Raw genomic sequence first — 288,358 nt, forward strand, 5'->3', positions numbered from 1 at the left:
CATAGATGCGCTCCGGAGGTGATGGGCTCTGCATGTGTCTTTGTGCCTATGCATCTACAAGTTCTGTTATATCTCTCCTGGGGCCTGGGCCCCTCCCCCCCCGAGCGCAGCTCTGCTTCTCCCATTCTTTCACACTGACATGGTCCCTTTTGCTAATGTGATTTCTGCTGATGCCTGCGCGTTCGCTCTGTAGCGCCTCGCCCGGAGGCATTGATCCTTTCTTGCCATTGTCCTTCTGCCCGCTTGTGGCTTTTTCCTCTGCACCTGAGTTGGGTTCTGTTGTTGTTCTTTGGGGGAGGGGGGGTTTAAAAAAAAAAGGGACTGGTAGACATTGCTTGATTTGTAATGTTTTGCTTTCTGCTTATAGTGCCTATACATTTGTACTGTCGCTCCGTTCTCCTTTCTCCACTGATGGTGCGCTACATGTCTATCACCCTGAAAAGTGTACGGCATATGGATTTGTTACTGTTGCATATGCTCACTGTCAACGCACCCGAGATGTACATGCTGACACTACGCTGTATGCTATATGTTACGAAACCTAACTTATGATGCAATATGATCTGATAGCGGCCAGCCTCAGGGATGTTGGCGTGACGCTGTGTAACTAAACTGAGTTTTCAATAAATACTTTACACCAAAAAAAAAAAAAAAAAACCATGAACCTCTCCAAAGAACATGTAGGAGGTAGTAGTCACTCCTCTTCTATTTGAGTTATACTTTATGTACACCGCTTTCCTCAGCATAGTGTAGCCCTCAGCTGCAAAGAAGGGCAGTCAAAATTGTGGACATGACTAAGAGGACTTATAACATGAGGTACCCAGAGTATGAAAGAAAAAGTACTAGGATTGCCTGTATGACAAAACTAGGAGCATGATAGCACACTTGTACCACTGTAGGGTCTTCCAATACTACTCTCTCCTACAGGATCTGAGACTCCAAGAACTTACTTTTACCAGGGTTTCTATAAAATAAAAAATATTCACCAGTTCCACACTGCTCACAGGTCCATTACAATGTAATATTCCTGTGAAATGAATGCACCTTTCTTTCCGTAGGGGGCCCTTGGTCCCATGCAGCTCGTTCAGGAGACTAAGACGAGAGTATGCTGCATTGATATAGACACGCAGGATTAGGATGAAACTTTACTCAATGCTTTACACTGAATTAAAGTGTTCCCAATGCTATCAAAAATTGCACAAGCTCTTCAAGAATATGATTGTACAGCTCCCCTATAGATGCAGTAAACCCAATTATACTAAGCAATTTTCAAGCTACTGTAAAGGCTTATAGTGAGTAGTATTTTATAAAAGATGTAAATCAGATCAGCAGTTGGTATCATTTTGAGATTTACTAAAAAAGTGAAAGTTACAGCCAAGAAATTGTTGGATAATTTGAAATCTGTGATTCTAAAACATTTCGTCTTGTGATCCATCAGTGAATCTTTAGTGTCCTTTTAAGCCAGACTGCTGCAGAGCACCAGGAGTGTTGCTAGAATTTCTCCATCTGAATGACCTCTTTTGGATCCACCGTGGGGCTCATGGATTGATCCCTGTGGACAAAAAATATATTGCATGTGTGAGAATCAAAAACCACAAAGAGTTATGATTGGTCAGCAATTACCTACTTGACATTTAGCAGGTATTTTCCATTTTATAAATAATTTTTTGAGAACCAATTTAAATCCTCTTCTCTCCACAACGCGTGAGGTTACACATCTACTCACACTCAGGGCCAAAAGTAGGGAAAGGCATGCTGCTATCTGGCCAAACACACATTCCCTCAATCTGAATTTTTTAACTCTACTTCTGTCCTTTCTCACCTGTAGCAGCATTGCATTCAAGCACATTCAACACACTCCTTCAGTCCTACTCCAAATTCTTTTTTTATTTGTGTTAGAGCCAATGCATCTGGCTGCTAATGCTAGCCAGGAGAGAGTTGTGTGATGTAGTATATCCCTTTTTAAGTATGTTAATGTTGTCTGTTTCAGAGGGTTGCATCTGATGTTCATGTGGCAAAGACAAAGGTGCTGATCTGCATGCTCAGATAACAGAAGTCTCAGGCACCCCAATATAAATAATAGTATCATCTCTTTAACCAATTTTCAGATGGTTTCTGCATTCCAAGGAGCTTAAACCTTATTCACTCAGATCCATAAAAATCCTGTGCTGCTTTCATAAGGTAGGTTCTTTAATGGAGACATGAAGAGCTGCCATCTAAGCTTCTGTGCAGACCTTTAGAAAACACTGTTGACTCAACATTTATGAATTCTGCTAAGAAGATAATTGTCAGGTTTGTGACAGAATTTCTGGTGTTCTTTTATTTTTATTTTCAACCATGCCCTCCATTTCCAATGGTTCTGCTGTGAGGGTAGAATCCTGAAAAGCGTGACCCAATGTCACAAGCATCTTCTAATGGAGGCAGAAACAGCCAAGCACAAATGTTGTGGGCATACATTTGCATATTAGCAGATTAGTGCACTTATACAAAAAACAGAAACTTAACTCAAACTGTATACTCAGACTGTGTACTGGGAAGATAGATTTTGGTGAAAACCCTGATTTACTCTCTGACGTCAGACCCTTCTATTGTGGCAGGTTTTCAGCAGAGTGCTTGCAGGGTGCACACTTTGCACACAGAATTACCATGCGACAGCACTCTACCAGTACCTTAAAGTATGAGTTAGACCCATTGCAATGGGTAATAACTGTACAGACATGGACTTACCATGTGCTATTCAGCAGAGTATTGGAGCAGGTGTTGAAAGTGAGCTGTTGGGTTGGTGCAAGATGGATGGAGTGGAGTTGAGGCAGTAGGTGAGAAGGAGAGAATGATGCCACTGCCAGGTGGGACCATTACATGCTCCTCTCAGGAAGCGCCAATGACAGTAGCTTAGCTGCTGTTGCAGTCAAAGCCGTGAGAGCTTTTATCAGTCTGTTTTACTGGCTGGTAAAATCAGATCTGGTGTAATTTCACCCAGGAAAATCAGAGGCGGAAACACTGCACTGGTCAAGTTGAGGTGGGTGGTACTGCTCCTTCTGGCTTATAATCGGTCCCCAAGGGAAACAATCTTTACAACGCCACTTTTACAACGCACTACCTTTACAACGAAACTTTTACAACGCAACATCATTACATCGCATGCCATTACAACGCAACCATTACAACGCATGACACTACAACGCATACAATTCGGATCGGAGATATGCGAATCGGAGATTTGCATATCTGGCCCCTAAATTCTGGAATTCTCTCCCACCCTCACTTAAATCCTCCAATTCGCTCTTCCAATTCCGTAGATCTCTGAAAACATGGCTTTTCCCACAATCTGGCTACCCCCCCCTGTCCACCCCCAGCACCAGATCAGCGCCAGGAAACCCACGGTGACAGAGCGCTCTATAAGCTCACCTTAACATAACTTAACATAACAACTCATGTCATTACAACGCATACCATTACAACGCATAACATTACAACGCATAATACCCTTATACTTTCCAACACTTACCCTACTAATGCCCTGGAGTTAGAATAGTAATTTTTACCCCTACTCTATCCAACACTTACCCTACTATTACACCCCCTGGAGTTAGCATAGTAATTTTTACCCCTACTCTATCCAACACTTACCCTACTGTTGCACCCCCTTGGAGTTAGAATAGTAATTTTTACCCCTACACTATCCAACACTTACCCTACTGTTGCACCCCCCTGGAATTAGAATATACATTTTTACCCCTACACTATCCAACACATCAACCCCCCCCCCCCGGAGTTAGAATAGTATTTTTTACCCCTACACTACCCAATACTTACCATACATGCAATGTAATGTTATGCGTTGTGATGGTATGCGTTGTAAAGGTAGTATGCGTTGTAATGGAATGCGTTGTAAAGGTAGTTTTTAAAAATTCTTTGTAATGGCATGCGTTGTAATGTCATGCGTTGTAATGGATGTTGCGTTGTAAAAAATGTGTTGTAAAGGTATGTGTTGTAAAAGTATGCGTTGTAACATCATACTTCCGTCCCCAAAACCTCTCTCTTTTAATGTCTTGAAAGAACTCTCCAGTCTGCTATCCATCACTCCTTGATAACTTACTAAAGAGACAGGAAGGTCTCAGAAAGGTGATCATCCCTCAGGCCTGAGGACAGAGATTCACAGAGGTCCAGGAAACACAAGCAGGGTCCAGATGTTTCACAGGTAGAATAGGCCAGTCCTGGTATTGTTTCTATGACACATGAAAAGCAAGACTTCTGCGAAGGCTTTCTCACAATCTGATCTCCATTTCACAGAGAAGAAAAAGCAGCTGCACTTTAATTAGTGCTTTCTTTCTGTACTACCAAGTAAAGAGCAAAGGAAATTCTATTATAGCCATTCTTTTATTTCTATGTGAAACCAAAGTCAGATAAGAAGTCCTTCGTTGTAGCCTATATAATAAGTGGGACAAATCAGCTTGATGTATTGCTGTCTGCTACTCTAATGCCCACCCCCTTAGATGCAACAGGGCTCTATTGAATCCCTCAGGATTGCAGGGAAAGCAACAGATGTTACAAAGAGAGAAGAAAGAATACAAGGGTAAGCAATCAAAATGCATGCTCATCAATGTATACAGAGGAGATTGAGAAAGGATTGCAAGGAGTCATACAATGCCAACATAGCACACCAACAGAGGCTTGACACAGGTGGAGTGGTGTGGCTCACTGGTTAGAGGCGGCAGACCCGAAAGCAGAGAACGGCCCGGGACCAGGGTTCTATTCCAGACATGGCAGGGTCGTGTACCAGGGTCAAAACGGACTCAATAATTCTCGCCTCGGTACCTACTCTAACCAGGGAACACACTCAGCAACTCTGGGGATTAAGCTTTCCTCATCTCTACAACGGCCCCCCACAGACACCGGGGATGCCTGGTTTCACCTGGGAGATACCCAGAAAGGGACCATCTCACAGGGAAAACCAGGATGGGTTCCCCAGCGGTCTTCAGCGCTAGGATACTCCATGGAGTCGCAGTGCGCTTTACAAGTACACCCACATTTACATTTACAGTTATATTTATGTTTTTACATGTTTTTTATAGACTGCTGAAGATGTTCAAACTATAAATGTTCCTCCTATAGATGGCAATACATACAGAATATAGGGGCAAGCCTTACCATGTCTCTTCAACATCCTTTACTGTCTCAGGTAGCCGAATGTTGAAAGTCTCATGAAGGCAATAAGTCACCAAGCTGCTGAGAATAGCCACTGAGCAGTAGATAACCTGCGGCAAAGGTTTCCATGCCTCATCGAGGAGCAGGATCAGTGGAGCCACCGATGTACCTATGCGGCCAATAAATGAGTTGAAACCAAAGCCATTGTGCCTGGAAGAAGAGAGAGCAAGAGAGGCCTGAAGCCAAAGATATTGAGATCCAGACTAGGGCAATGTATTCATATACTGGTATACCAATATTTGCACATGAATGCACAACACTCATCAGCTAGCTCAACACGATTTGAGATTTGCATCTCAATAGTTAATTTGGACCTGATGTATATATTGGTTATATGTATACTTTTTAGCAACAGCGGTATACTTCCCACCAATATGAAGGTCTGCCTACCCAATTTAAATGTATATGGACCTTCAGTTTGGCCACTCCGTCTCAGCTGTGTTCAAACTTCTCTCTAGAGAGTAAGGGCCTACCACCCAATTCATATGGGCGGGCAGATAGCCAGTTTTTTACTGTTCCTTGTCACCAGGAACAGTAAAACCATTATATTGGCTACAGAATCATTGTATACACTCTACACAGAAAAAAAACTAAAGAAAAGAAAAGTGGTTGATATCACAAGTATATCTCCCAAATTTCCCTGGTATCCATTTTAAACACTGTCTTAGATTTCCAGATTAAAATGTTTATCGAATGTGTTGTATTAAGTGAGCTCCAGCAACAGGAACAACAACAATAAAACAATGACCAAACCTTCCACTCTTCAGTCCACCATTACTCCATATCTCAATATTAACATGCACATGTTGCTGACTTGGTTTTTTTTTTACATTTAAAATATAATTTCTTGGTCATTGTCTTATGATTCTGATGGCATATAGCATAACAGCATGTGCAGCAGTGTTTACTTTCAATATAAGCAAGTGAGTGTTTCTGGCTAACCAGTAATGACCCATTGTTACGCTGCCCCTATGTAGCGATTTGCACTGCATTGCATTATTAAAGGTCAATGAGGCCACTCAGGGCCATGCAAGGTGGCCTTATGTAGCTTCATAAATTTCATTTTTAATTTGCGTCGCTCTTGCATCATGTTGCGTGGCGCAAGAGTGATGCAAAGGGGGTCATAAATATGCCGCCAAGTTTAATAGAGGTGCAGGAGCAGGTGCAGAAAAGACCATGGTGTGCATGGCTCCCATGACTCCTTTAATCCTGCACAGCCGATAACAGCAGTGGGAGATTAAATGAAAAAGCCATATATCGCATAACATTATAAATGGGAAACTACAAATAAAAGGGCTGCTTTTCACTCCAGGATTCTGAGTGACATCAACAACTTGAGTTTCGCTGTCGTCTATTTAATGTCACTTCGTAGCTCTCGCTAAAATAAACACCGTTAATCACACTTACCCAGCTAAAAATCTATACATTTTTCATCTCCCAGGTTGCAATCAGAACAAGCTGAAAAAGCTCATAGTGCTTTCTTGGAGACAGCAACATCTTATGAAATATTTTGAAAAATCCACTCACGATAAAACATACGTGCACGGTTTGACATGCTTCAGTCATTCTGCTGACCAACTCCCAAAAAAGTTAATGCTAATGATCTGTTATTTTCTCCCCAAACTTTATCATTGAAAATGGCCCATTTACTCTGGATTGGTCTGACTATCTTGGCATTATCCTACACATAAAATAATAGCAAAGAGACTTAGGGCCTGATTACGAATTTGGTGGGGTGGGAGTGGGGCGCCACACCACCGATCTGCTCCTGCACGGCCAAACTCAACCATGGGCTGCCCACCAGACTATGTTTTTCCACATAGTCTGGAGGGGCGTCCTTTGTTGTTCCACAGTGGTACCTTTCAAAAATGCACCGCATTGGGAATGCCAAATCAAGTTCCTGCATGGCATGGACTATTAGGTCAATGCCGTGCAGGAACACAGGGGGGCACATCATGTGCCTCCCCACATGCATCCCATGGGCCATGAGGCACCAGGACAGGGCCCCCTTGTTTCACAGCCACTCTAAGAAATGCAGTCTCACTGTCATGGTTATGGACGCAGTGAGAAAACTTGTAATATGCTTTGCGGTGCTGTCTTCAAGACCTCAACGCCAGGGATCATGAACCCCTGGCAGTTGTGGTGGTCCACTCATAGTCCAACTTCCGTACTCATTATATGGCAGTTGGACCACTGGTGCGGTGGTACCCAACCATCACTGCACCTCCACCACGGGTTTGGCGGTCATATGGACTACCGATCTCATAATCAGGTCATAACTTACTGAAAGACTTAAAAGCTGAGAAGAAACTTAAAACTCACCCCCCTCCAGTAACAATTAAACAAGTTCAGAAACATTTGCTCCTCGCGCAATATAGTGACTAATGTAGGCAAACCTCTCCAACTGTTCTACTAAATCTAAGAAAGCTGCAAGCTGGATGTTGTGTGTGTTTGTGTGAAGAGTAGTGACAAATGGCCCAATTCACAAAGGTAAACTGAGAGGAAAATCTATCTTCACAACTTTTGGTGCTCAAAAAGGGCGCAAGTTTAAAGTCTTGGTCTCAGTTAAACTTAAGATCAAACATAAGTTTCACTGAGACAAATGTCTAACTTTACTACTTGTAAATGCCCTTTGTGAATACTGAAAGTTGCAAGGTTAGACTTTCATCTCAATTTACCCTTGTTAATTGGATTCAACGTCAGAAGTAGACTCCTCATTTCCTTGCCAGATGACAAAAATGTCATCAATAAACCTGATCCACATGATCAGCTGATCCTAAAACATTTCTAGTTGCATGGACACATATTCCTCCCAACGACCTATAAAGAGATTGGCGTAACTGGAGGTAAAACAGGTGCCCATTGCAGTCCCCTGCAGCTGTCTGTACATATGGGTAACACACATGAAAATATATTTGTAAGGCAATACAGGATCATGTCCAACAACATTTCAGTATGGAGTAATAATGAGATGGTCCAATCATCAAGGCAAGGCTTATTACATCCCAGCAATGAATTTCCATCAGACAAACCTGATCAAATGGGAGTCATCACTACATTCTCGAAACAGGCCTACCAGCTCAGAAAGGTCTTCAATAAGAACTGGCATATCCTCCAAACAAATCAAATATTATATAAATACATGCATGAAAGTCCCCAGACCATGTTTAGGAAGAGAAGCTCACTCAGGGATAAACTGAATCACAATTTGGTCACACAGGGTTTCACCAATCGATATAGTGTAAGTAGCAGCAGCTTTTTCTGCTGCATGAGAGAAGTTCCAATTGCCTAAACATTTCTAACAGTAGATCAGAGGTCACTATGATTGCAATACAGATCACTGTGTGTATCGTCTTTTTTTGCACATTTGACAAACTATACACAGGCAGTGATATTCATCGAGCAAGGAAACGTATTCTTGAGCGCAGACGTGCTGTTCGTCATAATGACAAACAGTATCCTGTAGTAAGACATTTCTGGGAGATACATTTTCGCAATGAAAACCTTCTCACATTTGTGGTGATTCATATCATCCCCCTTGCTACCAGAAGGGTTGATATGGAATACATACTGGGGGCACAATCTAAATAAATTCTGAATTTCGACACACTGACACCCAAGGGCCTGCATTCCAGTGATGAAATGTCTGTTTACCTTGGGTAATGATGCTAATTGATATATTTATTGTTCTCTTCTTTTTGTTATTTGTAATTTCCATTTTGTTTAACTGATTTAAAGTTTTGTCAATATATTAAGTATTCATATTTTTGTTCTTTCATACAGGTATATGCATCCATTGTATCAGAAGAGTAGCCCAGGAAGCACTGCACCTAATTTTGTATAGATCGCCACAGCAGGATTGCACCATGTTATTCAGAGTGAAAGCCCACATGGGCGAGATTTATGAAGGGTTGCCCCAACGGTGTAACAGACAGTAGCCCACTGAGGCAACATTTCTAGTATGAAAGCATGTGGATGATGCATGAACGTGCACAACCATTGGCATGTTCTCTCTGTCCTTATTTTCATTCTTCAATATTTGTATAATGATGTGAAGTACTATACAGCACAATCCTTTTAATTTCTCTTGGGGGGCTGCCAATGCTATATCATATAGCACTTCGCATTTAAGTCACAATACTCCTTTAGCCCTTTTCACCTGCACTACCCTCCTCACATATCGATTTTTACTCTACTCGGCCCCCCGCATGTGGAAATCCCTTGATTCCTTATTCTATTAGTGTTTGCTTAGTAAAACCTATTTGGGCATAACAAGACATGTCGGAAAGCTTCCTGTGATTAGGGTTCACAACAGGGGTTTTGAGTGTGCTGCACCTGTCATTTCTTGCATCTACGGCATGAGACTCCATTTCCCAGAATCCATCAGGGGGACTACTTCGTCTAACTCTCTATACTTTGATACTCACTGAGACCGGAAACCTTTCTACAAGTTGTGATATTACACTGAATTGTATATATCCTGGTTTCATAACACCACGTAAAATACATATACATTTGAATAGATTGTATGTAGTTGCTATTGCAACTTCAGTGTATTCTATCTTGTTTGTTTTGTCAACCCCTGCTTAATTTCGTGATGTGTTGTGGGGAGGATATTCATTGGCATCCAGAAGAATGGAACTGGCTACCGAGTATATTGAACATCCAAGGTGTCTGTCATAAGGGAGAATTGGTCTCTACTTCAGAGTCAAATGTAATACACATGATATTCTGGAATATAGCAGGAGCCAGGCGATTACTTGATGAAGGCCTCCACTCAAGGAGTTGGCAAACTGTGACATTATAGTCCTGCAAGAGGCTTGGTCGCAATAGCAGGCTATGTCCACTATACAGTAGCTGCGGAGAAAAGCAAGCTCTACGGTAGGGCAATAGGAGGATTAACTGTGTATGTATCGGCAGCGATAAAAATATCAACAGAACAGTTGAAATCTCCGGATCCCAGAATACAAATTGTAAAATTCTAAGATCAAAATTTAAGCACAACTAACACGATAATATTAATTAATTACTATACACAACCAAAGGCTCAAACAAAAAGGAAGAAAAACGCCCTTCTAATTAAAGCAATATCAAGACTACGTTGCGAAGACCCGACGTTGAATATAATTGTACCAGGTGATTTTAATTCAAACTTGATATTCACGCCAAATGATGATGATATTCTAATTTCTGAGAACTCATTTTGGTGTGTACCACAGCAAGACAGTATGGGGATCAACCATGCGGACAGTATTGGTCAACAACTAGTTACAGGTATTAAGTTCCAAGGAATGCATTTCCTCAATGGAAGAAATGATGAAGATCGCCCCCCAGAAAAAACATATTATGGTCCAAGGGCGCATTCAACGTTAGACTTCACACTTGTAACTCTTCCCTTATTACCGATATTAGCTCGTATCTACATAGAATTTACCCCTTTGAGTGATCACTCAATACAGCATGTCATCTTCCATCTAGACACACCAAGACACCAACCTACCAATTTGCCTGAGGGCAAACTCACCTCTGTTAATCTAAGACACCTAAAATGGACAAACATGAACAAAACAAATTTGTTTCAAATTATAAAGAGTATTTTGGCCGAGTTGACCTCAGAAACCCACTAACAGAGTACAAGCCTGGTCGCTATTCCTAGATAAACAAGTGAAAACTATGAAAGTTGTAGAAAATGGGGCCGAAAGTAATGACCAGACAAGAAATCTACCAAAAGATCTGCAAGCGTTAAACAAAGAACTAAGAAAAGCTCAAATGAAACTGCGGCAGGATAAATCCAAGGGCGTATGCTGGAAAGCATTTCAACAAATGAGAATACAATTTAAAAAAAGAATATGGGAACTTAAAAAAGAGAAAGCAGAGAGCTTCTAGTCTAAACTAATTTATGACTCAAGACATTCAAATTTAAATAAATTCTGGCAGTCAATAAACAACCTCGAAATATCTTAACATCGCATATACAGGAGCAGGAGTGGGCTAATTTCCTTAGGAATAAATGTAAACAAGAACAACCACATGACATGGATAATTTCCATTTACTAACTGTGAAGTATATTAGTGAAAAAGGAATAAAATCGCAGAGCACTGGAGAAATCTAATCAACAGCACAAAGAACCACAAGAAGCGCAGAAACTCTCCTTTTGAAACCGCAAAGATTCCACAAGAAAAAAACATACAAGCACTCCTTCTCAGGGATGGCTCCCAGGATCTGGAATGCTCTCCCTCCAGAAACTGGACTTATCTCATCCACTGCATTCTTCAAAAAAGAAGTCAAATAGATCTTCCTGGCTAAATTCACTTGAACATAAACGCTGCAAATTCTGGGGCATATTACCAAGCAATAGCGATAATTATCGCTATTGCTTGGTTAGAGAGAAAATTTTACCGCCGAGCTGCGGCGATTTTTACCGCAGATAAACCTTGGTATTACCAAGGTTTATCGCAAATGCGATAAAAAACGGCCGCAATGCATGAATATCGCTGAAAAGTCAGCGATATTCATGCATTACCGAGCTAATGCTCTTAGCCATGTTATCCACCTCCCATTGGATAACATGGCTAAGAACTGCTCAGGGCAGGTGTTAGCTTTTGGAGATATTCGCGCTTAGCGCGAATATCTCCAAAAGTTGGTAATAGGAGATAGCGATGTTAGCGACTGTTTCCAGTCGCTAACATCTTGGCACGCCCACTTTGCATGTCATTAGTGATAAATATCACTGACATGCAAAGTGGGGCCCAAGATGGTCGCTATCTCCTACTAGCTGTCGCTAACTGGTGTTAGCGACAGCTAGGTAATAGGGAGATCATTTTATCTCCGCTTTCTTGGCTTTAAAATCCAAAAAAGTGGAGATAAACCCCCTTGATAATATGCCCCTCTGTTTGCCTGTTTGTCTCTCCCTGGTATTACTCTGCCTGAATCGACCACCCAATCACATTTTATTACCTTGCACTGCTCGCTAAGTTTGCACAAACTGCCTTATGAAGTTTTCTTTCCTATTGTTCTCTTTTCATATGTATGTAAAGCGCTCTGATATCTGTTAAGGATCCTGTTCGCGCTATACAAAACTCTGAAAATGAATAAATAAATAAATAACAAACATAATAAAGAAAGGCAAAAGTGATGGTGCCCCTGGTCCAAATGGCATTCCCCAGGCTACTTTTAAATATGACTGGGACTACTGGAGCCCAACACTAGTGAAACTATATCCTGATGTAGAATTAATCAATCAAATCCCAGGAAGATGGCAAGGATCAATCATTACTCCCATTTACAAAGGAGGTGACAGATCGAGTCCCAAAAATTATAGGCAAATCGCCATACAGGATGTTGAAGCCAAATATTTTGCCTCATTAATCCTTAAAGATATAGCAGCATGGTCTAGTGATTGTAACCTTACCTAATACCAATACATTTAGGAAAGGTATTGGAACCACTACAAATATGTTGTCACTTTCATTGATCGCAGAAAGATGCAAAAATGGAAAACAAGATCTCCATCTGTGTTACATCGATCTAAAAGCTGCCTTCGACAGTGTTGATCGGAAACTTATGTGGTCCGAATTCAAATCCTGGGGCATACCTGACAGGATATTGAAAGGTCTTCTACTATTGTATACAGATACCTGGGTACGTATGAAACTTGGAAATGGAGCCAGACTATCAAGGTAAGTGTACACCTACATAGGTCTAAAGCAGGGGTGCGTACTAGCTCCACACCTTTTTAATTTATTTATCTCAGGCCTTTCAAAAAAGCTAGATGGAATTAATTCACACAGAACCTAAATTAGGAAAACTACAATTATCGCATCTGGCCCACGCAGATGATATTGTTCTCTTAAGCTTGACTAAGGTAGGTTTGACAAGGCTATTAGACGAACTCTCCGAATTTCTGTTGGCAAACAACCTGGAATTAAATCTCTCAAAAACCAAAACGATGCTTATTACAAATCGCACAGCTTCGACTCAACAAATTAGATTAAAGGGTAACCTGTTGGAGAAAGTATTATGCTATAAATATTTGGGATTTTTCATTGACGATAAACTTTCGTTTCGTGATCAGAAAAAATACATAAAACAATGAGAAGGGGACCTAACATTCGACCTCAAAACCCTGGCAAAGAAGTTGGAGGGTCCGTCCCTGAAACCATTATTAACGAAAATGTCAGCCAAAACGACGCAGAAACCCTAAACAGTCTAATAACACGCATTTATAAAAAGGTTCTTCTGCTTCCGAAGACTGCCTCACCAGCTCAGATGCGCTTGGAGTTCGGGCTAATGAATGAAACATTGGGTAGGCTCTACACATACATTAAAGTATGGTATCACATAAAACAAAATGTAGAAAAAAACGGCCTTAACGAATCCTTATGGCAGGAAATGGATCAAGATAAACATTCGCCAGCACACACATTTCTTGAACATTCCTTAAAGATTACATGCACAAGGGAGTTGTGGAGCAAACAAATGCCATACCAAGGATTCAAATCAATAATAAATAAAGCTGCAAGGTTCCACTCATTATTGACCGATAAAGATCTTTTTTGCACGAGAAGTGTTTTGTGGACACTGATCAACACTAATAAAACCTTGAAACAAGCAGCATATCTGGACTCCACCTATTCCATTTACGTAAAGAGGAAATTAATAACGTTAAAGTTCGGACAGTTACCTACTCTTGTAGAAGCCCCAAAAGAAAATGAAAATTGCCAGCATTGTGGTTACAAAAAAGAAGATTTGATTCATCTTGTATGTCACTGCAAGACATTGGAACCAGCCCGAACCACAATATTGCAGCGAGCATTTCAGGACAGAGGCATAAGATCTGGCAAGACGGCTATCATAAGTGGACTAGACTCCAATGACCCCCAAATGAACTGCAAATTGATTACATTTTTACGAATTCACGAGCATGAACTGAATGTTGAATTATAGTAATAATATGAAAAGCATTTTACAATTATATAATTATCTAGGATTTTATGTTGTTTATAGAGATGTAAATTTTATGTGACTTAGACTTTTTAAAATTAGAATTTGGTATATTGTTATGGTTTTAATTAACTGAACAATAAATAAACAATTTCAATTTCAATTTCAATTTCAATTTCATTGGCATCTCATTTATTTCCAATCATGTTTAAACAACTCATGTGCAATCCTGACAGCTACTTTTGACATTGCTTGTACTTATCACTCATATATGTACCCATTTTTTGTGTCACTGCTGCACTATATGTATTGACCACGACAGTTCCTCTTCCCTTACCATGATCAAGGATATGGCTGAAAAGCATTATTAAAGACTTACTCTGTGATTAAAATGCATTGAAATTTCAAGAGTGTCCATGACATCCTTCGCATTTGAGGAATGTTTCTTGGATATCTATATAGATAGATATACCACTCAATCATCCATGCATGCAGTTTCACACCCTCTCATTCAGCCACACAAACACTCATACACGCATACAGGTACTCAGATACCAGATGTTAGATACCACTTAGATACCAACTGACACACTGATGCAGATATTTGCACAACCTAGTCAATCACCCATGCAGTCACTGAGACACCCACTCACTCACTTATACAGTCAGTCACGCACCCACTGAATCATCCATACAGGCACTTGTACACCCACTGAGTCACCAATACACCCTGGTGTATATATTTAACACTCATAAACTTTTTAAAACACTCAGAGTCACTGGATGATGTTATCACTGATGTCATTTGAGATGTCATCAGTGATGTCACTGAACATGAAATGAGTGTTGGAATATGTGAGGTCATAAGCAGTGCATTGTGGGGCCCGAGTTAGAGTAGGCTTGGCTAACTATAATTGCTGAATTTCTCTGGTTTTGTATGAGTGAAACTTTAGCCTAACTGTAACCACTCTGTAACCCTTGTTTTTTTCAGTGAATATATAAATGAGTGGATATATCAGTGGCTGTATTAGTGACTGAGTTAGTGTATGAGTGGCTGCATGGGTGATGAATGGATGTGTTTGTAGACCTATTAATCAGTGAGAGGTTGTGTGAGTACTGGTATGGGTGTGTCAATGGTTTTGAAAATGGTAGTGTGGAAGTTAGAATGGGTATACAAACGGTTAGATTGGGGTGTGAGTGGGTGCATCGGAGATTCTGTAGATGCTGTCATCAGTGATGTCATTTGAAATGTCATCTGTAATGTCCTCTCTGTCACTGACCATGTCATGAGTGATGTAAAATGTGAGGTCATATGCAGTGCATTGCGGGTATGAGTTATAGTTAGCTCGGCTAACTATAACTGCTGAATTTCTCTGGTTTTGTATGAGTGAAATGTTAGCCTAACTATAGTGTCCCTGTAACCTTTGTTTTTGTCAATGAATTTCTATGTTTTTAAACGCTAATTCCTAACAATAACATCTCTGTACTCTTTGCTTTTTTTCAGTGAATTTCTAAGGTTTTTTAAGATTCTACTTCTTAATTGTAACATCCATTTTGTTTTATGTGAGCCACTAAGATTTTCATGTTTTCTTTCTATAATTAGATATTATATCCCACTCATTTTTTGATTTGGTATGTGTTTATCAGACAGTACATTAATAAATTGATTTATTTTTAAGAATTTTTAGCAATGGCACAACATTGTCGCATTTACTGTGGAGAATCTGTGATCAGCAATCACATACTGAAAAATACACTTAAAGACATTTTTAAATCAGAGCCACTGAAGAGGTCAAAATTTTAAATATTTTTTTTAGATTTTAAAATCTGCAGTGATGTTACGATCATTGAGATCACATCGCAAAATCGCAAACAAAAGCAGACATTCAATGACCACCACCACATAAAAAAATATTAACTTAAATTAATTCTATTACAATGCTCACATTACTAACCACATCACTGCTTTAAAAAATATTTGCACACATATTTTTCTAGTATGTTTTTTAAGAAACTGTTTAACCCTACTTCGTGTTTTCGCGATTACACAAACAGTCGCGGCGTCTCTGGTAACCGCCACACTCGTGCCTTCTTAGGTAATGTAAAACACATATATGCACACAGTCTACAGTATTTTAGACACTAGTGATTTGTTTCTGCACTGTTTAAAGTCATATTTTTGTAGGAAATTTGCATAAAAACAACCATTTAAACGACTTTCCATGTTTCCAGTGACGCCCTGCATCGCGAGAATGTCAGTAACCCTGTATCGCAGCAAATACGTCACAAAATGACAAACCAAATGCAGGCATTCAATAGCCACCACCGTGTTTAAAACTTACAGCTGTAAAATAGATTATAACCAACACACTAAATCCATAACTATCTAAATGACTGTGTAACAGAAAGTACAACTCCCTTAATAACTCTATCACACAGTGCATAACTTTTTCAGTGTAAGATAGCACTGTATGCATCACTGTATCACTAAGGGGCTGATTACGATGTTGTGCAGAAAGGCTCTGACCGACAGTCAGATTCTCCTAGACCACGTCGGAAACCCATCCGCCTGACGATTACGATGCTTGCAGTCGGATTGTAAACTGAACAGTCTTTCCGAATCGGCTCTGACTGGCTCTTGGAATATCCATGTCGGTCGGAGCCGCATCGTACAGCTCTATTGACAGCGTTTCTGACCGAGTGATTACGATGTCGGTTTCCAACAGCCTTTCCGAGTCGGGCTGTCCAAAATGAAAAGGCTGTCAGAAACTGACATCCCGCTGCCTCTGGTTGGGGGCCACAGAGGTACCCAAGGGACCCCCCTGTAAAACCATGTACTGTGTGGCAGGCACCAAGGGGTACCTGCGACAGGGACTCTGACCGAAGAGCGTAATCGGTCCGGCAGACTGTCGACCGCAAGTCGGTCGGTTCCGATTCCGAGACGGAGTCAGGTGGAAAGTTTCTGCATGACATATTAATCAACTCCTAAGTATCTCATTCACAGAATAAGTATTCGACAGGATCTATGAGACGATGCATCATAATATAATGCATGACTGCCTCAGTACATTTATGAGTGGGTGATTCAGATGATAAAAATGCAGCTGCAACTTTCTATCCAGGTAGTGTTTAGCCAATTTAAGCATTCCCGTTGGCTCGTGCATTAGTAATTCATTGCAAAATCGGCCCGAAATATCTACGGCCAGAGAAATATCTATAATTTTCAGCTTAAAGTTCTCAAAAACTAGTGGACAGATTTGCACCAAATAACAAAAAGCACAATCTGCGTAACAACATCTGGTTCGGGCTGCAGGTTTGTCAATGCGTTCCTACGCGAATTAACATTACATCCTTTTTTAGTGCCCCTATTTCATGGTTTCCACTGCACAGATCACCCCCAAACTTCCCATGACACATAGAACCTACTTTGATATTCTTTGGGGAAAATTTCATGAGGATTGGTTAAATAATGCCAATGTTATGGGCAAGTCAAAAAATGCTCTGAAATATAAAAATTAACACGACAGCTTTGTCGTGGGTAGAAGCACCACCTGAGAAGAGAGGAGGGAGCCGCTGGAGAAAGGGGCCATCTAAACACAATGCTTCTGTTTGGAAATCGGCACAGCAGTTTGCCTTAGCTACGGAGGGGACACTGAATACCGGAGCACACTGGAGTGCTTTATAATGTCACAGTGAGTTGCTAATATCGCTGTGACTCTGCTACAAGGGAGACAAGAAAGCGGAACTCACTATGAGAAATAAATTACAACTACTACGAGTCCCAGAATGCTACGAAGCCACACCTGCCTTCAATTACTACTAAAGAGGAAGGAAATCTGGAACCGATTGTTTTAAAATGCCGCTTTTCGTCCAAGCCCATGAAGAAGATGCAAACAGCATTGAAACGCGTTGGATTGCAGATAAAAGGACGGTTGCTGTATCACCCTCTGATGTGCCGAAATAAAGGAAATTACCTACCAGCTGTGAGTGCCTCTACTGATGTCAGAGCCTATGAAATATAAAAATTAACACGACAGCTTCGTCGTGGGTAGAAGCACCACCTGAGAAGAGAGGAGGGAGCTGCTGGAGAAAGGGGCCGTCTAAACACAATGCTTCTGTTTGGAAATCGGCACAGCAGTTTGCCTTAACTACGGAGGGGACACTGAATACCGGAGCACACTAGAGTGCTTTATAATGTCACAGTGAGTTGCTAATATCGCTGTGACTCTGCTACAATGGAGACAAGAAAGCGGAACTCACTATGAGAAATAAATTACAACTACTACGAGTCCCAGAATGCTACGAAGCCACACCTGCCTTCAATTACTACTAAAGAGGGAGGAAATCTGGAACCGGTTGTTTTAAAATGCCGCTTTTCGTCCAAGCCCATGAAGAAGATGCAAACAGCATTGAAACGCGTTGGCATGCAGATAAAAAGACGGTTGCTGTATCACCCTCTGATGTGCACAAATAAAGGAAATTACCTACCTGCTGTGAGTGCTCTACTGCTGTCAGAGCCTTTGAAATATATTTATATATCCATACTAATATAATAAAGAGAGAGCCCAAACCTTTGAGGCGGGTAATCTCAGTAACCACAGCACCAATCACAACACCCAATACAGCGTTGGAAAGGGAAGTTGCAGCAGAAGGACATAGGCTATGCAGACGCCCACCATTTAAATTTTTTCTGTTTTTTTAACTTTATTTATCGATTTTACAAAAAGAGATTGCAGAGCATAGCATACAATGGCATAAGGCAGTGATTGCGGATCGATAGGTACAGTTAATTGACATCAAGAATATAGAACAGTTTGGCATCACAGGAACACAATACAATAACAGTTGTAAAGACTGGAACAATCTCCTCAACCCACTCCCGTGGGCTCCTTGCCCTGGCCCTGTTGTGTAGAGGGAAGCTTTTGCTGTGTGGCCAAAAAGGTGCGGAATGGGCCCCATATGTCTCTGGGTCTAGAGGATGCCGGGACGGTATTAGCAAACATATCGCTGTTAGTAGTGCAGTTTGCCATGCTCTGGAGCCATCCCTTTGTTGTTGGGGCTCTCTTGCCTCCCCAAACTATTACAACTTCTCGCTTAGCTAACAACAATGCGATTGCAGCAAATCTACGCACTTTAGGAGGGATCTGAACCACGTATCCCAGTAGCCCACCATACCCATTTAAAAGGTAAAAGAACTGTGCCAGCAAAGTAGTCCCTTGTGGGCGTGTCTGCGTTGTGCTGTGGGTGTGTGCTGGGGGCGTGACAAATGCTGGGGGTGTGTGGTACGTTCCGCCCTTCATGCCATGTCTCATATCGTGTGCTGTGGGTGTGTGCTGGGGGCGTGGGCATGTGCGGGGCGCGACGTTATGAGAAAAAAAAACGAGCGTTGTGCCCAATATTTCATTGTTTTTTCTTCCCAGGTTCTGTACATTCCAGCTCCGGGTGTGCTTGCCCGCGCTCCCAGTGCCATGCACCTGCTTTACTGTATGTAAGTCAGGCATGGCGCTATTCCCAAGGGCCGGAAGGAGCACAAACAGGGGCCATTGTGCAGGAAATCTAATGTCGCCTTATCGTCCGGTGACACCTGAAGCGCACACTGGAAATTTCCCACTTCTGTTGCGCACAGGCCTCGCGCCACGCAGACACAAGGCCCGCCTCCACGGAAATAGCAAGAAAGGGCCTATCCCTCCCCCGGTAAGTACATTGGTGGCACGGCGGCCCACATCTCCAGCAACATACTCATATTTTTTCACCACCCATTTGAAAAATGCACAGGTCTCTCTCATTGATGGCCAGCACCGAGATACACTTTTAGACACACCTCCCGCCAGAAGTTCTAGAATTGCAAACGTTAGAGCTGGGGAGCTGAGTTCGGATCTCGGCATCAGCTCAACATCCTGTGATTCCAGGCAAATCGCTTTGTCTCCCCATGCCTATCACAAATGAATGTGTTCAAGTGTAATGTAAATTGTGCTCATGCCATGTTGTCGAGTTTGCGCTATATAATATTGCAAGGAAAAATAAAGTAGGGAAACTCGAGTTCACACACTACTGAACGTGCACTCTTAAGTGCATCAGCAGTGCACTGTGAATCAGAGCGTTTCACAGGCCTGTCACAGATAAGAAATGCTATCAAAACGAAATCCTACAAAACAATATACTACTGCTAGAAAACAGGTGGTTTCCTGGGTCCTTCCAACGCACTCTAGACTGGCGACCTCCAGAGATAGAAACAACTCTCCTGCAGATTATGGAGGGCGCTCACATATTAGGATTTAGGCATTTGTACTGGTCATTATTATTGGGCAACATTTTGTGTTCTGGGGGCGTGGCCAATGGCTGCGACAATCGGCCGGCAGCAATTCATACCCGGACAATGTCGGGACGGGCTGCTAGTATATATATATATAAAGATAGATATACCTTACCTTAAATGTACTTACCTTGCGTGCTAAAGGCATGCACTGTAAAGGCATTTCATGGTAAAGGCATGAGTTGTATTCGTTTTAAAGCATACAACCATGACTTAAACACACAAGAGAACAGACTAAGTGCAATAGTCTAGCAAATGTTATGTTATGTTATGTTATGTATTTTTTCTTCCTGTATAAATGTTGAAACAGATAAAGGCTGTCAGGATTGCCGGTAAACATAGAAAACAGGCTGATTTCCCCATAAACAACAAAGGAGAGGTTGAGGTCGAGATTTTCACCAGTAGGATTGTGAATACAATTTTGTAGTGCAGCAAGTACTACTGTAGTAATTCTGACCTACTTTATGCACTACTAAATGCAGTTTCCCTGCACATTCAATAGAAAAACACTGTAAAAGACTGAGGTTTTGATGTTCCTCTCCTTGCTTTCACCTCTCAGTAGTTTTTTTTAGGCAGACACTACAGTGATGTTGATAAGTATAATATTATCACTTAGTGTCTCCTTTAAAAAAACTACTAAGAGTTTATGAATATGAATATCTGAAGTTTTGCATTTGCATACCTGAGGACAGTGGGGTACAGCTCAGTACTAAACAGGATCAGAGTTGTGAAGATGGCTCCAGCGAATCCTTTCCCTATAACTGCAATTGTTGTTCGCAGCGCCCCAAAAACTAGATTTAGGGAAGAGCAGGAAAGAGAAGAGGAAACAGTTATACAGGTGGATTAAATCACAGTTGAAGATCTGAGTAAAGAAGTTAATTGAATGTTGCTTATATCAAGTCAGGATCAACAAAAATCCTCCATTGAAGGTCAAACATCAAACAACAATTTTTAAGTATCTCATTCACAGAATAAGTATTCGACAGGATCTATGAGACGATGCATCATAATATAATAATTTCTTAGTATATGAATATATTTATTTAGAGATGAAAATAAAATCAGAATGTAATAGTTCAGCATACAGAATAACCAAATTAGTCAGAAAACATATACAGAAATTATGACACCACAGTGAAAGACCATATTACTGGTATTTGTAATTCTCACATTGTTTTAACAGCTCAGAGAAATGAACTCTGGAGAAAAGTTGCAGGACAATGCTTTACTAACAGGGTCAAGGAACACCCAAAGGAACCTTCTATACAGATGACTCTGAATTAGGACCTTGCTTGGGTAAAATATGTCATTTCCAATAACATTCATTAACACAATTTCTCCTTAATTAAGAGTTAAGATATTCCAGTCATTAACATTAAGTTGCTGAGTTCTTAAAGTCATTTTGAGCTATTGCACATTGTAACCGGACAATGTGTCCTTTGCTCATAAGCCATAAAGAGTGTGTGGAAGAGGGAGATAGAGATATATTGTAGATAGCTTGTAAAATAATCTTTTCTAGTTTTACTGTAGGATCATAAGTTTAATTAATGTAATTCCAAACTATACACATGCCCATCAGTAGCTATAGATGGATATGAATTATTAAACTATTTTCTCTGCACAAGGGCAATTTAAATAAAATAAAATTACTCAGGGCTCTATTATGAGTTGGACTGCCATACTCATGGGGCACAGAGATCTCATCCTCCTTTTTAACACTCAGAAAAATCAGAAAATTACTTCCCTATCTACCTCCCGCAGCAGGAAAAACTCTTATAACTACTTTAATATTCTCAAAATTGGACTATTGCAATGCCCTCTTGCTGAATGCCCAGCAGCAGGTATTGGACAAATTGCAATCGGTCCAAAATGCGGCGGCAAGGGTACTACTTTACATTCCCAGGTATCACTCAGTTTCTGCGGCCATACGTCAACTGCACTGGCTTAGAGTCAGAAGCCGCATACAATTCAAGGCCCTCTGTATTGCGTATAAGGCCATCTACAACTCAGGCCCTCAATTTCTAATAATGGCCTTCAAGATCTACACCCTGAGCAGGTCTCTTCGCTCGGCATCCAATTACCTTCTTCCTCTCCCTCGCACTGGAACAGTTGCTTGAGGAGATAGACGCTTTCTAGTAGCTACTGCGAGGCTTTGGAATACTCCCCCTTTCACCATCAAGACCAGTCCAATCCTTTTAATTTTCTGAAAATAACTGTAAACTTGGCCCTTTGATCAATGATTCCATTCAGCATTAAACTTGTCAATTGATAATACTCTGCGCCGAGACACCTCCGGGTATTTGTGTGCAATACAAATCTAATAAACATAAACATAAACATAAACAGATGGCGGTCTACCGACAGGTCTACCGACCCCCTATTACAATTAGGGCAGTCGCACTGCCATTGCCCTGCGACAGGGACCCGTTTATCTAACTTGTCTGGCTGGGCATTAGTTTGTGTATTTAACATATAGAGTGTGACGTAGGAGACTATTGCTCTACCAAGTGTTGCTCGTTCAAGGAGGGTCTGAATTATGGCTAGGAAGTAAAGTAAAATGTTCCAAGGATGAGGTTTCACCAGTGCAAGTATTTTTTTAGAATTTGGGATTGAGAGAAAATGCTTGGACTATGATGAAAAAAGGTATATTGGGTGGTATGTGTTCACATGAATTCAGGTCTTAATTTGTGGACTGCTCAGTATGCTCCGCAGTGAGCTTTAACTTTTATTTGTACAGCAATTAGACCAAATGGAGCATGTGTACTAAGGGACTACTGAGCATGATTTGAGCAGCTAAGTAGTGTATTCACTGGAGTTTGTCAGCACAAATCCCAGGAGCATGAGGTACAGTCCACTGGCAGAGTTGAGGTGGTAGATGACAAGTGGTATTAATGCTAGAACAATTTGGGGATAAACATAAAAAAGAGAGAGGGGAAAGAGGTTTTAACAAAGCTATGGACTCAAAATGTCATAGAGAGCTTGGCATCCATTTCCACTCCAATAATCTTTACTGCTTTGAAAGTGGGTGGGTTGATGCAGCATTATATGACTGTGGGTCATGAAAAGGGGAAAAGGTACAAACCAATGAATCAAGAGGACTTTATTTCGATCACTTTAGATCATAAAAGTGTAGCACAGAACTCAGACATAAAAAGTAAAAACAATTATAAATAGCACAGTATATACTCTTTGGCTACAAAAAGCATAATACATAAAACAATCAGACCTTACAATTTTCATCGGTTAAACACATTAAAATAGCAGCATATGAGATAAGAAACGCCTCAATAAAATCTTAAAATGTACATCTGTTAAACAGATTACAATAGCAGCATGTGAGAAATAAAACTCCTCCACAAAAAGCTCAGTCAAGACATTGTCAGTAGTACAGCAAGATACCAGCATAAGAAAGGTGAGGTGCTACTTTATACATGCTTTGCTTGTCTTATCCACATTGCCATTAGGAACTTAAACAGACCAAAGACCACAATCTGGCTTGAGTCACTTTGATGTATTCTGAACTCTTCCTGGTGCTTCCGAGTGCCCAGGTTTCTACAAAGAGGGACAATCCTCTTTGTAAAGAGCTGTTTACAAAATGGACAAACAACTCTACATGGATGAGTGACTCAGAACCCTCTTGACAACCGAACAAAGATCATCAGCAGGGACCATTTCTTTTTGCCATTTCCAAGTAAATACATTTATAGGTAAGGATCCATACCTATATTGTAGGTATAGCTTCCTTACCAAAGGGGGAACAATTTCATTAATAGTATTCTCATAAAATGCCCCAGGTTTAAAATCAATAAAAGCATCAGATAATGGTCCCCTACATTGCAAAATGTTGTCAACTGCAGCACTCTCCAAACAAATGGCTTAGATGCTAGCCTTTGACATTGAGCACAACGTCTCGGAAGAGACCCAGTGTGTATCAAGGCTCAGCTTATGGAGTAAAGACTTTACAGTGCAAAGCCACGGGATCTTACTTACACATTGCAGAGTCATGAGGTCTCTGAGGCCCACCCTGTATGATTCTAACGCTGTTGTGTACCAGAACCGGTGTCAAAAAATGAGTAGTCTGCACTCAGTCAAATGCATGATTCTCTTTTGTGCCAGATCTAAATAAAGAGGAGTCAATGGGATATTCACTGGGATCTTTAATTCATAAACAGGTAGCATCCACCCACAAGAATTCAAGATGTTATAAGATGTGTGGTCTTGCGGGTGATGTGTTTCCTACAGTGGTAAGAAGCACATTGTGTTCTTTAACCCCTTAGGTGCTCATGACGAGATCAGCTCGTCATTAGCTACGGCGCTCCGGTGCTCATGACGAGTTGAGCTCGTCATGACCGCGCCCATTCAATGGAACGCTCACATGCTGGGCTGATTCCCCTGCTGTGCTGAACGTTCCATTGAAACGGGCGTGGTCATGACGAGCTGAGCTCGTCATGAGCACAGGAGCGCCGTAGCTCATGACGAGCTGAGGTCGTCATGAGCACCGGGGCGCTGTAAGTGCCCCCACCCCCCCGGCACAGCAGGGCAATAGCCCCAGCAGTGAAGGGGTTAAATACCCCTCACACACCAAAAGGGCCCTTGGAGTCATGCTTCATCATGTGGGTCTTCGTACCCCTCTACGGAGCGCGGGAGCACTTGATGTACCCACTATGTGTAGTGTGTGAGGGTGTGAGTGGTAGGGTCAGCAGTGATTAGTAAGTGAATGCTAAAAATATCTGGCGAATGGGGACTATAAGAGGATTTTTAATAAACCCCCTTGCTGGTATTGTTAAAAACAGTGAGATGTAGGTTTAATGTATTAATGTACAACACCTCCTGTGTGTCTGTGTCATCATGTTTCGAAGCCAAATGCTTCTTCAGGACGAGTACACAGATCCCTACCCTACTCACAAAGGACAGTGAAATACTGTCCAGAACATAGGCAATACTATGTGTAAATTATATGCATAGTGTGCCTATTATGCTCAATTGGTTTGGCAACAAAGTAATATCGCTATCTCCTCTTGCTACCTAGAAGTCCAAGGCCTCATGAGCCTTCTGAGAAAACACAGGGGACTTTGTGCTAATGAGCACTATGCCCTAGGATACTACCTCACCCGACCGTCCCCTCCGTGGCTCGTGGATGACATCTTAAAAATATATGTTCCACTGTAGAAAGGGTCTGGGTTTCTGTACTACCCCATAGCTCCACACCATGCAGGGCTGACACTAGAGCCCTGACATTGTAAACCTGAAATGCAGGGGCCTTCCTTCTAGATATAATTTTTCTTTGGATTTTGCTATGTTAGCAGTGTGTTGGTTCAAGGACAACAGTACTCTTTTCATTTCTGGAGCCCAGCATAGGTTTTTTGTAAGTTTTATACCTAAATAATCTAATTTGGCCACCGCATCTAAGGGGATATCACCCACCAAGTTCTCTTACACAGGGTTGCCTTCGGTGAAGAAAAGATCATGTATTTGGTCTTGGAGCTATTATGCTCCAGATCCAGCTCAACACAGAACAGCTGAAAAGCATCAAAAGCTGTTGGAGTCCCTGTGGCAATTTAGAATTTAACAAAGTGTCATCCGATTGATATATAAAGTAAACAACGTTGGTGCCAAAGTACACCCCAATCAACGATCAATGTGGATGGATTCAGTCAAAGCCACTTCCTTCCCCCATCTTACCTGAGCAATAGTATCAGCTTGTAACATCACTAGAATATCCAATAAAGAGGCACCCATTATCTCAAACACCCTCAAAAGCTTTTCTTGGGAGACCATATTGAAGGCAGATCGAAGATCGACAAAGGCAATAAAAAGTTTACCTTTGTTGATAGACACCTCCTTCCAAGAGATACAAACGAACTGAAAGACCTGGTCTGCGGTACTCATGTTAGCTCTAACAACCTGAATAACCAAAATAAACCTGGGGGTCTATTGTTGAGTAAACTTTGTACTCTCAACTGATGAGACTTATGCCCAATGACTAGGTGCAAGGAAAAAACCTTTTCAGTCTTCAATGCAATGCTCATAGTCCAACACACATAACCACTAGTAACATCTTTCTGATTAAAACCAAGAACAGCGCAAAATAGCAGTTTCACCAAATAGCCATGTGAGGTCCGATCCCCTGTCAGTATGGGTGAGTAAGACAAATTGAATGTCTAACTGTAATCTTATATACTGTCATAGTCAATACACTGACATCACTGTTTGTTTATTGTAGGTGAACATTACACCAATTGACATGGAGGAATAGTTATTTATATCCTTTATGGTTTGATATTTTCACGAATTCTATTGGTTTATTCATTTATATGTAGTATGCACATGCAGTGGCAAACATTTATTTAGAACAGAGGCCCTGAAGAAAGCCCTGGGAGGTTGTTCCCTGTTTGGCAGAAACATGTTGGCCCTAATGCAGCAATTTGGTGAAACTGCTCTTTTGCGCTGTTCTTGGTTTTAATCAGAAAGAGACTAATAGCTATTAAAGTTTTCTCGCTATGTGTTCTCTATTCTATTTTTAAATTCACTTTCACTTTGTTTGTTTTTTGCACTGCACTTGTTCCCATTTAATTGTCATACATATGGTCTACGAGTAATTGGGGGTCGCAACCCTGTCTCTTATGGAGGGTATGGACACTTTCTCAATGATCTAGAGACGCACCATCCCTACCCTTGGATGACCAGATGATAATATTGATCATTAACAAGACTTTGATGGGAATCCATCTCTGGACAATGGGTTACACCTACTGTTACTAGTGGTTATGTGTGTTGGACTATGAGCATTGCATTGAAGACTGAACAGTTTTTTCCTTGCACCTAGTCATTGGGCATAAGTCTCATCACTTGAGGATACAACGTTTACTCAACAATAGACCCCCAGGTTTATTTTGGTTATTCACGTTAGTTAATAGGGGATTTAACCTGGGCGGGTCTTTAAACCTCCCTGAGACCCTCCTATCCTGTGTGTTGTATAGCTCTAACAACCTGTGAGTCTGTTAAAACACTCTATTCACTGATGTCCCAAAACCTGCTTGCAAAAAAGTTTCTGAAGAGAATCAGTCAGACTAATGGGTCTATAATTGCCTGGATTTACACGGTCACCCTTTTTGAATATTGTATTGGAGAGCAAGTTTATAAACGCCCACCTTTCTGCACAAAAACAATAATTCATGGCACTTTCTTCTTTCTATGAGTGCTGCCGAATGCATCACACATAAAAAGAGGAAAAAACGAGGAGAAATAAAAGTATTTCTCCTCGTTGTGATCCGTGTGGAGGCATAGGATTCTGACACATTCCCAGCTTTACAAAACATTGTAAATTTTGGAATGTGTCAGGTTCCATGGATGTTGCCTGGGTTCACCCACAGCCACACCCATGGAATGCCCCTTTCAGGAAGAGTAATGCATGAGAGGGGCCTATATAAAAGTACCCGAAAAGTCATTGAGGGTAACTTTAGGAGGCCTTGTAAAAATGGGTAGGCACACAGCACTGCTGATGTGTCAAAAAACATGAGACATCAGGGGAGCAATGGCCTTGTAAATGAGGCTTTAAATTTGTCTATTGTGCTCCTGCACTTACCCAGAGTGCCCTTAATATTGTCTCTTCAACAGAGTTTTCTAGCCATCTCACCATCAATGTTAAATCCACCACAATATTGTTTACTTGTTGCCTCTTTTTTTTTTTTTTTTGTCCTCATTTCACCAAAGGCAGTGCAAATAAACTTACTCAAGCCCCATTCCGTCCTGGGCGCCCAGGGCTGATGTTCTTGCATTCACTTGGAGCCGACCCGGCCAGCCCCTTTTTTCCGAGGCATGGTGTAATCATAGGACTTTACAGGGCCTTAGACCAGCCTCATTTCTCTTCCCCATTCATCAAAGGATCCCAAACCGTGCTATTTACATTTTGTCCCCTACCAGATTCTAAACGTGCAATACTCAGTACCGCCCGGAGCCAACTTTCATAAGGAGGAGGGCTAGCGTCCTTCCACAATTTGCAGATCTCTCTGCGAGCGATTAAAATGAGACTAAGAAATAAAGCCACTTGTGCCCCCCTTAACAAACCAAGAAGATCCGTGTCCAAACCAAACAAAACTCTAGCTAAATTCAAACTCGATTTAACTTTAAAAATACTCTCCAGAGCCTTCTCCACAGCGATCCAAAAAGGACCCAAGATAGGGCAGTCATAGAAAACATGGATGTCATCTGCTTCAAATAGTCCACATCTAGGCCATGAAGGGGACGGGCACACAAACTTCGCATTCTTTTTTGGCGTATAGTATAGCCCATTGATGGTAAAAAAATGATTTTTCTTCAAAGAGGCTGATCTTACATACTTATACAAGATATGAAGAGATGTTTTGTAAAGAACAGCCGATACATCTTCAAGCCTAGAGGAGTTCCAGATTAGATGCATTGGGGGGGCCTGTATTTCGTCCTCCTCTAGCATTTTTCGATACCAGAATCCCACTTCCCTCTTCCTGGGGCTGGGAGATTGGAGAGCAGACTCGATTTCCCAGTTCCCGCCGATGTTCTCTCTTTCGGCGGCATATCAGGAACAAAGTTGGATGCATTCTCAAAGCCTCCCAAGGGAGAACCCCCTCTGATGTTACTAAATCCGACCATATTGTTATCCCTGCTCTCCTAATGGGAAGAGACAGACTGTCTCGAAGACATAACGGCATACCTGGAGAGTCCCAAATTGGGGCGAGGTCTGAATAATACTTTATGCCCCATCTCCCCTTAACTCCGGTCCATACTGAGAGTGCGTTTTTTAATACCTTTAGGTGTACCTTTTTGTAGAACTTTGGCGCACCAAACTTATACAAAAAAACAGGCCCGCCCCCCTCATGGTCCACCATTATGTTCAGTAACCGCCCCCAGTTGGAGTCATCGGGGCTTGTGAGGAGGCTTCGGATGTTTTTCAGCTGAAAGGAGAAAGCGTTCCAAAGGACATCCGGAAGTGCTAGCCCACCCTTTGACAATTTTCTTTTTAACTTTTTCCAGGATAGCCTAGAATTTTTATTTGCCCAAACGAAACTACCTATTTTCCCCTGAATTTTGCCTAGAATTTTATAAGGAAAGGTCAGAGGTATCATATTGAACAAGTATGTTAACTTGGGCAAAATTACCATTTTGACCAAATTGACACGGCCATAAATTGTCAACTGGAGGTTCTACCATCTCGAAATAAGGTGATCGATATGTTTGGCCACCTTCTCTATGTTGGTCTGTGCTATACTATTAAGGTCCGGTGTTATTATTATACCCAGATACTTGAGGTGACTGCTTCGAACTCCCTCCCAATGATCAACCCCCCAACATATTATTTCGGTTTTGGAATCATTGATCATGTAACCAGAATATTGGCCAAACTCAGTCATTACCTCTTCCACTCTATGGAAGGCCTCAGCTGGATGACTGGTATAGATCAGCAAATCATCGGCGTATAATGCCAGATTACAACTATAGTTTCCAACTCTAAAGGGTGTGACCCGGTCATCCATCCGCAACGCCTGTGCCAAAGGCTCGATATAGAGATCGAACAGGAGGGGCGAGATGGGGCACCCCTGCCTAGTTCCCCTCTTTATATTAAAGCGCGGTGTCGGAAGGCCGTTTAATGATATTGCAGCTGAGGCGCCCTCATAACATCTCCTCAATGTTTGGATAAAGGTTGCACCGAAGCCCATAGTGCTCAGTACATCCCAGAGAAAGCCCCAATTGACACGGTCGAAAGCCTTCGCAGTGTCATATGCAGCCACTGCCAAGGGTTCCGACCGTGCCTCCGCTAGGTCTATACTACCAATCAATTGGAGAGTCAGGTCATGAATATATCTTCCAGGCACAAAGCCTTTCTGATCGGAGTTGATGAGTTGTGGAGCCAGCTTAGCCAATCTCTCTGCCAAAACACTAGTAAAGATCCTATAATCAGCATTTAGCAGGGAGATGGGCCTAAAAGAGTCGGCCTTGAAAGGGTCCATCCCTGGTTTTAAAATAAGTACAATTGTTGACTCCTTCCACGAGGGGGGGGCCCTACCCTCCGGGCTGTGAAAGTAATTAAACAATTCACACAGCCTTGGTACCAACACATCCTGAAACACTTTGTACACCTCCCCGGGGAGAGCATCAGGCCCGGCCGCTTTATTGTTCTTTATATTTTTAATGTAAGATCTAATTTCTTCCTCTGTAAAGGGACTACTAAGGATCTCTTGGCCTTCATCTGTTAACCTGGGTAGCGCCTTGCTCTCCAACCACCGTAAGGTATTGATAGAGCCTGGTGATGACTCCTCCTCATCATAAAGTTTACAAAACAGGGAAAGCAAATGTTTTTCCATATCCTCCTGATGGCATGATATAGTTCCCTGATCGTCAATAATTAGGCTATTTATGTTGTTCCTCACCCGATCCGCTCTGATCTTACTGGCTAAAATTGCCCCAGCTTTTTCTCCATATTCGTAATTCTCCTTGGCATGTACAGCCCATTGTGCCTTGACTTTTAGGTCTAGCAAGCCCCGATATTCAAGCGGAGATGTTCTAATTCTGCTAAGACCTGTGGCAAGCTATCTGTCTGGGCACTCTGTCTTTTATACTCTAAAGAGGAGATTTTATCCTCCAGGTGTTTAAATTTCATTGCCTCCTCCCTGTTGCTTGAGCTGGTCAGGCTATGGATCTGACCTCGGACATGGGCCTTATAAGCGTCCCGGACAAACTCTGGTGGAGCAGAATCAATATTATCTGAGAAGAAGTTATTGGTAGATATACTGACTGTAGTGACTATGTCCTGATTATGCAGTACAGCCCTTTTTTAGAGTCCATCTAGATGTTGCGTTGCGTCTTGCCTTCCCAATCAAAAGTGTGAACATAATGGGAGCATGGTCTGATAGAATGCTAGGGAGTGTTTTTATATCGACCAGAGCTTCTCAACACAACCTATCCACCTGGACATAGTCTAGTCTTGACGCATGCCCTTGTTTTTTACTGAAATAGGTGAAGCCGGGTACCGCCCCCTCTTAATCTTCCAGGCACAAATAAGACCTAGCTCATGCATCATATTGACCATGGCTCGACGGGAGCGCGGGGCAGCCACATGCTGACTATGATTAGATCGATCCTGTCGAGGATCAAGAAGAACATTGAAATCCCCCCCTATAACTACAGGAGAAGAGACCTCCACCACGTTGGACTGAACTCTGAGAAGACAGGTAGGGTCATCAATATTCGGCCCATAATAGGAAACAATTGTCTGTTCATTTCCGCTAAAGTTAGCCTGCGCCAAACCCCATCTACCTGACTGATCTGGCAAAATTGACTTTATCGACCCCCCTAATCCCGGCCTTAATCAAAATTGCAACACCCTTATCCGTGTGGAGGCATAGGATTCTGACGCATTCCCAGCTTTACAAAACATTGTCAATTTTGGAATGTGTCAGGTTCCATGGATGTTGCCTGGGTTCACTCACAGCAACACCCATGGAATGCCCCTTTCAGGCAGAGTAATGCGTGAAAGGGGCCCATATAAAAGTACCCGAAAAGTCATTGAGGGTAACTTTAGGATGCCTTGTAAAAACAGGGTATGCGCACTGCACCGCTGGTGTGTCAAAAAACGTGAGGCATCAGGGGAGCAATGGCCTTGTAAATGAGGCTTTAACCCCTTCGATGCTGATGACGAGCTGAGCTCGTCATGAGTTACGCCTCTCGTACGCTCATGACGAGCTCAGCTCGTCATGTAACGCGGGTTTTTAAAAACCGCCGTGCACAGCGGGAAAACCGCTAGCGCGCATGCAGTTAAATTTGTCTATTGTGCTCCTGCACTTACACAGAGTGTCCTTAATATTGTCTCTTCAACAGAGATTTCTAGCCATCTCACCATCTATGTTAAATCCACCACAATATTGTTTACTTGTTGCCTCTTATTTTTATCCCATTATGTAAAAATAGGATTTATTATTAATATTGAAGTTGAGTTCCTGGATCCATCCAGATTGTTCAAGGCTGCCAACGTCACTTTGAGCAAGACAGATCCTGTTACTATAACAGCAAGAAATACTAATTTGCACATGCTTTAAAACGAGTGGGTGCATAGCTATGATCCCACTATTTATATATATCTTTTGGTATTTATGTTAGTGCTATGTTTGGTTTTTCTAAGATTATGTTACAGTGTACGGAGATCCCATATTTATTTTTGAGTTAAACAGTTTTAATTTTTTCCTATATTTTACCATGCAAAGACAGAACATAATAAAAAGTCTACATCACAATAAACTTCATTCTGAAATTATTTGAAATTAAATTTAAATGATTTTTCTGAAATTTAATTTAAACAATTATTTACCAACCTAAAGAAAAACATATTTTTATTATGCAATAATGATCAATAAAATATAATTAAATACAATTATTTTAGGTATACTTTAGTAATAACAATTGTTCCATTAATTTTTACATTCAAAATAGAATATTAAAATATGTTATATTAAATAATAAATCTGTACTATTTTTAAATATGTTTTAACATTAAACTATATTAATTTGGATTTCTTGACTATCTTAAATCGTTTTATTTAATTTAACATTATTTTGTGTGCAGTGTTATTTTAATTCCCTATATCCATTATTTTCTATGGAAGGATGTTGCAGTACCAGTGGCTGGCCATTTTTTGTTTGTTTTTTTCTTTCTTTGTTTTTAGTAGTAACTTTCACTCAGATTTGGTGACTAAACACAAAGTAGTAAACTTACTCAAAAGTCCAAATTACTTAAAGGTGTAAGTTATCTTTGTGAATCAGGCCCCTAAAGACCATAGAATGCAAAACTGTGGTACCTGAAAGCCAAGAATGGCTGAAGGTGTCTCACAATGTAATGAGCTACTTAGAAACTGTGCTAAAAGTTTCAAACATGTTCCTTTTGTTCTTGGAAGTAAACACAGATTAATCCAGAAAGTGATGAAAGGGTAGAGATTGAATTAAATGTGTAGATGCTAAAATTCCATTGCTAATGATCATAATCCTCTAAAACAACAGAGCTTACTAAAAACTTTATCGCCCACCACAAAGAGGCCCCAAGTATTGTTGGCACTATTTTTAGCACCACGTGCAACCGCCAGACCTCCTTGATCACACTTGATGACAAACATGGGATTCTTCAAGGTGACCTAAATATCATGTATTTTTGAATAGAGGAAGAACTCCTTTTAAATTGCCCATTGTAAATTGCTTTATGTAATTTGATGGTTAGTGGAGTATCCCAATCCAAGATGTTGCATCTGTTCTCCCTGTAATGTAAGTTCTTGTTTCAAACTGAAATAAGGCAGCGCTTAGAAAGGAAAAACGCCTCACTGCATTCATTCCCTATTTTTCATTGCATTAATCAGCCATGGATATGTAGTACATCTTTCAGACTGGATCTTCATGGTTTTTTTGTGACTCTATTTTGGACCAGCTTGGCTCTTTCCTACTTCCTGCTGTCAGGTGGAGTCTTGTGCCTTGTGTTCATCACTAATGTTTTCTCGTGTTCACTCAAGACTCACAAAGATTGCCAAAGGAAGTTTTCCCCTTGTGAAGCTTACCTACCAGTTCTGACCCACTAAAAGAGACATTAGTTGCCTTCCATGTATATTTTTCTGTTCTGGGTGACACCATAGCTAATGCACATAGTTGCACTTACCTCTGGCAATCTTGAAATACATTATGCAGACCTACATTGTGTCCAGTTCCTGGCAAATGCACTCATAGCCTTTTCTCTGTGGCATGGCTGTGACCTGTCGGGAATTCTCTAGATCTGGGAGCATGGGTGCAGGGTACAGTGAGGCCAGAGCACCAGCCATATTATGGCCAGGTAGAACATTTCAATTGGCATCAGGGGTACTGTGGCCATGGGAAGAGTCACAGTTTCTTCAGTCCCTCTAGTAGGACCTCAACAGACCTTCTCAGCTTTTTGAGCCAAGCTAGTCAAAACACAATGCTCCAATGGCCATAAAAAAACATAAAAATAGGGAGGAAAGCCTTCTAATCAAGTACAGCTACTGAGACAGACATAAATGCCATCCAATAATGAGCATGAGGTGGACACAAGGTCCACGTCAAGTTTTTATTGAATGCAATAGGCATATTTATAGAGAGAGTCAGCTAAAGTGAAAGATGTCTGTAGGCGAGACATCTAATGCTACTCATCTCTAACCATACCCATTATGTGGTCTGGCAGGCTCTCTTCTTTTACCCATGCTTTTCAACCTTTAAATAAATCATCTATTCTCAGCTGCTCTAACATATCATACACCATTTAAACAGAAGATACCCAATTCTGGCTTAAACTCATGAGCAAAGTTCTTAAGGACAATAAAGTCTTTACATCAGTCATTCACCCAAAGTTGAACTCACTTAAGACGGAGTTGCTCTTGCTATTCCCACCCAAAAACCCTATCCTAATGAAAACATGACCTCATTAGAGTGTTATACTCTAAACCTTCAATTTGGAGTCAAACAAAATCTCTTGGCTTCAGTTTGACAACATCTCAAACTTAAAGCACTCATCAACTCAGTGGCCATTTCAACTCAAACTACTGTAGAGTCCTATGTATGGAAATTCCCAAACTGAATATTGCTACCTTCAAAACAGCTTGCCAGGTTGGTCTTGGGAACAAGAGAGTTTGAACAAAGATAACCATTTTGGTCTCTCTGAAGTGGCTCACCAGTGAAGAAAGAAGTATCTTTAAACGAGAAGTGTGCAAATGATGCAAAATTTGCCTGGTATAATTAGGTAAAATAATTTCAAAATTAGGCACAATGCATGTATGTCATTTTTTTGTTATATTTTAGCATGAAAAGCATCTTGCTATCAACTTTTGGGGCAAAGATGAATTTAAACAAGAGCACGGCAAATTACAGTTCTGTTCTGTTGTTCCTGTGTATTTTCAGTAAATTGTTACTATTAATTGCCATAAATGGCTCCATTTGCAGTAAATGTTCACTGTAAATGGCACATAATTACACAAATTAGCTTAATGGAGTAATTGCAGGCAATTCCCATACCATAGTGTAACAAGAAATTCCCATAATTTCGCAAAATAACACTGGCGTAATTTTAATTTCACCTTGGCCTGCTTTAAACTGGCCTGCATCGCACATAAAACATGATTTTTCAACCCTCCCCAAACTATTTTGGGCAGAAACTGACTATCGTGGGTGAACAACATACCCTTTGAAGCGGGCCCAAACTTCTCAGTGCAACACAAGAAATAAAAACAAATTATTATTATTATTTTTCATCTCAGTGGACATTAAAAAATATTCAACTTGAAGTGCTTTTATAAAAGAGCTACAATCTCTACTTTCTCAGTGAAACATTCAACTATGAGCCTTTCTTCAAAAGAATTTTTCAGAATGGCTAATGTATCTGCTAATTATTTGAATCACATTATGGGGCCAATTCCGATTTGGTAAACCAATCGTACGACCGAATCGAATCCGTAGTCCTTTCCAAGTGACTCGTACGATTCCGTCCGAATCGCGTAGTAAGATTCGTTTGAAAAATATACGACCTAATCGTTGCAAACCGTACGAAAAGCAAGGGAAAATCCTTACGACACAGACCCTCACAGTGAACCGAACGAATCATAAACATGCTGTACGACCCGACAAGTAAGATCCGGACCGGGGAATGAGAACGCGATACGTACGGAAAACGTCGCGTATGAGCAATTTGTATGGAGAGCCACACAATCACATATGCACCGTACCCCTGCAATTATGGGGTGTACGCACCGTACCCGGGGGGGTCTGTTTCATATGCGGTTCGAGTAAAAATCTGCATTTGTGGACGTTTTGAGCTCCCGTAGAAAAAGAGTTGTACGGAGTGTTGACAAGATGAATCGTACTTGCTGGGTTGGAAAATGCTGCTTCGATCAGTACGGACGTTACGTACTGCTTGTTCTGAATGCGATTCTTACGGATTTTTACGTTGTATGGTCTTTCGTATGATTCGTACGGAGATCTGCTTTGGGTCCGAATCGTACTTCATTCTACGTACGGGGACATTTACGGGTACGATTCGTACGGGAAATATGATCTGTACGGCTATTTGTAAGGGATTTTACTGATTTTTACTGCATTCTTTGCAATTGTTTTGATTGATATGATATAATATGATAAAGAAATTAGAGCAAAAAAGCGACGCTCCAGTAGGGGGACTAGAAGTAGCAAAGGGAGTTAATATACCATCTAAAACGAAGTCATCCTCTTTTTTGAACACCGAATTCAAACCTAAAACCCCGATTGTGAAGACTAAAGTTAAGGCGAAGTCCAAGGATTCTAAAATAGTATTTCCAGCAGGCTCCAAAATTACTCCTTCACTTCGCTCTTACTTTAAAGCCATTCCACAGATTCTACATCTACCTGAAGGTTTAGATGATAAAGACATGGCATCTACATTTGAGACTAACTCCTTATCTTCTTGTCAAGCTGCCATACTAGGGGATACCTCAGTATCTGAGGTGACAGATAGCGCTGGAAAAAGTTCAGCTCAAGTCTCAGAAATAGCTCAATCTAAGGGTTTAGTGGTCAAGGTACAAGGAACTATAGATCCAGAATCAGATCTGCAGCTCTTCCTGCCAGGACAATCCCAGCTCCAATCTTTATCGCAGGATCGGAGCTTACCTCAAGATCCTATTACTGTATTCTCTGAAGAGGTTGAAGAATTAGATTCCACCGAATTGGGAGGTGCATCTGGCGGTCCAGATGTAGATGATTCTGCTAATCCTGTTCAAATTGACACTAACTCATTATCGGCCCCTTCCTCTTCTTTACAAGCTCCATTGACAGCAGCCTCTGAGCTGGAAATGTTTTCAGCTCTTACACTAGAGATAAGGAAGGGATTTGCTGAATCATCTGCTAACCAACTAGAGTTTAAAAACTACTGTGAAACGCTCGATAACAAAATCGAAAGTCTCACCATAAGAACTGGTGTGTTAGAAGAGACTGTTGGCGCCCACTCGGTCCATTTGGATCATGCGGTTGAGGATATTAAGAAACTTACCAAGGAAGAGCTGGCCCTCAGCGAGAGGATGGAATCCCTTGAAAATAACGCAAGAAGAGGGAACATTTGCATCTTCAATGTTCCAGAAGGGTCTGAAGGGTCTGATAATAAACAGTTTATCGTTTCTCTACTGAAAGAAGCACTTTCTCTAGAATGCTCTTCTGCAGAATTGTCTCTGGATATCCAGAGAGTACATAGAGATCCTTTTAAACTGAATCCACAGAGGTCTAAACCACGCAAAATTTTAGTCAACTTTCACACCTACGTTCTAAAGGAGCGCATCTTAAATATGGCTTTAAAACAAAAATCTCTGTCTGGGAAAGGCTTTACTTTTTTGATTAGATCGGACCTTTCCCGAATTACTCTTGAAAAGCAATGGGAGTTTGGGAGGCGGTTGGACGCCTTTAGAAACTTGGGCGCAACAGCCCAGCTTATGTTCCCGGCAGCCCTTAAAATAATGTACAACAATAAGATGTATAACATTAGGTCTGTGCAAGCAGCTGATGAGCTATTATTGGATTTGGGCAAAGGGGGTCGTAAGGTTTAACATTAGGTTCAATATTTTGGCTAAAATATAGGACGCCCTCTTTTCAAAAGCCTAGTGGCTCCCGTTATATAATCTTTCATATTTTCTATTTAGGGAATCCATAAGGTAGCTGTATATATATATATATAGGCATTATGTATCCATCACTTTACTTAAAAGCGCTACAGAGCCAACTAATTCTAATTTCAATTGTTCTTACTCATTCGTTATTAGTCACTTGAATAGGTACTGATTAGGCTTTCTTGCAGGGGATCAACCGGTGGGGCACTCTCTACTGGACACTGTTCCGGTTAGATAATGCTGGGGTTCTTCAGGGGGGGAGGGGCTCCCACCTTGCGGGGGGGAGCGTGCACGGGTGGCAAAAATTTAAAAAAAGTCCTCATTAACCAAAAAAAATTAATTGGAAGCTTTTGGTATGGTAATTCATTCTTTACACAGGTCTGCTACATTATTATAAACACTTTTCGTTTCCTTATGTATAGCGCTATTCACCGTGTTTTTTGGTTAGGAGATGAGTGATGTGGGTTTCCTTTCCTGGAACGTCAATGGCCTCCGGACCAAGTCCCGAGCTAGCAAGATTTTGCAATATTTAAAGGACTCGGATGCGCAGGTCATGGTGTTGCAGGAAACTCATCTTACACAACCTGAACTAGAGGCACTTATCAAGAAGAATAGATGGATTGATTTTTCTGTCTCTACCACCCAAACCTCTCATATAAGAGGTGTTGCTATCATCTTTAAAAGGGGAGTTAAAGCCAAATTAATATCACAGGTGGTAGATCCTTCGGGTAGATGGGCCATAGCCTCTGTTCTTTTGGCTGGCTTCTCAGTCACAATAGTGGGCTATTATGGTCCGAATCAAGACGACCCCTCTTCACTGAAATCAATCTTTTTACAGTTGCTTTCTATCTCTGGACCTATAATTCTAGCCGGCGACTTTAATATTGTCCTGGACCCCATCCTGGACAAGTCCCCGAATAATAGATCTATGGTCTTGTCTAAAACTAGATCTTTCTTACTAGAGGCTATGAGACTGCATGGGTTTGTGGATGTCTGGCGACTTAGGTCGGGAAATCAACAGGGGGTTTCCTATAGGAATTTTAAATATCACCATAAGTCTAGGATCGACTATATATTAGTTACTCAAAGATTGGTTGATTCTGTCAAAACGATAATATATATTCCTTCGCATCTCTCAGACCACTCTGCGGTTAAATTGGTATTAGGTCTCCGTAGTAAAAGAACTTCGACAACGTGGTCCTTTGATCGTTCTCTCCTCACTAAGGAAGAAGACATCCTGTACCTTAAGTCAGAGACCTATAATTTCTTTTTGTCTAATAATGGAACTGCCTCCAATAGTATTATCTGGGACTCGTTTAAGGCTATGTTGAGGGGGTTGATTGTGTCTAGGGTTGCCTTTCGGAAGAAAGGCTACAACGAATCGATCTCCTCTCTAGAATTAGAAATGACCCGCGTTCAACATGAGATTGACCTTAATAGCACAGCATCGAGATCTATTTAAGACCCTCTTCAGAATCAGCTGGTCGTCTTGAAGGGAAGCTTGGCATCGATTTTAAATCTAAGGGTCCAACAGAGATGGGAGGCCAGTAAGCTGGCTCATTTTGAATATAGTGAAGGCGCTGGCAAACTACTGGCTTGGAAGACTAAAGTAGATCAGGTCCGGAACAACATTGCATCCATTAAATTAGGTAATATCAAGATCTCTTCAGATGACGAGATCAGGAAGGCATTCAGAGAATTTTTCCCTGAAATATACCGAGAAGACAGTGTGGTATCAGTTGAATCTGCTAAAGCTTGGCTGAATAAAATTACTCTGCCCTCTTTTTCTCCTGAACAATCCCAATATTTGGATAAACCAATTACAGAGAGTGAGGTAACATCTGCCATTAAGAGATCTAAGAAGGGAAAGGCGTTGGGACCAGATGGCCTGCCAGCTGAGCTATATAAGATCTTGGACTCAGAGATCACTCCTTTTCTAACTAATCTCTTTAATAAAATACTCCTAGAAGGAATGGCCCCTCCATCATCTTGGGATAATGCCTCTATTACTCTCATCTTAAAATCGGGTAAGCCTAAGGAAGAGTGTGGGTCGTATAGGCCAATCTCCATCTTGAACGTGGATTATAAATTATTTACCACAGTTCTATCTTCAAGACTGGCCGACATTGCACCTTCTGTCCTACATTCGGATCAAAAGGGGATCTTGAAGGGTAGACAATTATACGAATTGACTTATGACCTCATCGGCGCCATAGATATTGCAACATCTTATAATCTTCCACTGGCGGCCCTTACATTGGATGCAACAAAGGCTATCGACAGAGTCAATTGGGTGTATCTGTCGGAGGCCTTGGCCAGGTTTGGCGTCGGAGACCGCTTCCGTAGGGTAATTAGCCTCTTGTATAGCAATCCCTCTGCTGCCCTTCTTGTCAATGGCGAACTATCCTGCCCTTTTTCAATTACTAGGGGAACCCGACAGGGGTGCCCGCTCTCCCCTTTGCTTTTTGATTTCTACATCGAGCCTTTTGCTCAATATTTGAGGGAGGAGGTTTCTATTAAACCTTTTTGTTATCAAGGTTGGATGAGGAAAGTGGCACTATATGCCGACGATGTGCTTATTTTAACATCAGAAGCCGTTACGGCTCTTCCTGCCATCGTGAAATTGGCTCAAGCCTTCGGTCAGGTATCTGGCTATGAAATCAACACTGCCAAAACTGAAATGCTTGTTTGGAATGATGTTAACCCTCCAACGTATCTTCATCCGGGCACCTCAATGAGATACCTAGGTTTGACCATAGTTAAAGACATCGACAAAATTGTCCAAGTTAATCTGTCGTCAGTATTTAAAGATTGCCGTAAGCTTCTCCAATCTTGGTCACACCTCCCTCTGTCATTAATAGGTAGGGTCAATCTTGTCAAAATGTCTATTCTTCCAAAGGTTTCGTTTTTGTTTAATACTATTCCTTTATACTTTGATTCAAAAACCTTAGCCAAATTCCAATCAAACATTTCTTATTTCACCTGGAATAACCATCTTCCACGGATCGCCTGGAAAAAACTAAGACGGCGACGTGATAAGGGTGGTTTGACAGCCCCTGATATAAAATTTTATGCTTGGGCCTTTCAACTGTCTCATTCACGCATGTTATTGAAGGGTCCCGCAGCTTTGGGGGTGGGTCTAATGTATACAGCTATGTTGGAGGGGGAAAAAATCGGCCATTCTGGTTTTCTTTTTAAATTTGGAAATCCTACGTTTTAAAAAAAAATTAAACTGAAGACTTTACAAGGTTTTGCTAGAACATGGGCTGAAATCACGAAATGCATAAAAGTAAATTACTTCTCTGAGAAAACTCCACTGAGGGATTTGCCAGAAAATCCTCCCTGGCTGGATGACGCCTTAGCAATCCCTCTGAGAGAGGCAGGTTTGTTAGTATGGGGCGACCTTTTCTATGAGGGAGATCTACTGTCGTGGGAACATTTGCAAGCTAAGATTGGCTCTAACTTCTCCCGTTTCAAATACATACAGATCCACAGTTGGGCAGCAGCTTATAAAATATCTTCGGCCAATAAGAACAAGTTAAAGCTTGGAGGACACAGCTCTTTTATCATGGACTTATTAAACAGTGATCCAGCTAAGAAAGAAATTTCTAAATGGTATAACTTTATTCTGGAGGTGTCATATGGAGAGTTCATTTTGCCAGACTCCTTATGGGGTTCGGTTATGACGGATTTTGATCAGCAAACGCGTTGGAAGTCTTCTTTCGAGCTCTTGTGGAGTATTGTTAAGCCCTCCTGGCTGCGTAGAAATCTCATTTTTACCTTGTATAGGGCATATTATTCCCCCCTAATACTTTCTAAATTTACACCTGGCCAGTCAGTGTCTTGTACTAAATGTGGGCTGATCGCTGCCTCGGATACGCACATGTTTTTAGAATGTCCCGCATTAACTACATTCTGGCAGGATATTAGCAAGTCCCTCACAGAATCTTTAGGAAGACCGGTGATAATGGATCTGTCTCTAATAATATTTGGAGTCTTAGATGGTGTACAATATCCACTCAGGTGTTTAATCTTTTACTCTGTCCTGCTTGCAAGAAGAGAGATCTGCAGGAAATGGAAGGACCCTCTTCCTCCCTCGCTTAGGGATTGGCAAAACTCAGTATTGCAGACTTCACTCACTGACTTGGCCAGATCCGGTAATCATAGTAAAAGAGCTTTTTGGCATTTATTTGCATGGCTTCAGTGATCAACTCGGGGTTTTTTTTTTGTGGTTTTTTTTCCCCCCGAGTCCAATGATTGATTTCCCAGGGTGCTTTTTTGTACCTATGGAACAGCCGATATCCGGTTCATGCCCGGCCCCCCTTCTGGCTGTTAAAACTACTCCAAGGTTCGCCATATGTTGCCGTAACAACGACTTAGTGCCTTTCTGGAATACGGTGGAAAGCTGAGGGATAGGCGGCTCCTACAACAATTTTATCCCTTCCAGTTGTTTGGTTATACTGAGACAGCTTTTTCCACTAATCCTTTTGGTACCTTGTCAACATGGAGGTTATGAGGACAAAAAAAAAGAAGAAAAAAAATATATGATAAAGGTTATTTATAGAGCGCGCGATCGCCAGCGGCTTCTTGGCGCTGGTTGGGGATGCGTAGATAGGTGCAGTGAGAAGATTATCAGTTAGTTAAAAGCCAGGGAGAAAAGGCAGGTTTTGAGAGACTACCTGAACAGAGAGTAGGACTGGATTTGGTATAGTTCGGGATGGAGGGTATTCCAGAACTGGAGTGCCAGGAAAGCAAACCGTTGTCCACCATGTATTTTTTGCTTGAATGAGGGTGGAATCAGGAGGTTAGAGCAGGCAGAACATAGGGTGCGAGAGGGGACGTACCGCTGGATTCTGTTGGCAATGAAAACGGGTCCGTGGGAAGACAGGGCTCTGTGGACCAGGCAGCCTATTTTAAAGAAACCGCGCTGGGTGACTGGAAGCCAGTGAAGGTTTTTCAGCAAAGGTTTCACATGATGTGATTTAGAGTGTCTGTACAAGAGTCTGGCTGCTTGGTTCTGCACAAGCTGGAGCCGATTTAGCTGATATGCATGGATTCCGGCATAGAGAGAGTTAGCATAATCTATGCGTGACATAACTAAGGCCAAGGTGGCTTGGACAGGGGTCTCAAACAAGAGAAATCTGCTAATTTTTCGAATCCTGCAAAGATGGAAAAAGCAGAAAGAGATCACTGAGTTGATCTGTGTCTTCATAGTGAGGTCACTGCTGATTGTCACACCAAGACTTTTGACCGAACTGGCTGGAGAGGGTGGGGGACCCAGGGATGGGGGCCAGAAGTTGCAGTTCCAAGGCTTAGCTGGGGCTCTAGTCAGGACAAGCTCCATCTTGTCTGGGTTGAGTTTTAATTGACTTAGGTTCATCCAGTTCCTTATGAAAGTCATGGTGGACCGGAAGGTCTCCGTGGTGCTGGGTGAGGAATCAATAGTAAAAACAAGCTGGAGGTCATCAGCGTAATTAAAAGGGACTACTTCTTTCTTCCGGAGGTCTAAGATCAGTGGCATGATGTACAGATTAAAGAGGAGCGGGGAGAGAGAAGGTGAGTCTATTTTTTTCAGAAGGGAAGTTGGAAAGGCGACCGCTTGATTGCGGTTGCTGAGGAAGGAGGTGATCCATTTTAGAGGAAGCCCCCGGATGCCGGCGCTCTCAACCCGCTCGACCAATAGATTATGGTTGACGGTGTCGAAGGCAGCCGACAGATCCAAGAGTACCAGTGCTTGCGAGATGCTCTGGTCCGCCCCCTTCCTAAGTTCATCGTGGACTGCTAAAATGATGGACTCGGTGGAATGTTCTGATCTGAATCCAAAGTAGTGAGAGTGTTCCACGTGTGCGCTCAAGCAGCTTGTAACATGGGCTTCCAGAATGTTACCCAAGAAGGGTAATAATAAGATGGGACGGTAGTTGCTGAGTACCAGGGGGTCAGCACCAACTTTCTTTAAGATAGGTGTGACTTCTGCGATCTTGAAGAGGTTGGGTACAATGCCCGTGATGAGGGAATTGTTGAGAAGTGATAGTGGAGACTCAGGTAATTGGAAAAAACCTCCCTAGCAATGAGGGGGAGGGGCAGCTGTCTGTCAGGGAGCCCGAGCGGACCCTTTTGAGAAGGGAGAAAAAGATCTCCTGAGTGATGGGTGGAAAGAGGTCAAAAGAGAGGGGGTTGCTGCGCTCATAGGTGGGAGCTTGTAAGGAAGTGATCTTGGGTATGCTTGCTTTGATACATGTGATTTTGTCAATGAAGTAAGTCTTGAGGGAGTCACAGAGGGATTGAGAGGGGATGGGTTTGGTTGTAATGCGATCAGATTTGACACGTTCATCTATAATGGAGAAAATGTCTTTAGCTTTGTTGGTGGAACCGAGGATTTTCAGTGAAAAGTAGTCTGATTTGGCATTTTTATAGTCTTTGAGACCCACCGTGAAAGTGGATTTTTTCAAAGGGCAGTCCTGTATCCACCTGCGCTCAGTTTGGCGCGGAGCTAGTTTCATTTCCTTAAGGTTGTTGGTGAACCAAGGCTGGGCGTCATGTGGTCTCTTACATTTGATCTTTCAAAGGGGAGCCAATCTGTCTCGTGCCTCAGCCAGCCAGGTGTTGATATTCTCTGCTTGGACGTGAGGAGAGGCCGGATGGCCATTGGGCATGGAGGTGGAGGGTATAGAGGAGGCTAGAAGGGTGCAGAGCTCGGAGGTGTCAACCCGACCCCAGTTTCTGACCTTCCCTAGCCCTAGGGGAGGGGCTCTACTGGTGGCCGTATTTGATTGAATGTCAAAACGTTATATGCACTTGTAATACAACAGACAGGTCATCCACCAGGTTATTGACAGTGTATCCCAGCTGCCAATCTCTAAATAAGACCCTTCATCTCCTTTCTACAGTGTTTCTCAGATGAACAGGGTGCAGCACTAGTGGAGTTCTAAAACGTTTGATGCTCAGTGACAAAAAAGGTGCTGCATGTCTGAGTGTTGTACCAGGCCACTCTAGGGTCCAAAGAATCAAGGGAGGTGTCCTAAAGTAGTAGTCTTTTGTGGAGATGATGTTGAAAATTAGTTCAGCTATCTTTCCTCAATTTTCTAGACCCTGGGTCTCTCTGTCCAACCTTGGGAGATGATGGCGGAAGGCTAAGCTGGCAGGTGCCTTAGCTCTGATGATAATTCATGCTGGGAGGAGGGCAGGCTCCATGAAGGGAGAAGGTATCAAGGATATTTGCAGAATTGAGATCCCATGGCCATCAAAGCTTTGCAAAGGGGCATCAATCATATAGTAGGTAATCTTGATGTAGTTATGTTGTTTCTTAATTAAGCTCTCAGATACATTAATAATTGATTTAGAAATTGAGAAAATGTGCAACTTTATTTTATTCTCTATTGACTTGGCTTGTTTTGAAGACTTTCCAGGTGGATCTCTTTGCCACCTTGTTTTGTAGTGAAATCTTCAAGTTTATGGAAACCTAGGGGTATATTATCAAGGGGTTTTATCTCTGCTTTTTTGGCTTTAAAAGCCAAGAAAGCGGAGATAAAATTATCTCCCTATTACCAAGCTGTCGCTAACACCAGTTAGCGACAGCTAATAGGAGATAGCGACCATCATGGGCCCCACTTTGCATGTCAGTGATATTTATCACTAATGACATGCAAAGTGGGCGTGCCAAGATGTTAGCGACTGGAAACAGTCGCTAACATCGCTATCTCCTATTACCAACTTTTGGAGATATTCGCGCTAAGCGCGAATATCTCCAAAAGCTAACACCTGCCCTGAGCAGTTCTTAGCCATGTTATCCAATGGGAGGTGGATAACATGGCTAAGAGCATTTGCTCGATAATGCATGAATATCGCTGACTTTTCAGCGATATTCATGCATTGCGGCCGTTTTTTATCGCATTTGCGATAAACCTTGCTAATAGCAAGGTTTATCTGCGATAAAAATCGCCGATTTGCGGCGATAATGTTTGTCTCTAAACAAGTTAGAGACAAAAATTATCGCTAGTTGTTGGTAATATACCCCTTAGTTATTTCTAACAAACATACTGAAATAAGATAGGAGATTATGGATAGTGAAGACTTTGATAATAGAGAAGAATTGGAAATGAATATCTAACCTACATGAGTGGTCCTACTTTCAAAATCTTTTAGTTTGGCCTGAATGGAAAATAAGGGGGTCAGCCCGCCATCCTATCGGGACTAGGGACCGCCCGCCATAAGGACGGGGGTCCCGTGAAACTAGGATGCGGCCGCCACAGTGGCGGGCGCATCCTGCATTTATAACATTGTGGCGGGCGGTGCTCACCGCACCGCCTGCCACAATGCCATAAATGCATGTATGCATTTGCATACAAAATGCGGCAGGCACCGCACGGTGCCTACCTCATTGTACATGCAAATGCAGCTCGGTACCACAGGTACCCCCCCATGTGCACCCCCACCCCTCCTTCACTTTGGGGGCCCGCAGAGGGCCCCCAAAGTGAAGACCGCATGCCTTTCCGTGGCGGCATCACTGCCACGGAAAGGCACCTGCCCAGGCCCATCGTAATATGGCTGGTGGTGTCTAATAGACACCGCCACCATATTATTCCTTTTCTGCCCTGGCCGCAAGGCGACTGGGGTGGAAAAGCGGCAGACAGTTTTTCCGTCCGCCGAGGTCCCCACCCCACTAATATGGTGGGGGTAAACGAGTGTGGATGTCGGGCGGATTGCCCCCGCCAGTCTGGCGGTGGCTACCGCCAGCCTGGCGGGTGCAATCCGCCCGACATCATAATGGGCCCCTACGTTCTGTAAAGTGAAAGTTCCTGTTTGAAAATGTATGTGTATTTTGGAAAAGCAACTGGGAATATACTTAGCTATGAGTTTGTTCCAAGTCCCTGCTGGAGTATCCTAGAGTCCCTTCATGTCACAGTGCTAAAATAGTATTAGTTTTTTCGTATTTATTGAACAATCTATATATATAAAAACAAAAGTATGTCTGTCTGTATGTCTGACTGTCTGTTTGTCCTTTATGCATTACTACACCATTCATCCGATTGCCGTGAAACTTTGGGAAGTTGTTGAGTACACTCCAGCGAAGGTCTCTGGCATAATTTGTTTTAAATATCGGCCCCCCAGGGCCCTCATAATCTTTCGAATACTGATGTACGCACAAGAGGGAAAAACAAAAAATCGTGTAGCCACAAGCACTAAAATAAAAAAATAGAATTAAAACACCATTCATCCGATCGCCATGAAACTTTGGGAAGTTGTTGAGTACACTCCGGCGAAGGTTTCTGCCATAACATTTTTTAAATATCGGTCCCCCAGGGCCCTCATAATCTTTCAAATACTGATGTACGCAAAAGACAGAAAAACAAAAAAACGTGTATCCACAAGCACTAGAATAAATAAATAGAATTAAAACACCATTCATCTGATCGCCAGGAAACTTTGGGAAGTTTTTGAGTACACTCCCGCAAAGGTTTCTGGCATAATATTTGTTTAAATATCGGCCCCCCAGGCCCTCATAATCTTTCGAATACTGATGTAAGATGTAGAATTAAAAAGACACTTCGAAATGTTTTCCATATTAAAATGAATAAGTTTCAATAAAAATGACCCAATGTAAATTGAATGTTATCATGACGAGTTTCCTTGAATTTCCTTTCTTCGGAGATCGCAGCAACGCGCGACGGGTAAGCTAGTATGTAATAAATATTAATAGGAAAAGTAATTTGAAGAAAAAGACAATTATACAAAAGTGTGCTCTTCAAAAAAACTTACATTCTGGAATGACTATATTTATGCCAATGCAGAAGCCGAAAATCAGCAGGGTCCATGCCAGTGCATGACGCCGGCCGCCCTTCTTCATGAAGATGTATACGCCCAGCTTGAAGGGAATTTCAACGGCTCCGAAGAGGAACTGGGTCATGTACATGTCCAGCTCAAAGCCTGTGATGTTGAGGCTTATTCCATAGTAAGAGACAAATGCACCACACCTGCAAAAGAGGTGACAGGCAATCACTTGGAATAAGCTGGCCCGTCTGCTGCATCATAAAACAAGGAATGATCACACATTTTAGACAATAGAAATAAGTTCCTTACCATACAGCTGCTGCACAGATGGAGACTTTTGTCAATACTGGAGTTCGGAATAAGTCTATGAATGAGTAATGTTTACCAGGGTTCTCCTCTTCTGCTACCTTACTGAGTACCTGAGAACAACATTAAACAGCAAGGTTTATTTGGTATGTAGCTCAGCTTTGTGTTCACTGAAGACATGTATAGTCTGGTTCTTAGTATGCTGGATGATTGTAATCATGATCATGATACAATCAACAGTTTACAGGCAAACCCCTTCTTTTAAAGTAATAATGCACATGGTCCAGGCTGACTGCAACAGGTTTCAGAATGATATTGTTCTTGTAGGTAGTTGGCATGTGTTGATAGGCAGTGTTAACTCAGAACTGTTATAAAACAATAAGCCCCAAAGAATGTATTTTGTAATTTTAGCATGCTAAGTGAGTTATGTATATGTAAAAGATTGCTGATAAATATGATGTGATTAATTGTATGTTTTTAACTATTCAGAAAAATCTGTCCTGAAGAAGGTGTTTTAAAGACAAAAAACCGAAACGCTGCGTCGACAACTTTGTTTCTCCAAATCATTGTGTTATAATATTGTACTCCTGGTTACAGGAATATTTTTTAACTTGTATTTTATCTGTTTTTATGATATCTGTCTGTACAACAATGTATGGCATTGAATACATTATGTTTTTTTAGCAATCTTGTTTTGGTAATACTTTGTAAAATATCCATTTATCATTCTTGGGCACTATATGGCTTTGGTTTGTTCTAAGTTCTGACACATATAACACTGCAAGTTCTTTTTTTTTGTTTTGGGATTGCATTTCTGCGCGAGGGACTTTTTCGCTTTATCTGCAACAGGTTTTACACATTCCTTGGCACGTAATCAGGGCTTTCCCATCACAACTGATAGTACGTGTAGTTATATTGTAGCTTCCCTTATCGTCATTTTTTTTTTAAAGTATATTTTTATTGCAGAAGTTAGGAACAAAACATCGAGAGAAGCAACCATCAGTCCCCCCGCCACACAAGGCACCACATGTTTTCTGGCATTTACACAGCCCATCAGCCCACATCCCGGAGGCCGGGCGGCGCAAGGTCAATGTCCAACAAGGTTCCCAGTATGGTGCATAGGGGCGATTGGTTACAAACATAATCCTGTTTCCGCATTTTAAATCCGCACAGCTACAACTATAACTACCCCCCCCCCCGAATATCCCCTAGAGGGTCGTGCTTACCACACTGATCACCCCGAAGCTTACTGAGTGCACCAAGCCTGGTGCCGCCTTTGTATCAGTGAGAGGACTCACCCGTGTCATACTCAGGACGTCTACCTCCTATCTCCGATATGGCAGTCCACGAACACCACTACTCCCTCCCTCCCCTGGCTACTGCTGATGTGGGTGGTGCTTCCCTTATCGTCATGATAACATTTGTTAACTATTTAAATTAGTTTTGTGGTTCTCACCTAGTGTCGAACAATTTGTAATAAACATGACCTGTTCTTACTGGTAAGATTTGTTGCAAAATACCCTGAGGGCCTGGAAAAACCTGGAGAACGGGGCAGGTATACATATTTGTGATAAGCTTTGAAAAGGTAATGGTTTGTTTTCCTGCACCCATCTTCTATGAGGCTCAAGTGTGGATTAAATAATGTCCACCTTGTCCAAGAATTTCAAACTTGCCCAACCATCAGGCAAGATGCACACTGGAAGAGCTCCTCGGTAGCCCGAGAAACAATCTCCATAAATCCGCTACCATCCGATCTAAAAATGGCACTATTACCCTGAGGCGATTGTGGAGGCAGGTGGAGCCCAACCGATCCCCTCCTGAAGATGAACTGAGATTTTATGGAGATGATGTGGAGAGCACCTCGCCATTGACCACACGCCTCGAGAAAGGCCCGAGCGAGTGTGGCCCAGCTATTGAAACTAGGGAGACAGGATTGGCTGCAACGAGACACTGCGCATCCGTGGCAGGGGAAGTGGAATAAACCATCGAGAGGTGCAAGGTGAGGGGTGGCCGGCCCAGGAAGTTTGACTGAGGTCCTGACCTGAGACCAGGATTGACTGTGCTTGAGAGGTGTGTCTGTAGACTCCTCCTTCACTGGGGCCTTCCTACTGAAGGATCCCCTACCTGCTCCATCACCAGTGGCTGAACCCTCGGCAATGCTGTTTGAGCAGAATGGAACACTACCTGTCTGCCGAAGGATTCCCTACTTGCTGCGTCATCAGTGGCTGCACCCTCGGCCATGCTGATCGAGCAGAATGGAACACTACCTCTCTGCGGCCGTGTCAGCTGGAGACCACCAGACCTTGGTGGCGGCCACATGAGTGTGACGGGACCTGAGTGGAGCAGTTGGACTGTCCTGTGGGCCACGTACTGAGGAGGAAGATTGGCAGGGATGGAGGGGCTGCTGTGTACGTGCCAGTAGCTGGTGTACGAGGCAATGAACGTAAAGGAACTGAGAGCGCACTGGGCCAGGCCAGAGAGACTGCCGGGGTCTGGTTCCCAGGGAAAAAACAAAACATCCTGCTTGCCTCTCTCTCAACCTTCCCCCCCACAATGATTATTTCCACTTCAGGGGTGCCCCCCATGTTGCCCCTTGAACATCTAAGACTTGGTCCCTCAGGATGCGGATTACCTGGGGGTGAGACTCTGCCCCCATGCGGGCACTGTGATCAGAGGTTGCCTGGGGACTGGGGCTCGACACGGGGCCTTGGCGGTGACTGACGGGGTGGGCCTGGGCCCCTGCGGCATAAATGTGAGTGAAGTGGGGTGAAGGCCTGTAGGAGGCTGTCCCAGTATATGGTGCTTAATTACATAAATGCAGTGCCCTGCACTAATCCAGACAACCCATATGACGATTTTGGTGGTCTTAGACAACCTTAGATAGCTCTGTAAGTGGTGCTGCGGAGAGCAGCCTTCAAGCTTAGACCAGAAGGAGTGTGAAGCAGCTTGTTTTACCAATAGTTAATCTTATGGTGTAGGTTAAGTGAAAAAGAACCACAGAGTCAAGTTATAAAAATATGGATTTATTATAAACACTTACGAACAGATTGCAATACCTCCTACCCAGAGATATAACCACACTACACACAATACTTTGATCCTAGAACACGTAAGTAGCGCAAATACACAGTGATCTCGAGGGGGATACCAAACCATACACTGAAATAGTGGAATGCAAACCATGACTTAAGGCGAGAATGGACCCAGAAGACGTGGAGTCAGGGACCAAAGGAACCACCCAAGGTGAGCATCTAGGAACCAAATGGAGGTCGTGTGCAGAGTGGATACATGACTGCGTGCAGAATACATAATTAATAAGGGGTCCCAGGGGAAGTTTATTTATAGACCAAGTAGTATTCTATATACCATAACAAAAAGGATACTACTGGTCTCTCAACAAAGTGAAATACGGCAAAAAACAAAATCTGTAACAGCTAACCTGTGTTAAACTGGAAAGGAATCCCATCAGCCCACCAAATGGCAGAACTTCATCATCTGGGATTTGAAAAACCGGTATTTGATAGCACAGCTCACCTTATACAATCGAGAGCTGTCCTAAATCAAAACCACCAGTGATGGATCAGGCCATGTTTGTAAGCTCTGTGGTGCTGAAAAACTAATTTTACAGTAATACTAAGTGTGAGAAAAAATCATAAGTGCAATTAAAATTGATTACCACGATAACAGAGGTAATTTTACTAAAAGCTTATCACAGTGCCAAAACTAAAAAAAGAGTGTGGATAGTTTGTCAAAATAACTATCGTCAGTTGATTAAAGAGGTCTACATGTTTCAGCCATTTTAGGTGACAATAAACCACTGGCTTTCTTCAGGACTAAAGACTACACTACTGGAAAAAGTACGAAATACTGTGTGGTAAAGAAATAATAAGTAATACGATACATCACCATACGCCTCGGCTCAGGAGTAGCCCGAGGTACCGACGGACAGAGCGGGGCTTCATCACCTCAGCAGTCGCCAGGAGAGGTGAGGATTACTCCCATGAGATAATGGGAAAGAATCTACTTTTGAATACTCGTCCTACACATTGGAATTATAAGTATGGTTTGATATATCAAGATCTTCAGATGAGACATAATATAATTTCCCCCCCCCGCAAGAGTCACCTCGCTCAGAGACCTGCTGCTACCACATAGGACCTTCCCTGGGGTGTTCACCTCACAAGGGCGGCACGCTATACAGGTGGGACCTGCAAGCCTTAGATCGCCACAATGACTTATCTTAACTTTGTAACTTGGAACGTCAGGGGCATACATACACCTGCCAGGCAGTAAGCCATATACGCTTATCTGCAACGCAGAGCGACCAGCATTGCACTATTACAAGAGACACATCTGATGAATCTTGAGGCTGTCCGGTTGCGCCATCGCTAGCGGGGTCATATATAGTACTAACTACGCATCCGTGGCTAGAGGAGCGGTTATATGGTTCATAGCAAGGGGTCCCTGGGTGGAGGAGGAGGTGCTGGTAGATCCCACAGGGTGATATGTGCTGGTGAGGGGGAGACTGATTGACCAACCTGCCCTGTTGGGTTCCATCTATGCCCCCAATACTGCACAGGGCACCTTCCTAAACAGTCTGTTGGGGGTGTTGCACCGGTGGAAAGATGTCCCTTGGCCAATGGGGAGAGATTTTAATGCTGTGTTAAATATTTCTCTTGCTCGCTCCTTCCCTCCCCTAAATCGCACCACAGCTTCCTCAAACGCACAACTTTTACGTACCTGAATAGGTCATTGGTCGCTTTCTGATGTCTGGAGTGACCGTCATCCGCATTCTAGAATTTACTCCTTCTATTCCCCGGTTCACGACTTACATGTGTGCCTAGATCACATGTTAATGTTCGCTGCCCTACTCCCTCTGACAGTCTCAGATTACCTGGGTCGGACGCATTCAGACCATAATCCACAAATAATGCCTCTGGCCTGGGAGGGGCGACCACCTCTGACCCCGGTCTGGCAGTTGCAGACAGCAGCCCTGGAAGTCCCGGTGTTTCGAAGCTCGCTGGAGACTGTAGTGGCCAGTTATTTCGAGCTCAACACGGCTTCTACAGACTCAACCCTAGCTGAGTGGGAAGCTTTTAAAGTACTGGTTAGAGGACACTGCCTGGGGCACACATGGAGTATTCATAAACAGCTGGACACGTCACTGTCAGATATCGAGAGACAATTGACCCGACTCGATTTGCGGACCGTTACTCGGCCGAACCAACGGTAGTGGCTGGACGATGCCCATACGGAAAGGAGAGCGCTATTAGAAAGACTGCAGTGCCATAATTATTTGGCACATTCGGCCCATTTACATTCTGCGGCGGATAAAGCGGGGAAATTATTGGCCTATTTGATGCAGCAAGAGTATCCCCAACGCCCAATACAGATGCTAGCGGATGACCTGGGACATACGTGGAGTACTCAGGATATTCACGCAGTAACGACAGGTCATTACTCTAGGCTGTATGAGACTATGCAGGCAGGAAACGGCTAAAGTGTGAAGTCATTCCTTGACACAGTGGAGCTGCCCACGCTAACGATAGATCAGTTCCTTGCCCTGGAATCCCCTTAAAGGAGGACGAAATAAGAGAAGCATTGCGGTCCCTGCCCTCCGGCAAGATGCCGGGTCCTGACGGACTCCTGGCGGAATTCTTTAAGACTTATGCGGAAAGACTGGCACCTCGTCTGCACTCTCTATACACAGCTGTAATCACTGATGGGACCCTGCCTCTGACTATGCACAGAGCCAACGTGGTCTCTCCGTTGAAGCCCAGCAAAGATCCCACGTCGCCTGGTTCCTACGGAATGATTGCAATCCTAAACACAGACTATAAAATGCTAGCCAAAATGTTAGCCAATAGGTAGGCCCCGCTTGTCTCCCGGCTTGGTATATTCCAACCAGAACAGGTTTGTTCCCCACCGTAACACAGCTTTGAACATACCACGCTACTTTCAGGTCGCAGAGTACGCCCCTTTTGACTCACCTCGCTCGGGCTGCGTAGTTTTGGACCTCAAGATGGCCTTTGATTCGCTAGCTTAGAATTTCCTTTTCCCCGTCCTGGTCGGGTTTGGATTGGGACCATACTTCACTAGCATGATACAACTGCTATGCCACAGTCTGACGGTCCAGGTTAGAACGGGGCCCTATAGCTCAGATCCCATTCGGGTACAGCGGGGGACACGCCAGGGATGCCCGCTGTCTCCTCTCCTGTTCGCGCTAGCAGTGTAGCCACTGGCTGCACACGTCCGCACTCACATGGACATGCGTGTTACTCTGGGAGATTGCACGCACATTATTTCATTATATACAGACGACCTGTTGTTGTATGTCCGTGACCTTCATAACATTCCGCCCTCCCTAGATCAGGCCCTAACACACTTCGCACAAGCCTCAAGATTGTGGGTTAACGCAGCAAAATCTATACTCACCATTCCTACAGGAGGCTCCTGACCCGGGATATGCCCTTGGTTGAACCCCAGTAGAATAGTGCACTGACCCTTTCAGATAATTGGGGGTGTGTGTCTATTGCACCAGGGCAGACTCATTTGAAGGGAACATACTTCGAGCCACCACAGCCATGCAGTCACAACTGAATTTCTGGAAAACCCTTCTGCTGGCAATCTCAGGGAGGATTGCTCTTATTAAAATGGTGCACTTCCCCGCCTTCTTTACTATTTTACCACTCTACCTATTACTTCCCCTCCATTCGTCCACCAATGAGAAAAGTCTGTGAGGGACTTTATAAGGGGAACATCGAGACATACGGTATCTATGGGGACACTATATTTGCCTGCAGAACTGAGGGGACTGGCGGTGCCTAATTTTGAGCACTATTACCTGGCCTCTCAGCTGCAATGGGTTGCTAGGTGGCTCTCATCTCGGTATTTGGTGGACACAGCTTCATTGCAGCCCCCAATAGCTCATCATGTCTTACTGTATGTTTTTCATCCATGCGCGAAGCCCAGGCCCCCTGTCACTCTCTTACTCACAGTAACTAATAAATGCATTTGTAGGAGCCTTTTCCTCACCAGAACCTCCACCCCATATGCGCCTGCTATCACATTGTTAGGAACACCACGGGGGGACATTCATACCACATCAGCCGAGCTACGACATGAGCCACAGAGAGCATTCAAGACATGGGAGATTTTTTTCAAGATGGCCATATCAGGAACTCATAGCGCAAGGGAACTTACACCCGGGACAGTTTTTATTGCACCAAGCACTTATAGCCTCACTGTCTTCTAAGTCCAGTCCACTTGCTCAGAAACCACCCACACAATGCAATACCTTCATGTGATGGGAACCAGGAGACACTTGACACGATGGTTCATGTCCTCCCCACGCCAACACACGGAGGCTGACCTGTCCTCTCTGAGACACCAGGAAGGGCATTCACAGACAGGGAGTGGATTGCTGTCCGGGCCAGTCCGGCTTACATCCCACGTAATCAGCGGTTTAAGCAAATCCAATTCTTTGTGTTACATCGGGCTTATCTCACCCCAGCTCAAATCAACAAGTACTTCCTTAGCACAGGTGCGGCCTGCCCTCAATGCAGTGAGCTGGATGTGGACATCCTCCATATGTTGTGGCATTGCCCGGTCTCAGAAGAATATGGTGGTCGCACTGCCATGAAATGTGTGGCAGTGAGGAAACTCGTAATGTGCTTAGTGGGGCTGCAGCAGCCCCGCCAAGCACAGTGCGGCCTCAAGACCGCCCGCTCCACTTCTAGGGATCTCTTATCCTTGGCGGTTGCGGTGGTCCCAGGGAAACCCGGCCATCCTGGTCATAATTTGGCAGTTGGGAGACCATCACTTCATCGCCCTCGTGAGTCTGGCAGTCCGCGGACCGCCACATGCGTAATAAGGCCCTAAGCATTTTATCAACTGAACAATTTTATATAGTGAGCCTACACCTAGGGACTGGGAGAGAGGCTTTATACAGAACATATATAGTGACATTAAAAAAGACAATGTTATCAGATTATATAAATTTTAAAAAACGGTAACGTGATGGACTAGGGACAGTTTTGCAAAAGTACAAGACAACCTCGAACTGGATAAACAATTGGTCACTCAGTGTCAGGGAAAGGAGAGCTCAATCTTAGTTCAGGAGCATGTGGAACAATTTAGTTTCCAGATGCTTGCTGAATATGAGAAGAGTGGGTTTGATTCTAAATAAAAACAAACAGTTCCAAATAGAGGCGGCAAGATCAGAGTACTTCTGCTCATGTGAGGTTTTGAAGGAACAAATCTCATCAGCAAAATACTTTTTTTTAATTGCTTTACTGTACAGTAGTAAAGTTGTTTTCCGATTCAGATTTAGCCAGCTAAAACGCTTGCAACATGAAAGTATGCCAATAAACACAAAATTAAAAGATTTGACTGTTGAGAGCAGAATAGAGGATCTGATGCCTATATAAACTTCTACAGAGAGGAACGTCAAGTGCGTGGAATATTTTACTTTATGGGTTACTTTTCTAACCACTGGACTGGATCCTAGATTCAGTCCTGTGACATCTCCTGTAAACAGTTGAGTAAAAGCGTTTTGGTTACAGTGGTGATTTTTAAGGAATATTATTCTATTTTGAAAGTTGACACTTAGAAACTTTTTCTTGAGCCCCCACACACAGGGTATATTTAAAAAAAATAAAGCCCCAGGATGTGGCGGTCCCCGGGCCCGCGGAGGGGGCCGTGAGTTCCCCAGCCATTCATTTTTTTTAGCCCTGGGGGGTGACAGTCCCCGGGGATGGGGGGCCTGAGAGCCCCCCCAGCAAAGAACTTGAAGCCCCAGGGGGCGGCGGTTCCCAGTGCTGGGGGGGCCTGAGAGCCCCTTCAATGAATATTGAGAAGCCCCGGGGGGTGGCGGTCCCCAGGGCTGGGGGGGCCTGAGAGCCCCCACACAATTGAAATAAGGCCTAGCGGTGGTGGTCCCCGGGGCTGGGGGGGCCTGAGAGCTTCCCCGCACATAATTAAATAAAGCCCTGGGGGTGGCAGTCCACGGGGCTGGGAGGCCCCTCTGGGCCCCCCTTTACATGACTATTGTCCCGGGGATTGCCCACCCCGGGGGCCAATTACCAAAGAACTGCGGGAGCCCGCGCTTCAGGTTTCTTTTTCATCAGCAAGATCCGCGCATCCTGCCCGGATTTTTCCAATTTAAAAAATAAATTTAAAAAATGATTGGGCCTTTGGGGTCGTTGTGGGACCCCCTGCACAGGCCTAGGGGGTCAGGGTGTTTCTACCCTGCCCCCTTTTCGCGTTTTGCGCATTTGTTTTATAGGTCTGGCTGCCAACACTTCCTGATTAATGTGTTGTCAGCCAATTAAAATACAGCTCGTGCACGGCAGGGTGCGCGTCGGCTGCGCTTAGGGTACACGGACCCTCCGAGGCCATAGATATATCTATGCTTTTAACTGTCATTTTCTCAGGAACTACTGAACGGATTTACACCATATAAGCAAAAGGCACGAGTCTGAACTAAGGGCTACCTTTTTGCCAAATTTGGTGTAATTCCGTTCAGCAGTTCGGGCTTTATATATATATATATACACAAGCTCACTATCCTCACAGCCTCCCAGCCCTACGGCAGTGGTCAATCAATCAATCAATCATATCATTTATATAGCGCACTACTCACCCGGAGGGTCTCAAGGCGCTGGGGGGAGGGGGTCCGCTACTGATCGAACAGCCAGGTCTTGAGCTGCTTCCTGAAGGCGAGGTGGTCTTGGGTCAGGCGGAGGTGGGTCGGGAGGGAGTTCCAAGTCTTGGCGGCCAGGTAGGAGAAGGAACTTCCTCCTGTGGTGGTTCTTCGGATGCGGGGGACGGCGGCGAGGGCGTGGCTGGTCGATCGGAGCTGGCGCGTGGGAGCGTAGAAGTTGAGGCGGCTGTTGAGGTATCCTGGGCCTTGGTTGTGTAGGGCTTTGTGTGCGTGGGTGAGGAGACGGAAGGTGATTCTCTTGTTGACCGGGAGCCAGTGCAGGTCTCTCAGGTGTCCGGAGATGTGGCTGCGGCGGGGGATGTCTAGGATGAGTCGTGCTGAGGTGTTCTGGATCCGCTGGAGTCTCTTCTGGAGTTTGGCGGTGGTTCCGGCGTAGAGGGAGTTGCCGTAGTCCAGACGGCTGGTGACAAGGGCCTGAGTGACCGTCTTCCTGGTCTCGGTGGGGATCCATCGGAAGATCTTACGTAGCATGCGCAGGATGTTGAAGCACGACGAGGAGACGGCGTTGACTTGTCTGGTCATGGAGAGGGATGAGTCCTGGATAAAGCCCAGGTTGCGTGCATGGTCGGTGGGTTTGGGTGCGCTGCCCAGGGCGGGGGGCCACCAGGAGTCATCCCAGGCGGAGGGTGCGGATCCCAGGATGAGGACCTCCGTCTTGTCCGAGTTCAGTTTCAGGCGACTGTTCCTCATCCACTTGGCAACGTCTGTCATCCCTTCGTGTAGGTTGGCTCTGGCGGTGGCGGGGTCGTTGGTGAGGGAGAGGATCAGCTGAGTGTCGTCGGCGTAGGAGATGATGTTGATGTTGTGCTGGCGTGCGATGGCTGCGAGGGGGTTCATGTAGACGTTGAAGAGTGTTGGGCTGAGCGAGGAGCCTTGAGGAACGCGGCAGATGACTTCGGTGGCCTCTGATCTGGGGGGAGGCGGACTCTCTGTGTCCTTCCGGCGAGGAATGAGATGATCCACACCAGTGCCTTCTCCTGGATTCCGACGTTGCTGAGGCGCTGTACTAGGGTGCGGTGGCAGACAGTGTCGAAGGCCGCGGAGAGGTCCAGGAGGATGAGGGACGCTGTTTCTCCGTTGTCGAGCAGGGCTCGGATGTCATCGGTGGCTGCGATCAGGGCGGTCTCGGTACTGTGGTTGGCCCGGAAGCCAGACTGCGAGAGGTCGAGGGAGCCGTTCGTCTCGAGGAAGGCGGCCAGTTGCTTGTTGACGGTCTTCTCGATTACTTTTGCCGGGAATGGGAGCAGCGAGATGGGGCGGTAGTTCTTGAGGTCGGTGGAGTCGGCTGATGGCTTCTTAAGTAGGGCGCTGAGTTCGGCGTGCTTCCAGCTCTTCCAGCTCTCCGGGAAGGTCGCGGTGTCGAAGGAGGTGTTGATGATGTCCCGCAGGTGGGGTGCGATGACAGCGTCGGCCTTGTTGAAGACGTGGTGAGGGCAGGGGTCTGTTGGAGATCCGTAGTGAATGGAGTTCATCATTTTGACGGTGTCTTCGGTGCTGATCGGGGTCCAGGCACGGAGGGTGGTTGTGGGGGGGGTGGTTCGATCGTGGCGTGCGTCGGTTGAGTGCTGAAGCTGTTGTGTATGTCTGCGATCTTGTTGTGGAAGTAGGAAGCGAGGGAGTTGCAGAGGTCTTGCGAAGTGGTGATGTCGTTGTTTCCGGCGTTGGGGTTGGAGAGCTCTTTCACGATGTTGAAGAGTTCTTTGCTGTTGTGTGCGTTGTTGTCCAGTCTTTCCTTGAATGCTGTTTTCTTGGTGGCGCGAATCAGTTGGTGGTGTTTTCGGGTGGCGAGCTTGAGGGCAGTCATGTTGTCCGGTGTTTGGTCTCTGCGCCAGGTTTTCTCTAGTGCTCTGCAGTTCTTTTTGGAGCTCTTGAGTTCGTCGTTGAACCATGGTGCTTTCTTGCTGCCGGGTCTGCTCGGCGGTGTCTTCAGCGGGGCGAGGTCGTCTGCGCAGTCGCTGATCCATTTCGTGAGGTTAGTGGCCGCTTGGCTGGGGTTAGTTGTGATGGTGGGAGGGTTCTTGCTCAGGGAAGCGGCGAGCTGGTCTACAGTGATCTTGTTCCAGCTTCTGCGGGGGACCTGTTGCTGGTGATGGTGGAGCGTGGTCCTTCTGAAGCTGAAGTGGACGCAGCTGTGGTCCGTCCAGTGGAGTCCCGTGGTGTGGCTGAAGGCGATGTCCTTGCTGGAGGAGAAGATCGGGTCGAGTGTGTGTCCGGCGTAGTGGGTGGGGGTGGTCACCAGTTGCTTGAGTCCGAGGTTGGCGAGGTTGTCCAACAGGGTGGTGGTGTTGCGGTCATTGTTGTTCTCCAGGTGGAAGTTGAGGTCCCCGAGGAGGATGTAGTCAGCGGAGGGGAGGGCGTGCGGGGTGATGAGGTCGGCGATGTCTTCGCTGAATTGTGTGCGTGGTCCCGGGGGTCTGTAGATGAGAGTGCCTCTGAGGGTGGTCTTGGGGTTGACGTGGATCTGGAAGTGCAGGTGTTCGGTGGGTGCGAGGGTATCATCGGTGTCGGTCGAGATGCGGATGGTGTTTCTGTGGATGATGGCGATGCCTCCTCCGGTCTGGTTGACGCGGTCCCTCCGGATGATCTTGTAGCCGTCCGGGATGGCGATGGCGATGTCGGGCGCTGAGGAGGCGTTCATCCAGGTTTCCGTGAGGAAGGCGACGTCTGGGGCTGTGGTGTCGAGCAGGTTCCAGAGCTCGACGGCGTGTCTGTGGACGGAGCAGGTGTTGAGCAGGATGCACTTCAGGTGGGTGCTGCTGGCGTTCGGCTTGGTGGTGGGTGCTGGTATGGCGTGGGTCCGGTTGCAGGTGAAGTTGCAGGAGTGGCAGCTGAAGGGTCCGTGGGTGCGTTTCGGTGTGGCTCGGTAGCAGCCCGGGGTTCGGCCGTTGTTGAGTGCGTTGAGTTCTGTGGCGTCGTAGGTCCGTCGGGTCGGCTTCCGGCGGTGGGGGCCAGGGGTCCTGGCGCTGGGCGCGGTCCAGGCGCGGTCGGCGCACAATCGGCGCACCCGCTGCGCGTCAACGCTGCGCGTATGCCCGGTCGCCATTTATGGCAAAGTGGGAGGGAGGGCGGAGCAGCTGGGAGGTGGGAGCAGGGAGGGCACAGAAGGGAAGGGGGCGTGGCCGCACGCAGGCGGCGGGAAGCGGGGAGCGGGAAGCGGGTGGGGGGGCACGGAGAGCGGCGCTACACAGAGCGGGCACAAGAACAGGAGAAATAAAAATATAATAAAATTAAGTGTGGCACAGAACACAGAAGCAAAACGATACAGGCAGCACAGAATCAACGGATGACACGCAAAATATGACGGCGGGGGCGGGGTCAACGGGGCGGGCTCAGCAAGGCTGAGGACAGTAGCGAGGGGATGCAGACGCTACAGCTGGTGGCCGTGCGGCGCGGGGGTGTCCTGAGTTCAGAACAAATGTGAGACCTCATGAATCTTTCTACCACACACATCTTGCCCAGTCTTCAAGTATACATGTATTCTGAAGTTGCTTGGTATAAGTATTTATTCTGGCATTTCCGAAAACACCCGGTGCGTTTCGCAGTAAACCACCTTGAACTGTTAGTTGTGTCCTAGTCTAATTATGAGTATAGTAGCTGCCAGCAGTGATTACATTCCGCCAATGCAGGTGCACACCTAGAACTCTGTTGGGAAGCACCAACCTAAATCGTGTAGGACTCCTGTCAATAGACTCCTGACATAAGTCTTGATGAAAGCCCAGCAGTTTCATCAAAATGAGCAGCAAGCTGGTACGTAACAAATGCATCAGAGGCTTTCAACTTTAAAAGCAGGTAGCCTACAACTTTACAAAAGTTGCCCTTATCTTCTGTAATCAGCATTGGTGACCAGGTGACAAGAAGACTCATTTAACCTATTCCTGCAGTGTACACTGGTTGTTTCATGGCACAATCCACCCACATGCCTCAATGTCGTTGGGCCGATTTGACTATTTCCTATCCATCTAGCTACAATCAAGCGTCCAAGATCTTCTCACAGTTCTCTGCACCACCAAGGATGGTGTAAGTTGTGGAAACATCTCCCCTTTTGCTGCAGCCTTATGGAATTCTCTTAATATGTCAGATATTCACATTCCAAGAAGAATGTAAATGTCTGGCTGTTTCACAATAAGTACCAGTTCTCATTCAACTCAATTGCCGAACTCTATGGCCACCTAGCAGGCATGTGGCATTCATCCTCACAATAGAATAAACAAGGCAAGTGCCAGAGGTTAAAGAGATAACTCCCACGGTTTCTGAGAGTTCCATGCATAAACACTATAGTGTAGTATTACACTCCTCTCACCTCAGTGTTTATGTTGGAGGACAAGTGTGCCTGGCCGTTCATTGAAGAGCATTGAACCAAGAGGGCATGAGCTTCCTTCACCTTGCCTTTGGTCAACAGCCACCTCACAGACTCAGGAATCCACCTGTGGAAATAAAGAAAACTGAAGTAATCGTGTGTGTATCTGTGTGCACGTCTGTTACTCAACTTTTAGATCTTGAGAGAATGAAGTTCTCGGAGAAAGTTTTGCACACCTACGGAGGTTGTGGAAACGTTCGGCAGAAATTCGGGAGCCAATCATCTTGATGAGACAATTCTGGGATTGACTGACAAGCAACAGTGAACACATTAAAATGAATGTCAGAAAGAGAGTGGATTTTGAATACGACGGTGACTGTAGCCAGGCAGCTTAGCAATATGTCAATGGTTCCACTAAAAGCAGACAGCAAGACAAAGTAACAACACATAGAGGTATATGACAACAGATTCAGTATTTGATCACAATGCATTATCAGGCCTTTGTCTGTGACTTCCCCGTTGAAAGATAATAGAGTGGGTTTACCCTTTGATATTGTTCTACTGGAAGAGTCATATCTGAGATCACATTCTTGAATACGCATGGTGACCCTACAACATATGTTCTCTTGCTTTTGCCCTATTCACTCACCATATGCTGATGATGCCCAAAAGATAGGGGCATGTAACAGCAATGAGAAGCCAGCGCCAATCCCGTATCAAGTATGCCACCAGAGGCAGCAACATAATTCCAATGCTCCAGTACGTACTCGTTAGGAAACCGGCTAAGGTGCGGTGCTTCGTATCCACCCACTCCACACCTGTAACATAAGAGATACTGATCAAACATTGACTGTTGGTGTTCACCATTTAATCTAAGATGTCAAAACAGTACCCTTTGGGTAGTTCAATTCACAAGCTCTCCTAACCATCGTAGGGGGGTGCTTTTTAAGTTAAACCTTTTTGTGAGGAATTTGTTTACTCATTGCTTCTCTTAGACCCCAATCAACATAACTTGTGCTGCCCAGCACAGCATACAATATGTGTCAAACTATAGTAACTGGAGAGTCTGGAAGCAGCTTCTTGCAGTAAAACTGAAGACGTACCTCATCATAACGAGACTGGGTCAGAAAATACCTAAATAATGTCTTTTTGGCCCATTGGGAATGAACAAAGTATTGATTGTTCTTTGGTCTACCATTGCTGTACAACTCCTTATCTATTTGCCTTTAATCTTACTTAGCACTTGTTTTTTCCCTTCCAACAGCAGTGTTGATTATTCAAACATCATGCTTACACTCTCTCCCACAACCCAAAGCGCACACTTATCCCTGACTAGGGTCAAGTGGGAAACAAAAACTCAGATTTCTTAATAAACCCACTCATGTCACAAAAGCCAAAATTATGGCTTTGAACATGTGATTATTGGTAGAATAAAACTTGAATTCCCTTTTAATCACTGTAAAAGTCATGGATGTAAGACTCTGTGAAAAGAGGAAGGTACCTGGAGGAAAGAGTCCAACCATTCATGATCCAGTAGGTTCTGCGCCTAGTAGGGTCAGAACTTGAAATCTGAGGTCATCTTGATTAACTTATCATTTAGCCATGAGAATTATCTGTGGTTATAGGATGGGTCATGGCTGTGGTGTTTGTACTTCTTGTCCAAATGTGAGATCCAACATAGATATAAATTAGGCAATACCATCAGGGTTGAGTCGAATATCTTACTTTAGTAGTAGGTTAAAGTTTTTGTGCTAGAGTCTTTCTTCTTGGAGAATGTCTTTACAACAAAACAATGCCCTATATAAACATCACACTAGAGGATAATGGGATGGGCTTCCTCCCTGGTCCAGTTAGGAGACTGAATACAACTGTTTTGTGCATATTATATTGATCACTATCACTATTTTACAGTTTTTCGCTGATGTAAATATGAGTTGCTACTATTTCCCTACTCAATACTATTCAGGTTACAGAAGAGCTGTGAGTTAGAGTTCTTAAGGAAAAAGTGAATTCAGGAGAAATATGGACTTTACTAGCAGAGCTGTAATTGATACAGTAGTGTCCATGTTCTAGTTTGGGGGGAATTTCATATGCAGTAGCATCCATGTTCCACCATAGCTGCGATGTTTGTACCCAGTTAGAACATGCTTTAAATTCTGTTTTTGTTTTGATATAATGCCTCTCCCGGCATCGACTGTCTTCGTTGAAGGGTAGTCTAAGCCCAGTTATCTTGCAATACTCTCAGGCAGTTTGTACATATATTGCACCAAATGCAAAGGTCAGAGATTTTCCATATGCGACACTGGACAATCGGAGATGCATGTCTTCATACCGGATGTACGGCATTACAACGCGGCCATTTACACTGCGTGCCGTTACAACGCTGTTTTTACAACGCAAGTCGTTACAACGACTTGCGCTGTAAGGGCTGGATAGTGGAATAGTTGAATTTTCTATTCCAACTCCAGCCCACGTTACAGTAGGGAAGGTGTTGGAATAGAAAATTAACTATTCCCTATCCAATAGCGCCCTCCAGTGCAAGTCGTTGTAACGACTTGCGTTGTAACGGCAGCGTCGTAATAGCAGCGCGGGGTAATGTCCGCGTTGTTAAGGATGTTTCCCCTTCATACCAGATGGTTTTTACCATGTTATATATAAAATTTACATTACATCTTCACTATCTTACTTTCCCCAGTTCTTATCTGAGATGTGTCCACCCTTCACGATGGGAGCCTCTCTTCACAGAAAAAATCTAATTATCTTTTGTCTCTTTGATTGACAGCTTCTTTATTTACACCATACCAATAACAGGACACACCTATCAAACCTTCTTGTTTTTAATCTTCCCTGCAACTTGTAGGTTAAATTAAGGACACCCGTTTTCTTTTCTTTTATTTTTTTGGAGCTTGGTTTTGGGCACAGCCTGCCAGGGATATCAGGTCACCTTCTATAGTGTCCTGACCACTACCACTAGCAAATGGAGCAACATGTTGGTACTGTTTGAACAAGTTGGTCAATCACCAGCCTTTCTGGACATTTTCTCATCTACACTAAGAATTAGCATGGAATAAAGTATCAGATACCATGAGGAGTGGGAGCCTTGGATATTTTACACGTTTAGGAGTCCAAACATCTACTTATGAGTAATGATTCAAGGCATATAGGAGACCTACAGAAAAAGTGATTTTTAGAGTGTGCCTCTCTTTTAGTGGATTTAGAAGTAGCTCCCGCATCCTGGGTAGAGCTAGACATGGATGGAGTTAAGATGCAGACAGGGTATGAATACAGGGCTACCAAGAGAAACAAACCAAGTTGTCTCACCTTCCCCAACCACAGAGACTTGTAAGTAGGCTGTAGAGTTACCAGAGTAAGGTTGACGTTCATTATGAGGACAGCCTTCTTGTTTTCTACTCCCTCAGTATGCCCTTGCACAAGAAGATTTGTCATTTTACTAGAAAATTTCAAGTCATGAATTTGAGCCCTCCTTCACTGTCTCTGGGAAAAGGGGAACTGCTATTACATTTGCAGAAGAGATGGAAAAAGGAAGTTGAAACCCACAGACTTTTCTCCTTCAGTTGATGTGGGAAGTCATCATACATTAAATAAGGATTTATGTGGCCCGGTTTATTAAAATGAGTCCACAATGAACCTTTCAAGGAAAAGTATATTTTCACCAGGTTCCAGATTGGCATGGATGTGATTCCTCAATGTAATTTGGCTACAGTATAATTTAGTCATTGTTTGTCTTTTTACAGATGTGTAGAGGAAATAGAAGATGTTACATCTTAACTATAGTCAAGCTCTTGTTGCGGGAGTGCTTCACTAGATTTGGTTTGCAACTTCTTTAGAGTCAGGTAGGGGCAGCCACATAAAGAGTGAATTAATTAATATTTTGTGGAGGACACTCAGTGTGGAACAAATAATTCTTTTGAGCGATCCACCAGAAACATCCTGTATAGTTTGAGCGAATAGTACTCTTAAGTCAAAGTTGCCCAAAGTGTGCAATTCAACGTCACTGTTATTAATGAGTTTAGGAAGTACACCCAATAAAGTAACTGGACTCTCACCTCATGAAGTGATCGTGGGCATTGCAATGTGGATTCCTTGCATATCCTATGTTGCACTTGTGAACATTTCCGATGACCTTCTTCTGAACTGATGAAAGATGTGCCCAATGTAGAATGCTTTATCTGCCACCACGTGAAGTTGAAAACACCGTCAGCAAGTGAAGAACACGGCCATGACTTTTAACCAAGTTGTTGGGTTGTGGTGAAGAAGCACATTCAAAAGAGCTGCCTGGAGCTAAGGTGGTGTGGACCTTATCTTGTGATGAATACTGCTATGAAAAACCAAAGGAAATGATGGACGGAGCGTTGACAATACAAGCACTCACCCCCAGTCAACTGATCTGGGTTTACTCCATCACCGTTGTTTAGCCCACTCTGCCACCCTAGTTCAGACATGGCCATATGCAAATCAGTCTGACCCTGTGCCTCATGGGAACAGTCCAGCCCGAACTGCCAAGCCATGCCTTCCCTGGACCGGAAACAAGCTACCGAGGACCGGTTTCTGGCATTTCAGCCTTCTTCAGCCCGGCTTGCTTGAATCCACTGGCAAAGTGAGCAAGGGACTCACGTCTGAGCATACCCTGCCAACTTAGGTCGAACAAAGAAAAACCAAAGGAAATGATGGACGGAGCGTTGACAATACAAGCACTGCTATGACATGCACAGACTTGCCATAGTGGAACCATACATCTATTTTAAAAGGGTCAAGATTGCAGATGAAGAAGTGGTGTCACCAACAACTGACTCACAGTGTCAAACTTGAGTTCACTACGAGGATCCAGAGCGCGGGGGGGGTGAAAGTCAGATTGTGCAACTAGAAGAACAAGCACAGATGCAAACTCAAGAAAATCAGAAAGCAAAATAATGAATTTCAAAACCTTCCGAGCAAATCAAGCTGTTTTAGTCAAAAACAGCACAGATCATGTGGCAAGTGAACCCGAAGATGCAGTAGTTGTGGGTTTATACTTGAAATTGGATCCAAGATGGATGGTCTGAATGTGTAGGAGGGAGTAAAATAGATTTAAATCAAAATCACAGTGATCTGGGTAACAGAGAGTCAGAAGAATCATTAGTCAGAAGATCTACATAAGTAAAAGTACTAAAAGTACTAAACAGAAAGTATGCAGTAATTTAATATACATATTTAATAAAAAATAGAACCAGAGCAAAGAGATTTTAACTTGAAAGACAATCAGTTCATGATTATGTTGTGAAATTAAACTGGAGAAAACCAACATAGAAATATTTTCAATTGAGTCCTGAAGTGGACTTTCATTTTTTTTCTATTTTTACGAATGCCTACATCACTTAGATCTTTAGTTAGAACCGGATTCCTTACATCTAAAGGAGATTAGTTTTATATATTGGGTAACCATTCAAAGATTGTAGATTTCTAATGAACATTTTTTTTTAGTCGAACCGATTATTGGTGCATATTAACATTTCAAATTCTTGATGTTTTGCTTTTTGCACCTGATTTAGTAGTTTACATTTTGTTTTTAATAGTGTTTTACAGAAGAATTATGGCCCAATTTAAAAAGAGCTGTTGTTTATCATAAGAATGATTTTTATAATGTTCATAATGATAATTTGATTATTTTAGTGAGCCTTCACACCTCAATTGGATATGTCTCCTAAATTTGAAGTCGAATTCCATAATAATAATATTGCTTCACAGAATAAAAGATTAGATTATAAAGATATTTCTTTAAGTGATTGTACTGAACACACTAGTTTGTTAAATGAATACCTTGTCAAAATGAGTTTGACTAATTGCTATGTATGTGCATACTTGCCAACTTCTGCCTCAGAAGGGTAATCCATAGTCAACTTCCATTCTCCTATGGTTTGGCGTGCAGTATCTTCATGTCAATTCTTTGTGGTCAAGATTTTTAGTGATATAAATGTTAATCTCTATTGAAGAATTTGCTTACAATTGAGTTATTTAGGTTCTTATACAAAACCTGTTGAACCAATTAGACAAGTTAACATAAAAACTAACATCAATAATGACAAGAGTGTGTGTGTGTAGATTGACTGGTTTAGAACAAAATGTTATTAAATTATTTAATGAAAGAAAAGTAAAAATTTGTAGAAGTTTGGGTGGAGTGAAAGGGATTGAGTTACAAGAAGAAGCTGAAGAGCAATTCAGAAATCTGAACATGAATCCTATACTTACATTTAAACAAGAGCAGAAATGGTTGGTGAAAGTGCATGTATCTATATGTTTGTGGTTGATGATTAATATATGAAGGGTGCAGAGCCTATGTATAGAGGAATTTATTATGTCTGTGCTAGGACTGCTTATTTTAATCTGACCCTCGACTGGGTGGATAACCGTTACTTGGCTTTAGTTTTCCCCAGAGTGTATCATATGAAAGGAAAGAGTGAAACTGGCCTTAGAAGAGTGAAATATGGATTTGGATAAGTGCTTATGGAAATTGTGATGTGCTGATTACTCCTATTGCGGTTACTTTGAATGATGTGAAGATTAGAAAGTTGTCAGATTGCAACTAATACAACTGGTGCAGTACAAAAATTAATGAAAAGATAATTGCTATACGTGCAATGGTTTTGTCAAATAGGCTTGATTTGGATATACCTCTTGTGAAAGAAGGTGGTATTTACTGTGTTTTGAAGCTACAGCACTGTTGTACTTTTTGCTAGATATTAGCAAGCTAATTAATTCATGTATTATTAATATTACTAATATTTTGTGTGAAGCAAATTCTTTTGATAAGATTGATGTATAGGAGAATGTTGGCTCATGGTTCAGGACTTTTGGAAATTGAATTACAAAGATTTGTGAATGGTTTGGTGATGTGGGTAGGTGAATGATGTGTACAATTGCAAACCCTGCCATTAATATTGTATTGCATATATTTGGCCTAAAAGTTATTTTTAAGTTCTTGGAATTAATAAGTCAGAAAATTGGTTACATTGTAAGTGCATGAAAGAGATCACAGCTACCAGAAATGGAAAAGGGTGTGATTAAAATGGATATTTGTAATGCTAGTGTTTTGAGAAAATAAAAGCATTGGAGAATTCAAAGCAAAAGAAATAGAGAATGGACCATAAAGAGTTGTAAATTGTGAGGTTTGTGATGATTTATAACATCAGAGGGAAGGACTGAGAGAGAGCATTTATACTTAATAAATAAAGTGATCTTAATTAACATGAACAGTTGCAAATGTTGTAACTGAGCTGTATTTCCAAACCATCCAGAACGCTGCATCCAGACTCATCCTTGGGACACCGCATCACAAACACATGACCAATCACCTATGAGACCTCCACTGGCTCTCCGTCAAGAAGAGGGTCACCTTCTAACTCCCCACCAACGCCTACAAATCCCTAAACAACATCGGACCCAAATACCTCAATGAGAGAATATCCTTCTACGTACCAAAGAGGTACCTCTGCTCCGCCGACCTCGCCCTGGCAAAGGTCCCCCCATCGACAGAAACAGAACAGGCAGGAGAGCCTTCCCCTACATCGCAGCCAAAACCTGGAATGAGTACCGAGTGAACCTCAGGCGCTCCCGCACCCTGCACACGTTCAGGAAGGACCTCAAGACCTGGCTCGTCGACTGATCCGGAGCTGCTCCCACCCTCCTCCCCCAGCGCCTTGAGACCCTCACGGGTGAGAAGCGCGCTTTATAAAACCCTGATTGATCGATTAATATTTGACATAACAAATCTTTAAAAGTTGACATAACTAGGCCTCAATTTCATTTCCAGTTGTTTTACATTGCATATTTATATGTGGTTTCTAGTTTCTCTCCCTGTGCAGTTCAAGTTAAAATATATTATTAGTTCAAGCAGTTTTACGGTCTGGTTTTACTTGTATCTTTAAATGCATTCATTTCAGCAGTCCTGGAGTCCTGAAGGAAGGAGCAGGGCTTGACCATATAGTTACAAGGCCATTTTCACTGGTTAATGGAGGTTATATATGTATTTTCAGGTGTGCTGTTTTTTTGTTCAACATGACTATCATTAGTTTTTAGGGTAAAAGTCAATGCTCAGTATTAAATCACTGAAGACCAGCTCACCTCCTCACTTGGCAACTCGACCCCAACCACCGCGGAAGATGACGACCCCAACACCGCAGCCAAGATGGATCTCCAACAGCGCCAACAATGTAGCCCCCCTCAAGAAGAACAACAACACACACGTCAAGAAAGCCAGATGGTTTCCCACCAAACTTCGAGAGTCCAGACGCCGATCCCGCTGCCTCGAAAAGGCCTGGATGAACTCCAAATCCACGGAAGCCCACAACAACTTCAGAACTGCCACCAACGCCCACCACCAACTCATCAGAAACACGAGAAAAACAACGATTGAAGACAGAATCTCCACACACACACAACAGCAAAGAACTCTTCAGCATCATTAAGCGGTTCACCTAACCCACCAGGGAATCTACTGACATTCTTCCCTCACAAGACCTCTGCAACAAACTCAGCGCCTTCTTCCACCACAAGATCAAGAACATCTACAACAACTTGGATGAAGTAGACCACCACACTGAACCCTCACCAGCCACACTGAAGCCAACAATTCTCGACCGCGTCCTTTCCCGATGACTGGAAACACGCCAAGGTCCACCCCTCCTGAAGAAGCCCTCGGCAGACCCCACTGACCTTAAAAACTACCAATCCATCTCCCTGCTCCCGTTCCCAGTGAAAGTAATTGAGATAGCCATCAATAGCCAACATGCCACCTTCATCATAGAGCACAACATCCTCAACTCTGCCCAATTCGGCTTCAGAAAAAACCACAGCACAGAAACCGCCCTCCTCGCCGCAACAGACGACATCCGCTCCCTACTGGACAAAGGAGAAACAGTAGCCCTCAACCTCCTCGACCACTTAGCGGCCTTTGACACAGATTCCCACCACACTCTAACACGCAGTCTCCATGACACTGGGATCCGCTCTTTTCTCTCCGGCAGAATGCAGCTGATCAGACTCCCTCCTTTCCTCTCAGACCCTACACCAACCACCTGCGGAGTCCCCCAGGGGTCCTCCCTCAGCCCAACGTCTACATGGCTCTGCTCGCCCCCATCGTCAGAACCCACGGACTCAACATTGTTTCATATGCAGACGACACCCAAATCATCCTCTCCTTATCCATTGAACCCAAGGCAGCCAAACACAACTTTAAAGAAGGTGTGGAAGCTGTTGACATATGGATTAAAAGCAGCTGCCTACAGCTCAACACATACAAAACAGAAGTACTCCTCATCATGGGCCCATACCCCGATGCCTGGAATGATACTTGCTGGCCCCCCGACCTCAGAAGCCCACCCACCCCCACGTACCACGCACATAACCTTGGACTCATCCTGGACTCCGAACTCAAATGGACCGCAAGATCAACTCCGTTGCATCCTCCTGTTTCCACACCCTCTGCCTCCTATGCAAGACCTTCAATTGGATCCCTCTCGAGCACAGAAAGTCAGTCACTTGCGTCCTCTTCACCAGCAGACTCGACTATGGCAAGGCACTCTACACTGGAATAAACAAAAACCTCAACGCAAGCTACAAAACATCTTGAACACCGCCGCAAGACTGGTCCTCAACCTGCCAAGACCCTGCCATATCTCCCAGCACCTGCGCACACTCTACTGGCACCCAATCGAGACTAGGATCCCCTTCAAGTTCCTCACCCGCATATACAAAGCCCTCCACAACACCAGACCAGCATACCTGACCAGCCGACTCAAATTTATCTGCCCAGCTCTCCTACGCTGTGGTCCCCTTGTGCCAGAAAGACCAGATCAGAAGGCCGCTCCTTCTCCTTCCTCGCAGCCCGAGTCCCTGGAATGCCCAACCACTCCACCTCAGACAGACTACATCACTCCCCATTTTCATGAGAATCCTCAAAACTTGGCTCTTCGACAGAGCCCCTCCTTGATGGACTGGCACCTGCACCCCCTCCTCCTCCCCAGCGCCTTGAGACCCTTACGGGTGAGTGGTCACGCTTAACAAACACGTGATTGATTGATTGATTAATTGATGGTGTTGTAACTTTCAATGTGACTTGTGTTTTGCGTTACTATTGGATATTGTGATATAAAACTATTTTCACAACATGCTCAAATTGCAGTTCTACTGCTTGGAAACCCATGTAACATGATATCCTTGGGATATGAGCTACGACTTTCCTGAGACTTACATTGAGCATATGCCTATGACAGAATTTGTCATTGCTTTGTATAACCGTGCAGGTATCATGTCTGTCTTCTAGCAATATGTCTCAAGAACTCCATGTTCAAGGTATGGAAGTAGTATACAGATGCAAGGGATCAGCCAATGGTATACACCAGGAAAAAAATAAACACAAACAGGGTTAAGCACAGGAATAGGATAGAGAAGGTAAAGCAACCCTAATGTGAACAAACAGGGAATGGAACCAATACTTTATAAACACACTGGGTTACCACTAGGATTGTACACAGGTGAGACTGAGAACTTTACAGACCAATAGGCAACATCAGCATATCTGTGCGGATTACTTTTACCGATAGTCACCATGCAAACTCAATAGACAGGAGGCAACAGAAGTGATTCTGCATCTGGACCTGGGCATAAACAAGGATTGTACTTACATACACAAGACAAGCCTTTATGGGTTCAGAAGGAGGCACAGCAGTAAATAGAAATGCCACACTGTCACAGTTAAGGCACTTAAAACTACAGAATGTAAATGTGTAAATGTGGGGATACTTGTATAGCGCACGAATCACCCCTAGGGGTCTCTCGGCGCTTGTACGAATACCGCTGTGGAACCCATCCTGGCTTTCCCTGTGAGGTGTCCAATCCTGGGCACCCCCAAGGTGGAGGCCAGGCATCCTTAGCATTGTGGGGGCCGTTGTGGAGATTAAGCAAGCTATTGCCCAGAGTTGCAGAGTGGGACTCCATGATTGGAATAGGCACCGAGGCGAGAAATATCAGGTCCGTGGAATTTTAAGCCCAAGACCCGCCGAGGCGGGGAATTGAATCCTGGTCCCGGGCTAGACCTCTGGGTCTCCCGCTCTAACCATTGAGCCACTCTTCTCCACAAAGACAAAGGATGGGGCAAGGAATTGCCTCCTTGAAACTAGGTGAAACCTCTGTACAAATAGAATACAATTATACACAGCTGAGGACGAAATAGCACACTTACTTGGGGGCATATTATCAAGGGCTAAAGCGGTGATATTCTTATCGCCCTATTAACAAGGCGGCGCTAAAATGCATTAGCGCATGTTATCAGCCGAATTTCTAACGCTACGCATCTTAGTGATATACATCTGTAATGAGATGCAAAGTAGGCGTGCCATCCTGAAACAACATGAGAAAGGTTGTCAACACAACATCACAATATTTACAACGCAGCCCGCAACCACGCTTGATGAAAAAAGTCTTGCTAACCACGGTTTTCACCGGATTTTAACACCTCAAAAAAATCTGACTTAGCCATCTCCTCAATGGGAGGTGGATTGTCTGGCTAAGTTCACCATGGCGGATTATCAAAGATTTCCCTATCGCTGAGGTTTTATCGCGGGATTTCCAGCGATATTCATACATTTTGCCGCTATCGCTGGATTCTGTATTGCCTTGGAGATAAGCGTTGATGATAACACACTAACTCGGCGATGGAGTCCAACGATAGACGGCGATAAGTAAAACAGAGCTGAGCGCGCTTTGTGATATTTATCGCAATTTCTTGATAATATGCCCCTCGGTACGCTGCACTAGACAAGTATAAAATGCCTCACATGTAGCAAAGCAACAAAAAATGTTCTGAGCGGTTTTTTGGACAACTACAGAATTAGATTAATTTAGAATTATAAAAGCTTATTAAAAGATCTTTCAAAACGCTGAAGAAATTTGCAAGAATAATAGGCATGTGATGAGGAAATGGAGATCAGCTGAGTGTGATTTTTTTTTAAAGATATAACGTGGAGAGGTGGAGTTTCACGAGAATGCAAACTGATTGATAAAGTCTTTGAAGCCGAAACGAGTCTCAGAGCTATTTGGTCTAGTGCTGCGCATTGAATAAAGGGTTTGAAGTGTACCTGTCTATGAGTGCAGAGTCTATATGACCCTACCGACCCTGACACCGCCTCCTGGAACCAGACAGTGGATTGACGACTGCGCCAACACCCTCGCCCCGCTCAAGAAACCCTCCAACAGCCAGATCAGCAAGAAAGCCACCTGGTTCACCGAAGACCTACAGGCCTCCAAATGAACATCCCGAAAACTTGAATAAGAACTGGCTCCGCGAACGAACACCGGACAGCTACGCAGCCCAAAAGAATGCCACCAGCAGACACCATCACCTTATCAGATCCGCCAAAAGGGCCTCATTCCAAGACCACCTAGATAACAACGCACACAAATGTAGGCGTATTTATAGAGCGCACTGATACTCAGGAGTGTCCTGGCGCTGTACTCATACCGCTAGGGAACCCATCCTGGCTTTTCCCCGTGAAATGTCCACTCCTGGGCATCACCGGGGTGCAACCAGGCATCCCCAGCGCTGTAGGGGGCCGTTGTGGAGACTAAGCAAGCTATTGCCCAGAGTTGCAGCGTGGGACTCGTGCTCAGAGTAGGCACCGAGGCGAGAAATCAGGTCCGAGGAATTATGAGCCCAAGAACCGCCGAGATCGAGGAGATCAGCCGAGGCGGGATTTGAACCCTGGTCCCGGGCCAGGCCTCTACACCAGGGACTGCCGCTCTAAGCAGTGAGCCACACTTCTCCACAAAAGCAAAGAGCTCTTCAACATCGTGAAGGAACTCTCTAACCCCAGTTCCAACACCAACAACATCCCACCTGTGCAAGACCTGTGCGACTCGCTGGCCACCTTCTTCCACCGCAAGAACGCCGACATCCACGACAGCTTCAACGTCACGCCCGCCCTGGAAACAACTGAGACCTCCACCCCCATGACCACCACACGCACCAACTGCCTGCTCTCTTGGACCAGCATCAACGACGAGGACACCAGCAAGATCATGAACACCATCCACTCCGGATCACCATTAGACCCATGCCCTCACCACATCTTCAACAAAGCCAGCACAGCCATCACACCCCATCTCCGGAAAGTAATCAATATCTCCTTCGAGACAGCAACCTACCCGGAAAGCTGGAAGCACGCCAAGATCAACGCCTTACTCAAGAAAACCAAGGGGGACCCCAGGGACCTCAAGACTTCTGGCCCATCTCCCTGCTCCCCGTTCCCAGCAAAGGTCATCGAAAAAAACATCAACAAACATCTGACCCGCTACCTCAAGCAGAACAGCATCCTGGACCCGTCCCAGTCCAGGTTCCGCAGCAACCATAGCACCGAAAACGCCCTCATCGCTGCCACATGACATCAGGACCCTGCTAGACAACGGAGAAACAGCAGCCCTTATCCTCCTGGACCCTTCGACACGGTCTGCCACCACACACTACGAACGCGCCTACACGACGCCGGGATCTAAGAGAAGGCCCTGTACTGGACCACATCCTACCTCTCCGTCAGAACACAGAGCGTCCGCCTTCCCCCTTCCGCTCCAATGCCACCAAGATCATCTGCGGCGTACCCCAGGGCTCATCCCTCAGTCTGACGATGTTCAACAACTACATGGCACCCCTTGCCCACATCGCCCGACAGCACAACCTCAACATCATCTCCTACGCCGCAGACACCCAGCTTATCCTCTCCCTCACCAAAGACCCTCATACCACCAAAACCAACCTCCACGAATCAAGGCCGTCGCCAAATGGATGAGGAACAGCCGACTGAAGCTGAACTCGGACAAGACGGAGGTCCTCATCCTCGGATCCACCTCTTCAGCCTGGGACAATTCCTGGTGGCTGACCACACTGGGAACAGCTTCAACACCCACCGACCACGCACGCAACCTATGGGTCATCCTCGACTCCACCCTCTCCATGACTAAGCAGGTCAACACCGTCTCCTCCTCCTGCTTCAACACCCTCCGCATGCTCCGCAAGATCTACAAGTGGATCCCCACAAAAACGAGAAGAACAGTCACCCAGGCCCTCGTCACCAGCAGGATAGACTACTGAAACGCCCTCTAAGCAGGAACTTCGGCCAAACTCCTGAGACGGCTGCAACGCATCCAGAACGCCTCTGCATGTCTGATCCTCAACATCCCCTGCCGTAGCCACATCACCTGAGATACCTGCACTGGCTCCCCATCAACAAGAGGATAACCTTCAAGCTCCTCCTACATGCACACAAAGCACTCCACAACACCGGACCAGCATACCTCAACAGACGACTCAGCTTCCACACCCCCACCCACCAGCTCCACTCCACTGCCTCGCCCTCGCCTCAGTCCCCTGCATCTGAAGAATGACGGATCTTTCTCCCACCTCGCCGCCAAGACCTGGAACACCCTCTCCACCCACCTACGGCAGACCCAAGTCCTGCTGACCTTCAGAAGACTCCTCAAGACCTGGCTCTTCGAGCAGTAGCAGCACCTCCCTCCCCCAGCGCCTTGAGACCCTCACGGGTAAGTAGTGCACTTTACAAGTGATATGATTGATTGATTGGTTGATATGCAAGGAGTTTTGTTTTTTGTTTGAAAGGCGCCAGCTGTGACGCCATTTTCTGCACCACCTGCGGTTAGGCACTTGACTGCAATACCACAACCCAGGAGTATCATATATATTACCCACTGTTGGTCGCCAGTAGGTAGTTATACTTAGGAAATGCTTTGTATGCCTGTAACTTAGCCACCATCTGACGAATCTTTACAACATTTTCAAAATTAGTACGATGCTCAGTCCAGCTGCTGTGTTGAAAGTTTCAGTGTGATTCAAAAAGAGGGGACTGAGACAAAGGGTGGTCACAAAACGGTTTTTCCCTATGCAATTTCCCATGGTGATTTTGAACACAACTACAGCCCAAACTGCTGAATGGAATTACTCCAAATTTGATAGATCTTTTTTAGAAACATAGGTCTTGGTTCAGAAAGTGACCTTTTTTTTTATTTGGTGTAAATCCTAGTTTTGGAGTTATTAAAAGAAAAACAAATGAGTATATCTAGAGGCACGAACCCTTCGTGAATCCTCCTGTTCTTGTGAATAGATCTGATTGGCTGCCAGCAATTCAACCAGGAAGTGTTGGCAGCCATTTTGGGACTAAGCCAAGTCCTAAACAAAAACATTTAAGAAAAGAGAAGGAGCCAGGGTAGGAATACCCTGACCCCTAGGCCTGGTGCTGGGGTCTACCAGGAACCCTGCCTGGCCCAAAAAGCAATTTTGTAAAATTTTTGTGGTGAAAATAGCGGTGGATTCACGAATTTGCAGGGAAAAAACAAGCGTGGTATCTCGTGCTTGGTTAAACATGGGCACCCACGCGGGTCAGGTCCCAGGTGCCTATTTATATTTTGTAAATAAGGGGAGGGGGTGCACAAGACACCTCTCCCCATGGCCAAACTTGGCCCCAGGGACTGCCACCTCCCTGGGACGGTCCGATTGAAGAAATAGTGGATGAGGGCCACGTGGAGCTCCTCCTGAGGCTTTTATGAGCCCGGGAGGTCCACTACTTTTTTATCAGAAAAAAAGGAGGGGGGCCATACGGACCCCCCTCCATTGCCCGTAAGGGTCCCAGGGACCACCGCCTCCCCAGAACCACATTTATAGAGGTAAGGGGACAGTGTGGTCTGGCCTTAGGGACTTCCCCAGGGCTTATTTTCTAAAACAAAGAGGAGGGACCTCACAGAGATGGTCTGTGAATCAGTGTGAAAGAGGTTGTGTGGGTGAGTGATTTGGTGTGTGAGAGGTTCCATGGGGTGTGAGTGGGTGTGTGAGTAGTTCTGTGGATGATATCATCAGGGATGTAATTTGAGATGTCTTCAGCGATGTCATCAGTGATGTCACTGACCATGTCATGAGCATTATGATATGTGAGGTCATACGCTATGTGAGGTCATAAGCAGTGCATTACAGGAACGTATTCACCTTGGGATAATGTATTCAAATCTGCTAAAATTGGTATGTCTGTTGCTGAGCCATGGGAAGAAATATAATAGTAATAACCTAATATTTCTTATATAAACCAGATTAAGAAGAATGTAGACATACATCATCCACATTGATGGTCAATAACAGAGCTATGTATACATTTTTTCTTCATCAGAGAAACGTACTGCAATTCAAAATGATGGGAAAAGAATGACTATATGTTCTCCTTGCAAAATTGAAACACTGGCCTTTAAATGACCAGGAATTTTCAAGAACTTGAATAATTTGAATTTATGCAAAAACTCTTGCTCCATGTCATTACAGAAGCATGTTACTGTCACATACTATAGGCTTACAGAGAACACCACAAAAGTATGTTTTCTGAAAGTTAGTGCCTATTGGTACCAACACCAAGGTGAGGAGTGCCTTTCTCTTCCAATGTAATAAACATGCCTGCATGGTAAGGTGGGAAATCCACCATCAGCCAACTATTCTGAAAAGCTTTTTGATTTGCACAACAGCATGTTGTGACTGCCGTCTTAGATTTTGGGGTCTCTGTCCCTAAATCCTAAAAAACCATGAATAAACACTATGCAAGGGTCTGGGTAGATATACCCTGACTGTCTGGATGGGTTGGGTGGTCTAAAAGTGACCCCCATTGATAAAATGTTTTAGGAAAGTTTTTTAAGCTGTTCATCAAATACGCAGATCCATTTTGGGCCACGCACCAGTTCCTTAGAGGTCCCTGGGCTAAATATTGGCTCTTTATATCACAAATAATGCAGCTTCCTTTAAAAAGAAAACATACATCCATATACATCCGCTGAACTGCAGACATAGACTATCTCCCACACACACACAACCCAACACTCATAAACACACCCACATGCTGACACACAAACTTACACAACTCCACACACACTCACATGGACACCCACGCAACCCCGATACACACCGTCACACACATACACAATCTCACATATACATACACTCACCCACACAACCCATACACGCACACTTAAACAAACACACTCAGCCCCTCTCATACACACATAACTCCACACATACATAACTGCACACAGAGGCACACACACACACACACCTCAACATGCACAATGACACACACAGTCCCACAAATGCACCCATGCACAGTGACACACACAAACCCACATAAACAGTCAAATACACATCCACACAATCACAACACACAACACAGCTCCAAACTCATGCACACCCTCCCAATCCCACACAGACACACAATAATACACACATGACCCCACAAACAAAACCACACACAACCACAGATATACACCGCTACAAACACACACATAATTCCACACACATACCCACACAAGTTCACAGGCACTTGCCTACAAAAATGATATAATTCCCACACACACATACTCAACCACTCAACCATACAGATAGTCATACACATACAACCCATCATACACACACTCATACACACATCCGCACACACACAAACACAAATGCATCATGCATCACCATGCATATATACTGACACACAAACCCACACACACTCACACTCACAGAACCCCAACACATACAAACAACACTGAGGCACAGTCACAAACCCAACCTCCCCACACACACACTCACTCACACTCACAAGCCACCACACACAGTCAAACACCCTTACAACTCCACACAAACTCACACAATGCCACACACACTCTCACACAAACACGCCTCTCACACACAGCCACGCCAACACAATACCTCACATACACATGTACAAACACCACACACATACACACATACCACACATACACACACACACACGCACACAAACACACACTCACACACGTTGGAGCTTTAGGGCCTTTTTAAGAGTTTGTCAGAAAAGTACTCTGTTACAAATGTGACAGATATTCAGTCCATCTTATCACAAGTGTATTGGGGTATAATGATCTTGTGATAAGGTCTACCAAATTCTAAATCAGTCCTTTAATCTCCTATCAGCATTCCTGAAGAAGAGCGGACTGAGAACACTCTATTACTTGGATCTAGCACAAACTTATTCTCTATCTTCAGCCATCAGTCCATTGACAAGGGTGTTCCCCAGGGATCTATTCTAAGCCCCACACGTTTTAATTTGTATCTATCTCCTTCAGCCAAGATAAATAAAGCCCATGGCTTTGATACAGTGTTGAACGTGGATGACACTCAACTGCTAATTACCCTAGGACCTGATCCCAACAACATGAAACTCAGATTTAAGCAATGTAGGCAGACATCAATGATTGGATGACAAACAATCATCTCCAACTTAACACTGGTAAAACGGAAATTATACTCTTTGGAAATGCACAAAAGTTGTGGACCAGTGACTGGTGGCCATCTAACCTAGGCCCCCGCCCTTCATCTAAGATGGCAGCCCACAATCTTGGACTAATAATAGACAATAAACTCTCTATGTCTGATCACGTCAATCAGGTGGTTCGCACATGCTATGGAATAATGCGTAGCCTTAGAAAAATCTTTAAATGGATCCTATTGTCCTCACGCATGCCTTTAGTGCAGGGATTAATCACACGCCACCTGGACTATGGCAATGCCCTGCTCGCATCCATAAATAAAGCACACTTAATAAAGCTCCTAGTTTTGAAGAACACAGCAGCTAGGCTGGTTCTCAATCCCTCCTTGCTCGCCCTCGGCCCCCAGTCTGAAGACCCTTCACTGGCTCCCCTTCAGAAAGCTGATCACCTTTAAACTATGCTGTCTGGTACACAAAACTCTTAACAGAAAAGGGCCTTAATAGCTAGCAAAGAAAAAAATATAATATCAACCAATAAGAACCCTTCAATCAGCCGGCAAACAACTTCTAACCACACCAAAAATCTGCACTGTCAATCTCCTCGTTCCCCCAGTTTCTGAGTACAGGCTAATGCTGTGAGACCTAAAGGTGATATATGCGCTTAACAAATACCAAATACATACATACAAATACATATCTTCTGCTCTTTCAGTTGCAATATGAAGGTAAACAGAATGAAAGAGAAAGGCAAACAATTGAGAGGTGCATGATTAAACATAGAGCATGTGTATGATAGGGAGAGAGACCTGGACATCAACATTTTCCCACAGATACTAATTTAGTAATAAATAAATAAGAAAACAGAAAATCAGGTATTATATCTTTGTGTCTTGAATATTCTACGGTATAGTACTGATAGAGCAAGCTTCGCATTGCGACTTGCTCGAGTCATGAACCTCGCCCGTGTGTAATCAATTAATAAAATTTGTACGTCTTACTAATCTTTTATTTTTATATTCGAACGAAGTAGAGGAAGCTTGCTTATGTGTATTTCTAATACAACTAATCCGTGTTCCTAAACATGGCCGCCGCTTGGTAAATGGCTTCTGCGCATGCGTCAGTCACACTCACGTGACCTGACGTAGTTATAAGTTTGGTGGGAAAGGGTGCGCATGCGTAATACACAGCTTTCGGGAATAACGTGGTGATGCTCTTGTGAGTGTGTATATGTTGCTAACATTTAAACTGCATAGTATATTTTTATAATGATAAGTTTGAAGTACAAAACCAATGATGTGTTTTTCATACCGTCACTTCTATGTTTTAATTTGTTTTCGCTTACTTTTCATGTATCCTCGACTCGGAGGGGTGCTGGGCTGGGGAGTCCATCTTGGAGGGTATTTCTGCGCAGAATCTAGAAGTTGCCATGGCATTGAACTCAGGCCAAAGAAGGTTGATGCCAGAGCCACCCTGGGAAAGAGCACCTTCACCCAGCAGAAGCATCATGATTATGTTCTATTGTATCGAAATGTGTTCTTCTCATTGTATTCTGTGCGGCTTTCTCATGGGAACCCCAATCTCGCTAGGCGGTACCCAGAGATGCAAAGTAGGCCTCCAAATAGTCTATTCTGATTGGTGTGTTACCCAAATCCTACCTTAGGACCAATCCAAATTGAGGGATTCTGACACTTTGCAACATTGGGGGGTGGTACACCGTCCCAAAACAGTATATCTACCCTGGGTTCACCTAGGGAAATTGTCCGACTTGTCTGGTTTAGCTGACCTGTCACTGACCCAATGCACTCAATAGGTGACTGAAGATACAGAGCGCTGCGGAGCTCTCTGTCCGAAATTTGACCATAGACTCTGAAGGTTTTACCGAACCTTAAGTGCTGGCGAAGCACTTTGCTGGGGAATTCGCTGACCCAATCGGGGTCCTGATCAATAGCTGCAGAGAGGGTGGAGCGCAGGCGTTGCTTCCGAACTGCGGGTGCCGGTCCTGTCCTGAGGGTCCTGTCCTGAGGGTCCTGTCCTGAGGGTCCTGTCCTGAGGGTCCTGTCCTGATCCTAATCTGGTCTTCCTGTCCTGTCCTGGGTGTCCATTCTGCACCTGCTGTCCATTGAGGGGTATCCTTCCTTGAGGGTTTCCTGTCCTTAACTGACCCGTGGCCAGGGTTTGGTTTTCACACCAGTCTAGGTAAATATTGCTCTGAATCTCCTGAAACTGCACCTTTCTATTTTTCTGTCTTTTGCTTCAATAATGACATACCTTTGCACGTGAATTAATTTTCCATGCTTTCTCCCGCAACCATTGAATCATAAAGTCATTTGCATTTGTTTCATAACGTGTTCCTATGTTACCCTATCTGTTAGAAATTATATTTTGCATTGCAGTTTGTCATTTCCTGATATGGTCTACAACCTCCTTACTTAAACTGTCTAAAGAACTTTTGCCTTAAAGCATAGCGTGTCTCTCTCCATAGACTCTCCTATAGTTATATAAATGTCCCGAACTCCTGTCTCATATTTTTGAGATAATTCTAGAATACTAGTCCTAATCAAAGCCTATCCCATCTTTAGTGATTCATCTTAAACGTTCTAATTCCTGATCCTTCATTTTAAACGTGTCCTGGTTCCATTAGTTTATAAATGGTTGCACTGACTTATTTGCTATTCAGCTATGTACTTTCTGTTATTCTGATTATCAATTGCTTAATTACTGTGAATTTGATGATTTCTGAATTTTACTAAATTAGATAAAGACTTTAAAACTTCCAGTTGTCCGTGGTCATTTTACAAAGAGTATTGAATGTTATTTGTGGGGTTTGTATTTTGCTGCCTTTCCTTTTACAGCTAGCTCCCTGATCCATTGTGGTCATAGGTACCCGTGTCGGTGGATGGTAAGTCGGGTACTCTGAGGAATAACGAAAGGGACTCACAAATACCTGATAGCAGACCGTGAGGTCATCCGATCAATGTATATGGTGATTTGAAATATATGGGCCGGAAGTGGCGAAATTATTGGTCGGGTGACCCGCGCGCTCTATCATGGTAGCAGAGTTATGGTTAGGGAATAGTTAAAGGTTAGGTAGGACTAGTTAGGCTAGCCAAGTCGGTAGCTGCTAAACATTATTGCTGCTATAAGAGCTGCCATTTCGGGGGACTTGATCACTCTCTTGAGAATGCGCTGCTTTTAAAATATATGAATTGTTTGAAAATTGTTATTCTTGTTCTTATATTGTTATATGTATTAATCCATGCTTATGTAAAACGTTTTGTTAAGTGTTGTCGGAACTCCCCGGGGAAATTGAATGGCAAGTGGTGAATAGAATCCATTGCCTTGAGGTCGCAGGCTCAAGGAAAGTTAGGTGCAGGTTAGGTAGAACCAGAAGCACTAACTAGGGCTTTTCCTGAATACATGTGTGAATAAATGTTAGTAACGAGGTTCATTGGCAAAATTCCCATAGTGGCGTAACCTAATAAGGGTCACATCGGAAGAGTAGCAGGTTCATCGGAGCTTGGGTGAAAGCAAAGGGGTCCGCTGGGAAACCTTAGACTCGGATATATCCCGGAAAGAGTGGATGGGTCTAGGGAAGTAACAGGTTCACTGATGCTAGAGTGAAGGGTGGGCGGAAGAGATCTACCCGTAGTGTGTGAAAAGTAAATGGAAGTAGTTTACTTGCAGTAAAACAACTCTTTCCTGTCTAGACACTTGAGCACTGTGGCGAATGTGTATTCGTTGTAAAATAACCAAGCACTAGCACTTTAGAAAGAAAGAAAGTTTCCGTTACCTTGTGAAGGGAGGGAGTCAGTCGCGAAGCGTCTCTGACGTCACTCCGTGCCGCGCTGAGATTGGTAGAAACAGCGGGCGGGTAGCGGGGTTGGAATTGTGAAGGAGGGGTGAGCGCCGGAGCATGAGAACGGTCTCGCGAAAAGGCCGCGCACCCATTGGCCGAAAATATTTGAACTCGTGCACCCCATTGGTCGCACGGAATTGCAAGACGCATTCTGATTGGAGGTAATTTTGTAAACAAAGTTAGGCGTAGGAATCGTATGTGGCACTCGTATACTCCAGAGACTAGACCCGATCCAAGAAACCTAGGGTTTGAAAGGGATCAGTGGAAGGCTAATAGATACGACATTATGTACGGAAATAAGCAAAAAATGTCCCTTGTAAATAAGGTAAAGAATTACTTCAAAAAGGACAAGCCGATTCAAACTAGAGAGGGCATTGTTATTCCACCACCAAATACTCCCGCCTCTTTCATGATGTTTGACAGAGGGTACAATACCTGTGTATGGTTAGAAAATTGGGTGAAATACACAAAAGATGACAGAATAATGGCCTTTCCGTTAGAAGGTACCTTTAATGGTAGGATCTTATTCAATTTAAGAACCCGAATGAATGAATTACATCCCAGACCGAGACTAACGCAGTATGAGGCATTAGAGGAATGGGAGATTGAGGCTTTCCAAAGAGAAAAGCCCCGAATGGACAAAGGGCTGACAAAGTATTACCCAAAACTGAAACAAGAAACCCGAGACAAAAAGATGAAACAGTGGAGACAGAGCATGATTGTTGAGGGTCTGTTTCCCATGATGCCAGCAGAAGATCCTCCTGGGGGGGGAAAAAGGACGGAGAAGTCCAAGCACTGGGGGCCCCTAGGAGAATCAGATGACGAATTGTTAGATGAGATATGCATGAGAAGTCCGCCTCCTTATAATGAGGGACACCGACCTTCGAGTGCAGGAGATATTCCCCGGAGACCCCTCCAAAGGGAAGAGGTCAGGTCCGCAAGTGTAGGAGGGGATTATCTAATTCCTCCTTATACTGAAAATCTAGGACCCGTAGAAACAAGAAGTATTTACCCCAGGAGACCCGTGGGTGGGGAAACGGGATATTCACGGGAAGGAGATTTTTGCTCTCGTCCCCCCTACGGAGGTGAGGTAAGGTCCTTAAGTTCAGGAATGCCGTTATTACAGCCCCGGGATGAGGAAGACCCAAGAATCCTAGGCACAGGAAGTTTGTTTCAGAAACCTAATTATGGTGGAGGGCCGAGTGAGACACATCCCACTGCCCCGAGTTATGCTCCCATTCTAACCCCGCAGGTGTTACATGGAAACACTTTGGACAGGTTATTAGAAGAAAAGGAACGAGAAGCGCTAGGAAATCAGAGAGCTGAAATAATACGGAAAATGTCACAACTAAATGCAAGTCCTGAAGCCTTAACGATCCCAGTAACTATCGGACCGGTGGTTCCGTTGTACGGGGACCGTCAAGGAAGTCCAAAAACTCCAGTAATTACTCCTGTCATTGCACCGACCAGACCAGAACCATTAATTGTAGATGACCAGACAAGTGAGTGCGAGTCGGAGGTCTCGCTGCTAGATCTGCCCGTTAGAAATACAGGAAAAAGGATCCAGAAAAGACATAATCCTTTTAATGCGAGGGAAATTCAAATGGAATCGACCTCAGGTACGAAAAGTGTCACATTGGTGACTCCTGAAGAAATCGAAAGATGGAGTCAAGAATTTGAAAAACAAGCGTCCCCAACGAAACCTTTAGATCTCTACAAGCTGAGAATAGAAATAGAGGAATTGATGGCAGGAAACATAGGATTAGACAGATTAAATACCTACTCCGAAGACGAGATGCTGTTTATCTGCAAGAGTCTCACCCGAAATACCCGAGTACTTCATGAAAAACTGACCGACACTGCTGCTAGCATGGGAATAGATATTTCAAGATCGAAACCGCTGCAGAAACCATATAGGGCAGATTTCTCAGACAAGGATTTGGAAAACTTGAATGTTTCAGGGAAGAAAGCACAGGTCAAGGAACTATTGACCGTATTGCAAAAATGGGGAGATGTGGAAAGGTGGAAAGCCCGATGGGTCAAGAAAAAGGATGAGGCCAGGTCTAGGCAGGCAACTCCCGAATTCTTGCTAAAAGAAGCTGAAAAACCAGAACAGTTATGCCCTATGCGCGAAGTACCAGGTGGAAAGTATGTGCACGTTCCATGGTCCAGACAGGATATTGTGTCCTTTACTAACGATTTCCCGAAATTGCGCGAGAAGCCAGTTGACTGGTACAGGCAGGTGGAAAGGTTCGTAAAGGTGCAAAAATGCCTGTGGAAAGACCTGGATGGGTTTTTCGACATTGTGGTCCCGGTAGATCTGTGGACCGAGTGTAAAATAGCCATAGCTTGGCCTAGTGAGGAATACCCGAGAGATGACAAAACAGGGGAACCATCGAAAGAAGTGATGAGAAAATATGAACAAGTAATTCAGCATCTGAAACTAAAAGTGCCAGCAAAGGAAACTGATTGGACCAAGATAGATAGAACCACGCAGGAAAGAGACGAGACAGTGCACTCCTTTTATGAAAGGCTGTTGCAGGTGTTCAAAACATACAGTGGTATAGATAACATCGAGATGAAGGATATGACACATTTTATTTACAGGTTTGTAAATGGTTTAAGACCCGAAATTTGTCAGTGGATAAAAGATAACAAAATCTGTTGGCATACTAAAAAGATGGATGAGGTCCTACGGTACGCAAAGTACTGTGAGGACGAGATGGCAGAAAAGAAAAAGGCTCTCAAGGAGAAGGTTATGTGGGCTCAAGTGAAGCTCGCAGAACAGCAGGAAAAACAATTGAATAAAATGGCCAAAACTACTCAGAACCAAGGTCCTGGGGGTGGGGGTGGAGGAAAGCCCCGGCCCAAAATGAGCAGGGAGGAGGCTAAGAAGAAATTTCCCTGCCACCAGTGCGGAGAAATTGGACACTGGCGAGACGAGTGTCCCTATTTGCAGGATGATAACTCCCAAACACCTGATTTAACTCCACAGACGCAGAATGAAAGACCAAGAAAGACCCAACAACAGGTAAAAACGATTCAGTTGCCCCGAGCACCAAAGCAAGTATTTAAGGGAAAATCCACACAGGGTGAGGACGTAGAAGTCTGGGGGAGCAATGAGAACAGAAATACAGCAACTTCGCAGTATTTACTAAATGATACCTTCTTTTGTGATGACCAGTACTGACGGGGCCTGAGAGGGGAGGACGAGGAGTGCGTGCTTGGCGCCTCCTTGCCGGTAGACCAGTCAGGGCCATACATTGAAGGAAAGGTTGACGGAAATGATGTCACTTTTCTGTTGGACACTGGCGCTACCCGTTCTACTGTGAGAACAGTGGACGTTCCAAACCTACCCCTCTCGGGAGAAGCGATCCAAGTAGTGGGGGTATCTAATCAACTGATTAGTACTCCTGTTACCAAGCCCATGGAGATCTCAATTGGAAACTTTAAAGAAATGCGTAGATTTGTCGTTTGTGACACCAGTCCAGTGAACTTACTGGGACGTGATTTGCTGTGCAAAATGAACTGTACCATCTTTTGCACACCAAAGGGTGTTGAAATTCAGACCCCAGATGAAGATGGCATTTATAAATTAATGTTAATAAGACCTGACTCAGAAATTAAGCGAATGACTATGCAGGATTTGCCCAAAGAACTCCAAGAAACAGTGAAGCCCGAGGTATGGGACTTTACCGGAAAAGATGTAGGATTAATGAAAAACGTAGACCCCATACAGATAGCAATAAAGGACAATGCAGTATACCCTAATACTAAACCCTACAGACTGAATGCAGAAGTGAGAGCAGGTGTTGCCCTGGAAATACAGAAATTGCTAGAAGGAAACATCATACAGGAAGTAATGAGTAGCCCATGCAACTCACCGATTATGGGCATCAAAAAGCCTAGTGGCAAGTACAGAGTAGCGCAGGACCTAAGAAAGGTAAACAAAATAGTGGTTCCTTGTTGTCCTATTGTGCCGAACCCAGCAGTGATTCTGTACCAGATTCCCTGGGATGCTGAGTGGTTCACTGTGATAGACCTATGTCATGCATTCTTTTCCATTCCCTTGCATCCAGACAGCAAATTTCTTTTCTCATTTGCTTTCAACAGTCACGTGTATGTCTGGAATAGGGTCCCCCAGGGGTACACAGAGAGCCCCTCTATCTTTAATCAGATCTTGAAAAAATGCTTGGAAACTTTGGTCTTACCTGGAAATTCTGTCCTGGTGCAATACATTGACGACCTCTTGGTGGCGTCCAAAAGTCATAAGGACTGTGTGATTGACACCATTCCCCTACTGAATCACCTGAGTGAGAAGGGACATAAAGTGGCCCCTGAAAAATTACAGTTCTGTGCAAAATCAGTGAAATATCTGGGGCACCAGATAGAGAAAGGCATCAGGAAAGTAACGTCGGAAAGAGTGAGAATAATTCAAAAGATGCAGTTACCCCGTACTCAGAAATAAATCAGAATGTTCCTTGGGGTGATAGGATACTGCAGGCAATGGATTCTGGGATTTGCAGTCCTAGCTAGGCCTTTGATAAAAATGACCAAGAGAGGATCACCGGATGTTGTAGAATGGGATGATGAAAGCTTAACAGCCTTCACAAAATTGCGAGATTGTCTGTGTACAGCCCCTGCATTAGGAATGCCAGACTATTCCAAGGAATTTGCCCTGTTCTGTGACACTCGCGATAATTGCGCGTTGTCAGTCCTAACCCACGAGCATGGCACAACCAGGAGGCCAGTGGCATATTTCTCTGCCACCCTGGATCCAGTGGCTGCTGGATTACCAGGATGTCTGAAAGCAGTAGCTGCTACTTGCACAAGTTTAGAGCAGAGTGAATCCATTGTCATGGGACATCCTGTAACTGTGTATGTTCCACATGGAGTGGTGATTTTACTAACCAGAACGAAAACTCAGTATCTCACCCCTAGTCGGCTGACTAAATACGAGAGGATTGTCGTGGGTGCTGCAAATATAACAATTGTCAGGTGCAACATTCTGAACCCCGCCACTCTGCTTCCCAACTCAATGGATATGGAAGATGGGGAGGAAGATGAGCATAACTGCATTGATTTAACAGAATTTTGCACAAAACCACGCCCAGACATTAAAGAAACACCTTTGCCTAAACATGACATGGAATTGTTTGTGGATGGTTCATGCCTAAGACATGAACAAGGAGGCCTGAGTGCTGCCTATGCGGTAGTCTCCTTAACCAAAATTGTAGAAGCAGGTTATTTATTTGAAGTAAAGTCTGCACAAGTAGCCGAATTGATCGCTATGATAAAAGCTTGCAAATTGGGGAAAAACGTACGCCTAACAGTGTATACTGACAGTCAGTACTGTTTTGGAGTTGTGCATGACTTTGGCCAATTATGGCTACAGAGGGAGTTCCTGACTTCATCAGGTACCCCTATTCGAAATGGAAAAGTTGTTCAAGACCTTTTAGAGGCAATCCAATTACCAAAAGAATTGGCAGTGGTCAAGTGTGTTGCCCATAAGAAGGACTTTGACCCTGTATCATTGGGAAATGATTTCGCTGATCGAGTGGCACAATTATGCGCCAGGGATCGATTGATTATAAATCCAAAACGGGGGGGGCCCGGAAACAGCTGCCAACTTCGAGTGTTTGAAGAAGTGCCAACATGGGATGAAGTGAGAGAATGGCAGCAGGTGACACCCTGGCAAGAGAGAGAGAAGTGGAAGGAAGAAGGGTGTAGACCAAGACGTGAGGATGGTGTCATTTTGGGCCCAAATGGTATGCCTGTGTTACCCAGACACTTGCTTGGCACAATGGCGAGATTGATACATGAGGGATCACACATTGGTAGGGACGCCAGGATTCTGGTATTCCAACAGACTTGGTACAGCAAAAAGTTCAGGAAAGTAGCAGAGTCCCTCTGCCAGAGGTGCCTGTCATGTCAACAGATGAATCCAAGCAAGAGAACAATGGTGGAATTAGGGAAAATTGGGAGGTCAGGGGGTCCCTTTGTGAGAATACAGGTTGATTTCATCACCATGCCACGTTGTGAGGGGAAACGTTATGTCCTTGTCATTGTCTGCCTATTTTCAAAGTGGGTGGAAGCTTACCCTACTCCCCAAAGTGACGCACTGACAGTAGCAAAGTGTTTACTGAAAGAACTGATACCTAGATTCGGGGTTCCAGTCACTATTGAATCAGATAGAGGCCGACATTTTCAGAATGATGTGATCGACCAACTCTGTAAGGCATTTGGGATCTCGCAAAAACTCCACTGTGCATATCATCCAGAGGCTTCTGGAGTGGTGGAACAAATAAACGGGACTATCAAAACAAGACTAGCGAAATTGTGTGATGCACCTGGCATGACCTGGGTAAAGGCCCTGCCTCTGGTTCTGATGGGACTCCGAAGTATTCCAGACCGGAAGACAGGCCTGAGCCCACATGAAATCCTGATGGGAAGAGTGATGAGACAAGCGTGGGTACCAGGAAGCAAACTGTTGAGTATTACTGATGATTTGGTGCTTGAATACTGCAAGAGATTAGGTGACCAAGTACGTTATATCTCTCGCCAGATCGGAGAAGACGCCGTCACCAATCCAATGACTCCTCTCCACAAACTGGTTCCAGGGGACTGGGTCAAAATAAAGAAGCATACTCGGTCGAGCTGCCTGGAACCAAGGTGGGGACAGAAGCGCCAAGTAATCCTGGTGACGACCACAGCAGTGAAGTGTGCAGGTGTTCCCCATTGGATCCACGCCAGCCACACCCAGAAGGTACTACCAGACGAGGAGCCTGGAGAAGAAGGCCGTCCAGCAGAGGGGCCTGCAGAAGCAAGACCAGAAGCAACTGACAACGTACAGCCCAGTACCAGTCAAGCTGAGGGGTCCGCAGACGTTGGTCCAGGAGTAGTTGATAACGAGCTACCAAGAGTCCAGCCTGCTGAGGGGTTCCCAGAAGTTGGTCCAGAAGTAGCTGATGATGAGCTGCCGAGCATATGGCCAGATGAGTGGATACCCTTGATTGACCTCACCGAAGACCCAATCAGAACAAGAGAGCGAATTTTGGAAGGTAGAGAGTGGAATAGAGAGGAAAAGCAAGGCACAGGCGAAGAACCTCAGACTATTGAGATTCACATCAAACCTGAGGAAGGAGAAGGTCAGACAGGGACTGAGCAAGTAATTGATACACCTCCAGACTAGACATAGTATAATAGTTTGAGCAGAAGAAAATCAAGGGATCGAAGTGCTCGAACAGGATCAGACAGGGTTAGAAGAACCTGTTCAGGAAACAGAAACAGAGACATTTGAAAAGCAAAAGCAAAACTCTCCTGAACAAGGCCAGTTTAGTAACCAGGCAGAAGAAATAGATACGAGCCCTGGAACTAGTCAGATAGGAAGGGAAGAAAAGGAAGCAGAATTGCAACAAGCAAATGAAAATAAAAGGGCAATAAAAGAAAACGAAATCCCAGTACCAACTAAAAGGCTTAAGAAAAGAAAGCACATTGAGCCTGGATTCATAAAGAAATTGAGACTGAGGATAAAAACGGTAGAAGAAAAACGTGCAGAAGAAAGGAGAAGTTCTCGCATAGCAGAACAACCAGAAGACACTTCCAAAAGAAGGAGCGATCGAATAAAAAGACAAAACAAAAAGTACAAGTCTCCTGAATGGACGCTCGTTTTGGAAGAATTTGAGGCTCTTGATATAACTGACGAAAGCGACGGAGAACCAGTCGCTGAGTACTCTGCCGAAGAAGAAGACGAGCCACCGTGAATTTGCACAAAGTAAGCTACTGGTGCAAAGAGACAAAGAGGGGTCGAGAAACTTCTTCTGAGCCAAAATGTCTGATTCAAACGTGAGTGGTAGACCTAGTCGCAGATGTTGCAAAACATGCTGCAAGGTATGTGTATGTAGTGTAATGATAGTGATATTAGTTTGGATAGGACTAACAGTTTTCATTCCTTTTGCGGTGAGCAAAAATACTAATATTGACCCTACTCAGATTACCGACACTGAAGAACTGACAACACGAAGTGTAGAAAGACGTGAAAAAGCACTCAGACAGACAAAACGAGACTTAGAAGCATCAGATGAGGAAGGACTACATTACCACGGAGTTAGAAACAAGACACATTTAAATGTTTTCGCAAACTTGTTAATACACTATGTAGAGACTATGGAAATTGAGGATTGCTATGTCTGCATGAAGCTACCTACCTCTGTAGCTGAAGGCGTGACATACCATCACCTGCCACTGACATATGGAATATCCTGTAGCATTTTAGCAAGCTTATTTTACAAAAGAGGACCGTTACAGTACTATTACTCTAACAATGACGTGATCTTTTCTGAACTTCCTATACGTGGGAACCTGAATCCTGTACATACCAAAAGTGACGTTACTCGCTATATGGGCGAATACTTCCTGACTATAGGTAATATAGACATAGGTGACGCACACAGAGATAACTTGACCTGCTCTTTGCGTGAGCAGGAAAAGATTTTCCTGAACATGGCAGAGAAGAGGAGAATAAAAATAAAAAGAAAGGCAGATGACGAAAAACAGAAAACGCCAAAATGGGCTGAGGACATGGAAGGCACCTCAAAGGGTGGGGCGGGACCTGCTCTGTTGCTGGATTTTGAAAGGAAGGGAAAGCTATGTCTTCACCGCGAGAAGACTAGCTATTATAATAACATTTTCATTGGTTCCAGTGAATGTGAACATAATTACAAGGTAATTGGAGGATGGGGTTTCAAAAATGGGTCAGAGCCTGTGTTTCCTGGAATTTATTATATATGTGGAGACAAGGCTTATTTCAAATTGCCGGATCACTGGTATGGAAGCTGCTACTTTGGCATTGTCTTCCCGAAAATATACCATGTGAATGAAGTTGCTGGAAGCAGTGAAAATACTAATGGCTTAGTGCGTAGTAAAAGAGAAAGCGTAGGTGAAATAATGGGTAGTATTTTCAGTGCACTGATACCTGGAGTGGGAGTGGTTCTGAACACTCACAGAATTTGCAAATTGTCCACTATAGTGGATATGTTGTCTACTGACACAGCTCATGGATTTCTGCTGGTCAATACCGAAATGGTTGCGATCAGATCAATGGTTTTGCAGAACAGACTTGCTCTTGACACCTTATTAGCAAAAGAGGGCGGAGTCTGCCGGATGTTGAAGGCGCAACATTGTTGCACTTATATTCCGGACAAAAGTGTGCAGCTCAAAAGATATGTGAAAAACATTACTAATTTGGAAAGAGAACTCAAACCACTCGAGGTTGACAGTGCCTGGAAGAGACTGGTAGATGGTCTCTCAAATGTAGGTCATTGGTTTGCTAGTTTAGGTAAAAGCTTATTGTTTAAGGTACTGATGCCAATTGGAATTATAGGTCTTATCCTATTTTTCATATTTGTCTGTTGCAAATGCCGTAAGCACACCAGAAAGCATCAAGTGAATGCCAGAGGAGTGAAACGAAGTGTGGATGAGCTTGAATTAGAGGAAATGAATAATCAGATATACAAAAAGGTGAAAAATTCTCACCCTATCAAAAATGAGAAAGAAAAGCTGGATCGCTTGCTGGAAGAGATAGAGCTGTATAAAGTGTGAAGAAGTTGGCATCTGGTTCCATTATTTTTGTGATGATAGTAAATATCATCAAAGAGGGGATTGATAGAGCAAGCTTCGCATTGCGACTTGCTCGAGTCATGAACCTCGCCCGTGTGTAATCAATTAATAAAATTTGTACGTCTTACTAATCTTTTATTTTTATATTCGAACGAAGTAGAGGAAGCTTGCGTATGTGTATTTCTAATACAACTAATCCGTGTTCCTAAACATGGCCGCCGCTTGGTAAATGGCTTCTGCGCATGCGTCAGTCACACTCACGTGACCTGACGTAGTTATAAGTTTGGTGGGAAAGGGTGCGCATGCGTAATACACAGCTTTCGTGAATAACGTGGTGATGCTCTTGTGAGTGTGTATATGTTGCTAACATTTAAACTGCATAGTATATTTTTATAATGATAAGTTTGAAGTACAAAACCAATGATGTGTTTTTCATACCGTCACTTCTATGTTTTAATTTGTTTTCGCTTACTTTTCATGTATCCTCGACTCGGAGGGGTGCTGGGCTGGGGAGTCCATCTTGGAGGGTATTTCTGCGCAGAATCTAGAAGTTGCCATGGCATTGAACTCAGGCCAAAGAAGGTTGATGCCAGAGCCACCCTGGGAAAGAGCACCTTCACCCAGCAGAAGCATCATGATTATGTTCTATTGTATCGAAATGTGTTCTTCTCATTGTATTCTGTGCGGCTTTCTCATGGGAACCCCAATCTCGCTAGGCGGTACCCAGAGATGCAAAGTAGGCCTCCAAATAGTCTATTCTGATTGGTGTGTTACCCAAATCCTACCTTAGGACCAATCCAAATTGAGGGATTCTGACACTTTGCAACATTGGGGGGTGGTACACCGTCCCAAAACAGTATATCTACCCTGGGTTCACCTAGGGAAATTGTCCGACTTGTCTGGTTTAGCTGACCTGTCACTGACCCAACGCACTCAATAGGTGACTGAAGATACAGAGCGCTGCGGAGCTCTCTGTCCGAAATTTGACCATAGACTCTGAAGGTTTTACCGAACCTTAAGTGCTGGCGAAGCACTTTGCTGGGGAATTCGCTGACCCAATCGGGGTCCTGATCGATAGCTGCAGAGAGGGTGGAGCGCAGGCGTTGCTTCCGAACTGCGGGTGCCGGTCCTGTCCTGAGGGTCCTGTCCTGAGGGTCCTGTCCTGAGGGTCCTGTCCTGAGGGTCCTGTCCTGATCCTAATCTGGTCTTCCTGTCCTGTCCTGGGTGTCCATTCTGCACCTGCTGTCCATTGAGGGGTATCCTTCCTTGAGTGTTTCCTGTCCTTAACTGACCCGTGGCCAGGGTTTGGTTTTCACACCAGTCTAGGTAAATATTGCTCTGAATCTCCTGAAACTGCACCTTTCTATTTTTCTGTCTTTTGCTTCAATAAAGACATACCTTTGCACGTGAATTAATTTTCCATGCTTTCTCCCGCAACCATTGAATCATAAAGTCATTTGCATTTGTTTCATAACGTGTTCCTATGTTACCCTATCTGTTAGAAATTATATTTTGCATTGCAGTTTGTCATTTCCTGATATGGTGTAGAACCTCCTTACTTAAACTGTCTAAAGAACTTTTGCCTTAAAGCATAGCGTGTCTCTCTCCATAGACTCTCCTATAGTTATATAAATGTCCCGAACTCCTGTCTCATATTTTTGAGATAATTCTAGAATACTAGTCCTAATCAAAGCCTATCCCATCTTTAGTGATTCATCTTAAACGTTCCAATTCCTGATCCTTCATTTTAAACGTGTCCTGGTTCCATTAGTTTATAAATGGTTGCTCTGACTTATTTGCTATTCAGCTATGTACTTTCTGTTATTCTGATTATCGATTGCTTAATTACTGTGAATTTGATGATTTCTGAATTTTACTAAATTAGATAAAGACTTTAAAACTTCCAGTTGTCCGTGGTCATTTTACAAAGAGTATTGAATGTTATTTGTGGGGTTTGTATTTTGCTGCCTTTCCTTTTACAGCTAGCTCCCTGATCCATTGTGGTCATAGGTACCCGTGTCGGTGGATGGTAAGTCGGGTACTCTGAGGAATAACGAAAGGGACTCACAAATACCTGATAGCAGACCGTGAGGTCATCCGATCAATGTATATGGTGATTTGAAATATATGGGCCCGAAGCCGGAAGTGGCGAAATTATTGGTCGGGTGACCCGCGCGCTCTATCAGTACTATGAACTGCACATTTTTATTTGATTGTAGCATTTCTCTTTGAAATTATTAAGGCAAAGAGAAAATGCTCCTCAAAATTCCTGCATTAGAGAAGGTGCCCTCCAAACATGCACACTGAGCGACTGATACAACCAGAAAACAATTGATTTTAACCTTACTATGCAAAGAGATATTATGCAGCATATGTCAGTTGACCATGCTCAGCTTTCACTATTGAGAAACAATAGTTAGAGGTTTACACCAGTTTTCAGTGTTGCTTCAAATAAAACTGAGTATGTATGTATAAGACAGTTTGTATCACAAAATAAATTGAATGTTGATGCTTCTTAATAAGTTTTATTAACCTTAGATATTAATTGCATCATCTTCTAAAGGTTTACACAGCCCTTCGTGGTCCTTAGGGGTTTGATGTTTGGCCTATCAGCCAGCATCAGAATGGTCGGCGATGGCCTTCACCCCTCTGACAGAGTAGCACCTATTTGATTTAGCATTGTTGTCACTGTTAAATGCTGACTGAACAACTGTGTTCATGTTGACCAAAATATGTTGGAGATAGAGCTGTCAACCAATCAATCGTTGCCAACATTTGGGTTACAAAGTGCTGATGTTTGCCCATCAGCAGTGGGACTCACAGTGGTATCTCCATCCTTTCTACCACTTGCCTGCTTAATGGTTCTGAAGGGCAGGTCAGTCAAAGTCTAGAGTCCAGTTAGAGCAGGATATGCACAAGTCAGCAAGCAATGTTAGTGCAACTTTTGAAGAGTGAGCAGAGGGGAACCAGGCAAGGGATGGTCAATGGGAGAAGTAAGCATGAGCAATTTCCACTTTCCATTCCAGAATAATAAAAAACACAAAAAAAACAAAATACACCTAAATGCAATGTATGAACGTCTGGTGGTGGGGGATAGCAAAATATCACAAATTGATTGTATTTTACTTTGTATACTATTGCCAGGTTGGTCCTTGTCATGTGACACTGTCAACCAGTCCTGGCTCTTCAGCTAACAGCATCTTACAGGACACGCGACAGCAAGAGGGGTTGAGAGAAGTGGTGGTGCACAAGGTGCACTTGTTTACATGTGAGAGGAAAAAGAGTACAGGTAGGACTAGTAGAGAGGAGAGAAAAGAAAGGAAAACTGGATAGAAGAGGGGAAAGGAAGGTGGCAAAGTAAAAAGTGAGAATGACAAGAGCAGAGAAGATGGAAAGGAGGGAGGGAAGCTTAGTATGGTGAGGGGTTGATATGAGGGCAGGTGAAGGAATGAGTAGGGATAATAGAGAAAGTAGAGGAGCTGTAGAAAGCAAACCTTGCCATTTATCACATAAATCTTCATAAATGAACCCCAGCACTAAGAAATCAATGGCTTGCAAAAGATTCTGATCCACAAATGTGGGACACTTTATTTTGGGTGATGGGACCTACATTTGGTCCAATTTATTGTTGGTAAAAAACAATCTCCTCCAACTAACCACTTTCCTCACCTAATGCCGTTGTAAGCATGGGAAATCCAGAAAGTGTCACACCAGAAAGAGACCGGAAGACCACAAACATGGGATAATTGAGAGCTACTGCAGCGGTCATCGCGAACACCACTGAGCACACACAGCACACCAGGAGCATTGTCCGCCGGCCATACCTATGAGGAAACACATGAAAAGCATGGCTGTCTTAAACTACTTACACTCTGCTGGCACAGATGGACATGCATCCTCAAGTCACAGGCTCTGAGAAACATACATTAGGAAATAAGAAGCAATGCACCTAGTCAAATATACAATCAATCAATACAGTACGGTAAGAGTGAGTATGAAGTTTGAATATAACCATGGATTCATTCTGTGCTTGAGAGAATTTGAGGTGCTAAACACAATCATTTTATTTTTATTTTATTTTTAGAGTTTTCTACAGTGCGAACCAGACCCAAAGTAGGATTTCAGAGCGTTTTACATAAAGAGCAAGGTGTAAAACATATAAGTGAAAAACATCGCATACAAAATTATAGCATAAAAGTAGCAGCATATTGGACAAGGGTCCGGGTGAATAGCAGTAGTGGTAATTGTTCTGAAACAATAAAAAAACAAGATTGAGTTTGTGTTGGTCTTCGCTTCGCAGTCTCAGTGACTCAAGAGTAGAGGAATTTAGGAGGTTGTATAGCTGGGGTCGTAAATGTGCAAATTTAAGGTAGGAATTTGCTCATCAAGAATAATTGTGCTTCCTTTTTGAAGAGAAGCATAGAGGAGATTTTTCTGATGTATGGCGTAAGCGAGTTCCATATTCTTGGCGTTGCTCCAGAAAATGCTCTGTTGGAGGTTTTAGTCTTGTTGAAATGTGAAGGTTTCGGAAGTAGATTGTCTGTGCTCCTAGAGTGTCTGTTTCCTCTCTGTAAGGTACGTTTTTGGGCTAGGTACATGGGGGTGTTGCGGTGTACCGCCTTGTGAGTGATGCAAGCTATTGTTAGGTGGATTCGAGCTTCATAGGGTAGCCAGTTGAGTGCCTTCAGGTGTGGTGAAGTGTGGTCATATAGCCTAGATCCTGTTATGAGTCTTGCTGCGGCATTGAGACAGGCTTTTAGAGGGACGGTTGAGATTTTGGGAAGCCTTGAGAGGGTTGTGCATCCATATTCCAGCCTCGAGATAAGGATGGAACTGCAGTTTTGGGGTCTGATTTCTCAACGAATGGCTTCATTTTTCTGAGATAGCTGAGGTGGAAGCGGGTGTTTTTAGCCAACAGGTTGATATGACTTTGCATGTTAAGGTTCTTATCCAGTGTGATACCCACTGATAAGGTGGAGTTCACCAGAGTCAGCGTGCAGTTCAGAGCAGTGATCATTTTGATCCACTCCTTTGTCACTGTGGTTATATTAGGGGGGGAGATTAAAAGAAATTCTGTTTATTGTAAGTTTAGCTTGAGGAAGTTGGTCGATAGCCATTGGACCGTCTTTTCGAGAGCTAAATTTATTGTCTTTATCTCTTCGATGGAGGAGATCTTGATGTAAAGTTGGGTGTTGTCCGCCTACAATCCTTTTTCAAAAAGTATGTGAACATCTATGCCCCAAATTAAACACACAATTGCAAGCCACAGCCTTCAGGACCCTGGAACTCTAACGGACTTCATTGCATTGCTATAATATCACAATTTATTATTAGGCTTCCCTCTCGTCGCCAGATGTAATTACTTGGAACGTCTCAGGGTGTGGCTCTAACCTAAAGTGTTCATACAGGCAGCATACAGTTACTCTAATGATTTGTGCTTGTGTTCTATAGAACAAATACATTTAACAGAGTTGCTTTGCGATGATTAGTCGATCAGCATTGCAACCTTTCATAAATCTCTTAATTACAATGCATTTTGGATGGCACTTCGATATAAAAAGGTACTAGCATACGTTGACACATTCAAGAGCCTTCAAGTGTATATTCCAAAAAGATCCTCTATTCATATGTCAGTAAATTACTGCTGCTTTTAGTAAACTCATTGTCCTTCTGCTTTGTTTGTTATTAAACTTCAATGTGAACCAGTGGATACAAATATTTTGAAATCTCTTTTTTCATTCATGTACATAAATGTATGCATTCTTGAGTCAGATGCAATTGCCTGAAAATTTTTACTAACCAGCAGTACTCCAGTTTGTTACTAGGTGGCACCCTAGGGCCATATGAGATTGTTTGAAATGTTACTTACATGTTACTTATATTAAATTTGTATATACTCTAATGATTTATGCTTGTCTTCTATAGGATGAACACATTTGTCTAAAGTTGGTTTATGATGATGAGTTAAAATTGCAATCTTCAAGAAATGTCTTGCTTGTTATGGAAATGGAAATGTTTTTGTACTTGTATAGCACACAGCTACCCGCAGTGGGTTTCCCGGCGCTTGTACGAATACCGCAAGGGAACCCTTCCTGGCTTTCCCTGTGAAGTGTCCACTCCTGGGCACCCCCATGGTACAGACCAGGCATCCCTCACGTTGTGGGGGCCGTTGGGGAGACTAAGCAAGCTATTGCCCAGAGTTGCAGCATGGGGCCCATGATCAGAATAGGCACTGAGGCGAGAATATCCGGTCAGGGGAATTAACGAGCCCGAGACCCACCGAGGCGGGAATCGAACCCTGGTCCCTGGCCAGAGCTCTGCATCGAGGTCTGCCTGCTCTAACCATTAAGCCACACTTCTCCACAGCAAAGAGCTGATTATACCTATGACATATAGGCACTATCACTGATAAACATAGGTGCCTTACACTTTTAACTTTTTTTTAGGAAGGGTCTGGGAGTAGGACATTTTTATGTGGATGTATATATGTATAATGTCAAAATGCAGTCACTCACATGAAAGTATCCAATGGTTGTCATGGACTGAGTTGTTCATGTATGCTTTGTATTATATTGGGAAGAAGAAGAATTTGAGTGAAATTTAAATAGACCACTGGCCGATTTGGTTCAGCAGCCTGTGGCTATTGCCTCCAATGTGTCTCCATATTAGACCGGTGTGTCCTCTTCTTATTCTGGTGTTACAGCGAGAAGAAATGACTCAAGCTGAAATCATTGGTGCCATTCCAGGGACTTCTGAGGTTCTAGCTTTACTGCCATCTTTGAGTACTGAGCCAGATGTAGAGCAAGCAACATCTGCAACAAATGAAGTGGCTGCAATATCAAATACCATTGTAATTACACCTGCACCACTGCTAATAAACTGATCTACATCCATTTAGGATACTGCACCTTTGCAAGAAATGGAATAACCAGGAAATGAGCAGGAGATGATTTTCTTCCGCCTCTTTGGGAAATGGCGCATGGGCACTAATTTCCTGAAAATTCTTTATCATTTCATAAGAGCTCCATCCACATGTTTCCAAACATTCAATGGAGCTCCCAACATTCCAATGTTCTAATATAAGTGAGTAGGAAAACTTCTCTATTTCTTGGACTTGCCTAACTTACCTCACACCAGACCTTGAATGTGTTTTGTTTCAAGCTGCCAAAAATGTGAGGGTTCATCCAACCTTGTATCTCCCCAAGACTCATGGAGTGTGACTAATCAATTGAGTACAAGAGCAATATCATTAGCATGCTTTAAGGTAAGCAGCTACTACATCAGCCACAGAAACTTGCTTTCTGCATGCCTCTAAACCACCTAAAACAGACAGGAATACCTTGAGCAGTCACAGCCTCGCCTACCCCATATTGCAGTGAAGACAGAATACAGTTAGTATCAGCGAGAGTTCTACCACACGGAGAAACATGCAAACACAATATGAAAAGAATGGATACATGATACTATACCTATCAGAAAGGTAACCAATCAAAACCGCTCCGACTGTGACCCCGATGAAGAAAAAGGTGGCTGAGGCTTGCGTGAGCCATTTTCGCTCACACACAAGGTCCCACTGAAAGAGAAAGGAGCTTATGTTAGAGCTGGAGGTCTCTTCTCCAGTTGATTCTCTCTGAAACTGTTACATATACATTAGGTCACTATAGCATCCTTGCCATGTCTTCAGGAAGAAGAGCAGCCCTTTGGATAGCTTATCTATGGGCAGACAGTTCAGAGTCTCACACACCAAAGCAGGGGATCCCTCGTACCACACTTCATATACAAAGCCAATCACAAGGACTATTCTTTAGATTGACAAGCACTCTTGCTTTTGACAGTGATATCTGCTTAGTGGTATTCTACCGCACTCTTCTCAGTCCGAACCTGATCCTTGAGGACAGTGGGATTCTTTAGTTCCTACAATACAACTAATGCTTATGAGCCTACGTCTGGATTCTAATACTTGCTCAATTCACAGCCTAAAGAGCCGAGTGTCTACAGGAGTTTGGTATTTGGGATTCCCAATCCGAACGTCACACACATATAGACAGACCTTGTAACTATATTGCTGTCGATCACTATAATTATTCCTCCATCAAAATATACAGGGGCCGATTCACAAAGGTAATCTGAGACAAACGTCTAACTTTATGACTTTTGGTATTCACAGAGATCATTTACGAGTCGTATCTTTACATCCTCAGTCGGACGGAATCTCCGCACCCGGGATGTACTCTCCGCACCCAGTTCGTACTCTTTGGCTCAGACCGTACTCTCCGGCTTGGGCCGTACTCTCCGTTTTGGGCCGGATGAAGTGTAATCATTGGGTCACAATGCAATCTTTACAAAAAAATAACATTAAGAACTTGCAAAGCACGCATGTCACCAAGAGACCATGTGTCAGCCTCATACTTAAACATAACACATGAGCCGCACAAACAAACTGCCACTTTCTTGACAAAGTGCGGGGAGCACAGGCAACCCCATTGTAAGCCCGGTGGAAGAGCAGCTGTTCTGCCACGGGCATGTTTGATGTGCTGCAGATCACAGAGGTTGTGGCTTCCACAACTGCTGTTAGCTCTGTTAGTTTTCAGAGGCAGCAAAAATTTTACAGAGAGGATGTGCGGTTATACAGCAGCGGCGGCTTCTTCGCAATGGCAAAGGAGCGTCTTCCCACTGCCTGTTCCAGAGGCATCAAATGTAAGATAAAACAATGTTCTTGAATCATTTTATTTTGGATTTGCCCGCTCTGAGCCAGAGCTGTAGGGAGTGACGGGGCCGAGGCATTGGAGGTGGGAGGAGTAGTGCTACGTGTACTCCACTACCTGAGTGCTCATGTGTGTTTGAAATGAAATGAAAATGAGTCTTGTAAAGCGCACATAGCTGCCCGGAGGCATCCTAGCGCTGAGTGCCGACCGCGGCTGTCAACTGAGAATAATGAGCAGAACGAAAACAACTAATTATTAAACAAAAAAGTTTTCAACTGTTTCCTAAAAGAAGTGAGATTCGAATTGGACCTTAGTTGAAACGGTAGACTGTTCCAAAGCCTGGCCGCATTCAGGGAAAAGGAGCGACCTCCTGATCTGGACCTATTTACCTTTGGCACAACAGCACGTAAAGCGTTGGTTGATCGTAACTGTCTGCAAGGAAGGTAAGGGGTGATTAGGGGGCGACTAATCACTGGGCCAGTTTCCCAGAAAGACTGGTGGGCGACACAAAGGGATTTAAAACTAATCTTGTCTTTCACCGGGAGCCAGTGCAGTCTTGCAAGTCCAGATTTCACAGAGATCCTGCGGGGGACTTGAAGCAGAGTCCTGGCAGCACAGTTTTGAATCACCTGCAGCTTTTTTAATGTAAAATCTGGGGCCCCAAGGTACAGCGCATTTCCAAAATCCAGCCTGGAAAGGATAAGTCCCTGAACCACAATTTGTCTTGCCTCAAAAGGTAGCAAAGGAAGAATCTTCCGCAACATTCTAATGAGGCCAAAACAGGTGGCAGATAGTACAGCAGCCTGATGATCAAACGTCAGGGACTTATCCAACCAGACGCCCAAGCTCTTGATGGCATCCTTGGGGACTGGGGGAGTGCCCAAGCAGGTTGGCCAGATCTGGTCGATTGCAGTTGGCGCCGAATGGCCCAACAGCATGACCTCTGTCTTGTCCCCATTAAGTTTGAGACAAGACAGGGTCATCCAGCTCCTAACCTCACTCAAACAACCCACCAAATCCACAGTGCCCGTAGGGTCCCCAGCCAGCGCCAATGAGACCACCAGCCTGCCATCTCAAGCCGACCAAAACACACATGCAAACTTAGGTTTTCTACAGCCCAGCTGCATTGAGCAGCCGGGGTGGAGATACGCCACAGACTCCTTGGCTTAAGCGGAGGTTCTTTCTAGTCCCCTCAGGCCAATCGGTGCAGTGCTCTACAGCATGGGGATTGGACTCAGATTCTGTCCCAGGGGATGCTGGGATCAAGCAGGAAGAGGAGAGGTGGTGCGACGAGACGCGACGCACAAGGTGGCTGGCAGCTAAAGGTCAGTTGGAAAAAAATATATATATATATATGTATATAGCATTTTTAATCCTCCCCCGAGCGACCCCTCATGCTTTTCCTTCACCCACCCCACCACCCTTTGTTTATGGCGACCGCCACTGCTGTTATGACTAGAACTGCCAACTTTGTAACAGAGGACCCAGCTTCGAATTCTGGTCTGCATACACTTTGTACACTTAATTTGGACCATGCAAAAGCTTCAGAAAGGACTTCACAATAATCACTGACTTGCATTTACTAATCGAGTACCTTCTGTTCTGTGACAGTGTCCTGACCGCAGCCCTCTGCGTTGGGATGTCAGGTCCAGTGAGTCAGTATTCAACCTGATGGCTCTGGGTGAGACGCCACCATCACACTGTCATTTGAGGGCATCCAGAACAGTCAACCTAGGGCTGGCTGGGGATGTATGACATTACAATGCATGCTTTTATCACGCATGCCTTTACAACGCGGTTTTTACAACGCATGCCTTTACAACGCATAGTCCTTTGGGGCGCTGGATAGTGAATTGTTTAATTTACTATTCCAACTCCAGTCCCCGTGGATAGTAGGGAAGGTGTTGGATAGTACATTAAATCTATTCCCTATCCTAGAGCGCCCCCCCGCGCAATGCGTTGTAATGGTTTGCGTTGTAAAAGTTGCGTCGTAAAAGCACTGTGTGGTAAAAGTTGCGTTGTAAAGGATGTTTCCCGGTGGCTGGTCCTATTTGAAAGACTTGGACTATAAATAGCTGAACTCAAACTGCTTTTTGCATGTGCAATTCTCCTTCCCCTGCCAGTAAGACTGAGTGAGTCGAGAGTCAGTGTTAAGACCTAAGAAAGGTCAGTGAAAAATGTTGGCAAGCGGTGTATTTTCAACAAATGATGCCTCTGGGCAAAATAGTCAATCTCCTCGTGCCCACAGAAAATGAACGTGTCTTTGTTTAATGCAACTGGTGCTCATGTAAAGCGCTCCAATACCCTTGGGCCAAGTTCCCGCTTTATAAAACATGATTCACAAGCAGCAGTGGCCCTTAGGGGACAACGCATGAATGAATGTATTCTAAACAGCATTTATTTATTGTAGGGGAACTGGCTTGGATTTCATCCACAGTATAGGTAGCTACCCCCATTATGTGATAGACTGTTTCTCTGCTCATGTTTAAAAACATTATTTATTTATTACTATACTGTCATTTTCTGTGCCAGTGCATGAAAAAAGCACCAAGAAGCAGCACAGATCACATCTTTTTTTTTAACATGTATGGAAATTGAAAGCTGGATAGAAGTGGCCTGGTCCCACTACATTGCCTGAGCTCTTCCTTTCTTCCTTTTTAATGACTTTTTATGGTATATGTTTTCCCACTTACATTTTGTTTATTTAAAAAAAATAAGCATATGAAAAAGATTTCTGTGCATTTGGACAAACCTATGTGGATCTCATGGTATCTCTATATTGATGTCCTGCCCTATTCTCATTGTGAGGGGCCCCTGTTTCTATAAAATACTTTAAAATGGAGGCAAAAGCTACCACAGAGAGGAAGCATATAGAACCTCCCTCACAAGGGGAGGCACACCCAGCTGCTGTACAACAAGGTTTTATACCCTTAGAACCATCCAAAATACAGTGGAAATTGTATTTATGGCCAGAAAAGGGTCCCCTCCTCTTAAGGTACCCAAGGTATCCGCAGCTACTGCTGACAATACTCAGTGCCATATTGGTGGGAGGATGTCTTAGGGCGTGATGTTCACGGTTAGGATCTAAAGCCAACATAACCTCACCGGAAATGTCTGATTCATCGAATTAATGAGATGTCTTTGTCCTCTACCAACACAAAGATCCTGATTCACATCCAGTACATCCATCAATAAAGAGAATAATGACAACAGAAGGGAAGGATGTGGACCATCATTCTTTCCTACGTTTTCAGTCTGTAAATACCCCTAAAGAACTACTATAGGTGATACATTACTGTTTGATATTTGATTGGATAGAAATATGAGGCCACATTGGAACTATGGCTACCTTTGATGACAATAGGGATGCCCTCATTGATGATTTATTTAATTCAAACTCAACACGGGTACCAAATAACACCCGGTAAATAGCGAAGGAGGGGTTGAGACAAGAATTTATAAGATTAGAGAGAATAAAGAAACAAGAGCTCTCTAGGTGGTGGGACGCAACAGTCCTGCGCAAATATATCGAGAAGGAACAAGTACCAAGGGGGTTACGTATACTTATTTTTCCATCTTCTGAGGACTTGGAGAGGGGTCACTTAAAAGAGTGGGAACATTGATTGTTCAATTCATCCATTGGTATGCTGATTTAAAATGAAACAAACTATTATTGGACATTTCCATTTGTGAAAAAGAAATTAATGATTTAAACCTACCAGAGGCGACTGAACGTAATATTGCAATTTTGAAAGAAGAAATACATAAGCACCAACTGTATTTAAAAGAAAAAAGTCACTAAAGATCAGGCGGGATAAAACCGGCCGCAAACGGGCAGATTCACAGAATTTGCCCCTTTGCGACCGGTATTTTTGCATTTGGGATGCATCATCCCAAAGGCAAATATCGCTATTTAAGGAATTGCTAAATTTGTGATGACTTAAATTGCGAGTCCATTTAAGGAATCGCAGATTGTGATTCCCTAAATACAATGCATTAAACAAAACAAATTAGCAATTTCGCTAATATGAATCGCAAATTGCCATCAATCTAAAGTTGCTGTTAATTTTGGATTTCTTTGAAAAGTCACATGTCACACACACACACATGCCCTTGGGGCATTGTGCGCGCAACATGTGGTTAAATTGTCATTTTAGGGGTGCAACAGGGTATCCGTTTGGAACCCTTGCACCCTTAAAATTGCATGCATAATTTGTAAGTACCTATTGGGTACTCACAAATTGCGCTTGCAATTCCCATTCATTCCGATGGGCCTCTGGGCCCATAGGAATGAATGGGAATCAATTCCTTAATTGTGAGTCGTAATTTGCGAGACGCAATTAAGGAATTTGTAGGAATCGCAAAATGTTATACAATTCCTACACGCATAGGCAATAGTGATTCTTTAATTGCGATTCCTTAATAATTGCAATTAAAGAATCGCTATTGTCTATATTGATGCATGTGCCCCTTAATCTTTTCTCCTGTGTGTACGCCTTACCGAAAGAGAGTTTTTTGGCTTCATTCCGACCCGGCATCCCGCACACATCGTTGGCGAGGATCACCCCAGATCGCTGCTTCATTCAGCCCACAGGGCACGCTCCACGTAGCTGGATTACCCACAGATGACATCGCCATCCCATATCCTCGTGCCTCGCTTTAAATCTAGAAGAGCCCGCACAACCCGCAGACGATACGGCCGTCCACCGGTCCAGGGCTCCATCTCCAATAACGAAGCACTGCTTCATCTACACAAATCCGTCCTGAAGATGATCCTGATCTAATAGGATCGAAACGTCGTCGACTCCTCAGCTCATTAAATGGCGCTTCTACATTGCTGGCTCAACTGAATTGTATACCTAATACAGAAAATGTACTGCATTGTTATATGAGCCACCTCTTTCTTTTTGATTCACTGTATATATTTGCACAAATTTCACCTCACGCGCCATCCCAGCTGTTTGAAATTGTCACTTGCATCGCTACCCGTATGTCACATTCACATACCATGCACCAAGTCCAATTTGGGTTTGTTTTCTTGTACAGTGCTGCTACAACTGTCTTTTGAATACATGATGCTTTAAGCACCTTTCTAAAGTTATTGTGAGTCTCCTTATTTTTGTTCATGTAATGCTGTTGCATACCGACGTAACTGTCTCTAAATATTACCAGTTGGGTTTATGTTCATATCTTTTACCGCAAGGGAGAGCATGGAGACGAGATATATAGCCTGGGTTACTGTGTGTCTACAATGTCACCTCGCTCAAGATAATGGAGTCAGTATTCTGGAAGCAGGCAGGGAGCTTCATGTTGGTCTGTGAACTGGTGAGCTGGTGAGTGAAAAAGAAACCTTTAGTTTTTACTACACAAAGTAGTAACTACTAACACACTGTTCCACAGTAATATCTACTGGTTCATGCATACAAAGTATTACATCTCCTGAGTATTGCCCCCTTGTGCACTCCGTTGGAATAACACCTGGTAGCATACTCTTCTACTGTCAAAGGGCCCGATTCACAGAATGAACTTAAGACTCAATCCTAAACTTACTACTATTTTGGTATTCACAGAATGCACTTACTACTTTTGCCATTCACAGAATGAACTAACTACTTTTGGTATTCACAGAAGTTAGTATTTTGTCTTAAGTCTGTCTTAAGTCTGTCTTAAGTCTGTCTTAAGTTTGTCTGAAGACAAACTTAAGACAAAATCCTAACTTTTGTGAATACTAAAAGTAGTAAGTGCATTCTGTGAATACCAAAAGTAGTAAGTCCATTCCGTGAACACCAAAATAGTAGTAAGTTTAGGATTGAGTGTTAAGTTCATTCTGTGAATCGGGCCCAATGTTACTAGTATAGAACTCTAGTGTATTACCTTCTAGCACAGTCCTCTGATGTGTTAAATGCTACTGCACATCTCCAGAGTATTAACTAATGATACACTCCTTTGAGGTTTTACTAACAGCATGCACCTCCAGAGTAGTAATTAGGAGGGGGCAGGAGCAGAATATTAACCACTAAATCATTCCTCCAGAGAACTACCTAATAAACAAGAATCTTTTGGCTTCTAGAGCACACTTCCAAAGTATTAGCTAGTACCACTCTCTTATTGAATAGTAACATTTAATGGGTAGCAAATTTACTTAAAACCAAATGTCCCTTACAGCACACATCTTATGAACAATTGCCATTGGACGCACAGTGTCAGCAGCTGTACATGACAACACATCTTTCTACTGTCTGGCTTGTCCGAGGTAAGGGCAATGCCTTCCAGTAGCAGATTTGCTGCACAACTATGCATGAGATGGGGAGGAGGGTACTCAGGATGCAATGTCAGACTGGAGAAAACAGGTCCAGCCACAAGAAACCTCCAGAAGATAAGATGATGATCTCCAGGCTTGAGGTCCAAGGGGAAAGCAAAAGATTTCCAGGATTTACAGAAGGACTGATGGAAAGAGGTGTAGGAAAAGAACAGGTACAACCATAACTGAAAAAAACAGTACTAAAAGTGGAGGAAATAGTACAGGAACTACACTGTACTGAACTAAGAAGATACTGTAAGAAACAATTCATTTCACCAATTTGATTTTGCATATTTGTTGCAAAGCTAATTTCAGGTCCAAAGTGAGAAAGAACTTGTCTGAAATTAACCAAATGTTATTGTCTATTTTGCCAGGGCCGAGAAAGTGGTGCCTGGAAAACACCATCACTCTGATGACCCAGAGGAACCAAGACACCAAAGTGGTAAGAAGTGAAAAATAAAAAATAAATTATAAAGCAGGCCATTTTCTTTCTATCATCCAGAATTTAGAACAACATCTCTGTACTGACTGCCCAAACTCTGCTCCAATTTATGAAAGAGTTGAAGCCTCACCTCCTTAAAGAACACTACATCACAATTCAGTAACAGTCCACATACTAAAAACCTCTCCTATCACTCATTAAATGTATGCTTGTCTTTGTCACTGTACAGCGATTTGCTGCCTTTTGGCAAGGCTAAAGCAATAGAAAGACCAAATACATGCATACACACAAACAATCAGAAAACCTTACACTCCAGAGAAAAGAAAATTGAAATGCGCCCCTCCCTGCACCGAAAACCAAGAGGAATGCTGCACTCCTGGGAAGGCCGACAGTGTAAGTCCCTTGCATTGCTTACATTTTTGGTGGCTACACTGAAATTGGCAGCCTCTTCTCCATGGGCCAAGAGAAAGAACCTCTGTCCCCATTTATGCCCATAGATGGGACAGACATAGCTTCTTTTGGCCCAAGGACACACCTCTTAATCTCAAAGTCCACATCTCATTAGTGGTGTGTGACTCTCAAACTTTATCAACCCCTCTCTGTCTATAGCTTTGATCTTACTCTTTGGAGCTTATTGATTTAGGATCACTCCTTGACTCACAGACTAGCTCATCAGTTGTCAGTAATCCTCGTTGGAAGACAGTCTTATACTTTGGGTTTGAGCTCATTGCTTGGAACACATTCTCTTGCTTTGGTTGTGAGCACCTGTCCAAGGAGGGCTGTCTCATTAATTGGATGAAAGAGTAACTCCTGGATTCAAAGTCTCAGTCATTGGCCGTGAGGCTCGCTCCATGCAGAATACTTTCACTCATTGTGACGTTCCTTCCATGCACTGCAGTCACACTTATCCTGTCTGCATTTCATTCCTAGTTGCAGATTCTCATGCTTTGATTGTAAATCTATGTCATGGGGCAACTGACTCACTCATTCAACACAACTTTCACTCATGAGAGCATACTGTCACTCAATGGATGCTATACTCACTACTTGAAGTACAGTCTCACTCATTGGCTGTGTCTTTTATCCCTTGGAGCACTTGATCTTAGGCAATGAGGACTCTTTATTATTTATTATAATTTATTTATTTTTCAATTAGTTATTTTTACTGATATCAGAACTATACCATAGTACAGTTACACATTGCACAAGATGGCTGCTTTAACATCCAGCCTACAACATGAGGCATCTAATCAGCTCTTACCTCAGTGGCTATTGTGGACATGAACTGAGAGTGGTCGTAGTCCCATCCATGCTGGCACGCCTGCAGTGCGGAGGCGTTGGAGGATCCCCAGGTGGTGCTGTAGGGAGGTCCCAAGGTGTAGTTCTCCAGCAGATCCCACTGGGGCTCTCTGTACATCTTGCAGGAGCTGAAGGTCCCATCAGGCTCCCTGGGGATGCTGATGAGAAGCATTTCCTCCTCCGTGAGGTTCCCAAACACATCCTTGTTTTGGAGCGTACACCGGTGGGGAGGCACCACTGATATGAAGTTGTGCAGCAAGAAGTGCATAGACAGTGTGGCCCGGTGAATGACCAAGAGGAGCAAAATAAGGATCTGGAACCTTCCAAAGCCTCCAGCATCTAATAGAAGTTCCTCAAGCTTCATCCTGGACTGGAACCTCACTGTAAGGCAGAGAAAAAGAGAGGTGAATATTCCGGGAACCACCAATCCACTATGAGCAGAGGATTAGAACTGGAAATTTCAAAGTTATTCAGCACAAGCACAAAGGAAAAATTGTGTTTGATGGACAGAGGAGTGAAAGTCGCAAGCAGAAAAGAGACATACAAGAAGGAAGAGGATTGAAGTTGGCCAGAGAAGGAAAAGACTGGGCAGTAGAACTTTTTGCAGACACAAGGAGATGAATGTTGAACTATTACCATGTAGGATGAACTATTACCAATGGTTGTGAACAGCTAACAGGTCTTTATGTAGGAATGGGAACTGGAAGGAGAACTGCAGAGGGAATGTCTAAAAGCTTCAGAGGGAAGAGTGGCACGGGTGAGCTGCCAATAGATGGAGGCTATAAGAGGTTGAGGAAACTGCATGGTAGTAGGGGTGGCCTTAGGTAGTTACAGACACTAACATCGTTGGCATACCATGTGCTTGTTGTACCAATTTTGTTTTTATTTTAGTTGTTTGAATTTCACATGTTTCTTTGAATTTAGCACCCAGCTTAACTTGCCACTTTAACCATTTGCCTAGTTACACTACATAGACAGGGCAACCTTAAATGGCATTATACATTCTCATATTGTCAATAAAGACACAAATAGGAAGGCTTTTAGGTTTTAGCTAGGTATATCTTAGGTGTCAGCCGGTATACACCTGTTACAACGCATTTTTTACTCCGCACTACCATTACAACGCGACTTTTACTCCGCATACCATTACAACGCATTGCGCTGGGGGGCGCTCTAGGATAGGGAATAAGTATAATTTACTATCCAACACCTTCCCTAGGGTCCACGGGGACTGGAGTTAGAATAGTAAATTCTACTTACCACTATCCAGCGCCCCAAGGCGCTATGCGTTGTAACGGTATGCGGTGTAAAAGTCGCGTTGTAATGGTCTGCGGAGTAAAAGTATGCGTTATAACGTCATACATCCGTGTCAGCCAGAATGCTTGTGATAACAGAATAAGAGAATATTCAGAGAATATAGAGGGCTATAGATCTATCACTGGTTTTGCCTTGCTGATGGCTAAAAAAGCAACCCCTCTCTTCCCTCACACTACAGATCTCCCTGTAACCAATGCTTAATGTTTCATAAATGTTCCAACTTTCAAAAACTAGACCCAGGTAAGTAAGTCATGATTGTGTATCAGTCATTATACATGGGAAGCACTGGAATCTCCCACCATACTATATGAATACAGCCCCCATCATGCCATATGAAGGCAGCCCCCACCAAACCATATGAAGGTAGCTCCAACCATACCATGCCATACCTATTTTGTATCCTTTCCATGTCATTTTCCCTCTTTCCCACTCTGTCCCACATCGTCATCTGCCTGCCTTCTCCTTCCATTCTCCCCACTTTTTATATTTCTCATGTCTTCAGCCTGCATTTCCCATTTGCTCCTCATGCCTCTATCACTCTACCCTTGTTTCCCTCTATCCCTGCTACTCATTCTGTAGCTCTCTCACTCCGCCACCAGCCCTTCTCTGTCTTTCTTACTCTCTGTACACCTTCCCCAAGAAGTCCAACCCTCATGCTGGAAGTTTAAGGTTTGTTCTGTATGAAGACCCTAGCCATGGCAAGACAGAAGGGAATCGCAACTCCAGGATGAGGGATCTACAGAATTAGAATAGAGCATACATCTCCCTCAGTCCCCATCCTCTCCTCTTGGCCTCGCACTTAGTTCAAGAACAATCTTGCTCCTTCACTCCATTGGCCTGCTGCTCAGGAAGTTCTTCCCACATTTTTCCTTCTCTCTTTGTCCGCTGAAAGGATCTTCTATGTCACTGCCCGGGCATCATTTGAAAGGTTCTCTTCTAAAGATTGACCTAGACCTGGCTATAGTTAGGAACTTTTCTTACTTTTGGTAACATTAATGTGAACTGTGGCACTCATAGTTGACAGAATTGGAAGTAATGCCTGTGAAGCCCACATCAGCATCTTTAGCAATGGTAAGGTTGTGCTTCAATCGCATGATTATAATCCCCACATTTTCAACAATCTTTTTTAAGAAACTGAAAAATCCCTACATCTCTGATACAGCTAAACATCAAATTTTCTTTATTTCTTCCCCACAAATACGCCATTGACTCTTCCTGATTGAACACTATCATGAAAGATACTGCTCTTACAGAGCATTCTCCTAATGATAGGTTTAGGCGAGGAGGTCCGTCACTACGCATAGCTCACATACTCAGCAGTCCCGCCATAACATCCAGGAGATAATGGGGTCCTGATTTTGAGTTTGATTGATTGGAACTCCACCAATAGGGGTGCAAAGGACATTACCTCCGATATCCTAATATGGTGTTTGGACAAAGTATCAAAATAATATATAGATGCAAAAATATAGTGTTTTTAATACCATGATCACAAATATCGTTATGCAGGACAAGAATATCGATTTTCTAAGATGAGTAATATTGATGTAAAACATATCTATGTTGTTAATATGATTTACAAAAATATCTATGTTGTTAATAACTTTTACAAAAGTATCTATGTTTTTCATATCGATGTTAAAAAAAGTTAGGTTGTTAATATTGTTTACTAAAATATTGTTGCTCACATAATTTTTTAATAATGCCTATGTATTTTAGTATATGTTTTAATTGTATATGTAATAAATTGTTTCTGTAATTATTGTTAATGTTTGAATATTGTGTGTACATTTGTATTTGTTTTTTAATTTCATGTAATTGTTTATTGTAATTTTAAGGGGTGTAGCAGGTTGTGGGTTTTGTATGGATATAGGGTAAGAAAAAATTTAATTATAATTAATTCATAATACATTTTTTAATTATTATTAATTATTTAATTGATAATTGTCTATGTGAATTGTGTAATTCATTTGTTTTTTAAGTTATGATTTAGGTGAGGGCTGTCGGGTTTGTAGGGGTACGGATTGGAAAGTAATTTAATTACTATTAATATATAAATGTTTAATTATTGTTCATTATTTAATTGATAATTAACTATGTTAAGTTTATAATTCATTTATTTTCTAAATTATGTTTTAGGATAGGTGTGAGGTTTGCAGGGTTGCATGGTGGGGAGTAACTAAATTGTAATTAATTAATAATGTATTTGTAATTATTTAATTGATAATTATTTGAAGTAGATAATTATTTTTTTGAGTTATGTTTTAGGTGCAGGTTGTGGACTTTACAGGGCTACAGGATGGGAAGTAAATTAGTTACAATGAATTAATAATTCATTAAAATTAATATTAAATATTTAATTGATAATTAATTGTGTAAATTGTGTATTTAGGATTTCTTTAAGTTATATGTCAGGTGTGGGTTGTTGGGTTTGTAGGAGTACAGGGTGGGAAGTAAAATAATTCTAATTAATTAATAATACATTTAAACCATTATTAAATACTTACTTGATAATTAATTATGTTAATTTTGTAATCAAGATATTTTTGAAATTATATGTTAGGTGTAGGTTGTTGTGTTTATGGGGTTACAGGGTGGGAAGTTAATTAAGAAATAATTAATTATTACTTTGTTATTAATTTTTGTATTGATAAAGTATGTTGTGAATGTATCATATTTGTTATATTTTAGGTGTGTTTAGTTTGTGAAGAAATGGGGAAAATGATTTAAGCAATCATAATGAAAAAGTATGTATTTAAAAATATTTTTTCATCTGTTAATTATGGTATACTGTGTTTATTTTTATTATATTTTAATTGTTGACTGTAGCATTTGTTGGAATATAGTGTGGTATTGTAATTATACTAATATATGTGTTAATTGCTAATTTTTATGAAAATTTGAAATAGTTCCAGTATTTTTTATTGTTGTTACAATTAAGACATTTAGACTCTCGTTACGATGACGGTCAGACAGGTGCGTGACCTCTATCACTGTGGGATAGACCGCCCGACACGTAGTCGGCGGCTCTACTCACAATATTGCGTTTCAACCACTGTGAAGGTGGTCAGAAACCTGCAGTTTACTATTGCGGCTTGTGCTGTCGCCCAAAAAGGGCCGCACCGCAATACAAGCTGCAATAGTAAAATGCATGTGTACAAACATCTATGCACCATATGACAGGCACCCTGTAGTGTTTGGAGGGCACCACATGCGTTCTGGGGGTCGGACCACCATGTAAAGGCTGAGGGAAAGGGACATCCTAATCCCTAAGGCACCACCTCCATAGTAGGGATTAGGCTACAACCGCCGCCCCAGCCAGCTCCCTGAGCCTATCCGAGGAGGCGGTCTTTCCCCCCGCCCAAATCGCTCCGACCGCCAGTATCTCAATCCAGTGGTTCGACTGATCCACCGGATGTCTGGTAGACTGTCACCGACGACCTGTCGGTGACGGTCCGCCCGGCATCCTAATGAAGCCTTTAATTTTTATATTTAGAATTTTTATATTTTTCAGTATTCAATAGAGATGTTAAAATATGTTATTTGTTTGAATTATTCTCTCTGTACTGTACCAGTGAATGGTGTGGGAATAGTGAATGCTATCCCTCCTGAGTCCATTCCTTTCCCGACTGTTGCACTGACTGGTGTGGGAATAGTAAATATAACTCCTCCTGTGTCCAACACTTTCACTACTGTTGCACTTACTAGAGTGGGAATACTACATTTAACCCCTACTGTAGCACACAGAGGAGAGGGAAGAACACATTTTACCCCTCCTGGGTCCAACACTTTCTCTACTGCTTCACACGGTGAAGTGGGAATAGTACATTTTACCCCTCCTGAATTCAATGCTTGCCCTATTGTTGCATTGACTGATGTGGGAACAGTAAATTTAAACCGTCCTGAGTCCAACTCGTACTCTACTGTTGCACTAACTGGAGTGGAAATGGTAAATGTTACTCTTCCTTAGCACAATGCTTTCCCTACTGTTGCACAGACTGGAGTGGGAATAGTAAATGCAACCCCTCCTAAGTCCAACACTTTCCCTACTATTCCACCAACTGGTGTGTGAACAGTTTATTTAATCTTTCCTGCGACCAAGGCTTTCCCTACTATTGCACTGTCTAGCATGGGACTAGTAAAATGTATCCCTTTAGTGTCCAATACTTTCTTTACTGTTGCACATACTGAAGTGGGAATAGTATATTTATTATTCTTTAAGTTTAATAATTTTTTTTTTTAAACAACTCTTTCTTATTGATAAATCGCATAAAAGACACAGCACTCCGTTCCCCGGAGGAGCTGCAGCAAATACAGTACATCATAGTCAGCGATTCAGTTAACCTTGGAAAACATGCCCTCTTACCCCCCACCCCCTGTTCCCAACCTCCCTGGCCCACTCCCTCCCTCCCCACCCCCTGCACAGCATCTCTCCGGTACTGCAAAAAGTATTCATATATAAGACAGTGTGTACAACATCGCCCCCATGTTCCCTTCACTCCCGCCCCTCCATATCTCTTATCGGTGCCGGGGGTTCCAGCCACAGACCCCTGTAGTCCGCCCACCTTTTCTATATTTTATAATGTTTCCTGGGACAGCCTCTGGCTTCGAATATTGGTCGCTCCAATCCCATGCAGAAATCAAGGCCTTTTTTCCACACAACCACTTTGGGAGCTCTGGGGTCCTTCCATGCCTGAGCCACATCCCTCTTTGCTACCGTAAGGCCCAGTAGGAGTAGGTGTCTCTTGTAAATATTACCCCCCACCCCTTCAAGAACATGAAGTAGGCCTAATTTCGGGGTACGAGGCAGGTACCATCCCAGCTCCTCCGACAGACTGTCCCACACCCCGGTCCAAAATCCCACTAGACCAGCACAGCCCCATACTGTATGGAAAATCGCCCGTGTCATGGCTACATCTCAGACACGCCGGAGACTCAATCAGGCCCGCCCTCCACAATCTCTCCCTAGAATAGTAAGCGCGGTGTAAGTACTTAAACTGTATCAGGAACAGGCGCATGGTGATAGCTGCTCCTCTAGGGGACTCAAGGGCTTCTCGCCAATCCTCTTCCTCCAGCTCCCCTACATCTCTCACCCAGTGGTCCCGTAGTGTCTGTAGATTGGAAGAGCAGTGTGTAACCAATGTTTGATATATACGGGATATTTTCTTTTCCTCCAGGTCCCCCATGAATACCTTCGCCTCTATCGGGCTGAATTCGGGCAAGGTGTTTAATCCCTCCAGAGCGGGTGTAATGGGAATGGCGAAACTGTAAATACCTAAAGAACTGCGTGCGGGGCATACTAAATTCTTCGCTAAGTTCTTGGAAGGATTTAAGTGTGTGCCCTTCAAGACGTGGCCCAATGTGGAAATTCCTGTTTAGTCCCAGCCTCAGAAGCCCTGCAACGATGCCAATGCTGGCAGCCGCCCATTATGCCAAAGTGGGGTCTCCCCCGTCAGCCTCCCCCACCATCCCATGCGACGCAGCGACTGTCGCCAGAGCTGGAAGACCACCTGAGTTGCTCCAGGCAACCTCTTTCTCAGCCTTGCAGAGTATAAGATAGTGTGCAATGAATCCGGGTCGATCAGGTACCTCTCAAGGGCGTATGCTAGGTCTCCCCTGTCGCCCTACCACCATTCATTCAAGACTACAAGATGGGATGCTTGGTAATAAGACAACATGTCTGACGTCGCCAATCCTCCACAGTACGTGGACAAAAAGCAGGTGCGCAGGGCCACGCGCGCCGGGCCCCTAGCCCATAAAAAGTGGCCTAGCGCTGAGTTGACCTGTCGGAACCACTGTGACGGAATCGGGTATGGATGATTCTGTAGTTGGTATAACAGGCGGGGAAGGGCGACCATCTTAAAAATAGCCGACCTGCCGTAGATATTAAGGGGCATACGGGACCAACACTTCATCTCTTGTTGTACCTTATCCCACACCGGGACAATATTACGTTCCCAAGCAATTGCCGGCGAGACCGTCAAGAACACCCCCAGATATTTGAGGCCTCCAGCTGCGGTCTGCAGCGTCGATGCCCACCTCCCAATCCCGGCACGGTCACTCAGCATCCAAAGCCTAAACTTCCGTGGGTTTAGGTACAGTCCGGACACCTCTCCAAAAATTCTCATTATCTCAAGAACCCGGGGCCCGGACCGATTCACATTTGTAAGGAAAAACAGAACATCATCCGCATATAACGCAATTCTGTCCGAAGGGCCCGCCTCCCATTCGAAGCGCCCCAGCTGCGCATCCATCCGAACCCAGGCAGCTAACGGCTCCATACCAAGAGCAAATAGGTATGGCGAGAGGGGGCATCCCTGACGGGTGCCCCGCCATATGGGGAAGGCCGCTGAAGCCGCTCCAGCCACCCTCACCGAGGCCGTTAGATCGGTGTACAGCAGCCGTATACATGACAGAAAACGTGGCCCGAGATTTAGATGTGGAAGGAGCGCAAACAGATAGGTCCAACTCAGGGAGTCGAAGGCCTTGTCAATATCAGCTAGTAGAAGTGCTGCCTGGTCCCCGGTCCTACCTATCGCCTCTACCGCCACATGTGCGCGTCTGATATTGTGCCTCGTCGCTCTATTAGGCATGAATCCGGCCTGATCCGGGTGGACCAGTTCCGTGATGTGCGGAAGGAGGCGGTTTGCAAGCGTATTGGCTAATATTTTGGCCTCGATGTTTAAGAGGGAAATCGGTCGATAAGACTCTTGTCGGTCTGGGGCCGTCCAGGTTTGCAGAACACCACGATTTCTGCATGTCTCCAGTCTGCCGGCAGAAGGCCATCCTCTCTCGCCGCCTCTGGGGCAGCCTTGTAGTGTGACCCTAATTGGAGGTGGTATCTTTTGAAGAACTCATTCTGAAATCCATTAGGCCCTGGGGCTTTACCGGCATTGAGCTCCCCCAGGGCGGTACCCAATTCCTCAGCCGACAACGGAGCCTCATGGCATTCTCGTACATCGTCCGGGAGCGCATGGGGTGGAAGGTCAGCTATGAATTTGTCAACGTCTGGCGCAGGAAGAAGATCCTGCGGAGCATATTGGGCCGCGAAGTATTGAGCGAAGCTATCTGCCAGTTCCCTCGGGGCTGAAATCGAGGCCCCGGTGCCATCCCTGAGGCCTGGCAATACCTGCATCTGAAACGTGGCTTGGCAGAGTCTATGAAGCATCGTACTGGACTTGTCGCCCCACTGGTAGATTCTGCTCCTTGTTGCCAGCGAGGCCTGTCGAGCCTCATCCAGCAATAGGGACGCATAAGATTGTTGTGCCAGGAGTAGCTGTCCCACCTCATCCTGTTGTCTGGCAACCCCGTATTGAGCCTCCAGCAGCGCCACCGCCGCTGCGGCTTTCACTAGCTCCTCTTTCCATTTCCAGTACGCTACTGCACACCAGGCAATATCCACCCCACAAAGCGTGGGCTTCAGGGCCTCCCAGACCGTCCTCGCGTCGGACACAGAGCCTAAATTCTCTTCCCAGTAATGAGCAATAGCATCCCCCATATGTTGCTGGTACGCTTCTTGTTCCAAGTTCCACACGGAGAGCCGCCATCGAAATGGCTGCCTCCCTTTGTCTAGGGTAACATCTATTGTGACTGGAGAGTGATCCGACAGTCCATGCAATAGGATAGACGCCGAGGTAACCCACTTCACAACGGCAGTAGGGACAAAAATATAATCAAGTCTCAAGAACGAGTTGTGCACCGCTGAGACATATGAGTATTCTCGTTCATGTGTGTGAAGATAGCGCCATGTGTCTACCCAGCCCATGCCCTGCACCATATCGCTCAGTTTAGTGGGAGTATCTGCAGTGGGGTCACCCCCGGGCCTGAAACAATCAAGTTGGCACTGCATAACATCATTCCAATCGCCTCCGATCACATCCAGTCCCTCAGGAATGTCAGCCCAGACTGCAAACAGTTTCTCAATCAATGCCCACTGTAGTGGGGGCAGAGCGTATAAACTCCCAATTATTAGTTGCTCCGTGCCTATCATCCCCTGTATGAAAACATATCTACCCTGTGGGTCAATCCATTGCTTAGTGAGGGTATAGGACAATCTACGGTGCACCAAAATCGCCACACCCCGGGACCCCCTCACAAACCCTGCATGATAGACTTGGTCATAACCGTACCTCTGCAGGCTGAGCGCTTTATTGCCCAGCAGATGTGTCTCTTGTAACACTAGAACGTCCACCTTCTCCCTTTTCCCCAGCCGTAGCACTGCTCCTCGCTTAATCTTATCAAGCATGCCCCGTACATTCCAACTCATCACTTTCATCGAGGCACCAGTGGGCCTCCACTCGGAGTCTTCAGCCGGAGGGCATAGTGGGCATGGACACACCAGCAGCATCAGTCGAGACAGCCATGTGCAGTGCATCTCCACCCTCCCCCTTCCCTCAACCTTCCGCCCCCCCGCTTCCCCCCCGCTTCCCCCCCGCTTCCCCCCCAAAACACCCAACGTAACAGCCCCTCCCACAACTCCTCCTCAAATCCCCAACCTCCCCCCCATACCTCAGCAACGTTGAAGTATCTGTCGCGGTATAGGACATCTCTAGCCCCCAACGGGCGACAGAAGACCGCCTATCCCAACGGAGCCCCACCAACAGCCCCACCAACAGCCCCTCAAACCCCCCTACCAATCCCCCAGAAAACCGAACTGCTTTTAACCTGAGGCACATGTCCGCCTTGCAGTCCGCCCCTCCCCACCCAACCCGCATCCCACATCCGTAAGACTAAATCTGCCACACAATGTTATGGTGCTTCTAAGAAATCGTTCACCATCTCCAGCTAGGCCTCCTGTATCTGCTCACGTTGCCTGCGCTGTGGTACATCTTGAAAAGGTAACCTGTGTTCCGTCGCCCCTTATGGATCCACTGTCTGAGTGTCTGGAGGTTCGGTCTCCTCCGTACCTCCCCCCTTAGTGGGGGATCGTTTCGATGAGCGGGATCTCCAGTTACTTCTACTTTGTGAGCGTCGGGGGGTCCGCAGCGGCACCGCTGAGGAGGACGAATCGGAGTCCCGAGCCGGTGGGGTGTGTGGCCTAACTCGTACTGTCTCATCAGTCCAGGTGAAAACTTCTTCAGGAGAGTTAAAGAACAGAGTACGCGACTGATAAACCACTCGTAGGCGAGCCGGATAAAGTAGGGCATACTGAATTTTGAGGTTTCTCAGGCGAGCTTTGGCCGCTGTGAAGGATTGCCGCTGCCGCTTCACCAGCCTTGTATAGACCGGGAATATCAGATTCCGCTGATTGTCGCACATGAGGGGCTCCTTCAATTGAGCTTGCCTCAGGCTAGTGTCCCGATCATGGTACTTGAGTAGCTTGGCTATCACCGGCCGTGGGCGTTCGAAACCGGCGGCTTCTGGGTAAGCGCTCTATGCGCTCGTTCAATTACAAAGCAACGAGAGAGGGACTCCGGTGGGAGCCAGCCCTCAGGCCACCGGGTGAGAAAGACCTCCATCTTGCCCTTCTCACAGTCTTCCGGAAATCCAATGATCCTTAAGTTGTTGCACCGAGCCCGCCCTTCGTCATCCTCTGCCTGGACTGCCAGGCCCTTCTGTACCTCTTCCATCCTGGCAACTTTTTTCTTTAGTATCGCCACATCGTCCTCCACTCCAGTGATCCTAGTTTCTGCTTCGGTAATACGGGCTACTGCATTCCGCAGGTCTTGACGCAATAGAGTAACATCAGCCCCAACGGCCCCTATCTTGGCATCCAATGTGTCTCTAGACTGGGTGATCGCCACCAGGAGAGCTGCATTGTCCGGCCCTTGGACCTGGTGACTCCCCGAAGCCCCGGCGCTCCCACTTGGGCCAGTGAATTTGTCAATAGTTCCCTGTTTCGAGGCTCCGCCGCCACTCCCGCCTCTGGTCATGGTTTATGGCTGATGGGGTCAGTTTTTGGGGTCTCGCCGTGTGTAGCCCGTGGCTCCGGCACCACGCCACCAGGGGTCCTCTTCCGTCAAGGTGCCGTCCTTCGGGGCCCGCCAGCCACTCCCCCTGCGGAGCACCGGGCTCAGACAGCCAAGCGGCTGAGTACCCGGGCCCCACTCAGCGATCCACCAATCCGAGTAGCCGCCCCTGGTGCCTGCCCTGCGGACCCACCACGTCTCCTTATCTGGCGGCTGTCGACTTTGTGGCACCAACCTCCTTAAGCCAAGACTCGCGCTCCCAGTCCCCGGGCCTCTGGGTCACTTCAGGTCCCCTGAACTAATCCATCTATGGCTGATGTGGCGGTCCAACGGATCCGGCCTTATGTGTCGCGGCCGTTACTGCGCCCCCAGTGCCTGTGCGACCACCGCATCGCAGCTAGGGAATCCCCCCATGAGCTCGCCGCGGTCCGACTCAACCGCCGAGTCGGAGACGTCACCGACCCAAGATGGTCGCCCCAAGGGCTCGGCTCGTGACGCCGACCGCCGCCCTCCGCCTCCAAGAGGGGCCCACTCACTTGCGTGAAGCCCCGTCCTCCACGGTCCAACACAACCGCCGGGGTCCCTGCACCTGCCCCTCCGCTCACGCCACCTCACTTGGCCGTCTCCGCGCTCCCTTAGGTTTGCTCACTGTGGGGGTAGCGCCTCTAGGCCTCAGTCGTACCTCCGGGCCGTTGCCACTGCCTCCGGTCCGCTGACGATCGGTGTTCTGGTCTTGGCTATGCTGCGGCCATCTGGTTCCCCAGCTGCAGTTCCGGATCCACCGGACTGGGCCGCCGAGTCGCACCCTCCAACGCCTTACCACTGCACGAGGCGGACAGCTTCTGAACCAGTGCCTGTAAGACTGCCGCCGGACCTCTTCATTCCCCGGGCGTCACCAAACGCGAGGTCCCCTGCGCCACTTCCCAGTGTAGGCCGCTCTGCCTCCGGGCGTGATTTCTTACATTCTGCACCTCTAATTCGGCCCAGAGTCACTCTATACCTGCCGGGTACCCTCCGCTGCACTGCACACCGTTGGAACACTCACGGGTGAGGGGGAAGCAGGATAAATTAACGGATGATAAATCGGCGGGACGGAGCTCTGCTAAGCCGCGTCCGCCATGTTGGCTGCCTTAGCCACGCCCCCTAGTTTAATCCTTTATTAATATTGTTTACATATGAATTATTAATATGATGAGTTTATTATTTGATTTTATATTTGTATATGTATATAAATCCATGTAGTTATTAAATTGTATTATTATTTTCGCAAATCATATTTTTATATATTGTATACTCTTAAATGTGTAATTAAATTAGAGATATTTTACTGGTTTGTAGTTTGTTGTATTTATTAATTATTTGTATAAAAAATGTTCTATATGTATGTAAACATATACAAATATATTTTCATACACATACAAAATAATTATTAAATATAACACATAAACTACAAAAAAGTAAAATATCTCAAATTTAATTATACACAAAAACAGTAAACAATAAATAAAAATATGTTTTACAGAACAAATATTAAAAATTATATACATATATATTATATGTTTAGGAGAACTATATGTTTGTGATAGATCATTTTGAAACAGGATTTCTGTATCACAATATTTTTGTCTCAATATTCTTTTAGTGAACCCGTGATAGATTAGCATCCTTCAAATTTTAAGATGACCGCCTACCCAGTGGTCATCTCTCTGCAAGGGTTTCAAAAAGTTGAGAGAACAGCTGCCACTGTTTTTGATGACTGTCCACAAAATTGTTAACATTTTTATTTTTCCAAAATACAAGTGTTTTTGAAAGACAAGAAATAATTAACTTATTCTTTTTTTCTGACCCTCATAACTAGGTTTTTCCTGGTGGTGAGGGATAGAAAAAAAGGGCATATATCAGCTTTAATAGGGTTGGCAGTGTACTACCCTTTCCCCAATCGCCCTACTCTATCAGTCTGCACATCTCTGTATGAGACAAGTGAACATACAGTTTGGCCGACAGTGTATTCCATCTTAAATTCTGTTGTTAGTCCTCCTCAACAATGTCCCTCTATTTTTTATGGTGATGCTTAACAATTTTTAAATCCATCATACTGTCACTTCAACCCTTCTCCCAGCAGTTTTATTAAAGAAGGGAAATACCACCACCACAACATACAGAACACATTAATTTTCAAGCCACCCCAACCCTCCTCATAAACCTTATTCACCATCTCCCGTAAGCCATTAAATTAATCAGGTTAGATGCTCCCTCATTCACCACATCCTCAAAATTAGATGGTGACAGGATTCTCAACCTACACAAATACCAAAAACTGAATCCTGCAGTGCTGGCGGTGTTCAGCGTGGGGAGGAATGGAGGCGGAAATGAGTCCGGCACCGCCATCCATATTACGACATACACTGAAGCTGCCTTGAAAAAGTTGGCAGAACGGCAAGGAGGGAGACCTAAACTGGGCCCCGGGCATCGTTGCCCATTCAGTAATGTGACTGGGGGCACATGTTGTGTCCTCCCCCACGCCTGCACTGTTGTGTGTGCACTGTGTGCCATGCAAGACATGGTGCATGCCAGCAGTACCCGTATGACAATGCAGGCACTGCTGGGCTGCTGCATTGGCTTCAGGCTCACTCAGTGAGATAAAGAACGCAGACAGTGCAAGACGGCGGCCGGCACACTATCGGCCCAACAGTACAGTTGTAATGCAGCGGTCTTAAGACTGCCGGCATTGCCGTCTCTGGTCAAAGTCATAATTAGGACCTTAGACTCCTTTTCACGGGAAACATCCTTTACAACGCAACTTTTACCACGCAGTGCCTTTACGACGCAACTTTTACAACGCAAACCATTACAACGCATTGCGCTGGGGGGGCGCTCTAGGATAGGGAATAGATTTAATTTAGTATCCAACACCTTCCCTACTATCCACGGGGACTGGAGTTGGAATAGTAAATTAAACTATTCACTATCCAGCACCCCTAAGCACTATGCGATGTAAAGGCATGCGTTGTAAAAACTGCGTTGTAAAGTCATGCGTGGTAAAAGCATGCGTTGTAATGTCATACATCCCCTTTTCACCTAGGGATTTTGCCGCACCTGAATGATGGATTAGTGTGACATGTCCCTGTGGTATGAATTGTGAATGCTTTTTGCCGGTATTTCTTCATTTGTGGAAAATGTTATCATCGGAAGCTGTTTCATTTCTTGACGGTAAATACTCAGACTTCTCCTGAGCAATACTTGAGACTCTATGTCCTGTGAAACAACTCTTGAGCTATTTCATTCTTCATCACTTTACACATAACTACACTCACTTGCTTGAGCCTGATGGTCATTTTGGCATTAAAATATTGTCACTGGCGGCCAGCAACATGGCCGCATAGTTGCACTCAGCTGAGGCTCCGGCAGCCCATAGCCAATCCTCTTAATGAATCATGTTCTTTCTTTACCATCGATCCATAAATCTGGCTTCCCTGGACTGGGGGAACCAAACAAGAAATGCTGGGGGTGAGTGAAAATGGTCCTGTGAACCCGGCACACCAAACAACGGGAAGGGGCGGAAGCATTAAAGATTAACAAAATGGCGACTTGCTGAGGAAGACGATTGGGCTGTTGGGTGAAGACGGGACTGGGGGCACCCAGAGGCCACAAGAGGCGGCATACCCCCTCCCGGCATCCACAGCACTGACCGTCCCAACCAGAGACACTCGGGGGACAAGCTACCACTCGAAGCAGAGCCCAAGGTGAGAAAACGCCGAGGGCTGCAGGAAGCGGTGGCGAGACAAGCTACCTCTTCAGAAAGAGTAGTGAGCAGCATGAGAGCATAGACCAGAATTCTGGAGGCTCCCGGGATGGAGGCAAAGGTGGAGACAGTGGGCCTGGGAGAAGACATCCCGGAGCAGAGTCCTGGGGGAAGAGGGTTAAGAAAGTAAACACATGCACGAACGCCAAGAGCCCACAAGGTTTCTGAGTGGCCTGGGCAGGTCTACGCCTTCCATTCTGGCCCCAGCTGAAGCCCCTTGGTAACACCCCGGGTGTACACAGCACCCTGGCCAGCCACGGATTGTGCCAGAGGGGCTCCCTGCAGTGCAGAACACCAGGGAATATAAGGGGGGGAGCAGATGGCACGTACCCGGGGTCAGAGGGCTTACCGCTTGAAAGGAAAAAGAGAAGCAGGAGTGGGTCCAGACCACCACCCGGGAAAGATGGCCCAGGCATGCACAAAGAGTCAAGACTGGCCCCTGAGGCCTGATGGACTAGGCCTCAAGGACCACCACATCAGGAGAGTGGAGATCGACTGTATCCGGATGCCTGGAAGGCCATAAGGACCATCAAGGTGCTGCCACAAGGTACGCTGGGAGGACAGGGTAAGTTCAGGGAAAGAAAGGACCAACACTGTATATTCCAGCTACACCAGGGCCAATGCAATACCAAGGCAGAGTTAGGATCTGGGCTGAGAAGGGCCCGAAGACTTATCCAGACAGCAAGAGAGTGGAAAACCAGCTTTGTGATTAAATCCTTCCCCTTGACCCCTCTTCGCTCAAAGGAGCCCGTTGGTTGGTTGGGTGGCCAGGGGCCCCCTGTGGTCCGCAGTGAGGTTCCACGTGGAGAGAAAATAACCCTATTGTGAAGAAGGTATGCCAGAGCGAGGGGCCCGGTGGGGGGCCAGATCAGAGAGACAGAGATGGGAGAAGGACGAAGAGACGGAGGAGAGACCGGTGAGCGGCACTCCGGGGGTGTTACCCTTTCACGGTTGCCTGAACCTGAGTGAGTCCTGGGTCCTCAGCAGCTGGCAGTCTAGAAACAGCTCCGCTATCCACCAAGACTTGAAAAGCCATCTGGAAGCATGAACATTGATCTGGAATAAGGAGCAGAAACAAGGGGGGGTAAGAGTTAAGACACGTCTTACAGGAGAGGAGGCAGCCGCCAGCCCATGAGATGGCAAGAGACAAGGAGCCAAAACCGGTGAGTCAAGGGAAAATGGACGGCTATATCAAATCCATGGGCCAGATGACAGGGGATGAAGGAAAGACCCCCACGGCCACCGGACAATGCCACCATCCTGCAGGCAATTCAGTTGTCAAAAGAGGCCTTGGAGAGGAGGATAGCTAAGGTTCGCTCTGAGGTAAATATCCTATGACAAGACTAGCGTAATGTGTCTGAAAGAATCACACAGGCAGAGCATCGCATATCCGCAATGGAGGACGCGTCTCACACCCAACGTAAAGAAGTCTCCGGACTGACAAGTACTCTGAAGGAGGTGTCCTGGAAAGCAGATTATGCGGAAAATTAGGCGTGAAGGAATAATTTCGTTTTTATAGGGTTCCCGGAGGGCTCAGAAGGAACAAACGTTGGACTCTTCCTCACTGAATGGCTCAAGGCTTTCCTCCCAGCGCCCAATTCTCCTCCTGCTTTCTAATCAAATGGGCACACAGAGTGCCTGGGGTGAGACCACCATCGGGAGCACATCCTCAGCCACTAATCACACAATTCCTAAATTTCCAAGACCGAGACCTGATACTCTGAGAAATTAGATGAATTAGGGAGGTCTGGTATGCCAACACCAAGATATTGGTCTTTCTGGACTACTCATGAGAAGTTCAGAGGCAAAGAAAGACCTCAACTTCCAGTACATGCTGCTCTTCTCAAGCAAAGCTCAAAATCCTGGTTCAGAGAAGATCAATATTCTTTCAGACACCTGAGGAGACCTGGACCTGGGTTGAGAGGCAGCCAAGAGGAGTGAACATTTCTGAAAAGCAGACAAAATTCAGAATTCAAAACGAGGTCATGTGAGTAGCCCGCTCAAGATCATAAAAAAATAAACTGATCCTTGAAATAAAAATTTAAATTGCACATACATAGGAAGAATTGAAATTGCTGACAATGTTTTCAATCTATAATATACTGCCCAGAAGACTGCTTTACAAAAGTATGCACATTAGATTCTTCTGGTCCCAAAATTATTATACAGATACTCAGAGCCGTCAACTGAGCTGCAGCTTATAATTTTTATTTTATTTTGAAACAACCATGCACTCATTCATATGGTAAATTGTAATACAAGAAGAAAACGAGTATAAAGAATTCTATGCATTTTTTAAATGTGCCCAAGAAAATGAGTTTAGGAATGTTGATAGCTTGTACAACTCTAAATTTGGGATTTCTCATAATATCATGTGATTCAGAAAGCATTTTGCAAGATGTATTTGTTCTTGCATGCTGTTGTTCACTTGGAAGCCAAAAATGGAGATACATTCATTTGATAACAATAGTTCTATTATTCTGTTTTACCCACTTCCCAGAATAACAATTATACCCCATTTGTGTTGATGGCGTATTCCCTGTGCCAGAAATGGACCTAAAACGCCACAAGGAAAATTAATATCTTTCCGTCCAAATTCAATCATTCTTACAGTCTGGGTGGCTGTGGTTGGGAACCTTCCAATTATAGACATTTCTTAAAACTAGACACACAGGGTGCAGTGGAGTGAGTGAATCTCACAATTTTTCATACCCAAAATGTACTTCAAACTTCAAATGTTTGTGAGCACAAATTTTTTAATTTGCAGAGTTCCATAAAATGCATATCAAACAACATTCGCAAAACATCTGATGAAAACAGTCAACTAAATAATAAACTAATTATGTGGCTGGGCCCATCACGTGCAGCAGGAAAGGCCCCAGAAAGCAACAATAAACCATCAAGATTTTACTTTTCAAATTCACTTCTTCTTATATTGTGGGTGCTGCATTACTTTTTGCCTGTGCTTGGGAGGTGTCCAGAGAAGCCTACCAACCCCAGATATTTCTGAACACTAGATACCCAGGAGAGTCTTGGTGCTGTGACAACAAACATGGAGATTTAGAAAAAATCACATATTTTCCTCACACTTCTGTGAGGAAACGTTCCTGACTCTGCAGGGATCCACAAAATTCCTACCATCCGGCCCTTCTAAATTTCTCCCAATAAAAAAGGGCCTGTTGTTGTTGGATAGAAGTGCAACTATGAGACATGTTGAGATACAGACAAACTAGGCCAGATGCAAAGACAGATTGAACCACTACAGCATCTGTAAGAGAGAGGCATGAGATACACTAAGACAGACATAGAGCCACATGTATGATCGTTTTTAGCAGGCGCAAACGGGAAAATGGATAGCTTGCGACCACCAGAAAGGGTTGTAGCATGTACAAAACCTAACTTGCAAGTCGGTAACCTGTCAACGAGTCGCAAAAGAGGTTTTGCGAGTCGCTATTGGGAAGGGGTGTGCCAAGGGTGTCCCTTCCTAATAGCGAGTCACAAGGGGATGTAAGATTGTTTTGCGACCGCAAATGCAGTCACAAAACATGCGCAGTTACCACCAATTTCAAATTGGTGGTAAGTCAGTCTCAAACCCTTTTCCCTTTGTGATTGGTTGCGATGTTTTTTAAGAGTGGACCACTGCCTGCTCTTAAAAAATGAAACTTAAACGTTTCATTTTTATTTGTGATCATTGAAAAAGCAAACACAGACATTGTGGTCTGATGTCCCGAGCAGGCCACCATCCCTGTGTTATTGCCTATTCCCAATGGATCGCTAATTGCGACCTAGCTCATGAATATTGATAAGGAAGGTCAGTTGCAACCCCATTGGTAATTGCTTATGAATCTGTGACACATTCAGGATGGGAGGGACCAGTTTGATGCAGATGCCCTGTAGCACAAGAGGGTGGCCTCAGCGTCTACCCGTCGAACCTATGGGGCTTATTTAAACAAAAAAAGAGCAGACAACAGTGTTTTCTTTATACCCGGAACAAATTGACCCAGACCATAATAAATCATGCAGACAGTGCTCCCCCTGACGTGGGAAACAAAGGGTCCCCCCATTCTATCAGTCCTGATGAAGCCGCCAACCCATTGAGGGCTCAGATGGGCTGAAACGTGTAGACTTCTTTTCACTATGTGATGTGAGGGGTACAATACAGATCCCAAATGCACATCCACTTTTCTTTTTTAACCTTACCCGTATCTAGGTTTTCAATAAAAAAAATCTAGATAAGAGGTGATTTTAAATTACTCATTCTGACTAATCTCTTCAATCAGAGAGATTTCCTCCTGGTGGAGAAAAAAAGGCCCCATGATGATGCTACCAACAAAGCACATACCATTGACCGAAAATAGCTGTTGAGGGTCCCACAGATTTTTCCTAAGGGATTCCACCAGAACACACAATCTCACTCTCTTTTGATTTTTAAAAAAAATATATACCTGGAAGCTGAGTGGGGTCTAGTTACCTGTGGCTTCTCCTTCACTCCTGTGATATTTATTGACACAGTAATACAGTTCATTTTGAAAGTCTGTCATTGTAATTGAAAATTAAAGCCTTGCAAAATGAAATGCTGGTACATCTGCCCCTTAGAGACAGAGCAGATTGAGTCAGACACGAAGCAGTGTCCTCTTAAGGGGGCCCCGGGCCAGACATATGCATGGGTCCCTGTAGAGAACAAGTTAGAATTCCAGTACCCATTTCCAGCTGGTAACAAGACAAAATATCGAATTCAAAATATAGAATTACCAAAATATCGAAGTCAAAATATAGAATGACAAAATATTAAATGGACAGAATATAGTGGTAAAAAATATCGAATTGAAGGTAAGTAATGTAATATCGATTGTAATTATTACCCCTACGCTATCCAACGCTTTCCCTACTGTTGCACTCTCTGGAGTGGGAATAGTAATGTTTACCCCTACGCTATCCAACGCTTTCCCTACTGTTGCACTCACTGGAGTCGGAATAGAAAATTTTACCCTGCCGCTATCCAACATTTTCCCTACTGTTGCACTCTCTGGTGTGGGAATAGTAATTTTTACCCCTGCGCTATCCAACGCTTTCCCTACTGTTGCACTCTCTGGAGTGGGAATAGTAATGTTTACCCCTACGCTATCCAACGCTTTCCCTACTGTTGCACTCACTGGAGTGGGAATAGAAATTTTTACCCCTACGCTATCCAACGCTTTCCCTACTGTTGCACTCTCTGCAGTGGGAATAGTAATTTTTACCCCTACGCTGTCCAACGCTTTCCCTACTGTTGCTCTCACTGGAGTGGTAATAGTAAATGTTATATTTATTATTTCATTAATTTTATATTTTTGCACTTACCTGTTTGAAGATAGGAATTCGATATTTTTGCATTCTATATTTTTTCTTCGATTTTTGGTTAATTCTATATTTGTGAATTCGATATTATGTCAGTGATCCGGCAGCTGGGCCCCTGGGCAAGTGCCCACTTTGTGCATGCCTTAAAACGACTCTGGCACAAACACAAACAATGCCCTCGCAACATCCACTGAGGCAGACAGAAAGACAGACAGGCAGGCTAGCTCAGAGACAGACAGACTCACTCACACATATAATTATCTGCAAGCTTTGACCGTTCATGAAAAATACAATTCAGAAAATCTCAGATTAGACAAAGCAACATTTCTGTAAACTACCAAAAATTATTTCCAGGCACAAAAATACATCAGCTCTGCTTGTCTGAAAAAATCACTTCACTCTAATAGCGAAGGCATTTAAAAACAGAAAATTGCGAAAAGTATCACCTGTTCAAGAGATGCCTGAGGCTACTTCACATCTTTTTAGTCTGACAAAAAGCCTAGTTTAAGACACTGGTGAAGCTGCGCTGCTTTAAATTACCCAAGGTGTTGAATCATATGTACTACGAGCACTCGTGCAAAAAAAGACATTGCTTTGTGAGCCTAAAATAAACATTTCACTCTGATAAAAATGACATTAAAACCATATTTTGAAAAAAAGGGCCTTCATATTTACAAAGTGACGCATCTAGGTAGATGTGTCACTTTGTAAACCCCTGCGCCATATTATACCTGTGCCAGGTATAATGTATGCAAAGGGGGCGTATTGACGCAAGGAAGGGTCGTAGAAGTGACGCCCTTTTTTAACACCACTGGTGCATCACAAAAAGTAAAAAAATAAATTGCATTCATTCAAAGTAAGCCACAAGCCCATCTAAGGTTGGTTATTTTAGCTAGTTAGTTTAGTTTTACTATAACAAAAAACTGTGTACCCTTTAACACTGAAATAAAGGTCTCTTTCGGACCATGAGCTCCCCAGGAACAGTCGAGGGTGGGAGTGTCAAACACACACTTATATCTGCAGCGATGACTCTGAATTAATTGAAAACACCGCTTAAGGCTTAAAAGCTTAAATACAAAAGCAGCAAGGCACTTTGGAAAAAGTTTAAAATCAAGTCTTACCACCGCCAGTTCCAGAATACTGCTCAAGTGTAAGCGTTGTAAGAAGCGTCTCATACCCACACCCTCCTCGGAAGTACCCAGGGAGCAGCTGCAAATCTAAAAGTGATATATCCTGAAAAATGAATGACTTTTATTGTAAAATACCAGTGACTGCATGTGACTTCAGCTGACTACCAAGAAAAAATGATTTGTATTGCATAAAATTATCATATTTTTGCAAAATTATTTTTATCACCCATGTAGAATTGCACGCAAATCAACATGACAGTGAGCACATATTTTAATGTGCAGTGATGAATACATTTTATTTGAGTCGTTACTTTTTATTAAATGCTCACATGTATAAATGGTCTTTGTACATGCAACATGCATGAAATATGCATTTGTACCACCGAACATGCATAAAAAAGGGTTGGCATAGCCAATGCTAGTTATCAAAGATATACAAAAACACATATTTTATGGTTGACTAAAAGTTTGCAATATTCTGTTGAAATTTAAATCACCCCTTTTCAATCTATGCAGCTGACGCTTCACTTTTACAAAAGCCTCATTTTCACTTAAGTTCCAGTGGATTTTTAAAATTCTTTTAAAATCTGCCCCTCTAAAACTATGGTGCAAATGCAATAAACGCTGTGCCCCATAAGTAAATGGCACAAATCTTGAGCCAGATTCACAGAACTAACTTACGACAAAATCCTAAACTTACTACTTATGGTATTCACAGAAGGCATTTAGTAGTGGTAAAGTTAGGATTTTGTCTTAAGTTTGACTTAACACAAACTTAAGACAAACTTAAGACAGACTTAAGTTAGGATTTTGTCTTAAGTTTGTCTTAAGTCTGTCTTAAGTATGTCTTAGGTCTGTCTTCAGTTTGTCTTAAGTTTGTCTTAAGTCTGTTTTAAGTTTGTCTTATGTCTGTCTTAAGTAAAACTGAAGACAAAATCCAAACTTTACTACTACTAAATTACTTCTGTGAATACCAAATGTAGTAAGTTTAGGATTTTGTCTTAAGTTAGTCTGTGAATCAGCCCCATTGAATTTGATTATCATGAAATATTATAATAGAGGTGTTTTCTTTTTAGAAATCTAAATATGGAAATGGGAAGTAGTTAACTGTTTAGCAGCAAACTGTGGGAGTCCAAAAACCTATGAGCCCTTTTCCTGTGGTCCTTTTCTGCCAGAAATATTGATAGCCACTCTGCCACTCTCATGGTGCTCATTTGTGTTGACAATTAGATGTGGTGATTTTTAATGGTTGCACGTAGTTGAGGCACAGTGTTTGCTGCAAATACCTACGTGAAAAAATATTTAACAAGATTGAAGTTGGAGAAGAAACATTCCAGTTATAATGTGTTCGTTATTCTGTTTTTCATCACATATAGTCGATCAATACCTCCCACCTTTGGTTATTCTGTATGATATTTTAAAAGACTGTGTAAATCTGAGTTTCCCCACTCCAGTGTCAAAGATCGGGGACTAACATCGATAGCCTTTTGTACACTCTAAGGGGTGTGCTGCCCCAGCCCAGGGTGTCCTTTGAATACTGTGACTTGTAGTGTAATGTATGACGTGAGCGAGCAGCACTACAAGTCCCACAATACAAAGCACTAAACCCGCACTGGAGCAACACATCAAGCATGGCCTTGGAAATCTGCACAGGACTGTGACAATGCAGGGACCTTTGACCATGAGGCAAGTGTGCGTGTCTTGGGGCTACGCAGCCAAAAGTGGAGCGTAAGTTTATGGGTTGGAATGGGGTTGCCAGAAGATTAACATCTCACCCAAGTGGGGATCCAGGTGCTGAGTATGTGAAGGAGCACCATGTAGGATCGTGTGAAGAGTCACGTGTACAGTCACAAGCATTAAAGGATATTTCACTCAACTGTCCTGGTGTGCTGGGTGAGATTGCACAGGGGTTGCCTACTATGTCAAACACCACACATAGGGGCCTATTAGGATGGCGGACGGACTTGCATCCGTCCGCCACCCCGAGGTGGAGGGACCGTCCGCAGGGGCAGCGGTGGTCCCTCCGTGCGTCACATCCTGTATTTTTAACATTGCGGCGGGTGCTGCTTGAAGCAGCACCCTCTGCAATGTTAGAACTGCATCCAGTGCATTTGCATGCACAAAGAGGCAGGCACCGCGCGGTGCCTGCCGCTTTGTGCAAGCAAATGCAGGGGGGTACCATAGGTACCCCCATGTGCACCCCCACCCCCTTCACCCTGGGGACCCGCAACGGGCCCCCAAAGAAAAGACCGTATGCCTTTTCGTGGCGGCATTGACGCCGCGGAAAGGCATGTCCCAAGGCTAATCCTAATATGGCTGGCGGTGTCTGATAGACACCGCCACCATATTAGAGCTTTTCCGCTGCGGTCTGAAGGTGACCGCGGCGGGAAAGCGGCAGACGGTCTCCCCGTCCGCTGATGAACCCCCAGCCATCCTAATCTGGCGGGGGGGTCTTTACAAACACCGCAGAGGTGAATCCGCATCCTCTGGGCCAACGGTGGCTTCCGCCGGCCCGGAGGATGCGGATTCACCGCAATCATAATCGGCCCCTAAGTCCTGTCTAATACAAAAGGTTTGGGGGGATGGGGTGAATACAAGTGATGCACACCTGAGGTACATGAGTGTTTGTTGGCAGCATAGATGGCGTGTGAGCTTGGTGGGTGCCTGGTAGTATACTGCCATGTAGGTGTGGTTGAGCACATTCAACCGCAAGTGCGTCTGAATGGGAAGCCATTCTATTTTCCAAAGAGGAGAAGTGTGATGTGTGTGCAGCAAGGTAGCTTGAGTGATAGTCATGCCCTGCTCTGTGTGATAGTTTCCACTTGTGTAGCAGCTGTGAAGGGATACTGAAGAGGATTGCATTGTTGTACTACATTCTACATATGATGTGAGCGTGGGTTATGGTGTAGTTGGTGTCAGGAGGGAGCCATAAGCAGAAAAGTCTGTTAAGTCAAAGCTGGAGGATGTGAAACAGGGAGTAAGGTGAGCTAGGTGTTCAGGTTTTGGGACTGGTTGGAGGGAGGGTGAGGTGTCTGGGCCTAGTCAAAGAGAAATTGAGCGATGTCTCCTCATTTATTTAGTTCTTCCAAAAAGAATTATGTTTGATTCTAATACTGAGTTTGGAGGAAAAGACAATTTGTTTGTGTGCTTTCTTTTTTGTAACAGTCTTTATTGCTTATATCCTTTTTTTGAAGTATTTAAAATTATTTTTAATATGCAAGCAGCCAACACGTGTTTCGCCCCAAATGGTCTATTGGACTAGGGCTTTCTCAAGGCTTAACATGTATTCATTGTGATAAAATGCAGTTTCCTTCGGATTGTACATAACATATGTCCCATCAGTTTTCAAGAACTAACAAGGGAGAGAGCAAGGGATTCTGTTCACATTCAGTGAACGGGGAGTACTCCTGTACCCCTGGGTAATTATCAATAGAAACAAAAGGTGGAGTACCACCAAGTGGAATCAGAGATTCCTAATGGGGTGTGTGGTTGAACAAAAGGAAGGAATTCTCCTTTTGTTAAAGACCCCTCACTCACCACCTAGTGGTGACATGCTTCATCATCATAGGGTGGACCCCGATGATGAAGCATGTCACCACTAGGTACTCCTCCTTTTGTTTCTATCCATCAGTTTTCAAGCCAACGAGAAAAATAAACTGTAATTGTATTGACAGGGAAGCAGCAGTCGCGGTACAGCCCCTCATTTTGAAATTCATGATATTCTGAGTCTAGTGATGCAGTCAACCAGGGTTAGTATATGTTACAGAATATGCCCACTATTATTTGGTGTGGTTCAGCATTACCCATAGGTCTCACATACACATAGGCATGTTTGTCAATTGCATGATATACCACATGAAGGTGGTGTAAGTATGTCCTGAGAGTCAATGTCTGGCCTGGGTGTTATCAGTGTGTGAGAGGAAGTTTAGTCCTAGGATCACAATGATTATTGACAGAGGAGTCATATACAGCTATGAGTGAGTGAGGGTGAGTGAAGAGATTTGTGCATCTCTGCAGATCCACAACTTGGGTCATGACAAAATGGAGTGAGCTTCAATGGAGGCATATTTCCGAGAGTGACGGTGCGTATCGCTTTCAAGGATGGTACACAGTGTCTATTGTTCTGGACTTTGGAGATTACTGTGTACCCTAGAAAATTACAGGGCTCCACACAAATAACCACAGTATTGTGAAAACATGATCCGACAAATCCCTGCATTGTAGCGAGGCAGCTTGCTGTGGACAGTTGTATGGATGAGTGTCAAATATAACCCCTAAGCCACTTGAATGCACAAAGTGCATGTATTGCATCAGAGCAAAGCAGATTGGCGTGGTGTACTGTGTGAAAGCCAGCGTGCAAAGCTAACAGATGACAAAAAAACATTACTTTGTCTGGAGCTGTGGACTAAGCAATGGCTAGAGGCAATGCAGGCATGCTGGTGATATGGTGCAATGTTCTCAGCAGTGGTGTCAATAGGTGAACCTTACATCAATCTAGTCCTGTAAATATACAATCCACTAAGCAGCATGGTAAAAGGTACCCTTACTTGCACTCCCCTTTCAGGCAGGGAAGGCCAACAATCTGTGTAACTGCCTTGCAATGTGTGGTGTGCCTTGTCACACAGTGATTATGTGAACAATGTAAAGACATTGCCATGTGAAAGGCAACACCAGTGTAACTTGGCCGCTTTCTCTTGTAGTAAGACACGTTCGTTCAACACAACTATGTGTAGCACAAAGTGAATGAACGTAAAGCCCTTATGTCCCCCAATGTACTTATGTCAACATCTATCTTAGATCATCATTAACATATTTTGACGGAATTGCTGAGGGACAAACAACAACCACGTCCAGCCACCTGTCCTGGATGAGCAAAATGTTGGTGATGACATCCTGCCCCAATGGACGGTGACACCTTCCAACAACTACTGGGCCCCTTAGAATGTCCGTCTACAGTAATGGCAAGGGATCACAGCATTGCAGGATCTCCAGAGAACCTGCCACCCACAGGACATTTAGGTATGTATTTGCATTTAGTTATTTGTTTATTTATGTTTATAGAACGCTGTGTTTGCCCGAAGGCGTCTTTCTGCTAGGTTCTGCACAGGGGAGGTCACCATAAATAAGAGAGAATGCAGCTACATTAAACATTGGAATAGCCATGTTTTTTGCTGTTTTTGAAAGATCTGCAATTTGTTTGAGTTCTCAAATGCTCAGGAAGCATGTACCAAAGCTTGAACGTTGAATGGACAAAGATTCTACCACCCTATGAAGCAGGGAAAATTCTCTGAACCCTAACTGTTCTGGAGGTAGAAGAGAGGGCATGCCCCATCTGCCAGTCCAAGCCATGCTGTGGATTCTGTGAACCCCAAGTGACTTCCAGCGGCGACTGATGTGAGTCCAGCACCGGATGGTTGATGTGGTGTGGGATGGGATGAAGACCATAGCGAGCAGCCTAGAGGGAATCTGTAGGTCCCTCAGTCCTAATAAAGATAAAGCTGAGGCAATTAAAGACACCTGCCCTTGGCTCCATAGGATGGATGAGTCCCTGGCTGACATTGCTGGTGTCATGATGGAGAGGCAAGAACAAAAGGCCTCAATCTCTGACACCAGTGAGGTGGCCACCAGGCTGGAGACCATTATTAATATGGCATCTATGGAGCGCAAGTCGGACTCCCTACATAGCGACTTTGTTACATTGGACAAAGGTGTGCACAACTCATATGTGATATTCAAGTGTTTCAAAACAAATTACCATTGATTATATATGGGGGGTGAGAAGCCAATTTGCTTCTTTGACAAAGGTGTGCACAACGTATGTGTACTGGCTTCTGGCCCACCATATATACGTTTCACAGTATAAGGTAAATACAAGAGAAGGTGTAGCACACAGAGCAAAATCTTAGTTCAAAAGCAGAATACATTGCTTGAAATGTAGGAGTGCATGGTCTACTCACGAACTTTTGGAAAGTGGGCATTTCTCATCTCTTAGTTCTGTGTGTCTTGCAGCCTGCCTCCAATACACGTCTGGGGTGGTTGACAGCTACACTTTGTGCATTCCCTCTAGACAGCCACAAACACAGAAAGGCTAGCTGTATCTCAGTTCCCATCTTCAAACATCTCTCTCTTTAATGGTCCTTCCTGGGCAGAAAAGGATGGAAGGGCTGACACTTACACTTCAATAAGTAACAACCTGACGCAACCCAATGGGCTGAGATCCACCCTTACTGATAGTCTGGAGCCTGGGCTGGGAAGAAAGGATGGTGTGCACTTCAAAGACTCTTCTTTGATCTCACCCCCACTTCAGAGGTACATTTGTGTATATGTTCTGGGTCTCTAGCCTTACCAAAGTAGACACTTCTGGACCTGTGGCCACTCTGCCAGGAAGAAGAGGAACCACTATGCTGCTAAAGTACTGCCCCTCTGCTGGATCTCCTGTTTGCTGGACTTCTGCCTTGTTGTGGTGCGCTGCTGGTGCTGCTGCTGCTCTCTCTCTCTGCCTGGGGGAGAAGGGCTGGACTGACATCACTTGAACCCAGAGTGAAAGCAAGGGCTTGCTGGTTTGCGTCCTGTTGCCTATGTCTCAGGGACACAAAAGATTTAGAACTCTCCTTTTCCAAACCTTGGGCGAGCCTTGTTGGTGAGTCTGTCCTGCCATGAGGTGCCAGCCCAGGCCTCGAACGTTGGACATGGACCTACAGGACTGCTGCAGAGTTCTTGACGTATCGCCTGCTGTCGCTGGAATCGGAGCAGCGCATGTAATCCAGACCTGCCGCATTGCACTGGGACCCGCCACACTCCAGGACTTTGCTCACGGCCCTCGCTGCATTGCCACTGCTGCATTGGGGATCACCGAAGCATCGCTCAGCTGCACCCCACCTCTGTCAGCGCAAACCTAGGATGAAGGTAGTTTTGCTCAGCAGGCCTAAGTAGGTCCCTGTATCTAGCCCACGCTCTCTCGTTGTCAGACTGAAGTCTTGAATTTGTCCCAGTCCAGCATGACCAGTTAACCCTTTAAGCACTATTTGTTTCTAAGCGTTACTTTGACATTTATTCCTTCAAAATTCATATCGCAACTCCTACATATTGGCTTTTTGTTATTTGTATCTTGTTTTATTTATAAAGTTATACTTTATCTTTCTACACTGAGTCTTTTTGTGGTGTTTTCACTCTGTACTGTGTAAGTGTTGCACAAATACTTTACATATTGCCTCTAATGTTAAGCCTGATTGCTCTGTGGCAAGCTACCAGAGGGTGAGCACAGGATAATTTAGGCTGTGTAGTGACTTACCCGGACTAGGATTTTCATTCATTCTTGGACAGAGTGTATAATCTACCAACCAGAAGCCCCATTTCTAATGGTGCGCTACCTCATTAATATTCATGAGGTAGGTTGGATTGCACCGCACTCTGAATCAGAATTTAGCTACCTATTAGTACATAAGTTGGTTCGTTAAATTCTTTACTGGTCACAAAATTAGTGGTCACAAACTGATCTTCATACATCTCACCCAATTTTACTAATTTACTAATAATAAAAGGGGCTGGGCTTCTGTTGCTTCTAGATAGGATCTATATATAATTCACTGGCGTCTTAATATTCCCACCAGGGAATGGGCTTCTTTTCGCTCCTGGGTAGACTTCACGGAGTGATTACTGGTGAATTATGAGTGGTATCAGAGGTTGATCAATGGCGCACGGGTAAACTCCATGTAGTGTTGAATGGGTTTGTGTGTCTGCTTGGTGGTCTCTGTAGAGTGATTACTGTTTGCTTTCCAGTGCCATGAGAGCTCAGGCTTCTGAGGGGTCTCTACACAGTGTTCATTGGACGACCTGTACGGGTCTGGACGCTTACCCGTAATACAGGTACGGGTCTTCACTTTCCAAGGCACGTGCAGCTTCTTTTGAAAGCCAAAATGTCACCACACACTGGAATATGTAGTGGGAAAGAGTTTTTTACTTTTTCTGTGGGTGGTGTAATGCCCTTCTGTCAACAGCCCCTACTTCATTGGGCCATTAGAGGAAGCTTTATTTTTGCCGGAGCCAGCGGGGGCACTGTTGACAAAAACCTTAAGGTCAGCCTGTCTCCAAACAAGACGGGCAGATCATTTCCTGTCCTCCAAACTCTAAATATTGGCCCTGAGTACATACTTACCTGACTAACAGGAAAGCGCTTTGAGTCCTCTTTAAAGTTAGAAAGGTGCCATAGAAATAATAATAATAATAATAATACAATAATATACTGTCCATGCATAGCTTCAGTGCATACATTCTTAGTTTCTTAAATCTGTGAAATTGAATAGACCAACAGATCCTGAAAAGCCTTTTTTTCATCCTCCTATTCATAGACACTGCTTCTGCCACCCCTTTGTGTCTTCTCACTCATTCCCTCTTCCTCCATTTATGTCTCGTGTTCTCTCTCTCCTACTTTCTCACCCTTACTCCCTTTTCACTTTCTTCATCTGCCTTTTCTTGTGTTCCCAGTCTACCCTTGTGTTATATCTTTTCTTGTTTCTAGACTATCTTGTGTTTTCCACATATCTCAGGTCCCCCATCTCCCTCTCACAGTCTTGCAGTAACTATTCCCTCCAATATAGTTAGAATTTTGTTCCAATCTTAAGCATGTGTCCTAAGTAGTTTTGTACTAAAAATGGATCCTTCCAGTACAAAATTTATGCTTTAAGACTTTTCCCTCTTTTGTATGCGTGTTATCAAGTGCGGCACATATTTAAAGTCAGAAACCTAAGGAGACATTAAACCATTTCTCCTCGTTATGCCTGCCTCAAGGAGGCATAAGGTTTTGGAGCAAATCCCTGTTACGAATTATATAAAGGTATTTCCACCAAAATTCTTGCCTGGTTGCATGGGAATGCCCAAGCATCACCCATGGAATGCCCGCTTGATGCATAGCACAAATTTGTGTTACTTTGGTATATTTTCCACAGGATATCCTTGTTTGAGTTGAATAGTATACCCCAGCCCAACACTTTGCACTGGGTTAGCATCACAAATGCAATGCACACTTGGTGAGAAGCAGTGGAACATCTGGTCTAGAACTTCTAGTGGTTAGGGCATGCTGGTATGCAGATAGTTAAAGGTGCCTCTACTACAGGGGGACAGGCTACATCTAGCAGTGTAACTGACCTGTGCGAGATTACTTCCATGTAGTCCCCTTATTGATTAAAAGTAACCCTGGGTGAAGCACTACACTACGCTCACTTAGTTTGCGAATTTTGCGCAACTTCGCAATACACAAACTGCACGGAGCACAGTGCAAACATGCGTAGCGCAGCGTAGCGTAGTGCAGCGGTAATTTTTTGCTTGCTCGCGGTCCTCAACGTCAAGTGGGCGACCGCGAGCAAGCAAAATGACTTCCTCGCAAGACTTTTTCCTTGTTCGCGATCAGCAAAATCAAGCTGCCAATCGCGAGCATGGAAAATAAACCTACCGACGAGATTTCCAACACGGGGAGGTCAGGTTTCTCAATGCGAGTGGTCGAGCATGCTCGCGGCTGCTCGTGATGAGAAACTGCCAGTCTGCGTTGAGAAAGCTGCAGCTCGAGTAAAAATCTACTCGAGCGGCAGAAAAGAATAGGTCGCACTGTGCAAGATGCTGTTTTCAATGATTGCACAGTAACGGATGCTTGTCCGCACTGTACAATCATTGAAAACGACATCTTGCACAGTGCCAACATGCTACTACGCAGTTCGCGTAGTGCTACGCGTAGCTCGCGTAGTGCGAAGTGCACTTTGAGATTTCAGTTTGACTGAGTATTGCGATGACAGAATAAGCAGGAGTAAAGTGTAGGGTAAGAGAAGGAAAGGTGCACCAGACTAGAAGTGAGAGAAGGGCAGCATGCAGGTGAATGTGGGAAAGGGGAGATAGAGGATTAGGGGCCAGATGTAGGTAAATCTCATTTACCGATTCATAAATACCGAATTTTACCGATTCGGTATTTATGAATCGGTAAATATGAAGGGGTGAGATGTAGGAAGATTCGGTAATTGAATAATAATAATTAAGCCCATAGGAATCAATGGGAAATACCGATTCGGTAATTACCGAATCGGTAAATACCGATTCCAGCAAGGGTGCAGGGGGTGTCACTTTGACACCCTCTGGCACCCCAAAAATAGGCATGTGCGCCATGTGGCACACAGACATGCCCTAAGGGCTTGTCTGTCTGTCACATGGCTAGGTGTGCATGCACACATGTGCATGCACACCTGAATTCGGTATTTTAACACCCAATTGGATTGGGTGGTAAAATACCGAATTTGTAGGGCCTTTGGGACTCAGAAGAGTCCCACCTACATCTGGGATTTACGGAATCGGTAAAAATACCGATTCGGTATTTTACAGAATCGGTAAATTTACCGATTCTGTAAAATTATGCCCCTACATGCCAAATCTGAAATACCGGTCGGTAACGGCCGAAATCGACCGTTACCGACCGGTATTTCGGCTCCTACATCTGGCCCTTGGTATTTACCGATTCGGTAAATACCGAATTGGTATTTGCTATTGAATCCAATGGGCCTTGAAGCCCTTTGGATTCAATAGCAAATACCGATTCGGTATTTACCGAATCGGTAAAAATACCGAATTGCTAAGGGGGACAGGGTGTCACTTTGACACCCTGTTGCACCCCTGTAACTGGCTTGTGCGCCATGTGGCACACAGACATGCCCTAGGGGCATGTCTGTGTGCCACATGGCACAGGTGTACATGCACAGATGTGCATGTACACAGGGATTCTGTCTTTACCATGCAATTGTATCACATGGTAAATACCGAATCCTGAAAGGCCTGTAGCACTGTTCAAAGTGCTACCTACATCTCAAAATACATATTCGGTAATTTTACCGAATGGTAAATTTACCGATTCGGTAAAATTACCGATTCGGTAAAATTACCGAATATGCACGTTTTTTGAGCCCCTACATCTCCATAGCCCTTTACCGGTCGGAAACGGCCAAAAATCGGTATTTTCGGCCGTTTCCGACAGGTAAAGGGTTACCTACATCTAGCCCTGAGAGAAGTAAACAGAAGGTAAGTGGTCATAGGAAGTAAAATGAGAAGAAAACTACACACAGAGTAGAGGGAGTCAGAGAGAAAAATAAGAACGGGTAAAAGTGAGGAAAGAATGAAAAGACAACAGGAGAGAGAGAGCAATTGAGTGACAGAAAAGACAGAGCAAGATGTGAGAGGAAAAATTAAATTATGGAATACAGAAGCCTGTTCGAAGAGAATTACAAAAGGCTTGTATTGCTCATGGATGTATCACACCGGACTTGGGACCCGATGTAGGTAATCCCAGATTACCGATTCTTAAATACCGAATCATATCGATTCGGTATTTAAGAACTGGCAATCGGGATGTAGGTATTTTTACCGATTCAATTACCGAATCGGTAAAAATCGGTAATTACCGAACCGGTATTTACAGATTCGGTAATTGCCGTTGATTCCTAAGGGCCTTGAGGCCCATTGGAATCAATGGCAATTACCGAATCGGTAAATACCGATTCGGTAATTGGGGGAAACATTGAAGGGTGGCAGGGTGTCACTTTGACACCCTGTTGCACCCCTCAATTGTGCATGAGTGCACATGTTGCAGACATACATGCCCTTAGGGCATGTATGTCTGCAACATGGCACTGTTGAAAAAGCAAAAAAAATGCTTTTGAAAGGGTTTTCATTATTTACCACCAACTTCTAGTTGGTGGTAAATAACGAATTCTTAGACCCCTGTAGCACTGATTGCAGTGCTACCTACATGTCAAAATACAGAATCGGTAATTTTACCGATTCGGTATTTTACAGAATCGGTAAAATTACCGATTCTGTATCTTAACATGCTCCTACATCTCCATCTTCAAATACCGGTCGGTAACGGCCGAAATCGGCCGTTACCGACCGGTATTTGGCGACCTACATCGGGCCCTAGGTCATGAATCTCTTTTGTGAGTAGTTTTGCTGTAGGTTTGACTTACTGTGGACAGGTTGGAAGGTTTTGCTCCATGCATTTAGTATTCCTGACCCCTTAAATGCTTTAATTCTCTATTTTCCCCTCTGATTTAACAACGTCTTTGGGGTGACACTTTGATGGATTAAACAAAGTCATAAAGTTTGTCATGTAACTGACTATGTGGATATGTTTGAGTTGGAAAAGAGGCCAGGGCACCTTAATAACAGTGGCCTCCATTAGTGAATTAGATAGCTACAAAAGTGGCCCAGGTTTGCAAATGTAGGCAGGGTTGAACTTGTACAGACATGTGTGTTTTGCAAGGTATTGAAGGCTGCATGGATTTGAGCTTGCTGCATGCAATGTTTGTTTTAGTAGCAAAGCATGCTTCACTGACATCCTGAAGTGACACAACAACTCTTTATATAAGGTCATAAGTTGACATTCATTCCACTGAGTGGAATCCTTGGATGGTCAGCTAGAACTTAGGATGGACAATTACTTCTTTATGCCTCCTCATCATCTGACTCCCACTGGGCATTGCTCCACCGCACTGTTTATTTGGCACACGCTCCCCTTCTTCTATGGACTGTGCCTTCAGCGCTTCCGGTCATCCATTGTACACACCACACAGCAAATCTAATTCATTGCAATGTATGACTGCATCAATTCACATATTTTTGCTCAGTTTCTTTTGTTTCAATTGATTTTGAGTCAGTCATATAAAATCCGACTCTAGAGTGTCCCGCAGAACAACCACAGTGAGTACAATTTTCAGAGGACAGGTTGGGGTGGCAATTTAATAACCACATTCAAATCACTTATGGTATGAAACGACCAATTTAACAGTTCTGGTGAAGCCAACAGCAGGTCTTGCTTTATTCTTCAGAGATACGATAAAGCCAAGATTAATTTGGTAACGTAGTTTAAACCGCGGTAGAAACTGGCAAGGTAGCGTCCAGTTATCGATTGAGGCAGCAACTGGCGGAATAACGTCCAGGCTACTAGTAATGAATCAGCTTTTACATGAATACCTTGTGTTGTGTTGGAAGCAAAGATAATTGAGGCTAACAATATCTGCCCAAGGATTTGAGGATTGTGCGCTCCTCTAAATAACAATCTAGTATTAATGAGGGAATCTTAGGAATCTTTTTGTTAGGTCTGGCTTGAATAGGCCGGTGTTGGGTAAAGTTTAATTAAAAGTTAAAGGCATTGGGAAAGGTCAAGCCAGAGTTGTTAGGTCTGATTTGTTTACTGTGAAATGCTATGACAAAGCCAGTAGGCTTGAACTACATTTTGTTGAAAGCCTGCATTAAAGACAATAGTCTTATTACACTTCGCTAAAGCCTTTAGACAGGTATTTTGTTACATGGAATCTCACAGGTTCTGGTGTTGGTCAGCCACTCAAACATATTGGGAGCATAGAAGGTATGCACTACAATAATCCTTGTTAGGGTGTCTCAGGAGAGATAGCAGTTTGTGTTGCCAACTATAATTGTGTAGTCATTTGTACTTTTGTGACTGTATGTCGGATGGTTGTCTTGTGGAAAGCTTATGCCCAGTACAATGGGCTTGAGTTGGTTATCATGGAAAGCCAAAGGCTATATGACTGATTGTTTATTATGAAAAGTTATCAAAAAGTCAGTAGGCCTGACGTATTGATTGTAGGCACATGGGCACCTAGCTTGCCACTTGCCAGTCGCCTCAAGTTTCGGCTTGCTCCAACTTGATCAAGTTGCCACCATTTGACCAAGTGATACCGCTGCTGCCTGAGTTTTCCTGCCCGGGTTTTTCCCACTCACTGTTCTTCCCATCAATAGAAGACCCGCCCACAGCTGGGCCCACTTAATGTAGGCTGCAGCATGAAAGCATCAGTAGGCACCTGGACACCAAATCCTGCTTGTTCCAGCCTGATCCAGTTGCTGTCTTTTGACCAAGTGACAGCGCCACTGCCTAGGTTTTCCCATTCAGGTTTTTCCTGATCACCATCCTTCCTGCCAACAGAAGCCCCGCCCATCCAAGAACCTACTTAACGCATCACTCAGCAATACTGCTCCATGCCTGGACTGCGCAGAGAGCCCAAAACCCTGGCTCCACGACCGTCTAACGCAACACCAAAACCACAGCTGCCACTAGAGCCAATGAACGCCACCACTACTCCTCCACGACCTCAACAACACACACCGGCAAACACGATGCTGCTGCGCATCACCCATCACCACGGTAGGACTTTCTCCTGCACCCAATATGATTTCACCTGCGATACCTCAGGTGCAGACAGTTTCACCACTAAACAAAAAACACATGCCACCACAACCAACCTGCACTAACTGTCCGCCACAACATGCACGCCCTGTAGAAAAACATCAACAAAATCTGGGACATCCTCAAATGCAACACACCTAACTTTCTCTTCTTGACCAAAACATGGCCCAACCCAGCCTCCAACCTGGACATCGCCACATCTATCCCGCCCACCTACAAAATCAAACACCAGAACAGAACCCACAAACGAGGCTGAGGACTCATGATCATCTACAAAACAATAATTGACTTCACCAACTTCACGGACTCAGACACCAACCTCATGGGACCCCTCCACTTCAAAATATGAATGGACTTCAATAACACCCTTAAGGGAACCCTCACCTACTGTCCCCAGTGCCCCAGAGCTTAATTCTGCAACTACATCGCAGACTTCATTGATCCCCTCTCCATGGGTCAACCAACTACAATTTCCACCTGGAAGACACCACAGATCCCAACTTCAGGGCCTTCCTCGACAGCCTCAGCAACCTCAGACTCACCCAGCTCATCCAAGGACAAGCCTACACAGCAGGCCACACCCTCGACCCTATTTTCTCCTCCAACAACAGGACCACTACCACCCACTCTACCCCACTCACATGGCCTGACCACTTCTTACATTATGACTAGTGGGCATCCTAATATAAAAACAAAGCACTTTTCAACTGGAGGCATAACATTAGAGAAGACAACATTTTAAAACTACTTTGGTATTATATTTACTTCATATTTGCTTTAGAAATCCCTCCTCACTGCGACACCGCAGCAATTTCTAAGGAATACTTTGGCCATTTTCAGATTTGCATAGAAATTAAAGCATAAACCAACTGAGGAGATGATACATCTATACAAATTAAAATGTATTTCAACTGGGATCTATGGTGGGTATCTGTCGGGGTACCATAACATGGGGGCAGTTCAATGAATAGAAAATGGTTTCACATGTAGACTGCTTGCAGCTCCCAAAAGTACCACCAACTTTATTTACCATTAGGAACTGGGATTACTCTAGGTGGAGGACCTGATTGCCTTAACCCCTTTGCGTTTCTGGACTAAGTTATGTGGAAAGCTTAATTAGAACTTGCATTACTGACTGCCTATCCCTAGATATGGTCAATCGGACACTTATACCTAAAGAGAACGTTTGGGAAATTAGGCCTTATAGTACTCTACACGGAACCGCACTTAGCTGATGGGGACTACCTGGGTGCTGGTTAGTGACCCGCTCACCTTTGGCTTGGGGTGGGGCATGTTAGAAAGTTAAAACTCCAAAAGGTTTGGGAAGTACCCTAGTACTTGGAAGAGGGATGGGTATACATGCTGAAACAATCACAAAGTTCCCTTCTTCTACTCTGAGATCATGAGGCTTCGATCCTCTAATTGGATTGGTTAACTTTGTATAGTAAGGCCATACACTGAGATATGATAAGACACATTTTACAAGTTTGCTACATTTACAGACAAAAATATAAAATCATACATAGAATAATCAATTTCTGATCAAACATATGAATTCAAAGGAATGTTTTATCAATATTGTATTCAAAAGTTCATGTTTTATACAATTGATATTGAAAAAGTTAAAAACACATTATAATCATATACTCATCATATTTTTAAATAAAAGCATATGTGCAATAAATACATGAAGAACAGCTATCGATGCAGCGTTTTGGTGATAAGGTGGATCATCACCTTCTTCAGGACAATAGTTCAATATTTAAAAATCTATTGATTTATGTGGAAGCTCTTATATTTGCCTCCTATGAAGTTTTGGACAGGTTCCTCGTCTGATTTTTACAGTCTCATAGGTGCCGGATAATACAATATAATTTTCTTTGGAGGGTCTTAGTTTAGTTTTTTCTTTTAATTTGACTCAAATTGGCAGTTCAGCAAGACAGATGCTCGTTCTTTTAACTTCATTCCTGAATAAAATCTGGACCAGAACTAAAACTAACTGGAACCAGCACCCCTAAAGAAGAAAAAGTGCTTGGATCTAATAAACAAGATTTTAATTAGAGATCTATATTTTGAGTTAAGATGGACCTAACAATATAAAAGTTATTTGTGAATGATCCCATCGAAGTGTGACTAATAAAGGTATTATTAACCCTTGAAGTGGTTCATAGAAATAGAAGGGTGAGAAAACTAATCTAAGACCCTCGAAAGAAAATTATAGGGCATTATCTGGCACCTATGAGACTGTAAAAACCAGATGAGGAACCCGCCCAAAACTTCATACGAGGCAAATATAAGAGCGTCCACATAAATCAATCGATTTTTAAATGTTGAACTATTGTCCTGAAGAAGGTGGCGATCCACCTTAGCACCGAAATGCCACGTCGACAGTTGTACTTCATGTATTTATGGGACATATTGTTTTCCCTTTTATTTAAAAATATGATTAGTATGTGATTTTAATGGGTTTTTAACTTTGTCAATATCAATTGTTAAAATTGGCATGACCAACCCTTAAAATCCCTAGTAGATAACAGAGCCAGGGGATGAAAACTACCTATAGGTCCTTAGTATATAATAGGGCATTACAGTTTAGAGGCCAGCAGCCTTTGTTGCACTTGCGTGTGGGCACTGCTGAGAGCTCAAGGTCATTTTAAAAGCAGCCCTGTGTTGCAGCACTGCTTTTAAAACTAAAATTCACTGCACACTCGACTTTGGTGGTATGGGCACTTTGAAAGTGATAATCTACCTTATTTTTAAATTGTGGGTAACCACATGGTCTCCCCTAGGTGGTCCAGGGTGAGTGTTCATGTAACTATAAGCAGGGTCCCTAAAAATAGGTTTTATAAACCCTGCGAAGTGAAAGAAGCAGTACAGATTTGTCTTTGGTGCTGTGGGCACTGTAAAATAATAACCAAAATTGTGTTTGCCTATTAGAAGCCCCCAGGTCTCCCCAAGTTGTTCCAGGGGTGGGGGGTCTTATAATTATAACCGGGACATTTATAAAAAAGGTTTTATAAACCCTGGTGAGGAGGAACTTGCACCTTTCATTTTTTCCCTTGTAACTTGTACAGAAAATGTTTATGAGACTTTCTATTCTGTAGACCAAATTCTAGCCTATAGCACTCTTCCCTGATTGCTCAGCCCTGAGGGGATAAGCCAGACTGCCTTGATTAGGTAATAAGTAGCCTGGCTGGGCAGAGGCTAGCTGACGGAAAGAGCTCTGTGGGGCACTGGAATGCCAGAGCAGGGGGTTGGGCCATAAAGCATCAGCTTTAAAGGAAGAACAGGTCAAGAAAGCCTGCCAGTCAGGGCCACCCCATCTCCCTAACAACACCCTTGAGTCGTCCAAATCTGGATTCGCAGCAACCACAGCACTGAAACCGCCTTCATCGCCGCGACTGACGACATCAGGATCCTGCTGGGCAACAGAGAAACAGCTGCCCTCATCCTCCTAGACCTCTCGGCCGCCTTCGACACCGTCAGCCACCACAACTACGCACACGCATCCACGATGCAGAGATCCGCAGCAAAGCCCTGGACTGGATCACCCTTCCTCACCGGCAGAGCCCAGAGAGTCCGCATCCCTCCATTCTGATCCGAAGCCGCCAAGACCACCTGCGGTGTATCCCAAGGCTCATCCCTCAGCCTGACCCTTTTTAACGTCTACATTGCACCGCTTGCCACCCAGCTGATACTCTCCCTCACCAAAGACCCCGCCATCGCCAAAACCAACCTCACAAAGAAATGAAGGCGTCTCCGAATGGATGAAGAGCAGTCGCCTGAAGCTGTACTCAGACAAGATGGAGGTCCTCATCCTCGGCTCCACCCCTCCGCCTGGGACAACTCCTGGTGGCCGGCTATGGTGGGAGCTGCACCGACAACCCCAGACAATGCACGCAACCTTGGGTTCATCCAGCATTCATCACTATCAATGACCCAGCAAGTCAACGTCGTCTCCTCCTCCTGCTTCAACACCCTCTGCATGTTTTGCAAGATTTACAGATGGATCCCTGCTGGAAACAGAATAACAGTCACCCAGGCCCTCATCAGCAGCAGGCTGGACTACGACAATGCCCTCTATGTGGGAACCACGACCAAACTCCAGAAAAGACTTCAATGCATACAGAATGTCTCTGCACGCCTCATCCTCGACATCCCCACCACATCCACATCACTGCCCACCTGAGAGACCTGCACTGCCTCCCCTTCAACAAGAGGATCACCTTCAAGGTCCTCACCCACGCACACAAAGCACTCCACAACGCCGGACCAGCATACCTCAGCAAACGTCTCACCTTCTACAACCTGAACCTCCAGCTTCGCTCCGCTGACCTCACCCTCGCCACCGTTCCACACATCCACCGAACAACCACTGATGGCAAATGATCCTCCCACCTCACCACCAAGACATGGAACACCCTCCCCATCCACCTGCGACAGACCCAGGACCTGCTGACCTTCAGAAGACTTCTCAAGACCTGGCTGTTCAAGCAGTAGCAGCACCTCCCCACCCCCTCCCCTTAGAGCCTTGAGACCCTCTCGGGTGAGTAGTGCACTCCACACATGCTCTGATTGATTGATTGACAGATGGGAGGCTTAAGGAAGGGATTCACTGATGTGAGTGGGGGAGTTTATGGAAATAAGCCATACTCTGAGTTGGGTTTAGCTAGTTCTTGCTGCTCTGCTGAAATTTCCATCACGCTGGATTTTGAGAGAATAGTGGTTTCTGGGACATGACCATGCCACACCTTGGAGGAAAGTGTCATGCTTTAGGTTGTTGACCTGCAACTCATTGGTCAGGGGTGCTCCCCTGCTTATCATCAGAGAACACTGGATAAATATGAGGCCGAGAGAATATCAGTTCTGCTGCCTGAAACTACAAGTAGAAGGAGGATTTCCCTGCTGAAATCCTTATCGACACCCAAGGGCCTCTCTGGCGAAGGCTTTGCCTGCTGCACTATCTGGGACTACAGCTTGGAGGACTTTGCCTCGCTTCAAGGAGTAAGGAGTGGACTCCATGCAGCTACAGGTTATCAGAGCTTTACTGGCCCTTCTCCATCCAGAGTCCCCATTATAGGAGTGCGCCCAGTGGAGGTTTAAGTGATTGACCAAGTACATTGTGGGAAGTGATGTCTAGGCCTGAGAAGGGCCATCTATGAGATTCCACATCCTTGGATTTGTGTTTTGGACTCTTGAAACCTACCAGGAAACCTTCTGGAAGGACCTCCAGAGGTTTGGGAAACTTTGGGAAACATTTTGGAAAAAGCTCCAGGAGGTGGCTGACCTGACCGTGAGACCCAAGCCGGCCACCTTCACCCATGACACAGCCTGGATTCCAGGTTCGCCCCGCTGAAGAGCTCCAGAGGTCCGACTTATAGAATTTGACCTGGAGCTCCCTGAAAGTCAACCCAGTGAATCTTCTCAGAATACGGAAAGGTGGAGAGCAACGAGGACCCTCTATGGGAAAAAACTCCAGAAAAGTTTTTAAGTCCGAAGGTAACATTTAGACAGAGGCCTACCACGTGGCGTATCCAAGCAGGGCTCCAACGGGGTTGGCCTCAACTTTGACTTTGTCCTGGTCAAGTGCGACCAGTTGTCCGGATGTAGCGCTATTGCTTTCTAAGCAGATGTATGACGTTACAACGGTAAACAACCTTTATAACGCAACTTTTACCACGCAGTGCCTTTACAACGCAACTTTTACAACGCAAACCATTACAACGCATTGCGCTGGGGGGCGCTCTAGGATAAAGAATAGGTTTAATGTACTATCCAACACCTTCCCTACTATCCATGGGGACTGGAGTTGGAATAGTAAATTAAACAATTCACTATCCAGCGCCTAAAAGCATTATGCGTTGTAATGGTATGCGTTGTAAAAACCGCGTTGTAAAAGCATGCGATGTAAAAGCATGCGTTGTAATGTCATACATCCCGTTACAACGCATACATTCACAAAGGATACCATCACAACGCAACTTTTACAACGCAACATCCATTACAACGCATGCCATTACAACGCAGATGCTATTACAACGCATGCCATTACAATGTAAGTATAGGTAAGTATAAAATTGTGTTAATATTAATTTATGTTTAATTCAATTACCAACATTTTTATTAATTTATTTAACTTAATTTTTATTTTTATTTGATATATTTACATTTTCTATTATAAGTCCAGGGGGGTGTAATAGTAGGGTAAATGTTGGATAGTGTAGGGGTTCAAATTACTATTCTAACTCCAGGGGGGTGTAATAGTAGGGTAAGTGCTGGATAGTGTAGGGGTTAAAATTACTATTCTAACTCCAGGGAGGTGTAATAGTAGGGTAAGTGTTGGATAGTAATTTTAGTAAATTCATTTATATATAAAATAAAATTACGTTAAAATTAAATTGAAATTAAATTACAATTATTTAAATTAAATACTTACCCATACTTACGTTGTAATGGCATGCGTTGTAATAGCATATGCGATGTAATGCTATGCGTTGTAATTGCATGCATTGTAATGGATGTTGCGTTGTAAAAGTTGCATTGTGATGGTAGTGCGTTGTGAAAGTTGCGTTGTGATGGTTGTTTCCCTTTCTAAGTTCTAGAAAGTGTTTATTCTTTAGAAAATAATATCTTTGGTTCCCTACAATGGATTGCCATGGCTTTGGTGTCATTTTAAAGATAAACATATTTCCTTATTTTATAAATTGGTGTAGGATTTTTATTGTGTGATGACATTCAGAGACAAGAACATGACTTTCAGAGACAAGACATTCAGTGACAAGAACATGACACAACATTGAGGGACACAAACAACTATCAGAGACAAGTATATGGCATTCAGCACCCCTTTAATTCCAAGATGAAGCTTAGATGAAGAATTCGCAATCAAGAGGCCTTTAAGTTTTAGTCCTGAAGTCTTTACTGTGCATTCAAGCACAGACTGTGTCATGGGAGGCAACTTCATTTGACAAAGTGCTGCTAATGTTTTTTAACTTGAACAGCTATATTTGCTTTTGCTTTGTCTGACTGCATGTTTACCGTATTTTGTAATTTTAACTTGTGACACTCTTGCTGGAGTACAGGTGAAAGGATAATGCCGTAGTATTTTAGAGGTTTAAGATAGGGGTGGGCGGAATTTGCGTAATCGCGTTATGCAAATCTCCGCGAAACGGTAAAAAATCTCTGCGAACACGCAGAAATTCCGCAAACACGCAGAATTGCTTGTCCGCAATGCTTTTTTACTGTTCGCAATCGATGCTTGCGTGCTTGGGGGGAAATATCTCGCGAACACGCATTTGAGAACGCGAACAAGACAAAAAATGTCATGAAGTCGCGGAATGCAGAATTTTGGGCAATTTCACGTTCTCCGCTGAACGCAAAATTACCCAAATTCCGGTAACGGAACGGAATTTACCGCCCAGGCCTAGTTTCAGAACAGATACATAAAGTTGTTTGCCTTCTTATCTCAAAATATATATCACCAGCATGGTAAGTACATTCAAGCCATAAGGTGAAGTCACAGGTCAGAACCCCTAACTACAAATATTGTTCCAGAGCCACTGCATAAGTAAGGACAGAGATGCCATGTGAATCAGGTGTTTGGGACCACAATTCTGCAGAGTTGGTGATGTTACTGTGTGTAGCACACTCTTGGTCTCTTTGGCTTTCTTGCACCACATCAGCAATTTTGCTAGTCCACATCAACTACCCAGGGTTGGAATGGGACAGAAAATATGCCCAGGCAAACAGTGCCTAAATCATAAAAAATAAAATAATAAGTGACAGGGACCAAGATATTTTTCAGGATACCACTGCAGCTTGCGCCCTACACTGCTGCTGCCATTGCTGCCAAATGTCGGTACCAACTTATTTGCTAATAAAAACACTCCTAGAAACCTTAACAAATTGGACTGTTCAATGCCACCCAAAGCTGTCAGACTGATCTGGACATGCTGGCACTGCTTAATTTGTGAGAAGAAAAACATTAATGCCAGAGCTCTCGACAAGAGGCCACTGCACCTTGCACCAGACATTGCCCGTGCCATGATGCCATTGACAGTAACAACATAACTACTAACCATCACACTATTACAAGTGGGAGAATTCAGGCTATTTCTGGCACCCAAAACTATAAGAATGGCTTGGGCGGCAGGTAATAGTAATTTTTAATGTATATTGAATTAATAATTAACTATTGTTGTGGTCTATCAATTAGCCAGACAGGGCCACCTTTTGGCAGACTGCCACAGCGTCAGTGTTGACAATTAAGTGCCGGTGCCGAGCACGGGAAACCACTGGCCCAAAATCAGTAACTGCACACTGTCATTATTTGCTTTTAATGTATATTTAAGGGCACATTTATGTAGTTTTGGCATAGCGCAGCAAGGTACGTTGCTGCGCTGCCTTACGCAAAAATAAAAGGGCAGGAATGCAGCGTATTTAGGCAATACAGTGCACTCCTTTCCTTTCTGCCTGAGCTGGCTCCGTTTTGGCAGCCCCGCACCAACGTAGGCACTTTTGCACCGCGGTGCAAGGGTGCCTCAGTTGCATGCAGAATTGTTTTTGTGTGGGAAGGGGCACATTCTTGCCAAAAAACAATCCTACCACGCGTTTTCCTCTTTCTATGTGTGCTGCAGGATGCAGCACACATGGAATAAGGAAGAAATTAAGAGAAATTAGCATATTTGTCCTTTTTAGCACTCATCTCTGGAAGCGTATGGATTCGACACATCCCCAGGTTAACATCGCTTTGTAAATTTGGGGCAGTGTCAAATTCCATGGGTGTGGCTCGGGAGAAAACCCATTGCAACGTCCATGGAACGCCTCCCCGGTGCAGAGTAATGCAACACAGCGACTTGTGCCTGACTCATGATTTATGAGGCCACTGATAGCCAAACGAGGGTGACTTTGCTGCCTTCATAAATGTTTGTGCGAGCCCTGCGTCTTGCATGTACCACTTTATGTGGAGCAAAAGTGATATAGGGCTCTCATAAATTAGACCCTTAGGGCCAGATGTAGGTAATTCCATTTTACCGACTCTAAAATACCGAATCATACCAGTGGAGTGGTGTGGCTCACTGGTTAGAGGCGGCAGACCCGGAAGCAGAGAACGGCCCGGGACCAGGGTTCAATTCCCGACGCGGCAGGGTCGTGGACCAGGGTCAGCGGACTCGACAATTCTCGCCTCGGTGCCTACTCTAACCAGGGATCACACTTGGCAACTCTGGGCATTAAGCTTGCCTCATCTCTATAACAGCCCCCCACAGATGCCGGGGATGCCTGGCTTCACCTTGGAGATACCCAGAAGGGACTATCTCACAGGGATAGCCAGGACGGGTTCCCCAGCGGTCTCCAGCGCTGGGATGCTTACGGGCAGCCGTGTGCTTTACAAGTCCAACACATTTACCAATTCGGTATTTTAAATTCGGAAAATGGTATGTAGGTTAACGATTCGGTAATTACCATTCATTCCTATGGGCCCGGTAAAAGGGGGAAAACATTGAAGGGTGGCAGGGTGTCACTTTGACACCCTGTTGCACCCCTCAATTGTGTATGGGTGCACATGTTGCAGACATACATGTCCTAAGGGGATGTATGTCTGCAACATGGCACTGTTAGAAAAGCAAAAAAAAATTTTTTTCAAAGGTTTTCAGTATTTACCACCAACTTGTAGTTCTTGGTAAATAACAAATCCCAAAATGGGAGAATCACTCATTTGAGTGCTCCCTACATTTCAGGATTTGGTAATTTACCGAATCGGTATATAAGAATTCAGTAATTTACTGATTCCTTAAATTACCGATTCGGTAAATTACCGAATCCTTAATTTAGGCCCCTACATATGAAAAGCCTAATTCCGGTCGGTAACGGCCGACATTCGGTAATTTTGGCCATTACAGACCGGAATTAGGCTTCCTACATCTGGCCCCTAATGTTTAAACAGTCTGCGGATGTGCTAACCTCAAAACTAGACAAACATCGCCACTATGTGGTAGACTGCCATAAGTGCTGGTGATAGGAATCAAATTCCAGTGCGGAGCCGGCTAAAATTAAGTACTGCGGTCCACAAAATAAAAGTGACCCCCATTAATGAATTAGATAGCTACAAAAGTGGTCAAGGTTTGCAAACTGGGGCCATTTTGAGAGCTGTTTAAGCGTCTTCCAAAGTATGGGGCACTGTATGGATTTGAGCTTGCTGCATGTAATGTTTGTTTTAATATTAAGGAAATTAAAAGTTAATAAAAACGGCCCATAAGATAATAAAACGGGCCCACAAGCAGTCAAAAGACAACCCACACACTGACCTTTCAGACCAGCCCTTCTGGCACTTACTGATTGCCCTTTGGGCCATTCCGCCCTTGCACGCTGAAGAAATCGAAGCACCCACTTTCATCTTTGCTCCATATATTTTCATAGCACTATGCTGGAAATAAATTCGCATCTGGGCGCTCTAATGAGTTAAAATGCCAAGAGAATTTCAGTGAGGAATTATTGGGAGTGACACCCTCTTATTTGTCATGTTCCTGCTTTAAAGTGCTCTTAAGTGCAGGTAAGCAAAGCACACAGTCCGAAAAAATAATAAAAGGTATCTTTTATTAGGGGATATATTGGAGCAGATTTTGTTTCACCGCACAATTATTTGATGTGGAAGAAAAATCTTTTTTTTGGTCTGTTCAAAAATTTTGAAGCATCCAGACATAGACTTTGTAGGGCATAAGGGCAAAATAGGTGTCAGGGTCCTTCTCAGGAGGACACTGAAGCCTGCACCACCCACCACCCCTGTCAGAGCTGCCAATGACAGCCCCAACACAACTACTGACCATTGCACTCATAAAAGTGGGACAATTCAGACTATTTCAGGCAGCCCAAAGCTAGAATAATGGTGTGGGCAGCAGATATGATTCATTCTTGATATATATTGATCTATAAACAACTGTTGTTGTGCTCATTTCAAAATTACGCAGACAGCACCACCATGTGGTGGACTGTCATTAGAGCCGGTGCTGACAATTAAGTACCGGTGCCGAGCACAGGAAACCACCGGCTCAAACTAAGCACTGGTTGGAAATCGATTTATGAATTCATTCCTATGCGTTAACATATGTTCCAGCTGAAGCATCATCAAAAAGAGAGGGACTATCAAGAACTGACAGAAAATTAGCACTAACACCCCCTAGTATGTTTTTATACCCCCGCATTGCTTCTGCCCCGCAGCAGGTAACCCTTGGCATTCTTAACATTTAGCCATTTTGATACTAGTTTTCCACTCAGGTGTTTTTATACTCCTGCACTTCAAATTCTGAAATAAATACACATTTCAAACTTTTCAGACAAGTACTGACAGCGCAGAACACCGCTGGTGTTGCTAGGTGTAGGAAGCTGGCTATATATGTAGTGTACCAGTGTAAGGGTACACCATGCAAAAAGTCCATAAGACCTTTACTTGGTTTACATGGGCTTACTTTAATAATCCCAAGGTTCTCTTTGTGGTAGTATGGTCGAGCAGCTTAGGCTTATCAGAGGGGAGTGTTGAGCATTTGTTGTACACACAGAGTCAATAAAAGAGACACACACTAAATAAGTGCATTCAGAGACGTAGATTTTTGAAATAATACAATAAAATACTCTAATAATGGTTTTTTAGGCATAAGCCCTGAACGCTGTAACATTATCCTATGGGAGGAACATACACTGCATACAGTTACTTGCCAGCGGTTCTTTAGGGTAATGTTTGGGACTTAAGGTGCTTAGGGGCCAAGGTTCAGGTAACCACCAGCAGTTCGGATTTACCTGCCCTGGTGTGTCCGGGTGCAGAGGTGCTGGTTGCGTTGGTAGCCTCAAGCACTACACTTTAAAGTCTATGGCCAAATACCTGTAAAAGAAAGGCTGCATGTGGGGACAAGTAGGGTAGGATCCAATGGTGGGGTCGGCTCTTGAGGGTCTCTGGAGCAAGGAAAGACCGTCACTTTACTAAACCTCGGGCTGTGGGGCTCGGGTGCAGAGGTGTTTTGGTCAGCAGGTCTCTTGAGTTAGAGGCTCTCACTTCTTGGGTTGACTTGGAGAGGGGAGAAAAACAAGACTGCCGGGCCACTCTCAGTGACGCTGGAGTCCCTCGTCGGCAGGTGGTTGGTTGGTGTTGGTGGTGTCAGGGCTGGACACTCAACAAGCCTTGGTTGTTGCAAATGCTCAAGTTGTCAGGGTATTGGTGCTCTGGTGGGTGGCTCCTCGAGGGCACGGGATCTCCAAACCCAGCAGGGAGATGGAGCTGACCTCCTAGAACCACTGTGACCTCTTCCTGGCGGGATGCACCCTTGGTGGACCTGATCGTCAGCAAGATAATGTTCCAGAGTGTGGTCGGTGGCTGCAGCTGCAGGAGAGTGGCTCCTCTTCTGCAAGGGAGATGCTGCGAGGTTGTCGAAGTGCTGGCGAGTCCTCCAAGGCTTTGAGCCGGCGGCAGGATGAGTCGTTTCATGCAATTGTAGGGATAGCAGCAGCCAGGCATGGTTTGGCGCCAGTTTCGGCGCTGGTCCACAATCCTGGCATTGTTGGCTCCTCTTTATCCTTCTTCTGTTCCCAGGTAGAGGAATCTGAGTTCCTGGTGTCAGGGTGCCACCTAAATACTGAATTTAGGGGCTTCAATGGGCATGTAAGGTAGTAGTCAATGGGATATTTACCCCTGGGGTGGCAACACCTATATCACCACTTTCTTTGGAGAGTGGGCATAAACTTGACCCAGGGTTCCTAGTTTCACCAATTACAAGATATTAAAACCCTTCTTCAGCTGGCCACTTCGGGGGGCCTAACTTAGGGGTGTGCGTGGCCTATAGGAGTGACAAGCCTTCTGTCTATCGAAGTTCCTACTTGCTCTGGTGCCAAAATAGTCCCCAGGGCAGGGGGTGGCGTTCACCAAGTCTGGTGGGGGAGCCATTGTCGCATATAAAAGGCAGCAGAGGCATTGCAGCATCTGGCCTTGACATGCTAATCTTCTTGCCATCCCGCTGGAGGAAGTGTGATCACCTTTTACCGGGGCAGACATTATTCCTGACATCTAAGAGTGCAGGCTTTCACCTGCAGGAGGGTCAGAAACTCATCTGTGGTGGCAGGCTTGAGTATACCAGTCAGTCAGCACACTAGAAGATAGTAGATTTCAGGGGGCACCTTTGGGTGCATGTCATAATACATCTAGTACTGTCATCTGTACAGACTTATTAAGACGAGGTGTTTGATACCAAGCACCTTTATTTTCAGTGAAGGCATTATGTAGCTGGGTAACTCAAAATTACCAGTGCTGCAGTTACGTTGTTGCCGGCACGGCCAACACTGTGTTCAAGGTGCGCGCATTCAAGATGGTCACTGTTCAAGTCAGCCACTGTGGCTCATTTTTTAAAGGGACTTCAACACCCCAATCAGGTCCTGAGTTTTAATGTATGCACCCTTCAAGGTACTACATAAGCGTACCCTTCATTTACTCACCATTAAAATGCTTTTCTGGTGGCCATAACATTGGCCAGAAGGGGTCAGTGAGCGGCATATATTTTCTATGCACCCTCCCTGCACGCCATTCTGCCCAGACAAACTGGTACGAAGAACCTCTGCCTCCTTTCTCCCAAAGTAGTAACACCATTTCATGTGGGCCAGCATAGCAACTTGCCTGCCTTCTTTTCCCCGCCTCACCCTTCCAAAGGGAGACTCCACTTTTTGAACCCCAAAAGAGCATTGCTGTTCTACATTGATCATACCAGAGAGTTTTGGGTGCACGATCAGTTCTTCTTTGTGTACATCAGGCACAAAAAGCAAAGGCTGTGCAGAAATGGACCATATCACAGAGGATTACACTCTGATTAAAATCTGCTACACACTCAACTAAAAAAACTAAAAAAAACATGTGCCCTTGGGAGGGTTAGCCAGGAAATGGAGATCTTTAAACACCCAAGATTTCATATCTACCTTGACTAATTCCCTTCCGGTTCAGGATCCGGACATTAATCTGATGGATAAGGCATTCACGGATTGGCTTTCATCTGAATTAGAACTCCGTCAACTAGAAAGAAAATGGAGGCAGGGTTATCATGATAAAGATAGATGCTCATTCACGACAGCTCGTAGGAAATACAAGAGCTCTATCTTAGCTGCCAAAGCAGCCTTTTTCTCAGAAAAAATTTCCAAGGCTCAAAACAAATCAAGAGAAATCTTTAGAGTCGTAAACGATCTATGCAATGATACCAGAACCTCTCCTTCTCAACCCCCAACTCAACTGCTGTGTAATCAGCTTAACGATTTCTTTAAGGAGAAGATTGATATCATTAAGGCCAGTATTCAAGCTACTCATGTCATGGCAGCCTGCGAGGAAATTTGTGTAAACCCACAGAAACTTCAGTTTATTCCCCCTATTGACCCACCTAAACTGACCGAGTTAATGAACCGTGTAAAGTCGGGGTCTCCCAATGACCCCTGTCCCCCGCATATATTGAAGGAAGTCTACTCAATACTCCCTCATGGAATACTCCCTCTCCTGAACAGATCCTTATCACAGGGAATAGTCCCCAACTCATTTAAAAATGCTATTCTAGTCCCATTAATTAAAAAACCGGGGGCTGATGTATCTATTCTATCAAACTATCGCCCCATATCTCTCCTTCCGTTTGGCGCCAAGCTACTCGAAGCCCATGTGGCTAGCTGTATTTCTAACTTCATAGAGACATCCAACTACCTGGAGCCAAACCAAGCCGGATTCCGCCCGGCACACTCCACCGAGGCGGTTATTCTTGCTGTCCTGGACACCTTAAGATCCAACGCCGAAAATGACACTCATCAGGCCCTTGTACTCCTGGACCTGTCGGCCGCGTTCGACACGGTGGATCACACCATCTTATTACACCGTGTCGAACAAGCCGGCCTTAGCGGCTTGGCTCTTGGCCAGATCAAGTCCTTTTTGAAGGACCGATCCCAGGCAGTTAAGCTGGAGAACTTTATGGCACCGAAACTCCCCACTACCTGCGGCGTACCGCAAGGTTCATCATTATCTCCCCTCCTATTTAACCTATACCTTAAACCACTGCTGCAATCCCTAAAAAACAGGAAAGTCACCATTTACAATTATGCGGATGACCTGCAGCTGGTATTCCCTCTAAACTCAACGGACTCGGTTGAAGAATTCCAGTCCACAATGCTGCATATCCAGGGTTGGATGGACGAGAACCATTTAAAGCTCAACCCTGGAAAGACCGAGTTGGTACTCCCAGGCAACAGTGCAATGAGTTGGGGTCCTCATTTTTGGCCAACCTCGATGGGGTCCCCTCCAAACCCCTCTCATTCGGTGAAGAGCCTCGGGGTCACTCTTAATTCCGACCTCTCACTGAAAAGTCAGGTCGGCAATTTTCTTGATCTTTCGTAATTGGAAGAAGCTGGAGGAGGCTTCTTCCAATTACGAAAGATCAAGAAAATTGCCCATCTATTCACACACTCAGCTCTTATCCAGGTGGTAATCGCCCTGGTTCTCTCCCGCCTAGATTTTTCCAGCTCCATATATCTGGGCCTCCCCCTTGCTCTTTCCAAACACCTGCAGATTGTTCAAAACCATGCTGCTAGATTAATATTTAAAAGCAAATGCAGGAACTCGGCGAAACCTCTGCTAGCCTCTCTTCATTGGCTTCCTATTGCCCACCGGATTACCTTCAAAGTGGGCTGCCTAGTTTGCAAAGCCCTCCATGGCAAAAGCCCAAGGTTCGTTAATCTTCTAATAAATAAATACGAACCGACCCGCAACCTTCGCTCTGCCCACTTGTCCCTCCTCACTCTGCCTTTGTATAAAAGAAAAAGACTGGGCGGATGCCGGTTCGCCTACCTTGCCCCTAAGATATGGAACTCCTTCCCCCTTTCTCTCCGGACCTGCAGTAATCTGGCGAAGTTCAGGGTCGCTTTGAAGACTTGGTTATTCAAGCAAGCGCACGGTTAGTCCATTGTTTACCATCTGTCTCATTTTAGCGCCATGAAACCTCTAGGTGACCGTGCGCTTGACAAATTCCGAATAACATAACATAACTGACCAAGCAGCAACTCCTGAGGGCTTGTGTGCTCATTCCACCAGAGTCAAGGCTGTGACCGCTGAATTGGTTCATTGTGATCCAATCCTGGATATCTGCCAGACTGCAATGTGGGCCTCTCTGTACACGTTTACTAAGCACTACTGCCTGGATAGTACGGTTCATCATAATGGGCACGTACCTCACTCGGGCCTTGCTGGACTACTTGGTCTAGTCTGTTCACAGACCCGCTTCTGGACAGTAATTGCTTGGGTATCTATTCTAAGGTAAGGAATGTGTGGCTAGAAGTTTCTATCAGTCAAACAAGCTACTTACCTTTGCTAATGCCTTATCTGTTACAGAATCTATCCAGCAGCGAATTTCTTACTGACCCTTCCATCCTACCAGCTCTGCGAACTGATGTTCCTGTGTAAAGTAACTCTTCTAAGACCATTAGTGCCTGCACACCAGTACATCAACATACCTCGTTGCTCTGTGTTTCTTGTGCTGAAAGGTCGCAAAAAGAAACTAATGTCAGCACACTGGGGAGGAGCTTTAAAAGCACTGCGCACATCATTTATGGTGTAGACGCCAATGAAGCAGAGTTGAACAACACCACCTACCGGCGCACAGCTTGAAAAGTTTCCAGATCCAGTCTGACGACTGGGCACTATTCTGTGATAAGGAATTTGCGGGTGAATAGATTCTCCACAAGAAAAGGCGTTACCTAAGGTAAGTAAATTGTTTGATAGGCGTGCAGTCCTGCTGAGAAGTGCTAGTCATAACACTGGTTTTACACGCCGTCTGCAAAGCTATCTCACATTCTCTATTGCTTACCAGTTTGACAGACCCAATTTGTGGGGCAAGCTGGGGCTACTGGGCCACAACCATTGTGGGGGTCACTTGAGATTGCTGTCGCTGGGTGTGCCTTACGACAGCTCTGCACGCTTCTCCAAACACAACTCTTGCACACTTGACACGTCACAACGTTCTCAGGGTGGTAATGTCAGTTGTAGAGAATCAGAACTCAAATAGTCAAACAAGAGACACAGTAATTTACCTCCCAGCCACATGCTTAAGTAAAATAAAAAGTACTTTAATATAAGAAATATTATACATTTGGATGGAGGTTTCTACTACAAGATTACCACTCTCCCTTATGGGCTTGAATTAAGCACTAATACACCTTCTACAGTCCCCAGTCCCAACTCTATGGTGTCCCTACAGAGTCTATGGTGACTTATCAGCTATAGGGCGAGAGGCAAAGATAAGGCACAGGTACACATCCATTCAGCAGTTTTCAGCTCAGCAATTCCTAGGAGAGTTCAAAAAGTTCTTGAGCCCAGAGAGTTCACACTAGCAAAGGTTATCCTCCTAACAAGATTGTCTTTGTGTGCTCAACACAGTCTCTCAGCTGGTTGAGTTTGGAGCTGAATCACCTGCTCAGGGAAGACAAGGCCTGGATGATTCTGGATCTTATGGCCATTGGGAGTGTACCCTTGGCATCTTCTTTGGCTTTGTGGAACTAGGCCGTGGAGCTGCAAAGGAGATGAGCATGGCAGGCCTGATTGGCTGGGGCAGTTGTCGCTAGGAAGTGCGCGGTTCTACTGCTTCAGTGATGATGGCTAAGTGAGCCACATGACTGCAGCACCAACATCAGGTATTTGAGCATGCTGCAGGGCTGCCAGATGGCATGTTGTTGTTTGGCTTATAATCTCTTCACACAGTTCACCACACAAACTGCTTACTGGTAGGGATGGGCATACCTTGCATAATTTACTGTAGCCAGGAGCGTAACCTCAGTTATGATGCGGGCAGGGGCACTGTTGGAAATACTAAAGCAGGAAGAGCTTGTGGGGCAAACAGAACCAGTAAAGGTGGAGGGTCAGTGTGCCACCATGTTGGCGGTGGAACGTGCTCCCAGTAGCGACATCGACTGACGCTGCGGTTTCTCCTACCAAGAAAAATACCGGTCAGTAGCCCGTCTTCCATCTAGCTTGAGACTCAGTATAAGATAACGTCCCTCATTGAGGTACAGGTACAAATATTTGGAGGGAAGCAATCACATTCAAGTGCGTCTTCTTTTGTTTCTTGTTCCACGCCAGGGTGAAGAGGCACTCAAAACCAGTCGAGGCTTGTGTGGTTACAAGCTAAGGCCATGGAAGGCATACCATATACTGTCACCAGGCAACTCCTAGCAAATGTGAGGCTGTTGCTCTGGCATTTCTGTTATGAGTTAGGCACTGGGTGTGGGGGATGGGTGCACAGCACATCATTTGTATAAGTATGAACAAGCTGGTATGAAGTCCTTACCCATCTCAGCACAGAGGAATGGGGGGGAGAGAAAGAGAGAGAGAGAGAGAAGAGGGAGAGCGAGAGAAAGAGAGCGAGAGAAAGAGAGAAAGAAAGAGAGAGAGAGAGAAAGGGAACAGGTACCTGAAAAAGTCTACAACTTGAAGAAACCAGCTGCCCCATAAAAGGTACCTCATTTTCTCAAGTCTTCTGAGGGATGGAATCCGTTCTATCACGAGAAACCAACAGAAATAACATATACATACAAACATAAATATATACTTGAGAACAAGGCAAGAGTAGCTGTGAAACTTTGACTAGTAGGGCTGCTGGCTCTCATCGGTTTCTCCATGGAGTGGAAAGGGAGCTGCAGCATTCCCTGGTTTCTTCGGCAGTCTCTTGCCCTGTGCCCTTCAGGAGGACACTCAAGACTTGAGGCACTTTTGAGAGGACTTGTGGTAGGACTTTCCCCAAAGAAAGAAAAGTAGCAAGTTAACCAGTATGATGAAATCAGGAGCAGGGCAGCACCCTGAGTAGCTTAGGGGCGAAGCGAAGATGGCTGAACGGGCGTTAGCCGTTCAAGCTCCATCGGCCACCCGCTGACTCCTAGTGCTTCTTACAGGCACACGAAGCTACAACTCGCAGGAACGAAGGTGCTTTGATTAAGGGAGGAGGAGGATTGACATGGAACCTCCGACAAAGGCGCAATTCCGCTAAAACCTCAAGACAGCTAATCACGCGTAGCGATTCATGAGGGCAGTGGCCTGTCAGGGGCCCCATTATTAAGAGGAAACCGGAGGAGTGCAGGTCGAGTGTGGAGGAGGGGAGACCCCGGTGTAGTAGCAGCAACAGCTGGAGATGCTCTGGGATTCCTGGTGACTGAGAGAATAGACATTCCGGGATAAGCGAGTGCCGGCAGGCACACCGGCCGAGTTACGAGTGGAGCTCAGTGAGACGATTAAGCTGCGTTCCCCCCACCCCCTCCCCGGGACTCGCCAGCATTGAGAGTTCGACGCCGGAGTAAAGGGGGACCGCTTATTTGGCCTCAGGGCAGCAGATTGCAGCAATTAGTTCAACATGCCTGACCCCAAGATGGCGGATGGGGCTCCCCGCACGAGTGTCAATTCAGAAGGCTCCTCAGCGGGTACTGAAGTGAGAAGGGAAGACTATTGAGGCACACTGTGATAAGCTGAGAGACCTTGATGATAACCAAGGCTCGATGAGTCACCGAAGCGTACCACCTGTGCCTGACCCTAAGATGGCCGTTACAAGCTGCTTTCCCCTCAGAGAGTCCCTCCAGTTGAGGCACTAAGAAGGTCCGAGGAACACACCCGGGCCTTCTCCCTACAAGCAGGTCAGCCCCACCAACACAAAGAGGGACACCCTGATGATCTAAGGGAACCAGGAGTACTTGGAAATGGACAGGGACCTCATCTACGCCACCTAAAAAAGTGCGAGCGATCACCGCCCCACCACCCATCCTCCTTTTATTGAAGAGGACAGCATGGAGGCAAAATGCCCATAATTGAGGTTTATGAGCCTGGGGGAGGGGGGCTGAGAAGTGCAGCGAGGGTGCCCAGACACGATCTGCCTGACTTAAACATGGCGCCCGCCGCTTACAATGCCTATACCCGGTTTTGGCGAGCTGGGCCTGCCGGGACACAGTTCCACCTGCCCTTGAGCACCCTCCTCTTTCCACAAGACGGAGCCCAGCATGACCTCAAGATCAGCCCCGGGATCCAGCATGCTGCTTCCGCCACCACCATCGGGCCTCCTACCTGTATGCACATCCCCAACTCGGGGATCCGTCCAGACGCAAGACCACCACCATTGAGTACAACACCACCTAAACACCAGGCTGCACGATAGCAAGAATTTCCTGCTCTGTAAATATGTAATATATAATTGTCCAAGTCTAATCGCTGTTAAAATGTAATCCTGAGTGAATTTACTATTTGTATATATAAAACTCTAACCACTCGTATATGTAGTAGACCTTTGTACTCACTACCATTCCTATGTGATTTTAGAGTTTATCTGTTTGTATCTCTTCCTTGAGTGACTTTAGAACTTGTACATTTGCAATTTTTTCTGTTTGTATCTCTTATGTAACTTATGTCCTTATGTAAAGCAACTGGTTCTTTTGTAAAGCGCTCTGACACCTTCGGGTGATGTTCGCGCTATATAAAATTGCATTGAATGAATAAATAAATGAATAAATAAATAAACAGGCAGTGCGCCAGGATCTTCTGGCCTTTCTTGCTCCCACAATACCAGAGACTTGGAGAACATTCACCTTGGTTTCCAAAGAAGATTAAATATTTGGTTGTCCCGTGCTGCTTTTGGGTCTGATGCAATGGGCTCAACATCCTTTCCTCGGGTGACCCTTCACCCAGGCTGTGCTTTCACCTGCCTAAGAGCAGAGTATGCAGCTTTCACATTACACTCACATGATTAGGGTGAACTTCTTCAAACCCAACCACTGATTAAAGGATCTCCTCATGCCCCCCCAAAGAACACAAGGCATCTTTTACATTAAGCAGTTATATATAGAATAATAGGAAATGAAAGCACATCAGCAGGTGGCCCCATTGTGAGATTTACTAAAATAAGACAAAAGAAGGTTTCACATTTAAGATATGTGACCCAGGAAATATTTTGCTCCAGGAAAGGTCCATGACTTATTAGTCTCCATCAGTTAGAATTTCTGCATGCGAACGACCTCTTTCGGAATCCCTGCGTTGCTCGATGATTCACTGCCCCTGAAAAAGGATATATATTGCACAAGTGAGAATTAAAAACAACAAAGACTTCTAATTGTTCAGCAATGAAGTCATTTATATACAGCAGTTGTGGGTGGTTTCTTAACTCTGGAGTCACAAAGCTACTCCAATAGGCCACAGGAGGGGAAGTGTTAATCTGCTGCCTGCACAATCACACAGGGCCGATTCACAGAATTCACTTAAGACAAAATCCTAAACTTACTACTTTTGGTATTCACAGAATGCACTTACTACTTTTGGTATTCACAGAATGGATTTACGACTACTAACTTTAGGTCCGCACTTGGGCCGTTAATTCTGGCCCAGGGGTGGAGCTTGCGGTCCGGAGGTGGAGCTTCTGGCTTGGAGGCGGAGCTTCTGGCTCAGAGGTGGGGATTTAGCCATGGCTGAAATCTACACCTCTGGGCCGGAAGCTTCGCCTCCAGGCCGAAAGCTCCACCTTTGGGCCGCAAGCTCCGCCTCCAAGCCAGAAGCTCCACCTCCGGACAGGAAGCACCGCCCCCGGGCCAGAATTTACGACCCGAGTGTGGATGTAAAGTTAGTAGTCGTAAATCCATTCTGTGAATACCAAAAGTAGCAAGTGCATTCTGTGAATATCAAAAGTAGTAAGTTTAGGATTTAGTCTTAAATTAGTTCTGTGAATCGGGCCGACAATGTCAGACCCTGTTCAGTGAGCCAGGGGCAGCAGAGGCTCCTTGGCTCAGCCAGGGTGCTGGAGTTGTCAGGGAACTAGCAGGGTGAGACTGGGACAAGACTGGAATATAGGGAGGGCAATTTCTGTAGGAACAAGCATTTGCAATGCATCGGTCTCACCTTTGGGACCTTATATGTATTTAGCTATGCAGCCCATTAGCCTGGGTGCTGAAACATTTACTGTTCTTTAGCATAGAGGGAAAGTAAGCACCAAACTGCGTAACACGCCAGGTATGGTAACACATGGAGATAAATATTGCCTTTCAGCGGGAAATGGTATAGGCCTGTGAGTGAACGGTGGATATTTCACTTTCTCCAAATGTAATTTCATCAGCAGCGGCAATAAAGATTTAGTGCCCATGAACCCTGCATCACCCAAGTACGAAGCATGCATTAGCTAATGACTAAATATACATTATCCAACCCATTCGGTATACATATGTTTGTCTGTGTTCAGTCTGTTGTTCTGTCTATCCTCCTGCTTGGCCTCCCAACCCACTGCTCAAATGTGCCTGCTTGTGTATTGTCTGTGACTGTGTGTGTTTCTGTTTTCTCTGACGCTATCTGTATACGGTGTAAATGTTTACATGACTTCTGCAGGAATGGGGGTATTGATCTGGGTGCAAGGATACTCACACGTTTGCTTACATGTGTGGATATGTACCGGTGTGGCTTTAGATCTGCATTTATGTGTGGCTGTATGTCTCCTGGGCTGTGTAGACAGGTGTAAGTCTAGGAGTATGAGTGTCAAAGTCAGGCGCGCAACGCCCATGGGGCTCAAAGGGCGTCAATGTGTGTGTGTCAACCCGGGCTGAGACAGCTGGAAGAATTAGCCCCCCCCCCCTGAAATTTTTATCAGCCCTCCCCGAAATTTGACTCTAGTTGCGCCTCTGGTCAAAGTGTGCATGTATGTGTGATCTTGTGACACTTACTGTACAAAAACTAGACTCCCAGAGCATATGTAGCAGTAGATGTAAGAATGAACCTGGCAAAAAGATGACTTATAATTAACCCATTCCGTGCTCCCGTCGGCCAACAGCTGACGGGAGCATTCCCTCACTAGTGCTGCCGTCGGACAACGGCCGACTGAGCCCCGCCCTCTCAATAGAACGCCCGCCGCGGTTAAGGCGTTAAAAATGCCAAAATTTCCACTCTGCAACTGAGGCCTTACCTTTTTGATATAAATAGAGGGTTTAAGTAGTGTGTTAATTTTTATAGGTTTATATAACACAAACTCCAACAAATGCATTAGAGCGGGTTACATTCTACAAGGTCGCATTCTGTTTTTTTAGGCAAAGGGAGATTAACTGATTTGCCTAGAATTACAGGATGCTGTGTTTGGGACTTGAACCTGGTTTACCATTTCGTCGGGGTCCGGTCGAAAGAGGCAGCCTACAGGTTTCTAGCGGGTGCTTGGCGTTGTGGGCGGTGCACCGAATCGCCACCACCCCCCTCCCGTGACCCACGGTGCATTGAATGATCGTACCTGTTAATAAACTTGGTTCCTCTCTACTCTCGAGGGAATCTGTACCCAGTGTTTTTAAATATTTTTAACACTAGTAACCCCTGGTTAGGGTGGGCCTTAGCGCTCCCACACCGCCGGGGTTCACCACCACACTCTTGGTCCTGATAAAAGCCTGACTAACGCTCACACCTAGGCAGAAACATGTTGACCACACTCCCAGGGATAAAACTGAAATTTTAATTTAGTTTTTTATCCTACACTTTAGATATTTTATTCATGTCTGATTGGCAAAAGGAATAAAGTATTTTTTTGACTCAATCTAGACATTTTTAAACTCACAACTCACTTTTCACTTATCACCTATAACCAGCTCCGCAGTAAACTGGCGTCGCAGCACAGAATGGTGGCATCCGGCGACTCCTGGTGGGGCCCAAAGATGAAGCATGTCACCAAATAGGTTGGTGAGGGAGGGCTTTTCTAGAAACCTAGACGGTTTTCTTCACAGTAGATTCTCACTGTGACTTTCAACATGCTTGCTCTTCTCTCATTTTTTATGGCACACTCCTTTGTTGATTTTTTGATTTAATTCGAGGGGAGTAGGTGTGTTCCTGAACTGTTCCCTTCCTCTCTTGTTGATTCCAGAATAGGACACCATTTAAAAAGACAGCAGCTCTGGCATTAACACAATAGTTCACTGGGTTGTTTTGACATGAAACTGTTTGTTTATTGTTTATTTATGTGCTCATTTGGGGAATGTAGACATCCTTTCCTATTATATATTATGTGTGAAAATTAAACAGGGATGGCTAAAGTTGTTACATATATTAAAAACCCTGGCAACTTTATCAAGGCAGGAAAAACAACAAAACGATGCCCAATTAGCAACAATAAAATACCAAAATAATGTTTAGCCCGTTTGTTGCTTCGAACGTTCTGCGCCAGTGCCGAACGTTCAAAGAAACGGATGCGGCCCTGTCAGCCAATGGACATGCGCAGCACTGGCAAGGTAGTGCTCGCGACGACCGTTGGCCGACGGCAGCACTAAAGGGGTTAATTTAGGAAAGCAGTGCAATGGGTGAAGTGGTTGGTGGTGGATTGAAAGCTAAACCCAATAACTCCTACTCGACTTTTTATCTTCCAACATAGGTAAAAGGAGTACCGTTGAGTCGGGCCCATGCTATGAAGCTGTGACAGGAAGCACTACGGGGGATTTATTAAAACCCAAAAGTATTTCCTGAATGAGTGGTCGCTTTTGAATAATTTTTGAAAAGTGAGAACAATTGATTGGTTTGTTTCCCGAGATGCGCTGTGCTCTAATAAGGCTGCTTGGTTTTGTGTTTTTGATTGTTTCGGTATTTCCGGATACTCATACCGCTGTGTGCACAATTCAAAAAGCGCGCGCATGATGAATGCATGCCAAATATGTACAGCGTGCAGCATAAACTGTGAAAACAATGTGACCGATGTGAGAAAAGCTAAAAGCAGTGTGTACATTTTAGACAGAGTACCCAGTGTTCACTGTATCGCCAGTCCTGTGAGACTCAGACTATATGTACACGTATATTAGTTTTCGACCTCTCTCTATTTTGTTGTATAATTTTTCATCACTGCCTGTAAAGCGCTCTGATATCTGAAAGGGTCTAGTTCGCGCTCTATAAAACTTTCAAAATAAATGAATAAATATGTACGACTATGCCGCGGGGGTGACCGGCATGTTGGCATCAGTGCCCGCATGCACTGTGTGGTACTCCACAAGCCTCAAAATGCAATAGAAAGGATTTCAGAAACTATCATTCTCACAGAATGAACATTTATACAAGAGACGATGAGGTGAAGAGACAATGTGATGCTCTCTAAAACATTTAACACCTTCCGTGCTCATGACGAGCTGAGTTCGTCATGAGCCGTGGAACGCTCACACGCAGGGATAATTCCCCCGCTGTGCTGAGCGTTCCATTAAACGGGCACGGTCATGACGAGCTCAGCTCGTCATGAGCACAGCGCCACTGTGCGTGCCCCCCCCCCCCCCGCCACCCAGCACAGTGGGAGAATTACCCACGCTGCGAAGGGGTTAAAAACAAGACATGATAATATGGTCACATGCTATAAGCCCACTGTATGCATTCTAAAAACTGTCACCCAAAGCCTTCCTCAATGTTACGAAGTCGACCTTATTTTTTGCTAAGCCTTAGGATACAAATCAATAAAAATAAAAGCAATGTAAACAATCAAATAACAAACCTACGTGTGAACCAAAAAAAAAATATATGTGCAATGTATTTTACTATAGCTCAGTGTGGGTAGGCAAGCTGATATCTTGGCAGTATTGCGTTCTGTTATTTGTCAGCAGAAAAGGCTTACATTCAAGTTCAAGTTCAAAAATAGCTTTATTCGATTTTGAATACAGAATCATAAAAGCACAAAAATTACATTCCAGTTAAAACAGTGAATAAAAAAGCCTTTAAAAGAGTTTCATTAAAAACAATGGTTGAAATATCAGGTGTATCCTGTCTCAAGTTCATTTAGAAGGTAAGACATAATTGCAAGAATTCTTAGAGCGTTACATCGACTTTCTAAGGGCTGTGATGGTCTTCAAATAAGATGCCACTGCCTTTATCACTAAATCAGTCTCTAGTTGCTTGAGTTTGCGGTATGCATCATAACAGCCTCTGATGCCCCATTTGGTAAATATAGGTTTTAAAAACTGTTTCCTGGGGGCCAAATAAAAATGACAAAAGAGGATGGAATGAATGTTTGATTGATTCGAAGATCCATCGCAGGGACACTTTTCCAACTGTTTGCCCCAGTCATTACATTTGGGAAATGTAATCAAACGGAAAAAAGTGTCAGCCCGAAACCTGGTCAATAGCATTCTGGAGTATGGGCTGCTTTCCATGATTAAATAAAGTTTCATTCCTTCCTGTTGGATAGGTACGCCGTATGAATTAGTGGTGTTTTTTCCCTTCTCGCTCGACCACCTTTGGTTGGCCAGATGTTCCATGATAATCTTTTTCAAGGAGCGCTTAGGGATGTTTTCCAAACACGGCGGGTCGTAAAAATATTCTTCATGGCCAGTATTTATGGACATGTTTCTCACGTAGTTCAGCCATTTGAGGTTTCGTGCCCCCTCTAATTTTAAGCAGTCCAAAACAATTTCCCTGTTCAGTGATGTTTCCGGGGTAGACCAAATTTTGTGCCACAAAAGAAGCGGGCTAGCTTTAATCGTGTCCTCTACATAGGAGAGCCCCAATTCGCTGTGGCTGAAATAGATGGATAGTGATTTTGGGATGGTGAGCAGATAGCGTAAAAAGTTGTTTTCAGTCAATTGTATATGCTTGGTGTTTGTAAAACCCCAGATTCCTGCGCCGTATGTACCAGTGGAAAGACATCTGGCCTTGTAAATTTGTATAAGTTCTTTAACCGGACGGCCACCGAGTTTCCTTGAAAAGTTTATTAGAGCTCCGGTTGCTCTACTGAAGGCCAGGTTTCTAGCGTGGACCGCCTTAGCCCAGTTTCCCTTGTTGTCGAAATGTACTCCTAAATAGCAGAAGGTAGCAGTGTTAAGTATCTTTTTCCGATTTAAAAAGATTGATTTAGGGGGTTTCCTGGAAGGGCCGGATCTCATGGAGAAAGTCTTTGTTACGTTAATTGTTAGCCCACGAGTGTTCATATAATTTGAAAATTCCAGCACCGCCCTCTGCATGCCGATGGGAGTCCGCGATAGTATGGCGGCTTCGTCCGCATATAAGAGGATTGGTATGGTGGTCCCTCCCACTAAAGGATAGTCAAACTGGAGCTCCCTCATATGTTCCACCACTGAATTTATATATAATATAAAAAGAAAGGGTGCAAGGATGCACCCTTGCCTCACACCTCTGTTGATATGAAACCTTTGTGAGCATTGCCCGTCTCTGCCATGCCAGACTTTCGCCCTGTATTTCTATATAATTCCTTGATGAAAACGATGATCTTGTTATCTATGCCTAAGGACTTCAACGTATCCCAAAGCTTTATATGGTCCACGCAGTCGAAGGCACAGGTCAGGTCTACGAATGTAATGTGTAGGCTTTCATGTTTTTCCTCTGTATATTTAGCAACCATCAGAGCCAGATTTAAACTCTACTCTATTGTGCCCTTCCCTTGGCGGAAACCATATTGAAGTGGGGTTATGGTGTTGTTTTCTTCCGACCAAACTTGGAGCCTGTTTAGAATGATACTGCCTTCTACCTTCATCAATGCGTCCAGAAGTGAAATTGGACGATAGCAGGCAGGATCATTTCTATTGCCCTTTTTGAAGATTGGCACCACAATTGCCTCGGGCCATGTAGGTATAAAACCTACGGTGTTAATACTATTCAGAACGTTGGTTAGGAGGGGAGCCCAGAGTTTTATCTCACTTTTATATATATCAATAGGGCCCCCATCAGGTCAGGGTGCTTTGCCCGATGCACTGTCATTAATGGCCTTAAAGACCTCCTTGTAGTCAAAGGTCATTCCCAACGGGAACTGAGCGGGGGGCTCTTTGGTTGATATTGGGCTTATATTTCCACTTTGGTTAGGATAATTGTACAGATGTGTAAAGTGTTCAACCCACGCCTCCCCTGGAACCGCAATTTCTATTGTGTCATTGTCTCTGTTTTGGAAGAAAGGCGCATTGACTGCCTTCCAAAAGGCGATATTATCATTTTTCTCGCATGCTAGGTGTAAGTTTTCCCATAAGTCCCGCTTTAGTTCCTTCCTCCTAGTGTCTATGGCAAATCTATAAAGCTTGCGCGCCTCTCTGACACGGGCCACGGATATTGGGGCTTCATGCAAAACAGCTATTAAATATGAATGCGCTCTAGAGCATTCCTTATTGAACCAACCCTTTTTATTACTGTTATGTTTTTTATATGGTTTCAGTAAAAGATTATTTATCTCCTTGGTTGTCTCAATAAAGGAGTCTACGATTACTTCTGGTCGTTCGGAGTCCCTTAAACAGATTGACACATTGTCCCGAGCTCTGGATAGTAAGTTTGACAGGAATTTTTCGGGGTCCACCTTTTCCCACTTAAGCGAGTACCCATTTTTCCCCCCCAGAGTTATAGGTATCAGGTGCACTTTTTGGTTGCTTTTGGCCATTCCCTTTACTTGCAGCTCCATAGAGATCTGATAATGATCCCCAAAAGCGAGTTTTAACGTCTCCCAGGATAAGGCTAACCCTCTGTATCGATGTGATAAGAGTGAAAAGTCGATTACCGAGTTGACACCCCTTCCTGTGAAAGTTGGCTCAAAGCCTTTCCTTATTGCACAGATTTCGTTTATAAAGCCCAGGTCTAACTCATGGATCACTTCATTGAGTTTGTTCCCTATACCGCAATGAGTAAAATGGGTCGAGTCACCAAAGTTGTTTCCCTTCAGAGGGCAGATGCTCAGGTCGTTGCTATTGCAGATAGTACAGTTAAAATCCCCTAGCCAGAGGAGTGCCATATCTCCAATCCCTATCTTTTCGAGTGCCCCTACGTACTTCCTTAACCTAGAGAGGATGTTATCCCATTCACTACAGTGGGCGTTGTTGTAAAAATTAATTATTGGCAAGTTTGTTCACTCCTGGCCAACTAACCAATAGTACTTGAAAAAAGTCGTCTGAGATGTTTCTAATGACTTTGATACCAGCAGTGTTAGAGATATAGGTGCATAAACCGCCACTATTTCTTCCTCGGGTACTAGGCTTCGCAGGGATATAAACGTTTGGAATCCTAATAGATGGATTTCGTTAGTCAGCCATGTTTCCTGTATACACAGGATACTATATTTATGGATGACTTTAAGCCATTCAGGGTTATTCACTTTGGTCTTCAGTCCTGACAGGTTCCATGATAATACAAATTGGCTGACTTGGGTGTTCATGCCACCCTCGGGATTAACCTCACCTGGTAACTCTCCTCTTATGGTCTTTGCCTCATGGGCGTTGCTGGTACCCTTCACTTGCGTGTTCCTTTGTGTGACCTGTTTGCCTTTCACAGCGTCTTCCCAAACCTGAACAAATCCCTGTACCTTTCCTACATCTCCTTCACTGTTGGATTCTCCACCTCCTTCTCTATTTGATTCTCCACCCTCCCCGTATATTTGTGCCCGATGTTCCTCATTGTTTTTTCGGCTGTCATCTGATGATGGCATACGAGCATTACCCGCCATTAAAGGGTCAGCTTCTTTGATATAAGTAAGTCAGTCGACCCCCTCTAAATCCGTAAGTGGGGCATATTGATTTTTAGTTGGCATGTTAAAGACTAAGGGCGTCCCTGGTCTGTGGTACCGTTTTGAAATTCCGGAAGGTTCTCCCACCAAGGCTTTCGGGTAGAAATAGTTAACTACTCTAACCTTTATACTACCCTCGTGCCCACCCGGGTACCAGTCTTTAATAAAAGTGACTGTCCTATAGTCTCTAAAGTTTACGATGACTATGTCACCAGGGGTCGTTTTAGGTCTCTTTCCCAGCCATCCTGCTCGTCTCCATTTAGATTAGCAGGTAGTGGCCTATGTGTTCCCAACCAGTGCATAGTCTTGTTCTTTAGTATTTGATGGCTTTCAAACCTGCCGTCGGATATTTCAGGAACCCCTGTTAGCACAATGGTGTAAGGTTTGGCCTCGGGGGGAAGATTAGTTTGCCTACGTCTATCTAAATTATGTCTTGTCGCCGGCGGTGGAGGAGTGGAGCAATCAGCCGTTAATTGAGTGTTAGGTACAGCCCTTCTGTCGCTTTTGCTCTGACAGGGTTTTGGCTTTCCACTGCCCTGAGCCTCTTTGGCTGATGTTTTTGCATGTTCCCCTGTTGGTTTGGAAGGTGAAAGGCTTGGGAGTTTATGGTTATGCTGAGTGGTAGATTTTGCTGCTTTCTGTGCAGTGGCAGTTAGAGACGATGCGGGCATTGGAGTGGATTTCAGTGGGTCTTTAAGTGCAGGTTTGTTCTCTGCTATTGCCTGTTCAATAGTTCCCAGTTGATTCGCTATTCCCTTAAGTCTCTCGACTACAGGGAGTAGTAATGATTTAATTATTTGCTCCAGAGAGCCCATTATATCAGCATTAAGTAATTCTTTAGTTGGAATGATTGGAGGATTAACTATTACGGGAGTTGTAGATATGTGAGGGACAGGACTTGTTCTCTTCCCAAAACTAAGGTGGGTGTTCCTAGTCTTATTACTCTGGATACAATTCCCCTTTTTCCTCTGTTTTTTCGGTGGTTGGCCTTGGTTTCGGGATGCGTTTATAAGTGCCTTTGGTTTTTGGGCAGACACTACTTGTGGTATTGATATGTTTAGGAGAGCGTCTGTTATGGAGTTTTGAGCAGTTTCTTCTTGCAGAGGTGAAGTGTCCAGGGGGATCATTACATCTGGATTAGAATTACCAGAGGACGTTAAGACGGTTGTAGTTCGTACATTAATTTCCGCCAGTGGGGAGGTTATGTCTTGAAGGAGTAGTGGGATGCTGTCATTAAGGGACACATCATATCCCTTGCTCTCGTGCATCGTGGCGGGAAGGGGTGAGGCAGCGTGCTGTATACATCCCAGGGATGATCGTTTGTTTTTAATTAATTTAACAGAGCGGCGTCTCTCAGAAAATGCAATTTCCCTGTCAGTTACTAATATGGTCCGGGTAACAAAATTGTCAAGCGTACCTTGTTTATCGCCCACTGCCATGGACGGTTTGTCCGTAGTGGAAGACATCCTCAGATACGTCAAAGATAGGGAGGTGGCCCAGCCCGGCCTCCTCTGGCCTCTGAGGGCCACAGAGGGCCCGCCCTTTGCCTGGGCTTCGCCTGGCGTCCCGCTCGCATCCCGCGGAGCGGAGAATGTCTCCAATTTCTAGCGCCTCCTGGCGCGAAATTCTCCTTCGCGGCTTCTTGCCGCAAGGCAGATTGGGGGTTGTAGTTCCGCCGCGACCGCGCTGATGGCTTCTATGGCAGCGGCGGCGGTGAGGAACCTGCAGGGGAAGTATCGGCGTCCCGCCCGGCCCCGAGAACACAGCCAGGTAGGGGATTGCGGGTTGTGAGGTTGTGGCGAGTATCAGCTTCAAGTTTAAATGTGGCAGAAGTAGGTTCCTCCTCACCTCAGTCTACCAACATGTGGTTTTGCTACAATCTTGTTTCACAGCAGCAGCTCAGGCACCAAAAGTTATCCAATGAGTTTATTTTACTAACGGGCCTGTCATTAGACCATCCCAGGGCAACAGCAACGTTCAGTTTAAATACGCGCAAAAGGATCGGTTAAGATTCCGGATGCTGTTTAACGACTGCTCAGTGTACATGCACAAGAGCGTGTATTTGTTTTTACGGGCTTTCAGTTTAAACATTTCAAAGCAGGGGGGGATGGAGCTTGCCATTTCAAACTTGCGAGTAACGTACAGTTCTAGGAGGCCGCCAAGGGCCGACGGACAAAGAGGTTACTGCCACTACAGAGGTGAAAATGTAATGTGGTGTTACTGCAGTAAGAGTGGAGCCATAGCACAGTGCAGGAAAGGAGTGAAACCGCACACACGAAGGACTTTATATCAATGGAGGGGCAGGATGAAGAAACAGCGCTTCCCCCGGAATCACCCCACCATTACTAACAACAAGCAGGAAGTGGGATAAGGGAGGGGGTGGCAAACGGTGAGTACTTTCGCGGCCACTTTGATGTTCTCAGTGGCCACGCAGCTCACTGAGAACATCAAAGCGGCCGCAAAAGTGCTCCCAAAGGCTGCAGACTGACAATTGGTGCGCGCGCCCGGTGCACATGCACTGTACCTCATCCGCCTGCAGCCTTTGGGAGCGCTTTTGAAAGCCCCTACTAAACTCTCGCAGAGCAACGCATCCGCGTTGGCTCAGTGAGACCTAAAAACATGTTTGGGTTAAAAAAACAAAATAAACCAAACAAAAGAGAACATTCAGTATGTGGGTTGCTGCTCGTTCTCGCTGCAATACTAGCCGCGCTGTCTTTACATAAATATTTGATGTTGTGTGCAGTCAAGATCGAGTTAACAATTACCGGAATATTCCCATAAAAATCTAGTATTAGATTCTACCGTCTCAAAGATACAGGTCATGGGTATCATGGTGAAGCAGCCCGAAAGGAATATGATTGGGCACTTGGGGTAACTGAAGCGCTCCATGTCCACCAGGTAGGCGAGCACGGTGAAGAGCGTCGAGGCACAGCACAGCACCGACTCGATGCCAAACCAAATGCGAGCAAAGCACAACTCCTTGGCCGTGAAGTACATGAGGCCATGGGCACACAGGGGCTCGCAGGGGGTGCCCAAAAGGTGGTAGCCTACATAGGTGAGCACCCGCAATGCCGGTGGGCAGGTGAAGTGTTCGGCCGTGCCCCCGCCCCAGGGTAGAGAGCAGCCCATGCTGCATTATTACTTTGCATGCTGCATAAATACATTGACACAGTGCATCCAAGTTAGGCCAGACTGCTTCTGTGCCAAGCTGGATGGGATTACAGAAGCAGAAAAATATCAGTCGGAGGGCACACTATGCTAAGCACAGATTTCCAGTGTACTTGTTTCCTTTGAGAGACCCCACAGTTTTTTCGTCTCACTTAAAGCCATGTCTAAACCTCTTAAAAAGTGGGATTAAGGTCCCATGGTAAGGTTCTCTCTGAGGCAGGGACGCCGCATTTAGTTATGACTGGGACGGAGAGGTTGACGAGAGCACGTGTAGGAGTATTTAGATGAAGATTTTTGGCGGGCTTGGCTCTCACAGCCGCGCTGGACCTCCCTGGCTCAGCCTCGGGTGAATTTAACGTCTTCCTCGCCCCTCTCTTTGCCTGTCCGGCCCACCTCTGCCCATGTTGTGCATGTCCAGCAGTGGGAGAACCGGCGCTGCTGCCCTCTGCGCTGTCTAGCTCTGCCCATGTAGTGCCTGTTAAGCACTGATAGAACCAGGGACAGCCTACGCTTGTCCGCGTGCTGCTGTTACCACCCTCTGTTATGCCAGCCCAACACTTGCGGACAGAGTCCAAGAGAGATTCCGGCCAGCTCTACCCGTGCCGCTTACTGTGGCTCCCTTGAGTCTGTAGAGAAGGTGGAGAGGGGCGGTGCCTACCCGTGCGGCCAGGGCTCAGCCTGGTGCCCGTGGAGGCGTTCTACGGTCCCTGGAGGTGGCAGCCGGAAGCAGGCCCTGGGCGTGTGCGCGGCGGAGCAGGACGACAGCAGCTGCAGCAGGTAAGAACATCTCAATGCCTGGATGAGGGCAGTGTGTACCCCTGAACACCCGGGGCAGGCATCGGCCTCAAGAGGCAGCAAGGCACGCGGGGCTGTTGGCTCTGGGGGCATTGCATTCAACGCTGTATACCTGTTCAGGGACTCGCTGAAAGGGCAGGGGGTTCTGCACGATGTTCTGCCCACCGTTTCAATGGCGACGAGGGTTGACATTTAAACATAGCATTATTGTGTAGTAATCTCGGTAGCTCTTGCCACATAACTGACATGCACAGAAGTAAGTTGCCCGCACCTTTCTACTGCCCTGCAGTGCACCGACATGGCGATCCTGCAGCTGCTGCCGGTGGTGGTGAACACGGATCACGTGATGCTGCCTTCCGTAAAGCCGGCCAGGAAGAGAGTAGTCATTGCGTGCGTGCTCCTGTGATTAGGCCGCGTGCCAGAAGAAAGTGCGGCGAGTAAAGGGGCCAGTAGCCTTGGAAGGATACAAATGACGACAATCGTCATGAGGAGGGACTAACAAGCCTTAAACCAATTGGAAGGCAACATTTATTGACCTAAGCCAATGAGAAAGATGGGTGGAAAGTGGGCGGAGCTTCCCCCACTATAGTGTATACAGCATCCCTCGTCGAGACAGCGCATGCACTGCCTAGGCGGGACCTAAAAAGGGATAAGGGATGTATAACAAACAAGTAAGAGCCAGAGGCCCAGGAAAGGGAACACTGAGGCTGGAGTAGGCAGGGATTTGTTTAGGAAACTGAAAGTCTGTAAAGGAAAACTATAGGTTTCACAATAAATAGAGACAGGAGAAGATAGACAAACTATCATGAGTGATAGTTTATCTACTCCTTGGATAGTAATCACTCTGCGAGATGAAAACATCTTATCCAAAAGCGAGGAGCGGGTTCATCTCCCAGAGTTTAGGGAGACAACGAGCAGCTCCTATGGAGAAGGAGCACTGAGTGCCAAAGGCACAAGTCTTGGAGCACCCTTAGAAGCTAAGACAATTAGAAGTACAATATAACCACAGGGAACAGAAAAAGGAACACCAAAGAGGAAACTGGGTTCAGGGTAAAGCAGGACTGGAATCCAGGTCAGGAACAGGACTGGAATCCTGGGAACAAGGCTAAGAAAGACATGCACTCAAACAAGGCAAAACAGAATTAACCAGGTGCAAGGAATCAGGGCACCACCAATAAAGGGAAGGCTGAACTGAGACCTGGAGAGGGGAAAACCAGGGTAGCCGGGAGACACAAGACAGGGAATCTGAAACCTGGAACAGAGAACAGATTGGAACAAACCTTGAGAAGGGTCCAGAATGCAATTATAAAGGAGTCAAAATAACTCCAGGAGCTAGGAACACATCTAGTGAACAGGAAACCACCACCAGACAGGATCTAGGAAGGATCCGAAGACACAGAACTACAAGTACCATAATGTATCAGGTATGTGCAACAGAAACATGTACTACATGGTTAATCAAAACTAAGTATGGCAGGTGTTTATGTGTTTATTGACTTATACTGATATGAAGGCCGGTTCGTAAAGAGCCCTCGTGAGCGACATAGTGGGAGGATGGCAGAATACTGGTCAGATTATTTTGCCTTTGATGTACCTGGTCTATCCATCCAGGGCTCTACAAACTGGGTCAAGTACAACTCCTTCAGCATTTGACTCTCAGTAGTAGCGAAGGCGAGCAGTCACAGGCTCCTCAGGCAAGTTAATGTAGAGGGACAACGAGCTCAGCACTCAACCGAAACTTAAAAGTGCAATAACTTGTCCAGACAGAGCTTATCTTTAAAAAAGAGAAGTACTTTAATACACTATAAAATACAAACTTCTACACTCCAAAAGCTCAGGTGTTCAGAATCTCTGGTGCAAGGCCACTGCTCTTTGGTGTTGATGCCCCCTATGCTTATCTCTCCAACTCCACATCCTCTCTCTTAAAGTTTGCACACCCTGGTGTACGAAAGTAATGCTCCCTACCAATCTCATAGAAAGTACTGTGCACTCAAACTTTCAATCTTTGTTATCTTCTAATTGCGAGTCCACGGGCGGCCTCAACTGGCCCTGTGTGTGATTCAGTCCATGCTTTTCTCTCAAAGCAGGAAGAAATGCCAGCTCCAGGTTCCTGAGCCCTTTGCTCCCATCCTGCAGGACCACGTGGCTTAGTCTGGAAGCAGTGGCAGATCAGTGTTCATCTTTATGGCACAGTGTCCCTCTTTCCGGCACCCAGGCTCCCATTCATGTCAATAGTAGTCTGACCGAATTGTATCCGGAAACAAACGAATACCTTCAAATTGCTTGGTCGGACTCAACCGATCTGAGTCGTCCAGAAAGCATTCTGCGACTGATTCGGTAGGAATGCTTTCTGGACGAGATCGTAATCGGCCCCTATGTGTGTGTGTAACTAACTAACTAACCAACTAACTAATTCACACAATCACACACACATTAGAGCAAGTATCCAAACTAACTTTTAGCATTGGGACTTTGAAAGAGTGGGCCGGTATGCAACCCCTCCTATCACCCAGATGAAAAGGTTTGATCACACTATATGAGTATTAAAACACAGTTTGCTGCCAGCGCTGCTCTAAATCCTAGAACCTGCAACAGGGGCATCAGACCACTGCCACTACAGAACACACACTTAAGGTCCAGAACACTCACTCTAGGACCATACTCATGTCAAGGGTCAGCCATTGGCCTTCGTCCATATACAAGAATTGCAAAAGGCTGGGGTAAAAAATCCAAGAACTGGGATAACAGACACTCACATCTGGGCACACAGGGCAGGGAACCACTACTGTTCACCATTCAGGGGATATTCTCATTCAAATCTTTCAATCCAAACTTGAGAAATGTCCCACAAGCCCTTTCTTACCAGCAGCTGCACTGCATCCTGGCTAACCCTACACTCATTTAATCCTATCCCAAATCTTTTGTTTTGGGGCGGACGCAAATAATCTAGAGGTTGATCACAGTTAGTGGACTGGTAAGTGGCGCAGTATATTAGTGCCACAAGAATTATGAAGCAATGGAGTGCCAAAGTATGTAGCTCTTTCATTACATTATGTGCCATGAAAAGGCATATTAGGCGGCAGAATGCATCATAGTATAGCAATACTTATTTTACTATGTATCATTTTAAAGCATATTAACCCGTTCCGTGCTAGTGATGGACCACTCCGTCACGAGCCACGGGCGCGCTGTGCTCATGACGGAGTGGTTCCTTCGTTGCCGCGGCCGCTCCGCCCACGCTGCATCGATTCCGCACTTGAATTAATGAGCGGGCGGGGCCGTGACGGAACCACTCCATCATGAGCACAGCGCGCCCGTAGCTCGTGACAGAGTGGTTCCGTCACAAGCATAGCGGCGCCGCGCAACCCACTCCCCCCCATCGCTGCGGCCGAATTACCGCCGCGACCAAGGGGTTTATATTGTCTGGTCAAAATCTTCTTTTTTATTGCCAGTTCAATACTTGAATGCTATCAGCAACTAAAAGATGACCGGTTAAGATCTGCAAAGGGTCAGCTTCTGTATGGCACCACATGACACATTTTTTAATTAACTTTTACCCAATTTGAGAGGCATTTCGTTTACCTCTGCAAGTTATGGAACAGATGCTGGGTTATATGAGAACTTTGGAAAATCCATGATCATGCAGGAAAAAATGCAGCGGCAGAATCTTCCAATTCCAGTGGTTTTGAGTATACTCGATTCTTATAACTGGCATTTTATTTATTTAAGAGTGACTGGAAGGTAATAAGGAGCAGAGTGTACAAGAGGCAGCATCAATGACCAATCTGAGAAGGAGATTTGAAGGGAAAGAACGTGTCGTATCCGCTAGGGTGGGTCTCATTGTTGTTCTGTGATCATTGCCACTTGGACATTAGAAGGTCTCTTTAGAACAAGGCTACACAGTTCAGTTTGCTGAGCGCTTGTGACTGCTTCTTTATTAAAGGGTGGAGAGGTGGCAGGTGTGGAGATAAGTCTGGTGTGTTGGAGGAACACATATTTTGGAGACTTCGCACCTGAAAAGCTCCAGAAGATACAGCACAATGTTGTTGTGATGCACAAGTTTTTCTATACAGCCATTTTGGTGCATATATTGGTTCCGGTTAAAGTAGTACGCAACCTGGGAGTTATGGTAGATGAGAACCTCCAGATGGACATACAAGCCGACAAAACTGCCAGTGTGTGCCTTTCTCTGCTACGTGTACAGCGTAAGATCCTCCCCCTACTATCCGAAGACACTTGACCGCTCGTAGTGAGAAGTGTAATACTGAGCAGGTTAGATTATTGTAACTCCCTATATTTGGGAGCACCACTGTACATCGTGCAGAGGCTACAGAGGGTGCAGGCAGCGGCAGCAAAATTGACGCTAAACAGACAACGTGAGTCATCCACGGCATTAGTGTTAAAAGATATCCACTGGCTACCCATCAAGGAGAGAACTTATTTTAAATCTCTCTGTATCGTGTATAGGGCAATACATGGGCATGGTCCTATCCCTGTGCAAAACTTGTTTACCTGGTATAATCCAAGTAGGCAGCTCCGATCGTCAAACACTAGTCTGGTCACAACTACCAGATTTAAAAAGTCCAGGAAGGGGGGTAGAGCGTTCGGAATACTGGCCTCACATCTATGGAATGGGTTGCCCCTGCACCGTAGACAAGATAATTCACTGACAAGGTTCAGGAAGAACTTAAAAACCTGGCTCTTTCCTAGGAACACCTATTAGCGCTACGGATATTGACGCCTGAGTCTGCTGTCTTTTGATGTCATTCCAACTAAGCGACAGGATACCTGTAGGGTGGCAGTTTTGCGCTATATAAGTTCTCTTTCCATTCCATATATTAAGGATCCCTTTTGATTTGTTCAATGCCTGTGATACCTGTGGGATGTTTGGACCTTTTTTCTCTTTTCTGTACCCTGCGGTAGCCTTTTCACTGTATCATGTAATGGGTTGTATCCTCTTTCCACTTAGATTAGCACCTTGGTCTTCTGGGTGAGGCTCACACATTTCAAGTTGGCAAGTTCTGCATTGAAACATCTGGTATGTTTTTTAATGCCTTGTTTGAGTTTGTGAATTTTGCAGAAGCAAAGTGTAATGAATTAGTACAAGTCCACCTTTAAAGGAAGACAGAGGCTGCCTGGCAGATCCCTCAAGGTAAATTCACCTAATGTTTTCAACATTGAAGCTTTTCTCTCAACATTCAAATGTTGCTTGTAACAACGAGTGTGAGGAACATACATAACAGATAAAAGACCTATCGGTTACTACACACAGCTGTGTGTGTGTTGGGTCACTGACTATCAGTTGAAAACAAAGGGGTTGTGTTTTAGTAGCGAGGCTGGTAGGTAAGTTACAAACTACGGGCGCGACTACGCTCAAGGTGGTGATCAGCGTTTTTGGCGTATACGGCTTCCTGACACGGTGGACGGGACATTGGGCCTGACAATTGGAATTGATAAAATAATCGCCATATGGTATTTTGGTGCATACGGATTGCTGATTTGACGCAGTTACATACAATTGAAGACGGAATTATTATTATTTAGAATCTGTCTGGAAGAAATTTGCTGCTTCATTGTTCTACAATATTGATTTGCTTCAAAAGACTGAGGAATGCCCTGAAGAAGTTCTGACTTACAGAGCGAAACGGGTCGGCTGTGGCTTAAAAAATTCAAAGAAAAATAAAGGCATCTGAGAAAAGTACCACTGCTATTTCTTCAATTGGGACTTAATATGAAATGACTTGACTATATATGTTTTGAAAATGGTGCAGTACCAATCTATAGAGACAAGCAAGTTACAAACTAGCCTGCTGACAATGAAGTCGCCCATGATCTTAATTTTGCGGGTCCTAGTCTCTAAAGGAAGTGTCATTTTCAAGAGTTCTTTCATGAAGTTGGGACTGTGGCCTGGACAGTGCTAATACAGTGAAAGTGCAGACGAGACTGATCGACAGACGGTCAGCTGTGCATTTCAATGAAAGCACCAAGACTCTGCGATGAGAGTGTAGGTCAGATTGGTGGCATGGACTGTAGCTATCTATCCTCCTGTCCTTCCTCTGGTTTCTTCAGGATCACTTAGGATATACCCTGGGGAAGCAGGCCATTGAACATGGTGATGAAGCTTTCTCCAAATAAAGCCTTGGTAAGCCACTCTAAAATGAAATGTTGAGTCAGATAAGTGGTGGTGTGTAGAGTGTTCCAAGGTAGAGCATGTCCTCATGATGTCTATCTTTACAAATGGGCGAAGGGCATTTGGATGGGTGGAATCATCAACAATGCTTGACGGGTTGGTGTTTTCCTGAGTCGGTTGGGGTCCGGGGTTGGTGGCGGGGTGGGAGATGACAGTGTTGAGTCAATATCAGGTACAAGTCAGGCTGTGGTGGAGCGGAGTCAATGGTTTGCAGTTGTTAGGTTTTTGGGCGTGATTGATTTGGAATTTGATTTAGACATTTTATTTATGTATTTATTTCTGCAGTCTTTTATACTACAACAGTTACCTAGAGGAGTTGGTGTCATTTACAAGAGAACAAAATTGCTAAAATATAAAAAAGTGAGGAGATACCAAAGTAAATGAAAAAGTAAAGCACACAAAAACAAGATGAAGAGGGGAAAAACATTAATTAGGTCCCATTTCTCCCCTGGCTCTTATTCTATCTGATCTGCCGCTTTTATAAGATCTGTTCCCTTAATGAGGATTTGCAGAACTGTCCTCCGAGCTTCTATGCAGAATTTCACAAAATTCTCTTACTGATGCAACATTGATATGAATCCTTTTAACATGGTCAGTGGTAGGTTTGAGGTAGAAGTCTTATCTGGTAATCTTTTAATATCATTGTTAGTCCACTGTATTGTTTTGCTTAGATTGTGATTAAGCATGGGCGTAAAATCCGTTCCGCTCGCGTATTTTGCGGATTTTCGGCAAATTCGCAATCCGCGAACTCTCGCAAATCCACGCGAAGCGGATTTTTTAGCTTGGTCGCACTTGCCAAATAGAATACTATACAATTTTGCGGCGCGCAGCGTTCACTTACCGTCATTCAGCGTTTGAACAGTTGTTTTTCTCCATGTTTGCGTGTGCTGCGCCATTTTGGATCTAGCTGCGGGATCCCGCGGGAGTTTGTCGACCGCTATTACGTCATCACGGCTTGCCACCTTGCACAGCGAGAGTTTGGCAACGCGAGTACGTCATAAAGGCCCGTGATCACGCATCGCGGGAGTAAACACTTGCGAACACGTAGATGCGGCGGGCAGCGACAATGTCGCAATTGCGAGATTGCAAAATTTGCAATTTCGCACAAGAAATCCACCAGCAGGCAGCATAAACCTTGAAAATTATGATTTTTATCAGAATAACTCCTCAGTTTGACATTTGCCTGCACTTAATTTTTGCAAGGAGTGCATTTTGGGGGGGAGGGGGGTGGGAGGAAGGAAGTGCCCCACAGTCTCCAACTTTCTGTTCCTGTCCAGCAGGCTCCTCCCTGTGCTTTCTTCATGTGCTGGTCACTTTGATTTGGATCTTGACCTGGAAGGATTACTTTTTGTGGATTCTGCTGGATATTTGGATTTGAGGCCTTTTTGACTTTCTTTGGATCACTTTTGGATTAGAATTTCAACATCATTCATGGCATGGATGGCATTGGATTGTGGTGATTTTGGTGTGTTTTTCGATTTTTTGGGGTGTTGTTGGGGCCTTTTGCCCAGGGGTACTCAGTCAGTGGTGCATGGGCCTAGTCTTTCTGTGTGGTCTCTTTAATGTAAACATCATGGAGGGCATGGATGGTATTGGATTGTGGTGATTTTTGTGTGTTTTTCGATTTTTTTTTACTGTTGTTGGGGCCTTTTGCCCAGGGGTACTCACTCAGTTGTGCATGGGCCTAGTCTTTCTGTGGGTTGTCTTGAATGTAAAGATCATGGAGGGCATGGATGGCATTGGATTGTGGTGATTTTTGTGTGTTTTTCGATTTTTTGGGGTGTTAATGGGGCATGGCAATGTGGGTGGGGGCCATTTTGAGGCCTGGTCCAGGGCCATGTGGTGGGGGTGAAGGGGCCATTTTGAATCCAGGCAGTGTGCTTTGTGCCATAGGCCTGCATCCAATGTGCCTTGCTTGCTTTCATTCATTATGCCCAGGGGTACCCAGTGGTGCATGGGCCTAGTCTTTCTGTGGGGTCTCTTTAATGTAAACATCATGGAGGGCATGGATGGCATTGGATTGAGGTGATTTTTCTGTGCTTTTCGATTTTTGGGCTGTTGTTGGGGCCTTTTGCCCAGGGGTACTCAGTGGTGCATGGGCCTAGTCTTTCTGTGGGGGTGTCCTGAATGTAAAGATCATGGAGGGCATGGATGGCATTGGATTGTGGTGATTTGTGTGTGTTTTTCGATTTTTTAGGACGTTGATGGGGTATGGCCATGTGGGTGGGGGGCATTTTGAGGCCTGGTCCAGGGCCATGTGGTGGGGGTGAAGGGGGCATTTTGAATCTAGGCAGTGTGCTTTGTGCCATAGGCCTGCATCCAATGTGCCTTGCTTTCATCCATTATGCCCAGGGTACCCAGTGGTGCATGGGCCTAGTCTTTCTGTGGGGTCTCTTTAATGTAAACATCATGGAGGGCATGGATGGCATTGGATTGAGGTGATTTTTGTGTGTTTTTCGATTTTTGGGCTGTTGTTGGGGCCTTTTGCCCAGGGGTACTCAGTGGTGCATGGGCCTAGTCTTTCTGTGGGGTGTCTTGAATGTAAAGATCATGGAGGGCATGGATGGCATTGGATTGTGGTGATTTTTGTGTGTTTTTCGATTTTTTGGGGTGTTGATGGGGCATGGTTATGTGGGTGGGGGCCATTTTGAGGCCTGGTCCAGGGCCATGTGGTAGGGGGGAAGGGGCCATTTTGAATCCAGGCAATGTGCTTTGTGCCATAGGCCTGCATCCAATGTGCCTTGCTTTCATCCATTATGCCCAGGGGTACCCAGTGGTGCATGGGCCTAGTCTTTCTGTGTGGTCTCTTTAATGTAAACGTCATGGAGGGCATGGATGGCATTGGATTGTGGTGATTTTTGTGTGTTTTTCGATTTTTTGGGGTGTTGATGGGGCATGGCCATGTGGGTGGGGGCCATTTTGAGGCCTGGACCAGGGCCATGTGGTGGGGGTGAAGGGGCCATTTTGAATCCAGACATTGTGCTTTGTGCCATAGGCCTGCATCCAATGTGCCTTGCTTTCATCCATTATGCCCAGGGGTACCCAGTGGTGCATGGGCCTAGTCTTTCTGTGGGGTCTCTTTAATGTAAACATCATGGATGGCATGGATGGCATTGGATTGTGGTGATTTGTGTGTGTTTTTCGATTTTTTTGGGGTGTTGATGGGGCATGGCCATGTGGGTGGGGGCCATTTTGAGGCCTGGTCCAGGGCCATGTGGTGGGGGTGAAGGGGCCATTTTGAATCCAGGCAGTGTGCTTTTTGCCATAGGCCTGCATCCAATGTGCCTTGCTTTCATCCATTATGCCCAGGGGTACCCAGTGGTGCATGGGCCTAGTGTTTCTGTGTGGTCTCTTTAATGTAAAAATCATTTAGGGCATGGATGGCATTGGATTGGGGTGATTTCTGTGTGTTTTTCGATTTTTTTGGCTGTTGTTGGGGCCTTTTGCCCAGGGGTACTCACTCAGTGGTGCATGGGCCTAGGCTTTCTGTGGGGTGTCTTGAATGTAAACATCTTGGAGGGCATGGATGGCATTGGATTGTGGTGATTTTTGTGTGTTTTTCGATTTTTGGGGGTGTTGATGGGGCATGGCCATGTGGGTGGGGGCCATTTTGAGGCCTGGTCCAGGCAGGGCCTGGCCATGTGGGTGGGGGTCTAGGGGCAATTTTGAAGCCAGGCAGTGTGCTTTGTTGTGTCATAGGCCTGCACCCAGTCTGCCATCCTTTCATCCATTATGCCCAGGGGTATTCTGTCAGTGGTGCATTTTATTGGCCTTTCCATTTTGGGGGGTGGGTATAATAAAAATGCTTACTTGCAAACTATTAATTGAAGCGCTATATATGCAACATTTATTTAACTGATGTTCCTCTGGCTTCGTTTGCTTTTAGGTGTAGAAAGACGAATCATCAGCCTCATCGTTCCTCATCAGTGCCAGGAAGAAGTCCTGCTGTGGTGTGTGCAGCACAACGTCACGTGTGGCCACAGACAACTCTGCAACTTGTGCAACTGCGGCCTGCTGTTCTGACATCTGAAGAAGATGGCCCCAAAAAAAGTTGCCCGTAGCTCCTCTAGCAAGAAAGTTGCCAGTAAGGAGCAGAAGAAGCAAGTGGCGCCACTTACCAAGGAGACTGGTGTGACGACCGCCACATTTTTTTGGGGAAAAAAAGTACGCCTGCAGCAGCAGCGGGGTCTGCTGGGGACCAAGCTGGGAGCAGCACCTCCGCTCCATTGGGCTCAGTGCCACCACCACCACGCTAACTTAGGTCCAAGCTCTTGAGTGCTGCAGAGGCAGCCAGTATAGTTGTTCAATCACCATCGACCAGTGATGTTGGCCCATCGCAAGAAAGTAGCAGCATCCCTCAATCAACACAGGTTGTTGTAACTCATCTAACGAGTGTTCAACAACCACAGCCGCAACAACAACCACATGTGCAAGTAGTACAAGCCCAAGTACATGTGGAAGGAGAGGCGGCGCAAGGAGAGGAGCAAGCAGAGGTGCATGGAGCGGCACAAGTGCCCACAATAGTTGTTCCTCCCGAAGTAGGGGCACATCAGGAAATCGACATTCAAGCCGAGGTATCACATGAGGAAGCCACTCCTCCTGATGATTCATTGTCTTCCAGATCCCCAGCAAGGAAAAGATCAAGGATGGTGTCTACTTCTTCTTCAAGCCCCCTTCCTTCTGATGATATGGATGAAACTTGGGAACCACCACGGCCGTCTGAGAGTGAGGCACACCATGATCTGGCAAAGGTAACTAAGCGTAAAAGGAAGGTCCCCGAAAGTCTCAGAGTTATGGAGTGTGATGATGACGCTGAACAAGAAGTGGCGTATACTCCTGCTGATGAAGACTCTCATGACGACGACGCAGTCATCATACACGTCACTCCAGCCTCAGCAGGCATGCAGCAAAAGACATTTTAACCCTAGCCCAAAATGCTGCTGAGCGTGATGATGATGATGGCGACGTGGGAATGGGACCACCACAAATGCAGTTAACTAGTACACCACCACCTACAGATTCCATATTTTCTCGCCAGAAGGGACCTCCATCCACCTCGACCTCCATTTCCTCAATTAGTGGTGCTGTAAGTGCACAACGTACTAAATTTCGGCAACACACATCCTTCAGTTCATCTGGCATTAGCAGCATTCCCATTATCGCCTCCTCCGCCCCCCACAGACATTTGAAGTCCACAGTTTGGGACTTCTTTAGTGTTAGCCGAACAAGGGAAAACATAGCCATTTGTACCATTTGTAAGGTTTGAGTTAGTCGTAGTAAGCTTGGTACCAAACTATGGTACCGGAGGCCAGAGAGGTCATCTTGAGAGACAGCACACTGTCAAATGGCTGGCGCACCTAAGGGAGATCAAGGATGCCCGAATTGCAAGTCAACAAATTGTATCCGTTGATGTTTCATCTGCTGATGACGAGGAGGAAGAAGCGTCAAACATTTCTTCAGTTACACCCAGTACCCCAGTCAGCAGCACACCCCCTGCAAGATATATGAGCCACACTAAGAGTGTGGGAGAGAGTGAGACACCAATGCGAAAAAGTTCATCATCACTGAGCATAACTGGGTCGCAGAAGTCATCATCATCCTGTAAAATGGTCCAGCCCACCATTAGAAGCAACTACCCAATGGCGCGTCTGTATAACACTAAGCTGGCTAAAATGCTAGCGCTGGACCTTCTCCCTTTTTCTTTTGTGGAAGGGGTGGGTTTTCTTGAAATGGTGGCAACGCTCTGCCCTAAATGGAAGCCGGTTCTATTTTGCCAGAGTTGTGGTTCCAGCACTACATGAAGATGTGCTGGAGGTGATTGGGGCAGCTTTGCAGAAGAGTGCTGTTCACACTATACATCTGACAACAGACATGTTGACCAGTTGCGCAGCCACTGATTACATGTGCATCACTGCACACTGGGTCTCTTTTTCAGGGGTTAAAGCAAAGATAAACGCAGGTGTTGACGAGGACAAAGTTTATAAAGCTGCTCGGAAACATGCAATAATAGCCATGTTTGGCACGGAGAAAAGTCATACAGGAGAAAACATTTTGCATGAGTTTAACACAAAGGTCTTTGAATGGCTGTCCCCAAGAAAATGCATGATTGGTTATGTTTCCACGGATAATGGCGCCAATGTAGTTAAGGCCATGGATATGGGTAACTATTTCAGAGTGCCGTGTCTGGCGCACTGTATAAACCTGGTTGTTAAAAAATTCTTGAGTGAATAAAGTCCAGTGTCCGAGTTACTGACCACCTGCCAAAGAATGTGCACACATTTCAACCATTCTTTTAAGGCCCGGAAGCAGCTGAGGTGCCTGCAACATGAACGTAAATTGCCAGTGTAAGCACTCATCCAGGAGGTGGCAACACGTTGGAACTCAACCTTCTACATGCTTGAGCATCTATATGAGCAGTTTACGGTAGTCGATCAGTATTTCTTTAAACTGGGTACACCTATGATAGACATGAGGATACAGGTGGAGCAATGGGACCTAGTTAAAAGCCTGACAGACATGCTTCATCCTTTTGAGGTCTTCACGCGTGCAGTCAGCAGGGAGGACTGTAATTTGGGAAAAGCTATCCCATCGTTGAGCATGCTAGAGCACCGACTGAAGGCGGTGTGTTCTAAGTTTGAAAAAGATGGAAAGGAAGAAGCATGTGAGTTGGCGGAGAAGTTATTACACCGATTACTTGGCGATGATCGTCTTGAAATTATCAACACAGATCAGCATTACATTTGTGCTGCTATTCTGGATCCACGGTACAAAAAGGCAGTGGCAGGCAGAGTATTCTTTTCTTTTGATGACGCAGATGTTACAAAGTACAAACATTGGCTAGCTGTGTCAGCCACTCGGTTTGAAAGAGAACGGCAGGAAATTGAAGGAAAAGGCAGTTCATCAGCATCAGCAGGCCGTCCGCAGTCAAAATAATTCACTTCTGCATTTGTGGCTGTGGCAGAAGTGAGTGATTTTCCCTCTCAGCCATTAACGGCACCAGCAACCGTATTATCTGCACCAGACACAACAGTAATATTGTGTGAAGAAGAGGATTGGCTAACTCAGCTTGGGTTTGCTTCTGAAATGGTCCCAGAAAAAAGTAAGCAAAGTGGAGGAACCCTGGAGAACCTTGAGTCGATGGTGCAGGCCTATCTGAATGACTCAACAGAGGTCCATCTTTCTCATGACCCATTGGCGTATTGGCATGGGAAAACAGTTGTGTGACCAGAGATCACCAACCTGGCTATAAATTACTTGTCTTGCCCACTCGCAATCGTGTCTTCTGAACGTGTTTTCAGTGCTGCTGGTGGCATTGTAACTTCCAAAAGGACCCGCCTCTCGCCCAAAAATGTGGAGAGGTTAACAATGATCTAGATGAATCAGCACCTTATACCACCAGATTACAGTTTGAGGACGAGCTCTTCTTCCCTGACACCGAGCCCTGAAAATGAGTCAATGAATCACTAACTTTCTTTTTCGTCCTTATTCACTTTTATTCCTGCATGTCTGTCTTTCTTTGTTTTGCAAAATCTATATAAAAAAACTTTAATCACCTATTCACAAAAACAAGCCCATCAGCAGAACTGTCTTCACTTATTTCCTTATTGATTTGAAGGTGCCGCAGTCTGCATTCCTCATGATCACTAGTTCACAAGAACATGCTCCTCTATCCTCCTCCTCCTCCAGACTCCTATTTCCCTCAAAGCAGATGGCTGGATTACGCCCAATGAAGAAAGGCTCTGCACTTGTGGGGGTGTTCTACTTCTTTGCGGGTGAGTTGACGGGTCTGGGGCATTGCTGTGAAGGTCTAATACCGGATAAAAGTGGTTTGGAGAAAATCGGAGCAGAAAAAAATGTTGCGCTTTTGATCACTTGCCTGTCTTTGGGGTACTGTTTGGCGGGCTTTTAGGTTGTTGTGGGTGGGTTTTGGGGTCTGGAAGCACTGCTGGCACAGTCTAATGTTGATTGCATTTGTTTTTCAGGAAATCCATGGTGGAAAAGGGGAGTTAGGGCCTAGCTGCAGAGCGCATTTGGACAGAATTGAAGGCAGTAGGCCCATTTTTGATTTTTGCCTATTTGGGGGTGTTCTGCTTTTTTGCGGGTGGCTGCAGGGGTCTGGGGCCATTGCTGGGAAGGTCTAATACCGGATAAAAGTGGTTTGGAGAAAATCGGAGCAGAAAAAGATTTTGCGCTTTTGATCACTTGCCTGTCTTTGGGGTGCTGTTTGGCGGGCTTTTAGGTTGTTGTGGGTGGGGTTTGGGGTCTGGGAGCACTGCTGGCACAGTCTAATGTTGATTGCATTTGTTTTTCAGGAAATCCATGGTGGAAAAGGGGAGTTAGGGCCTAGCTGCACAGCGTATTTGGACAGAATTGAAGGTAGTAGGCCCATTTTTGCTTTTTGCCTGTTTGGGGGTGTTCTGCTTTTTTGCGGGTGGCTGCAGGGGTCTGGGGCCATTGCTGGGAAGGTCTAATACCGGATAAAAGTGGTTTGGAGAAAATCAGAGCAGAAAAAGATTTTGCGCTTTTGATCACTTGCCTGTCTTTGGGGTGCTGTTTGGCGGGCTTTTAGGTTGTTGTGGGTGGGGTTTGGGGTCTGGGAGCACTGCTGGCACAGTCTAATGTTGATTGCATTTGTTTTTCAGGAAATCCATGGTGGAAAAGGGGAGTTAGGGCCTAGCTGCACAGAGTATTTGGACAGAATTGAAGGTAGTAGGCCCATTTTTGCTTTTTGCCTGTTTGGGGGTGTTCTGCTTTTTTGCGGGTGGCTGCAGGGGTCTGGGGCCATTGCTGGGAATGTCTAATACCGGATAAAAGTGGTTTGGATAAAATCGGAGGGGAACATATTTTTTACGTTTTTGCTGACTTGCTTGTTTTTGAGGTGCTGTTTGGGGGGGTTCCGGGTGTTTATGGGGGGGTTTCCGAGTCTTGGAGCAATGCTGGGTATGGATACTTTTCTTGCTTGCAAGTGGTTTGAATACAATCCATGGTGGGTAAGGGGGGTTTTGGGCCTACTTTACTTTCAAAGTACGTTTTGTCACCATTTTCTACTAGGCCTCGTTTTTGGAGATCTGATTGGGGGTCTTCTACATTTTTGCGACTGGGTTTAGTAAGGGTCTGGGAGCACTGCTGGGAAGGTCTAATTTTGTTCTAAAACACAGTTTACAGTACACCTAGCTTGAGGGGAAAGATCCGCTAAATTAATTCGCCCATACTTATTTATCCTTCAAAAGGAGACTCAGACAGAGTAGGCACTTTCAAAACTATTGTACTGTCTATTAGGAAACTCAAAGTGTGACTTTTTGCACTACACAGCGCACATACCTTATATTTATTTGTCAGTGGTGTTCTAATATCACTTCCTGTTTTTCCATCAATAATTACAGGCCGGGTTTCATCCTGTGCAATGGGAAAAAAAGGATGAAGTCAGGCTTCACATTAGCGAGCCGCAATTCAGCATCCGCCAGGCAGGCAGTGGACAGGGTGTCTTCTGGTCACCAACATTGATGGACAGAGCGTCAGATGGAATGGAGGAGTCCCGCTAATAAGAGGAATGGTTGGATGCATGCAACTTACCAAATTCAACAGGACAACTACAAAAACATACAGATACAGTATCCGTTCTTTTCTAAATATCTTTTAAGTAATGTTATTGCTGTGAACTTCTATGAGTGTGACTCTGCATTTCTTTGATCTCTGCTTCTAAATTCATCCCTACAGCCATTCTTATAGGTTTTACTTCTGCTATTTTTTAAACCTAATTTAATGTAAGAAGTGTTTCTCTGAGTGCAGAGATAGGCAAGTGAAAACGCATAATTATTACTGCAGCCCTGTACTGTCGCATTCTTTCATTCACGGTTGTCGAAAGTACTATTTACTTTTCAGTAACCATGCATGCAGTAGTGCATGCACTTCCTTTATGTCATTTAAAAGATTTATGGATAGCTTTGTACCCAAAGATTTGTTTATCTTCAATTATTGTTTGTCAATGCTGTGCTTTTTTTTTCTTCTCTCAACAAAACTTTCCCAAAAACCCCCATTCCCATTTATTTTCCAAACCCTAACCCTCTTCCCCCGGGCTGTGTGGTTTTGATTGATGTGTGACTAAATGACAGCAATAATTCCACACACTTGCTGGGGAGGATAAGGTCATGGCAACAGGCTGGTGAAGGAATCCGAGGATATATTCTTACTCAGCTTGACACTGAGTCACTATTGGCAAATGAAAGCAGATTTTCATGTGCGCCATCAACTTGATTGGTCATCAAGAACATCCTCCTCCTAGACGTGGCAAAGCTGCTATGTCCTTCACCTTCAGTACTATTTATTGTAGTAGTAGCCAATGTCAAAGAAAATCAACGCAAGTACTTTCAATACTTTACCATTTGTTCGGCTACATTGTGGCACTGTTCTAGTGTACTGTCACCTGCTATATTCTCTATCGTACCGTTCTAATGCTACTATAAGGACAAACAAGGTTTCATTTTCTTTTTTTTCAGATGCTGCATCTGCCAATGTGTAACACCACAAGTACCACCGCAATGATGACATTTCATCCGCCCAGGATTGCCAACCTTAATCGCCATTTCCCGTGCAGCCAGCCCTGTGCCTAGCCCTATTTCCAAACACAAATTACAGGTAAGATAAGCGTTTGGGGGAGGTAGTATAATGGAGTATTAGGAGAGACGAGAGACTGACGGTCCTAGGACTATTGAATTCACTTACTTTGTGACAGGCACTTAGTTTTGAAAACATTTGGGCAATTACTAGTACTTACACAACTTGAATCAAGATGCCACTTAAGTTTCAGGAAAACAAACTTACTCTTAAACCCCCACCCACCAGCCTCAAAAGCAGTAAAAAACACGTATGCTAAGATAAAGTTTAAAGTATATTTATATATCCCTAACATAAATAATCTCCCGCAAGGCCCAACCCACCCCCCCTCCCAAACCCCAACGAATGTCCGTGAAAACTAAGTCCAAAAAAGTATAAAACCCAACTCCCAATTCCCACCCCCCAGAAGTCTTTAAAAAAGGGGCAAGGGACAGTCTCCTCCTACTGCTGGCTGCTGTTGACTTTTCGGGCCAGGTCGGCATGCTCCTTGCGGAGGGTCTCGAGCAGGGTTTTGGTGTTGAGGAGCTCCTGCTCGAGGTAGGACACCCTCAGTGAAAGGCGGTGCGCGCGTGCCTTGCACCTGCTGTGGGGGGGCAGCTGATTTCTTTGCTGCTCGGCGGTGGCGGGTGGCTGCGGTACCCCGGCTCCGTACCGCTGGAGACCTGCTGCGCTGACTGGCTGACCCAGGGAGCGCGGAGGAGGATGCAGGTGTCGCCGTGGATGTTGTCGACGTACTCTGCGTGTCCTCCTCCTCCTGGGCCACCAGCCGCCGATATTCGGCGACAGTGGCCTTCAGCCTCCGTTGCCGGGCTCTTTTAGCCAGCTCCTTCCGTGTTGGTTTGGAAGGAGCATCTATATGAAGAAAGAAAGACATAGTCTGTAACCAATGCTCTTTAAGATTAACACAAAATGATTCAGCAGAAAGTTGTGTCACAGTAGAACTAGCAACTTGCAAGCGCAGTACATAACTATTGTGGCCAGTATCTATCTAACCTCCCACTTCTTCATCTTGCTCTAACATTAGCGGGAGTTTAAGGAATCAATTCTACGAGCACTATGGACTCACTCCATTAGAGTCGACTATGACAGTACACCAGTCTTATTCTTCTTCTTCTCTCTTGTTTAGCAAAATTGGTACGTTAACTTCTGCAGGCCGGCATAAAGCCAGCGCAGTAAACTTGCACCCGAGAAAAACAGACGCCCGCCATGATGAGTGAGACAGACTTGCGTTACTGTACCAGTCCAGTACATGCAGGTGGTGATGCTCTTACTTTTCTATTACGGGTGGCACTGAGAATACTGTGTTACAAGGGCTACTGCTTAATTAATTTAACTTTCACCCTACAGTGCCAATGAATACTAGAAAAGGAAAATGAAGAAGATAAATAATCTGATTATCTATCACTGCACATGGTATGTATTTGCTTACATATGGGATGACTTTAGGTGCTTTGCTTTTTATTGAGTGAACAGTGATACATCCACACATGAATGACTGAGTTCTACTAAACGTATTAACAGAGGTAGTGAGTGGCCATCGTAATAGCTGGATATATGCTGTGCTTGCAATACAAACTACTGCTACTATTCATGGTAGTATTCGGACAAAATTACAACTTCTTTTCCTTGCCTTTCCTACACTGGGACGGACGTGCGGGTGCGGTGTTACATGCTCTTCAAAGTAACACTTAGTTCATCCAGTGACCGTCTACTCTCTCTAGATACACATATCAAGGTAACCTCACCAGCAATTTGTTTTGTTAGTGTTGTGTTCCTTTCCAGGCGCAGCGCCGGGACGCCCCTTAGCTGGGGCAGCTGTGCGCTTAAAAATGGAGTTAACATAACATAACATAACATAACAAAACATATGCTATCTAAGAGTCAGATAGTACCATGATCCAGGCATCCATCCATTCAAACTATATGTCAATCATTCTTCTTCATGTCTCTCATCTGGACAAACCTTACGTTTTCTCACGGAAAACAACCTTTTCATTTTATTTGGGAAACCGCAAGCCATACATCCGTGCTTGACTTGCATTTGAATTTCAACAAAAGCATATATTGCGCACACATACAGTTTCTGTTTCACCCACCCAGGCTGTTCTCCTTCCACCCATCCTTGCTTCATCCTTCGCCCAGGCATGCATCATATTCCTTCCCAGCCACCTCGGGCACCAATCAAACACGTATCATTCTTCTTTGTCAGTCATCATTACTTTAACTTGCTCGTCCTTCCACACTTACTTACACCCTTCTTTCGCTTTTCGTTCATCCCATCCATCAAGCTCATCTCAGATCTGATTTGGATTCTCGAAAAAAAAATCACTGCTGAGTTGAAGTAAATTTAGAGGAGGCTACTACCTGGTTGATAAAAAACTTTGTTCTAAATTTGAAAGTCTGCTTAACAGTATAGTAACTTAACTGTAGAACATATATACTACACCCATGCAGAGAGCACACTATGCAGTCTGCAATCTCAATAAGTAAGGAATATAAGAGCTTACCACTGCCCGCCACTACCGTGGCAACTCGCACAGCAGTTTCGTCCGACACTTGCACCGCCTCCTCACCAGAACTGCTCCCTCCACCTCCGCGCTGGGCCCAGCACCAGATGTTCCACCTACAAAGTACATTTAAGAATGTTAGATGTTATTGACATACACCACTCACTAGTATTTTGTCTAGGAATGAAGAAATGTGAATATAGAAACCAATCTAATAATTTGTGACTGTCTACTCTAAAGTAAAATGTCCCTTTTTCCAGGGAAGGGTGTTGTCTTGCTGCACTTTTTGGCACAACTGATGAATGCTTGCTTTTTAACACGCACCATTTTTCTCATAACAGACAGAAGCTTCACTTCTAAGAACAAATCATCATCACTAGGACGGAGTGACCAACGATTCAGCAGCAAAAAGAAAAATTAAAGTTCAAACCAGGTGAGGGCTCGGCTCGTCCACAATAAATGTGTGAAATTACTAAGCACTTTCCCATTTTTAATCAACCGTTTGTTTTATGACAAGCTTGATTTTAATAAATATTTTTACTTTTATTAAAGCTTTAAAACTTAAATAGACTCTGTGGTTTTTGGTCGAGAGCGAATGAGCAAAAGGTTTTGCAATTTCCAAGCAGGAGTCCGTGCCTCTGACACTTCTGGACTCTGACTCCGTACTCTTGTCCTGCGTTGGATAATCATCATTGGGGATCAATCATCAATGAATTCGGGAGCTAAATGACTGCCACACTATCTAGTCAGTAAGGAGATTGGGGCTTCTTCAAAGTCTGATATCACTGAGGTATGTGGAAAGTCTACCTGCGCCTATTATAATTGATAAACAATGCACTATTTAGTGTCCATAGTTCTATTTGTGCAGATTTGTCCCTGCAACAGTAGTAGTATGGATTGTCCTCCTATCCAAACCAAAAGTAAAGTAGTATCTTATTCTTTCTTGGTGGTCATTCACCTTTTTATTGTTGGTAATTGTCAAAGCATAAACATTTAGAAGACTTGAAAAGACATTATGGACAATCCCAGAGGACTGCACTCAGTGCATAGAGCTATTGCTGACTAGAATGGGAGTTTCGTTTAACACCTTTTGCCAAATGTGCAATCTCAGTTAGCTACACAGACAGACTAATAAGAATAATCTAGTAATACCACAGGGAGTCATAGTAGAGGCAGGATAAGAATTTAGATACAGTTTACAAGAAGATCAAAGACGATTTTGAAAAAATCGAATGAGTAATGCTAGGAAAAAGTAGGTTCTCTATATTAAAATTAAAACTTACCAGGGCCATTAAAGGAGCCTCGCCTTACCGATCCTGGCCTTGAACAGCAGCAGCAGCCGATAACCCATCCTCCTCTGTCCTCTTGCCCCTGGGGGGAGCTGATGTACAACATGAAAGAAAGAAAGACCCAAAAACATGGATGATTGTTGTCAACCAAATCAAACATTTCAAAAGAACAATAACAAAATATTTTGGCGAAATAGCAAATAGACAACTATTTCACGGGATATATTGACCTATCTCATGTGGTCTACTATGATATTAGTATTGCTTGATTTGCGGACCGTCGACTTGGAAAGTTATGTAACTCACTAAACAAACTAATAAAAAGGTTCGCCTAGGACTGGCAGGCAGCAGTCCGCAGCACGCGAAGTGACAGACAAACTCCATCGTGATTGCAGATCAGCGACAACACAAAAAAGTTTCCTACGACATTAGCCAGTCATTAAAATACTCAAACTATCAATCCACCACCACTATTTCTTCTTATTGCCAGGTGTACAAAGGAAGGACTGGACTTGAGTCTGTAGGGGCAGATTTACAAGCCCCTTGCAGCTCTTTTGCTCCATTGTTGCGTGACTTTTGTGACGTAGCGGCAGAACAAAAGAGGCGTCATGGTACGGCATATATTAACAACGTGACGTATATGGGAGATGCATCACGTTGTAAAGCCCTGCGCCATCAGGGGGCGTTCCGGCGCAAGGGAGGGCATTCCTGCACATGGCCCGGCACACCTTCTCCCACCGCTTCCGGCACTCCCGGAGCCCGGAGCCGCTAGCGATCTTGCCGCCTGCCAATCTCCCGGACTATGACTTGCTCCCCCCTCAAACGCCCGCACGGGAGCCGGGCACGGGGTGCGGGACCCTTTCCCTTCTCAGGCTGCTTCCCGGCTCCCTTTACCATTGTCTGGGCAGAAAGGAAGGTAAATAATAAAGAAGAAATAGAATAGGGAAGAAGAAAAGAAAAGAGTTTAAAAAAGTAGTTCAAAATTAACCAAAAGTAGCAGAAAACACAAAAATATAGAGCTAGAAAAATAGAGGTATATATAATAAGTAAAATAGATCAAAAGGATGGCAGAGATTGACAGAGGATACAGAAAGCATGCCCAGAACCATAGCAATGAATGAAAAACAAGATGGCCGCGCCCGTTCACGACCACGTGGGTAAGTTCGCGCGAGATTTCCCCCGCGATCACACGCGAACATGTACTAGCGAGCCGCACACTTTGCGAGATTACACATAGCGCCCGGAAACGGAAATACGTCACGCAAACAAGACGGCCGCGCCCATGTATGACCGCTAGGGTAACTTCGCAAACGTTGCGCTACAAGCGGCTTGCGAACACGCAAAAAATCACGTGAACTAACACGCAGCAAAAAAACTAATCGTATATTCGCACGAATTTGCGGCTTCCGAATTCGATCTTGCACGAATTTGCACCCCGCGAATCGCGCGAAATTGCAGAAAAACGATTTATGCAAAACTGAAAGCACTAAGCAGGTGCAAAAGTTCAAACTTATCATTAGTAACCATTCCCTGTAGTGCTTCCTGAGGAGCCCCTTCAGAGTTCAGTTGCCTACTTGCAACTATTCTATGACCCTGCTCTGACCCTCACAGCAGGCTCAGAGAATAGCTACAAGTATACAACAAAGGTCCTGTTAAAAAAAATTACACTGCATCAGAAAGCAATTACAGATAAGGAAGCAGGTGCCAGCCTGGAAGTTCAAATTCAGTGACACATTAATCAGCCCCTAATTCATTCATGTCAGTTGAGGCAGGGCAGGTGTGCTAACGAATTTTACAAAACTGAAAGCACTTGGCAGGTGCAAAAGTTCAAGCTCATCATTAATGAGAAAGCACTTACAGCTAAGGAAGCAGGTGCCAGCTCAAATTCAGTGACACATTCATCAGCCCCAAATTAATTGAGGTCAGTTGAGGCAGGGCAGGTGTGCTTTTCCCCCCATAATCTACAGTGATGAACCAGAGGGTGGCATGGGTGAGCCAGAGGGTGGCAATGGTGAGCCAGAGGGTGGCATGGGTGAGCCAGAGGGTGGCAGTGGTGAAACAGAGGGTGGCAGTGGTGAACCAGAGGGTGCTGTGATGAACCAGACTTGGAAACAACATGGTCGCGACCGTTGCTACCGGACAAGTAAGTTCGCGTTTGCGAACGGGTAAAAAACCCTTGCGAAATGGTAGAAACACTTGCGAACACAAAAAAAAAGAATCCACAAAATTTGCGAGAGTTCGCGGATTTTGCGGATTGCGAATCCGTAAATACGCAATTTCGCAAATTGCCAATTCGCAAAATCCGCCCATGCTTAATTGTTATCACTCTCGAAAGAAGCACCTTATCTAACACTGGAACGCCATTAAGTATAACTTTAAAGCACTAATGCATACAAACACAGGTGTGCACAAAAGCTATTAGCATTCATCAGCATTTTAGCACATCAGAGGCCCCAACAGGAAAAACAAAGACTTTACTCATACTATGTGCACTAAGAAAGTAGACATGTTGAATACACTGAATGTCTGTCTAATGACGGAGCCTTCCCCTTGAAAGGTCTGTTTACATGAAGAAGACTTGAGGATGCGGAAAATGTACAAATCTATAGGCCTATGCAGTAAATTCCGTTCCATTTTCGGAATTTGCAGAATTTGGGTAATTTCGCTTTCCGCTGAGAAAGCAAAATGGCCCAAAATTCTGCATTCAGCGACTTCACGAAATTTTTTGCTTGTTCGCGTTCACAAAATGCGTGTTTGCGAGATATTTTCCCCCGAGCAAACAAACAGCGATTGCGCACAGTAAAAAAAGCTTCACGAACAAGCAATTCCACGTGTTCCCGGAATTTCTGTGTGTTTGAGGAGATTTTTACCGTTTTGCGGAGATCTGCGGTTATGCAAATTCCGCCCACCCCTACAAATCTATTAATACGACCAGCAGCACCAGCAGGAACCTCCAACTGTCCCAGCATTCAAGTAATTCATTCCATACATGCATATAATTCCAATAGTCCCATGAAGGATCTCGATTGATCTTTCCTTGGGGAACAGCTGCTTCATCAATTGCCTTAACTAAACTTACTTTGAGTTCTACTCCAACACCTGACAATTTATGGCCCAAAGAGTTAACCACAGATACACCAAATGTACATTTGTCTGCCCTAACGGTGACTCATTTCTGTTCCAGGACATTAGGAACCAGCGCCAATCAGGGGTGTGGCCAAGTGCCGGCCATCATGGTTGCACACGTTGAAGCTCTGATGGACGCTGCCCTCTTTACACACCAAAATGGTAGTCATGCCACCCTCCCTCAATATTATGACCCTTGCGAGTCCCTAGCATATACGTGGCATGATTTCAGCTATGGTGGAGGGTGATTTGATGGCGTGTGGCTAGTTGACTCACTAGGCCTTCCTTTATGGCCCATGCCCCTGCTACTATAGCCGTGCCAGTGAGGTCTTCACCGGTAGACCAAAGCACCGCTTTGTTTTACCGGGGCGCTGTCGCTACTAATCACGGTGAGCCACCAGAACCCCAACCGCAATCCTGCCTTTAACATATAATAACATGTGTATTTGTAAAGTGCATGTTCACCCAGGGGTATCATGGGGCTGAATAACAAATGTTCATTGTTACACAAAATGTGGTACTTATTTTATCAGTCTCCAAAGGATGGAAGGCTGAGTTGACCCTTTGGGATCTCAACCTGTGACCATGAGGAACAAACACAGGCCCCTACAGTGGATGCGTTAGTCCACTGAGCCACCAGACTCTTTACAATTGCCGGCTTCTCTCACACCAGCCTGCCTGCACACTGCGCCCGTCTAATGGAGGTCCGAGATGTGTGGAGGAACCCTCCCTGCACAAGTCCAACGTGTATCCTGACCAAGCGGAGGAGTTCCTATGGCCTCTGCTGAGCATCCAGCCGGAAGGAGTGAACACACCAGGACTTGAAATGCCGGAGAGTGAAAGAGGTTCTGCCACATCTGCGCATCCTCAACCTCCAGGTAAGGCTTTCCAGGAGTCTCCCTGGAGACCCCACAGCGACAGGGGCTGCGGATGAGCCTGGGGAGTCGGCCGACGGGGTGTGTCGGACCGGCCTGAGCACCTCCTGTGCCTCATCTGCCTAACAGCTGTCCCCCTCACCCACATGTGCCTTGGAGGCTCTCCGCTTTCCTTGGTGGACGGAGGGGGCACGTTACTGCCTAGCTACTCATCGGCTGTTATGACGTGCATGGCAAAGCGGCCCCCAGCAGGTTGTTCGTCAGCACGCAGTGCTGTGGGCCTCATCTCTTTCTTACCCTGTGGTCTGGGCATACCTGCGAGGCCCATTTGCTCCCTTTACATGTCCTTGAGAGCCCCTGCCTTCTCTGATTAGCCCATGGACTGTCCACTCTGGGCCTTGCTGCTGCGTTTATCTTCCTGGACATGCTGTCAATTGATTGACCACCAATCCCTGGCACCATCGCCTATTCTACTACCAATGGCTCCCTTGACTGATTTGGCCTCTGCGCCCGCTCTTGTGCTTTCATCTAGCGGCTTCTCTCCATTGTGGCCTTGCATTCAACCCCGCTTTTTGCCCCACAGCTGCTGTCTGGCATCTGTGAAATTCTAAGCTGCCATCTACATCCTTGGAGGTGTTTTTCATCACCGGTGCCCTGCCTTGTGCCTTATAGCAGCATCAGTGGGGTAAAACCTGCTGGAGGCCAGTGACATTCTAGGCAGCTCACCGTCCCTTAAGAGCAGGCGCCATCGGATGGCCTGCTTCATGCTGTAGTCTACGAGGTGTGCTCACAAATCCACCTAGGATGCTGTTCTTTTTTTCACCCCATTGGGAGACCTCCACAGTTCCACCTCCCTCGCCATCATTACTGGCTACAAGACATTTCCATAACTTGCAAGACACTGCTGGCTCTTACTATGATTACCTCTGACCGACTCTCCATCAGCCTCCTGGGGCCAGTTCCTCCACTCTACAAGCTATGGTTTGTGTGGACCCCAAACAGAGACTACTCAATTTTGTAAAGCAGAAACGCAAACAAGACAGCCTCCGCAAATGGCGGAAGGCAGTGGCACAAGCAGCGCTGGTCCAGACCAGCTAACTGGCACAGACGCAATCATGACTGAACTCAGAGCGGGTTCAGAGCCATTGATTGCCGGTTCGATACCCTTGCCAGGAGACTAGACACTATGGGCGAACGCCGTCAGAGGCACGATAATCAATTTGAGGCCACTGGGGAGAGAGTATCGGCCAAGGAAGACGGAGCTGCACAATATATGATGTGACTGGAAAGAATAGAATAGAAAAGCTGCTCAAAACCATGACCATGAAAAACGAAGATTTGGAGGACAGGGGCAGGTGCTATAATCTACACATACTGGGGGTACCTGAATCCACCAATACTGGCCACATCGATCTGTTTGTAAAAGAACTTTTGACGGATCCATTTGGTAAGCAGTTCTTTAGCTCCACATTCATGGTGGAATGGGCTCATCACTCGCTAGGCCTGCACCCCAATTCTGTCTGTCCCCCAAGACCTATAATTGCTTGCCTGCTGAACTTTAGGGACCACAATGCTGCCCTGCGCTTAGCCCGAGAACAAGGTCTTTTACAATGGCAGGGCTCTACAAACTTCTTGTTCCCTGATTTCACTGCTGTGGTCCAGGAGGTGCACTGGAAGTTCATAAGCATCAAGTCCAAGCTTCAAAAACTGGGATTCTGCTACAGAATGGTGTACTCGGCACGCCTGAGGGTCGAAGTCAATGGTAAGCCCCACTTCTTGAACACCCCGGCCATGGCGCATGCCTTTCGCAAGCAATGTTCGGGTCAATGTTTCTCTTCCCGATGATCAACTCCAGACAGATCCCCACCACACATTCACTCCAGAGCAAGTGCTGATCTCTTCCCCATAGGCTGATGGCTGTGTTTCTTCATCACCCAACTTCCAGTCAGCATAGTCGTCTGTGGACCTGACTCCAAACTTAATATTGTCTTGTCCATTTGTATTGTTCAGATTTTACAACACAGATACTTTAAATTGCCCTTACCACTTCACAAACTGATCCTATCATGCATAGGTGTGCGCAGTAGCGCTGCTACCCCCTAGTGGTACACAAACATATGTTCATTGCATTGTTATTCTCTGTTTGAGGGGTTATTTTTAGGGGTCAGTACTTGGCTTTTGTGTGCCTGGTGTGGGAAGAGGGCTGTGGGGGGTTATTGAGAATGTTTGCATTACTGCTTGTAGTTTTCCTCATTCGTAATCAGTACACAATAGTCGCTCTTCATCCTTATTCCCAGTTCTACTTGCCATACCTCATGGTCCGTACACACCCCCGAGTCAAACGACCTCCCTCTTATGCTCCTGTCCTGGCATATCAGGGGACTTCGTCGCAAGGGCAAACAGGTCTAACCTAGCCAGTCATGGTGCACACATAGCTTTCCTTCAGGAAACACATCTTCCCCCAAGGAGAGTACACTTGTCCTAACTACCGTTCCTACTCTAGAGGGGTCTGTATTCTTGTTTACAAAAATGTACTATTTAAACACATCACAACTATTGCAGATGATGATGGCTGGTATACCCTAGTAGCTGATATTCTGGCGGGTCACTCTGTGCTTTTGACCAACATCGATGCTCCTAATGTAGATACCCGAGAGTTTTTCCTGTCCCTCACCACCCAAATTGGAAGGATGGCATTTGAGCACCTTATCGTAGCTGGAGATTTCAACCTCCTAGTGGACCGTGTAACTGACACCACTGCACCGAAACCAACCACCTAATCAAGATCACTCCATGTACTCAATGACATTTGTGATACACACATATTGTGTGATGCTTGGCACCTAAAACACACCTCAAACTTGGGGTTCACTCATTATTCGGTCCCACACAATATATAATCACGTATCAACTACTGCCTTATATCCACCACACTATATCCAAGGTTGCTTTCCATACAAAAAATTTTTGCACAATATCCGATCACGCCCCGGTACGGGTCCTCTTTTGGTGGCGGTCAGGAGAGACATTGGCGCGCCCCTACTTTGATGATACAGGACGAATTGTTCCATTCTGAACTGCATACAGCAGTTATGGAATATGTCCAGCTTAATGAGGGTATAGTGGCCTCCCATGCCACCCTTTGGTAGGCGTTCAAAGTCTACATCAGGGGCATCTGCATCTCTCAGCATTTCGGGCTACTGAGGGACACACAATCTGGATCTTCATACAGCGCTTAATGCCTTTCTACCCTGCCCTCAAATCACATCTTCCCTTCTGACAGAGTGCAGTAATTTGGCTGAGAGGGAAGTCCTGTACCTGGATAAACATGGTTGAGCATGCAGATCTGGTGAGGGCAAATGCCCTAGGCGTACTCTGGCCTGTCTCCTTCACCCCCTGAACTAAGCGTTGATGGGGCCACGCGGATTACCACCAATGAGGGTGTAATAGACACCCTGCTTTAGTATTACATCTGCCTTTACACCTCCTGCCTATCAAAGGACACTGCAGCTGGGACAGCCTACTTGGAGGAGGTGGCTATGATTTGGCTCTTTAATCCTCAACATCAATTCCTTAGCAAACCTTTATCCTGAGAGGAAATCATGCTAGCCATAGACTACCCACGTAACTCCAAAACTCCCAATCTTGATGACAATATGGGGGAATTCTCTAAACATTTAAACATATATGGCACTGTGCCTGCTCGCGGTTTATGAGGAATCCCTCCATACAGGCAGTTTACCTCCATCTATGCGCAAGGCTCTAATAACCCTCTTTCCCAAAATCCCGGCAAGGACCCTTTATATTGTGGTTCTTATAGACTCTTGTCACTTCTCAATTTGAACCATAACATATTGGTGAAGGATCTCTCCAACCGTTTTTCATTACTGGTGGACCAAATAATTTCCCCTGCCTAATCAGGATTTGTTACCCTACACTCTACATAGCTGAATCTGAGGGCAGTATTCTCGGTGCTAAACAGAAGTTCTACAGATAGCCTCACTGCGATAGCTCTATCAGATGCTGAGAAGGCATCTGACTCCTTGGAATGGCCTTTTCTCTGTACTGTCTCTTGCAAATTGATAAATCTCCTGTATGCACACTCCCCGGTATGTCTTGGAGTGAATGGTTCACTCACTGCTTCATTTCCTATAAGGAGGAGTACCCATCAGGGCTGTGCACTGTTACCTTTACTCTTAATATTAGCAATGGACTCCCTGGTCCGTCATCTCCATATTTGCCACATGCACGGCGGTTTTCAATTTAAAAATGGCCCCTCCTCATCTCTCTCAATGCAGAAGACCTTTTACTCTTTATTCGTTTTCCGGAGAAGAACCGAGCCCCAATTCTGCACAAATTTGTACAATTCGGGATCCTTTCTTGTCTTAAGATCTATTGGTCCAAATGTGAATTTGTTTCCATGACAACTGCCACAAAACAAACTGCATGTGATTACCAATTGACCTGGTGCAATGGGTCAGTTAAATATCTTGATGTCATACTCCATACAGATAAGGAACAGGTGGTACGGCTTAACTATGGTCCCGCCATTGACACACTGTTGAAACAAATCAATAGGTGGATTCAGTTGCCCCTTTCAATGGCTGGTAAGATTGCGTTCATAAAAATGGTGATCCTTCCCTGCTTTCTCTACTTGTTCCTTAATATTCCTATACCACTCAAAAATGTGTTCCTTCTTACCCTACATTGCTTACTCCTTAAACTTATCTGGGATGGTCGGTGACCTCGTATCAGTTGGAACACATTAGTGCTCCCTTATGAGAGAGGATGTCTTGGGGTACCCCATCTTCAGTTTTATTACCTGGCTGAATAATGACAATCCCCCCATCATTGGTGCCCCACTACTGTACACCAAACCAGAGCTGGACTTTGCTGGTTCCCTCTGGACACCAAGGGTGTTCAAACACTTTCCACCACCTGCTGCACATCGTGGAAGCTCCAACAACTCTTGGGTGGAACCCTTTTTCACTCCATGGCCTTGACTTTGACGGACAACCCATGGCTCCACATCACCTGCGAAACTCTGGTGAAATGCACTTTGTCACGACACGGGCTCCACACTTTTGGTGACCTCTTCACAAAAGGACTTGTATTAACACACTCCCCAGACCCGCTCATTCATGATGCTTCACTCAGGGACCGTTTTATTATGCACCGCCTCCACAATGCCTTACGGTCTACCATATCAACTTATCCAATAGCTTCAGATGAGTTTTCTCCCCTGACGGAAGTGATCAATGATTCAGATAGAGCACGACTGTTGTCCAAACTGTATAGAGCTAGTATGGCATAGCTCCCAGCTCACAATGAGAACTCAGATCATACTGGGAACCGGACCTAGGGAAGCCCATTAAAGATAAGATATGGGCTACGTGCTGTGCCCAAACCTGACTGGTATCACCCTACCATCATCCCAAACTCCTCCATTTCAAGTTTCTGTGATGTGCTTACATAAATCCTACTGGACAACACAAATATGACCAATCGAGCTCCTCAGATTGTCCTAAATGCCACGCTCCTAGAGCAGATTTTCTCCATATGGCTTGATCCTGTAGATATGCAGCACATTATTGGGGTGAGATTTTCTCCAAGTTATCCCAGATACTGGAACTTGATCTGAATGCAGACCCACCACTCGCCCTGTTGGGCTATGTACTAAGGGCCTTATTTATGAAGGCCTTGCGCCGCTGGTGCGTCACTTTTTCCCATTTTAAAAGTGACGCACTGGCGGCGCAAGGCCTTCATAAATAAGGCCCTAAATATTCCCAAAAACATTAGATGATTTACCGCTATAGCTGTCCTCTTGGCCAAACCCAAGGTTGCAATACACTGGGGTAAGCACCTGCCCCCCAACCCTGCCAACTGGCTCACCAGTATGACATACTGTGACACAACCAGTGAATTATACACATCTCTTCAACCCCAACCACTAGAACGAAAGACATTTGGCAACCACTATACAATTACTTGCTATCAATCGTAACTCAGTCTCAAGAGACCCGCTCAAGCATATCAGAGCCTCCTCCTTCTGCACAATAACTAACCTTCTTGTGGTTAGTAACCCTGTGCACCCATACGCCATCTCCACACACACACACCACACCTAGGAGGGATCAGAGGGACTACCCTCTTAGACTCTCCTCCATCCCACCACCCCGTCAATCAATTCGCATTGCCCTACATCTCTTTCCCTCATTGACATTATTTACGGGGGCAGAGGTTTAGATTCTAAATTCCTATTGCTACTTTACGGACAACCTGGCTCAAGCGACCATTTGTTTTTGCCAATTAGGAAATAGTTGACTTTATTATTGTTTCTTTTGTTATGTTTGATTATCTATTGCAAAGTGTATGGCATACGTTGATTGCACTGTATCCTTCTTCTCCACTTCTGCTTATTTATGGGATTGGTCATGATCATCTCATCATTTTTTGCTAATCCTCTGCTTGTATACCCATGCAATGTCAATATCTTTGAAAATAAATAAAAACAGTTTTCGAAAAAAGAACCAGCACCAAAATTCTGTCATTGTTAACTTTGTCACTACAAAATACCAACAGATTACCCTGAAAACATAAGACACCCTCTACATTTCTGAATAAAACTTCCATGAACCATTGAAAAACAGCGGATGAAGATGCAAGCCTGAAGGGCATTCTTTTAAAGCTCTCTCTGGGGTAACAAACCAGTTAGGTGACAGGAAACCTCTTGCAAAACTATTTGGTGGGTGGGGCGTAAATGGTGACCTCCTGTCATCCGGGCAGCAGAGGTGGCTCCGGTTTGAGAGGCAATGGCTCTTTCAACAACTCATTTGGCCCGATTCACGGAGAGCTGGGAGCCCTGTCATCGGATACTTGGGTCCTCCAAACCGTCCAGGGGTTCCAAATTGAATTCTATTGAATTCCCATGCAACCACGCAGGCCGGCTCCTCCGGTTTTCCCCCAGGAGCAGACCAGGTTGGTCGACACAGAGGTTACCCAACTTTTGGAAAAGGGGGCAATCCACACAACTTCCCTGCACCCCAGGAGTTTTCTAAGCAATCTGTTTTTGGTGGAGAAGCGAGATGGGGTCAAAGGCCAGTGCTAAACATCAGCGAGATTGACGAGTGGTTGGTTTAACGCCACTTCAAGATGGAAGGCATCCATCTCCTCAGGGATCTTTTACAAGTTTCTAATTGGATAGACCGCTTGGACCTCAAGGATGCCTACCTAACTATCCCCATTTTACCTCCCCACAGGAGTCTTTTACAATTCCTATGGAGGTTGCAAATATTCAAATTCCCCTCTCTTCCTTTTTGGTTGGTCATCTGCTCCATGGTGTTTCCTCAAGGTAATGAAACCGGTGGTGGAGTATCTAAGTGCCCGAGGGGTGAGGTTAATTGTCTAATTGGATGATATCCTGCTCATGAATCAATGTCCTACACGGTTGAGGGAGCAATTACTGAGGACCATCGACCTGTTAGAGGGGTTAGGCTTCGTTTTCTTCCCTTATCCCGACACAAAGCGTGCAATATCGGGGGTTCCTCGTGGAGTCGGCGAATGCTACCCCCAGTCCTCCTTCTCGCAAGTTGACCAAGATACAATACAAACTATGGAAGGCTTTGCCCAAATCACAAGTTTCACTGCATCAGCAGTCCTCTATCCGAGCCATATTTCCAGGACCCCTTCACTAGCTGGCACTCCAACACATAAAGATATCTCATCTGCCACGAGGCCTGACTTACTCTTAGTCAATCCTACTTTCGGGGGAGGCGAGAGGGGAGTTGCAATGGTGAATGTCCCACATTGAGGCCTGGAAAGGTCGAGCAATCTTCGGCTCCCAACGAGACCTGGTGATAGTATCTGATGCCAACAGTTTGAGTTGTCGAGCTCAATGTGGCCACTCTATCACAGGAGAAACTGGTCCTCCGAGGACCAGTTTGGAAATAATGCCACGGTCATTCACAATCAACGGCTGGACCAAAGACAAGGCCCAATGCTCGGTTCTTATCAAAATGGACGCCAACCACCTCGGAAGGACAAAGTCGAAGGCTCATTCAGATCTAGCTTGTAGTCTATGGGCTTCCTGTCTGTCTCGTCAGATCTCAGTGCCAGCGGAGCATCTGCCGGGGAAGGCAGAACCAGTGGCAGACTGGCACTCCAGACATTGGAAGGACGTCAGCCTGTGGAAGTTACACCAGCAGGTGTTTCATAAGATTCAGGACAGGTGGGGACCATTCTCCATTGATCTCTGTGCCTCATGGCTGGACTTTCAGCTGGACAGATATTGCAGTTGGAGGCCGAATACAAATGCAGCTGCAACATATGCATTTCTCCAAGACTGGAGCACAGAGGTGGGGTTTGCTTTCCTGCCGATCGCCATGATCATGCATCCGTGCGACAACAACACTCAGATCTGGTGATGATTACCCGGAATTTGGAGATCTCAAGTATGGTTTCCAGTTCTGATGAAACTTTCTTTGGATACTCCAATCCATCTACCCCTGTTTTCCGGATCTCCTTCTGGAACCCCAGCGCAACACTCACCACTTGGTTTTGGCAGGTCCCCTATACCTCATGGCTAGGAGGATTAGAGGGAATGTTGCAAAATCCCCGGCATTTCAAGAACTTGCCTGTTAAAGCCTGGGAGATAGTACAAATAAACGGTACTGGTCCACCTGAGAAGGTTGCTGGGTTGGTGTGTCCAACGCCAGATAGATCCCCTGGGGTTGGACATTGTCCATATCCTGAATTTCTTAGCGGGCTTAGCCTCCAACGGCTTGGCTTATAGATCCATCAATACCTTTAAATCAGCTATTTCAGCGGGTCATAACTCGGTCCATGGGCATCCAGTCGGAGAGCATCCCCTGGTATGCATGCTTATGAGGGGTATTTGCTTATTGATTCCCCTGGAACCAAGATATTCCAGGCTATGGGATGTGAACAAAGTTCTAAATCTCTTTACGTTTTAGCCATCAAATAAATGCCTGTCGAGGTAAAAATTGTCGGCAAAGTTGACCACTCTACTATGTTTAATTTCCTGTCAATGGGTCTGAGAAGTTCGAGCTCTGGATTTAACAGATAAAGTATTTACTCTGGAATGGGTATCTTTCCACATTGCTCCAAGAACAAAGAGTAACTCAAGAATTGTATCATACTAGGCCTTTCCTGACGTTTCAAAGTTGTGCGTGGTTAGAACTACAAAAGCATATGAAACAGTTACGGAGGAGATCCGTCCTCGTGGGGATAGACAGTTGCTGATCGCACTTACTAAACCTCATAAAGCGTTTTCCGCTTCCACGATTGCCAGATATGTTCAATGGGCGATGCAGGAGGTGGGTATCTATACTTCCAAATTCAATGCTCATTCCGTTCGAGTCGCCATTGCGTCTAAGGCTTTTTCCTTGGGGGCTAGATTGGAAGATATTTTCAATGTAGCAGACTGGTCGTCCGATTCCACTTTTAAGAAATGTTACTTTAAACCAATCTCCAATCTGGCTTCCTTGGTGGTGTGAAAGCTTTAAACTAGCCAAATACTCGCCTCCGGGTCCTGACGTAGAATGTAATATTTCCTAGCTATTGTAAAAGAAAGTTTCAATTCTATCAAGAACACAGAGGCAAGGATTAGCCCACACATTTCTGGAACATGGTAATTAACCCACTCATTACGATGAGAAGTTTTAGTAATACAATCAACTGGGATATATACCGCACAGTTTCGATTGTGATGTATGTTTCTAGTATATAATAATTTTCTTTGTCTGATTTACTGCAAGTTTTCACATATTGTCTCAAAAGTTTGGATGACTGTTGACAAACTGAACTTTGATATCTGTAGGAAAGCGTTTGCCTCATACTAAATCCTTCTTTCATAGGAGCAGACAATGTAAAGCAGGAGTGAGGGTTGTTGTATAAGGCGGCTGTGTCCACAGGAAGAAAGAGGGGATAGAGAGTGCCCAGAGCTACTGCCATAAAGGCAGTGCTTAGTGATTGGATGGACTTTGTCTGCTTTTTTCCCAAGTGTTTATGAGAAATTTAATTCATGGTTTTAAATCTACAATGTTTAAAGGCTGCTGCGAAATAAAGAGAAGAGAGGAAAAGCCTAATCCTTGCCTCCGTGTGCCTAATAGAATTGAAACTTTCCGTTACGATAGTTAGAAATATTTTCATTGCCCTCTGCCCGCTCTCAATTTCTGACCTCACCCACTGGCTCTTGAAGGAAAAAACATACTCTACTAGCAACGGTTTAAAATAAAAAACTTGCAGTATATTCTGTCCCTGAAGTTTCACCAGTGAACAAGCTGCACCAGTGCCTGTGATTGCTTGTGCAGTAGTGTGCACAGGCAGACTTTTGGTTACTGTTTTATGGGTTGCCATGATCCTGCTTTGACTAAAAGAGTAGCCCAACAAGCATTTTGGAAGCCGGAGGGTGCTTCACTTGATGAAGTCATGGCACACAGAAGGTGTAATAGCGTGTCTCCAAGTTATCAAAAACTCTCACGCTGTTCCCTCACTGGCTTCTCCTAGCCGAGCCTCTAGGGCTCGAAACATCCACTCGACCGCTCGCATATGCGAGCTAAATTTTACAAGGTCGAGCTGTTTTTAGGCCCTACTCATCCTTTCTGGTTAGTAGGAAGACAAAATACCTTTTGTCCAATGTCTGTGAAAATGGAGCAAATGTGACAAGATAACAAGATTTAAAGGCATTTTATTGCTCACAAAGTTAATGAGCAATAAAGATGCCTTTAAATCTTGTTATCTTGTCATATTTTTTGCTCCGCTTTCAGAGACGGAGGTCATGTAGGTTACAGTTAGGTCGAGGATATTTTTCAAGGTACTCGTCATGCAGGACGAGTACCATTTTATTTTTTGGAGCCCTGGCCTCTGCACACCGCCTAACCAGACAAGGCATGTGCTCAGATGGGTTTCTCCTGCAGTCCACCTCTGGCTAGAATTTGAAGCTGTCCCTCCTTGTATGGCGAACACGTCTAGAGTGGGGCAGGACGTGTTAGGGAGTGGGGGGATGGGGAAAAGAGTACAGGAGGACAGGAAAAAAAAGAGGACCCTAGAACTCATCGTTAACCTACCCACCACCAACCAAGATGGCCATCTGACTGAATGGACAACCCTCACTAGAAACTACACAATGGCAACCATGAGTACCACCCACTCAGGTGCCCCAACAGACTCATGTCCCCAACCACATCTACAACCTGGGAACATCATCAATCAACACCTCCCTGACCCACATCATTATCACCACCATAACATCTGCCACTTTTTCGGTTAAATAGAAACTTGAAGAAATCAACACCCGCCTCAAGAAGCCCACAGTTCACACGAATCAAGTGAGCAACTTCTGATTCCTGCGGATAATACAGCTAGATATATCCATCCATACCGAGTACTGGAAGAATGCCTTACCGTGCATTCTCAACATCTTTTACTGTTTCAGGCAGCTGCACATTGAGAGTCTCAGGAAGGCAAAAAGCCACCAAGCCGCAGACAAAGGCCGTGGAAGAGAAGATAACCGCAGGCAGGAACTTCCATACTTCATCCAGCATCAAGGTCAGCAGAGCCATTGACACGCCAATGCGGGAAATGAACGAGTTGTACCCCATGCCATTCTGTCTACAATTAAACAGCGAGAGAAGCATCTGTAACTGACTGCCCATGTCTGGTGTGAAACAGCTCCCATTTATACAGAGTTCTGACAGTAATCTCATTGGAATGAATCCCACGCATTATCACTATTTGAGTTTTGTGTCTCAAATGTTTTATTCGGCTTACTTAATAATTGTTCACACTGTGCACACAAAGAGCAAAGAAGTAAAGTGGGTATGAATAGGATTGCAAGGAAATCATTTGGAATTGTTTTTGCAAACACTTCTCTTTCTAGGTTAACCCCTTCCATGCTGATGACGGCCGGGAGCCGCCATGGCACACAGTGCTCGTGTGCTGATGACGGCTCCTGGCCGTCATGACCGCACCCACGATCGGAATGTGCCGCACAGGCGCAGATCCGCGGCCACGCCCAAGGGGTTAAATGCCATGTGTGTGCATTTGTCATCGCGAACTAATGCAGCATGTAGAAACAGCAAACAAGAATGCCACCACCATTCTCTCATGTATCTTTAACCCACCATATACTCCATTTCTCCATTTTGACGTGCACCTTTTGCTGCATTAATTCCCCCCCCCCTCCACACATACCAATTATCCTTTCTGATTTGTCTTCTGTCTCGGAAGCCTTATAGGGCCCTTATTACGATGCCGGTTAAACAAGAGGCCGTCTGGTACCGTAGCGGAAGTGGGACCGTCCAACAAGAAGTCAGCAGTACCGCTTCCATTATTTGGATGCGACTGACTTCATGGCAGTCGTAAAGTGTATACTTTCCATTGCAGCTTGTGCTGCAAGCCGCAGCGGTTGTATGACGTTATAACGCATTCTTTTACAACGCATACCTTTACAACACATTTTTTACAACGCAACATCCATTACAACGCATTCCATTACAACGCATGCCATTACAACGAATTTTTAAAAACTACCTTTACAACGCATTCCATTACAACGCATACTACCTTTACAACGCATACGATTACAACACATAACATTACATTGCATGTATGGTAAGTATTGGATAGTGTAGGGGTAAAAATTACTATTCCAACTCCAGGGGGTGCAACAGTAGGGTAAGTGTTGGATAGTGTAGGGGTAAAAATACTATTCTAACTCCAGGGGGTGCAACAGTAGGGTAAGTGTTGGATGATAATGGTATGTGTTGTAATGGTATGCTTTGTAATGGTATGCGTTGTAAAGGTATGCGTTGTAGTGTGATGCATTGTAATGGTTGCGTTGTAATGGCATGCGATGTAATGGATGTTGCGTTGTAAAAGTTTAGTTGTAATGGTAGTGTGTTGTAAAAGTTGCGTTGTAAAGGTTGTTTCCCAGCCGCAGCACAAGCTGCAATAGAAAATACACACTTAGGAAACATCCGTGCTCTGTGTGGCAGGCACCATGCATCCATGCCTGCCACACAATGCATGGATGTTTAGGAGCGCACTAAGGTGTCCCAGGGCCCACTGCGGAGGGCCACGGGGGTCAGGAGCCTTGCCAAGGGGCCCGAAAAGACCCTTTTTGCCAGCCTTTTCATGTCAGAAGAACCAACATGCTAAGGCTGGAGTAAAAAGTGGATTGTAATCCCCACAGCGGTGCCTGAGAAGGAACTGCCTCAATGGTGGGGAATGCGACCCGACCGACCACCCTTTTCTGTCCCTCCACCAATGCGGTCTGACCGACTGCATCATAATGCTGTGGTCTGACCCTGGCCGCAGATGTCGGTGAGACCGACACAGATGTGCCGTCGGTGTCGGTCCCAACGACATCGTAATGAGGCCCATAGCGTAAAAGCATTTGCTTTTAAAATAAACTTGAGCTGTTTCTTGCTTGGCAGGCACTGACTCTCCATTCTTTCTCTAAGTAGCTTCTTTCGTAGGCCTGTTTACCTCCAGATTGTGGAAAGTCACATTCGAGGCTGCATTAACATAAGTTAAAAAATATCCAACTATGTTTGTTACCGTGCTAAATAAGTTTCAACCTGAACCCTTTTCGGCTTTTAGACAACTAGTTGATTTGGAAAGTCTGGCAAATCTGTTCACACCTGCCTCTGATGTTTTAAGTATTTGTTTGCCCACTGTCATTAATAATCTTTTCCTGGACCATGCATCATACCATAAAGTGAAAGTGGGCATATTCAATTTAGTCTCCCAAATCACCTTTTTTCCCCATAGAATTCTGGTGCCTTTGAGGACATTATGCCTTGTAAAAAATGTGGGTTTTTGGTTGACTGGGAAGTGAGCCCTGGTCAAACAGCAACTACAATTTTTGAAGCAAGTCAACCCTAAATTATCCTGTGCTCAACCTTCTGGGATCTTGGCAGAAAGCAGTCAGGCTTAACGTAGAGGCCACGTGTATTTACGTTTTTAACAGTAACCGTAATATAGTGAAAACAGAACACAAGAAAAATCCCACACCAATTTAGAAAAATGTAAATAATAAATCAAGGTTAAGACAACAATTTTAAAGATTTTACCAAAAAGCACAAAATGCCAACTATGGCTACCTCAATGCGCCGGACCGGGACAAAATTACAAGTTCAGGCTGATGACAATGGTGTGCCAGCCTGCTACAGGGACCCAGTTAGGCCGGCTGAAAAAGTACCTTAAATCCTGGTGTGCAGTCTGTGCAATGTTCCTTTGCACAGACTCAGTCATTGCAGGAGGTTGTTCTGTGCAATGAACAGGCCCTGATGCAAATGTTCAGGAAGTGGTGCAATCCACATTTGCTTTGCAAGCCACAAAAGAAGTACATGAAATGATATTACAGCCTCATTTAACAGACTTATAGCTCGTTTGCCCCATGCCCTAAGGAGGGGACTCATTCCAGTAAATGTCCTGGCAAATCTGACACAAAAGCATGTAAGCAGGAAATATGTTCAATGAAGAAAGAAACACCCCACTGAAGTGTCTGCCTCTAGGTGCTCACACATTGTCCATATGACCTTCGTCTATAGCTGAGAGGAGACAGGTGCAGTCTGTGGAGCATCGCTCAGCTGCCCAGAAAAGAGAGAACTGAGGGCTACCCCCGCATTAGGTACTCCAACACCTGATGATGCCTCTTGCCCTACCAGTAGCAGGGTGATGAGGACACTTCTGAAGGAAATCAAGAGGTGTGCCAATGTCATATAAGGTAATCCTAGATTCATTAGAGGCTCACAGAAGTTAGGACTCCTAACTTTAGGACTCCTAACTTTAGGACTCCTAAATGCCTTCTGTGAATACCGAAAGTCTTAAAGTTAGGATTTTACTAACCCAGATAACCTCAACCCTCCTAGTTTGTAGCGGGCAGTGAGGCGTGTGTCGGTGGCATCCATCACTCGGCTGTCCACGCCTCTCTCTGCTTGTCCTCCTCATCTGGCTTGTCCATTCCTTTCTTGGTCCCATCCTCTTCCTGGGTCACAGCCCTGCTTTGCCTTTCCTTGTTGCTGTCAAACCATCTTCTCACGATTGCCGCTGCTCTTCTGCTACTCCAATGGTTCTCTTTCTAGTCGCTGTTTTTCTGACCTCGTCCGCTCTCATCCTGTCGCTACCTTCTCCTCTCCAGTGTGCCTTCTTCCAGCTTTTCTCTGTTGTCGCTACGCCCCCTTCCTCCCACAACAAGTCTTTCTTAGTCTTCCCTTCTCTTTCTGTCCCCACCCTTTCTCCTCTCTAGTTATACTAACATGGCCTTTTTCTCTTGCCAGTGCGATTTCAGCATTCGGGACCAGCATCTTCACAGTTAAGTTTTTTTTTTTCTGTCGACCTTCCATAAGCTAATCACAAGTTTCTTTGCTGTAAAAAGCCTGGTTCAAGGCAGGGTAGAGTGTTGTGTTCTTCTGCGGATGGACAATATCTTTGCAGTCAGGTGCATAAACAAACTTGGGGGAGCTCGCTCAAAATATATAGCAGACCAAGCCAATGATTCTTGCACCGTTGCCAATATAATGGCATTATGATTCAAGTAGAGTGTCTCCCAGCATTGCCCTACACAGCAGCAAATTGGGCGTCTGGATTTCTCCAGGACAGGAGCAATTGGACTGTGGATAAGGGAATCTTCCCACTTTGGAACCTCACTTTCCTCATCTTCTTCTGAATCTGATGGGAGTAGGGTACATTTTCTGGCTCGTCAAATCCTGCAGTCTATTTAAATTAAGGTCCCTCCAAAACATAGACATTCAGGGCCAGATGTAGGTAGGCATTTACCGGTCGGTAAGGGCCGAATTCGGCCGTTACCGACCGGTAAATGGAAATTGAGATGTAGGGGGCAGTTTTTACCGAATCGGTAAATTTACCGATCGGTAAATTTACCGATTCTGTAAAATACCGAATCGGTATTTTTACCGATTCGGTAGATTTGAGATGTAGGTGGGACTCTTCTGAGTCCACAAAATCGGTATTTTACCATCAAATCCAAGTTGATGGTAAAATACCGATTACGGTGTGCATGCACATGTGTGCATGCACACCTGTGCTATATGACAGGCAGACCTGCCCTTAGGGCAGGTATGCCTGCCACATGGCACCCGAACCTGTTTTGGGGGTGCTAGAGGGTGTCAAAGTGACACCCCGTGCACCCTTGCTGAACTCGGTATTTACAGAATCTGCAAATACCGATTCGGTAATGCACATTGATTCCTATGGGCTTCAATGCCCATAGGAATCAATGGGCATTACAGATTCGGTATTTACAGAATCGGTAAATACCGAATCTTAACGATTCGGTATTTACCGATTCTAAAATACCTACATCTCCCCTCCTCTTTTTTACCACTTCTTAAATACCGATTCGGTATGAATCGGTATTTAAGAAGTGGTAAAAAAGATTTACCTACATCTGGCCCTCAGTCTTTTGGGAAGTCTGAACTGTTTTCAATTTCTTATTGCAATGGACTAACAGCAAGTAGGTGTCCTTTATACAACTCTTGATCAAATTAACTATGTTCCTATTTATGATCTCATTTAGGAGAGGGTAATATGTTAAGGCTCTAGTTGTCCTGCTTTTACAGATTGTTCCAACATTTTGTGTAATAAATTGCCTTGGACATGATGCCCAGACTGCCACAATCAGACATACTTCAACATCTCAGCTGGTATTTATTTAAAGAACCATAGAATCTAGTTTCTACTCCAACTTTGGCTCGTTGGGTTAGATGTTTAGATGGTTGGGTTAGATGGTTGATGGATGAGGCTGGAACTGATGTGCCAAGGAGTGGGGCTCATTCAACTTGAGGAGCTATGCGATCTAAGGCATTAGCAGCTTTTGGGGGGTTGGAGGACATTATGAAGGTGGCCGATTGGTCTTGACAATCCACCTTTAAGACATTCTATTACAAACCAGTATTGAATGTTGCTAGTGATGTGCATCATAGACCTTAAACAGTCATAATTAAGCCTCCATGCCTGGAATGTAGAATCTCCAAAACTATTGTGGCAGGAGGTTTAGGGCCATATGTATCAAAAAGTCATTTTGCGATTCTCAAATAGTGATTTTTTGCGAATCGCTATTTGAGAATCGCATAATGCTATGTATGTAGGATTTGCAATAAATTTTGCGAATCCTACGTATTCCTTAATTGCGAATCTCAAATTGTGATTCGCAATTAAGGAATACCTCCCCATTCATTCCTATGGGCTTAGAGGCCCATAGGAATGAATGGGAAGACATTCTCAATTTGTGATTTGCAATTAGCTAATCGCAAATTGAGAATTCAATTTCAAGGGTGCAAGGGTGTCAAAAGGACACCCTGTTGCACCCCTGAAATAAGCATGGGTGCACATGTGGCACATATACGTGCCCTAAGGGCATGTATGTGTGTCACATGGCACTAAATACAAAAAAGTGAATTTTTCAAAGAAATCGCAAATTACCAGCAACTTGTAGTTGGTGGTAATTTGCGATTCCTTAAGGCGAAATTGCAGTTTTTTGGTGCTTCTTACATTGCATTTAATGAATCGCAAAATTTGCGATTCCTTAAATGCAATTGCAAAATAAGGAATCGCAAATTTTTTGCGATTCCTTCAGATTTGCTTCACATATACAATTTAGCAAATTTCGGCGTTTGCTAATGCATTTGTGCTTGAAACATATGGCCCTTAGACTCTAATCAAGATATAGAGGTGTAGATTTTCACTTTCTTAACCTTATACATATTCATTTTCAGTTTAATTTTAGGCTAACTCTAGAAGCTCCAAGATCCTACATCCAGGCGCTTTCGGAAGGGAGCTGCAGGTGCTTGTCAGTGAATGTTCAGTTATTTGCATGCTGGGTATGTGGCTGAGGTGGCTACTTCCTTTGATGGTGTTCATTCTAAGAGTTTCTGAACTTTGTGAAGAACTATTCCGCAAAGAAGAGGATATGTGGTATTTATACGGAAGCCTGTACGCTCATGAGGATAATCAGGGACATCCTGGCGAATGGAATACTAGAAAATTATTTTTTATGTATGATTTGGGATCCTTTCTGCTAGTGTTAGTAAACGAGAGATCATCATAATATTTGCCTCTGTGTCTTTAATAGAATCTAAACCTCCTGATAAAATAGTGTGAGAGATTCTACATTGTTGATCGCTCTTTTCTACCAGAGTCATGTTCCCAGTTTATTTAACATTTTTTATTTATTTTTTATTTATTGGAGTTTTGTATAGCGCTAGCTGGACCCCAGGGTATCAGAGCGCTTCACAGCATGTATAGTTATGAACAAGAACATTTTGGGCGGCAAACAAGAACACGAGAACAGAAAGAGAAATCATAGTCTGCAGATCATCAGCTTAAGAGCAATGTGGAACAGAGTTCGAGAGCGCCTCATCTGGCTGTGGGGTTTCGAGAGGGGGAGCTAGCTGTCCTACCCCCAGTCAAAAGCGGAATTCTCGTTATGGACGAGAGCGTTCTAGGAAGAGGGCTTTGAGTAGCGTCTTGAATTTCGGGAAGGAGGTGGTCATTCTGATATGGGGGGGATGGAGTTCCAGATCTTGGGAGCATTTCCCGCAAAGGATTTAGTTAATGTTTTGTTTTTCCGTGATTTGAATGGGATGAGAAGAAACGTGTTAGAGCTTCTGAGGTTCCTGGACTGACCGGCCCTTTTGAGTTTGGCGGGCAGGTAATCTGGTTTGCCTGTGTGCAGGGCTTTGTGCGTGAGGCAAGCTGTGCGGAAGCTGGCTCGTTGGTCAATAGGGAGCCATTTCAGTTCCTTGAGTGCCGGAGTGATGTGCTCGTATTTCTTCATTCCTGTGACCATTCTTGCTGTGGCATTGCATTTCTGGTCCGGCTTGTGCAAGCACGACATCAGTACAATGTGGATATTCAGGAGCTCATTAGGTGGTGGATGACAGTGAAACAGCCAGCAAAAACTGGGAAACTTTAACACTCCTGATCCATTCTGACTGTGGGATGGTGGCTTGCCCAGGTCACAGTCCTCACCAGCTTTGAGATTGTCAAAACTCCCATTGAGAAGGCGCAAACGGTGGAAATATTGTCTGGGTCCATCCTCTTCAAGACATGACCACCACCTTGGTAGCAGCAAGCAACATCAAAGTTCAGTCTATGATTCTCAACTGGCTTGATAAAACCTCAATTTCATAGTTCGGCCAGCAGATGTCATTCATAGAAGAGAAATGGCCAGCAGATTCTCAAACATGGAGATGGTACTGATGTCTCTGCTCTAGTTTTCTGGTAGGTTTAGACTGAATATTTGTAAAAATATTGTTTTTTTGTTGAAATAGATGGCCAATCCTACTCACCTAGGCTGGCTCTGGAGTGAAGGATCAGTTTGAACATGTACTGTTTCTGATAGAGATCGCAGGTCACCCAACCAATATTTTCACCACTTAGGTCTCGGGCCCATATACTTCGATTCACCATTTGCATTGATCAGATGACCTTACAATCTGCTACCAATAATCATGAGTCCCTTTCTACTATTTCCAGTGTACCCGACTTACCATCCACTGTTACGGGTACCTATGACCACGATGGGTCAGGGAGCTAGCTGCAAAAGGAAAGGCAGAAGAAATACAAACCCAACATATAAACTTTGACTTTCTATAAAATGACCACGGACAACTGGAAGTTTTAAAAGATTTATCTAGATTTCGTTTTCATAGAGAATTAGGCTTACAGTTAAAAGACAGTCGATAATCAAGATAACAAAAAGCATATAACCATAAAAGAACAGTGTAAGGGCAATCATTTAGGTTTTCTTATTAATAGTGAGACAGGGAACACGCTGAGTGGAGTAAAATGGAAATGCAAGAATAAATCTTTATATATGGGCAAGCCTTTGCACAAATAAAATGAAGCTATTGAGTATACTTCATAAACCTTAACTAAGAACTCCGGTAATCCTAAACAGCTATAGAATGAGCAAAAGTGAAACACGCTATAAATCAAAGTTCAGCTTTATGAGAGACTGCAATGGAGAAAATGATTTCTAAAAGGTAGGGTAACATAGGAACACGCTATGAAATTAAATGCAAATGACTTTATGATATGCAATAGTTGCGGAAAAACATGGAAAATTATCATATGCAAAGGTATGTCTTTATTGAAGCAAAGACAGAAAAATAGAAAGGTGCAGTTTAAGAGTTTCAGTACGATATTTACCTAGTATGGTGTGAAAACCAACCCTGGCCACGGGTCAGTTAAGGACAGGAAAACCCTCAAGGACGGATAACCCTCAATGGGACAGCAGGTGCCGAATGGACACCCCAGGACAGGACAGGAAAACCAGATTAGGATCAGGACAGGACCACCAGGATACGACCAGCACCCGCAGTTTGGAAGCAACGCCTGCGCTCCACCCTCTCTGCAGCTATCAGTCAGGACCCCGATTGGGTCAGCGAATTCCCCAGCAAAGTGCTCCGCCAGCACTTAAGATTTAGTAAAACCTTCAGAGTCTATGGTCAAATTCGGACAGAGTGCTCCGCAGCACCACTGTATCAAGTCACCTATTGAGTGCGTTGGGTCAGTGACAGGTCAGCTATTCGGACAAGTCGGACAAATTCTCTAGCTGAACCTAGGCTAGTTATACTAATTTTGGGTCAGTGTACCACCCCCAAATGTTGCAAAGTGTCAGAATTCCCAATTTCGATTGGTCCTAAGGTAGGATGGGTTAACACACCAATCAGAACAGACTTTTCTAAGGCCTAATTTACATTTCAGGGTACCGCCTAGCAAGATTGGGGTTCTCACGGAAAAGTAGCACAGAATACAATAGGAAAATATCATTGTATCATTTTCAGAACAAGTTAACTCCATCTTGCTGGGTCGTGGGTCATTTCTCATGAGCATCTTGACTGTGGCTGCCAGCTGGCTGAGTTCCACCGCTCAAGGCTACTGCTCCCTGGGCTGCGCGTTCATGCGCGGAAGGGACCTTCAAAATGGCTCTCAGTGCATACAGACCCACATTTCCCGTGATACATGAAAAGTAAGCGAAAACAAATTAAAACATAGAAATAAATGAATGTATTACATATTATGATTTCGTACTTCAGGTTTATCATTATAAAAATATGCTATGCGATTAAGGGTAAGTGCAACAGACAATATCACAAGAGCAGCGGTGCAAGCTTCACCTCGTTATCACAAAGCGCGGCCATTTTATGGCTATTACGCATGCGCACCCTTTCCCTCCAAACTGCAGCTACGTCATGTCACGTGTGTGTGCCTGACGCATGCGCAGAAACAAATTTCAAGCAGCGGCCATCTTTATTCACAAAGATTACTCGTATTAGTAAACCACATAGGCAAGCATCACTATGATACACATGCACATTCAAAATACATAAAATTAGTAAAACGAGCAATTGGGATTATAAGATTATAACAGATTTCGAGGTTCTTGAGTCGAGCAAGTCGCGATGCGAAATCTTGCTCTATCAATCCCCTCTTTGATGATATTTACTATCATCACAAAATAACGGAACCATATGCCAACTTTTCTTTCACACTTTGTACAACTCTATCTCCTCTAACAGGCGATTCAGTTTCTCTTTCTCGTTTTTAGTAGGGTGAGAATCTTTCACCTTTTTGTAAATCTTATTATTCATTTCTTCCAATTCAAGCTCATCCGCACCCCGTTTCACACCTCTCGCATTCACTTGATACTTTTTTGTGTGTTTTCGACATTTGCAACAGACGAATATGAGAAATATGATGAAACCTATCACTCCAATTGGCATCAGTACCTTAAACAATAAACTTTTACCTAAATTAGCAAACCAATGACCTACATTTGAGAGACCATCAACTAGTCTCTTCCAGGCACTATCAACCTCGAGTGGTTTGAGTTCCTTTTCCAAATTAGTAATGTTTTTCACATATCTTTTGAGCTGTACACTTTTGTCCGGTATGTAAGTGCAACAATGTTGCGCCTTCAGCATCCGGCAGACTCCGCCCTCTTTTGCTAATAAGGTATCAAGAGCAAGTCTGTTCTGCAAAACCATTGATCTGATCGCAACCATTTCGGTATTGACCAACAGAAATCCATGAGCTGTGTCGGTAGACAGCACATCCACTATTGTAGATAATTTGCAAATTCTGTGAGTGTTCAGAACCACTCCCACTCCAGGTATCAGTGCACTAAAAATACTACCCATTATTTCACCTACGCTTTCTCTTTTACTACGCACTAAGCCATTAGTATTTTCATTGCTTCCAGCAATTTCATTCACATGGTATATTTTCGGGAAGACAATGCCAAAGTAGCAGCTTCCATACCAGTGATCCGGCAATTTGAAATAAGCCTTGTCTCCATATATATAATAAATTCCAGGAAACACAGGCTCTGACCCATTTTTGAATCCCCAACCTCCAATTACCTTGTAATTATGCTCACATTGACTGGAACCAATGAAAATGTTATTATAATAACTAGTTCTTTCGCGGTGAAGACAGAGTTTCCCTTTCCTTTCGAAATCCAGCAACAAGGCAGGACCCGCCCCACCACTTGAGGTGCTCTCCATGTTCTCAGCCCATTTAGGAGTTTTCTGTCTCTTGTCATTAGCCTTTCTTTGGAAACTCTCCCTTCTTTTTTCTGCCATGTTTAGAAATACTTTCTCTTGTTCATGTAATGAACAGGTCAAGTTGTCTCTGTGTGCTTCATTTAAGTCTATGGTACCTATAGTCAGGAAGTATTCTCCCATATAACGTGTAACGTCACTTTTAGTATGTACAGGATTTAGATTTCCACGTATAGGAAGTTCAGAAAATATTACGTCTGCGTTAGAGTAATAGTACTGTAACGGTCCTCTTTTGTAAAATAAGCTTGCTAAAATGCTACAGGAAATTCCATAGGTCAAAGGTAGGTGATGATAAGTCACGCCTTCAGCTACAGAAGTAGGTAGCTTCATGCAGACATAGCAGTCTTCTATTTCCATAGTTTCTACGTAATGCACTAACAAGTTTGCGAAAACGTTTAAGTTAGTCTGGTTCTTAACTCCGTGGTAATGTAGTCCTTCCTCATCTGATGCTTCTAAGTCTCGTTTTGTCTGTCTGAGTGCTTTTTCATGTCTTTCTACACTTCGTGTTGTCAATTCTTCAGTGTCAGTAGTCTGAGTAGGGTCAATATTAGTATTTTTGCTTATCATAAAAGGAATGAAAACTGTTAATCCTATCCAAACTATTATTACTATAGCTATACTACATATACACACTTTGCAGCATGTTTTGCAACAACTGCGACTAGGCCTTCATTTCACTCTTGAATCAGACATTTTGGCTCAGAAGAAGTTTTTCCAACCCCTCTTAGTAACTTTACACAGGTAGCTTACTCTGTGCAATTTCAGGTGAGCTCGTCTTCTTCAGCAGACAAATCAACAATCTGTTCTTCGTCACTTTCGTCAGTTATATCAAGATCCTCAAAATTTTCCAAGATTAAGTAGGTCCACTCAGGATCCTTGTATTTTTCGTTCAGTCTTTTTATTCGATCACTCCTTCTTTTGGAGATTTCTCCAATTTGCTCTGCAATCCGTGGACTTCTCCTTTTGTCTGCAAGTTTCTCTTCTACTGTTTTTATTCTCAGCCTCAGTCTCTTAATATATCTTGGTTCGATATTTTTCTTTTTCTTGAGTCTCTTGGTTGGTACTGTAATTTGGCTTTCTTCTAATGTTCTTTTGTTTTCATTCGTTTGTGGCACTTCTTCTGTCTCTTCCCTTCCTGTCTGACTAGTCCCAGGTCTTGTATCTACTTCTTCTGCCTGGTTACTAAACTGGCCTGGTTCAGGTGAATTTTCGTTTTGGCTTTCAAATGTCTCTGTTTCTGTGTCCTGAACACGTTCTTCTAATTCTATCTGATCCTGTTCGAGCACTTCGATCCCTTGATTTTCTTCTGCTCGAACCTTTACACTAGTACTAATCTGTCCCTTTTCGATTTGAGGAGTTAGTGGAGGTGTGTCAATCACTTGTTCTGTCCCTGTCTGATCTTCCTCTTCGTCCTCAGATTTGACGTGAATCTCAATGATCTGAGGGTCTTCGCCTGTGCCTGACTCGTCCTCTCTATTCCACTCTCTATCTTTATAAATTCGCTCTCTTGTTCTGATTGGGTCTTCAATGAGATCGATTATTGGTATCCAATCATCTTGGCTGGTGCTCGGTTGCTCGTCATCAGCTACTTCCGGACCAGCGTCTACAGGACCCTCAGCTGGACTGGTGCTTGGCTGTGCGTTATCAGCTACGTCAGGACCAACATCTGCAGACCCCTCAGCTGGACAACCTTCAGCTCCAGGCTCCTCGTCTGGTTTCACCTTCTGGGTATGGCTGGCATGGATCCACTTGAGAACGCCTGCACACTTCACCGCTGTTGTGGTCACCAGTATTACTTGGCGCTTTTTCCCCCACCTCGGTGCAAGGCAACTCGAACGAGTGTGTTTCTTGATTTTAACCCAGTCACCAGGAACCAATTTGTGAACTGGAGTTGTCGGGTTGGCGACGGCGTCTTCCCCAATCTGGCAAGAGATAGAACGCACTTGGTCACCCAGTTGCTTGCAGTACTCAAGTACCAAATCATCAGAAATGTTTAACAGTTTGTATCCTGGTACCCATGCTTGTCTCATCACTCTTCCCATCAGGATCTCATGGGGACTCAGGCCTGTTTTTCGGTCTGGAATACTTCTGAGTCCCATCAGAACAAGAGGTAAGGCATTTACCCAGTTCATGCCAGTAGAGTCACACATTTTTGCTAATCTTGTTTTGATCGTGCCATTGATTTGCTCTACTACTCCAGAAGCCTCTGGACGACGTGCACAGTGCAGTTTTTGTGTGATCCCAAATGCTTTGCAGAGTTGAGCCAACACTTCATTCTGAAAATGTCCGCCTCTATCTGATTCAATAGTGACTGGAACCCCGAACCTAGGTATCAATTCTTTCAATAACAATTTTGCTACTGTTATGGCATCATTCTGTGTGGCAGGGTAAGCTTCCACCCATTTCGAAAATAGGCAGACAATGACAAGGACATATCTTTTTCCTTCGCAACGAGGCATGGTGATGAAATCAACCTGTATTCTCACAAAGGGACCCCCTGATTTCCCAATCTTTCCAAGTTCAACTACTGTTCTTTTGCCAGCGTTGAACTGTTGACACGTCAAGCACCTCTGGCAAAGGGATTCTGCTACCTTCCTGAACTTATTGTTGTACCAGGTCTGTTGAAATACCAGAACCATGGCATCTCTACCAATGTGTGATCCTTCATGTATTAATCTGGCCATAGGGGCAAGCAGGTGTCTAGGTAACACAGGCATACCATCTGGGCCCACAATGACACCATCCTCACGTCTTGGTCGACAACCAAGTTCCTTCCACTTCTCTTTCTCTTCCCAGGGCGCCGCATGCTGCCATTCTCTCACTTCATCCCAGGTAGGCACTTCTTCAAACATCATAAGTTGGCAGCTGTTTCCAGTCCCTCCCCGTCTGATATTTATTGACATGCGATCCATAGCACATTGTTTTGCCACTCGATCAGCAAAATCATTTCCCAAAGATACATGGTTAGGGCCCTTTTTATGAGCAACACATTTGACCACTGCCAATTCTTTTGGTAATTGGATTGCCTCTAGAAGGTCTTGTACCACTTTTCCGTTTCGAATGGGGGTACCTGATGAAGTCAGGAATTCTCTTTGTAGCCATAATTGGCCAAAGTCATGCACAACCCCATAACAGTACTGACTATCAGTATACACTGTTATTCTTTTGTCTTTTCCCAATTTGCAAGCTCTTATCAGGGCAATCAATTCGGCTACTTGTGCAGACTTTACTCCAAATAAACAGGATGCTTCTTCAATTTTGTCCAAAGTTACCACAGCGTATGCAGCACTTAGACCCACAAGTTCGTGTCTCATGCATGACCCATCCACAAACCATTCCTCATCATGTTCTGGCAAGGGTGTTTCCTTAATGTCTGGGCGGGGTTTAGTACTGAATTCTGTCAGGTCAATGCAGTCATGCTCGTTTTCTCCCTTATCTTCCATTATCATTGAGTCAGGGAGTAGAGTGGCTGGGTTCAAAATATTACACCGAGTAATGACTATATTTGCAGCACCCATGAGAATTCTCTCATATTTAGTCAGCCGACTAGGGGTGAGATACTGAGTTTTGGTGCGGGTCAATAGAATCACAACTGCATGTGGAACATACACCGTTACAGGATGTCCCATGACAATGGACTCACTCTGTTCTAAACTTGTGCAAGTTGCAGCTACTGCTTTCAGACACCCAGGTAATCCAGCAGCCACTGGATCCAAAGTGGCAGAGAAATATGCCATGGGCCTTCTGGTCAAGCCATGCTCCTGAGTAAGGACTGACAATGCACAATTATCACGAGTGTCACAGAACAGGCCAAACTCCTTGGAATAGTCAGGCATCCCTAGAGCAGGTGCTGTACACAGACAATCTCGCAACTGTGTGAAGGCTGTTAAGCTCTCATCATCCCATTCCACTGGGTCCTTTGCTCCTTTCTTTGTCATATTTATCAAAGGCTTTGCCAGGACTGCAAATCCCACAATCCATTGCCTACAGTAACCTACAACTCCAAGGAACATTCTGACTTCTTTCTGAGTACGGGGTAACTGCATCTTTTGAATAATTCTGACTCTCTCGGATGTGACTTTCCTGATGCCTTTTTCTATCTGGTGCCCCAGATATTTCACTGACTTTGTACAGAACTGTAATTTTTCAGGGGCCACTTTATGTCCCTTTTCACTTAGGTGATTCAGTAGGGCAATGGTGTCAATCACGCAATCCCTATGACTTTTGGACGCCACCAATAGGTCGTCAATGTATTGCACCAAAACAGACTTTCCAGGTAAGACTAAAGATTCAAGACATTTTTTCAAGATCTGATTAAAGATAGAGGGGCTTTCTGTATACCCTTGGGGAACCCTATTCCAGACATACAAGTGACTGTTGAAAGCAAATGAGAAAATAAATTTGCTGTCTGGATGCAATGGGATCGAATAGAATGCGTGACATAGATCTATCACGGTGAACCATTCAACATCCCAGGGAATCTGATACAGGATCACTGCTGGGTTCGGGACAATAGGACAACAAGGAACCACAATTTTATTTACCTTTCTCGGGTCCTGCACTACCCTGTATTTGCCACTAGGCTTTTTGATGCCCATAATGGGTGAATTGCACGGGCTACTCATTACTTCCTGTATGATATTTGCTTCTAGCAATTTCTGTATTTCAATGGCAACACCTGTTCTCACTTCGGCACTCATTTTGTAAGGCTTAGTGTTGGGGTAAACTGCATCTTCTTTCATGGTTATTTGTATGGGGTCGACGTTTTTCATCAATCCTACATCCTTTCCAGTAAAGTCCCATACTTCTGGTTTCACTGTCTGTTGAAGTTCTGTAGGTAAGTCCTGTATAGTCATTCGCTTTATTTCCGAGTCAGGTCTGACTAACATTAATTTGTAGATACCATCTTCATCTGGGGTCTGAATTTCGACGCCCTTTGGTGTGCAAAAGATAGTGCAGTTCATTTTGCACAGCAAATCACGTCCCAGTAAGTTCACTGGACTGGTATCGCAAACGACAAATCTGTGCATTTCTTTAAAGTTCCCTATTGAGATCTCCATTGGTTCTGTAACGGGGGTACTAATCAATTGATTAGATACACCCACTACTTGGATTGCTTCTCCCGAGAGGGGTAGGTTTGGAACGTCCGCTGTTCTCACAGTAGAACGGGTAGCACCAGTGTCCAACAGAAAAGTGACATTGTTTCCGTCAACCTTCCCTTCAATGTATGGCCCTGACTGGTCTACCGGCAAGGAGGCGCCAAGTACGCACTCCTCGTCCTCCCCTCTCAGGCCCCGTCAGTACTGGTCGTCACAGAAAAAGGTGTCATTTAACAAATACTGCGAAGTTGCTGCATTTCTGTTTTCATTGCCTCCCCAAATCTCTACGTCGTCACCCTGCGGTGATTTTCCCTTGAAACTAGGCTTTGGCGCTCGGGGCACTTGAATCGTTTTTACCTGCTGCTGGGTCTTTCTTGGCTTTTCATTCTGCGTCTGTGGAATTAAATCAGGGGTTTGGGCATTATCATGCTGTAAATAGGGACACTCGTCTCGCCAATGTCCAATTTCTCCGCACTGGTGGCAGGGAAATTTCTTTTTAGTTTCTTCTCTGCTCATTTTTGCTCGGGGTTTTCCCCCACCCCCAGGGCCTTGGTTCTGAGTAGTTTTATTTAATTTATTTAATTGATTTTCCTGCTGTTCTGCGAGCTTTACCTCTGCCCACATCACCTTCTCCTTTAAAGCCTTTTTCTTTTCTGCCATTTCATCCTCACAGTACTTTGCATACCGTAGGACCTCGTCCATTTTCTTGGACTGCCAACAAATTTTATTATCTTTTATCCACTGGCAAATTTCGGGCCTTAAACCGTTTACAAACCTGTAAATGAAGTGAGTCCTGTCCTTCATCTCGATGTTATCGATTCCACTGTATGTTTTGAACACCTGCAACAACCTTTCATAAAAGGAGTGCACAGTCTCATCCCTTTCCTGCGTCGTTCTATCTATCTTGGTCCAATCAGTTTCCTTTGCGGGCACCTTTTGTTTCAGGTGTTGAATTACCTGTTCATATTTTTTCATCACTTCTTTAGATGGTTCTCCTGTTGTTGAGTCCCTCGGGTATTCCTCACTAGGCCAGGCTATGGCTATTTTACACTCAGGACCAAGGAACATGCACGTATTTTCCACCTGGCACTTCGCGAATGGGGAGTAACTGTTCTGGTTTGTCAGCTTCCCTTACAACAAATTCAGAAGTTACTTGTTTGGATCTGGCCTCATCTTTCTTTCTGGCCCATCTGGCTTTCCACTTTTCCACATCTCCCCATTTCTGCAACACGGATAATAATTCTTTGACCTGTGCCTTTTTCCCGGACACATTCAGGTTTTCCAAATCTTTGTCTGAGAAATCTGCTCTGTACGGTTTCTGTAAAGGTTTTGATTTTGAGATATCTATTCCCATGCTAGCAGCGGTGTCTGTCAATTTTTCATGAAGTACTCGGGTATTTCGGGTAAGACTTTTGCAAATAAACAGCATCTCTTCTTCAGAGTAGGTATTTAATCTGTCTAATCCTACGTTTCCTGCCATTAATTCTTCTATTTCTACTCTCAATTTGTAGAGATCTAAAGGTTTCGTTGGTGGAGTTTGTTTATCTAATTCTTGACTCCATCTTTCGATTTCTTCAGGAGTCACCAACGTGACACTCCTGGTACCCGAAGTCGATTCCATTTGAATCTCCCTCGTATTGAAAGGGTTATGCCTTTTCTGCATCCTCTTTCCTGTGTTTCTAATAGGTAGATCCAGTAGCGAGACCTCAGACTCGCATTCACTTGTCTGGTCATCTACAATTAAGGGTTCTGGTCTCGGTGGTGCTATAACTGGAGTAATAACTGGAGTTTTCGGACTCCCTTGACGGTCCCCATACAACGGAAGCACTGGTCCGATAGTTACTGGGATTGTCAAGGCTTCAGGACTTGTATTTAACTGGGAGATTTTCTGAATTATTTCAGCTCTCTGTTTAGCTAGAGCATCTCGTTCCCTGTCCTCCAATATCCTTTCGACTGAATTGTCATGTAATATCTGAGGAGTTAAAGTTGGAGCATAACTCGGGGCAGTGGGATGTGTCTCTCTCGGTCCCTCACCATAATTAGGTTTTGGAAACAAACTTCCTGTGCCTAGGGATCTTGGTTCTTCCTCATAAAGGGGATTTAAAATCGGCATTCCTGAACTTAATGGTCTTTCCTCACCTTCATAGGGAAGTCTAGCGCAAGACCCCCTTTCTCGCGAGTATCTTGTCTCCCCACTAGTGGGTCTTTTTGGGTAAATCTCTCTGGGCTCTATGGGTCCTAGACTTTCAGTATAGGGAGGTATTTGGTAACCCCCTCCTACACTTGCGGACCTGGCCTCTTCCTGGAGTGGAGGTCTTCGAGAATTTTCCCCCTCGCTAGAAGGTCGGTGCCCTTCATTATAAGGTGGTGGACTTCTCATACACATGTCATCTAACAATTCATCATCCGACTCTCCAATAGGCACCCAATGTTTGCATTTTTCTGTCCTCTTCTCCCCCCCAGGAGGACCACCCGCTGGCATCATTGGAAACAGTCCCTCAACAATCATATTCTGTCTCCACTGTTTCATCTTTTTATCTCGGGTTTCTTGTTTCAGTTTGGGATAAAATTTTGTTAATCCTTTATCCATTCGGGGCTTATCCCTCTCAAAAGCCTCGATTTCCCATTCCTTTAGTGCTTCATACTGCGTTAGTCTAGGTCTGGGATGCAAGTCATTCATTCGGGTTCTCAAATTAAATAGAATCCTCCCATTGAAGGTACCTTCTAACGGAAAAGCCAATACTCCGTCATCTTTCGTATATTCCGCCCAATTTTCCAACCATACACATGAGTGGTACCCTTTATCAAACATCATAAAAGATGCGGGAGTATTTGGTGGTGGAATGACAACACCTTCTCGAGTCCTAATTGGTTTGTCCTTTTTGAAATAATTCTTGACTTTGTTCACAAGTGACAACTTCCTCTTATTTCCGTACATAATGTCGGTGTTATGTCCTTTCCACTGATCGTTCTCAAACCCTAAATGCCTAGGATCTGGTCTAGTATGCGGTCTGTACGTATGCCACATATAATTTCCTTCAAGCGACTCTCTGTTTACAAAATCACTTCCAATCTAAATGCGTTTCTTATTTTCGTGCAACCAATGAAATGCACGAATTCAAATAATCTCGACCAATCGGTGCGCGGCCTCTTCGCGAGACAGTTCTCACGCTTCGGCACTCACCCCTCCTTCACAATTTCAGCTCCGCTACCAGCCCGCTGCGTCTACCAATCCCAGCGCGGCACCGAGTGACGTCAGAGCAGCTTCGCGACTGACTCCCTCCTTTACAAGGTAACGGAAACTTTCTAAAAGTGCTTAGTGCTTGGTTATTTCACAACGAATACACATTCGCCACTGTACTCAAGTGTCTAGACAGGAAAGAATTTCACTGCAAGTAAACTACTTCCATTTACTTTTCACACGCTACGGATAGATCTCTTCCGCCTATCCTTCACTCTAGCATTAGGGAACCTGTTACTTCCTCAGACTCATCCACTTTCTGGGATATTTGCTAAGTCTAAAGTTTCACCCGAGAACCCCTTTGCTATCACACAAGCTCCGACGAACCTGCTACTCTTCCGATGTGACCCTTACTAGGTTATGCCACAATAGGAATTTTGCCAATGAACTTCGTTGCTAACATTTATTCAAACATGCATTCAGAAAAACCCTAGTTAGTGCTTCCAGTTCTGCATAACCTGCACCAACTTTCCTTGAAAGCCAGTGACCTCAGAGCAAATGGATTCTATTCACCATTCGCTATTCCATTCCCCGGGGATTCGGACAACACAGAAAACGTTTAACAAACGAATGGATTAATACATATAACAGTATGATAACAAGGATAATGATTTTAAAACATTTCATAATTTTACAAAACAAGCATTTCAAGTGAGTGATCAGATCACCTGAACTACCTATTCTCGGAGCAGCAAATAAGGTTTCCTATCTAGCAGTATCCAACTTAGTTAGTCTAATTAATCCTACCTAACCTTTAACTATTCCCTAACCATCCTCTGCTACCAGAAAATTACTGATAGAGATCGCAGGTCACCCGACCAATATTTTCACCACTTAGGTCTCGGGCCCATATACTTCGATTCACCATTTGCATTGATCAGATGACCTTACAATCTGCTACCAATAATCATGAGTCCCTTTCTACTATTTCCAGTGTACCCGACTTACCATCCACTGTTACGGGTACCTATGACCACGATGGGTCAGGGAGCTAGCTGCAAAAGGAAAGGCAGAAGAAATACAAACCCAACATATAAACTTTGACTTTCTATAAAATGACCACGGACAACTGGAAGTTTTAAAAGATTTATCTAGATTTCGTTTTCATAGAGAATTAGGCTTACAGTTAAAAGACAGTCGATAATCAAGATAACAAAAAGCATATAACCATAAAAGAACAGTGTAAGGGCAATCATTTAGGTTTTCTTATTAATAGTGAGACAGGGAACACGCTGAGTGGAGTAAAATGGAAATGCAAGAATAAATCTTTATATATGGGCAAGCCTTTGCACAAATAAAATGAAGCTATTGAGTATACTTCATAAACCTTAACTAAGAACTCCGGTAATCCTAAACAGCTATAGAATGAGCAAAAGTGAAACACGCTATAAATCAAAGTTCAGCTTTATGAGAGACTGCAATGGAGGAAATGATTTCTAAAAGGTAGGGTAACATAGGAACACGCTATGAAATTAAATGCAAATGACTTTATGATATGCAATAGTTGCGGAAAAACATGGAAAATTATCATATGCAAAGGTATGTCTTTATTGAAGCAAAGACAGAAAAATAGAAAGGTGTAGTTTAAGAGTTTCAGTACGATATTTACCTAATATGGTATGAAAACCAACCCTGGCCACTGGTCAGTTAAGGACAGGAAAACCCTCAAGGACGGATAACCCTCAATGGGACAGCAGGTGCCGAATGGACACCCCAGGACAGGACAGGAAAACCAGATTAGGATCAGGACAGGACCACCAGGATACGACCAGCACCCGCAGTTTGGAAGCAACGCCTGCGCTCCACCCTCTCTGCAGCTATCAGTCAGGACCCCGATTGGGTCAGCGAATTCCCCAGCAAAGTGCTCCGCCAGCACTTAAGGTTTAGTAAAACCTTCAGAGTCTATGGTCAAATTCGGACAGAGTGCTCCGCAGCACCACTGTATCAAGTCACCTATTGAGTGCGTTGGGTCAGTGACAGGTCAGCTATTCGGACAAGTCGGACAAATTCTCTAGCTGAACCTAGGCTAGTTATACTAATTTTGGGTCAGTGTACCACCCCCAAATGTTGCAAAGTGTCAGAATTCCCAATTTCGATTGGTCCTAAGGTAGGATGGGTTAACACACCAATCAGAACAGACTTTTCTAAGGCCTAATTTACATTTCAGGGTACCGCCTAGCAAGATTGGGGTTCTCACGGAAAAGTAGCACAGAATACAATAGGAAAATATCATTGTATCATTTTCAGAACAAGTTAACTCCATCTTGCTGGGTCGTGGGTCATTTCTCATGAGCATCTTGACTGTGGCTGCCAGCTGGCTGAGTTCCACCGCTCAAGGCTACTGCTCCCTGGGCTGCGCGGTCATGCGCGGAAGGGACCTTCAAAATGGCTCTCAGTGCATACAGACCCACATTTCCCGTGATACATGAAAAGTAAGCGAAAACAAATTAAAACATAGAAATAAATGAATGTATTACATATTATGATTTCGTACTTCAGGTTTATCATTATAAAAATATGCTATGCGATTAAGGGTAAGTGCAACAGACAATATCACAAGAGCAGCGGTGCAAGCTTCACCTCGTTATCACAAAGCGCGGCCATTTTATGGCTATTACGCATGCGCACCCTTTCCCTCCAAACTGCAACTACGTCATGTCACGTGTGTGTGCCTGACGCATGCGCAGAAACAAATTTCAAGCAGCGGCCATCTTTATTCACAAAGATTACTCGTATTAGTAAACCACATAGGCAAGCATCACTATGATACACATGCACATTCAAAATACATAAAATTAGTAAAACGAGCAATTGGGATTATAAGATTATAACAGATTTTGAGGTTCTTGAGTCGAGCAAGTCGCGATGCGAAATCTTGCTCTATCACTGTTGGCAGGTGCAGAATGCAGCTGTGTTGTTATTGTGCTGGTGAGGGTCACCCATATGCCAGTAATTGCACTAATGTGCAGAGGAGGAAGGTGAGTTTCTTCTCTTCCTCCTTACCCCTTATACTCATCACCTTTATCTCAAATACACTAACATACTGTCCACAATTCAACTCATACTTTTCTAGATCTTCCTGACAACAGAGCAAGTCTGTAACATCTATTTTGTGGAGTGGTACAAATGTAGTATTGGCCTGCAACCATGTCAGGGGCAAGGTGAGTATGGACTCTTCTAAAATCCTTGGTGCCTTTGATATCTTTTACCAACATCATATTCCTATCTGTGGCACATGAGTCAGGGAGATGAAATGGCTTATGGTAGTGGAGTAACCGCCTCGCTCATCCGATTCACAAACCTCTGCTTCTGAGGTGTTGCATTATACAAAAAATCTATTAGTTACGTAGAAAGGGCGATACATTATCTCTGCTTTGCTGCAGCTCGAGTCTCACCATGTGTTCTTCCTGAGACTTTCACGCATGGCCGCAATGCCTGCTCAGCGGGTGCGGGCGCAGCCGGCGGGCTTCTGCAGCTTACACCTACCATTCCGCGTCCAGCCTGTTGGTGGGATCCCTGGTTATGCCTTGAGGGAAATCTTTGCAGAGATATCAGCAGCATCTCCATTGTAGGCCTCCTCTACCTTTCCCAAGGCATACTGGGACGTTAAAGATGTCTGTTCCAAGATGGCCACCATACAATGCTTGTCTATGGCCTTCTTCCCAGCTCAAGATGGTTGCATACAGCCCTGATGTAATTTCCTGTCCTTTTCTTGTTTAAAAGGGATAAAATGCATGTGCTCCCTGCATCACAGCACTTAGATTAGTGGTTTCATCATGTTCCTCACTCCCAGCCTTTTTTCCTGGTGATTTCCCCCTGTATTAATGTCAGTTTCTTGTTCCAAGTTTTCTCCAGCACAGATTCTTAATTTTTCTGCGATGTTTTCCAGCAAGCACCCTTTGCTGTGAACTAACTCTGGTCCTGGGATTCTCTTCTAAGGCACTGGTGGGTCACCTGCCACTGGGTCTCCATATCCTGAAGCCCATTGTCTACTGGGGTTTTCTGCCTTCATGGCTTTTTCCTCCTTAGGAGCTCCTTCCTGATGGCACTACCTGCTCTCTTCATTGGCGGCATTGTGACTACAGGATGGGGTCGGCAATAACAAGCAGACTAGGACGGTGAAGTCCAGATCATCCAGAACTGAAGACAGTGTCAAGAGATCGATCAGACTCTGTGTGAGGGACTGCAACACCAACTTTTTAGTCATGGAGAAGCAGAGATGGACCAAGCGATGAACCTGGTCCACACAATTCAACATTAGGTCCAAGAACATCAGCGGCTATGGAGTGAGAATGAGTTCTTATGTTAAACTCTTTCTTCCAGAAGTACAGATGTCCCTGTAGTCTCACACAGAACTCCTTGCTATTCCACTGATCCAAACAAACTTACGGGGTTCCTGGATTCATGGATGGTGTCCTTTGCATTTTGCACAGTCAGTTTTTGCAGGACCAGGCAAATGTTGGATAACTCGTCAGTGACTTATCGGGTTGTGCATTATCATGGGCAAACCGTTTAGTAGCCGATGAAGACCAGTGTTTGTCAGATTACTCCAATACTTGATAATTTTTTTTAAAAAGTTCCACTGAACCGGTTTGAAATTCTCAGCTGAAGAAGCTTTCTGTGACATGCAGCAGTGTGGACAGGACATTCTGACCTATATCACCCAGTCCCATCAATTAGCTGCTAAGTTACCTTGGTAGAGATAACTTGGATTACTATTTTTCCCAGGGGCCTCAAGGAGGAGATTGAAGATAAATTGATGCATTCAATCGGTGTATTTTCGCCAAATGTAGACCAGACTCTACAGATTGAGCATCGCCTTCGGCAATGCAGAATGGAGAGAATAACAAGCTGCTCTTTCCCCACAGCAGGCAGCTCACGAATTCCAGACCGGAAGTTCCCCTGAGATCACGTAGTGCATATTCTATGCAAATTAGTATGGCATGTAAGCACTCTCAGAAGCAGTGAGGGAACATTGTCAGAAACACAGACTGTGCATGCATTGTTGACCCTCAGAGCATCTAGTCTGAGTTTGCCTTTTACAACCAGGAAACACCAAATCCTGTCCTTTGTGAAAGGAAGAATGACTGGGGTACAGCAAGTCCCTTTTGTTGGAATCTCTCTGGAAATACCCATGATGCACTTTTCCTATTATTTGTTTTAGCTGGATTTTGGCCCTTCCTGGCTGTGTAGCAAGCAGTCTGTAATTATATGAGAGTTGGGCAAAAAAAAACTATTTTTTGAATGCCAAAGAATCCCCAGAGCAGGTCGGACAGTGGACAGTGCACCTCTGACATTGGGATAGAGAAAAGAGATGACCACCCCCTTAACAGTTTCTAGGAAAACCTCAAGAAACCACTTCCTTTGACCACATAGCCTAGTCTAATCATATAGCCATATTTGGAATTCTGAGGTAACACGCCATAATCCCTATACCAATTAGGAAACCAGAACTATTTCCCGATCATATCAGTTTTGCTATAACATCTTTTTTTCTTTTGAGGATTACAGAACTCCCAAGGAAGTGATGGTCTATTGTGGCCCAGAGTCTAAGGTAATAAACCTTCCTCAAGAAATTCCATTGATCTATCTGGGAAACCCAAAGAGTTCATTTTCACGCCTCATCAAGCGTTCAATTGTGCATTTCCTTTTGAGCCAGAAACAACTGGTCCTTTTGCAAGAATCTATTCTGTTTCTGAGTTTGAGAAGGAAGTTGTGAGGCAGTATTTGCAAGAGAAGTTACAAAATGGGTTAATCACTCAATCATTCTCTTCTGCCTTGATGTTCTTTGTTCCAATAAAATAAATTAACTGAGACATGCATTGATTTCAGAGGACTCACGTTTACAGTAATGCCTATCCATTAATCAAGGATACATTAGAGTCTCTAGTCTCTGTTAGAGGCTCTAGGATCTTTAAGAAACTAGACCTTTGTGGAGCTTATCTCCTCTACTTAAAAGAGGATGATGAGCGGAAGACAGCCTTTAGGACCCCTTTGGGTCATTTTGAATGCAGAGTGATGACTTTTGTTTTAAGTAATGCTACAGCAATTTCCCAATGTTTCATAGACCATATCTTTGCCAACATATTGAACCAATTTGATGTAGTCTAGCGCAACAATATTTTAGTCTTTTCCAAGGATTCGCTTTTGCTTCATCAATGTATTGATCAGGTGTTGAGCAGACTTCATCAGAACCATCTTTTTTTTAAAACCAGAAAATTATGAGTTCGACCAAACCAAAGTAGAATATCTTGGATTTCAACTGACTAGTACAGCAATATCTATAGATCCATTTAAGGTTTCCACCATTCTGGATTGAACAAGCCCTTCTAACATCAAAGAGACCCAATTTTTTTTTCGGGTTTTGACAACTTCTATTGCCAATTTATTAGCAACTGTGATCATCGAACCACCAAAATTACTCACGTCTTAGGTTTGATTAATGGATTTTACTGGGATTACCTTGGTGAAGAGGCTTTTAAAGAATTTAAACTGGCTTTTACACGAGCCCCAATTCTACCAGACCTAACTAAAAAAATGTAGTTGAAACCAATGCGCAAGAACCCGCCATTGGAGCTGTACATCTACAGTGGCAAAACAAAAACAGCCTGGAACATTCAATTTTCCATCTGTCTTACACTTTATCAGCTTTCGAAAGCGATTACTCTCATGGCCATGAAAATGGCCTTCAATGAATGGAGACATTTTCTGATGGGGGCACAGGATTTTTTTTTAATTCGCACATACCATTGTAACCCACGGTGCCCTTTGCAATATACAATGTAGGAATATCCGACATGCCTGTAGGCCATATTTTTCAATCAATATGATTTCTTCATCACCTTTATTCTAGGTTCAAAAAGATCCTAGCTGATGCCCTTTCCAGTAGGTACCCTGAGTGTCCTCCAACTTTTGATCAAAATATTTTCACTCCACAAAGAATAGTGAGGGTAATTATGGGCACCACTGGTTTTGTCTTTCTTTCTTTGTTTGTTTCTTTCTTTCAACTTTACTGCCATTAAAGGATTATCTTCTGCTAAAATAGTAGGGCAAACATTTGTGACTGACATCAGTCACTTACATGGTTGCCACAGGTTACTGTTTTGGACCAAGGTCCTCAGTTCATTTCCTGTGTCTGCAGATATTTTTATGAGTCTTTCCACTTTGATGCAATACTCTACTCTGGCTTTTACCCTCAAACCGATGGCCAAACTGAAAGGCCCAACTAGGTATTTGAACAATACCTTGGGTGCCTTTGTAATTCTACTCAAAGGGTACGGTTGTCTTCCTGGGCCGTGGCTGAGTTTTCATATAACAACTCCATCCGTAGCTCTACCCAATCTTCACCTGTTTTTACCTTTATGTTGTCCATTCATAGGTGTTTCCCTCTGGTAGCCTGGGCTTGAATGAGGTGCCTGCTGGTACTGCTTTGCTTCAACATTCACAACAGAGTAGATGCAAGATTTCTCTAAATCTTCAACAATCAAAGATGAGAATGAAATTCTTAGCTGACTCTCGAAGCAGTCTGCAACTGACACAAGGTGGGTGACAAGATTTGGTTGTCTTCCTGATTTTTGCCTTTCTTTTAACACATTCAAAGCCTGATTCTTTTCAAGATTATCGCAATCCTTAATCCTGTTGCCTTTCGACTTTGGTTGCCACTAAACTGCATTTCACACCTCTCAACTGAAATCTTATTGAGCTGTTCTTTTTTCATGTTCCTTTCCTATGCCTCTACCTGTTTTAATGAACCATTAACCTGATTTTGAGGTGGAAGGGATTTGTGATTTGTGTCTTTTTAGAGGCAGATTGTAGTTTTTGAATCATTAGAAAGGATACCCATCTTATAATAGGCCTTGTAAAGATGCTTCCTCTGTCCATGCTTAGTATTTGGCTGTTGATTTGTTTTCACCAGTTTCATAAAAAGCTGGGGGGTTTGTGGGGAGGGGCATACTGTCTCGCTCCTGCAGCAATTTACTACCCACCTGGTTGTTCTTACAGCGCCTTGAACTTATGGGTGGAACACAACATCTGCAGGAGCAACTGGCAAGCAGCTGCAGCTTACACCTACCATACAGTGGCCAGCCAGCCGGTATGATCAATGAGTATGCTGCTCCTTGCTTTGGGTGAAATATTTCCAGAGACACTGGCAATGAATCCATTGTATGCTGCCTCTTTCTGTCTCAAGGCATACTAGGACTTTTAAGATGCCTGTCTGAAGACGGCCACCATGCTTCTCTATGGCTGCCTTCCCAACTCAAGATGGTGGCATGGAGCCTTGATGGAACTTCCTGGTCTTTTTTCCTATAAAAAGGATTGAATCCACCCGCTTCTTGCATTGCAAGAGGATTCATCATGTTCCTCACTCCGGGCCTTCTTCCTGGTTATTTTCTCTCATATTAATGCAAGTTTCCTGTTCCCTGTTTAGTGCAGTGCAGATTCTGTTTCTTCTACAACTTTCACTAGCAATCTTACCACCCATCATTGTGAACTAACACTGATCTTGGGACTCTCTTTGAAGGCAACATTGGTTCCTCTGTTGCTGTGTCCCCAAATCCTGCATCCCACCTTTACGAAATACTGTTTTCTTTTTTTTTTTGCATTTGCATCTTTTTCCTCCTTAGGGGCTCCTTCTTGAGGGCACTATCTGCTTCATGTCCTCATCGTTTGCAGCCTCACGGCTACTGGAAGGAGTCCCCAAGCAGACCAGGACAGCAAAATCCAGACTATTCAGGACTAAAGACAGAGTCGAGATCAATCAGACTTTGTCCCAATGAGATAACCTGCACTTTGTTGTACAATTTGTAGTACTACAGTTGCACCGACTCCTACCTCTTATATTTTTCTGGTTATTTTTGGCCACTCACTCACTAGTGTCACTCCTTTGCCCTGTAACCAACGGCTGACAGTTTTTATTGTCGTCCTTCTCCTACACCCAACATTACAGCCATCCTAATATGGAGCTCATCGGTAAGCACACTTTTAGAATCAACTACCCTTCCACTCTCACCAAAAAAGCCGCTAAACGCTTTAAACATAACTTCTTGAGGTCGCACCCTGAAACACCCTTTGCCGACACCTACTTCTCACCGGGCAATGGAGCCCTGAACATTGATATCATCTTCCACACCTCACGCAGAGCCCAATGGAGAAAAGCGTTCCTAACCCTACTCACCGTCTCCACCACCAGGAAAACAACTCACGGCCTAACTCTCTCTATCACACCTTCCCAACTCTTCCCTGGCAGGACTACCATTACTATCTACAATAACGGGATTGTCCTAATTCAATCCACGGACAAAAACCTGGAACTACTAGACAACCTGTTCCCCAAGTTCAAAGAGCACCTTTCCAAGCTGCGGACCCCCACCCAGAACCCCACCAGCACTATCACCCCTGACGTCGCAGCCCCCACCCACAACACTTCTAACATAGCTCAGCATCGGATCCACACGCACCTCACCTCTACCCCCAGCACCCTAGTCAATCGCCCACCTGCTGTCAACGCCCCACACTCCCCAAGCGCAGTCATAAATCTCTCCTCCTCATATACTAGCCGCCCCTCTAACACTACCCCTTTGACCCCCACTCGTACCTCCCCCATCCCTCTCCCCCCTGACATAACAACTCCCACCCACAACACGCCACCATCTAAACACACCACCGTTCGGAGTTTATCCACCCCCCCTCCCATCCCCCTCACGGCAGATCCCTCTCCCTCCCCAGCTCCCTCCCCACTCTCACCCACGACACTCTCACCCTCCCAACCAGTCCTACAGAACATACCGCCTCCCCTACCTTAGCATCCCCCTCTCTCCCCCTCCTATTCTCAGCCCCCCCTACCTTCCTGTCTCCCCCACTGTCTTCAGCCTTCACTCACTCTTCAACTCACCGGCACCGTCTCCCACTGACGTCACTACCTATGCCTCCCACCCTCCCCCTACTTCACCCACACCCCTCGCCCACAAACCCGCCCACACTTTGAATGCCATCCCACTCATTGGCACCGCAGAACCTTCCAACAATGCTAGCATATCCCCCCCCTCGAGACCCTGCCCGCTTTCCAGCTCACTACTCAACCATTCACCAATGGCTCTCACCACCAACCCCATCTCCAATCCACCTCATGACCTGACTTTATCCACCCTCCAACAAGTCAAAGAGGATCTCCTACAAGTCAAAAAAGATCTCCACGCAATCAAAGACCTTCTCTTCTCACAGCCCACTCTACCTCCCACCATCCCTCTACCCTACAAACGACGCACCCTCCCTACATACCCTCGCCTCCAACGACCCCCGCGCTGACCGACTATCCCCGTTCGCAATAACTCCCACCGCCCCCATCGTATCCTCAACCCACTGTCGGACCGCGACCTATGCTCTCTCCTACGCTCTTATGGCCCAGGTCCGTTAAAACACATATCCAACACACACACACATCCCCATACCCACAATTCTTACAAATCCTCTGAGGCTCCCAACCATTAACAACAGAGGTTCCGTCCCTAACAACCTCAGAAAAGTCCCCCTCACACTAGAAGGTTCGACCACCGTTCTCACTCCCAAACTCAAATGCATCCTACTCAATTGCAGATCGGCCCAGAGACACTCCTCCGACATCGCTGATCTCGTCTCAGCAATGGATCTGGACCTAGCCATTCTGACTGAAACGTGGCTTACTGAAGCCTCTACCCCGATTATGGACATACTAGTCCCCCCCAACTATCACATCATTAGACTGGCAGGCCTGGCAAGACAGGCGGGGGAATTGCATGCATTTTTAGGAGCAACCTCTCCGTTACTAAAGCCACCTCCCCCTCCCCTACCTCCTGTGAACTCCTCTGCCTCGACATCACCAGCGATGGCAAACAAGTTTGTGCTTTACATCTCATCTATCACCCGCCTGGTGACAACCTCATATTCACCCAACAACTCATGGACATGATCACATCCAATGCCGGTCGGCAGACCACCCAAGTCTATCTGGGTGACTTCAATCTCCACTGGAACGATCAGAAAGACACAGTGGTGAATAGTCTCAAAACTTTCCTTAATGCGCTTGACCTCACCCAAATATGCGATAGACCAACACACGACAAAGGCTCGATACTCGACCTCATCATCGCCAAAGAGAACTCTACCCAACTGGAGGCGATCCAACCCTGCGACTGGTCAGATCACCACATTATCACCTTCTTTGTCAACGAAACAGTTAAACCTAACCCGGCTCAACCAACCAAATCCAAAACATGGAAAAGGGACATGAAGAATCTCAACCCCTCTACCCTGCCTCCCCAAATCGGCAATCTCCTCCTTCCCCCTTCAGGTGCCTCGGATGTTCAATCACTGACCGACCACTACCATGACTCTATGAATACAATAGTCAATGAAGTCGCCCCATTGCAACTGAAGAGAGTCTCCACCAAAATTTCGAACCCCTGGTATGACGATAGACTCAATGACGACAGGCGTGCTATGCGAATGGCAGAGCGCACCTGGAGATCTGACCCTTCATCACTGCATCTCAAAAGGCTTAAGAACAAGAGAAATGCCTACTTCAGGAAAATAAAGCGCACAAAGTCGGACTTCTTTAGCCGCCAGTTGGACCAAGCAAAAAACAGGCCAAGAAAGCTGTTCGAACTAATAAAGACTCAAACAAAGACACAACCCTTACAATCAAACAGCACAACAAGCGACACCCCACACTGTGAAGCCTTCTCTGCTTTCTTTAAGCTAAAGACTGACAACATAAGAAATGACCTCATCATGGATGTAAGCCGATTCCCCATCCACACCAGAATGTCTAACACTCAACCTAAAAACAAGGCATCATGGCTGCACTTCGATACCTACTCGGAAGAAGCAATACAAAAACTGCTCTGCACCTTGAAGCCCTCTAATCACCTCATAGACCGCCTACCTGCTAATGCTGTAAAAGACTACATCCCCTTGCTCCTCCCTCTTTGGACCAAAATCATCAACAGCTCCCTTCAACAAGGTCTCATTCCAGACTCCCTCAAGGTGGGGCAAGTCACGCCTATACTCAAGAAACCTACAGCTGATCCGTCTGACCTAAACAATTACCGTCCCATCACCAATATCCCCACCCTGGCCAAACTGCTGGAGAAATGTGTCCAACTCCAACTAACAAAACACATTGACCAATTTGACCTCCTCAACCCTCATCAATCAGGCTTCCGAGCGAAACATAGCACGGAAACAGCTATGACACACATAATTGATGACGCCCTCCAAATCCTTGATCGCAATGAGTCTTGCCTCCTCATCCTTCTTGACCTCTCTTCAGCATTTGACACGGTCAAACATGAGAACTTGCTGGAGCTGCTAAGCACTAGAATGGGTCTATCGGGAACTGTTCTCAAATGGTTTTCGTCCTTCCTTCATAACCGGTCTCAGAAGTTCAAGATCGACAATGTGCTATCTACACCTGTGCCTGCAGATCTAGGTGTTCCACAAGGATCCTCCCTCTCCCCCACACTGTTCAACCTCGTCATGGAACCGCTCGCCACCTTGCTCCAAGCATCCAATGTTCAATTCCATATGTACGCCGACGACACACAACTTTACCTAAAGCTACAATCCCCGGAAGATATCAAACATCTGAATTCCACACTTATTAACACTCAATCTTGGCTGGCCGATAATCACCTCAAACTAAATGCTCTGAAAACTGAGTTCCTACTCATCTCACCCCCGGCGAAAATTTCCACCACCCAAACCTGGCTCAATAACCTAACAGCACTCAATGTCCAACCTACCATCGTGGATTCGGCGAAATCCCTTTGCATCACACTCGACGCCCAGCTCAACATGCAGCAGCACATCAGCAAAGCCACAAAAGGAGCTAACTTCCAAACAATACACTGAGGAAACTTAAACCCTTCCTCCCTGCCAAAGACTTCCAAACTGCTGTACAAGCTTTAGTCATCCCTCGAATAGACTACGGAATTGTGGCCCTCAGCGGACTCCCGCTATCCACAACAGCACCCCTAAGAGCCTCCTTGAACGCTGCCGCGAGACTCATTACTGGCTCAAGAAAACATTCGCATATATCCCCAGACTTAAAGTCTCTAAAATGGCTGCCTTTTGAAGCCAGAATACAGCTAAAAATTGCAGTTATGACACACGCGGCCGTGCACCACAATGCACCCAACTACCTCGCTCAAAAGTTGTCTATATCAGGAGGTTCGAGATCCAATAGAAGTACAAAAAATCTACTCCTGAAACCCCGTAGATTCCGGAAAGAGAAAACATACAAGCGCTCCTTCTCAGGAATGGCACCCAGGATCTGGAATGCGCTCCCTCCTGAAACCAGGCTTATCTCCTCCACTGCACTCTTCAAGAAAGAGGTGAAAACCATCCTTCTGGCCAAGATCTCCTGAACTTTACAGGTGCTGGATCAGAGACTCTGCATCGCTTTGTATCACTGTTCACTTGTCCTTTGGCACTATACTCCTACTTGATGGTGACACTATTACGCTACTCTCTTACTACCGACCAATATATGATACACTTTGGTTGATTGAATCACCCTCCCGATGCCCCCACCCAGTGTTCTCTCTATCCTAAGAAATTGGTATAAGCCATCCACACATCCAAGGTTTACCTGAACCCTTCTGTAGTGGGATCAATGACTTGTGCCGTCTTATATTACTTGTTTACCTGATTGTATATTGATATGTTTTTCTGTACGTTATTATTATCCTACTATGTTAGTGACTTTTATATTGCTCCCATTATCTCTGTTCATTCCTGCTGCCCCTACCCCTGTCTCTGTGAAGCGCTCTGATATCTGTAAGGATCTTGTTCGCGCTATATAAAACTTTGAATAAATAAATAAATAAATACAGTGGTACAACAAAATGTGCTACAAAGTGCTATTCACAGACTGCAATTTTGTAGTAACTTACACTTTGTAGTAAGACCCTACCGCCATTATTTCCTGTGGGAGATCTCGTGGTCCAGTGGTTTGTCAGATGTACTGCTGTACTTATTACAGAGGTGTAAGTTCCTACAATAGTGCAGTTTGTGAATACTGAAAAGGAGTAAACTTACTAAAAAAGTGTAAATTACCTTTGTGAACCAGGCCCATTGTGTCTAACATCACTGGCCACAATCAAACGGACAGAGTAATTGGAGTAATTCCAAAAGGTGGGTGTTGAATTCCAGAAGGACGTTTATAGGAAGTGAGATTTCTCCATGTCCACTCGGAGGAACCCTAGGGTACTGTGTCATGCGTTCTCAGCGCATCTGTCGCTTGCTAGGTAAGTGGTGTGCACTGCAGAATCAGTAAGAAACCATGCTATTAGCCCATGAAACTTGGAAGGACCACAGTGGGCAAGCATGTAGGGCTCAGCATCTCATATGCCAAATTAATAGAAACCTTCTACTTCTACTTCTAACACTAAATAAAGAGGGAGGTCAAGGTCAAGTGCCAATTTCCCATTCCATAACTAGAGTACTGAATGGTTTTTGGGGTACCCCTCACTGACCAAAGCCTTCCTTTTTGACACATACTCACTTATTGCTGGTATTATGCAGAGCCTTTTCTGTAGGGGCAGGCTACTACCTTCCACAGTAGCAGTGAGAGAGTAGGAGTGACATCTATTTACCATTTTGAGTTTACAGTAGGCCTGGGCAGTAAATTCCATTCTGTTCGCAGAATTTGCGGAACTTGGGTCATTTCGCGTCCCGCGGAGAACGCAAAATTGCCCAAAATTCTGCATTCCGCGACTTCGCGAAATTTTTTGCTTATTCGCGTTCACAAAATGCGCGATTGCAAGATATTTACTCCCGAGCGCGCAAACAGCGATTGCGAACAGTAAAAAAGCATCGTGAACAAGCAATTCTGTGTGTACGTGGAATTTCTGCGTGTTCGCAGAGATTTTGTACCGTTTCGCGGTAACGCAATTCCGCAAATTCCTCCCACCCCTAGTTTACAGGCACTCTTGGTATTGACATGATGTCTCGCGCACCAGCTTGTGCAGCATCTTCCCCATCATTGACTGCAATCTCTCTTCGGATACACAGGAACAAGCAGCTGCCCCTTTTTTGCTTTTTAGCAGCCCGTTGCATTCAGTGATTGCTTGTCAAGAGACTCACTTGCACCTGAGTGTCATAATGAGCCTTTCTTCAACACACTGTATGCTTGCAGAGTGTGTAGACTATGTAGTGATCCTGGTCAAGCCAAGGACTGCATGGAGAGTTTGTGGTTCTGGCAATGATATCACTGCCACCCCCATTCACTACCGCTAGGGGCACTCTCTGCTTTGAGATATCTTTAACAGCCTGGCGTGAAATGACATGCAGCAGGTGCAAGTCCACACATATCACCAACACTGTCCAGTAATATAACCTATATAGCCCACCGTAGAGGGATATACCGGGCAAGGGTCTTTAACAAGGGAGAGGGACTTTAGTAGCCGGTAAAGCCCAGCTATGAAGTGCTATAAGGCTATTAGAACATTCTGACACAAAAAAGAACAAAGCCTTATGGGAGCGTGAGGGCATTGGAATTCCTTCAGGTTCCCTGAAGCCTTGGTTCACAGCCAGAGCTGTGAACAAAGAAACATTGGAATGTTGGAGCTCGAGGCTTATACCAGCCATTATAAGCCCGGAGCACTCCATTTTTTTCAATGGAGCTCCCAACATTCCAATGTTCTAATTCCCATTAAACATCCCAGGGGGCTGCACATCTGGGTCATCATCACCTAATGAAGAACATGGAGATGATCCGCGTTCCGGCACCACCGCGGCTACCACCTTCGTCCTTTTCCTTGTACCTCTTCCAGTACATCTCTCTGGGACTAGTCTCTTCTATATACTACCAGCAAGGAATGTTTTTGTCTTCCAATGAAGGGACGGTGCCCTTTGATCACATCACCTTCCTGCTGTTTTCACTAGAATTGCCAGGCTCTGTTTTACTTCCCAGAAACTTTGATGCCAATATGGGCAAACCTGGTGATTGTGGCAGGCCACCATTTTCTTGGCAGCTTCAGCTCTCTTAGGTGCTATCTTTAGTTGAGGAAATGTCGCTTCACCAGGAAGCAGCTCTATTTTACTGTTCTACCCTTCGACGAATCAGGAAGGAACATTGTAATTATCTGGCTTTTCGAGTTTGTTTCTGAAACAAAAGTCAATAGAGAGGAAGCACATAAGAACTTGACTGACTTAAACAATAGCAGTACCTTCCCTACAGACAGCAGGAAACCCACTTGCCTGGCATGGATCCACAAATACAGCAGGCGCTCCTCTCTTGGGGGAGTGGAGGCCAGAGCTTCTGCTGAACAGACGTGCAGCCAGCAGCAATCTAAGTGCTGTCCTACCTTTTTTAAATATTGTGGTTCCTAATAATAAATAATAATAAATCCACATTTGTAAAGCGCACAATCACCCACAAGGTTCTCTAGGCGCTGGGGGCCGTCAGGAAGATTAAGCAAGCTATTGCCCAGAGTCACTTGGTGCTGGGCTAATCTGCCGCCGGTGATCGAACCGTGATCCGCAGATTCCGGAGTCAGTCGCCCTAGCCGCGGCGCCACACCTCTACACGACCAAAGCTCAGCCTCCTTTACCTGACTCCATACGCCGCCTTCCATCCTCACAAAAATATTTTGGACATAAAAAACATAAACCTGTTTTGGTGAAAGAAAAGAGCCGGTAGAGGTTGAAATTAAAGTACAGCTCCCAGATGTTTCCAATCTCAAGGTCCCAGATCCGGAAATAGTCCGGTTTGAGGCACACGTTTGAGTAAAAATAGTTTTTTACAGGGCTGCTCATCTTTAGCACGCGTGGACTCTGTAGCCTCAATGGCGTGCACACAGGTGGTGGCGATCAGTGTGAGAATCTTTTGACCCTTTCTTAAATACATTTAATTTCTTTTATAATGCTGGTAAAGGCTGGCTTTACTAATCCTCTAAGCTATCCACATAAAGTATGAATTTAGGTCGTTACAACACATGCAATTTGATTGCATGCTATTACAACGTGGTTGTTACAACAACCGCATTGTTAGTACGCAATACAATTGCATCGCAAGTCGTTACGACAACTTGCAGAAAGGGGGCGCCCTGGATTTAGGATTAGTATTATTCACTATTCCTACTCCAGTTTGCGCAACAGCAGGGTAGGTGTTGGATTTTAAATCCAATACCAGTGCTCCCCCTACTGCAAGTCATTGTAATGACTTGCGATGTAATGGTATTGTGTACTAACAGCGCAGTCGTTGTAACAACTGCGAAGTAATAGCATTGCGTTGTGGAGACAGCGTTGTAAATGCTGTTTCCCATAAAATACAGATGTCTTCTGGGCAGCAGGCATATTAACCCTCTGTGCTACTTTATGGCAAAACTCCACTCTCTGAGCCCGATTCACAAAGGTAAACTGAGATGAAAGTCTAACTTTACAAATTTCAGTATTCAGAAAGGGCATTTACAAGTACTAAAGTTAAACTTTTGTTAAACTTAGGACCAAAAATTTGGGCTCGGTGAAACTTAAAACCAAAACTTAAATTTAACTGAGACAAAAGTGTAACTTTCCTACTGGTAAATGCCCTTTGTGAATAGCGAGATTCGTAAAGCTAGACTTTCGTCTGTTTACCTTTGTGAATCGGGCCCTCCCTCTTTAGCAGGAACAGTGATCACAAGAGTTATCTTGACATTTGTATTTGCTGCCTGAAAGCTAGACACACAAGGAACTCTGTAGCATGTGCTTTTAAATCATAATTTATTGCTAAAGACAGAACACCCACTGAGGTCAGTGTCCTCCCTCCAGGTCAAGCCCAGTGCGGCTACACACCGGAAGCACCGCCCTAAAGCCGGCCCTGCGTTCACGGTTTGGTTTGCTCTTTTCGATAATTCTTTGACTCATCTCTCTACAGTGTAAACTGTCAGTACAATTGTGGAAACTAACTGAAATGGCTGTTAGCATCAGCTGAAGCCATTTTGTTTTTGGCAGCCATTTTAGTTAGCCATGTGCTCGCCATGTGCTTTCTCCCTCTTCACTATTGCCTGCCTTTGTATTCTGCTTGTGTCATCTGTTACAGTTAACTCCTTCACTACTGAGCCAGAGCACTGCACATGCTCAGAAAGGCCTAGTAGGTAGAAGGCACCTGCTATTAGAGTAGCTGTTAGGCTATTTTAACTGATGTCAGCAACTCTGTTACTGCTCCTACTTTGTTGACTAAGTATTTTCTGTTAGTCCTTATATGTGTAATAGCTATTCATGTGCTCACTTGTACTTCCTCTTTTTGAGTCTACATGCTAACTCAGCTATAAAATGGGCATAAAAGGCCCATAGTTTCTGTACTCTTTGGACTGCCTCCTACAGTGGCCTGAGGGTACCGTATTGACGCAGTCTCCCTCATGTGAGGTTAATAAACTTGTTATTTTGATATTCCAGCTTCCGTGCAAATCTCTTCTTTGTTGGTTTAAGGACCGGTGAATCAGTGAACCCCTAAAAAGGCTTTTTATTCTACACAATGCTGTTCGTCTCTGATTCCTTCTCTAAGATTCTTTTCGATGTTCGCAAAGCAGCACAGCGATGTTTTGCAACAATAATACATTTGAAATCAGTGTTTTACCTCAGAGTTTCTTTGCGAAATGTTTAAGCACAAGAAAGGACATCAGTAAATTAGTTAATTGATCATAATAATGGGTCTGTATGAAATTTTCATCTGCAGCTTAATTTGCAGTTTTGATTTATCCTGCTAATACCAAGGTGCTGGGAAATGATGTATACCTACAGACAACATTGTTACTTTTTTGGTGTACTCCACATTCATAATCATGATAGCCAGAAAGCAGCGTTGATGGATACCTGAGGACGGTGGGGTAGAGCTCGAGGGTGCACATGTAGGCAGCTACGCCGGAAGACACCGCAAATCCTTTCCCTACAACAGCGAGTGTCGTTTGCAGCGGCCCTAGCGCTGGAGTGGAGTCAGGGCAGGAGAGAAAAAAGAGGCAAGAGTTATACAACTGCACACAGTTAAAGGCTAGCTGAGATGGATCAATATTGCTTATGTTAAGAGAGGCCAGGTGAATCATAACTCTTAAAAAAAAACAATCATCCATTGAAGGCTTTACTAGTCATCAAACAAAATACTTTTTAAACATGAAACTATTGAGAAAAAAAATAATGCAGCACATAACAAGATATTAAAATAATTATTTAAACATATGATGGTAAAACAGGTCTAAAGCACTTTATTTGTGGCATATTACAGGTATTAGTAATGCTCACACTGTTTTAGCAGGACAGATTAATGACGCATTGGTGACAGCGGAAGAATGTGGTTGTATGAACAGGATTAATGTAACTCTTACGGGCACCTTCAGTGAAGAAGGCTCCAAATGAGAACTCTGCTTACCCAAAAAACTGAATCTTCTCCATATTAAAATTACTCCTGTTGAGAAAATCATAAATTATTTTGAGCTTTGCACATTTTGAGCTTTTGCACATTCTAATGTGAAAAGTAGACCTTAGTTCAGGTGTCACATGGGGTCTGCAAAGAGGGCCACAGAGCTAGATAGGTTTATGAAGTCTAATTCTAATCTTCACACAGGAGGTGCAGAAGCTAGGTGAGAGCATGCAGAAAGTTCACAAATTTGCTGTAAATGGCTGCAATCAGAATAAAATACTTTGCTTTTTTCCTGGAAGGGGGTTCCACACAGCTGTTCCCAATATTTCACTTCTATCTCATCTGTTTTTATCTATGCTTTAGGGTAATTGTTTGTGCATAGTGTTATAACTTTCATGATGAGACTGGCGTTGGGTTGAGCTTCTCTTTATGCTAAGGGTCTTAAAGGCAACAGGCTCAATTGAAATTTAAGAGGCAATGTTAATTGCTCCAAGCGTAAGAGCCAACCTATGCTTTCTTTTTGGGAGTGTATGATGCTGTGGAGGTGCCCAGACACTGACCAATATGTTTGTGGTGGGTGGTGTGGAAAAGGCAACAGGTTTGATTGAAAGTTAAGAGGGAATGTGAATTGCTCCAAGCATGAGAGCCCACCTATGCATGGTTTTTAGGAGTGTATGAGGGTGTGGAGCTGCCCAGACACTGACCAATAGGTTTGTGGTGGGTGGTGTGGACTAGTTTAGCTGACATTCATTCATGTCTCAATTGGTGGCCTACCCAGTGTGCTCAGCAGAGTGCTTTGCAGGTCATATGTTGGGCTGCGGAAGTATCCAGATCACCTGTTGTGGGACTCGTGGTGTTGCCATCAGAAGTATCTGGATCACATGTGTTGTGGGACTCGTGTTGTGTTGCCTACAGAAGCATCCAGATCATTTGTGTTGTGGGACTCATGTTGTGTTGTCAACAGAAGTATCCGGAGCACGTGTGTTGTGGGACTCATGTGGTGTTACCAACAGAAGTATCCAGATCACGTGTGTTGTGTGACTCATATTGTGTTGCCAACAGAAGCATAAAGATCACGTTGTTGCAGCCTCAGGTGACCACACAGAGCTCCAATATCCCAGGAGCGAAGCAAGTGTACTTCCTCTCCTCTGAGATTCTACCACCCTCTAACACAACACTCAGAAGGGTAGAGTAGTATCCCAAAGGAGTGAAGCAACAGGGTTGGACCACCTAGGAACTTCCTGATCCGCCCACAGGAATGAGGGACACAGCGAGAGGAAGAAGGAACCTGTAGTAATAGACAATAATAAAAGAAAAACACTGGTTAGGGAGGGTCATATCACTATACCATAATTAGTATAAATGCTGTGATAAGTCAGGCTGTGTACCTTCTCATACTCACAAAGAATTATGGACGGGAGCAGCTTAGAGATAAGTTACTGATCAATCCACTCAGCAGGAAACAAAAATTAAAAATTAAAAAATTGAAACCAGGATATCTTTAGACAAGATAATGGTAGTGTTCCACAGGCATACGTCCGCCAAGTTTCCACTGAAGCAGCATCAAAGCACTGTCTTAATACTGTTAGAACAGACAGTATGATATCACACACTCTATCACTGCATAGAGTGACAACATCAGTTTTAAGAATTGACACAGCAGGACACAGTTAAAAAATACTCACAAGACCAGTCTTCGTGAAGTTTTAAGAATAAGTCTCATGATGAGTTCAATGTAGATTGTACTGCACAATCCTCCCGTGGGATATGAACAGTATGTAGCTGGAGAGAGATGTTAAAAAAGGAGTAGAAAATAATGCGATCTTTGCCTGCATCAGGAAATGGCTGGATGCAAACAGAGCACCCGGGCGTATTTTAGCAAAAATTAACGGGAAGGGTACACAGCGCGTCCTTGCGCTTAACCCCTTCGGGGGTTCGCGCTTACCTGTCGTGCGCTGATGACAAGGCCAGCTCGTCATCCGCCCCACCCTCGGGGGAAGCGCTGGCGCTCCCCCCGAGGGTCTCTGATCGTGGTTGTTTTGCTGGGGGCGGCAGCGGAAGAGCTTCCGCTGCCGCCCCCCCCATGGGAATCCCTGATGACGTCAGCGCGCACAGCGCGCGCTGACATCATCAGGGATTCCCAGCGCTCGGGAAGCCATTTGCTTCCTGAGCGCCGGACAAACAGGTAGGTTTCTCGAGGCTGGCGGGTGTTTGGGGGCAGCGAAGAGGCATCAGGGGAGAGGAAAGAGATTTTCCTCTCCCCTGATGTCTCTTTGCAGGGCATTTCTGCCTCACGATCGCGCACAGCATCGCGATTGTGCGGCGGAAATGCCCCCACTAGCACCAGGGATGTAATTTTAGATTATAGGAAGCGACCCCTTGGGCAAGGGTCGCTTCCAGGCGGCCTCTGATTATGTTTTCGTTTTTCTGCCCCCCCTGGGGGCAAATCGGCCCATTTTTTCAGCCGTTTTGCCCCCAGGGGGGGCAGAAATTCCCCACTAGCACCAGGGTTGTTTTTTGGAGCCAAGATGGCGGCCATATTTTTTGTTTACGTTTTTCTGTCCCCCCTGGGGGCAAATCGGCCTGTTTTTTTTTGCCGTTTTGCCCCCAGGGGGGACAGACAATGCCCACTAGCACCAGGGATTTTGTTTTTAGCTGTTAGGAAGCAACCCCTTGGGCAAGGGTCGCTTCCAGGTGGCCTCATATTTAACTTTTTGTTTTTCTGCCCCCCCTGGGGGCAAATCGGCCTGTTTTTCGTCCGTTTTGCCCCCAGGGGGGGCAGAAATTTCCCACTAGCACCAGGGATTTTTGTTGGGGCAATGTGTTTGTTTTGGGAAGCAACCCCTTGGGTAAGGGTCGCTTCCAGGTGGCCATGATTGTGTTTTTGTTTTTCTGTCCACCCTGGGGGCAAATCGGCCCGTTTTATTTGCCGTTTTGCCCTCAGGGAGGGGGGGGCAGAAAATGCCCACTAGCACCAGGGAATTTAAATTTAGTTTTTAGGCGACCCCTTGGGCAAGGAGTAGTGCTTGGCTGGCGGTGTGTGCGGAGTGGCGCTTGGCTTGCAGTGTGCGTGGAATGGTGTTTGGCTGGCGGTGTGTGTGGAATGGCACTTGGCTGGATGGTGTGCGTGCAGTGGTACTTGGCTGTCTGTGCACGGAGTGCTGCTTTGCTGCCGGTGTGTGTGGAGTGGTACTTGGCTGTCGGTGTGCGCTGAGTGGTGTTTGGCTGGCGGTGTGTGTGGAGGGGTACTTGGCTATCTATGCACGGAGTGGTGCTTGGTTGGCGGTGTGTGTGGAATGGCGCTTGGCTGGTGGTGTGCTTGGAGTGCTACTTTGCTGTCTGTGCACAGAGTGGTGCTTGGCTGGCGGTGTGTGTGGAGTGGCGCTTGGCTGGTGGTGTGCGTGGAGTGCTACTTTGCTGTCTGTACACGGAGTGCTGCTTGGCTGGCGGTGTGTGTGGAGTTGCGCTTGGCTGGTGGTGTGCGTGTAGTGGTACTTGGCTGTCTGTGCACGGAGTGGTGCTTGGCTGGCGGTGTGTGTGGAGTGGCGCTTGGAGGATGGTGTGTGTGGAGTGGTACTTGGCTGTCTGTGCACGGAGTGGTGCTTGGCTGGTGGTGTTTGTGGAGTGGCGCTTGGCTGGTGGTGTGCGTGGAGTGCTACTTTGCTGTCTGTGCACGGAGTGTGCTTGGCTGGCGGTGTGTGTGGAGTGGCGCTTGGCTGGTGGTATGCGTGGAGTGCTACTTTGCTGTCTGTGCACGGAGTGCTGCTTGGCTGGCGGTGTGTATGGAGTGGTGCTTGGCTGGTGGTGTGCGTGGAGTGGTACTTGGTTGTCTGTGCACGGAGTGGTGTTTGGCTGGTGGTGTGTGTGGAGTGGTGTTTGGCTGGCGGTGTGTGTGGAGTGGTACTTGGCTGGATGGTGTGCGTGGAGCGGTGTTTGGCTGGCGGTGAGTGGCGCTTGGCTTGTGGTGTGCGTGGAGTGGTGCTTGGCTGGCGGTGTGTGTGGAGTGGTACTTGGCTGTCGGTGTGCGCTGAGTGGTGTTTGGCTGGCGGTGTGCGTGGAGGGGTACTTGGCTATCTATGCACAGAGTGGTGCTTGCCTGGCGGTGTGTGTGGAGTGGCGCTTGGCTGGTGGTGTGTGTGGAGTGGTCATTTGCTGTCTGTGCACGGAGTGCTGCTTGCCTGGCGGTGTGTGTGGAGTGGCGCTTGGCTGGTGGTGTGCGTGGAGTGCTACTTTGCTGTCTGTGCACGGAGTGGTGCTTGGCTGGCGGTGTGCGTGGAGTGGCGCTTGGCTGGTGGTGTGCGTGGAGTGGTACTTGGCTGTCTGTGCACGGAGTGGTGCTTGGCTGGCGGTGTGTGTGGAGTGGCGCTTGGCTGGATGGTGTGCGTAGAGTGGTACCTGGCTGTCGGTGTGCGCTGAGTGGTGTTTGGCTGGCGGTGTGCATGGTCTGGTGCTTGGATGGTGGTGTGGGTGGACTGCCACTCGGCTGGCGGTGTGTGAGTAGTTGTATTGTATTGTATTGTGGTATACTTCTATAGCGCAAACCTGTCACCACCAAGGGCATCCTGGCGCTTCGACCCAAAATCCAGCAGATTCAGCAGCCTAGCCTGTTCTACGGAAGAGGTGGGTTTTCAACGCCTTTCTAAAGGCTAAAAGATCCTCAAGGCTTCTCAGGGATAATGGCAGGGAGTTCCAGAGTTTGGCCGCCGCTACTCTAAACGATCGGCCACCCATCCTCACTCTCTGGAAACGTGGAACTACTAATAGCCTGGATGAAGAGGAGCGTAAGGCTCGCGATGGGAGGTACCAGGCAAACATTCTCTGCAAAGGGATTGGGCCCAAGCCGTGGATAGCCCTGAACACAATGCACGCTGCTTTATAGCGAACGCGTGAATGGACCGGCAACCAGTGGAGTTCCTGTAGCGCTGCCGTTGCAGAGCTGTAGTAAGGGCGGGAGAGGGCAAGTTTGGCAGCCATATTTTGCACCCTTTGGAGCTTGCCCAGAAGTGTTACCGGGGCCTCCAGAAGTAGTGCGTTACAGTAGTCGAGTCGACTTAGGATGGTACTTCGCACTACTTCGGGTCTGGCTTGCTCAGGGAGGAGGGGTAAGACCTTGCGCAGCATGCGGATCAACATCATGCACGTTGAGGTGGTTTTATTTACGTGCAGGTCCAACTGCAGGTTGGGCCCAAAAGTAACACCCAGATTACGGGCCGATCGTGCGGCTGACACCGACTCTGAGAATGACGGAGGCCAGAAGTCATCTGGGAGATCTCGGGGAACTCGGTCGTTGGAGCAGTACAGGACCTCTGTCTTAGTTCCATTGAACTGTAATGAGTTCAAACGGAGCCATTCCGCTGTCGCCTGCATGCACCGGTGGAAAGTCTCCAATGGGACTGCACCCTGTCCCTCCAGTGAGAAGACCAGCTGGGTATCATCCGCATAATTAAATGCGGAGATCCCAAAAGATTTAATGAGCTGGACTAGAGGGCGGAGGTAAACATTAAAGAGTATAGGGCTGATGGCTGAGCCCTGAGGTACTCCTTGTCCTACTCTCCGCTCCTCAGAACTGAAGGGGGGGAGCGAGACCCGTTGCTGACGGTTGTCCAGGTAGGAGATTAACCAGTCCCTGGCCTTATCTTTGACCCCGCACTCTTCCAGCCTCGAAATCAAGGTGGGGTGGCTGACCGTGTCGAACGCGGCCGACATGTCGAGCAGCACCAAAAAGGCTGCCCGACCACTGTCGACTCGCGCCCGCAGATTGTCTAACACGGTCACCAACGCGGATTCCGTCCCATGAGCTGGGCGAAAACCGAATTGCGTCTCGTCCAGCCAGGTGTTCCCTTCTAAGAAGCCGGACAGAGTGCGGGTAACCAATTTTTCCATGATTTTAACTGGAAAAGGAAGCAGGGAGATTGGTCGGTAGTTGGAAAGGCAAGCAGGGTCAAGCGTAGGTTTTTTTAGAAGCGGAGATACAACTGCCTTCTTCCAGCAGCCCGGTACCGTCCCTGTTTCAAACGACTGACAACAGATGGAGTGCAAGGGCTGGAAGAGATCCTCCTGAAACACCTTCCAGAGTTTTGAAGGAAGAGGATCAAGAGGCGAGCCGGATGAGATTGTTAGGGCTAGGCTGCCAAACTCCTCCAAGGAGGGAAGGGGAAAGCTTCTCAGCTGGGGTCGACTGGCCTCAATCGCCGGAGCTCCCAAGCTGAGGGCCGAGTCCAAGGAGGGAGGGGAGAAGCCACTCAGTTGGGGTCGACTGGCCTCAGGCGCCGGAGCTCCCAGACTGAGAGCCGGGTCCAAGGAGGGAGGGGAGAAGCCACTCAGCTGGGGTCGACTGGCCACAATCGCCGGAGCTCCCAGGCTGAGGGCCCGGCCCGAGGAGGGAAGGAAAAAGCTACTCAGCTGGGGTCGACTGGCCTCGATCGCCGGAGCTCCCAAGCTGGGGGCCGGGTCCAAGGAGGGAGGGGAGAAGCCACTCAGCTGGGGTCGACTGGCCTCAGACGCCGGAGCTCCCAGGCTGAGAGCCGGGTCCAAGGAGGGAGGGGAGAAGCCACTCAGCTGGGGTCGACTGGCCTCAATCGCCGGAGCTCCCAGACTGAGGGCCTGATCCTCTGGTCGGGGTCGACTGGAAGGCGTGATCGGAGCTTCCAAACAGAGGTGAGCAGCCCTCAGCAGGGGTCGACTGTCCACCTCTTCCGGAGCTCCCAGACCAGTGGTGGACTTGACTGGGTCCTGCAAGCCCTCCAGGATTTTACGGGTTTTCTCCTCGAAGGCATCAGCAAGTGAGTCACAGAGAGCTTGCGATGAGGGGACAGTGCTGGCCACACACGTGGGGTGGGCAAGGTCCCTGACGATTTTAGTTACTTTCTGTTGGTCACTACACACACTGCTAGTTGAGTGACACTCTATGCAGTCCATAATTTTCTGTAGTTGCTGTGTAAGCTATGTGGGCGTATGAAAGTGATGGGCCCTTAAATGGCGCTGGCGGCTGGCGGTGTGTGTGGAGTGGCGCTTGGCTGGTAGTGTGTGTGGAGTGGTCATTTGCTGTCTGTGCACGGAGTGCTGCTTGGCTGGCGGTGTGTGTGGAGTGGCGCTGGGCTGGTGGTGTGCGTGGAGTGCTACTTTGCTGTCTGTGCACGGAGTGCTGCTTGGCTGGCGGTGTGTGTGGAGTTGCTCTTGGCTGGTGGTGTGCGTGGAGTGGTACTTGGCTGTCTTTGCACGGAGTGGTGCTTGGCTGGCGGTGTGTGTGGAGTGGCGCTTGGCTGGTGGTGTGTGTGGAGTGGTACTTGGCTGTCCATGCACGGAGTGGTGCTTGGCTGGTGGTGTTTGTGGAGTGGCGCTTGGCTGGTGGTGTGCGTGGAGTGCTACTTTGCTGTCTGTGCACGGAGTGGTGCTTGGCTGGCGGTGTGTGTGGAGTGGCGCTTGGCTGGTGGTGTGCGTGGAGTGCTACTTTGCTGTCTGTGCACGGAGTGCTGCTTGGCTGGCGGTGTGTGTGGAGTGGCGCTTGGCTGGTGGTGTGCGTGGAGTGGTACTTGGTTGTCTGTGCACGGAGTGGTGTTTGGCTGGTGGTGTGTGTGGAGTGGTGTTTGGCTGGCGGTGTGTGTGGAGTGGTACTTGGCTGGATGGTGTGCGTGGAGCGGTGTTTGGCTGGCGGTGAGTGGCGCTTGGCTTGCGGTGTGTGTGGAGTGGTGCTTGGCTGGCGGTGTGTGTGGAGTGGTACTTGGCTGTCGGTGTGCGCTGAGTGGTGTTTGGCTGGCGGTGTGCGTGGAGGGGTACTTGGCTATCTATGCATGGAGTGGTGCTTGGCTGGCGGTGTGTGTGGAGTGGCGCTTGGCTGGTGGTGTGTGTGGAGTGGTCATTTGCTGTCTGTGCACGGAGTGCTGCTTGGCTGGTGGTGTGTGTGGAGTGGCGCTTGGCTGGTGGTGTGCGTGGAGTGCTACTTTGCTGTCTGTGCACGGAGTGGTGCTTGGCTGGCGGTGTGCGTGGAGTGGCGCTTGGCTGGATGGTCTGCGTGGAGTGGTACTTGGCTGTCGGTGTGCGCTGAGTGGTGTTTGGCTGGCGGTGTGCATGGTCTGGTGCTTGGATGGTGGTGTGGGTGGACTGGCACTCGGTTGGCGGTGTGTGAGTAGTTACTTTCTGTTGGTCACTACACACACTGCTTGTTGAGTAACACTCTACGCAGTCCATCATTTTCTGTAGTTGCTGTGTCAGATATGTGGGCGTGTGAAAGTGATGGGCCCTTGAATGGCGCTGGCGGCTGGGGGTGTGAATGTTTTGTATGTGTCACACATACAAAAGGTGTATGAATGTCCTTACTGCCCCTGTGTGATGGGGGTACTGGTAGGAGCAAAAGACTGACTGGCACCAAAGGGGTCAGGCAGTTAAAAAAATTCAAAAAATTATCCAGTGTCTTGATGTTAAACCTCATCTAATCTCAATTGGTCTAAGCCCTATATGATGGCCCATCTGGCCAAATTTAAATTTGGGGGGCAAATTTGTGTGTTGTTGTTTTAATTGTTATATTGTTTGTGAAATGTGGTAGTAATTTTTTTTCATCTCTATTTTTGTCTTGTTCCAGGCTTTTGCTGTTTGGATTGTTGTAGGTTGCGTGTCTGTTCGCAGCTTGTGTAGTTGCTTGTGCTTGGTAAGTGAATGTATTTTGTACTACTTTCCCTTGATGTTTGTCTTTTTGAAAAAGGTTGTACTTCTAGCAGTTTGTGTGGCTCTGTGTTTTTTGTTTTTTTTTCAGCATTAGTGTTTGATGTGCACTTTGTTTTCTAATGTCATTTCTCTTTTTCTTTCTAGTGGGATATCATTTCTTTTTGCTGTGTCTCAACAGAGTAGGTGCTGGTGAGTGTAGCTATATTTGGTAAGAGTGAAATTGTTTTGGATTGTATTTATCTTTTTGTGAAAGCCTTACCTTGTTTACTTCTTACTTTGCACAGTGTAGGTTGTTGTTCACTTGTGTGTGCAGTCTTCTTGCTTTGTAAGTATAATGGCTAGTCGCAGGATTACTGCTCAGCAGGTTCTTGGTTTGCTTTTTGAGTCTTCCTCTGACCATGGTTCAGAGTCTGAGTCCGATTCGGACTCCCAGGTAGGGGCAGAAGATTCAGGCAGTGAGTTTTCTCTTCGCATGGAATCATCATCATCGGATGATGAATCTTCTTCTAGTGCTGATGAAGGGCCTATGGTGGAGGAGGACATTGAGGTGCCGGTAGTGGGCCAAGAGGCACCTGGCTGCTGCCTAGGGCCGCAAGGTTTCCTTTCTTTTTACGTCGGCAAGAGGCATGTGGGCTGGAGCCTGCAACCAAAAGGCATCACATTGCTGTGGTGCGCAAAGAGGCATCTGGTGCTTTTCGTCTTCCTGCTGGTGCAGTGCAGCAAGAGGCATCTGGGGCTGTTAGGCTTCCCATTGGTGTAGAGCGGCAAGAGGCATCTGGGCCTGCTTGGTTTCCCGGTGGTGTAGTGCAGCAAGAAGCATCTCAGGCTGCTGGGCTTCCCGTTGGTGTAGTGCAGGAAGAGCCCTCTGAGGATGATATGTCTTCTGTTGGTGTTGTGCAGCCAGAAGTATCTGTGGCTGGTAGGCTTCCCATTGGTGTAGAGCGGCAAGAGGCATCTGGGCCTGCTTGGTTTCCCGGTGGTGTAGTGCAGCAAGAAGCATCTCAGGCTGCTGGGCTTCCCGTTGGTGTAGTTGTGGTAAATAAAAATATTACCCTGGCATAATTTCTAGGCATTAACAATTAGCATGTATCACATGAGAGGCAGAGAGTCCGTGGTGTCCAAGTTAAAAGGGCTTTATTCCAATAACTCGAGTTAAGGGAGAATCTGTTCCATCACCACTGAGGTTCAGGAAGGGTCTTCTAACATTATTTACAGAGAACAACACATATATACATTTCTCCTTGTACATAGGGAGGAGCGCTCCAGGCAGAGCATGAAAGAAAGAGATAAGAGCATGTGGGCGTGCATGAGGGTGTACACTTGATGAGTCACAGGTGGGTGATAGGTGGGTGGCTACATAGAGGAGGAGTTACATGGCAGGCTGGAACTTTGCCCTACTTGTGCACGCAATTTGAGCATGACGTGCAATTGACGTGTAACTGGGAGGAAGCTGACTTTAAGTCTAGTAGAGAAACCTTCAGTGTCAGGGCGACCAGCACATCTGGTACTATCTGATATCTTGATATCTTGAGTCGGGGATGTATTATCTGAAGCAAAGGTTATTCATCGCTAAGAATCAGAAAAAGCATATATTTCTTCGTTCATTGCATGGGGGCTGTGAGCTTTTTACAGATGCAAGTACTGTAATTTCATTTAAACAGAGACAGAAAAGCTGGGCCCTATCTCAACAGACGGGTTCTGTTTACCTTTTTCACCAGGCATGCAGATAACTGTTAAGCAAAATATACTGTCTTGGCAGCCCTTGCTGGGTTTCTTTCGGCTGAGCTAGAAGTATGCGAGGTCAGAGATACGTAACTGCAGCCTTCAGTGTGTCAGGAGTCATGAAAACCCTAATTCAGAAAGTGGTTCAGACTGAACCACAAAATGGGTTTGTCGTGATTTATTTAAAAGTGCACAATGCAAATACATGGGCCTTAAATGCTAACTTAATATTTCTTACATGGGAGACTTGATGACTGGCATCCTAATGCAGGACGTAAATGCAGAGGCCTTGTGATTCAGGCCACTGAGAGAAATATGCATGGGTGACATGCACATATACGTAACATAGGGTACACGTAGGGGGCATCTTGGTCAGGCAAAATTTCATTTTCCTCATTCCCTCCTTGTCCCCTACGTAACCCATTAGGATACATCTATATTCATGAGACCATAAAGTTGATCATACAGCATCATTTGTTCATCCTTAACCCTTTGTATACTTGGATGTGGAATACAGGCAGTTGCACACAGGCCGCAAATGGCCGGGCCACACTGCAGACAGAGACAGCAACCAAATATCATAAGTAGGATCAATCCTAGGAAGGACAACACTTTCCATCCCCAAGCAGATATCACACCCCAGAGCCAACTGGACCAAGTCCATGTGCCTGGGTCTTGATGTATGTCATGAGCAATCTTGTGGAGCCTTGTTATCGCTGCATACACAGATGGCGCGTTATTTGGGATGAAAACGCAACAACTAGATCGGATCACGCTACAAGCTCCGCCCCTATCCGCCAAGATGACGTCTAGAACGAGGCGATGTTGAAGAACAACAAGTCTCATAGCAGACTGTTCCTGGGTCAAGTTCGCCAGGGCAGATGCAGTCACATTCACTACTGCTTCAAGAGTCCTTGTTAACTTGCGTATCAGTTTACTGTTTTGGACAGGACCTATGAAGAAAAAGAATCCTTTGTTGAAATCTGTATATTGCTCCCAAGCTGTTTCAGTCTGATCAATCCCTGAGGCATCTGTCTCTCTCCTTACTCTAACATGTTCTAGTCGTGAATCTCTATGATAATGGGATGGGGCCAAGAATACAGGTGGCAATAAGAATGCTATATAACAAGTCCCACCCCAGTCTAAGGGCAGATGTACATAGGCTGTCTGACCGCAAATGAAATATGTATGGCGTGATGTTTTGAAAGAAGAAAGTCCTTCATCATTAAACTCTACTACAACTTTACACTCGCTGTGTCCCATATGTACTGAACCTTTCTTTCTAACACATAAATCACCTTTTGCTGGTAGAACTGAAATAAACGGTGGACCTGTATTTTGCTTGGGCTGAACATTTAACATTATAAAATTAACGGATGCATTTCCCTGCTCGTACTCTTCATTCTCTAGATCGGTTCCCTTCCTTTGAGGAAATCCGTCTTTGTCTGGAAAACATGCTTCATTCATTACTTTATTCAGGTTTCCATATATCCAGCCACCTGGATAAGCTATGTACTTTCTATCTATTGAGGTCATTAAGGCAAACCATGCTCCACATGAACCATTGTGTGAGAACGGCAGAGGATAGAAGGGCAGAACTCCCTTCGCCTTTTGATAAGGTCGCAGTTGGCCACATACCCAGCAATCAGTCGCATTGCTGGTCTGATGAGAATGGTGTAACATTCGAATAAAAGTATTGTTACGCAATGCAAGTCGATATGACAATTCATGAGGTGGCAGTTCACTAAATGTATGCTCTATGGTGCTGTTACTGGAAGAGTGTATATGTGAGGCAATAGGAGGAAAGAAAACATGTAGTATTAAACTAACACAGATCATAACAATGCACAGAATAAAAAGAATGATCAAAGTAACTATACATCTACTGCGTAATAACTTGCAGTACTTTTCTCTCATTTTGCTCTTCTTACTATTCTCGTATGTGATCTTATACATGTCAGAAATCTAGTCTAACCGATTCACCACCGAGTGGACTTAGACAATTAAACTACGTCTGACTTACTAGATCTTAACTTAGATTTATACTCCTGCTGTGGAGTCTTTTCTAGTAAAGGCGGCGCAAGCGGCGCAAGCGGCACAAAGTCTGTATTTTCCAAAGTTCCAGATTGTCCAAAGTGTCTTTTACAGTGTTGAGCGTGAAGTTTCCCTTGCGTCCTTCGACTTTCAGCGCGGTCCTCGTGGTCAGTAGCACCAACTTCGGCGTCTTCCAACGTGGCTCAAGGGGGCTTGATCGATCAAAGTTCCGGACACAAACGAAGTCCCCAGGGACTATGGCATGTTCCTTGACCTGGGTGTTGTCAGGGAAGGCGGCAGCAACCTGTGAACGACAAGAGAGTAGTGCAGACATCAAGGAAGCCAGGTAATCTGTCAGCATGTTACTGTCAACATCAGTTATGTTATTCTAGGCATAGGCGTACCCCCCATATTTGCTAGTTTCGTCTTGATTATCTGATTATGTCTTTCTACAAGGCCTGCTGCTTCAGGGTGTCGTACACAATGGAACTTCCAATTATATACTAACAGAAGAGACACTTGTTTCATTAATTCAGAGAAAAATGGCTGACCATTGTCTGAGTAGATGAAAGAATTTGCGCACCAATTGCCTGGCAGTTGTCACAGCAGTATAATCTGGAACTGGATATGCTTCTGTCCATCTAGATAGTGCACACACAACTACCAAGACATACTTGTAACCTCTACATCTGTTCATTTGGATATAATCCATCTGGAGGACCTCAAAAGGGTGGTCAGGAGGATGAAATCCGCCTTGTTCCACCGGAATGCCTTTACCTGGATTGAACTGGCAACAGATCATACATGGTCGTACTTTCTGCTTCGCTGCTGTACGCACGTGCTTGTTAAACCAGATATTCTGTAAGCTGTCTATCATTGCCTTTTCTCCCAAGTGTGCTGGACTATGTGCTGTGTTTATGATTACTTGTACCATGGAATCTGGAAGAAACCATGTGCCTTTTCCCTTAGTCATCCAACCTTGGTCAGTCTGGACCCCTCCTTGTTCAGTCCACTTCTTTATCTCATCTGCAGTGGCATGTGTCTGTATGTCGAGTACATCTTGAGTGGGATCCCTGACTGTCATACATGTTGTCAGTAATGGTACCTCTGTCCTTGTCGTGTCTGTTGGTGTCTGGGCTGTAAGTTTAGCTGTTCGGTTTGCCAGGTCATTACCCTGGGAAATGGTGTCTGTAACTTTGGTGTGAGCTTTGCACTTCAGGATAGAAATGGCTGTAGGTAAATGTATTGCTTCCAACAGGGCTTGAATGAGCTGGCCGTGCTGGATCTTGGTCCCATGGGAGGTCAAGAAACCTCTCTCCCTCCAAAGTACCCCGAAATCATGAACTCCGCCAAAGGCATATTGTGAATCGGTATAAATGTTTACTTTCAAGTGCTTAGCTCTTATGCAGGCTTGTGTCAGAGCGATGAGCTCTGCTGCTTGTGCTGATAGTGTGTCTATTTTCTGTGTCTCTATGACTTTAGTAGCAGTGGTCACAGCATATGCTGCTACTAATTCTCCTGCACTCGTTCTCATGCATGATCCATCTACATAGAGCGTTAAGTCTGGGTCTGGAAGTGCAATATCTGTCAGGTCTTGTCTTGGTTTCGTCACTATATTCATTACTTCCACACAGTCATGTGGTGGTGCATTTACTGTACTTGAAGGCAAAAGTGTAGCAGGGTTTAGAATATTACAACGTCTGATCTCTATGTGTGGTTGAAATAATGTCAGTTCATATCCTGTCAGTCTTGCTACAGTCAAATGTTGTGTCTGTGTCCTGTTTAAGAGAACTTTCACTGCATGTGGTACACTTAAAAAATAAAAACTGGCGCTTGACATAATGCTCTTTTTAATTCCTCAAATGCCAAGGTATGTTCTTGTGTCCAAGGGAGGACAGTCGAAGTGGCTGCCTCCTGTGTTGTCAATTGTATGAGTGGTTTGGCTAGATAGGCATACTGGGGAATCCATTGCCTACAGTATGAAGTGAGGCCAATGAAGGCCCGTACTTCCTTTTGTGTCTTGGGCTGTGAAAGGTTAGAAATTAGAAATTAACTGAATGAAAGGTTTGTGTTAGCTGTATACCTCCCTTGGAAAGTAAGTGTCCAAGGTACACCACTTGCTTTTCACAGAATTGCAACTTGGAAGGGGACACCTTGTGCCCCTTGTCAGCCAGAAAATGTAAGACTGTCAGTGATGCAATTGCGCATTCTGGTTCTGAACGTGCTGTAATTAGGATGTCATCTACGTACTGGAGTAGGGCAGTGTCGGGAGGCATATAAATACTGTCTGCGTAATGAGACTTAGCGTGTGTGAGACCGCACTACAGGACGCACGGCTCTAACTGAGTGAGCTGCAGAGCGGGGGGGCGAGACTGATGCACCTCACACAGGGCTCTGCCTGAGACTGAGCTCCAGGGCTGAAGGGTGTGTGAGACTGGGCTGCAGGGCCCTGGCTGTCTTTTTAATGCCTGACTGTAAATGCTAGGACTCATTGCAAGAGCGAAACCCCTGCCAATTATTCTGTTTACACTATGAGGGAAAAACTATTCATTTGTAAGCATGCTCTCACCCACAGGGCTGTTCCTCCACCCTTTCAAAACTCTGAGAGCTAAGAACAGCTGCCAAGTGTCCGCGAAAAAGAATTGGAATATGGCCAATGAAAACAAGACAGGCACTGCTCGGAGCTCCAAGAGGGAAAAGCCCTCCCTTTACAAAATATCTTTCCCCGGGAGTCAGGCCACTTCAAGGCCGACAAACACATTCTCTGTAATTCAAAACATATCTGCACCCAGTCCAGGGAGCTAACCAACATTCTCTAACTTAACTGAAGCAAATTAAAAACGTGATAAAAAGCATCCTAAAATCTGTAATTAATAAGGACATATTTTTTTTTTTGTAACCTAGACACATGCTAGCATTTGAAAATAATTATATCATAAAATATTGTTACTAGCTGCAAAGGAAAAAAAAGGAAACAGAACAACATGACATGGAAACACATCACATTTTACTTTTTGAAAATAACATGTGAAAACTCCATAATTTTGCATTGCAGAACCAAGATTTTCATAATTAAGTGTGCAAGCTCTTCTATTCTACCTATTAAAAGGGCCAGATTCATCATTTTTCAAAGAACCATGTTTTCTAATTGAGGTTAAAAAAAAACATGTTGTCTAATTGAGTGGATTAACTGTCACACGCTATTCTAAAGGGCAGCTTGCATTGGGAAAAATAATAATGTATATTTTGTAGAACAAATTTTAATTTAAAAAAAACACACGGTTGCATTACACTAATTAAAAGCACATTCTATGATGGGTCTGTTTTATATTTCCTTCTCAACCGTGAAAACATTAAAGCACCCTTCGTGCAAACCCTTATCTCAATCCGACTGGTTTATTTACAGCTTACCGACCTCTGAGTCAAAACACATTAAATCAAGTGTTCCAAGGCAAACCTACACCAATACACGGACGCATTTGAAATAGAATGTTAAATGAACACTTCTTTACTCTCCATGCAAGATGTTACCATTCAGTCAGCAAACTGACAAAGCACATAGGCAGACCCATCAACCAATGAAAAAATTAAATCAACCATCATTCATCTAAAACACTCACTGACATTTAGTGTCAGCTCACATAACCATGCATGTTAAACAGCATGTTAAAACAAATACTGCCTTCTCAATACAAGATATTAACCCTTTGGCAGCTGAAGCACAATCATTCCCCAATGACTGCAGTACATGGGAAAGTCATGAACTCATCTCTCCACGTTATCACATAACACGTACGCACATCTTCAAAACGTTTTCTCCAAGCACTTGAAAGAGATCCAGCTCTCTCCTGCCTAACGTAATGATAACAAGCTCTGCACAAACCATAACCACATGGCGCTATTCACAAGCCATATTCACAAGAAACTCAACAAGTTATAATAATGACATGCTCTTCATAAACCATATTTACAAGGAGCTATTTACAAGGAACTCTGATGCTGTCAGCTTCTTTCTACATACTCTAAAGGGTACAGGTGGTGGCGTTCGCGACCTACTGGGTGTTTCTGAAGAGGTCACTCTAGCTAGTTCTTTTTCTTTCGCTTTTTCCGCTGCTTGTTTAGTTCTCTCTACTTTATTAAATTCTTTCTCTATTCTCCTATGGGACTCTTTGCGCCACAATTCAATGGCATCTTTCTGAGAGGGTCTTGATTTCTTTTTCCATAGCGCTTCCTCTACTCTCATAATGCATTCTGAATCCCATGTTCCTGAGATAGGCCATCTATACTTTTCCTTCAGGTCCTTTGTAAAGTCTACCCATAAATCTAAAAACAAGATGGCGTCTAGCCCATGCTTATTATACATAAAATGACCAGGTGTGTCTCTAGGCGGGATGTTAACCGACTCTTCTAGTATACCTTTTCTGGTCCCTATCTGACGTAATTTTGAAAACAGTGGCATGTTGAAACCAACACAATGGAAATACAATACACAAAAATAGACTGAAACAATCAACAATCATTCACACACAAACAAATATTAAACACTAAAACTGTTACAACCTAAACTGATACAGAGAGCTAAACATGTACTTGAAAAACTTTATGCACTGGAATACAGTACAACCATACCGGTCTCAAAAATGAGACACGTCTTTACCGTGCCCACGTTTACCATGGACACGTCTTGACCGTGCTCATATAAATGAGACACGTCTTTACCGTTTTCACGAATAACGTGAACCCGTCTTTACCGTTTCCACGTTTTACCGTGGATCCGTCTTGACCGTGTTCATATAAAATGAACCCGTCTTGAAACTTTATGCATTCCCCATAGTGGTACTCACCGGGAAGCAGAACTTGAAGGCCTCGGAAACTTGATACTGGATACTTATACTTCTACGCATGCACCTTGGAACAGGTGGACCTCTGGAAACCTCGGACCTTGCTCTCTCACGGGTTGGGCTCTGGTTGGGATGATCCGCGATCCTCACCGCCTCGTGTGGACGCCTGGTCGCAGTCCGTCTCCTCCGTGGGCCTGAGGGAGTAAGCAGGAAATCCCGCTGCGTGCACTTCGGAGTCCGTCACGGCTGTAGAAGGGGGCAAAAGCTGGACCTACGTCGCCGGCGCGTGGGGAAAGGGATAGTACCTGTTCGGGCGCCAAATTAATGTGGTAAATAAAAATATTACCCTGGCATAATTTCTAGGCATTAACAATTAGCATGTATCACATGAGAGGCAGAGAGTCCGTGGTGTCCAAGTTAAAAGGGCTTTATTCCAATAACTCGAGTTAAGGGAGAATCTGTTCCATCACCACTGAGGTTCAGGAAGGGTCTTCTAACATTATTTACAGAGAACAACACATATATACATTTCTCCTTGTACATAGGGAGGAGCGCTCCAGGCAGAGCATGAAAGAAAGAGATAAGAGCATGTGGGCGTGCATGAGGGTGTACACTTGATGAGTCACAGGTGGGTGATAGGTGGGTGGCTACATAGAGGAGGAGTTACATGGCAGGCTGGAACTTTGCCCTACTTGTGCACGCAATTTGAGCATGACGTGCAATTGACGTGTAACTGGGAGGAAGCTGACTTTAAGTCTAGTAGAGAAACCTTCAGTGTCAGGGCGACCAGCACATCTGGTACTATCTGATATCTTGATATCTTGAGTCGGGGATGTATCATCTGAAGCAAAGGTTATTCATCGCTAAGAATCAGAAAAAGCATATATTTCTTCGTTCATTGCATGGGGCTGTGAGCTTTTTACAGATGCAAGTACTGTAATTTCATTTAAACAGAGACAGAAAAGCTGGGCCCTATCTCAACAGACGGGTTCTGTTTACCTTTTTCACCGGGCATGCAGATAACTGTTAAGCAAAATATACTGTCTTGGCAGCCCTTGCTGGGTTTCTTTCGGCTGAGCTAGAAGTATGCGAGGTCAGAGATACGTAACTGCAGCCTTCAGTGTGTCAGGAGTCATGAAAACCCTAATTCAGAAAGTGGTTCAGACTGAACCACAAAATGGGTTTGTCGTGATTTATTTAAAAGTGCACAATGCAAATACATGGGCCTTAAATGCTAACTTAATATTTCTTACATGGGAGACTTGATGACTGGCATCCTAATGCAGGACGTAAATGCAGAGGCCTTGTGATTCAGGCCACTGAGAGAAATATGCATGGGTGACATGCACATATACGTAACATAGGGTACACGTAGGGGGCATCTTGGTCAGGCAAAATTTCATTTTCCTCATAGTGCAGGAAGAGCCCTCTGGGGATGCTATGTCTTCTGTTGGTGTTGTGCAGCCAGAAGTATCTGTGGCTGTTAGGCTTCCCGTTGGTGAACAGCAGCAAGAGGCTTCTGGGCTACAGGCTGGGGTGGCTGCTCCCCCCGTTGATAGGGATGGCCTCTGGGTTCCCCCTGGCTTGGTGCAGCCGGCATTGCCAGAGTTCACTGGTTTTCCTGGGTGTAGAGTGAATACTGAGAATTTTCTGCCAATTAATTTTTTTCAGTTGTTTTTTTGACGATGTGTTTTTGCAAGAGATTGTTGAGCAAACCAATTTGTATGCAGAACAATTTTTGAGGGCCAACAGTGCCCGCCTTAAGCCCTATTCTAGAGCAATCCGGTGGACTCCCACAAATGTTGAAGAGATGAAGAAGTTTCTGGGATTAACTTTTTTGATGGGCTTGCTAAGGAAGCCCTCAATGACTTCATATTGGTCCACTAGTCCCTTGATGGCAACAGCTATATTTCCAGCAGTCATAAGTCGTGATCGGTATATGCTTCTTCTTCGGATGATGCATTTTGTTGATAATAGTTTAGCGTCGTCACGCGATCACCCTGATTGTGACCGTTTGTTTAAAATTCGGCCTGTCCTTGATCACTTTGTTGATCATTTTTCTGAGATCTTTGTCCCTGGTAAAGAAATTGCAGTGGATGAGTCTTTGCTGTTGTTCAAGGGCCGCTTGGTTTTTAGGCAATACATTCCTAGTAAGAGGGCACGCTATGGAATCAAACTGTACATGCTGTGTGACAGTGAGACTGGATATGTCTACAATTTCTGGGTGTACACTGGTAAGGAGTCCAGCATTAACCCTCCTGGTTGTCCTTCTACTTTTGGAGTGACTGAGAAAATTGTGTTGGAACTAGGTAGAGGATTATTTAACAAAGGCCATCATTTATATGTAGATAACTTCTACACTGGTGTGCGGTTGTTCAAGGAGTTGGCCAAAGTGGGCACTGTTGCTTGTGGCACAATGCGCAGTAACCATAAAGGTTTCCGAAAGGAACTTGTTTGCAAAAGGCTTGTGCGGGGACAGTCTACGGCATTGCGATGTGGGGAGCTTCTAGCTGTGAAGTATTCAGACAAGAGAGATGTGTACATGCTGACTACTATCCACGATGAAAGTACAGAACCTGTGCCTGTTTGGGGTCAGAGTGCTGAAGTGCGAAAACCTGTGTGCATTATAGCTTACAATAAATTCATGGGTGGTGTTGACAGAGTAGATCAGAGGTTGGAACCTTATGCTGCTCTTCGAAAGGCCTACGTTTGGTACAAGAAGTTGGCTATCCATCTGTTCCACTTGGCATCCTTTAATGCTTTCGTTGTGTACCAGAAGTCTTGTCCTGAGAAGAAGTTGCCTTTTGTTAAGTTTCAGGAGTCTATAATAGGCAGCCTTGTACTTGTGGAGCAGGCAAGTGTTCCTAGATTTGGAGTGGTGGAGGAAGTGGCTAGATTGAAAGATCGCCACTTTCCTGAATCTATTCCTTCCACTACCGCAAGAGACTTTCCGACTAGAAGATGCAGAGTCTGTTGGCGAAGAGGCGTGCGGAAGGAGTCTCGTATATACTGTCCTGACTCTCCTTCTAAGCCTGCATTGTGTCTGTCAGCTTGTTTTAAATCGTACCACACGCAAAAGAAGTTTTGGGAGTTTTAATGAGCTGTAAAGTGAATTGCCTGGTCTGCATTCTGTAATTTTTTTTTAGTTTGTTTCAAGAATTGGCATTAGTGCAAAGTTTTTATTTTAAGAATTTGTGTTAGCTGATTTGTAGGTATTTCCATTTGTTTAGTGTTATTTTCAAAAAAAGAATTCTAAATGTGTTTGTGGTGTGTGCCGGCTGGTGCTTGGCTGGCGGTGTGTGTGGAGTTGCGCTTGGCTGGTGGTGTGCGTGGAGTGGTACTTGGCTGTCTGTGCACGGAGTGGTGCTTGGCTGGCGGTGTGTGTGGAGTGGCGCTTGGCTGGTGGTGTTCGTGGAGTGGTACTTGGCTGTCTGTGCATGGAGTGGTGTTTGGCTGGTGGTGTGTGTGGAGTGGTACTTGGCTGGCGGTGTGTGTGGAGTGGTGCTTGGCTGGTGGTGTGTGTGGAGTGGTGCTTGGCTGGCAGTGTGTGTGGAGTGGTGCTTGGCTGGTGGTGTGTGTGGAGTGGTGCTTGGCTGGCGGTGTGTGTGGAGTGGTGCTTGGCTGGCGGTGTGTGTGGAGTGGTGCTTGGCTGGCGGTGTGTGTGGAGTTGCGCTTGGCTGATGGTGTTTGTGGAGTAGTACTTGGCTGTCTGTGCACGGAGTGGTGCTTGGCTGGCGGTGTGTGTGGAGTGGCGCTTGGCTGGTGGTGTTTGTGGAGTAGTATTTGGCTGTCTGTGCACGGAGTGGTGTTTGACTGGTGGTGTGTGTGGAGTGGTGTTTGGCTGGCGGTGTGTGTGGAGTGGTACTTGGCTGGATGGTGTGCGTGGAGCGGTGCTTGGCTGGTGGTGTTTGTGGAGTAGTACTTGGCTGTCTGTGCACGGAGTGGTGCTTGGCTGGCGGTGTGTGTGGAGTGGCGCTTGGCTGGTGGTGTTTGTGGAGTGGTACTTGGCTGTCTGTGCATGGAGTGGTGTTTGGCTGGTGGTGTGTGTGGAGTGGTGTTTGGCTGGCGGTGTGTTTGGTGTGGCACTTGGCTGGAGGGTGTGTGTGGAGCGGTGCTTAGCTGTCTGTGCACGGAGTGGTGCTTGGCTGGCGGTGTGCGTGGAGTGGCGCTTGGCTGGTGGTGTGTGTGGAGTGGTACTTGGCTGTCTGTGCACAGAGTTGTGCTTGGCTGTCGGTGTGCGCTGAGTGGTGTTTGGCTGGCGGTGTGCATGGTCTGGTGCTTGGATGGTGGTGTGGGTGGACTGGCGCTCGGCTGGCGGTGTGTGAGTAGTTACTTTCTGTTGGTCACTACACACACTGCTAGTTGAGTGACACTCCACGCAGTCCATTAATTTGTGTAGTTGCAGTGTCAGAAATGTGGGCGTGTGAAGTGATGGGCCCTTGAATGGCACTGTTTGCTGGTGTGAGTGTTGAAATGTGATGGGTCCGCGGCTGGCGGTGTGAATGTTTTGAATGTGTCACACGTACGAAAGGTGTATGAATGGCCTGTAAAGAGGTTGGTGCCTTGACGTGGCTTTACAGCTCACGAGCTGTGAGTCAGTGGTTCAGTTAATCATTCTTTCAATTATACGCAGTGTATTTCATTTTTTGTGAAATTACTTGCGATTACAATTGTATGTACTGAATCATCACTCACCCTCGTGCCAAATCCAACCAGTATGTGTGTGTCCTTGCGGATTAGATGGCTGTGCAGTAAAAAAAATGTTTTTTCTGTTTCTGCAGTAGGGTGTACCTTGTCCCTTATTGTGATTGTTGTAATGTGTTGCTTTTCTTCCAGATGGTGTCAGTGGTCTTCTTTGTATCAGGTATGAAAGGTGCGTGAATGGCCTGTAAAACGGTTGGTGCCTTGTCGTGGCTTTACAGCTCACGAGTTGCGAGTCACTGGTTCGGTTTTTATGCATTTATTTATTAACAGAGCATTTCATGTTTTTTGAAATATCATGTTAATTAAATTTTATGTACTGAACCATCACTCGCCCTCGTGCCAAATCCAACCTGTATGTGGGTGTCTTTGAGGACTAGATAGCCGTGCTTGATTCTTTGTCTTTTGAGTAACTCAGTTATGGTGTATATTATAGCTATAAATAACTTTCTAAATTTAGATATTATTGGCAATTCATGGCAGTATATGGTCATGTCTTGTTGGTGAATTCTATTGTTGTTTTTGTGCACAATCTCTTGCAAACTTGAAATTGTCTGTCACAATTTTCATGCGATATTTTCCCCTGAATCGCACGTTCTCCATCTGAAAACTTAATTCATTCAAAACAATTTGGTTTTGCAAGGGGGTTCCCATGAGTTTTTGGCCCGGGGCTTGGCGGGCATCTTTCGAAACTGCCAAACCCAAACAGTTCTGAGAACTAGACACCCGGGGGAGTCCAGGGAGGTATGGCATGCGTGGGTCCCCCAATGTTTTTCTACCCAGAAACCCCAGCAAACCTTAAATTTAGGTCAAAAAACCCACTTTTCCGTACTTTTTTGGGTGGGATCTCGCTGCCGGCACAAATGTCCTACCACCCAGCGTTTCCCTTGTTCTCCCGAGTAAAATGATACCTTACTTGTGTGGGTGGGGCAAAGGCCTGTGACTAAGGCAGGGGGGCTTAATTTGTAAAACTTAAATACTACTTTTTTCAAAATTCATTTTTGGCCTGTTCTGCTTTGGTGCACCCACACAAGTGAGGTATCCTTTAACTCGGGAGAACAAGGAGAACGCTGGGTGGTAGGACATTTTTGCCGGCACGGAGATCCCACGCAAAAAAGTTTGAAAAAGTGCTATTTTTACCTAATTTTAAGGTTTGCAAGGAGTTCTGGGTAGGAAAACATTGGGGGACCCACGCATGCTATACCTCCCTGGACTCCCCCGGGTGTTTAGTTTTCAGAACTGTTTGGGTTTGGTACTTTCCAAAGAATACCACCGAGCCCCGGGCCAAAAACGCAGGTGCCCCCCCCCCAAAAAATCAAGGTTATATTGCTTCAGGGTATTTTAAATTCACCACCGTACGGTTTGGACCTTTTCCTGTTGCAGCCACTATGCCTACCCACGCAAGTGAGGTACCGTTTTTATCGGGAGACCTGGGGGAACGCTGGGTGGGAGGTAATTTGTGTGAGCCCAGTGATGCCACGCTTTCCCACACTAAAACGTGTGAAAAACTGATTTTTTTCTGCTAAAATTGAGGTTTGCAAGGGATTCTGGGTAAAGGAACGTTGGAGGATCCTCGCAAGCCATACCTCCTTGGAAGCCCCCGGGCGTCTACTTTTCAGAAATGTGTGGGTTTGGTAGGTTTCCCTAGATGTCTGTGCATGGAGTGGTGTTTGGCTGGTGGTGTGTGTGGAGTGGTGCTTGGCTGGCGGTGTGTGTGGAGTGGTGCTTGGCTGGTGGTGTGTGTGGAGTGGTGCTTGGCTGGCGGTGTGTGTGGAGTGGTGCTTGGCTGGCGGTGTGTGTGGAGTGGTGCTTGGCTGGCGGTGTGTGTGGAGTTGCGCTTGGCTGATGGTGTTTGTGGAGTAGTACTTGGCTGTCTGTGCACAGAGTGGTGCTTGGCTGGCGGTGTGTGTGGAGTGGCGCTTGGCTGGTGGTGTTTGTGGAGTAGTACTTGGCTGTCTGTGCACTGAGTGGTGTTAGACTGGTGGTGTGTGTGGAGTGGTGCTTGGCTGGCGGTGTGTGTGGAGTGGCGCTTGGCTGGTGGTGTTTGTGGAGTGGTACTTGGCTGTCTGTGCATGGAGTGGTGTTTGGCTGGTGGTGTGTGTGGAGTGGTGTTTGGCTGGCGGTGTGTGTGGTGTGGTACTTAGCTGGAGGGTGTGCGTGGAGTGGTGCTTAGCTGTCTGTGCACGGAGTGGTGCTTGGCTGGCGGTGTGCGTGGAGTGGCGCTTGGCTGGTGGTGTGTGCGGAGTGGTACTTGGCTGTCTGTGCACAGAGTTGTGCTTGGCTGTCGGTGTGCGCTGAGTGGTGTTTGGCTGGCGGTGTGCATGGTCTGGTGCTTGGATGGTGGTGTGGGTGGACTGGCGCTCGGCTGGTGGTGTGTGAGTAGTTACTTTCTGTTGGTCACTACACACACTGCTAGTTGAGTGACACTCCACGCAGTCCATTAATTTGTGTAGTTGCAGTGTCAGAAATGTGGGCGTGTGAAAGTGATGGGCCCTTGAATGGCGCTGTTTGCTGGTGTGAGTGTTGAAATGTGATGGGTCAGCGGCTGGCGGTGTGAATGTTTTGAATGTGTCACACGTACGAAAGGTGTATGAATGGCCTGTAAAGAGGTTGGTGCCTTGACGTGGCTTTACAGCTCACGAGCTGTGAGTCAGTGGTTCAGTTAATCATTCTTTCAATTATACGCAGTGTATTTCATTTTTTGTGAAATTACTTGCGATTACAATTGTATGTACTGAATCATCACTCACCCTCGTGCCAAATCCAACCAGTATGTGTGTGTCCTTGCGGATTAGATGGCTGTGCAGTAATAAAAAAATTTTTCTCTTTCTGCAGTAGGGTGTACCTTGTCCCTTATTGTGATTGTTGTAATGTGTTGCTTTTCTTCCAGATGGTGTCAGTGGTCTTGTTTGTAGCAGGTATGAAAGGTGCGTGAATGGCCTGTAAAACGGTTGGTGCCTTGTCGTGGCTTTACAGCTCACGAGTTGCGAGTCACTGGTTCGGTTTTTATGCATTTATTTATTAACAGAGCATTTCATTTTTTTGAAATATCATGTTAATTAAATTTTATGTACTGAACCATCATTCGCCCTCATGCCAAATCCAACCTGCATGTGTGTGTCTTTGAGGAATAGATAGCCGTGCTTGATTCTTTGTCTTTTGAGTAACTCAGTTATGGTGTATAATATAGCTATAAATAACTTTCTAAATTTAGATATTATTGGCAATTCATGGCAGTATATGGTCATGTCTTGTTGGTGAATTCTATTGTTGTTTTTTGTGCACAATCTCTTGCAAACTTGAAATTGTCTGTCACAATTTTCATGCGATATTGTCCCCTGAATCGCACGTTCTCCATCTGAAAACTTAATTCATTCAAAACAATTTGGTTTTGCAAGGGGGTTCCCATGAGTTTTTGGCCCGGGGCTTGGCGGGCATCTTTGGAAACTGCCAAACCCAAACAGTTCTGAGAACTAGACACCCGGGGGAGTCCAGGGAGGTATGGCATGCGTGGGTCCCCCAATGTTTTCCTACCCAGAAACCCCAGCAAACCTTAAATTTAGGTCAAAACCCCCACTTTTCCGTACTTTTTTGGGTGGAATCTCTCTGCCGGCACAAATGTCCTACCACCCAGCGTTTCCCTTGTTCTCCCGAGTAAAATGATACCTTACTTGTGTGGGTGGGCCAAAGGCCTGTGACTAAGGCAGGGGGGCTTAATTTGTAAATCTTAAATACTACTTTTTTCAAAATTCATTTTTGGCCTGTTCTGCTTTGGGGCACCCACACAAGTGAGGTATCCTTTAACTCGGGAGAACAAGGGGAACGCTGGGTGGTAGGACATTTTTGCCGGCACGGAGATCCCACGCAAAAAAGTTTGAAAAAGTGCTATTTTTACCTAATTTTAAGGTTTGCAAGGAGTTCTGGGTAGGAAAACATTGGGGGACCCACGCATGCTATACCTCCCTGGACTCCCCCGGGTGTTTAGTTTTCAGAACTGTTTGGGTTTGGTACTTTCCAAAGAATACCACCGAGCCCCGGGCCAAAAACGCAGGTGCCCCCCCCCAAAAAAATCAAGGTTATATTGCTTCAGGGTATTTTAAATTCACCACCGTACGGTTTGGACCTTTTCCTGTTGCAGCCACTATGCCTACCCACGCAAGTGAGGTACCGTTTTTATCGGGAGACCTGGGGGAACGCTGGGTGGGAGGTAATTTGTGTGAGCCCAGTGATGCCACGCTTTCCCACACTAAAACGTGTGAAAAACGGATTTTTTTCTGCTAAAATTGAGGTTTGCAAGGGATTCTGGGTAAAGGAACGTTGGAGGATCCACGCAAGCCATACCTCCTTGGAAGCCCCCGGGCGTCTACTTTTCAGAAATGTGTGGGTTTGGTAGGTTTCCCTAGATGTCTGTGCATGGAGTGGTGTTTGGCTGGTGGTGTGTGTGGAGTGGTGCTTGGCTGGCGGTGTGTGTGGAGTGGTGCTTGGCTGGTGGTGTGTGTGGAGTGGTGCTTGGCTGGCGGTGTGTGTGGAGTGGTGCTTGGCTGGCGGTGTGTGTGGAGTGGTGCTTGGCTGGCGGTGTGTGTGGAGTTGCGCTTGGCTGATGGTGTTTGTGGAGTAGTACTTGGCTGTCTGTGCACAGAGTGGTGCTTGGCTGGCGGTGTGTGTGGAGTGGCGCTTGGCTGGTGGTGTTTGTGGAGTAGTACTTGGCTGTTTGTGCACTGAGTGGTGTTAGACTGGTGGTGTGTGTGGAGTGGTGCTTGGCTGGCGGTGTGTGTGGAGTGGCGCTTGGCTGGTGGTGTTTGTGGAGTGGTACTTGGCTGTCTGTGCATGGAGTGGTGTTTGGCTGGTGGTGTGTGTGGAGTGGTGTTTGGCTGGCGGTGTGTGTGGTGTGGTACTTAGCTGGAGGGTGTGCGTGGAGTGGTGCTTAGCTGTCTGTGCACGGAGTGGTGCTTGGCTGGCGGTGTGCGTGGAGTGGCGCTTGGCTGGTGGTGTGTGCGGAGTGGTACTTGGCTGTCTGTGCACAGAGTTGTGCTTGGCTGTCGGTGTGCGCTGAGTGGTGTTTGGCTGGCGGTGTGCATGGTCTGGTGCTTGGATGGTGGTGTGGGTGGACTGGCGCTCGGCTGGTGGTGTGTGAGTAGTTACTTTCTGTTGGTCACTACACACACTGCTAGTTGAGTGACACTCCACGCAGTCCATTAATTTGGGTAGTTGCAGTGTCAGAAATTTGGGCGTGTGAAAGTGATGGGCCCTTGAATGGCGCTGTTTGCTGGTGTGAGTGTTGAAATGTGATGGGTCAGCGGCTGGCGGTGTGAATGTTTTGAATGTGTCACACGTACGAAAGGTGTATGAATGGCCTGTAAAGAGGTTGGTGCCTTGACGTGGCTTTACAGCTCACGAGCTGTGAGTCAGTGGTTCAGTTAATCATTCTTTCAATTATACGCAGTGTATTTCATTTTTTGTGAAATTACTTGCGATTACAATTGTATGTACTGAATCATCACTCACCCTCGTGCCAAATCCAACCAGTATGTGTGTGTCCTTGCGGATTAGATGGCTGTGCAGTAATAAAAAAATTTTTCTCTTTCTGCAGTAGGGTGTACCTTGTCCCTTATTGTGATTGTTGTAATGTGTTGCTTTTCTTCCAGATGGTGTCAGTGGTCTTGTTTGTAGCAGGTATGAAAGGTGCGTGAATGGCCTGTAAAACGGTTGGTGCCTTGTCGTGGCTTTACAGCTCACGAGTTGCGAGTCACTGGTTCGGTTTTTATGCATTTATTTATTAACAGAGCATTTCATTTTTTTGAAATATCATGTTAATTAAATTTTATGTACTGAACCATCATTCGCCCTCATGCCAAATCCAACCTGCATGTGTGTGTCTTTGAGGAATAGATAGCCGTGCTTGATTCTTTGTCTTTTGAGTAACTCAGTTATGGTGTATAATATAGCTATAAATAACTTTCTAAATTTAGATATTATTGGCAATTCATGGCAGTATATGGTCATGTCTTGTTGGTGAATTCTATTGTTGTTTTTTGTGCACAATCTCTTGCAAACTTGAAATTGTCTGTCACAATTTTCATGCGATATTGTCCCCTGAATCGCACGTTCTCCATCTGAAAACTTAATTCATTCAAAACAATTTGGTTTTGCAAGGGGGTTCCCATGAGTTTTTGGCCCGGGGCTTGGCGGGCATCTTTGGAAACTGCCAAACCCAAACAGTTCTGAGAACTAGACACCCGGGGGAGTCCAGGGAGGTATGGCATGCGTGGGTCCCCCAATGTTTTCCTACCCAGAAACCCCAGCAAACCTTAAATTTAGGTCAAAACCCCCACTTTTCCGTACTTTTTTGGGTGGAATCTCTCTGCCGGCACAAATGTCCTACCACCCAGCGTTTCCCTTGTTCTCCCGAGTAAAATGATACCTTACTTGTGTGGGTGGGCCAAAGGCCTGTGACTAAGGCAGGGGGGCTTAATTTGTAAATCTTAAATACTACTTTTTTCAAAATTCATTTTTGGCCTGTTCTGCTTTGGGGCACCCACACAAGTGAGGTATCCTTTAACTCGGGAGAACAAGGGGAACGCTGGGTGGTAGGACATTTTTGCCGGCACGGAGATCCCACGCAAAAAAGTTTGGAAAAGTGCTATTTTTACCTAATTTTAAGGTTTGCAAGGAGTTCTGGGTAGGAAAACATTGGGGGACCCACGCATGCTATACCTCCCTGGACTCCCCCGGGTGTCTAGTTTTCAGAACTGTTTGGGTTTGGTACTTTCCAAAGAATACCACCGAGCCCCGGGCCAAAAACTCAGGTGCTCCCCCCAAAAAAATCAAGGTTATATTGCTTCAGGGTATTTTAAATTCACCACCGTACGATTTGGACCTTTTCCTGTTGCAGCCTCTATGCCTACCCACGCAAGTGAGGTACCATTTTTATCGGGAGACCTGGGGGAACGCTGGGTGGGAGGTAATTTGTGTGAGCCCAGTGATACCACGCTTTCCCACACTAAAACGTGTGAAAAAAACAGATTTTTTTCTGCTAAAATTGAGGTTTGCAAGGGATTCTGGGTAAAGGAAGGTTGGAGGATCCACGCAAGCCATACCTCCTTGGAAGCCCCCGGGTGTCTAGTTTTCAGAAATGTGTGGGTTTGGTAGGTTTCCCTAGATGGCCGTCTAGCACGGGGCCAGAAACCCAGGTAACCCCTCTTGCAAAAGCTGGTAGATTTGACAATGGTGACAAACAACATATATCAAAAACATATATCATACCACACTTGATATATCTCTTGTGTTTTCTGCTGAGTCACTGCCGACATATCCCAGGTTAAATGAGCGCTTTAAAAATGTATTAATATAACATCTAAGTCCAAAGATAAAAAGCTTCACCAAGCTTCGGGTGATACACAGACTTGACAATTCTGGTGTGTAGCTGTTGCAGAACGTGCAAGGATTATGAATATGGGGAGAACTGCCAGGTTTCACTCACTCAGGTAAGTGCTTTGGCTGTCATCTAGTCATTTCCATGTTCACCCGGTTGTGGGTTCCTGGGCAGCTTTTCCCCCTAAATTTCAGACACTACCGTACTTGCAGGGCTCTCATCAATCAGAGGTGGGCACGCGTGACTGTGGAAAAGAAAGAAGATGGGGAAACATCTAAAAGCTTCTGATTTGGTGGGAAACCTAGATACTGCTTCAACGTCAGCACGCATAGCAAAAAAACACGCTGCCCAAGTGAAATCTGCATCGCCAAGAGCAGATCGCAGATTTCAGTTTTGCCACGGGTTAGGGCTGGCAACAAGTCCACTGAGCTCAAAAGAAGATTTATCTGCAACTCATAAGGAAAGAGAGCTTGAAGGGGCAGGTGCTCCTCAGGAGATGGTGGTAGAAAGTGATGACTCTGGGGTGGACTCCCCTACAGGCATGGAAGCGCAAAAAGAGAACAATGAGAGCAATAAAATTACTGATTGTAAGAAGAAGGGGAATGAGGTCAAAAACAATCCAATACTGGCAGGCACATTGAACACTACCACAAATCAAATCAAGAGAGTATCCAGTATTCACAAAAGGGAAATCAGAGCCATCAATCAATCAATTCGGTATTTGTGAAGCGTGATACTCACTCGAGAGGGTCTCAAGGCGCTGGGGGGGGAGGGTAATCGTGCAGCTCCGTATCACCCAAAAGCCAGGTCTTGAGGCTCTTACTGAAGGCTTGCAGAGTGGTTAATGTCAGATGTTGAGCCGGAGTTCGTTCCAGGTCTTTGCAGTGATGTAGGAGTAGGTTCTTCCACTTATTCTGGCTCTGCGGAAGCAGGGGATTTCGGCACGGGGAGGTCAGGGGAGCGGAGGCTTCTGTTGGGTGCGTAGGAGACTCTTTCATTGAGGTATTAAGGTCCTGTGTTGTGGAGGGATTAGTAGGCGTGAGTGAGTAGCTTCAAGGTCACTCTCTTCTCAATGGGGAGCCAGTAGAGGTTTCGTAGGTGCTGGGTGATGTGGTCTTGTCGTGGGATGCTGAGGTTGAGTCTGGAAGCAGTGTTCTGGATGGTCTGGAGTTTTTGGCAGGGATTTGATGATTTCAGCATAGAGGGCATTTTCGTAGTCCAGTCTGCTGGTTATGAGTGTGTGGGTGATGATCTTTCTGGATTCGAGGGATCCATTTGAAAGTCTTGTGGAGGATGCGGAGGGTGTTGAAGCATGTGGAGGAGACAGCGTTGATCTGTCAGGTCATGGAGAGGGAGGAGTTGAGTATGATGCCCAGGTTGCGGGCATGGTGCGTGGGTGTGGGGGGAATGCCGAGGGCGGTGGGCCACCATGTGTTGTCCAATGCCTAGGGGGTGAGTCTGAGCATGAGGACTGCTCTCTTCTCCAAGTTGAGCTTCAGGCAGCTGCTACTCATCCAGGATTCAACATCTTTCATTCCTACCTGGAAGCTGATTCTTGTGGTGTCATGCTCCTTTGTGAGGGAGAGGATGAGCTGGGTGTCATTGTCGTAGGATACTATGCTGAGTCCATGCTGTCTGACGATGGCGGCAATGGGGGCCATGTAGATGTTGAAGAGCGTAGGGCTGAGTGACGATCCTGGGGGTACTCTGCAGCTGATCTCTATGGGTTCGGAGAGGAAGGGTGGGAGTCTGATTCTTTTAGTTTGGCCGGTGAGGAAGGACCTAATCTAGTCGAGGGTGGTTCCCTGAATGCCAGCGTTGTGGAGTCTGGCAGTAATTGTGCGGTGGAGATGGTGTCAAAGGCTGCAGAGAGGTCTAGTAGGATGAGAGCCGCTGTGTGGCCCTGGTCAAGGAGAGTGCGGATGCTGTCTGTGGCGGCTAGGAGGGCAGTCTCTGTGCTGTGGTTGTTGCTTAATGCGGATTAGGAGAAGTCGAGGAAGGAGTTAGCTTCAATGAAGTTTGGGAGCTGGATGTTTATGATCTTCTCAGTGACTTTATCTGTGAAGGGAAGGAGAGTGATGGTTCTGTAGTTTTTGAGGTCGGTCGCATCTGTGGAGGGCTTCTTGAGCAGAGGTTTGACTTCTGCACATTTCCAGTCATCGGGGAATGTGTCGGTGTTGAAGGTGGAGTTGATGGTGCATCGTAGTTTAGGTAATATGGTGGCAGAGGTTCTGTGGAACATGTGAGGCAGGCCAGGATATGTGGGACTCCTGAGTGAATGCTCTTCATGGTTGTGCTGGTGTCTTCTGTAGTGTCCGGGGTCCAGGCAGAGATGGTAGGCTGGCTGACGTTGCTAGAGGTAGGTGTGGTTTCAGTGCCTAGTATCTGTTCATTGAAGTTGTCGTAGAGGGACATGATCTTGAGATGGAAGTAGGAGCAGAGTTTGTTCCAGAGGTCATGTGAGGGCGTGACGTATGAGGCTTCGCTGGGGGATTCAGTGAATTCCTGCATGATACTGAAGAGCTCTTTCGAGTTGCTGGAGTTGGTGAGGATCTTGTCCTGGATGAAGTTAGTGGATCTGATGCACTGGTGGTGTTCTGTGATGGCATTATTGTAGCTGGCCCGTGCTTTCGGGGTTTTGCTGTTTCTACATACTTTCTTGAGCCGTCAGCAGGTGCGTCTGGATTCTCGGAGGTCAGTGGTGAACCAGGTGGCTTTCGTGGGGCGCTGTCTGTCGGAGTTCCAGAGGAGGGCAAGCTTGTCTGCGCAGTCGGTAATAAATCTGTGGAGTTCATTGACTGCAGAGTTGACGTCAGTTGTGGCCGGAGGGAGAGCATGGTTGTGGGTGGAGCTTTGATGACCTTGCTCCAGTTCCTGCCCGAGCGTGATGTAGGTTTGTGTGTGGTGGGTTTTGAGAAGGAGAATTGTACGCAGTGGTGGTCCGTCCAGAGGAGTTGCATAGTGTGGCTGAAGTGGATGTTGTTTCCTCCTGCAAAGATGGGGTAGAGATTGTGTACTGTCTTGTGGGAGGTGGTGGTGACCAGATGCTTCAGTCCAATGTTGGCGAGACTGGCCAGGAGGGGGGTGGAGTTGGGGTTGCTGAGGTTGTCAAGGTGAAAATTCAGGTCTCCGAGCAGTACGTAATCCATGGAGGCAATGGCGTGAGGCGCAATGAGGTTAGAGATGGTTGCAGCGAACATGGTTCGTGGTCCGGGAGGTCTGTAGGTGAGAGTGCCGCACAGGGTCATTCTGGGGTGGGTCTGGATCTGGAAATGGAGATGGTCAGTGGGTGATGAGGAGTCGCTTGTGCTGGATGTAGTGAGTCAGAGGGAGTTCTTGTGTACGATGGTGAGTCAAACTTGTGGGTGGTTGAGGTGGTTCTTCTTCGGGATCTTGTATCGCCATCAGTTCACCTGGAAATATTTCAGCCCCCTGAAATCAGTGTGCCAGCAGCCTTGCAAGCTTCTACTCGAGGTGCATCCTTGGGGTCGCCTCAGTCACAGGGCATTGATCTTCAGCAATCTCGGTCTCCAAGCACAGGTCCCAGCTCATAAACAATCTCACAAGAGTAGCATCAGACAGCAGCACCAGCTTAGACCCAGAAGATGCAACATTAGAATGTACAGGTTAATGTAAGGGCCACTGCACACTGTGATATAAAACAATGCTTAATGCCTTCTTGGATGAAATTAGAGAACTTAAATCCTTGCACGTAATTGAAATAGCAGCCATGCACCAGAAGTTAACTCAAATCAAAGGAGGGATGTCAAAATTTCCAAAACGACTGCAGGAAGCCGAATCTTGAATTTCACAGCTGGAAGATCAAGTCAGCTCAATGCAGGATCAAGTCAGCCAATTCAGGAAGCAAAAATCTTCACTGGAATATAAAACAGAAGAGCTGGGAAATCGCTTGCCCTAATCTAGGCTTGTATGGAGTTCCGGAGGGCCCTGAGGTCGTGCAAATGGTCCTTCAATGAGTGATATATTTCAATAAGACACATGTTCTGCCAGAATAGTCAGGAGATTTGACAATCACATGAGCACAACAGGTTGCGGCTTAACCGTTCCTAAAATAGAAACTGCCAGGCACTATATTGGTAAACTTCGCAGACTATCGCATTAAAGAGCGCACACTAGCCAAGGCCATTGAGAAGAATCAGTTTTCAGCTTCTG

The 288,358-nt window shown here is 45.0% G+C and overlaps 1 protein-coding gene across 1 annotated transcript; it reads right to left on the reverse strand.

Annotated features, from left to right (window-relative positions):
- Window positions 1–1,132: 1,132 nt before the first annotated feature.
- LOC144753749 (solute carrier family 22 member 7-like) lies at window positions 1,133–132,302 on the reverse strand. The gene is made up of 11 exons (XM_078641332.1): window positions 132,226–132,302; window positions 110,703–111,121; window positions 101,463–101,566; window positions 97,663–97,817; window positions 62,849–63,017; window positions 62,203–62,326; window positions 48,182–48,291; window positions 47,861–48,075; window positions 21,148–21,256; window positions 5,152–5,358; window positions 1,133–1,552 (listed from the first exon to the last, which is right to left on the reverse strand). The coding sequence occupies exons 2-11, from the start codon at window positions 111,102–111,104 to the stop codon at window positions 1,492–1,494; spliced, it is 1,656 nt and encodes a 551-aa protein (XP_078497458.1). The 5' UTR covers window positions 111,105–111,121; window positions 132,226–132,302; the 3' UTR covers window positions 1,133–1,491.
- Window positions 132,303–288,358: the final 156,056 nt, after the last annotated feature.

Source organism: Lissotriton helveticus, chromosome 5_1 (genome assembly GCF_964261635.1).
Source record: "Lissotriton helveticus chromosome 5_1, aLisHel1.1, whole genome shotgun sequence".
Taxonomy (NCBI): Eukaryota; Metazoa; Chordata; class Amphibia; order Caudata; family Salamandridae; genus Lissotriton; species Lissotriton helveticus.

Excerpts from the sequence above, each read along its gene's own strand:
- LOC144753749 (XM_078641332.1), bottom strand. The coding sequence starts at position 111,104 with ATGAAGCTTGAGGAACTTCTATTAGATGCTGGAGGCTTTGGAAGGTTC. Across the intron at positions 5,359-21,147 it reads CTGTACCCCACTGTCCTCAG|GCACAATGGCTTTGGTTTCA; the intron begins GTATGCAAATGC and ends CTCTTCTTCCAG. Across the intron at positions 1,553-5,151 it reads AAGGATGTTGAAGAGACATG|GGATCAATCCATGAGCCCCA; the intron begins GTAAGGCTTGCC and ends TTTTGTCCACAG.